The sequence below is a fragment of the Megalobrama amblycephala genome, linkage group LG20 (assembly GCF_018812025.1).
Source record: "Megalobrama amblycephala isolate DHTTF-2021 linkage group LG20, ASM1881202v1, whole genome shotgun sequence".
NCBI lineage: Eukaryota > Metazoa > Chordata > Actinopteri > Cypriniformes > Xenocyprididae > Megalobrama > Megalobrama amblycephala.
The window spans coordinates 31,421,957-31,681,055 of NC_063063.1; the positions used below are offsets into that span (position 1 = coordinate 31,421,957).

The 259,099-nt window shown below is 39.3% G+C and overlaps 6 protein-coding genes across 14 annotated transcripts; all 6 read right to left on the bottom strand.

Annotated features, from left to right (window-relative positions):
• Window positions 1-20,879: 20,879 nt before the first annotated feature.
• On the bottom strand, window positions 20,880-143,346 carry LOC125255218. The gene is given in 63 exon segments (XM_048170263.1): window positions 20,880-21,423; window positions 21,522-21,624; window positions 22,030-22,192; window positions 22,431-22,531; window positions 22,533-22,677; window positions 24,042-24,199; window positions 26,282-26,466; window positions 26,547-26,666; window positions 27,967-28,238; window positions 70,740-71,029; window positions 71,133-71,321; window positions 71,483-71,692; window positions 71,994-72,199; window positions 72,357-72,921; window positions 73,033-73,637; window positions 73,740-74,304; window positions 74,395-74,981; window positions 75,118-75,697; window positions 75,781-75,927; window positions 76,013-76,266; window positions 76,430-76,583; window positions 76,672-76,767; window positions 76,900-77,178; window positions 77,365-77,507; window positions 77,820-77,918; window positions 78,002-78,382; window positions 80,039-80,128; window positions 80,221-80,622; window positions 80,759-81,151; window positions 81,401-81,472; window positions 81,627-82,016; window positions 84,439-84,837; window positions 91,332-91,458; window positions 91,554-91,649; window positions 91,730-91,999; window positions 92,104-92,237; window positions 93,506-93,635; window positions 93,733-93,828; window positions 93,913-94,182; window positions 94,284-94,417; window positions 95,173-95,271; window positions 95,354-95,734; window positions 98,017-98,106; window positions 98,199-98,600; window positions 98,729-99,121; window positions 99,351-99,422; window positions 99,516-99,905; window positions 101,670-102,065; window positions 114,120-114,246; window positions 114,339-114,434; window positions 114,520-114,789; window positions 114,884-115,017; window positions 126,355-126,484; window positions 126,580-126,675; window positions 126,762-127,031; window positions 127,134-127,270; window positions 128,533-128,662; window positions 128,760-128,855; window positions 128,943-129,212; window positions 129,314-129,447; window positions 142,825-142,851; window positions 142,934-142,997; window positions 143,220-143,346. Coding segments are annotated over 62 exon segments (13,893 nt in total). The 5' UTR covers window positions 142,983-142,997; window positions 143,220-143,346; the 3' UTR covers window positions 20,880-21,319.
• LOC125255223 lies at window positions 36,673-54,427 on the bottom strand. The gene is made up of 10 exons (XM_048170274.1): window positions 54,285-54,427; window positions 53,999-54,062; window positions 53,889-53,915; window positions 42,253-42,663; window positions 40,924-41,313; window positions 40,770-40,841; window positions 40,262-40,654; window positions 39,881-40,137; window positions 39,583-39,672; window positions 36,673-36,898 (listed from the first exon to the last, which is right to left on the bottom strand). The coding sequence occupies exons 2-10, from the start codon at window positions 54,045-54,047 to the stop codon at window positions 36,815-36,817; spliced, it is 1,773 nt and encodes a 590-aa protein (XP_048026231.1). The 5' UTR covers window positions 54,048-54,062; window positions 54,285-54,427; the 3' UTR covers window positions 36,673-36,814.
• Window positions 143,347-146,953: 3,607 nt separating the features above from the next.
• On the bottom strand, window positions 146,954-154,764 carry LOC125255177 (pancreatic secretory granule membrane major glycoprotein GP2-like). Its single transcript, XM_048170210.1, has 13 exons — window positions 154,347-154,764; window positions 154,189-154,260; window positions 153,718-154,110; window positions 151,353-151,736; window positions 151,182-151,265; window positions 150,484-150,603; window positions 150,296-150,416; window positions 149,040-149,064; window positions 148,747-148,907; window positions 148,326-148,571; window positions 147,956-148,100; window positions 147,554-147,656; window positions 146,954-147,456 (listed from the first exon to the last, which is right to left on the bottom strand). The coding sequence occupies exons 1-13, from the start codon at window positions 154,747-154,749 to the stop codon at window positions 147,353-147,355; spliced, it is 2,361 nt and encodes a 786-aa protein (XP_048026167.1). The 5' UTR covers window positions 154,750-154,764; the 3' UTR covers window positions 146,954-147,352.
• A 19,191-nt stretch (window positions 154,765-173,955) lies between these two features.
• On the bottom strand, window positions 173,956-176,078 carry LOC125255225 (pancreatic secretory granule membrane major glycoprotein GP2-like). The gene is made up of 6 exons (XM_048170275.1): window positions 175,941-176,078; window positions 175,596-175,735; window positions 174,940-175,185; window positions 174,560-174,722; window positions 174,281-174,383; window positions 173,956-174,175 (listed from the first exon to the last, which is right to left on the bottom strand). Exons 1-6 carry the CDS (start codon window positions 176,061-176,063, stop codon window positions 174,072-174,074), a joined length of 879 nt encoding a protein of 292 aa, XP_048026232.1. The 5' UTR covers window positions 176,064-176,078; the 3' UTR covers window positions 173,956-174,071.
• Window positions 176,079-180,173: 4,095 nt separating this feature from the next.
• Window positions 180,174-207,417, bottom strand: LOC125255221 (uromodulin-like). 6 transcript variants are annotated; one of them, XM_048170269.1, is made up of 18 exons: window positions 205,416-205,431; window positions 201,097-201,160; window positions 200,989-201,015; window positions 200,226-200,355; window positions 199,503-199,916; window positions 198,076-198,465; window positions 197,924-197,995; window positions 190,058-190,450; window positions 189,525-189,908; window positions 189,353-189,442; window positions 185,612-186,004; window positions 185,093-185,218; window positions 184,816-184,991; window positions 184,287-184,426; window positions 183,845-184,090; window positions 183,550-183,712; window positions 183,198-183,300; window positions 182,979-183,097 (listed from the first exon to the last, which is right to left on the bottom strand). In XM_048170269.1, the coding sequence occupies exons 4-18, from the start codon at window positions 200,317-200,319 to the stop codon at window positions 182,994-182,996; spliced, it is 3,288 nt and encodes a 1,095-aa protein (XP_048026226.1). In that variant the 5' UTR covers window positions 200,320-200,355; window positions 200,989-201,015; window positions 201,097-201,160; window positions 205,416-205,431; the 3' UTR covers window positions 182,979-182,993. The 6 variants fall into 6 exon arrangements, with proteins under 6 accessions (XP_048026225.1, XP_048026226.1, XP_048026228.1 ...); XM_048170268.1 differs by lacking the exons at window positions 182,979-183,097; window positions 200,226-200,355; window positions 205,416-205,431 and adding exons at window positions 180,174-180,453; window positions 201,516-201,536; XM_048170271.1 differs by lacking the exons at window positions 200,226-200,355; window positions 205,416-205,431 and adding an exon at window positions 207,301-207,417.
• Window positions 207,418-223,638: 16,221 nt separating this feature from the next.
• On the bottom strand, window positions 223,639-257,233 carry LOC125255706 (uromodulin-like). Of its 4 annotated transcripts, XR_007181968.1 has the most exons (17): window positions 257,050-257,233; window positions 256,754-256,817; window positions 255,593-255,676; window positions 254,421-254,819; window positions 247,897-248,286; window positions 247,738-247,809; window positions 247,028-247,420; window positions 246,489-246,872; window positions 246,316-246,405; window positions 237,294-237,407; window positions 237,010-237,185; window positions 236,476-236,615; window positions 235,350-235,595; window positions 235,049-235,211; window positions 234,685-234,806; window positions 224,024-224,162; window positions 223,639-223,852 (listed from the first exon to the last, which is right to left on the bottom strand). XR_007181968.1 is itself a non-coding variant. In XM_048171131.1 (15 exons), exons 2-15 carry the CDS (start codon window positions 256,800-256,802, stop codon window positions 234,705-234,707), a joined length of 2,802 nt encoding a protein of 933 aa, XP_048027088.1. In that variant the 5' UTR covers window positions 256,803-256,817; window positions 257,050-257,233; the 3' UTR covers window positions 233,578-234,704. The 4 variants fall into 4 exon arrangements, 1 of the variants encoding a protein (XP_048027088.1); XR_007181969.1 differs by lacking the exon at window positions 255,593-255,676 and having other exon boundaries at window positions 257,050-257,232; XR_007181970.1 differs by lacking the exon at window positions 237,294-237,407 and having other exon boundaries at window positions 257,050-257,232.
• Window positions 257,234-259,099: the final 1,866 nt, after the last annotated feature.

Genomic DNA, 259,099 nt, shown 5'->3' on the forward strand with positions numbered 1-259,099 from the left:
CATTGCTGGATGCTTTGTACCCTGCAGATATTCTTGATGCTTCTGAAGTCGATTTTAAGGAGAGACTGACTTCAGAGGGGTGGATAGCCTTTATTGAGCAATATAGTGTTGAAGTTGAGCCAGATTTGACAAGCTTGGATGGTCTAAACCTTACAAATTTGAATCCTGAGCAGCAGACAATAGTTAAAAAGCTGGTGTCTAAATATAGTGTTTTCAAAAGGAGATGGTGATTTAAGCTGTACTTCTTTAATAGAACATCAGATTCCATTAGTTGATAAGGCTCCAGTTAGACAACGTTATAGGAGAATGCCCCCATCCCAGTATGAGGCTGTAAAAGCACATATTAGGCAGCTTTTAGAAGCCCAGATTATAAGGGAGAGCTGCAGTCCATATGCCTCACCCATTGTCTTGGTCCAGAAGAAAGATGGTGCTTTGAGGCTTTGTGTGGATTATAGGCAATTAAATTCTAAGACTCAAAGATGCATACCCCCTTCCTAGAATTGATGAATCCCTGGATGCATTGTCTGGGGCCAAATGGTTTTTCACACTCGACCTAGCAAGTGGGTACAACCAAGTGCCTGTGGCAGAGGCAGATCGTTTTAAAACCACATTCTGTACACCATTTGGATTATTTGAATTTAATCGTATGTCTTTTGGCCTGTGCAGTGGACCAAGTACCTTTCAGAGACTTATGGAGTGCATTTTTGGAGATCAGAGTTTTCAGTCTCTGCTGCTATATTTGGATGATGTAATTGTGTTCTCATCTTCCTTTGAACAGCATGTACAATGACTGGAGTTGGTCCTGTGCAGACTTGATGAGGAGAATTTGAGAGTAAAATTGACCAAGTGTTCTCTTTTTCAACACAAGGTGAAATACTTAGGCCATGTGGTGTCTTCAGATGGAGTATCAATGGATCCAGATAAGATCGCAGTTGTGGCAGAGTGGAGGAGACCTCAAAATCTGCAAGAAGTGAGATCATTCTTATGCTTTGCAAGCTACTATCATCGTTTTGTTGCAAACTTTTCAAAAATAGCACAGCCATTGAATGCCCTGGTTGTTGCCTTGCTGCCTAAAAATCACAGAGGTATGTCAAAGAAATTTTTAGAGGAGCAATGGACAGAAGTATGTGAGCAAGCATTTCAGACAATAAAGAGCAAGTTGGTATCTGCTCCTGTGATAGCTTATGCAGACTTCAAGAAATCTTTTATTCTGGATGTAGACGCCAGCCATCATGGACTGGGTGCAGTACGCAAGAACAAGATGGTAAAATAAGGCCTACAGCATATGCTAGTAGAGGACTGAGAAAAGCTGAACGTAACATGCAGAATTATAGTTCCATGAAATTGGAATTTTTAGCCCTAAAGTAGGCAGTGGTTTATAAATTCAGGGATTATTTGTTGGGAAACAAGTGTCTGGTTTTTACAGACAATAATCCATTGAGCCATTATCAATCTGCAAAACATGGAGCTGTGGAGCAAAGATGGGCATCACAACTGGCAGCATTTGATTTAGAGATTCCATATAAGCCTGGAAAGGCAAATGGAAATGCAGTTTCCAGTTCTGTTGAAACAGGCGATTCAAGAGCTGAGCTGTCCTGACATGCAGGCTACCCAGGAGGCAGTGACTACGCTTCCAGCACGAACAAAAGGGGACATTACACTGTTGCAGGCTGCAGATCTGGTGATTGGCCCTTTTCTGGGTATTTGGAAGCATCAGAGAGGCCCAAATCGTGAGGAGAGAGAGACTGCATCTCCACAATTATTAGAACTTTGTAGGCAATGGAACAAGATGTTGGAAAAAGATGGTGCTCTCTACCGACGAATTATGTCACAGGATGGAGGCAAGGAAATTTATCAGTTAGTGCTTCCAGAGGTGTTAAGAGAGGATGTGTTAACAAGTCTCCATGATGACCATGGGCACCAAGGAATTGAAAGGACAACAGACCTGGTGAGACGGTGATGTTATTGGCCAGGTATGAGTCAAGATGTTGAACGATGGTGTAAAAACTGTGAAAGATGCAGACTGGCCAAGGCCGTCCAGCCAAAGGTACGCAGTTTTATGGGCCATTTACTGGCTTCTAAACCACTTGACATTTTGGCAATAGACTTTACTGTTTTAGAGCCTTCCTCTGATGGAAAAGAGAACGTTTTAATAATGACTGCTGTCTTTTCAAAGTACACTCAAGCCATTCCTACCAGAGATCAGTCTGCCAGTACTGTAGCAGAAGCTTTGGTCAATCACTGGTTTTATATTTTTGGAGTACCCCACCAAATCCATTCAGACCAAGGGAGGTCTTTTGAGAGCGTGTTGATTCAACAACTATGTTACATGTACGGGGTAGTTAAAACAAGAACAACACCATATAGGCCACAAGGGAATGGCCAGTGTGAACGTTTTAATAGGACACTTCATGATTTGCTTCGCACTTTGCCATTTGAAAAGAAATGTAACTGGCCTGTTCACCTTCCACAGATGTTGTTTGCTTATAATGCAATGGTGCATCAATCTACTGGTCATTCCCCTCACATGTTGATGTTTGGACAAGAACCGCAGTTACCAGTTTTTTTCACATTGCAGCTAAACAGACTTAAAATACTCCGTCATTTCTTGTCATAGAGACATAAGTAATATATCAATTGAAACTATAGAATATCTTCTTTTATTTGTGTACACTTAGAGTAAAAACACAATGTTGTGCTTTTTGTAAAATAAAGAAAACTAACATGATGTGTGATCTCTCCTCTCCCTCTGAACGAAGTCCAATCTGATAGTTCTCAGAAAATGAACTGTAACTTATGAATACTAATGACAAATAAATGACACTTACGTCTAAAGAAATGTTGAAATGTCAGGTTTTAAATCGTGCAAGTCAAATCGAAAACAAACATTCTGTTTTTATGTAATCTGTATGAAAAGAGAGCCATGTCAGAAGTCTGTGATTCAGCTCATTATCCGCTAATGCGGCCACGCCCACAGAGCCAGCGCTATTCAGACGCAAATTCAGAGGCAATACATGCATTCATCGTCTCAATCGTGTATTTATTGTCTTGAAAAGTGTTTATTTTGATGTTAAAGCAATGGTTAGCGATCTCTAGAAGACATGCCATTAGTTCCTAGTTCCTTTTCTTCTTTATATTATGAATTTGTGGACTAAAGGTGTAAAGAGCGCCCTCCGGCTGCAAGTATGAATTAAAAACACAGTATCCAGCACTCATAGTGATGACGATAAATATTATTTCTCAGTATAGAAAATTGACATAAATATATAAGAATCCATCAATATTTCTCCAAATGTGCATGCTTTTAAGCTAAAAGCCTATATGAAATGCCATAGAGGTAACATAATTGTTCAGACACTTTGCATCACAGAAATACATTATATTTTAAAGAATATAATAGAATACCATTATTTTAAATTGTAATAATATTTCACAGTATTGCTGTTTATGATGAGCTGAGACATTATTACAGAGGGTTTTTTTCACAGCCTACCTGACTGATAGGCCTCATTAATATGCAAGTCATTTCAGATCATTACTATGTGATTCCTTTGTCTTCTCAGGTGTAAATGGCCCATTATTCATGCAGATTCACGCCCCCATGCATACTGTGTTTCTTGACAAAAAGTGTCTTACAAAAACTAAATCAATATATTGTTTTATATGAAGGAGTAGGCAGCATAATTTTTACATAATTCTGAAGCAAAAACTCTAGTCTACAACCTCCAATACCCAAAAGTCTTGTGAACATAGATTTAATATACTTTTTTTGGCCTTATTTCAGTGACTTAAGTTTTTGTTTTTTCAATAACCACGCATAAACATTATTCCTTAAAAAATACAAACATGTACATACATGTTCCTCACATATTATTGTAGCCTAGTTTGTGCTGAATACAGTGTAATGACACTTTTGTCATTTATATGTTTATGAACAACTGAAAAAAGCACAAATGTCAGGGCATGTCAAAACTTCTCCAAGCCCCAAATCAGCCTCAGACTCCAGAGGGTTAACTACTGATATAATAAAGAATTTGTGTTGTGTTTAAATGGTTTTATACTATCTCCGTCACATATATTTCCGTATGTATCATGGTAGATTGGACTCTTGTCATACACTTTGATTATGTATGTCCGTGTGCATAAACTCAGAAATGTCATAATAAGAGTCCCATGCAACATGACGGGAACCACCGTGCCATATGTTCTTTCGTTTGGGTTATTATCACGTCAGATCACCTAGACGCACAGAATGTGGGAAAACAATTAAAGACACTGGAACAACATCATCAATTTTTTTGAGACATCGCATCCACAAAGGTTAGTCACATTAACTCATACAGCTAGCTATTATACTGTGGTGAAGCTGCATGGCTCTTTTTAATTGCCAGCCTGTTAAAATATGAACACAAAAAAATCTAGACTTTAAACCTAGCACTACGTTTTATCAATCTTTTCGTATTATATGCAGCTTTTCTCTTTCTTAATGTGTGTCCATAAGAGAGAGAGATAGAAAGAGATGTTAATCCATTTATTACTTAAAGCTCATATTTTAATGTATCACAATCAGCATGTGTAGAGTTTTAAATTGACATTCTTAAACATTCCGAAGTTTAATATTTTCTGATAATGACTGTCGTCAATAACAACGAAACTGTATAACAAACTGCTGTATAACAAACCGTGACTCACTGGCGCCATCTTGTCTCCGTTTAGCGACTGTATTGAAAATGACTACTTGTGTTGCCAGGACGACTGTTTTGTACATTGTAATGGATTATAAAGTAACAAACTGGATGTACATTATCCCTTACATCATAGGACCTTAATTTCAAATAAAACAGATTACAGAAAGATCATTATTTTGTCTATATAATACAACTAGGATAAAAAATAGGATTTGATTATGAGAATTTTTTTTTTTTTTTAATGACTCGAGACTCGACTCGGACTCGTGACAAAAGACTCCAGACTTGACTCAGACTCCAGTGATAAAGACTTCAGACTTGACTCGGACTCCAGCTTAAAGACTTCAGACTTGACTCGGACTCCAGATAAAAGACTCGTGAACATCCCTGGTATACAGCCACAGACAGTTCCTGGATTTACCGAGGATTTAGGACTTCCTAGTCAAAATATTGAACCTGATGTAGAAAACCCTAACCATTCAATTGTGGTTTTTCATCCTTTGATAGATTGTCATCTCAATAACCCTGTGGTTCCTGTACATCCTTTATTAGAAGGTCAGCAGAGCCAGTATGACCAGCCTGAATGTACGGGCCAGCGAGAGACTGGACAGCAAGGACAACTGAGGAGAACTTCAAGAGTAACAGCGGGCCGTCATTCTAATCCACATAACCTGCCACGATGAAGCTGTCCGTTAGAAATGAATTTGTAAGAGTGTTGGCATGCGGATTGGTAGCTCCCCCCTAAAATAAGCGATTTATGTCCTTTTGACGGGACTGCGACAAAATTTGGGGGGGAGGAATGTGATAGGGGGACACTAGGACCTGGGGGAGAATTGGTGAGGCATGACCGGAAAGGGTGTTGAGATTAATGATTGCCGCACATATAAATCAGGTAAAAATAACCATTTTAAAGGAAAGATAAACGATCAGAAGGATAGAAAGGGAACGGGATGCTGGGCTCTTTGTTTGTTTAGGAGCAAGCTGATGCTAATTATAGCAGTGGATAATGCAAGCTGCTAAGGCAAGGTAGCACCTTTTCAATTTGCAAGGTTTGGCATGATCCGAGCTAAGTGATCGTTAGATTTAATCATCATTGGCAACGCCAATCAGACGCCCCAAACGCGTTCGGTGTGAATGCAGCATAATGCTTTTTTCCTCAGTTGGTCGGAACAAAAATGGCAGACACTTACTTGTTCAGCTGATATTTTCCAGTGAAAATTCTTATATTGGTCATACTTTCAAGACGTAGAATCTGTGATTCTGAAGTAAAATATCCACACCGGTGCGATGACTGACAGCAAACATTAGATTCATCCACGCTGACGAGCTGTGCCGAGGCACAATGCAAGTACAGATAACTGTTCCGCATATGACTGCAATTGCAGGTTTCAGACAGAGATGGTGACAAAGAGGAAAACTGTGGACTGCAGCTTTAAATAAATGATACATTGCAACAATATAATTCACCTGAGTGACAGAGGGAGGGGGATTCAGATGAGGACCGTGACGTCAGCAGCTCTGATTGGCTGAAGGCAGTAAGCAACAAAATCTGATTGGTCACAGACCAAGTTGAAGAGACATTTGAATTCCGATAAGTCTCAAGTTCAATGAGAAGGAGGTCTCTGCGGAACAAAAAGGGGCGTTTCCCGCTTTTGGGGTGTTGTCATACGGGAATAGGTGTTTTTCAACATCTTTACCTGATTTGCTCAAATCGAGTGGGAAATTTTCGGAAAAATAACAAGAGATATGTCTTGTATATTAATGTAAGTGTATTGTTGTAAACTAACAGTTGTTTAACATTTCTTTTGTGTGAATATGCTTGCTAGCCCGTTGTAAAAAGCTCCAAACAATCTACTTCCACTCACTTCTAGCGATAACTATTATTAGCTAACATTCGCTATTCTATTTGATGAATCTCACTTGATTTGTTTTTACCATCAGGTTGTGGCTATACAGTGTCTGTGGTCAATAAAATGATTTTAAGATTTTAAGTTTAAAGTCTTCAGAGTCATCATTTCAGGTTAATATTTTCTTTATGTTAATGCCTACACGAGGTCAGTAAATATGAACATAAAGCTCATACTTTTGATATTATATATTTAATATACGCTGAGGCTGTCATGTGTTTCTGTGTGGTTGATAGCCTATAAAAAACAATTACACTTAAAATTAAAGTTAATATATAAATCACAAGCACTGTCTAGCCTACGTATTCGGCTCTCTGTGCTTGTCTGTTGATATAGTGCAGTAGTTATGTCCCTTTAATAGCTTTTATGACTAAGGTTTACACTATGCACCTGGAATTTTGCATGCGAGAGATTTAAATAAACTAGGCTGTTGATCGCGTGCCATTGGTCGTTATTCATATTGAAGAGCAAAATACAAGACTTGTAGCACATAAAGGCGAAATATCTAGCCTTAAGAAGCTATTTGACTAATGACTCTTGTAGCTCTCCAGGTGAAAAAATACTGTAATGTATAGTAAATAATAGTGTGTTTGAACCATACTATAGTAAAGTACTTGATTTGTTGTGGTAATTCAGCTAGTTACTGTGGTAATATAACAACTAGTAGCCTAATATAAATATCCAATAGCCTACTTTACTAAGTTTTCTTTAAACTATAGGGTATATTATACTACACGCAGTTTACTGTAGTAAAAACTAAAGTATACTACAGCCTATGCTGTCTAGCATTCATTAACAAAGTGTTGTAAATACTATAATATATACAGTACTTGATAAGGAGTCACAGCCAATAAGCGCGCTTTTTACTGTGACGTCAGTCAGTGATTGCTCGCTGAAGAGATAGGAGCATCAAGTGTTCTGAGGCTGAACATTAATGATAAATTTCCATAAAGTGGACATTTATTTTGTGAGTCACTGAAACAATGTAAGTGTGCTTTGCTATACTTTAATAGGAGACTCTTTATTTATGTTTGTAAAGTGACTGTGTGATTGTATATGTATATTACCGCTAGCTTGTTTATACGGTGGCCCAGTAGTGCACAACACAACAAAATTAAAAAGGCAAACATAAGTTCACAACACAACGAAATCGAGCCACAACACAACGGAAATGCTCCCGACCACTAGGGGGCTCTCAGAGCATATTTATCTTCATATTTATACTTGTGAATCATTTGACGCGATACCACGGCGCATGATGAAGGGAACGTCTGCCATTCCCACCAAATGGTTAAAACGTATAATTTGTATTCATTAAAATTACTTTTAACATTTAAAAACAGACATATTCAAATTCCAAAGCTTGTCAGTCTTACCAACAGGAACTAACAACCTTTGGAATTTGAACATGTCTGTTTTTAAATGTTAAAAGTAATTTTAATGAATACAAATTATACGTTTTAACCACTTGGTGGAATTGGTGGATGTTCCCTTTATCATTGCGTCAAATCATTCACAAGTATAAATATGAAGCTATTGTGAACGTAGTTGATTTTTAATTAATATTTCATGTCGATATACAATGCTTACATACTTAAAAGTAATCATGGTATTGATATCTTTGTAAAACTGTCGACTTTATAGAACAGTGGCAAGGAATAGTAATATTACCGAGCTCTGAGAGCCCCCAAGTGGTCGGGAGCATTTTCCTTGTGTTGTGGCTTTATTTCTTTGTGTTGTGGCTTTATTCCGTTGTGTTGTGGCTTGATTCCGTTGTGTTGTGGCTTGATTCCGTTGTGTTGTGGCTTGATTCCGTCGTGTTGTGGCTTGATTCCGTTGTGTTGTGGCTTGATTCCATTGTGTTGTGGCTTTATTCCGTTGTGTTGTGGCATTATTTTGTTGTGTTGTGGCTTATTTCCATTGTGTTGTGGCTTTATTTCGTTGTGTTGTGAACTTATGTTTGCTTTTTTAATTTCGTTGTGTTGTGCACTACTGGGCCACCGTATGTTTAGTCGCTGAAGTAGGATATCAAATCGCGTGTACAAGTTCTGCTGTATTGCATTCCTAACAAGTTTAATTCTTCATTTTATAGATTTAATTGATGCTTGTATGTAACTAAATTCATAGTATTGTATATTGTATATCGCGTGGATTGTTAATTATGTGTCACTGTTCATATTCACCATTCTACTTAATGACGCAGCAAAATATAATTACTTTTCACCTACTTTCTATTTGTGAGCTTCATCTTCATGCGCCACCTAGCGGCTTTGCCCAGTACTACAATAATGTTTATTTGCAGTACGTGTTAAACATGGGCGTATAGGACACCCCCGCAGCCCTTGTGATGGGCCCCAATTGACTAAAGATGAAAATAAAGCATCCAATGCAAGCAGAAGATCATAGAAAATAGTGGTAAATTACCACAAAAGGGGGAAAAATTCACTGTTGTTTCCATCGCCGTTTGTAAGGTAGCCAAGACAACAGCAAGCCTTGATGCACTGTGTTACTGTTAGCGGACGTGTGCCGAGACAAATAAATATGTTTGGTCTTTGCTGAGACATTATTATTAGGGGCCAAGCACCGAAGGTGCTTAGGCACCTATTGTTATTGTTGGCGTTCCGTACGCTTATTATTAGGGGCCAAGCACCGAAGGTGCTTAGGCACCTATTGTTATTGTTGGCGTTCCGTACGCTTATTAGGGGCCAAGCACCGAAGGTGCGGAGGCACCTATTGTTATTGTTGGCGTTCTTTTTTTTTTTATTATTATTAGGGGCCAAGCACCGAAGGTGCGGAGGCACCTATTGTTATTGTTGGCGTTCTTTTTTTTTTTTTTTTTTTTTATTATTATTATTCTTCTTCTTCTTCTTCTTCCGCTCTTGAAGTCTATGGCAGACCATAGAACCGTTTGCGGGAAAGTTATGAAATTTGGCACACAGTTAGAGGACAGTCTGATCTATGTCCATAGCCAATTTGGAGTCTCTAACTCAATCCCTCTAGCGCCACCAGCTGTCCAAAGTTGCACTTATGTTTATGTTAATAACTTTTGAACCGTAAGGGCTAGAAACAAAATTCTTTTTTCCTCTGATTCCTTGGGTCAAGACGAATCGATCGCACCCTATGACGTCATTTTCCGTCATGAAAATTTTTCCGCCATTTTGAATTTTCTGAAAAACTTACTTTTTCGAACTCCTCCTAGGCCGTTACTCCAATTTTCACGAAAATTGAACCAGATCATCGTCAGACCATGCCGACAAAAAGTTATGGAAAAACACCATTTTCGAAAAACAGGTGAACGAATCGTACGTAGTGCTTGCGAAAATAGACATAAGGCTGTATCTCCGCAATGCTTTATCCTTTTCAGACCAAACTTGGTACCTGTCATCACAAGCATGACCTGAGGCACCATGCAGTGTTTCGGCGCAGCGCCACCTGCTGGTGCGGAGATATGAAAAATGTGTATTTTTGCTTATAACTTCTGATGAGTTTGGCCAATAATCATAAATTTGGTCTCGTTGGATTCGGGGAATCATGCCGAGTCGAATGATATCCAATTTTCCCACTTCGGCCATTTTGGCCGTCGGCCATTTTGAATTTTGTGCTAAAATGCTGTATTTTACGAACGCATTAGCGTATCATTATGAAACTCGGTATGGGTCATCAGCACAATGCCCTGAAGGAGCCTGAGAAGTTTCGGACCGGCGCCACCTTGTGGTCAAAAGTTATAACAAAATTTACGAAAATGCTAATAACTTTTGATTATATCAACCGATTGTAATGAAACTGGTCTCAGTGGATTCCTTGGGTCATGCTGAGAACATAGATATCAAATTTGCCATAGTCAGCTGAACTTCCTGTCCGCCATATTGTTTTTCTTTAAAAACCTACTTTTTCGAACTCCTCCTAGACCGTTGCTCCGATTTTCACCAAAATTGAACCGTATCATCTTCAGACCATGCCGACAAAAAGTTATGGATTTCAAGTCGATAAGTCAAACCGTTTTCGTATGCCGGAGCAAAGAATTTGAGATATGATGCAAAAATTACTCTTGAAGCTGTATCTCTACAATGCTTTGAGATATTCAGACCAAACTTGGTATGTGTCTTCACAAGCATGACCTGAGGCATCATACAGTGTTTCGGCGCAGCGCCACCTACTGGAGTGGAGATATGAAAAATGGCTATTTTTGCTTATAACTTCTGATGGGTTTGACCAATATTCATAAATTTGGTATGGGTCATCAGGACAATGCCCTGAAGGAGCCTGAGAAGTTTCGGACCAGCGCCACCTTGTGGTCAAAAGTTATTACAAAATTGACAAAAATGCAAATAACTTTTTGTTTCTTATTGCTCACTGCTGCTGTTGGTCTGATGCTCCCAGCCATGTTGGCTGGCTTCTTGTGCCGTTTTTGTGCTTGGCCCCGTAATTGCTAATTGCTGCTTGCAGCTATATTTAGGGGCCAAGCACCGAAGGTGCTTAGGCACCTATTGTTATTGTTGGCGTTCCGTACGCTTATTATTATTAGGGGCCAAGCACCGAAGGTGCTTAGGCACCTATTGTTATTGTTGGCGTTCCGTACGCTTATTATTATTCTTCTTCTTCTTCCGCTCTTGAAGTCTATGGCAGCCCATAGAACCGCTTGCGGGAAAGTTGTGAAATTTGGCACACAGTTAGAGGACAGAATGACCTTTGTCCATAGCAAATTTGGAGTCTCTAACTCAATCCCTCTAGCGCCACCAGCTGTCCAAAGTTGCACTTATGTTTATGCTAATAACTTTTGAACCATAAGGGCTAGAAACAAAATTCTTTTGTCCTATGATTCCTTGGGTCAAGACGAATCGATTGCATCATATGACGTCATTTTCCGTCATGAAAATTTTTCCGCCATTTTGAATTTTCTGAAAAACCTACTTTTTCGAACTCCTCCTAGGCCGTTAGTCCGATTTTCATGAAAATTGAACCAGATCATCTTCAGACCATGCTGAAAAAAAGTTATGGAATTCAAGTCGATTGCTCAAACCGTTTTCGAAAAACACACGAACGAATTGTACGTAGCGCTTGCGAAAATAGAAGTAAGGCTGTATCTCTGCAACACTTTATCATATTCAGACCAAACTTGGTACATGTCTTCACAAGCATGACCTTAGGCACCATGCAGTGTTTCGGCTCAGCGCCACCTACTGGTGCGGAGATATGAAAAATGGATATTTTTGCTTATAACTTCTGATGGGTTTGTCCAAAAATCATAAATTTGGTCTTGTTGGATTCGGGGTATCATGCCGAGTCAAATGATATCCAATTTTCCCATATCGGACATTTTGGCCGTCGGCTATTTTGAATTTCGTGCTAAAATGCTGTATTTTACGAACGCATTAGCGTATCGTTACGAAACTCGGTATGGGTCCCCAGCACAATACCCTGAAGGAGCCTGAGAAGTTTCAGCACTGCGCCACCTTGTGGTCAAAAGTTATAACAAAATTTACAGAAATGCTAATAACTTTTGACTATATTGACCGATTGTAATGGAACTTGTCTCAGTAGATTCCTTGGTTCATGCTGAGAACATAGATATCAAATTTGCCATAGTCAACTGAACTTCCTGTCTGCCATATTGTTTTTCTTTAAAAACCTACTTTTTCGAACTCCTCCTAGACCTCTGCTCCGATTTTCACCAAAATTGAACCGTCTCATCTTCAGACCATGCCGACAAAAAGTTATGGATTTCAAGTCGATAAGTCAAACTGTTTTCGTATACCGGAGCAAAGAATTTGAGATATGCTGCAAAAATTACTCTTGAAGCTGTATCTCTACAATGCTTTAACATATTCAGACCAAACTTGGTACGTGTCATCACAAGCATGACCTGAGGCAAGATACAGTGTTTCGGCGCAGCGCCACCTACTGGAGTGGAGATATGAAAAATGGTTATTTTTGCTTATAACTTCTGATGGGTTTGACCAAAATTCACAAATTTGGTATGGGTCATCAGGACAATGCCCTGAAGGAGCCTGAGAAGTTTCGGACCAGCGCCACCTTGTGGTCAAAAGTTATAACAAAATTGACAAAAATGCTAATAACTTTTTTTTCTAATTGCTCACTGCTGCTGTTGGTCTGATGCTCCCAGCCATGTTGGCTGGCTTCTTGTGCTGTTTTTGTGCTTGGCCCCGTAATTGCTGCTTGCAGCTATATTTATTATTATTCTTCTTCCGCTCTTGAAGTCTATGGCAACCCATAGAACCGCTTGCGGGAAAGTTATGAAATTTGGCACACAGTTAGAGGACAGTCTGAGCTATGTCCATAGCAAATTTGGAGTCTCTAACTCAATCCCTCTAGCGCCACCAGCTGTTCAAAGTTGCACTTATGTTTATGTTAATAACTTTTGAACCGTAAGGGCTAGAAACAAAATTCTTTTTTCCTCTGATTCCTTGGGTCAAGACGAATCGATCGCACCCTATGACTTCATTTTCCGTCATGAAAATTTTTCCGCCATTTTGAATTTTCTGAAAAACCTACTTTTTCGAACTCCTCCTAGGCCGTTGCTCCGATTTTTACGAAAATTGAACCAGATCATCTTCAGACCATGCCAACAAAATGTTATGGAATTCAAGTCGATTCCTCAAACCGTTTTCGAAAAACACGCGAACGAATTGTACGTAGTGCTTGGGAAAATAGACATAAAGCTGTATCTCCGCAACGCTTTATCTTATTCAGACAAAAACTTGGTACATGTCATCACAAGCATGACCTGAGGCATCATGCAGTGTTTCGGAGCAGCGCCACCTACTGGTGCGGAAATATGAAAAATTGATATTTTCGCTTATAACTTCCGATGGGTTTGTCCAAAAATCATAACTTTGGTCTCGTTGGATTCGGGGAGTCATGCCGAGTCGAATGATATCCAATTTTCCCATTTCAACCATTTTGGCCGTCGGCCATTTTGAATTTTGTGCTAAAATGCTGTATTTTATGAATGCATTCAAGTATCGTTACGAAACTTGGTATGGGTCATCAGCACAATGCCCTGAAGGAGCCTGACAAGCTTCGGACCAGCGCCACCTTGTGGTCAAAAGTTATTATGAAATTTACAAAAATGTTAATAACGTTTGAATATATTAATCAATTGTAATGAAACTGGTCTCAGTAGATTCCTTGGGTCATGCCGAGAACACGGATATCAAATTTGCTATAGTCAGCTGAACTTCCTGTCCACCATATTGTTTTTCTTTAAAAACATACTTTTTCGAACTCCTCCTAGACCGTTGCTCCGATTTTCACCAAAATTGAACCGTGTCATCTTCAGACCATGCCGACAAAAAGTTATGGATTTCAAGTCGATATGTCAAACGGTTTTTGTATAACAGAGCAAAGAATTTGAGGCATGATGCAAAAACGACACTTGAAGCTGTATCTCTTCAGTGCTTTGACATATTGACACCAAACTTTGCAAGTGTCATTGTCACCTCACTCTGACCATACCACAACAATTTGGACACAGCGCCACCTATTGGTCGAAAGTGATGAACCAGTAAATCCTCATTTTTGATCATTTTTCAGCTCTTTTGCCTAAAATGATCTTAATAGGTCTTTAATTGCTCACTGCTGCAGTTAGCCTGATGCTCCCAGTCGTGTTGGCTTGCTTCTTGTGCCGTTTTTGTGCTTGGCCCCGTAATTGCTGCTTGCAGCTATATTTCTTCTTCTTCTTCTTCTTCTTCCGCTCTTGAAGTCTATGGCAGCCCATAGAACCGCTTGCGGGAAAGTTGTGAAATTTGGCACACAGTTAGAGGACAGAATGACCTTTGTCCATAGCAAATTTGGAGTCTCTAACTCAATCCCTCTAGCGCCACCAGCTGTTCAAAGTTGCACTTATGTTTATGCTAATAACTTTTGAACCATAAGGGCTAGAAACAAAATTATTTTTTTCCTATGATTCCTTGGGTCAAGACGAATCGATTGCATCATATGACGTCATTTTCCGTCATGAAAATTTTTCCGCCATTTTGAATTTTCTGAAAAACCTACTTTTTCGAACTCCTCCTAGGCCGTGAGTCCGATTTTCATGAAAATTGAACCAGATCATCTTCAGACCATGCTGACAAAAAGTTATGGAATTCAAGTCGATTGCTCAAACCGTTTTCGAAAAACAAACGAACGAATTGTACATAGCGCTTGCGAAAATAGAAGTAAGGCTGTATCTCTGCAACACTTTATCATATTCAGACCAAACTTGGTACATGTCTTCACAAGCATTACCTGAGGCAGCATGCAGTGTTTCGGCTCAGCGCCACCTACTGGTGCGGAGATATGAAAAATTGATATTTTTGCTTATAACTTCTGATGGGTTTGTCCAAAAATCATAAATTTGGTCTTGTTGGATTCGGGGTATCATGCCGAGTCAAATGATATCCAATTTTCCCATATCGGACATTTTGGCCGTCGGTTATTTTGAATTTCGTGCTAAAATGCTATATTTTACGAACGCATTAGCGTATCGTTACGAAACTCAGTATGGGTCCCCAGCACAATACCCTGAAGGAGCCTGAGAAGTTTCAGCACTGCGCCACCTTGTGGTCAAAAGTTATAAAAAGATTTACAAAAATGCTAATAACTTTTGACTATATTGACCGATTGTAATGGAACTTGTCTCAGTAGATTCCTTGGGTCATGCTGAGAACATAGATATCAAATTTGCCATAGTCAACTGAACTTCCTGTCCGTCATATTGTTTTTCTTTAAAAACCTACTTTTTCGAACTCCTCCTAGACCTTTGCTCCGATTTTCACCAAAATTGAACCGTGTCATCTTCAGACCATGCTGACAAAAAGTTATGGATTTCAAGTCGATAAGTCAAACCGTTTTCGTATACCGGAGCAAAGAATTTGAGATATGCTGCAAAAATTACTCTTGAAGCTGTATCTCTACAATGCTTTAACATATTCAGACCAAACTTGGTACGTGTCATCACAAGCATGACATGAGGCAAGATACAGTGTTTCGGCGCAGCGCCACCTACTGGAGTGGAGATATGAAAAATGGTTATTTTTGCTTATAACTTCTGATGGGTTTGACCAAAATTAACAAATTTGGTATGGGTCATCAGGACAATGCCCTGAAGGAGCCTGAGAAGTTTCGGACCAGCGCCACCTTGTTGTCAAAAGTTATAATGAAATTTACAAAAATGCTAATAACTTTTGACTATATTGACCGATTGTAATGGAGCTTGTCTCAGTAGATTCCTTGGGTCATGCTGAGAACATAGATATCAAATTTGCCATAGTCAGCTGAACTTCCTGTCCGCCATATTGTTTTTCTTTAAAAACCTACTTTTTCGAACTCCTCCTAGACCGTTGCTCCGATTTTCACCAAAATTGAACCAGACCATCTTCAGACGATGCTGACAAAAAGTTATGGATTTCAAGTCGATAAGTCAAACCGTTTTCGTATAGCGGAGCAAAGAATTTGAGGCATGATGCAAAAACGACTCTTGACGCTGTATCTCTGCAATGCTTTGACATATTGACACCAAACTTTGCAAGTGTCATTGTCACCTCACTCTGAACATACCGCAACAATTTGGACACAGCGCCACCTATTGGTCGAAAGTGATAAACCAGTAAATCCTCATTTTTGATCATTTTTCAGCTCGTTTGTCTAGAATGATCTCAATAGGTCTTTAATTGCTCACTGTTGCAGTTGGTCTGATGCTCCCAGCTGTGTTGGCTGGCTTCTTGTGCCGTTTTTGTGCTTGGCCCCGTAATTGCTGCTTGCAGCTATATTTATTATTGTTATTATTATTAGGGGCCAAGCACCGAAGGTGCTTAGGCACCTATTGTTATTGTTGGCGTTCCGTACGCTTATTAGGGGCCAAGCACCGAAGGTGCTTAGGCACCTATTGTTATTGTTGGCGTTCCGTACGCTTATTCTTCTTCTTCTTCTTCTTCTTCTTCCGCTCTTGAAGTCTATGGCAGCCCATAGAACCGCTTGCGGGAAAGTTGTGAAATTTGGCATACAGTTAGAGGACAGAATGACCTTTGTCCATAGCAAATTTGGAGTCTCTAACTCAATCCCTCTAGCGCCACCAGCTGTTCAAAGTTGCACTTATGTTTATGCTAATAACTTTTGAACCATAAGGGCTAGAAACAAAATTCTTTTTTTCCTATGATTCCTTGGGTCAAGACGAATCGATTGCATCATATGACGTCATTTTCCGTCATGAAAATTTTTCCGCCATTTTGAATTTTCTGAAAAACCTACTTTTTCGAACTCCTCCTAGGCCGTTAGTCCGATTTTCATGAAAATTGAACCAGATCATCTTCAGACCATGGTGACAAAAAGTTATGGAATTCAAGTCGATTGCTCAAACCATTTTCGAAAAACACACGAACGAATTGTACGTAGCGCTTGCGAAAATAGAAGTAAGGCTGTATCTCTGCAACACTTTATCATATTCAGACCAAACTTGGTACATGTCTTCACAAGCATGACCTGAGGCACCATGCAGTGTTTCGGCTCAGCGCCACCTACTGGTGCGGAGATATGAAAAATGGATATTTTTGCTTATAACTTCTGATGGGTTTGTCCAAAAATCATAAATTTGGTCTTGGTGGATTCGGGGTATCATGCCGACTCAAATGATATCCAATTTTCCCATATCGGACATTTTGGCCGTCGGCTATTTTGAATTTCGTGCTAAAATGCTGTATTTTACGAACGCATTAGCGTATCGTTACGAAACTTGGTATGGGTCCCCAGCACAATACCCTGAAGGAGCCTGAGAAGTTTCAGCACTGCGCCACCTTGTGGTCAAAAGTTATAACAAAATTTACAAAAATGCTAATAACTTTTGACTATATTGACCGATTGTAATGGAACTGGTCAGAGTAGATTCCTTGGGTCATGCTGAGAACATAGATATCAAATTTGCCATAGTCAGCTGAACTTCCTGTCCGCCATATTGTTTTTCTTTAAAAACCTACTTTTTCGAACTCCTCCTAGACCGTTGCTCCGATTTTCACCAAAATTGAATCAGACCATCTTCAGATGATGCTGACAATAAGTTATGGATTTCAAGTCGATAAGTCAAACCGTTTTCGTATAGCGGAGCAAAGAATTTGAGGCATGATGCAAAAACGACTCTTGACGCTGTATCTCTGCAATGCTTTGACATATTGACACCAAACTTTGCAAGTGTCATTGTCACCTCACTCTGAACATACTGCAACAATTTGGACACAGCGCCACCTATTGGTCGAAAGTGATAAACCAGTAAATCCTCATTTTTGATCATTTTTCAGCTCGTTTGTCTAGAATGATCTCAATAGGTCTTTAATTGCTCACTGTTGCAGTTGGTCTGATGCTCCCAGCTGTGTTGGCTGGCTTCTTGTGCCGTTTTTGTGCTTGGCCCCGTAATTGCTGCTTGCAGCTATATTTATTATTCTTCCGCTTCTTCTTCCACTCTTGAAGTCTATGGCAGCCCATAGAACCGCTTGCGGGAAAGTTGTGAAATTTGGCACACAGTTAGAGGACAGTCTGACCTTTGTCCATAGCAAATTTGGAGTCTCTAACTCAATCCCTCTAGCGCCACCAGCTGTCCAAAGTTGCACTTATGTTTATGTTAATAACTTTTGAACCGTAAGGGCTAGAAACAAAATTCTTTTTCCCCCTGAGTCCTTGGCTCAAGACGAATCGAATGCACTATATGACGTCATTTTCCGTCATGAGAATTTTTCCGCCATTTTGAATTTTCTGAAAAACGTACTTTTTCGAACTCCTCCTAGGCCGTTACTCCGATTTTCACGAAAATTTAACCAGATCATCTTCAGAGCATGCCAAGAAAAAGTTATGGAATTCAAGTCAATTCCTCAAACCGTTTTCATAAAATAAGCGAACGAATTGTACGTAGCGCTTGCAAAAATAGACATAAGGCTGTATCTCCACAACGCTTTATCGTATTCAGACCAAACTTGGTACATGTTATCACAAGCATGACCTGAGGCATCATGCAGTGTTCCGGCACAGCGCCACCTACTGGTGCAGAGATATGAAAAATTGTCATTTTTGCTTATAACTTCTGATGGGTTTGTCCAAAAATCATAAATTTGGTCTTGTTAGATTCGGAGCATCATGTCGATTCGACTGATATCAAATTTTCCCATATCAGCCATTTTGTCCGTCGGCCATTTTGAATTTTGTGCTAAACTGCTGTATTTTACGAACGCATTAGCGTATCTTTACGAAACTCGGTATGGCTCATTAGCTCAATGCCCTGAAGGAGCCTGAAAAGTTTCGGAACAGCGCCACCTTGTGGTCAAAAGTTATAACAAAATTTTCAAAAATGCTAATAACTTTTTACTTTTTTAACTCATTGTAATGAAACTGGTCTCATTTGATTCGTTGGTTCATGCCAAGAACATAGATATCAAATTTGCCATAGTTGGCTGAACTTCCTGTCCGCCATATTGTTTTTCTTTAAAAACCTACTTTTTCGAACTCCTCCTAGACCATTGCTCCGATTTTCACCAAAATCGAACCGTATCATCTTCAGACCATGCCGACAAAAAGTTATGGATTTCAAGTCGATATGTAAAACCGTTTTTGTATACTGGAGCAATGAATTTGATGCATGATGTAAAACACACTCTTGAAGCTGTATCTCCGCAACGCTTTATCTTATTCAGACAAAAACTTGGTACATGTCATCACAAGCATGACCTGAGGCATCATGCAGTGTTTCGGAGCAGCGCCACCTACTGGTGCGGAAATATGAAAAATTGATATTTTCACTTATAACTTCCGATGGGTTTGTCCAAAAATCATAACTTTGGTCTCATTGGATTCGGGCAGTCATGCCGAGTCGAATGATATCCAATTTTCCCATTTCAACCATTTTGGCCGTCGGCCATTTTGAATTTTGTGCTAAAATGCTGTATTTTATGAACGCATTCAAGTATCGTTACGAAACTTGGTATGGGTCATCAGCACAATGCCCTGAAGGAGCCTGAGAAGTTTCGGACCAGCGCCACCTTGTGGTCAAAAGTTATTATGAAATTTACAAAAATGTTAATAACGTTTGAATATATTAATCAATTGTAATGAAACTGGTCTCAGTAGATTCCTTGGGTCATGCCGAGAACACGGATATCAAATTTGCTATAGTCAGCTGAACTTCCTGTCCACCATATTGTTTTTCTTTAAAAACATACTTTTTCGAACTCCTCCTAGACCGTTGCTCCGATTTTCACCAAAATTGAACCGTGTCATCTTCAGACCATGCCGACAAAAAGTTATGGATTTCAAGTCGATATGTCAAACGGTTTTTGTATAACAGAGCAAAGAATTTGAGGCATGATGCAAAAACGACACTTGAAGCTGTATCTCTTCAGTGCTTTGACATATTGACACCAAACTTTGCAAGTGTCATTGTCACCTCACTCTGACCATACCACAACAATTTGGACAAAGCGCCACCTATTGGTCGAAAGTGATGAACCAGTAAATCCTCATTTTTGATCATTTTTCAGCTCTTTTGCCTAAAATGATCTTAATAGGTCTTTAATTGCTCACTGCTGCAGTTAGCCTGATGCTCCCAGTCGTGTTGGCTTGCTTCTTGTGCCGTTTTTGTGCTTGGCCCCGTAATTGCTGCTTGCAGCTATATTTATTATTATTATTATATATTGCCCAAACGTATTTACCCCATCGCCAGCTCTGCTAATGGTCAGCTACCGGAATGTCTGAAGTTCTTTTCCAAATGTAGCCTAGCCAATAAGTCTAGAGTTATTTCTTTATTCTTTTACTGTAAATACATGAATTTAGTTTAGGCCTACATCATTTGATGCACTGATCGAAATTACTGAAAATTTGCAGCTGAAACAGCAATTTACGCGCTTGTCTAGAGGGGAAACTTATATAGCGCAAACTTGTGTCTAACTTAGAATTTAGACCAGCTAAAATATATTGTTAGACCAAAAACATCTTATCAATCAAATAAGTAACAAAGACATGTAATAAAGTAATAAATAAATTTAATAAAAACAGAAAGACATCTATTGCTTCAGCCTTATTCAAAGGCCCCAGAAACCAGTTCGTTTGTTATTGAAATTTACTTTTTCTTTTCACCTGAGTTCACCTTCCTGAAATCTAGAACAATATAAGAGCATTTTTTTGGCAATCTGATCACTGACTGAACATCACCACATCTTGCGTTTCTAAAAGGAACAGTTCAACCAGTGCAGCAACATTCTTCAAAGAAAATAAAATAAAGTAAAAATAGCAACACTCCTCCCATCCATATTGTTAAAAATATCACATTTATTTATTTATTTCCTCATTTTGGATCTTTTACATCTTTTTCATACATGCCTTATACTAAATACCTGAATAAAATATTACAGCACAATTTTTAAGAAAAGAAAATCATATTAGTTAGATTTCTATGATTATAATATCAGATTTCCACAGAACAGGAATGACCCAGTTATGTTTTTGCATGATTTGAATAAATGTGATGGTCATTGTTATTGTAGCACATCCTTGCAAGTAGTACACAATAAATGTAATATATAAAAATTAAAGTAAATGATTAAATAATTCATTTTTTATGCCACATAAAATATCAGTTATGAAATAAAGAAACGTTTAGAAACCCACAACCACTGTGGCATCAACATTTTGTTCAACATTAATTAAAATGGGATAAACAATATGCATGTAAAATGTCGTGGAAATAAACTAAAAGTGTGTCAGGACACTCATCAGAGCAACAAGAAACACCATCAGAGAACCACACAGACAAGAAGCCTCAGATACCTTCACTTGATCTGGAACCCACTTATCTGTGAACAGGGAATATAATGAAATGAAATGTAAAGATTCATGACAGAAATCATCTGTAACCTTTATTACAAATGAATAAAATAAATGAAATGTTCACCTGTGTTCCCTCCAGACAACATCAGAGGACCCATGGATATGGAAGCACTGTCATGGAAGTCCAGAGACCTGCGCTCTCTCCGCTGGTGTCCAGAGTCACAGTCCTGATAGAGAAAAGAGCAAAATCCAGCGGTGTGAATCCCTGTTTAATATCACTGAACAAACAAGAAACATTAAGGAGTGCACAAAGTCTCCAGAAGAGGGCAGTCAAAACACAAAATACAACCCTTTCTTATATTAGTGTTTGATCAACAAGGGTTTATAAACTGAAGATTTCTAAACCTTTACATGTACCATTTACCCACCACATTTTACTAAAGATACTTTACTATAGATAGATATATGCACAGAAAGACAAACAGACAGACAGACACTGGCTAATATAATTGATGAATTAGACTGAAATTCAACACATGCATTGAAAAGTTATTTCACAACTACAAAATTAAAGATACACTTGAAAATTTAACATCACGATTTTATGAAATATGGAAAGTTTGTAAACTGACCATTGAGCAGCGATTGCTTGACAGAAGGCAAAGGTGAACAGCACAGTGCAGGTAAAGCTTAGTGGAGTTTGCAGTGAAGATGAACATCCTGAAGGAGAAACGGCTGGATGTTGAGACGCCGTTCTGCAGCAGCTCCACTGTGTCGTCATTTGGATTGGGACACCTGAGAATATCAATAATGATTTTTTTTTTTTCATTTGAAAGACATTCGATACAAAAAAGTCTCCTGTAAATCATCGCACGTTTGTATTCCATGTACAAAAAAAATGGAATCTTGTGCTTTAGTTCTGACATACTGAAAGACAAAGCATGTAAGGCAAACAGTACATGATTATTATTTATTTAGTAAAATAATTAATTTGAGTTAAGGCTTAAAAGAATAAAAAAACGGCATGCTTTACTCTGAAACGATGAGATCCCAGCGGAGGCTGTAATCAGGATCATTCACAGGTGTAGCCCAACACGTGTCCATCACCAGGGCAAACTGGCGGCTGTCGACCCCCCTCAACACGAACTTCCACATGCATCTCCTGGTTGAGCTCTGCATCCACTGCACCAGTGAAGGGCCGGGTAAACTCATTATCCTGATATGCAATCATCCGAACCTGATATCTGCCTTCACCAGTGGGAAGAGTCTTGTGCACAATGCTGATGAAATATTCAAGAGCCATTAAAAAAAAGAAGATCTCAAGTTAATGAAGAGCATATATTCTTGGAGTATATTCACATACAGTGGCAAGAAAAAGTATGTGAACCATTCGCAGAATCTGTGAAAATGTGAATAATTTTAATAAAATAAGAGGGATCATACAAAATGCATGTTATTTTCTATTTAGTACTGTCCTGAGTAAGATATTTTACATAAAAGATGTTTGCATTTAGTTCACAAGACAAAACAATAGCTAAATTTATTAAAATAACCCCATTCATAAGTATGTGAACCATTGATTTTCAATACTGTGTGTGGTTACCTGGATGATCTATGACTGTTTTTTTGTTTTGTGATGGTTGTTCATGAGTCTCTTGTTTGTCCTGAGCAGTTAAACTGAGCTCTGTTCTTCAGAAAAATCCTCCAGGTCTTGCAGAAATTTCAGTTTTCAAGCATTTTTGCATATATGAACCCTTTTCAACAGTGACTGAATGATTTTGAGATCCGTCTTTTCACACTGAGGACAATTGAGGGACTCAAACTCAACTATTAAAAAAGGTTCAAACATTCACTGATGCTCCAGAAGGAAACACGATGCATTAAGAGTCAGGGGGTGAACATTTTTGAACAGGATGAAGATGTCACAATTTTTCTTATTTTGTTTAAATATCATCGTTTTTCATTTAGTACTGCCCTTTGGAAGCAACAGAAATACTTGCATGTTTCCCGGAAAAAAAAAAGTACAATTTACCTTGATATTTGAAATCAAAAGTTTTCACCCCCTGACTCTTAATGCATCGTGTTTTCCTTCTGGAGCATCAGTGAATGTTTGAACCTTTTTTGATAGTTGAGTTTGAGTCCCTCAACCGTCCTCATTGTGATAAGATGGATCTCAAAATCATTCAGTCACTGCTGGAAAGGGTTGAAATATTCGAAAAAAGCTTGAAAACCGAAATTTCTGCCATACCTGGAGGATTTTTCTGAAGAACAGAGCTCAGTTTAACTGCTCAGGACAAACAAGAGACTCATGAACAACCATCACAAAAAAACAGTCATAGATCATCAGGCAACCACACACAGTATTGAGAATCAATGGTTCACATACTTATGAATGGGGTTATTTTAATAAATTCATCTATTGTTTTATCTTGTGAACTAAATGCAAACATCTTTTATGTAAAATATCTTACTCAGGACAGTACTAAATAGAAAATAGCATGCATTTTGTATGATCCCTCATATTTTATTAAAATCATTCACATTTTAACAGATTCTGCAAGTGGTTCGCATACTTTTTCTTGATACTGTATATTTACTCATTTTTATACTGTGCATTAGTTTTTCCTGCTTAAAAGATTCCCACCTCTCCAGTGGGTTGATTTCCACATTCATGGAAAGTGTTTGTGTTTGAGGATAAACACAGCTGAAAGAAAGCTTCAGGATTTTCTCTCTGCTGATGAGACCTTCTGACCTTGGTGTCCCCAGAATAAAGTTATCATAGATGAAGTGGGTGCCGTTAGCCTGTGGACAACAAATATAGCATTTTATAATTTAGCCTAAATTAAATTCAAGCAGTGGCGTGCAGTGGTGTTCTGAAATGAGGAGGCACATTTTTTATTTATTTATGAATCAATGTAAATTCATGCATTACTCTTAACGTTGACACATTATCCTTGTTAAATGAACATTACTTTACATTACATCAAAAAAGAAAAAAGAAACCAAATACAATTCTATTTTGTGATTTTACAGTATTGTAATAAATGTTCTATTTATCAAAACCAAGTCAATCTCATCAAGTTACACAGTCTGTCACACACATGAATTGTATTTTTAATTTCACCAAGATGATTGCACTAAAAACCCCCACAGTCATCATGCTTTCAGTCCACTTCAAGTTTGATTTTGACGTGACATAAAGCGGTGATATATAACTGGGTGATCTGTTTACTTACTTTTCAATTAGTCTTCCAATTGATGCCATCATTTGTTCATTCAAACTGACTCGCGGAACGCACACGTCAACAAGAGGCGGGATTTATTGCACAAACCAATCATATCCAATCATAACCAATTACATCCAATCATAGCGCGATGGAGACATTGCCTCCTCTCACGTGACTTTCCCCCATTCATTCTCAATTACCCCCCCCACAAAACCCACCGCACGCCGGGGGGTCTGATGATTTTATATGGTTTTCTATGAGTGAAAAGGGAGGCATGACTCCTGCAGGCCTCCTGCTGTAACTTTACCTGCAGGTGTCGCTGTTGGGCAGTGTTCCTTTAGAAATAAGCGTGACTTGCGCTCTTTTTAATGTCATAATTTGCAATATTTGCGTTGTTTTATATGTAATATGGATTATTTTCCCATCCTATTTTTTTGAGGAGGCACTGCCTCCCTTGCCTACTCGGAGGAAACGCCCCTGAATTCAAGATATTTAAAAAAGGCAGCAGCTATTTGCACTATAGCAGTGTTTTCTTTACACCAAGTAACTATGAGGGAAAAAGAAGAAAAAAGTTGTTAGATGCTATTTATATTTAGTGCAAATAGTGGCAGATACTATTTGCACCTTAGCGTATTGTAGTAATAATATTATAAAATAGTCTGTGATAATCATAAATGTATGCTACTCCATTGGGACATTACTCGTCTCTGTTCCTAAAGCCCACACTACACCTTCTTCTAACTCTACCATATTAAACCTGTTGATCAGTAAAGTAGTCCTTGAAGGTCCAGGAGGGGGCCATGGTTTATGAGCTACACGTGTTGCGGTCAATGTCTCAGCCTGTCTGATCAATGCGAGGACATCACATCCAGTTTCAATCATAGGCCAATTAAATACCTGTTAAACATTTTATTTCTACTAATAAACACCTGTTGGGCATTTTATTTCCACTTTTCGAATATTTTCTTTGTTTTTCTTAAAAATATACACCTCTCTGAGCTGATATGCATTGGGAAAAGGGAGAAGATTGAGCTTGGAAAACGCTGATTTGAAATCTGGTCAGTCACGTCAAAAGCTAACACAAGCCGTTTTTCTCTCCATTCCACTGCTCTTGTTTACAGATGTGTTTCTTTTTGTCTGGCTTAATCAAAGTTAGAGTAAATAACCTCTGCCAATGAGGTGGGCTATTTGCACATAGTTTAAATAGACACTCCTTAAAAAAGGGGAGAAGAAAAGGTTCTTCTTTTCTTTCTTTCTTTCTTTCTTTCTTTCTTTCTTTCTTTCTTTCTTAACTAGTTCAACTTTATATATAACATTAAAAACTACAAAGCACAAAACGTTGCATCAGTAAAGTGAAATAATGGTGAGTTACAAATAAATGGTGGAGAATGTGGGCACAGGTTCCAGTCTCTTTTATGGCATGGTGTTGTGCACCCTTCCCCACTGAATGTCTCTGAGACTTTGAGAAGTCTGTAGGGCAGTCTGTTTGAGCCCTTTATTTTCTTGTTACAGATTCAGTACCCTTACAGACCTCTCTAGTGACTTCTCAAAGAACAACAGAGATTCCCCAAGTGGTCAGATCTAACTGTGTTGGTTCTACAGACACTACAAATATTTAGATGGTGTATTTGAATAGTTAATACATAGTTAAACCTACCACAAGATTTGTACCACAGATGTGTCCATCATTATCAAAATGGAATTCCACTCTGCCATTCCGGACCGTTCCTTTGCAGCTGGGATCATTGAGGTGTAAGACATCAGCTTGAAAACCAGCCTCAAAGAGCTGACAGCGAGACACAGACATGGAGCCAGAGCTGCTTTCACAGGTTTCTAAGGAATCTGAACAAAACAAAAAAGTAAGGCAATTAATGACTGAAAAAAAAAAAATATTTCATAGTTTCTGGTTGATTGATACCAACCAAAAGTGTCAGGTTCTGGTTTGGGTTGATCATCGTCACACAAACAGCCATAAACACCATTTTTCTTCCCACACCATTCATTCTCAGAGCAGCGGAGTTCAGAACAGCGATCTCTTACATCTAAGTAAAAAAACACAGAAAAATGAAATACAACACAAAGACAATGAGTCATGCTAACAGAGCCAGATATAAATGTTCGATATAAATGCCCTCTGATACCCCCTTTCCACCAGCACGAACCGGGTGCTAGTTCAGAGCTAGTGCTGGTGCCAGTTCGGAGTTGGTTCAACTGACGAGCCTTCTAAGAACCGGTTTGCCTTTCCACGGGCTAGAGAGCCAGGACTTACGTCACTGCATACATCTCATATTTCACAGCAAAGCTAGCGCCGCAGTGCCAAACACAAATACACCAGGCTCGTTTGAGATGCATCGGTTTCTCGCATAGCGATCGGCGCATGACATCGAAGCTCCGTGAGAACAATCCAAAAACAATCGGTATGCGCTGCTCCGATGCATCTCGAACAAGCCTCCTATCAACAATCGCGGATGTTTCACTACTGTTGATGCTCATGGCTTTGCGAACCTACATCAGCATCCAAACATGGCTCGACGTAATTTGTATATAGACAGAGATTACAATCGAGCTGCTATTAGCTTGATTAGCTGTTATTTCAAAAATGGCGGTCACAAGTTTCTTTTTGATCAAGGTAACCCCCCCAGCCCCTGACGCAAGCGGTTCTTACTTCTAGCCCAGCAATGTTTTGGTGCTACTTACGAACCACTTTTCCTGGTTCGGAGCTGGTGCTTTGTGTGTCGAAAGACAAAGAACTGATTTGAAACTAGGCTCTGGCTCCGAACCAGCACTCAAACTGCCTTGGTGGAAAAGGGGTATAAGTTCTCCACATGTGAAATCTGTAGCAGAGGTTTCTTTTTACCCGTGATTTGCTGTAAATTCCAATATACTGCTGCCTCATTGTGACAGGCAGTGTTGGACAGTAGCATTGCTAAAAAAAAGGCTTAATGGTAGTGCTGCTATATTTTATTTTAAAATCATGACTATTAAAATCATAGGCTTTATGAGCTAATAATGTCCAATTTATGAATTAATCATGTTTTTAAACAGTCATTCTTTTCTATGGATTGGTCAAATGGGTTATAAAAATGATAAAAATCAGATAATGATATTAATCATTCAGACAGCTCATTCATCCACTGAATCATTTGGAATCAGTTTCTCACTCTAAAAATCACAACAGGAACACAGAGGACAAAAAACAAACTTGTATCCTATGGACCCTATTACCCCTCCCTGCTACTTTATCTAAAGGTCATCTTTCAGGTTAGTTCAGAAACCTACATTTTAGTTACACTGGTAACAAAATCACAAAATATTCTGTGCTGAAATGTGATTTTGACTTACCACACCGCAGACCCGAGCGCCATTCTGAGATCTGTGTCCCCAAGATGGCACAAGCTGTTTCATAGGCTTCAACAGCTGAACATAGCATGCCATTGGCACGTGTGTAGAGACACAGATCATACACACAAGAGTAGTAATAAGGTGCAGGGTCAATATGAAGATGGCAGTTCTGGAAGGGGCCAGTGGTGTTAGTGATAATACTACAGAGATCAGAATACCTCTGCCTGGATGGACACTCATCAGCATTACCGGGCTGGTCTCTGATACCACAGCTGAAGAATACAAGGAAACTTCAGGTCAATTATATGCCAATACTATTTCACCATTTGGATAGTTTTCAGGTGAACAGCAAACATCATTTGCTATATTCATTTGCATATTTTGAACTAAAGCAGTGATTTTCTTTTATTTTGAAGCAAGGATTTTCAGAAGAGGTTTTACAGTGGGCACTGAGTGGTGACTCAACAAAGTAAAAGTAAAAAGTTTAACATTAAACAAATATGAACATTAGAATGAAATCATCAACATTTGGAAGCTACTCTCTCTCATTATTTTGGCTGCTCCCAATTCACAGTTGCCAGAGTGGAGTCATCAGTAATTCAACACAGATTTTACTCCAGATACCTAATCATCTAAATAGTCCTTTAACTGATGCAACCCCGAGAGTGCAGTAGCATGTGCAACCTTACTGGCTGGGACACTCACACTTACTCTATTGGAAATGTAGTGCAACCAATTCACCTAACTTGCATGGCATTGGAAACCCACCCTGACACAAGGAAAACATGTAAACCCCATACAGAAAGGACTCTTGATTCAGCAGGGACATGAACTAGTCAATAATAATCCAATTAATGCATTTATGCAAATACATGACATTTTTGCAGCATTTACTTCTGTCAGCAGCAATTAATTCACTCAATTTACTTTTCTGGATTACTTTCATCCAAAGTGACTTGCATTGCTTTCAATATATATATATATTCATTTGGAATCAAACCCATAGCTTTGCATTTGATGGTGTCATGCCCTGCTGTTTGAGCTACAAGACATCCACAAAACATACAAACCTTATTTCCCTTTCCACCACTCTAACAAAACAAACCCGAGGACACATTTTTGAATTATGACCCATCAAATTAAAATTACTGTCTTAAAGTCTCATGGATCATACCCTGGAATGCTGGTGTCTGATCTCCAGCTGTGGCCAAAGGAAATGTCATCAGAAGCAAGTTCTCCACTGGGCAGCACTTTGTCATCCGCAGGATTACCATTGAAATTTCCACACATTCCACATAGAGATCCATAGAATCTTTTGCTCACCCTGAATAGAAGGCTGTTATGTCCATCAAAATGTACAATGAATTCATTCAGTGCATTTAGAATTACAAATCCTTGCTCCTCATGTAGCTCTACAAGATCATTGATTTGATAAGCTGGTGTGTCAATAGGATTTCCATCAACCTGAAGGAGAATTAGAACATTTCGACATAAGAGAGAAAATGAGAGAAGTGTAAGTCTATTGAAGTGTATATAAAAAGTATGTAATTTAAAACGTAACTTACTTTAACTCTTCTGTTCTGCCCAATAGTGATGTGTGTCTGTTGTCCATGTTGTGACAACCAAACATCCACTGCAGAAACAAATGACACTACCATGTTCCCCCGGTGCCTGTTGGTGGCCACCACACGGAACCCCAGATCACTGTCTGTAACATTTCCGCAGGTCTGGGCAATCTCATACGAACACGTTCCCTGGAAGGTTTAACAAAATACACATAGTCTTCATTTCTTTCATTTCCCTCACAGAAATATACTGACATTGCATACATTCATATATTTTCATATATTTAATATGTTAAATACATTTGCAGTCAAACTTGTTTACATATTCTAAATAACCACCCTTTGAATAAACTTGAATGTTATTTGTCCTCTACTTCTGGGACACAGTTTTCTGCAAAAAAAAAAAAAAAAAAAAGTTTACCAGTTCATACCTGAAAGTGGGCCACAGCTCCATCAAAGGTGATGTAGTGGGGGTCACCCCAGACTGTGCACGTGGACATTGTACTATAGCAATCACGATGTCCATTTCTGACCGCACACTCCATGGGCGCTGAGCAGAAAGATGCAGTGCAGCGTAGATCATTCGGAGCAAAACACTGACAGTGTTGGGAACACGTTGAATCCCAGAACTGTTCACCAATCTACAAAATCAACAATGACAACAAACTTTACATTTCCATAAAACGAGGTCAGCGAGTATTTTTACATTCAAAAAAGCATCCTGGTATCACCATGTAGTTTTTTTAGGAGCACCATGCAAAAGCAATGGAATGTAAATATATGGTATATCAAATACTATGATTATACCATCTTTGTACTATGGCACTATGTGTTTTAAGTGTTTGACATGATGTATGTTGCCATAATATGCTGCCCTATATAATAAGGTTTAACATAAAAACATAATGTTTAATCCTCACATGATAGTAGAATCCATCATACAAGCAGCCACATTGCTCCACTGGTACACAGAGTCCTCCACTCCTCACAAATCCCTCATCACAGAAACAACCTTCTGAGCATGTGTGTTCACAACTAGCATCGATGCTGCTGGCGCATGTATGACCACAGTCTGTGCCACACACCTCATAATGACTGTTTGGGATGTTTGATGAGCAGTCCATGACTGGAAATGCAATTAATAGTTTGTACAATATTAAATCTTTGTGATAAAAGGAGAGCAAAATTCAATAAAGAGAACAAATTCATCTGAAGTTGGTCTATTTACATATATCTCAGCTACATCTCCAGTCACTTACCACAGGATGCAAGTTCTCTCCAGGGGTAGACCATGGCATTGACAGATTGACAAGCACTTACATAGGATTGGATAGAGCGACACAAAACATCATTACGGTTCCCAGAGATGCACACATCAAAGACACAGTTATCAAAGTAGGCCTGTGGAACTACAGAACCATGGCAGAAGCTAAAGGGGCCCTGGTTGTCTCTGATGATCTGACACAAGGCTTGTGAGATCAGAGTTGTGCTCTCATCTTGGCAATGGCCAGGATTGCTGTCCCCACGGTCATTGCATGTGATGTTGTCCTCAACCTTCCATGCTGCCCCAAAAAGGTCTGCTGACGGTGCCAGAGAACCTGACAGAGTGAGAAAGTCATCCTCGGGATGGCCATTAAAGTTGCCACAGATGCCACACATAACTCCACTGTATTCTGCTGGCACAACAATGTTTACCTCCCAGGAACCACCATAACTGACACTGAAACCAAAGTCAGTTGAGACATATATAAACTGTCCTGTTGAGTAGACAGACACCCGACCAGAGTCAAGATAAACAGGGAGGTTTCTGGTCTCTTCATCAACCTAATTGAAGAAAAAGTAGAGCTTGTTTATACAAAATAATCTTATCAATAATTACAACAGTAATTTTTTTCATATCACATTTACAAATTACAGTGAGAGGGACATGCTTACCTTAACAGCAGAATAACTGTTCATGTTCCGTGACATGTGCACAAGATGCCCTGAGACGTTGACAAAAACTTCAACAGTTATTGACACAGGCCATCCATGCCATGCTTCATTTCTTGCTTCCACCTGGAAGTGTGGTAGTCCATGAGTGTCATTACACACTGTGGCCAGCACATATCGGCATGTGCCTTGAAAGTCAAAGTAGGTCCTATCAAAGGATATATAATGAGGATCTCCAGACGCAGAACATCTACCATGTGGACGAGGATGGCAGCCATACTCCCCCTCCACCACACGACAGATTTCCTGTTCACTGCAAGATGATGGTGTGCAACGGACATTTCCAGTGATTCCATCACAGACACACAGGGACTGGCACTCTTCACCACGCCAGAACTGCTCTCCAGGCTGCCGATAACGGCCATCATAGTGACAGCCGCAACCAGTGGGGGGAACACAGCGATCTCCATCCAGCACTAGTCCATCATTGCACTGGCATCCCCCCTGGCATGGCAAAGCGCACTGGAAGGGAAATGAGAGGCTAGGGCAGGACGCCGGACAGGATGTGCCACACAGTTCAAAATGTGTATTTTCTGGACAGTTGGGATCTGGGATAATTAAGAAAAAACCAGATGGAAAATGCAATGAATAATAAGCATTTAGAAGAAGACGTATAGTTTAATTCTGAAAATCTTATCAAGATACTAACCACAGTGGGTGATACTCCTCCACTCTCCAACTACAATGCCATTCTGTTGGCAGTGCAGTGTGTACCCTCGCAGGGCTTCACATAGAGCCTCCCTGGCACCGACCGTGTGCTCCAGCATCTGAATGCAGTCTTCAATTCTTTGCCAAGGGTCTAGTGTTCTGCTGCACTCAGCAAATGGTCCATCATTCAATGCCATGATGCTGCAGCGCTCACGGAACTCACTCCTATTCTGATTAAGTCCTGGATCCCAAATGTCAGCTGGGTCCTCACAGTGGGCTGACAGGGATCCGTCACGCCAGCTGTCCGCAAAAAGCTGAGAGTCATCCAGCAGGACACCATCTGGGCTGTAGAATTCATCATTAATGTTTCCATTCAAGTTTCCACACAGACCTCCAAGTGTACCATTGTAAGTGGTTGGAGCTGTGATTCGAACAATGTGTGGCCAGTCAGCTCTAATCGTCACTCCAAAGTCCGTCTCCAAAACAAAACCCCTCACACTGCTGTGATAGATGCGGATCTGACTGGAACCAACACTGATGGGTAGACTAACCACCTGTCCATCCACCTGAGGAGAATAAAAATGTTAATTGATCTAGCATATGAGTTTGAAATAATATAGTTAAACTGTTGCAAATAAATGAAAAGCTAAGATTCTTTAGCCTACCTGTACATTGCTACCTTCTCCCAACTCAATGGAAACATGAGTTCCTCCTGCCTCAAACTTCAGGAACCTGGAAAAGCCTTGAAGGCCTCTGGGTATTTTCTCCACTGTCAAAACAAAGTATGGTAGTTGGGATGGCCCCATCACTCTGGCAAGGGTCAGTCCACAAGCTCCTGGGTATCTGAAAGTTTGTCCATCAAAGGTGTGGTATGAACCCAGGCTTTCAACCGAACAGGTAGCATAACTGATGGGTCTGCAGCCCCTCACACCATTACGGAGTCCACACACCTCTGCTGGACCACACTGGTGCTGATAGCAGACCATTGACCTGCTACTGCAAACACACTGTCTCCCACAGTCCTCATCCAATACTACTGACTGTCCCTCAGAGTAATAGAAGCCCTCAAATGTGCAGCCACAGTTCACTTCAGGCACACATTGCCCAGCACTGAGGATGTTCCCATCATCACAAATACAGCTCTCCTGACTGGGCAAGGGACAGTTTATTGGGGCAGATGGGTTGCTGCAAGTTGCAGGGCAGCCTGTTCCGTGGGACTCAAAATGACTGTGTTCAGGGCATATGATTTCTGGAAATGGAGGGCAGAAATAAGAATATGCATAAAACTCTGTGATCTTTTAACTTGCACAAATATTTCAGTTGCATTAGGTTAAATGCCAAAGTTACTTCTAATACAGATATAACAAGGCACTTACCACAAAAGCCTGGTTGTCTCCACTGCCCTAGTTGTACACCCTGCTGTTGGCATTGAGCAGAATACACATTGAGAGCCTGGCACAGAATAGGCTGGTACCCTCCTCCTAAGCAAAGATCATAGACACAGTTCTCTATGTAGGTCTGTGGCGAAAACACAGAGTGGCAAGATGCAAAAGGCCCCGAAACATCTCCTAGGATTCCACAGTGGTTTGTGTCACTGTAAAGGCTCATTTCACTGCTGGTACAAACCGCACAAGCAAGGCCTGTGCATCTGACATCATGGCACTCAGGATCTGTGTCCCCCTCTACCTTCCAAGAGTTGGCAAAGTCAACATCCGAGCTCAAGATCTCCCCAGAGATTGAACGGAAGTCATCTTCAGGATGTAGGTTATAGTTCCCACACAGACCACATGTGGCATTCTGGTAGTCATAAGGTACAGAGATGGTGACATAGCTATATGCATCATAGGTCACTAGAAGACCAAAATCTGTGCTGATGGCCACGGAAAAACCTGACTGATACACTTGGATGGAGCCATTTTGGAGGGTAAATGGTGTTGCTAGAAAGGTCCCATTAACCTTGACAATGTTGACAAAAAAAAATTAGGAAGATTGAATAATGGCTGAAATAAAATCAACATTACAGCAATATAGTGATATTTACCTTTGCCTCATAATAGTGATCTTTGACCAGTTCAATTTCTTCATTATAGACAAATACTCTGACCATCCTAGTCCATGACACATGTGTACTAGCCCGATGCTCATTTTTGCCCTCAACACGATAGTACGGTAAACCATTTCCACAAGCCTAAGCAATGATACAAAATCGGAATCAGTAAAGGACTGTACAATGTCTTCTACAATAAATAGAAAGCCATAGCAGCATTACTAACCTCAGACAGAACATATGTGCAGGTTCCTTGAAAGTGAAATATCTGATTGTCAAAGGTGTAGTAATGAGGATCACCGGAGATAGTGCATGTTTGCCGCTGAATGTTCTGACAAGAGTATTGGAAAGCAGCTGGACGACAAGCTTGGGAAAAAGTACAGGTCTCAAAGCTGCACTGGAGACCACTTCTAGTACAGGTGCATCTCTGCTGACAGGTGGCATCACTCCAGAAGGAGTCTCCCAGCTGCACTGGAAAACCTATAACAAAGAGTTTATGGATATAAACACCAAAAATCATTTGTGTAATTACTGGAAGGCTTACTGGATGGCTCACTAACATGGTATAATCACATTTGAATAGATCATTCATAGTCTTTTGCAAACAGTAAATATTGCACGTAATCAGGGAAGCAGCATTACCATTAAATTGACAGCCTTGTGTTCCGTGATCTGTTCTGAAGGCCCATCTGCCTGGCACATTGACATTGCTGCTGTATGATAGGGCTGTGATGTCATTCTGGAGTGATCCAGTAATTGAGAAATGGTGACTTGAGTCGATGGTGTCATAACCAGCCTAATGATAAAGGAAGACATCCAGATGTCAGATTAGTTAGTCATAAACAATTCAATACATCATATCCAATCTGTTATCTTGTGCATACCTGTACAAATCGTCGTGGTGAATCGATTGCACCATAGTTCATTACAACAAATGAGAGATGGCCATTTGAAATCAAAACCACTTGGAAAGATGTTTCCTTAAAAAAGACAAAAACAAAAAACAAACAAAAAAGTCAGTTTTTTTTTTTTTTTTTGTGCAAGTAAAGCAAGGATACATGTGGTATACCAATTTTTATTTTTTAATGGGCACGTGATGGTTTTTATGGTATGACATTGGGTTACAGTACTTCAGGTCCTGAACTGCAGCAGTATCCAACTCTATCCCATGTTGCAACAAAGACCCATGAAGCAGAGAAACTCAGGTCAGGGAAGTATTGGTTTATGTCTTGGGTCGCCTGTGTAAGGACATTGCCAGAGGTGTACTGTTGATATGAGATAACACCCTTCCAACCGTTGTAAATATCTGTCCAGAATGGAGCAATGAGGTCTTTCCCTCCATAAGCTGGGAACTGGTATGGAGTGTAGCTGTACCATGCACTGTCAAAAGTCAAGTGTCCATTATTGTTTACCTGAAATAGAAGAGGACTGCTTATCATGTGCAGAATTAGGATAAAGGATGCAAAATCGCTTGTAACAGTAATTTAAACTGCAGTGAACAGTCATTTTCTCATTTCCTATTTATCCAAGAGTATACTGATTATAGACAGGTTACAGACACTCATAATCCAAGATCCTCTCACATCTGATTGACTTACATAAATTTGGTTGTATGTTTGCCCAAAAAATATAAAGGGCTGCTGGAGGTAAATAACTGAGGAACTTCCATCATCACTGCGTGCATTTACGGTGTCTCCAGTTCCAAATGGATAAAATCGACCCGTAATATTAATGCCATTGTCTGAAAAAAAAAAAAAAAACACACAAAAAGTATTGAACATTTATTAGTAATGTCATAGACATAATTTCAGTTTTATTTACCTTAGTGTCTCCATCATAATATTTGCAATCACTGCATAATGAATTGCACATGATACAGCATTTTGACTTATATCTGCACGGCTGTGATCACCTGTGACCTTGTGCCTATGGCTGAATTATTGACTGATAATATCATAGCCTATATTGCTTTATAAATTATTTTAAATTATTCAAATGCATCACAAAAACATAACATGGATCTGATTTGCTAATGTCAAACAACAATTCTCCAGATTGTAACAATACATTATATTACCAGTCGTAGTGTCCATGGTTGTAGTTTCTGTTGTTGTAGTTTCGGTTGTGGTTGTCTCTGGCATGACAGTAGTAGTGGTTGTGTTTATGTTGCTTGAATCTGAACGAAATGATAAATATAAATATATAAATATATAATATGTAAATATAAATATAAATATAATGATACATAAAAAAACAATTATCTCTTACATAAACAAAGTGCACATGTATTTATATCTACCTGCACAGTATGCCAAATAGCAGCCATTTGGGCTCACAAACTCATAGACATAATAATCTCCTGGACAGGCTTTGACTTTAATGGGATTGGATTGGAAAAGGCAGCAGTTATTCCACCAGTGACCGCAGACATCTCGAGTGACCACTCCATCCTCAACTGTTGGATGTCCTCCGTTCAGCCACAGTGGAGCATGAGTGCCACAACTATACTCATCAACACATGTGTCTGGCATCTGAACGCTCTGACCCTGAATGAAGAGACGATACCAGCCGTTCCAGCTGACGTCATAGTCACACATTAGTTGAGAGGAATGTTGATTGTTGGTGGCTCTCCATGGATCATCCAGGACACTGAAGTTGTAGCAGGGGTCAACAGGGGGTGCTGTTGTCATGGAAAATTACAAATATAAATTTTGCTGAATAAATCAATTAATTTTTTGTATGTATACTTTTATGCAGGGGGTCCAAATATCTCACCAAAATTTTGAGGCAAAGAACGACAATACACTATAAAATAGTTTGAATGTATAAAAAACTAACAAATTACACTATGATTATTTTATTGCACATATATTACAGCGTTAACTACTTGGCACAAGCTGATTGGTCCGTGTTGCATCTGCAGCCAATGAGCTTGTTGCTCAACACATTTAAATGGCTGGTTACATTCAGTAATATCAGTTTGCAGTGCACTTCAAAGTTCCTCTGAATTTCAACAACTATATATAAGTGAACCATTTTTTTTTGTGCTATATCACTGTGCTTTTTTACATCTGCTTTATTGGTTTCTTATGAAGTAGCCACACGCAAGGTTGATTCGTGTGTCATGTTAACAGTCCTGTTTAATGCTCAGAGTGAATTGCTGAGCATGTTGGCAGCTAGCGAATATGCGTATTTCATTTATGCTGCAGCAATAGTTCTTGAAATGAAATAGGCTTTCACTTTTGCATTCACACATAAATGTTTTTATAAATGTTTTCGCATATAAATATAAAATTCTGTGATTAATTGCTCACCCTCATTTCTTCCTGACGAGTTCCAAAGATGTCTTACGGGTGTGTAACGACATGAAGGTGATTAATGATATAATTTTAATTTTTGGGTGAACTAACCCTTTAAGAGTCACGTGGATGCTAATAAAACGCAATGCAATGACATGATTAAAATGCAATCAATGTATTCACCTATTTACATATAAAGCATGCAAGCAGCTGCATTTCGGGCAGGAATATGGAATATATATATATATATATCATCACTATACTGGGGTGTTAGGACCCACACAGACCACAGGGTGAGCACCCCCTGCTGGCCTCACTAACACCTCTTCCAGCAGCAACCTACTTTTCCCAAGAGGTCTCCCATCCAGGTACTAACCAGGCTCAGCCCTGTTTAGTTTCAGTGGGCAACCAGTCTTGGGCTACAGGGTGATATGGCTGCTGGTTTTTGTGTTTTCCTCCCATAGAAAACCATTAAGTAATAAATAAATAAATGCACTAGACAGTGATATTAAAGCACGAAATTCAGTACACACCTTATTAATAAAGAATGTACAGGCAAACAGGTGAGCCCAGAATATGAATGAAAGCATGAGCAAGTGTTTTGCGTTCATATTTCACATCTGTTTTCCTGTACATAATAGGCCTTGTATGTTATTAACAAACTTTATACTGAATTTGGTACTTACATATCTTGGTCCATTTAAGCCACGTTAAGCATTTTCTATTATTTTCTACGCATGAAAAACATTTAACATACAATTGAACTTGTTGCATTTATAATCTGGGCTCTTCTGCTTGATTGTAGTACATAGTATGCTTTTTTGTATTATAAATGGTGTACTGAATTTGGCCTTTTATACTGTCTTAATGCACGCACTTCCGTGTCTGTTATCAGATCTATTGAAGAAGTTGTTTCTTCTGTTCATGTGTGCCAAGACAGAAATCCTGATGATTTTTATCAGTAGCCCCTCACTGCTGAATACTCGAGATCCAGGGGGCGGTGTCGGGTAGGTTAAGGGATATGTAAAGTGGGAAGAGTTGGATCCAGATCCATGGGGCGGAGTCGGGTAGGTTTAGGGATATATGTGAGGAGTTGGAGTGAGGAGTGAGGAGTTGGATCCAGATCCAGGGGGTGGAGATGGGTAGGTTTAGATCCAGGGGGCAAAGTCAGGTAGGTTAAGGGATATGTAAAGTGGGAAGAGTTGGATCCAGATCCATGGGGCGGAGTCGGGTAGGTTTAGGGATATGTAAAGTGGGAGGATTTGGATCTAGATCCAACCCCGCCCTGTCGATCTTGTGTTCTGCAGTGAGGACCATCTCATTTTTACGGCCACGTCCAGGATAAAGAGTATGGTCACCATATGGGCCTATACATACAGTTATGGCGATATTAAGTGACTTTAAACAGTGCATTTAGTCTGTATTTCACATAGACTCGCTCTCTTCAGAAACGTTCACACTCACAGAATATGACAGAGTAAAGTGAGTGCCTTTTCTCTCTGCCATCTCTGATATATGATTTGAATGTTTGAAGGAATTTGCTTATCGTTAGACTAAAAACTATCCCGGAGTTTAGCGGCTTAAAATAATATAATCGCAAACAGATTTGAAATCAGGGTTAGAAATTTCCACCTACCAGTGCTTACACCACTGTAGATGCTCAGTGTGATAAACTCCTGAATTCTACGATCATCTTATCTGCGTGACGTAAATTAGGCCTACATTAACAATGCAATTCACATGCTTCAGTAATTTATTATTTGCATTAAATTATTTTAATGCGTTAAGGATTTTGAATTAATCGCATGTATTATGTTAATGTTAATGTTGTCAGCCCTAATTTTAATATTTCAGTTGGATAATTTGTGCATTTGTGAGCTGTACTGCTTCTTCCTAATGTGATTTTTGCTCATCTTTTTTGCAGAAATTAATTTATCTATGAATTTACTTAATGTGATTAGGAACATTTCAAGAAATCAAAAAAACAAACAACAACAACAACAACAACAAAACATCCAAAAAGATGCTCATGAGAGTTTATAAAGGAAGCAAGACAATACTTTACCAGTGGTTGTGATTGATGGAGTAATGGATTCAGTGGATGGGATTGTCTCTGTTGTTGTAGACAGTGTTGAGATGGACTGGTTTGTGGATTCTAGTATTAGAAACATTTTATATCAACATCAATAACTTTCAAACAAAATCCAGAACTGAAGTGTAATGAATAAATGCTTACCAATACAGTAAGCTCCGCAAAATATTGGCTTGACAAACTCATAAACATAGTAATTTCCTGAACAGGCTTTGACTCTTATAGGGTGGGATGCGTAAGTACAGCAGCCATCCCCTGATGAGACACAGACCTGACGGGTGACCACTCCATCTTCCAGCAGTGGGTGAGATCTGTTGATCCACAGTGGGTAATATGTGCCACACGTGTACTGACTAACACATGAATCTGGCATCTGAGTATTTTCACCATTGTTGAACAGCCTGTACCAGCCATTCCACTCCACATTATAATCACACATGCCCAAGTTATAATGGTCAGTGGCTCTCCAAGGCTCATCCAGACTGGTATAGTTGAAGCAGGGGTCGACACTTGGAGTGGAGAACGGGACTATTAAGAAAAAAGTAGTAAGAACATTATATATTGCAGATTAAAGATATTCAAGATAATAATATAAATAGAAACCAATACAATTTATTATGACTATATCAAATATTAATAAGAATGAATATACCTGCACAATATACAGGAGCTGGGATTGAAAGAGTCGGCCTGGTAAATTTGTAGACATAATAATTTCCAGGACAAGCTTTGACTTGGATTGGGTCGGATCTGTAGCGACTGCACTGATCATTACGGGAGCCGTAAATTTCACGAGTAACAACTCCATCTTCTAGCCGAGGATGAGAATCACCAAGATACAGAGAACTAAAACCTCCACATTGCATATAATAAAAACACCATTCAGGCATCTGAGCACTGAAGCCATTAATGAAGAGTCGATACCAGCCATCCCATTCTACACGAGTGTCATCATGATCAGATATGTATCCATACCAAGACCAGTAATTGAGTGTGCTTCTCCAGTTGTTGTCGAGTATGTTGTAGTTATTGCACGGGTCATAATCTGTTAGTGAGAGATGATGAGATCAAAACAAACAAGTTTGTGTGTGTGTGTGTGTGTGTGTGTGTGTGTGTGTGTGTGTGTGTGTGTTTGTGTATATGTGTTATTTACAACTTACTCAATGTGATGCTGGATCCTGTGAATATATCTGGACTTATAGTGGAAACTGCCTGTGAAATAGTGCTGACATCTAAAAAGAAGCAAATTCATGTCATGACAGAAATCATTTTAAAAGATTTGAAATACTTAAATGAATGAGAAAAGCACAGTACCTGTACAGTATCCTGAACACCACCATGCTTGATTCACAAGTTCATAGACATAGTAATTGCCTGGACATGCTTTCACTCTGATGGGTTTTGACTTGTATTCACAGCAGCCACTCCAATAAGTCCCAGCACAGACCTCCCTGATCACCACTCCATCCTCTATCTGAGGGTGAGGATCACTGAGCCACAGATTATAGTATGTGTTACAGCTGAATGAACTAACACAGGTCTCTGACATCCGGATGTTCATTCCATAGTAGTAAAGCCGGTACCAGCCATTCCAGGAGAAAATATTATCACAAATGTAATCTCCACTTTCATTGTTGGCTCTCCAGGGACGATCCAGAGACTCATAGTTGTAGCAGGGATCACTGCTGATGCTTTGGAAAGCAACTGTCATGGAGTTTACAAAAATATGGTTTTATATATATATATACATGATTTTGAGAAATGGGGAAATGCTCAATGGCTAATGCAAAATGGGAAATGATGTGCCAGGCATGACGTAAGTGTTTTTTGCTTGTTTCAGCCCGTCGCAGTTATCATTTTCACGTCTGCGCCACGTTGTTTAAATAGCAAATGCATTTGCATCCATTTGTGCGTGCTGGTCTGAAACAAGGTTCCCCAAAGCTACTCTGACAAATAGCTATTTTCTGACAAAGACCTTGGGGTCCTATTGTAACAATCTAAGTGCATGGTCTAAAGCACACGGCACAAGTGCACTTAGGGCGGTCCGATACCACTTTTGCTAGTTTAAAGATGGGAAAAATGGTTGACGAGCCCAGCGCATGGTCTAAAAGGGTTGTCCCTATTCTCTTAATGAGTGAAGGGTCTGTTTTGGGTGTAACGTGCAATAAACTAATCAGAGTCTCATCTCCCATTCTACCATATATATATATATATATATATATATATATATATATATATATATATATATATATATATATATATATATTGCTAATTAAACAACAAGGCTTTGGACGTGAAAATGATAACTGCGTTGGGCTGAAACTAGCAAAAAACACATGCGTTGTGAAGGATGTATGATAGGGCACTTGATTGGAAATATAAAAGGACTGGAGTAATATTATGATGTGTTCATATACAGTATACATATTAATTATGGAACAAATGGCCTAATGTGTGATTTGAGTAATTGTGCAACAAAGAGATCTAGGTGAGTATTAACTAGTTAAAACATGCTTATTTTCAAAAAGCAAAAGATGAATGTTAAATTATCTAACAGATTAGAGCATTTACTCTTTGTAGTGACAAAAAAAAAAAAAAAAAAAATCATAACAAAAATCCCAGAGATAAGAGTTAAAATTATACCTGCACAGTACATAGGCCTTGGAGCTGATATGTTGGGTTTGACAAATTCATAGACATAATAATCTCCTGGACAGGCTTTGACCTGGATGGGCGTTGAACTGTAGGCTCCACACTGATTGGAATACCACCACCACCATGAATGAGTTCCCACAACTTCACGGGTCACCACTCCATCCTCAAGTGTAGGATGAGAACCGTTGAGATACAGTGCAGTTTCACCACCACATACAGCATAACTCACACACCACTCAGACATCTGGGCACTTTCTCCATTCAAATACAGCCGATACCAGCCACTCCATTCAACAAGGGTGTCATCATATCCATAGTAGTTATACTGTCGTATGTCTCTCCAATATTCATCAAGAGTTCGATAATCATAGCATGGATCAGAGCTGGAAGTTGTAGGTTCTGAAAGAAAAAAGACAGTTCACTCATTCATGAATAGGTGGCAAAAACAAGAGTACTGGTAAACCTCAAACATCTGTGTCTGTATGAGTGAAGATATTGGGATGGTAAACTAAGAAAGGATTAGATAAACTGACTAAACATACAACAACTGTATCCTTTATACCCCTCTATATTTTAAAAAGAGTTGCCATCTACATCTCACTTGAATGATTTCTAGGAACGTCTCGGTTACAAAGGTAACCCTCGTTCCCTAAAGGAGGGAACGGAGACGTACGTCGGACAGACCGACGAATAGGAATCTCGCTAGAGAGGCCAATCTACTTCGAGTGTAACTAAAACGAGCCAATGCACATTGGCATGCAATCATATGCATCAGCTGCTCGCCTCGCAGCGCGGGTATATAATGAGCAGCAGGTGCGTTGCATCTTCAGGTTTTCGCTGAGGAGCCGAACCGGATAGGCGGCAGCATCAGCGGGGTACAGCGACTGTGGCGACGGGACGTACGTCTCCGTTCCCTCCTTCAGGGAACGAGGGTTACCTTTGTAACCGAGACGTTCCCATTCAGTCGGTCACGTTTGACGTACGTCGGACAGACCGACGAATAGGAATCCCACCAAAGCGCCACAGGAGCTGCCCCCTTCCAGCGCTCTGTTGTAAGCCACCTGAACCCCCTTGCCTGAGGATGGTGGGACAGGGCTAACACAGAGAGAGTTGATCACTGCTGTTCCCCAAAACCCATTCAGTGAGACTATTGGATAACGCTGGGAAAGCGTACCCTTTCGCTGGGAAAGGAACGCTGCGGAAGCCACATCCTTCCCTGAAGGAGTTATGTGGAGAAGTACATATGGACTAACCCTGTAGGGCTGTGCTACATATGGAAGAGCTGGGGTGACTCCAACCCGATGAAGGGTAGGTTCTCCCAGAGGGAAAGACACGGGCTTCGTTTAGGAGCAACCGTGGAACCAACCATATGGGATCCCCGTAGGGTCACACATATGGAACCCAGCCTAAACCCAGTTCTCAAGGATACAACGGAGTATAAGCCTGGCGCCAGACGCTCCGCCACGTCGGTTGCCGAAGGGATATCGGAGGACTCGACAGGGTCTGCCTTGTAGGGACTCTCTGGAGAAAAGAAGTGCATGTAGCGCAGCAAGCCGACACTAAGCCGGGGCCTCTCCGTGCCTCTGACCTGTGGTGAGAACACGGGAGGAGACCGGCTCGACACGAAGGCTATAGTATCTAACGAACGTGTTAGGTGTCGCCCAGCCCGCAGCTCTACAAATGTCTGTCAGCGAGGCGCCACGAGCCAGCGCCCAGGAGGATGCAACACCTCTCGTGGAGTGAGCATGCAACCTGAGCGGGCAGGGCACGCCCTGAGCTTGGTAAGCCAGGGCGATGGCATCCACTATCCAGTGGGCCATCCTCTGCTTGGAGATAGCCTTTCCCTTCTGCTGGCCTCCATAACAGACAAAGAGCTGGTCTGAGGTCCTGAGGCTTTGGGTTCTGTCTATGTACTGTCGCAAAGCGCGAACTGGACAGAGCAAAGCCAGGGCTGGGTCTGCCTCCTCCGAGGGCAGCGATTGTCTTCATAGACAGAATCTTTAAGTCTGCCGATTGCAAAGGCTCAAAGGGAGCAATCTGAAGTGCTCTTAGCACCAGAGCGAGGTCCCAAGAGGGTATGGAGGGGGGACGAGGAAGATTTAACCGTCTCGCCCCCCTAAGGAACCTGACGACCAGGTCATGCTGACCAACAGATTTGCCATCTATGTGGTCGTGGTAAGCGGAGATAGCAGCAGTATGGACTTTGAGGGTGGAGGGGGACAGCCTACGCTCCAACCCTTGCTGCAAGAAGGAAAGCACGACTCCGATCGAGCATCTTCGGGGGTCTTCTCGGCGAGAAGAGCACCACTCGACGAACAGGTTCCACTTCGAGGCGTAAGCACGTCTCGTAGACAGTGCACGTGCCGAAGTGATGGTGTTAAGTACCTCAGGGGGTAAGTCACCTAGAACCTCCGCGTCCCGTCCAGGGACCAGACATGGAGTTTCCAGAGGTCTGGACGCGGGTGCCAAAGAGTGCCCCGTCTCTGAGAAAAAGGTCCTTCCTCAGAGGAATGGGCCAGGGAGGGCTGTCGCAAGGAGTGAAAGTTCTGGGAACCAGGTCTGGTTGGGCCAATAGGGCGCAACTAAGAGGACCTGCTCCTCGTCCTCCCTGACTTTGCACAGGGTCTGTGCAAGTAGGCTCACTGGGGGAAACGTATATTTGCGAAGGCCCAGGGGCCAGCTGAGTGCCAGTGCGTCTGTCCTGAGTGTTCCCTCGGACAGGGGGTAAAACAACTGGCAGTGGGAGGTTTCCGGTGAGGCAAACAGGTCTACCTGAGCCTCTCCGAACTCTCTCCAGATCAGCTGGACCACCTGGGGGTGGAGTGGCCACTCTCCTGGCAGCTCAGCTCGTGATAGCTCGTCGGCCACATGGCTGAGCACACCAGGGACAAGAATGGCACAAAGCGACCTCAGACGCTTCTGACTCCAGAGGAGGAGATGGTGGGCGAGTTGCGACATGCGACGGGAGCGTAGACCACCTTGACAGTTGATGTACGCAACGGTCACAGTGTTGTCCGTACGGACCAGTACATGCTTGCCCCGTAGCGGCCCTTTGAGGCGGCTCAGAGCAAGACGTACTGCTAGCAACTCGAGGCAATTGATGTGCCAATGCAGATGGGGTCCCGTCCAAACCCCTGACACTGCATGCCTGTTGTACGTGGCACCCCAGCCGGTGGCAGAAGCATCTGTAAATACCACAGCATGCCGGGACACTTGTTCTAGGGGCACTCCTGCCCGGAGAAACAAAGGGTCCGACCACGGACTGAAGGCTTGGCGGCACTCCTGAGTGAAGCCAGTGTTGAAGCAGTCTCATATGAAGCAGACCGAGCAGGGTTACTGCCGCCGCGGCCGCCATATGCCCCAGGAGCCTCTGAAAGAATTTCAGTGGGACCGCTGTCCTGCCATTGAACGTATTCAGGCAGTTCAACACCGACTGAGCACGTTCCTCTGTGAGGCGTGCTATCTGTTTGACCGAATCCAGCTCCATACCGAGAAAAGAGATCCTCTGCACAGGGGAGAGTTTGCTCTTTTCCCAGTTGACCTGAAGACCCAAATGGCTGAGGTGTCTGAGCACCAAATCCTTGTGTTTGCACAACTGACCCCGGGACTGTGCTAGAATGAGCCAGTCGTCGAGGTAGTTGAGAATGTGAACATCCTGTTCTCTCATCGGAACAAGGGCTCCCTCTACGACTTTCACTTGACATTTGATATTCAATAGTATTCTTGACATTTATTCAACAGTGCTTCTGATCTGCCTGCATTGACAATATTATTTAAGAGCTGCTGTGCAGCCAGATTATGTACCAGTTATCAATGTAAAGCTGCTTTGACACAATCTGCATTGTAAAAAGCGCTATATAAATAAAGGTGACTTGACTTGACTTGACTTTCGTAAAGACGCGGGGAGACAGAGCCAGCCCGAAGGGTAGGACTCTGTACTGATATGCTCGACCTTCGAACGCAAAGCGCAGGAATGGCCTGTGTCGCGGAAGAAACGAGACATGGAAGTACGCGTCCTTCATCGCTGCAAACCAATCTCGGGGACGGATGCACTCAAAAATGCGCTTCTGCGTAAGCATTTTGAACGGTAGCTTGTACAGGCTCCGATTCTAAACTCGCAGGTCCAAGATCGGTCGTAACCCACCGCTCTTTTTGGGTACAATGAAGTAGGGACTGTAGAACCCTGACCTCATATCGGCTGGAGGGGCCGGCTCTATCGCGTCCTCTGCCAGTAGGACTGCGATCTCCGCACGCAAGACAGGGGCAACGACATCTTTCACTGTAGTGAAGAGGACGTCCCTGAACTTGGGGGGATGCCGGGCGAACTGAATCGCATAGCCGAGCCTGATGGTCCTTTGGCTGCCCGCTGCTCGCTGCTGTCCGCTGGCGACAGAAGAGGGAGATGAGAGTGGTGAGGTTTTTCTCCTCCCACTGCTCTCCAAACCCTCTTCAGACCTGGAAATGGAGGAACTGCTCTTTTAATTTTGGGTACTGCTGCCTCTTGGGTCAGTGGCGGAACAGAAACAAACCCAATAAAAGGATTTACCACCCGGCCCTCCTCCAGGGGTGGAAGAGCAGCCCCACCCATCTCTGGGTCGCCCGTCTCAGGGGTGATTCTCACCAACCACTTAAATAGCTGCAGAGACGGGAGGCGTCATCTCCCCGCAATGGACACAGCAGAGCCTGCTGGGCCGGAGTTTCTTGCAGGGGACGACACCCTTGGCGACGAGCAGACTGAGGGGCGGCCCAAGAGGAACTCAATGGTTTGTCATGGGAAGCTCCCCGATCCGCTACTAACTGAGGAGAACCGCTGGGCTCAGTCCTCGACAGTGTCACCGAAAAGGCCACCTTGTAAGATAGGAGCATTGAGAAAGCATTTAGCTTGACAACCTCTCGCACCTCACAAGGTAAGCCAGGGGGCACTTCTGGACCACTGAGGTGGACATCGTCTGGCTGAGGGCCTGCGCCGTGACTTTGATCACGGTTAGTCAACAAGCGCAGCTCAACCCCAGCACAGAACTACCCTCATGCAAAAAGAGTGCCTTGGCCTCACATGCAGGGTGGGTGTGGTCTGTGTACAGCCACCCCATCCAAGAGGGTAGTGAGAGAGGAAAAACTTATGCAGATTTTGGCACTTTTGGCATTCCATATTTATGGCACCAACATACCCCCATACTGCCAAGTTTTCTATGCACATCTGGAAGACCCAGGAAAGCATGGCTGTAAACTCCGAATCTGAGTCAGCATAAGCACACACCATTACAGTGGGCAGCGTCACCCTCATTTCCAGAGCATAACAGCACTCTCTCCGATGCTGCAATCGACGTCTGTCCCTCAGCTGGAGCTCTGAATGAAATGCTAGGTTCCCCTATGAGAAGGACCAGCAATCCAATCCAGAAACTGCACAGCTTGCAATGCGCTAGAGAGGGAGGGGCCCTAGGGGGTTGGTTCCCCGAAGGAACCCCTCAACCTCATGTCACCCAAGCCATATCAGCAAAGTAGACCTCTTCTGGTGCACCAGAGAGGGCGCTACAATGGAGATTATGCAAGGGAACCGCACATCTAGAGCGCCGAGCGAGCGCTGGGTTGCCGTGACAACCCATGCTGCAGCCCGGCAGCTCGACGGCACACGACACGCAGAGGAGCGAGAGGTTTGCTCTCGCTGATCTCCACGGTCTCCCAGAATGTCGGGCAGACCCGCGGCTGTGCTTTTACACACAAGCGGCAGCTGGCCAACAACAGAGGGGACTCAAGCTTCCCGGAGAAAGAAGAGTCACGGCCGGCGTGTCGACGTGATCATGTTCTCATATGAAAACATGAAACACCCACGAACATCGTTTCAACACGTGCCCAGACATGTGAAACAGTGATCGTGGCCATCAGTGAGGACAGGAACGACCGCATCCAGAAACACAAGTAGGATGTCATCTTTAAAAAGACGCGAATCTACTTGTGTAAGCTCTTTCAGGGACTTTACTCTTTTAAAAGTGCTGAAGCACGCAGGGGAACGGCCGCCGCAACACAGACAGGGATTGTGTGCAGCCTGTCGTGTGCTCTCTCTCTCTTTGAAGGCGCTCACTCTTACCAGCCGTAAAAACGGCTTTTCAGCGCTCAAAAGCGCACCGTACTGGCCGTGAGAACAGCCTTCTGATGCTGTCAAAACAGCTATTTGCTCAAAAACGGCAAACAAAACAAAAACAGAAAAAGAGAGGACTTCGACCCCGCTGCTGTGCTGTTCGCCCGCACTCGGAAAAAAAGAGAAGTTCAACCAAAAAGCTTGACTCGTCTTCTAGCAGACACTCGCTTGCAGAGAACAGGAACAAACACCGTTCGGCTCCGAAGCGAAAAGCTGAAGATGCAACGCACCTGCTGCTCATTATATACCCGCGCTGCGAGGCGAGCAGCTGATGCATATGATTGCATGCCAATGTGCATTGGCTCGTTTTAGTTACACTCGAAGTAGATTGGCCTCTCTAGCGAGATTCCTATTCGTCGGTCTGTCCGACGTACGTCGAACGTGACCGACTGAATGGGAACTGTATTTATATTTGTTTTCACAAAATAGAAATGACAACGTTATTGTCAGGATCCTGCCCTGACAATCTTGTCTGTTTTATCTTTGTTTAATGTTTGTACTGGTCATGTGCTCCTCTTGCCCCGCCCCCTAGTTTAGTCCTTAAAGGATTAGTTCACTTTCAAATTAAAATTTCCTGATAATTTACTCACCCCCATGTCATCCAAGATGTCCATGTCCTGCTCTCTTTATTCGAAAAGAAATTAAGGTTTTTGATGAAAACATTCCAGGATTATTCTCCTTATAGTGGACTTCAATGGCCTCCAAACAGTTAAAGGTCCAAATTACAGTTTCAGTGCAGCTTCAAAGCATTCTACGCGATCCCAGACGAGGAATAAGAGTCTTATCTAGAAAAACCATCGTTCATTTTCTAAATTTTTTTTTTTTAATTATATACGTTTTAACCATAAATGCTCGTCTTGAACTAGCTCTCTTCTTCTTCTCTATTTGAATTGCGGCAGTGTAGACACTGCTAAGTGTATTACTGCCCTCCACAGGTCAAAGTTTGAACTAATTGTTATATACTTGCACTAGCATATTGTATATGACAATTTAGTTCAAACTTTGACCTGAGGAGGGCAGTAATACACTTAGCAGCTGGAATTCTAATAGAGAAGAAGAAGAAGAAGAAGAAGAAGAAGAAGAGAGCTAGTTCAAGATGAGCATTTATGGTTAAAATGTATACATTTTTTTTTTTTTTTAGAAAATGAGTGATGGTTTCTCTAGATAAGACACTTATTTCTCATCTGGGATCGCGTAGAATGCTTTGAAGCTGCACTGAAACTGTAATTTTGACCTTCAACCGTTTGGGCTCCAGTGAAGTCCACTATATGGAGAAAAATCCTGGAATGTTTTCATCAAAATCCTTAATTTCTTTTTGACTGAAGAAAGAAAGACATGAACATCGTGGATGACATGGGGGTGAGTAAATTATCAGGAAATTTTAATGTGAAAGTGAACTAATCCTTTAAGCTTGTTCAAGACGCATCGGCGCTGCGCAGACCGATCGGTGTATGACATCAAAGTACCGCAAGAGCGATTCAAAAGCATAAGAAGTCGTATGCTCTCCAGTCACTCTCGTGGTACTTTGATGTCATACACCGATCTGTGCAGCGCCGAGGCGTCTCGAACAAGCCTCTTGTCTAGTCCTCGCTGCGTTCCACTCCAATTTTAGACAGGCACTAGCAAACTTCCCACTTGTTGAAGTGGAAAGTATCTTTTTAAAGGGAAAACTTCACAGATTATTGTAGAAGTAAAAAAAAAAAAAAAAAAAAAAAGTTGTAAAAGTATAGTTTAAAAAAAGTTATAAATGTTTGCTTATGTATATTTAAAATATATAAAATATATATATTTCATATTTTTATGCACTTTTTGAAGCGCCAAATATAAAGTTGCAAAGGCACTCAATGGAGGGACGGACATCGGACTCAGATTTCATCAAAAAGATCTTCATTTGTGTTCCAGAGATGAATGAAAGTCTTACAGGTTTAGAACAACATGAGGGTGATTAATTAAAGGGGTCATATAATGCCATTTTCATAAGATGTAAAATAAGTCTCTGACATCCCCAGAGTGTGTATGTGAAGTTTTAGCTCAAAATACCCCATCAGATCATTGTGCTTTATCAGCGTCCACTATATTTAGCGGTATTACTCAATGATGCTCAAGAGCAGTGGTTATTAGAAATGCTAAATGTATGTGGTTGATTCAAAAGCTTGTGTGTCTGAGTCACATTAAAAGAATCATCATCTGTTAATACTAAGCGTCATGTTTGTTTATAATCTGGTGGAGTCCAAGCATAAACTGGATTGCTTTGCAGTTTTGTCTATGCAGCAGCAAATGGTTTATTGTTTAACTTCTGTGAGCATGCTGTCAATAGATATTGGCTTGGAAATTAAAACTGCCAGTAGGTGGCAGCAAGGCAACATTAATGAGTGAGTCATTAGCTAGCTGCATCCAAAAACTTTGTTCGTGAGGTGCATTCGTGCACAAATGCTGCCTGCAGAGTCATTGCCTATAGCAGCGAAGCAACCAGTCAGCATCCTAAGTTTTTGAATGCAACCATTGAGATTCAACAGATTCATTCAGAGGGCTGATTCATTCAGAAACTAAGCATTTGACTGATTTGTTCAAAAAGCTGATTCATGCTTATGTGGCGCTGGGATTTGTTGTTTTTGAATCATGCTGAGTTCTTGTTGCCGCTGTTATCAGTGGCGCAACAGTGTTCTCTTGGAGCTACTGTGCAGTCTTCTTCAATCAATCGCTTAATGCTGTTGCGGAGGCTCTATATTCATTCCGGTGAAATCACAAAACAAAATGCACATAAATGTGTCCCTGCTCTTGATATACAATCACTGATGAACATCTTTGGTTTTAATGAGAAAAAAATGATGCGAGGGTGGATTACAGCCCAGAATCTCTGGAACCCTGAACAAAAATTTTAACATTCGTTCATTAGGAGAATATAGGCTAATATTAAATGCATACACGTATTTATTGACTAATGTAAACACTCTTAACACTAACAATATGTTGTATTATAGTAGATAGGATGAAACTATTAAAACATGAGCTCTATGTCAATACATTTTGTGCATTTATTATTGTAATAATATAATTACAATACTACCACCACCACACACATTCCCGTCCCACCCACTTTTTAAAACAAAGTTACGCCACTGTTTTAGAAGTAACCTGTACTGACATATCTTAAAATATTTCAGTGTCATTGTTTTGTCTCAAGATGCACACCAGAAATGTTTTTACTTAAGGCACATTTAAAAAAGCTACTTAAATGTTCTAATTGAACTAAGACCTAATCCTTGCTTAATCTAAGCCCTGTCTGTGAAACTAGGCCTTTGTGCACTGTGTAAGGTATATTAGTTGTGTGTGAGATTATTGCAGGGGAGGACGTGTTGCATTGATTGTTAAAGGATTAGTTCACTTTCAAATAAAATTTTCCTGATAATTTACTCACCCCTATGTCATCCAAGATGTCCATGTACTTCTTTCTGCAGTCGAAAAGAAATGAAGGTTTTTGATGAAAACAGGATTATTCTCCTTTTAGTGGACTTCACTGGCCTCCAAATGGTTGAAGGTCAAAATTAGTTTCAGCTTCAAAGGGCTTTAAACGATACCAGACCAGGAATAAGGGTCTTATCTAGCGAAACGATCAGTCATTTTCTAAAAAAAAAAAGTACAAATGTATATGCTTTATAACCACAAATGATCGCCTTGCAAGTGCTTCCACCATTCCGCGTTCCGTATTCTTAAAAAAGCTTACGCAGTATGTCCTACACCTTCCCTATTCAACTTGAACGGACATGGCACTAATTCCATTTTTTCCATAAGTAGAATAGGGAAGGCGGAGGACATACAGCATAAGCTTTTTTAAGAATACGGAATGTTTTTAAAAATTTGTATTTTTTTTTTTTTAGAAAATGACTGATCATTTCTCTAGATAAGACCCTTATACCTCGTTTGGTATCGTTTAAAGCCCTTTGAAGCTGCACTGAAACTAATTTTGATCTTCAACCATTTGGAGGATATTGAAGTCCACTATAAGGAGAATAATCCTGGAATGTTTTCATCAAAAACCTTAATTTTGTTTCGACTGAAAAAAGAAGGACATGGACATCTTGGATGACATGGGGGTAAGTAAATTATAAGGAATTTATTATTTGAAAGTGGACTAATCCTTTAATGGATTTCTCCACCTTTTTATCCATGTGTTACGTCTGTAAGCTGCAGTACTCTTAAGTACCAGCAGATGGCAGCCTCGTCCCTCATTGTTTCCATACACTCTGTTATTCCCAGACTTCATTTCCCAGTATCCCCTGCTCATTATTAGTTAACTGTTTCAGCTGTGTCTCTGTCTATTTAAATGCCTTTTGCCCTGTATTCTTTATGAAGTTTTATTTTTTTATTATTTTCTGTTGGCATTTTGAGCAGTTCTGGTGTTCTTTTTATTATTCATGAGTTGTGGATTCCTTGTTCCTGTCTGCGCTTCATGGAGTGTATGTATGGACTGATTATACTTATTAAATGTGCTTGACCCTCTGCCTGGTATGGACTAAGACCTTGGATTATAACTATTATTAAACTGCATTTAGATTCTCACTCCTGCTGTATGCCTTCATTCCACCTCCACCAAAACATTACACCCTGAGTGCAGAGCAAGTTGTGTTTTCTTAAGTTTCATTAATGCATTTCTTTTTATAAATCTTTATGGTTTGCAAGATTTTATTGGAAAGAAAAAAAAAAAAAAAAAAAAAAAAAAAAAAAAAAAATATATATATATATATATATATATATATATATATATATGCTGAATTAGCCAGGCACTGCTGCTTCTAAAATCACACTGTTTTGTGCATTTTGCACATACTGACATCCACCATAGTAACACTTGTGTTAAAGAGAAAGACAAGATGAATCAAAGTACATCACAAGTAGCTTTTACACGAGCCGAGCTAAATACTAATATAAAGAAGCTGCACGCAGTGTCATACACACAAACACAAAACACCATCATGATAAGACACAACACTAAATTAATGCAAAAAACAACTATTTAATAACATAGTATGTAAGATAAAACTATAAAAGAAAAGAAAAAAAGAAAAGAAAAAAATAACTATAAAAGAAAAACCATCAAATGTGAACTGCCATGCAGGGAATTCTGGGAATGGCAGTTTACAGTTTTTAACTGTAAATTATAAGAAGATTTGTTCTTTTTTTTTTTTTTTTTTTGAAAATGGTAAATTTAACAGCATTTACTGAAATGTAAAATTAGATTTAATACAGTTTTCCCTGTATATAGTACAGGAAATTACTGTTAACCAATTACGTTTTTACTGTCGCATTTTTACAGTCTTTTACTTCTACATTTTTTACAGTATATGAATTTCAATTTATGCTAAAATGTTATGAGGTTTCATATCAACAGGAAAACTCTTTCACCATATGAATTATTTCCACTACTTTTATTTCTGCATTTTTTAATTGGATAAATTGAAGATTAGTTGAAGTGAAATAATGATTGTACCTGTTGTTTGTCCACTGATTATTTCACCTGTTAAAGACACAATTAAAGCATAATTATTTATTATTGGGAAAATGTTCAGTCATTTTACAGACAGATTATAAAACACTCACCATTAATCAGCAGCAGTAGAGACACACACAGTGAGATCAGAAACCTCATTGTGACGAACGCCACCTGCACACACACATATACAACATACACACGAAATATGTTTCTTACATTTTGTTATATTTTATTCTTTCTTTGTTGCGCACATTTGTAAAACAACTATAAAATTTGCAGATACTTATAAAAGGTCAATTTTCTAAATATATGAGAAACGGGCAAACTTTACAAAATAATTGGGATCCATCAAAATCTGGTGGCCCAATGGGATAAAACAGAAATATTTTTTACCTGAGGTCAGATGCTGCTGCAGAGCAAACTCAGTGAGATTCTCTCTTCAGCAGCTCAATACAGTGATGCTGAACTGCAGCTCTCACAATCTCATCAGCGCCTTTAATAACTGTGGGTGGATCATTACTGGAACTAGAAGTAATTTATCAACAATAGCTTAAACCAGTTTTTCATGTGACATTGAGATATTTGTTATTTGAACTGATTGTTTCCTTGTGTACACCTGCATGCTTTCACTCTCTGCTTGAATAGATGTCAGTAGAGATGGAATGATGACAGGCCAGTTTGATTTATTAAGCACAGTTTTCCAAAAGCAAATGTACAAAAATAGTACCTTAAAACACCCAGTGAGTGACCCAAAGGTCACTGGAAAGATTCATGTCAATTTAATGATGGTATTTAATTATTAGTTTACAGTTTTTTACAGTCGCTATACACATTTCTTAATACTTACGTCACTTTTTCAAAACTCTTCACTATAATTTGATTATTACGATATACTACATGTAACATATGTAACAATAGCCGTGTCTCATTTCGAAGGCTGCATCCTCTGGAGGTCACATTTGAAGGCTGCATCAATCATTGAGGCGGTGTCATTTAAGAAAAATAACCGTTGGATTGCAAAGTAAGAAAGAAAATACAGTATTTTACACCTCACAAGGAATAACGTCTCGGTTACGTATGTAACCCTCGTTCCCTGAAGGAGGGAACGGAGACGTACGTCAGTAGTGACCGATGAATTGGGATATCGCTTAGAGAGCCTTATCAGCTTCGTGTGAACTAAAACAAGCCAATGGAATTGGCGTGCGATATTTGCATAATGCGCACCGCCCCCCGACAGGTGTATATAAATAAGAAGCAGATGCAATCGCACTCTGTTTTTCGCTGAGGAGACAACTGGTGTCCGCACATCAGCGAGGGTACAGAAACTGTGGCGACGGGACGTACGTCTCCATTCCCTCCTTCAGGGAACGAGGGTTACATACGTAACCGAGACGTTCCCTTTCAGTCGGTCACGTTCGACATACGTCAGTAGTGACCGACGAATTGGGATCCCAACTAAAGCGCCACAGTTACGAAACCCCTTCCAGTGCTCACCGAGGAGTTTACTGCTGTTTTACCTAATACCCACTAAGTAAACTAGACTACACTGGGAAAGCGAACCCGGAGGGGACGCTGCGGAGGCCACTACCTACACAAGGGGGAGGAGTTTACGTGGAGAAAACACATATGGACTGGCCCGGGGGGCAGTACGCATATGGAGTCCCTGGGATGGCTCCACCTGGGTAGGGGGAGGCTCATCTGACAGGTGACAGCAGAGCTGGCTCTGCTAAGGGAAAGACACGGACTCGCCGTAGGGAGTTTTAAACCGTGGATAATTACACATATGGGACCGCTCACGTAGAGGAGTCACGACATATGGGCCCCAGCCAACAGACAGCGTCAGCGACGGATGTAGACCTGGCATCAGACACTCCGCAATGTCCGAGCCGAAGGGGGAGGCGGAGGAACTCGACAGGGTTCGCCAGGCGGGGAACACGACTGGAGTCAAAATATGCACGCATCCGGCCCAGGGGGCGGGAATGGCATTGCAAGCCGATACTTAGAGCAGGTTCAACGCGTGGCTAGTGGAAGCGAGTACACGGGAAGATACCGGCTCTACACGAAGGCTATAGAATCTAGCGAACATGTTAGGTGTCGCCCAGCCCGCAGCTCTACAGATATCTGTCAGCGAGGCGCCATGAGCCAGCGCCCAGGAGGAGGCCACCCCTCTGGTGGAGTGGGCTCTCAACCCGAGCGGGCAAGGCACGGCCTGGGATTCGTACGCCAAGGCGATGGCATCCACTATCCAGTGGGCCATCCTCTGCTTGGAGACAGCCTTTCCCTTCTGCTGGCCTCCGTAACAGACGAAGAGCTGATCTGAGGTCCTGAAGCTTCGCGTCCTGTCCACGTACACACGCAGAGCGCAGACGGGACAGAGCAAAGCTAGGACTGGGTCTGCCTCCTCCGAAGGCAGCGCTTGCAGGTTCACTACCTGATCTCTGAAAGGAGTGGTAGGAACCTTGGGCACATATCCAGGCCGGGGTCTCAGGATGACGTGAGAATCACCGGGCCCGAACTCTAGGCACGCTTCGTCGACCGAAAATGCATGCAGGTCCCCTACCCTCTTAAGGGAAGCCAATGCGACCAGAAGGACAGTTTTCAGAGACATTAGTTTCAGGTCGACTGATCGCAAGGGCTCAAAGGGATGACCCCGGAGAGCTGAGAGAACCAGGGTCAGATCCCAAGAGGGTACGGAGGAAGGGCGAGGAGGATTCAGTCTCCTCGCCCCCCTCAGGAACCTGACGATCAGATCGTGTTTTCCCAGGGACTTACCCTCAACTGCGTGGTGATGTGCAGCGATAGCGGCAACATACACCTTCAGGGTGGAGGGAGACAGCCTTCGCTCCAACCCTTCTTGCAGGAAGGAAAGCACGGATCTGACTGAGCATAATCGGGGGTCCTCTCGGCGAGAGGCGCACCATTCAACGAATAGGTTCCACTTCAGCGCATAGAGGCTCCGAGTAGAGGGAGCTCTAGCGGAAGTGATGGTGTCTACGACCGCTTGCGGGAGATCACTCAGAACCTCCGCATCCCGTCCAGGGACCACACGTGGAGGTTCCACAGATCGGGACGCGGGTGCCATAGGGTGCCCTGTCTCTGAGTCAGGAGGTCCTTCCTCAGAGGAATCGGCCAGGGAGGGGCTGTCGCGAGGAGTGTGAGGTCCGAGAACCAGGTCCAAGTGGGCCAGTACGGCGCCACTAACAAGACCTGCTCCCCGTCCTCCCTGACCTTGCACAAGAGTTGTGCGAGAAGGCTCACTGGGGGAAACGCATATTTGCGCAGACCCTGGGGCCAGCTGTGTGCCAAGGCATCCATGCCGAGCGTGCCGCCGGTCAGGGAATAGAACCACTGGCAGTGGGCAGTTTCTGGGGAGGCAAACAGGTCTACCTGGGCCTCGACGAAATGCTGCAAAATCAGCTGAACCGCCTGGGGGTGGAGCCGCCACTCGCCCGCAAGTGGAGGCTGCCGTGACAGCTCGTCGGCTGCACGGTTGAGCACACCTGGGACATGAGTGGCCCGAAGGGACCTCAGATGCTTCTGACTCCACAACAAGAGATGGCGGGCGAGTTGCGACATATGCGTCGGGAGCGTAGACCACCTTGATGGTTGATGTACGCAACGGCCGCAGTGCTGTCCGAGCGGACCAGTACGTGCTTGTCTGACAGCAGCTCCTTGAAGCGGCCCAGTGCAAGACGTACTGCTAGCAACTCCAGGCAATTGATATGCCAGTGCAGCTGAGGCCGCGTCCAAGGACCCGACACTGCATGCCCGTTGTACGTGGCCCCCCATCCCGTGGCAGAGGCGTCTGTGGAGACCACAGCATGCCTGGACACTTGTTCGAGGGGTACTCCGGATGAGGGTGCGACGGCAGCTCGGTGTCACGGGGACACGGAGTGTGCCGCGCTGCCACGCCCATCTCGGGACCCGGCCGCGGAGCCAGTGTTGAAGCGGCCTCATATGGAGCAATCCGAGCGGCGTGACCGCGGCTGCAGATGCCATATGCCCCAGGAGCCTCTGAAAAACTTTCAGTGGGGCCGCTGTCCTGCGCTTGAGCGAGCTCAGGCAGTTCAACACCGACTGGACGCGCGCCTCGGTGAGACGCGCAGTCCGTGCGACCGAGTCTAGCTCGAAACCGAGACAAGAGATCCTCTGCCCGGGGGAGAGTTGCTCTTGTCCCAGTTGACCCGAAGCCCCAACCGGCTGAGGTGAGCTAAAACCATGTCCCTGTGTTCGCACAACTGCTCTCGCGAGCTGGCCAGGATCAACCAGTCGTCGAGATAGTTGAGAATACGAACGCCTTGTTCCTTGAGGGGAACAATGGCTGCCTCCGCAACCTTCGTAAAGACGCGGGGTGACAGGGCCAGCCCGAAGGGTAGGACTTTGTACTGATATGCCTGACCCTCGAACGCAAACCGTAGGAAGGGTCTGTGTCGAGGCAGAATCGAGACATGAAAGTACGCGTCCTTCAGGTCGATCGCTGCAAACCAATCCTGGGGACGGACGCATTCGAAAATGTGCTTCTGCGTGAGCATCTTGAACGGCATCCTGTGAAGATACCGGTTCAAAATGCGCAGATCCAGGATTGGCCGTAGCCCACCGCCCTTCTTTGGTACAATGAAGTAGGGGCTGTAAAACCCTGACTTCATATCGGCTGGAGGGACCGGCTCGATTGCATCCTTCGCCAGTAGGACAGCAATCTCCGAGTGAAGTGGACACCCCTGAAAACTGGGGGACGCCGGGCGAACTGAATCGCATAGCCGAGTCTGATGGTGCGAATGAGCCAGCGGGACGGGCTGGGAAGCGCGATCCACGCCTCCAGACTCCGAAGCAGCGGGACCAAAGGCACCACAGACGCACCGGGGGTGGGGCAGCAAAGCAGAGTACGGGGACCCGACTCGGACGGCATGGAAGCGGCCCGGAGTGTGGTCAGACTCTGCGAGGCAGCAGTGCGTATGGGAGACGGCGCACGGGACGTGGCCTGCACCATCACACTGCCACCTGCTGGCGGAATGAGAGGGGGCTGCGAGCGGCAAGGCTGGGCCTCGCACACTGGCAGGCACGCCCTCTTGTGACCTGGAGATTGAGGAAACTGCTCTTTTTGTGATAAGGTGGGTACTGCTGGACTCCGGAGAGCCAGCGGCGGTAGACAAACAGACAACACAAATTCCCCCCGGCCCTCCTCCGGGGGTGGGAGAGCAGATGGAATACTCTCCCGAAGAGCAGGAACCTTCCCCTCCAGGTCCACTTCCGCGACCGGCACCCTGCTGTTTGGCTGGTGTAGGCTGCTGCTTTGCCGACTTAGCAGGGGCGGAGGACGACGCAGGCGGGCGCCCTCGGCGACGAGCAGGCTGAGGCTGAGCCACGGGCGGCTGGGTGGAGGCAGCAGCGGACCGCCGTGGCATGACATGTTTGATGGCCTCAGCTTGCTTCTGTGCAGCGGAGAACTGTTGGGCAAAGCACTCCACTGCGTTGCCGAAAAGGTCGACCGGAGACACGGGGGAGTCCAGGAACCGATGCTTGACGAGGGACCAGGCCTTGCACGAACACTATACGGTGCTTGCCAAGACCTGGTCACCTCATCATGCACTTCCGGGAAGAAGGGCATTGGGGCGGGACGCTGGGTTTGACCAGCGCGACCCCCCCCCCAAGTACCAATCATCCAGCCGAGATGGGCTGGGACAGGGTGGAGGGTTCCACTCAAGCCCGACACACAAGGCGGCCCGGGAAAGCACAGCCGTCAACTCGGGATCTGACTCGGGAAACGCTACCGTCCCGGAGGGCGGCAGCGCAGCCGGATCTTCCTCCCCCGAAGACTCTGGCTCACCTTCCGATGCAGAGATCGACATCTGCTCCACTGCAGGCGCACCAAAGGTAACGGCTGGACAGTCCGTAGAGGGCCCAGCGGAAACCAACGGCGGCACGATGGGTTGCGGTGCTGATGAGGCGGCAGGGGCCCGCGGAGCGTTTCTTCCTATACACCGCCGAACCGTCACTCCGACCGGGGCCGGAAAAAACGGTCGAACGGGGCATAGGGGAGGGGACCCCCGCTTCCTGAGACTTCAGGAAGGAGAGTCTAGACCTCAGCACCACGATAGTCATATTCCCGCAATGGGAACATGAACCATCCACAAAACTGCTTCAGCGTGCTGAACGCCCAAACACGAGATGCAGCGATTGTGCCCATCAGCAGGGACCAGGGAACGACCGCACCCAGTAACGCACAGACGAAATGACATACTGTCAGGGTTCGTCTGTAAAGCTCTTTTAGAAGGGGAATAGTCAGCTCACTCGTGCTGAAGCACACAGGGAGTGACGCGATGTGCTCAGGTACACCACTCCCTGAACACACCGAGGAACCGGCCCAAATCGCAACACACACACACACACTTTTAGAGTGTTGCTGTTAAAACAGCAGTTGAGAGCTTATAGCTCGGCTCCCCGGAAGCTCGCGACCTCGCTGAAGTGCCTTCACTGCCAACACAAACAGCTCGCTGTTGATCCTCTTCTGAGGCAGTTTTAGTTTCACTTTTTGAAGAAAAAGAGTCTTCTGAAGCAGGACACCAGTGTATGGCTCCGAAGCGAAAGACAGAGTGCGATTGCATCTGCTTCCTATTTATATACACCTGTCGGGGGCGGTGCGCATTATGCAAATATCGCACGCCAATTCCATTGGCTTGTTTTAGTTCACACGAAGCTGATAGGGCTCTCTAAGCGATATCCTAATTCATCGGTCACTACTGACGTACGTCGAACGTGACCGACTGAAAGGGAACCATCAATTTTATTATGGTTACTTCTCTTAAATAAGACATCCTTGATGACGTATGCAGCCTTCAAATGACCTCTGGAAGACGCAGCCTCTGAAATGAGACGCAGCTAATGACACTGTAAAATAAAGTGTTTGCAAAAAATATAATAATATCAAAGCAATAAGATGTAATTGAACACCTACACAAGTGTTAGTCTTTCAATTTCATTACCATCTCTATATAAGGGGAAATGAATGAATAATTTTGTACTGTACTGTTAACATAAACTCCAGTGAATTATAAGCAGTGTGTTTAAGGTCTGTGTTTTATGATTGATAAAGTGTGTTTATTGGATGAATCCTTTGCTAGTGTTCTGGAAGAATGAATTGACTTGAGACATGAATGAAGTGTTTTGGTGCATTTTGAATGTAACAATTAACTGCTGTGGCAATTTAAAATTTGGTTAGGAGAACAGAGTGAAGAGTTCTGGAAAAACTGACCTAAGTATTGAGAAATGTGTTCTAGCGATTGTAAAGAACTGTAAATAATTAATGGTTATATTAAAAGCTTCATCAATAAGTCATCTGGAAGGATGCAGCCAGTGGTCAAATAAGACAGGGTTTGTAAGATGTGCAAACTAGCAAGATCATAACAGGAATGCAGAAATACATATCAAATTTATTTTGAATGCAAATAACACCTGAAACACAAGCCCTAAAGTATAATGTATTTTAAAACAACTGGGAAATGGCATGCTAGTTTGCACATTAGCATTAGGTAAATGGGTGTCTAATATCTAGATATCGACAATGAAGGGAAAAAACAGTGAGAAACAGAAACAAATGCTAATCATGGAATCTAATTTACAAAGACCACATAAAATACAAAAAAAAAAAAAAAATAGGCCAAACAGACAATTGTTGCTACTTCCCTAAAGCGAGAAATTGTCATAATTGTCATATACATATATATTTTATATTTTATATGAATTGACAGAACACCTCTCATAAGATGTGCACGTCCCATGGGTTTATAATTTAATTTGAAGTAAAGAATCAGCTCTGACCTCTGCTCTTGAAAAGTTTAAGGAAGTGAACATTATATTCAGCGGTTTACTGGAGGAGCGACAATTACAGTCTTTGTTTGTGGATTCTGGACAATGAATGATTCTTCTCAAGTTACCAAAGTGCAGGTCTTTGTTTGTTTGTTTGTTTTTTCCAGTAATTGTTGCAAATGCAGTTAATCAAGATTCCCCAGAACTACATAAAGTACATGACTGTCACCACTGCATTAACAGTCTTTTTATTTTATTTTATATCATCACATAATGGCAAATATGATGATTGCAGTTTCTGCACATTTTTTTTTTTTTTTTTTTTTTTTTTTTACAAATGGGCAAAATAATCATGTCAAAACCATTCATACAGAATGCAGAAGATCATGATTATGTGATAAAAAAAAAAAAAGTAAAAGGGTTGAAAATTGTGGTGAGATAATCTAACCATGGATAGAGACAAACAGACACTCCTCTATGAATGAACAGCAGGAAACCTGAACATTATTAGGAGCTGATTGTATTTACTGGCTCTCAGTGAAGCTCAAACCTCATGTATAAAGATGTTATAGATACACACTGAAAAAGATTAATATTCTCTAATTATTCACTAAACAAACTCTGTCTTTTAGCATCTTATCGCATTGAAATGACCCAACTTTGACCCAAATTTTCATCATAAGTTTGCATTTGTGTGTCTAAGGTAAATGGATGTGCAATGAAAAATAAGCTGATGTATATCTGACACATTCAGAAACCTGTTATACTAACTGAATATACCAGCTATACTGCTGCATGACATACCAGGCCAAAGAGTCTTTCACACATGCAGCATGTTCGTTAACACTTAGATCAACTGAAACACAATCAATACCTTTTATAGTTTAAAACTTCATATTAGAGCAGTTCATCTTAATTTATACTTTGTCATACTTCTATCTAATAGCACTTTATTCTGAATCACACAATATGGTCATTGCTACAGACATATTACTGATTGTTTATGATTAAATGTAGAAATCTTCTAAGTATTTGATCTGTTATATTTTGTTGTCAAATCCAAACGTTTAATAATAGAAAAACTTTCACAAAACATTCAACAATATGGTAATAATAATAATAATAATAATAATAATACATTTAAAAAAGTATTAAAAGAATTTTATCTGAATGTTGCATAAATGCAGCAGCGTGTCTTAGTGGTCAACAGATATTAATGTTAAGCTCTCACGCAACAGGGTCAATCGAGGACAGTGTCAGAGAACTGCTTGAATGTGAACTTGCACTCTTTCCTACCACCTCTTCAATTTCAGTTTCTCTTCACCTCCTATAACTGAAAACTAGAACAATACAAGAACATTTTTTTGGCAATCTGACCACTGTCTGAACACCAGCCCATCTTGTGTTCTAAAAAAACAACTCAAACAGTGCTGCAACATTCTTCAATGCCTTTAGAATTGAAAGTAACATAGCAAGACTGTCCTCAGGCTTATTATTATAGCATCATGATGGAAAAGAAGGAAAACGATTGCAAAGATAGCAGTAAAAAGATAATGCTATGATCATTAATATTTCTTATACTGAAATAAAATTATTGCAAAAGGAAAAACAAACTGTGAACCCAACCATCAAATTTATTGATTTATTGATTTGGATAATTTACAAAGTTTTCATATATGCCTTATACTAAACACCTGAATAAAATATTACAACACAATTTTTAAGAAAATAAAATGATATTAGTTAGATTTCTGATTATTATATCAAATCTCCAGAGAACAGGAATGACCCAGTTATATTTTTGTATGATTTGAATGAACATAAATCTGATGGTCATTGATTTGTAGCACATCATCTCAAGTAAGACTAAAGTATAAATGTACTATATAAAAATGATCGTAAATGATTAAAAAATAATTCATTTTTGTAATGCCACATAAAATATATCAGTTATGAAATAAAGAAACATTTAGAAACCCACAACCACTGTGGCATCAGTTCAACATTAATTAAAACTATTCTAAATAATATGCATGTAAAATGTTGTGGAAATAAACTAAAAGTGTGTCAGGACACTCATCAGAGGAACAAGAAACACCATCAGAGAACCACACAGACAAGAAGCCTCAGATACCTTCACTTGGTCTGGAACCCACTTATCTGTGAACAGGGAATATAATGCAATGAAATGTAACGTTGATTAATAACAGAAATCATCAGTAACCTTTATTACAAATGTTTAAAATAAATTAAATGTTCACCTGTGTTCTCTTCAGACCACATCAGAGGACCCATGGATATGGAAGCACTGTCATGGAAGTCCAGAGACCTGCGCTCTCTCCGCTGGTGTCCGAAGTCACAGTCCTGATAGAGAAAAGGGTAAAATCAGCTGTGTGAATCCCTGTTAAATATCACTGAACAAACATGAAACATTGGAGTGCACAAAGTCTCCAGAAGAGGGTAGCAAAAAAAAAAAGTATTTTAACAGCCTTGAACATTAAACATCATACCAGCCATACATATAGGCTATTAGTGTTTGATCAATAAGGGTTTATAAACTGAAGATTTCTAAACCTTTACAATACAATTTTTTTTTTATATATATAGCACATTTAAAAACAACTGGTGTTAATCAAAGTGTTTTACAAGAGCAAAAGTAAACAAACAATAAAATAAAGAAACAAACAAAAGACAATAAAACTGAAAACATATGGACTAAGGTTAAATAGAAGAGAATACTTAAGTCAAAGAAGATTAAATACTAATGAAAATCAAGCAATATTAAAAGCAATTGAGAAAAGATAAGTTTTCAAAATAGATTTGAAGATTGACAAAGTTTGGGCAGATCTGATGTAAGTCGGTAGGCTATTCAATAACTTAGGGCCGATGACCGCAAAAGGACGATCACCCCTATTTTTAAGTCTAGTTCTAGGAACAGATAGTACCATTTACCCACCACATTTTATTATAGATACTCCACATACATACAGAAAGACAAACAGACAGACAGACAGAGACACTGCTAATATAAATGATAAATTAGATTGATATTAAAAACATATATTGAAATACTAAATACAATACTAAAGCTACTCTCTGTTAAAAATTTAATACCACAAATGTATAAATTATGAGAGGCCTTGTAAACTGACCATTGAGCAGCGATTGCTGGACAGAAGGCAAAGGTGAACAGCACAGTGCAGGTAAAGCTTAGTGGAGTTTGCAGTGAAGATGAACATCCTGAAGGAGAAACGGCTGGATGTCGAGACGCCGTTCTGCAGCAGCTCCACTGTGTCGTCATTTGGATTGGGACACCTGAGAATATCAATAATGACAAATTCTTTCATTTGAAACAGTCAATACAAACGTGATCTGCTGTAAATCACACATTTTCATTCCATGTACAAAACATTGAATACTTTGCTTTAGCTCTGACATACTGAAAGACAAAGCATGTAAGGCAATCCGAAAAGTTATATATTATTTGTTCAGTAAAATAATTAATTAATCAGTTACACTGAGTTAAGGCCAAGCTTAAAAGAAAAGGGAAAAAAGCCCTGCTTTACTCTGAAACGATGAGATCCCAGCGGAGGCTGTAATCAGGATCATTCACAGGTGTAGCCCAACACGTGTCCATCACTAGGGCAAACTGGCGGCTGTCGACCCCCTCAACACGAACTTCCACATGCATCTCCTGGTCGAGCTCTGCATCCACTGCACCAGTGAAGGGCCGGGTAAACTCATCATCCTGATATGGAATCATCCGGACACGATATCTGCCTTCACCAGCGGGAAGAGTCTTGTGCACAACACTGATGAAATATTCAAGAGCCATTTAAAAAAAGATCTCAAGTTTTATATTGAATTTTGTATTTGCCTCAACTCATTCTATATTTAGAAAAGAGCATATGTTCTTGGAGTATATTCACATATATTTACTCATTTTTATACTCTGCATTAGTTTTTCCTGCTTAAAAGATTCCCACCTCTCCAGTGAGTTGATTTCCACATTCATGGAAAGTGTTTGTGTTTGAAGATAAACACAGCTGAAAGAAAGCTTCAGGATTTTCTCTCTGCTGATGAGACCTTCTGACCTCGGTGTCCCCAGAATAAAGTTATCATAGATGAAGTGGGTGCCGTTAGCCTGAGGACAACACATATAGCATTTTGTAATTTAGCCTAAATTAAATTCAAGAATTCTATTTAGTGCAAATTGTGGCAGATACTATTTACACCTTAGCGTATTTTAGTACTAATATTATAAAACAGTCTGTGATAATCATAAATGTATGCTACCTCATTGGGACATTACTTGTCTCTGTTCCTAAAGCCCACACTACACCTTCTTCTAACCCTACCATATTAAACCTGTTGATCAGTAAATTAGTCCTTGAAGGTCCAGGAGGGGGTCATGGTTTATGAGCTGCACATGTCGCTGTCAATGTCTCATCACATCCAGTTTCAACCATAGGCCATAGGCCAAATAAATACCTGTTAAACACTTTATTTCTACTATTAACCCTCTGGGGTCTGAGGATTTTTGGGGCCCTGGAGAAGTTTTGACATGCCCTGACATTTGTGCTTTTTTTCAGTTGTTCATCAACATAATAATGACAAAAGTGTCATTACACTGTATTCAGCACAAACTAGGCTACAATAATATGTGAGGAACATGTATGTACATGTTTGTGTTTTTGAAGGAATAACGTTTATGCGTGGTTATTGAAAAAACAAAAAACTTAAGTCACTGAAATAAAGCCAAAAAAATATATTAAATCTGTGTTCGCATAACTTCTGGGTATTGGAGGTTGTAGACTAGAGTTTTTGCTTCAGAATGATGTAAAAATTATGCTGCCTACTCGTTCATGTAAAACAATATAGAGATTTAAATTTTGTAAGACACTTTTTGTCAAGAAACACAGTATGCGGGGAGGCGTGAATCATCATGAATAATGGGTCATTTACACCTGAGAAGACAAAAGAATCGCATAATGAGTTGTAATGACCTGCATAAATAATGAGCTCTTTCAGACAGGTAGGCTGTGAAAAAACCCTCTGTGATCATGTCTCAAGCTCATCATGGTGTTTATCAAACATACAGAAAACAGCAATACTGTGAAATATTATTACAATTTAAAATAATGGTATTCTATTATATACGTTAAAATATATTGTATTTCTGTGATGCAAAGTGTCTGAACAATTTTGTTACCTCTATGGCATTTCATATAGCCTTTTAGTTTAAAAGCATGCACATTTTGAGAAATATTGATGGATTCTCATATGTTTATGTCAATTTTCTATACAGAGGAGTAATATTTATTCAATATTTATTGTCATCACTATGAACGCTGGATACTGTTTTCAATTCATACTTGCAGCCAGAGGGCTCTCTGCACCTTTAGTCCACAAATTAATCTAAAGAAGAACAACCATGTGACTCTCCAGGAACTAACAGAGGCCAGATATTGCTATAACATCTAGATAAACACTTTTCAAGACAATAAATACAAGATTGAGATGATGTATGCTCAGAATTTACGTCTGAATAGCGCTCGTTCCGTGGGCGTGGCCGCATTAGTGGATAATGAGCTGAATCACAGACTTCTGACATGGCTCTTTTTTCAAACAGATTACATAAACAGAGAATTTTTGTTTTCGATTTGATTTAAAACCTGACATTTCAACGTTTCTTTAGACACTAATTTCTTTTTAAGTCTAATTTTTTTGTGATTAGTATTCACTAAGTTACACTTCATTTTCTGAGAACTATCAGATTGGACTTTGTTCAGAGGGAGACGAGAGATCACGCATCATGTTAGTTTTCTTTATTTTGCAAAAAGCACAACATTTTGTTTTTACTCTGAGTGTACACAAATAAAAGAAGATATTTAACAGATTAAAATGGTGTATAACTCTTAATTGTATGTGCAACATTGACAGAGTCTCTTTCACACTGGTAAGAAAAAAACAGAGGTGGTATCGCCGGCGTGACCGCCGACCCGAGGGAGTTAAACACCTGTTGGGCACTTTATTTCTACTTTTTTAATATTTTCTTTGTTTTTCTTAAAAATAAACACCTCTTGGAGCTGATATGCATTGGGAAAAGGGAGAAGATTGAGCTTGGAAAACGCTGATTCGAAATCTGGTCAGTCACGTCAAAAGCTATCATAAGCCGCCTTACTCTCCATTCCACTGCTCTTGTTTACAGATGTGTTTCTTTTTGTCTGGCTTAATCAAAGTTAGTGTAAATAGCCTCTGCCAATGAGGTGGGCTGTTTGCACTTAGCTTAAATAGACATGCCTAAAAAAAGAGGGAAAAAAATGTTCTTTCTTTCTTTCTTTCTTTCTTTCTTTGTCTTTCTTTCTTTTTTTAACTAGTATAACTTTATACATAACATTAAAAACTACAAAGCCCAAAATGTTGCATCAGTAAAGTGAAATAATGGTGAGTTACAAATAAATGGTGGAGAATGCGGGCACAGGTTCCAGTCTCTTTTATGGCATGGTGTTGTGCGCCCTTCCCCACTTAATGTCTCAGAGACTTTGAGAAGTCTGTAGGGAAGTCTGTTTGATCCCTTTATTTTCTTGTTACAGATTCAGTACCCTTACAGACCTTTCTAGTGACTTCTCAAAGTCTTATAGAGATTCCCAAGTGGTCAGATCAAACAAATATTTAGATGGTATATTTGAATAGTTAATATATAGTTAAACCTACCACAAGATTTGTACCACAGATGTGTTCATCATTATCAAAATAGAATTCCACTCTGCCATTCTGGACCGTTCCTTTGCAGCTGGGATCATTGAGGTGTAAGACATCAGCTTGAAAACCAGCCTCAAAGAGCTGACAGCGAGACACAGACATGGAGCCAGAGCTGCTTTCACAGGTTTCTAAGGAATCTGAAAAAAACAAAAAAGTAAGGCAATTAATGACTGAAAAAAAAAAAAAAAAAATCATATTTTCTGGTTGATTGGTACCAACCAAAAGAGTCAGGTTCTGGTCTGGGTTGATCATCGTTACACAAACAGCCATAAACACCATTTTTCTTCCCACACCATTCATCCTCAGAGCAGCTGAGTTCAGAACAGCGATCTCTTACATCTAAATAAATAATAATAATAAAAAAAAAGATAAATGAAATACAACACAAAGACAATGAGTCATGTTAACAGAACCAGAGCTTAACATTTTTGGGCCCCTAAATGATTATTGTTCTGTATTCCCCAAGATATTTTTTTTCTAGTGAATTAAATGAGCCATTTCATTTTTAATAATTTTCCCTTTTAGATCCACAGATAGTACACTTTACATCCACCTGACCATAATAATTAAATTGCTGGTGTGATATCGATATAAATGCCCTCTAAGTTCTCCACATGTGAAATGTGTAGCAGAGGTTTCTTTTTACCCATGATTTGCGGTAAATTCCAATATACTGCTGCCTCATTGTGACAGGCAGTGTTGGACAGTAGCATTGCTAAAAAAAAGCTTAATGGTAGTGCTGCTATATTTTATTTTAAAATCATGACTATTAAAATCATGTGCTTTATGAGCTAATAATGTCCATTTTATGAATTAATCATGTTTTTAAACAGTCATTCTTTTCTATGGATTGGTCAAACGGGTTGTAAAAATGATAAAAATCATATAATGACTGTGAATCATTCAGACAACTCATTCATCCACTGAATCATTTGTAATCAGTTTCTCACTCTAAAAATGATAACAGGAACACAGAGGACAAAAAATAAACTTGTATCCTATGGACTCTATTACCCCTCCCTGCTACTTTATCTAAAGGTCATCTTTCAGGTTAGTTAAGAAACCTACATTTTAGTAACACTGGTAACAAAATCACAAAATATTCTGTGCTGAAATGTGATTTTGACTTACCACACCGCAGACCCGAGCGCCATTCTGAGATCTGTGTCCCCAAGATGGCACAAGCTGTTTCATAGGCTTCAACAGCTGAACATAGCATGCCATTGGCACGTGTGTAGAGACACAGATCATACACACAAGAGTAGTAATAAGGTGCAGGGTCAACATGAAGATGGCAGTTCTGGAAGGGGCCAGTGGTGTTAGTGATAATACTACAGAGATCAGAATACCTCTGCCTGGATGGACACTCATCAGCATTACCGGTCTGGTCTCTGGCACCGCAGCTGAAGAATACAAGGAAACTTGAGGTCAGTTATATGCCTGTACAGTTTCATCATTTGGATAGTTTTCAGGTGAACAGCAAACATCATTTGCTATATTAATTTGCATATTTTTAACTAAAGCAGTTATTTTCCTTTTGTTTTGAAGCAAGGATTTTCAGGAGAGGTTTTACAGTGGGCACTGAGTGGCGACTCAACAAAGTAAAAGTTTAACATTAAACAAATTAAACATTAGCATGAAATCATCAAAATTTGGAAGCCAATCTCTCTCACTATTTTGGCTGCTCCCAATTCAGGGTTGCCAGCGCAGAGTCATCAGTAATTCAACACAGATTTTACTCCAGATACATAATCATCTAAATAGTCCTTTAATTGATGCAACCCTGACAGTGCAGTAGCATGTACAACCTTACTGGCTGGGACACTCACACTTACTCTATTGGAAATATAGTGCAACCAATTCACCTAACTTGAATTGGCATTGGAAACCCACCCTGACACAAGGAAAACATGCAAACCCCATACAGAAAGGACTCTTGGTTCAGCCGAGACATGAATCAGTCAATAATAAACCAATTAATGCATTTATGCAAATACATGAAATTTATGCAGCATTTACTTCTGTCAGCAGCAAATAATTCACTCAGTGTACTTTTCTGGATTACTCTTATCCAAAGTGACTTGCATTGCTTTCAATATATACGTTTTATCATTTGGAATCAAACCCATAGCGTGTTGTGTCATGCCCTGCTGCTGCAAGAAAAAAACATACAAACCTTATTTCCCTTTCCACCACTCTAACAAAACAAACCCGAGGACACATTTTTGAATTATGACCCATCAAATTAAAATTACTGCCTTAAAGTCTCATGGTTCATACCCTGGAATGCTGGTGTCTGATTTCCAGCTGTGGCCAAAGGAAATGTCATCAGAAGCAAGTTCTCCACTGGGCAGGACTTTGTCATCTGCAGGATTGCCATTGAAATTTCCACACATTCCACAGAGAGATCCATAGAATCTTTTGCTCACCCTGACTAGAAGGCTGCTATGTCCATCAAAATGGACATTGAATTCATTGAATGCATTTAGAATTACAAATCCCTGCTCCTCATTTACCTCTACAATATCATTGACTTGATAAGCTTGTGTGTCAATAGGATTTCCATCAACCTGAAGGAGAATTAGAACATTTCGACATAAGAGAGAAAATGAGATAAGTGTATAAATCTATTGAAGTGTATATAAAATGTATGTAATTTAAAACGTAACTTACTTTAACTCTTCTGTTCTGCCCAATAGTGATGTGTGTCTGTTGTCCATGTTGTGACAACCAAACATCCACTGCAGAAACAAATGACACTACCATGTTCCCCCGGTGCCTGTTGGTGGCCACCACACGGAACGCCAGATCACTGTCTGTACCGTTACCGCAGGTCTGGGCAATCTCATACGAACACGTTCCCTGGAAGGTTTAACAAAATACACATAGTCTTCATTTCTTTCACTTCCCTCACAGAAATATACTGACATTGCATACATTCATATATTTTCATATATTTATTATGTTAAATACATTTGCAGTCAAACTTGTTTATCTATTCTAAAAAGTTTACCAGTTCATACCTGAAAGTGGGCCACAGCCCCATCAAAGGTTATGTAGTGGGGGTCACCCCAAACTGTGCATGTGGACATTGTACTATAGCAATCACGATGTCCATTTCTGACCGCACACTCCATGGCCGCTGGGCAGAAAGATGCAGTGCAGCGCAGATCATTCGGAGCAAAACACTGGCAACGCTGGGAACATGTTGATTCCCAGAACTGTTCACCAATCTACAAAATCAACAATGACAACAAATTTTACATTTCCATAAAATAAGATCAGTGAGTATTTTTACATTCAAAAAAGCATCCTGGTATCACCATGTAGTTTTTTTAGGAGCACCATGCAAATGCAATGGAATGTAAATATATGGTACATCAAATACTATGGTTATACCATCTTTGTACTATTGCACACCAAGTGTTTTTAAGTGTTGTATTTGTTTTAAGTGTTTGACATGATGTATGTTGCAATAATATGCTGCCCTATATAATAAGGTTTAACATAAAAACATAATTTTTTAATCCTCACATGATAGTAGAATCCATCATACAAGCAGCCACATTGCTCCACTGGTACACAGAGTCCTCCACTCCTCACAAATCCCTCATCACAGAAACAACCTTCTGAGCATGTGTGTTCACAACTAGCATCGATGCTGCTGGCGCACGTATGACCACAGTCTGTGCCACACACCTCATAATGACTGTTTGGGATGTTTGATGAGCAGTCCATGACTGGAAAAGGAACAAAAAATTATTTATTCAATGCAATTAATAGTTTGTACAATATTAAATCTTTGTGATAAAAGGAGAACAAAATTCAATATAGAGAACAAATTCATCTGAAGTTGGTCTATTTACATATATCTTAGCCACACCTCCAGTCACTTACCACAGGATGCAAGTTCTCTCCAGGGGTAGACCATGGCATTGACAGATTGACAAGCACTCACATAGGATTGGATAGAGCGACACAAAACATCATTACGGTTCCCAGAGATGCACACATCAAACACACAGTTATCAAAGTAGGCCTGTGGAGCTACAGAACCATGGCAGAAGCTAAAGGGACCCTGATTGTCTCTGATGATCTGACACAAGGCTTGTGAGATCAGAGTTGTGCTCTCATCTTGGCAATGGCCAGGATTGCTGTCCCCACGGTCATTGCATGAGATGTTATCCTCAACTTTCCATGCTGCCCCAAAATGGTCTGCTGATGGTGCCAGATCACCTGACAGAGTGAGGAAGTCATCCTCGGGATGGCCATTAAAGTTGCCACAGATGCCACACATAACTCCACTGTATTCTGCTGGCACAACAATGTTTACCTCCCAGGAACCACCATAACTGACACTGAAACCAAAGTCAGTTGAGACATATATAAACTGTCCTGTGGAGTAGACAGACACCCGACCAGAGTCAAGATAGACAGGGAGGTTTCTGGTCTCTTCATCAACCTAATTGAAGAAAAAGTAGAGCATGTTTATACAAAATAATCTTATCAATAATTACAACAGTAATGTTTTTCATATCACATTTACAAATTACAGTGAAAGGGACATGCTTACCTTAACAGCAGAATAACTGTTCATGTCCCGTGACATGTGCACAAGATGCCCTGAGACACTGACAAAAACTTCTACAGTTATTGACACAGGCCATCCATGCCATGCTTCATTTCTTGCTTCCACCTGGAAGTGTGGTAGTCCATGAGTGTCATTACACACTGTGGCCAGCACATATCGGCATGTGCCTTGAAAGTCAAAGTAGGTTCTATCAAAGGAGATATAATGGGGATCTCCAGAAGCAGAACATCTACCATGTGGACGAGGATGGCAGCCATATTCCCCCTCCACCACACGACAGATTTCCTGTTCACTGCAAGATGATGGTGTGCAACGGACATTTCCAGTGATTCCATCACAGACACACAGGAACTGGCACTCTTCACCATGCCAGAATTGCTCTCCAGGCTGCCGATAACGGCCATCATAGTGGCAGCCGCAACCAGTGGGGGGAACACAGCGATCTCCATCCAGCACTAGTCCATCATTGCACTGGCATCCCCCCTGGCATGGCAGAGCGCACTGGAAGGGAAATGAGAGGCTAGGGCAGGACGCAGGACAGGATGTGCCACACAGTTCAAAATGTGTATTTTCTGGACAGTTGGGATCTGGGATCATAAAGACAAAACCAGATGGTATGAATGATCAGCATTTTGAAGAAGACGTATAGTTTTAATTCTGAAAATCTTATCACCTTACAAGATACTAACCACAGTGGGTGATACTCCTCCACTCTCCAACTGCAATGCCATTCTGTTGGCAGTGCAGTGTGTATCCTCGCAGGGCTTCACATAGAGCCTCCCTGGCACCCTCCGTCCGCTCCAGCATTTGAATACAGTATTCAATTCGTTGCCAAGAGTCTAGTGTTCTGCTGCACTCAGCAAATGGTCCATCATTCATTGCCATGATGCTGCAGAGCTCACTGAACTCACTCCTATTCTGATAAACTCCTGGTACCCAAATGTCAGCTGGGTCCTCACACTGGGCTGACAGGGATCCATCACGCCAGCTGTCCGCAAAAAGCTGAGAGTCATCCAGCAGGACACCATCTGGGCTGTGGAAGTCATCATTAATGTTTCCATTCAAGTTCCCACACAGACCTCCAAGTGTACCATTGTAAGTAGTTGGAGCTGTGATTCGGACAATGTGCGGCCAGTCAGCTCTAATGGTCACTCCAAAGTTTGTCTCCAAAACAAAACCCCTCACACTGATGTGATAGATGCGGATCTGACTGGAACCAACACTGATGGGTAGACTAACCACCTGTCCATCCACCTGAGAAGAATAAAAAGTTAATTGATCTAGGATATGAGTTTAAAATAATATAGTTAAATTGCTCAAAATAAATGAAAATCTTTAGCCTACCTGTACATTGCTACCTTCTCCCAATTCAATGGAAACATGAGTTCCTCCTGCCTCAAAATTTAGGAACCTGGAAAACTCTTGAAGGCCTCTGGGTACTTTCTCCACTGTCAAAACAAAGTATGGTAGTTGGGATGGCCCCATCACTCTTGCAAGGGTCAGTCCACAAGCTCCTGGGTATCTGAAAGTTTGTCCATCAAAGGTGTGGTATGAACCCAGGCTTTCAACCGAACAGGTAGCATAACTGATGGGTCTGCAGCCCCTCACACCATTATGGAGTCCACACACCTCTGCTGGACCACACTGGTGCTGATAGCAGACCATTGAGCTGCTACTGCAAACACACTGTCTCCCACAGTCCTCATCCAATACTACTGACTGTCCCTCAGAGTAATAGAAGCCCTCAAATGTGCAGCCACAGTTCACTTCAGGCACACATTGCCCAGCACTGAGGATGTACCCATCATCACAAATACAGCTCTCTTGACTGGGCAAGGGACAGTTTATTGGGGCAGATGGGTTGCTGCAAGTTGCAGGGCAGCCAGTTCCATGGGACTCAAAATGACTGTGACTATCAGGGCATATGATTTCTGGAAATGGAGGGCAGAAATAAGAATATGCATAAAACTCATACCTAAAACTGATATTTTAACGTGCACAAATATTTCAGTTACATTAGGTTAAATGCCAAAGTTACTTCTAATACAGATATAACAAGGCACTTACCACAAAAGCCTGGTTGTCTCCACTGCCCTAGTTGTACACCCTGCTGTTGGCATTGAGCAGAATACACATTGAGAGCCTGGCACAGAATAGGCTGGTACCCTCCTCCTAAGCAAAGATCATAGACACAGTTCTCTATGTAGGTCTGTGGCGAAAACACAGAGTGGCAAGATGCAAAAGGCCCCGAAACATCTCCTAGGATTCCACAGTGGTTTGTGTCACTGTAAAGGCTCATTTCACTGCTGGTACAAACTGCACAGGCAAGACCCGTGCATCTGACATCATGGCAATCAGGATCCGTGTCCCCCTCTACCTTCCAAGAGTTGGCAAAGTCAACATCTGAGCTCAAGATCTCCCCAGAGATTGAACGGAAGTCATCTTCAGGATGTAGGTTATAGTTCCCACACAGACCACATGTGGTATTCTGGTAGTCATAAGGTACAGAGATGGTGACATAGCTATATGCATCATAGGTCACTAGAAGACCAAAATCTGTGCTAATGGCCACGGAAAAACCTGACTGATAGACTTGAATGGAGCCATTTTGGAGGGTGAATGGTGTTGCTAGAAAGGTCCCATTAACCTTGACAATGTTGACAAAAAAATTAGGAAGATTGAATAATGGCTGAAATAAAATCATCATTACAGCAATATAGTGATATTTACCTTTGCCTCATAATAGTGATCTTTGACCAGTTCAATTTCTTCATTATAGACAAATACTCTGACCATCCTAGTCCATGAGACATGTGTACTACCCCGATGCTCATTTTTGCCCTCAACACGATAGTACGGTAAACCATTTCCACAAGCCTAAGCAATGATACAAAATCAGAATCAGTAAAGGACTGTACAATGTCTTCTACAATAAATAGAAAGCCATAGCAGCATTACTAACCTCAGACAGAACATATGTGCAGGTTCCTTGAAAGTGAAATATCTGATTGTCAAAGGTGTAGTAATGAGGATCACCGGAGATAGTGCATGTTTGCCGCTGAATGTTCTGACAAGAGTATTGGAAAGCAGCTGGACGACAAGCTTGGGAAAAAGTACAGGTCTCAAAGCTGCACTGGAGACCACTTCTAGTACAGGTGCATCTCTGCTGACAGGTGGCATCACTCCAGAAGGAGTCTCCCAGCTGCACTGGAAAACCTATAACAAAGAGTTTATGGATATAAACACCAAAAATCATTTGTGTAATTACTGGAAGGCTTCACCTATGGCTCACTAACATGGTATAATCACATTTGAATAGGTCATTCAATGTCTTGCTGTAAATAGCAAATATTGCACGCAGTTAGGAAAGCAGCATTACCATTAAACTGACAGCCCCGTGTTCCGTGATCTGTTCTGAAGGCCCATCTGCCTGGCACATTGACATTGCTGCTGTATGGTAGGGCTGTGATGTCATTCTGGAGCGATCCAGTAATTGAGAAATGGTGACTTGAGTCGATGGTGTCATAACCAGCCTAATGATAAGGAAGACATCCAGATGTCAGATTAGTTAGTCATAAACAATGCAATACTTATTATATCAATCTGTCATTTTGTGCATACCTGTACATATCGTTGCGTTGGAGCGATTGCACCATAGTTCATTACAACAAATGAGAGATGGCCATTTGAAATCAAAACCACTTGGAAAGATGTTTCCTTAAAAAAGACACATACAAAAAAAGTTGTTGTTTTTTCACTTTGCAAGTGAAGCAAGAAAACGTGGTATAATGATTTTAATTTTTTTATGGGAACATGACCGTTTCCATGGTACCAAATTGGACTACTTACTGTTCCTGAATTGTAGTAGTATGCAACTCTATCCCATGTTGCAACAAAGACCCATGAAGCAGAGAAACTCAAGTCAGGGAAGTATTGGTTTATGTCTTGGGTCGCCTGTGTAAGGACACTGCCAGATGTGTACTGTTGATATGAGATAACACCATTCCAACGGTTGTCAATATCTGTCCAGAATGGAGCAATGAGGTCTTTCCCTCCATAAGCTGGGAACTGATATGGAGAGAAGCTGGACCATGCACTGTCAAAAGTCAAGTGTCCATTGTTGTTTACCTGAAATAGAAGAGGGCTGATTATCATGTGCAGAATTCTAATAAAGGATGCAAAATCGCTTGTAACAGTAATTTAAACTGCAGTGAACGGTCATTTTCTCATTTCCTATTTATCCAAGAGTATACTGATTATAGACAGGTTATAGACACTCTTAATCCAATATCCTCTCACATTAGATTGACTTACATAAATTTGGTTGTATGTTTGCCCAAAAAATATAAACGGCTGCTGGATGTAAATAACTGATGAACTTCCATCATCAATGCGTCCATTTACTGTGTCTCCAGTTCCAAATGGATAAAATCTGCTCATAATATTGATGCCATTGTCTGAGCAAAAAAAAAAAAAAAAAAAAAAACAGTATTGAATATTCATTAGTAATCACTTCAATTTCATTTACCTTAGTGTCCCCATAATAATGTTTGCAATCTCTGCATAAAGAAATGCACATGATACAGCTTTATGACCTATATCTGTACCTTTGGCCTTGTGCCTATGGCTGAATCACTTTGATATGACAATCTATATAGCTTTATAAATTATTTTAAATTATTTACATGCATCACAAACCAAAAACATGGATCTGATTTGCTCATGCCAAACAATAATCCTTCAGATTAAAACACAATGCATTATATTACCAGTCGTAGTGTCCATGGTTGTAGTTACTGTTGTTGTAGTTTCAGGTGTGGTTGTCTCTGGTGTGACAGTAGTAGTGGTAGTGTTTATGTGGCTTGAATCTGAAAGTAATGATAAATATTAAATAAAAAAACAAACAAAAAAACAATTATCTCTTATATAAACAAAGGGCACATATATTTACCTGCACAGTATGCCAAACTGCAGGCAGTTGGGCTCACAAACTCATAGACATAATAATCTCCTGGACAGGCTTTGACTTTAATGGGATTGGATTGGAAATGGCAGCAGTTATTGGTCCAGTGACCGCAGACATCTCGAGTGACCACTCCATCCTCAACTGTTGGATGTCCTCCGTTCAGCCACAGTGGGGCATCAGTGCCACAACTATACTCATCAACACATGTGTCTGGCATCTGAACGCTCTGATTCTGAATGAAGAGACGATACCAGCCGTTCCAGCTGACCCCAGTGTCACACATTATTTGAGAGTAATGTTGATTGTTGGTGGCTCTCCATGGATCATCCAGGATATTGTAGTTGTAGCAAGGGTCAACTGGGGGAGCTGTTGTTATGGAAATATTACAAATTTACATTTTGCCGAATGAATAAAATCACAAACAGAAAATGTGTGGTTTAGCTTCAAACGCAAGGAGTGAAATGTTACAATTCACCCCATAGGTTAGTTTTAACAGACTCTGGGGTGAGATGTAACATTATGAAATAAGGATTATAACATAAAGATCAGTTTGAAAGCTTTTTATTTAACAACACACACAAAAAAAAAAAGGGGGGGGGGGCAAATGCTCATTGTACATCCCTCAATTTCTCTTTCTCTTAAAAAACTTAAGCCAGGGGTGTCCAATACTGCTCCTGGTGTGCCACTCTCCTGCAGACTTCAGCAACAACCCCAATTAAACACACTTGAACCAGCTAATCAAGGTCTACTAGGCATACTAGAAACTTCCAGTCAGGTGTGTTGAGATAAGTTGGAGCTAAACTTTGCAGGACAGTGGTCCTCCAGGCCCGAGTTTGGACACCTCTGACCTAGGCATACTGTAATTAAAAAAAAAGGGGGAAAACAAAGAAAAGAAGAAGCATAAATACAACTAAAAATTTACTTGTGGTAGGCTGTAACATGCATCATTGATGTTACAACTAACCCAGAGTCTTGTAGCCATGAACTAGCTCACCTTACAGCTAACAGCTAAAACACTGGCACTAACATCTTGCAAGAAAAATATCTACACAGACACACAATGAACATTGTCATTGCCATAACAAAAATAAATTAAGTGAAAAAAGTTACTTTCTGACATCCAAATTACTTTTTTCCTCTAAAATCTGCTATGTCTTTCACAGGGCTCTACCTTCTCGCATGTGGGATAAGGACAAAACCAAGCATGTGTGAAGTGAATCATGTGATTTGTAACTTGTTCCTGATTGGAGAAATTGTAAGTGTTACAACCATCCCCTGTTAATGTGATTTCACCAAGTATGACATTTTTCTGGATCAACATATTTGTTGATGAAGGAACAACATTCCAATCAACCAATCAGATTTCAGGGACAAGTTTACAATTTATGTCAAGTTTAGGCTTGCAACCAGGGTTAGGTGCTTCTACATCAGTGTTATTCACATATCTTTCCTCTCTGATTTTAGGAATGAGTTATGGGTATTAGTTATTAGGTTTAGGGGTAGGAATAGGGTTAAGACTAAATTTTCGGACAGGAATGTTGTTCCAGGATCAAGAAAATATGTTGATCCAGGAACATGTCATACAAAATCACAGTAACCACCATCCCCGGTTTCCCCCCAGCACCTATTATAAAATTATATGAATGTAAAAGGCTATAAAATGACACTCTGATTCTATTATTATTATTATTATTATTATTATCATTTATATCTGTGTGCACATGCAGTAATTTAATCTCTGATGGTTTGGGCATGTTGGGTTTAGTTTTCACAGTTAACAAAGTCTCAGTACTTCACTTTGTCTAAAATGCATTCTATGTTCACATTTTATTATACGAAGTTTGAATTGCCTAATCATTTGTGAGCTGTGAGCTGTATTGCTTCCTAATGTGATTGTTTTTGTTCATATTTTCAGAAGAAATTAATTAGCTATGACTGTACTTATTGTGATTAACAGTAACACGAACTGTAAAAAAATAAACAGTAAAATTTAAAGGGATCATGTTTATTAAAATACTTTACCAGTGGTTGTGATTGGTGGAGTAATGGATTCTATGGATGGGATTATCTCTGTTGTTGTAGACGCTGATGAGATGGACTGACTTGAGGCTTCTGGTATTAGGAACATTTTATATCAACAGTAATCATTTTCAAACAAAATCCTGAAAAGTAAATGACTGAAGATCATATGAGTAAACGCTCACCTGCACAGTAAGCTCCGCAAACCATTGGCTTGACAAACTCATAAACATAGTAATTTCCTGGACAGGCTTTAATTTGAACAGGGTGGGATGTTAAAGCACAGCAGCCATACCATGATGAGCCACAGATCTGACGGGTGACCACTCCATCTTCCAGCTGTGGGTGAGGGCCGTTGAGCCACAGTGGGTAATAAGTGCCACACATGCCTTGATTAACACATGATTCTGGCATCTGAGCATTTTGACTATTGTAGAACAGCCTGTACCAGCCATTCCACTCCACATTATAATCACACATGCCATAGTAGTAATAGTTATTATAGTAATAGTTGTCAGTGGCTCTCCAAGGCTCGTCCAAACTAGTATAGTTGTAGCAGGGGTCCACACTTGGGGGGGAGAAAGGTACTATTATGGAAAAAAAATAGAAAGAGAGCATTGTATATTGCAGACTGAATAAATTCAAATTGATAATATGAATATTTTTAATTAATAAAATTCATCACAAGCATGTCAAATATAAAGATGAATGAATGCCTTATACCTGTACAATATACAGCAGCTGGGATTGAAAGAGTTGGCCTGGTAAATTTGTAGACATAATAATTTCCAGGACAAGCTTTAACTTGGATTGGGTCGGATCTGTAGTGACTGCACTGATCATAGCGAGTGCCATAAATTTCAAGAGAAACAACTCCATCTTCTAGCCGCGGATGAGAGCCACCAAGATATAGAGAACTATAACCTCCACATGACATGAAATAAAAACACCATTCAGGCATCTGAGCACTTGATCCATTAATGAAGAGTCGATACCAGCCATCCCATTCTACACGAGTGTCATCATGATCAGATATGTATCCATACATAGACCAGTAATTGAGTGTGCTTCTCCAGTGGTTGTCGAGTATGTTGTAGTTATTGCACGGGTCATAATCTGTTAGTGAGAAATGATGAGACCAAAACAAACAAGTTATATTTCAATGAGGAACTTCATGAGTGCAAATCTGAACCAGTCAAACACTGTAATAATCATGAGATTCCTAAACCATTCATACAAAATGCGAAATAGTGAAAATGTTTATATGTAAAAATTGCCATTTAAACTGTAAAGCAAATATTTAATTGGAAAAAAATAGATCATATTCAATAACACTCATGTATTTATATATTATTTACAGCTTACTCAGTGTGATGCTGGATCCAGTGAATATATCTGGACTTATAGTGGAAACTGCCTGTGAAATAGTGCTGACATCTAAAAAGAAGGAAATTCGAAAAAAGAAGGAAATGTAATGACAGAAATCATTTTAAAAAAGAAAAAGAAGGAAATGTAATGGCAGAAATCATTAAAAAAAAAAGAAAAAAAAAAAAGCTTTAAAATACTAAAATAAATGAGAAAAGCACAGTACCTGTGCAGTATCCTGAACACCACCATCCTTGATTCACAAGTTCATAGACATAGTAATTGCCTGGACATGCTTTCACTCTGATGGGGTTTAATTTGTAATTACAGCAGCTTCCCCAATAAGTCCCTGCACAGACCTCCCTGGTCACCACTCCATCCTCTATCTGAGGGTGAGGATCACTGAGCCACAGACTATAGTATGTGTTACACGTGTATGAACTAACACACGTCTCTGGCATCTGGATGTCCATTCCATAGTAGAAAAGCCGGTACCAGCCATTCCAAGCGAACAAGTAATCACAAATGTAATCTCCACTTTCATTGTTGGCTCTCCAGGGACGATCCAGAGACTCATAGTTGTAGCAGGGATCACTGCTGATGCTTTGGAAAGTAACTGTCATGAAGTTTGCAAAAGTACTGTTAAAATATTTTCTATCCTAAAGAGAATAAGAGTTTAATACCATAAAACCTATTATGATGGTTAATAATATTCTAACCAGTCTTGTTCTGTCAAGCTCAAAATTGGGCAAGTCTACTGTAGCTGACAGCAGCCTGCAGAATGGGGCAGAGCAACACCTAGAGTGATGCTACATATGCCAAAGCTGTGCAAATAAGTTTTATTCTGAGAAAAAAAACTTGACTGCAGATAGGCTCAAGGTGACTGTGGAATAATATTACGATATTTTCATATACAGTATGCATTAGGGGTGTAATGGTACACCAAAGTCACGGTTCGGTACGTACCTCGATTTTGGGGTCAAGGTTTGGTAAAATTTCAGTACAATAGGAAAATGGTCACACTTTACTTTATGGTCCAATTCTCATTATGAACTATGACTATTGTCTCAATGTAACCCTGTGTTATTTTATACAAGGTTATGTAAATTTAATTTAAATTAATTTATTTCATTTTTGGAAAAATGGGTAAATGCAGAATTGTGTGCTTGTTTTATTGTTAAACGAAAGTATACATGTTCAAACATATCCAGGTCTGTAAGATGTTCAGTTTAACGTTGTTGGCTGGAAAAAACAGCTTGATTCCGCCTCACGTCAGTTATGGCAACTGTAATTGGTCAGTGCTCATGTCAAACAAGGAGGGTAGGAGAGAGAGAGGGGAGTTGGAAAAAGAAGTGCGTAGTTGATGTTGTTGGCATGATAACAGAGAGCGTGCTCTCTTATTTGTGTAAAAAAAAAAAATCTGAACTGTATTAATTGAGTGTTAAGCAGCACAGTATTCTGTTGTGAAGTCAAAACGACAACACACTGAAGTCAAGTCGACATAATTCGGAAGAACTGTCGGTTTAAAGGTGCCCTAGAATTGAAAATTGAATTTACCTCGGCATAGTTAAATAATTAGAGTTCAGTACATGGAAATGACATACAGTGATTCTCAAACACCATTGTTTCCTCCTTCTTATGTAAATTTGATTTGTGCAAAAGACCTCTGAAGAACAGGCGAATCTCAATATAACACTGACTGTGACGCAACAGTCAGGATCATTAATATGTACGGCCCCAATATTTGCATATGCCGGCCCAAGTTTAAGGGATTAGACAAGCCAGTATTAATTAATTCATAAACACAACTTCATTCTTTATAAATCTCTCCAACAGTGTGTAATGTTAGCTTGAGCACTATCAAACTCATTCAGAATCAAATGTAAACATCCAAATAAATACTATACTTAAATGATCTGATAGGTTGCGTGACGAACACTTTGTAAAGATCCATTTTGAGGGTTATATTAGCTGTGTGAACTTGGTTTGTGCAATGTATTATATAGTCGCAAGTTGGGGGCAGGGAGTGCAAGCATTTAAAGGGTACGCGCGCTGTAATTGGTGCATTTATAATTAAGCCCCAAAATAGGCAGTCAAACAAACAGCTTTGTGTGCGCGTACACTAGCATACATGTAAAAAAAACAAAGTATACCCAGGGCTTATGTTTTCAATGCTCAAGTCATTCGTGTATGCACTGTTCTTCTTCTGCTATTTCTCCTGTTGTAGCGGTTAGCAAACAGCATTGTATTTTTGCTGCGCCCCTTTCTGGATCGGAGTGTGAATAGCCTGTGACTGTCGGTCTGTATTTGTCATTTAATTGCATGAACCGAACCGTGACGTCCGTACCGTAAGGTTCAGGACGAATACATGTACCATTATACTCCTAGTATGCATATTACTTATTGAACAAATCGCCTAAAATGTGATTTGAGGAATTGTGTAACAAAGAGATCTAGGTGAGTGCTATTGATCTGTGTGGGGAGCCAACATAACTTGTACATAATGGATAATGAACTGCACATCACTGATTCTTACTTTAATTTAAAACATGCTTAGTTTCATAAAAGAAAAGATGGACGTTAAATTATCTAATAGATAGAGCATTGACATAAAAAAATCATAACAAAAAAATTGGTCCCACTTTATATTAAGTGGCCTTAACTACTATGTACTTACATAAAAAAAAAATAAGTACAATGTACTTATTGGGTTCATATTGAATTGCAAAACACTTTTGCTGCTTTTGAGGTGGGATACGGGTAAGGTTAGGGAAAGCTTTGGTGGTATGGGTAGGTTTAAGGGTAGGGGTAAGGTGTAAGGGATGGGTCAACAGTGTAATTATAAATGTAATTACAGAAATTAATTACAGATATAATTACATGCAGGTGTTTTTAAAATATAAGTACAATGTAAAAACATGTATGTACACAATAAGTGCATTGTATCAAATGATTAATTAAAATGTAAGTACATAGTAGTTAAGGCCACTTAATATAAAGTGGGACCAAAAAATTAAAGATAAGAGTTAGTATTGTACCTGCACAGTACATAGGCCCTGGAGCTGATGTGATGGGTTTGACAAATTCATAGACATAATAATCTCCTGGACAGGCTTTGACTCGGATGGATGTGGAACTGTAGGCTCCACACTGATTGGAATACCACCACCACCCCCATAAATTAGCTCCCAGGACTTCACGGGTCACCACTCCATCCTCAAGTGTTGGATGAGAACCGCTGAGATACAGTCCAGTTTGACCACCACATACCATATAACTCACACACCACTCAGACATCTGGGCACTTTCTCCATTCAAATACAGACGATACCAGCCAGTCCATTCAACACGGGTGTCATCATATCCATAGTATTGGTTTTGCCGTATATCTCTCCAATATTCATCAATGGTGTTATAATGATAGCATGGATCAGGTTCTGAGAGAATAAAAAAAAAAAAAAAAGAAAAGTGAAGTGAAGTGGCAAAAACAAGAGTACAGGTAAACATCTAACATCTGCATCTGTATGAAAGAGAAGATACTGGGATGGTAAAATAAGGATGGATTAGATAAATTGACTAAACCTACAACAAGTGTATCCTTTATACCCCACTCTTACTGATTTAAAAAGAACTGACCCTAGATCTCAATTGAGTGTTTTCTTGGAAAGTAAAATTAAAAGTAGAATTATTTTCCTATTGAAACAAAACATAAAAGATGGTAGCAGATAAAACATTCATCCTTAGATAATTAAAGAGGGTGATGCCATACTATATATGAACCTTTCAAAAATAAACTTAAAATAAACAAATTAATAAATAACTTTTTTATGTCTACTATCAACTCTTTCTTTTTCGTTCTCTCTCAGTCTCTCTCTCTCTCTCTCTCTCTCTCTCTCTCATGCACATGCGTGGTTTGCTGAGTGAGTGGAGTCCTTTCTCCATTTCAAAGTGTTGTTTCTCTCTCTCTCACTTCGCATTTAAGGTTTTTCACTGTGTATGGTCACAAAGCACTGGGAATATTGTGGGGTTTTTTTTTTTTTGTTGTTGTTTGTTTGTTTGTTTGTTTTGTTTTTTTGGATGCCATGGCGAATATGGGAATGGTGAGTTATGAGCAACACGCATGGCACTCAACTACAGCTGAGTGCTCAGTTGAAGAATGTGTGTTAGCGGCAGGAGAGGTGGTTAGTCACAGTGGTTTCCGTTCGGCGTCCAGAATGAACGGGGCTGTGGTGTTAGGGTTAGGGTTTCTTGGACAAAGTTGAAAAAGTGAACACTATAGTTGAAATAGGATAGTCCTCGATGATAGTTTGATTATGGTCTTCTTACTTGTTAATCCAGCAAAGGTTTTGCTTTCTAACGTCCCCCCATTTATTAGTGATGAAGCATTGCAATGTGAATTATCTCGAAATGGACTCAATATCCCCCTAGGTTGCAAATCCCTGTTGTTGAAGCATGTTGTGTCTTTCCACAGACAAATACATAAGATTTTGAGGAGTGATATTGATTAACTGAATATTGCTTGAAAGTGGGTCTCAATGTCATGACCATGATGGTCAGAGTGTGGAAAAGGAAAGTGCAGTTGTAGTTGTAGTTGTACTCTACTACCAAGAAGTAGTAGAGTAGTGAGAAACGAATTCAAAAAAATGATGAGACAATGGATATTGAGTTTGATGAGATGGAGAGTGAGATACTGAGATAAAGGATGAAGCTATATAAATGCCATCAGTGAAATGGAAGTCGAATCTTTGTGAGATGGCAACTACATCAAAAGAAAAAGGCACAAGATGAGACTGTTACTAAAAGTTCTGGGGATGTTTTGAATGCCAGTGATTTGTCTGGCTCAGAAAGTAAGCAAGAATTCTCTGAAGCGCAAGTTGAGGAAAATGTGAGACAAAACTATAGTGGTTACGATTTGAAAAGAAATTTCTTGCAGCATACAAAAAGAATGAGGAATGTTGAGGTTATAGACTATTTTCCTGATCTTTCCTTATTCGTTGACTCAGAAAAAATTCTAATGAAACAGAAAGGTGAAAGATGTCTGTCAAATCCTGAGGTGTATCGTCTAAAAAGATTGTACAAAAAGTGCGTCATCAAGCAATGCATAATGATGTCACAAGAAAAATGGAGTAATATGGACCTGGCTTTTTGTGCTGTTTTTATCCTTCATAATGAGTCATTTTAAAATCTCTTCCCAGAATGTACATGGGACGAGGGATGCAAGCAAGAGAGTAGATTTATGAGTTAAAATTATTTCTATGCCATTTGAAATATGAACATTTAAATGGTGGCTGTCAACTTGATGGATTTACTCAAACATGCATTATAAAGGCTATTGAAGAACATTAAAAATTATAATTAATATGGTGCATATATTTAGCTAAATGCTCCTCTCTAGAGTTCATATTTTTAGCTGACTGATATGGTCACTGAATGTTTGTTCTGAGGTAAATGTGACGTTACATTTTATTAACGTCTTCCACGGTTGAAACTCTGATTGAGAGATTACACAAGACATGATACGGATTTCATTAAGTTGTACTGTATCTTGAAACATACCTTCAGATGTTCATTCATGTTTATTTTGCGCTGTAACTGGTATTAAAGCGGAGGAGAGGAGCAGTTTACGTGTGCTTCACATTGCCGCTTCTCTTGAACTGAGCTGCGCTACAGCCATCTGTCACGCCACATTAAAGAGTGCCAAAAAGGTATTTATGTTTATTTATTTTGTAGTAAAATGGGCCGAATTTGAAATATGAGACTTTGTTTCATATCAAAAGCAACAAAGCTTATTGCGATTTACATATCCTCAAGCTTTTTTAAGTGGGTATGCGGAAATCCTTGACCTTTCCTAGTGGGTATACAGAGTATACCTGCGTATCACGTAGACTACACCACTGCTTTTCCTTAAAGGATTAGTCCACTTTTAAATAAACTTTTCCTGATAATTTACTCACCCCCATGTCATCCAAGATGTCCATGTCTTTCTTTCTTCAGTCGAAAAGAAATTAAAATTTTTGATGAAAACATTCCAGGATTTTTTTTCCATATAGTAGACTTCAATGGGCACCAAACAGTTGAAGGTCAAAATTAGTTTTACTGCAGCTTCAAATTGTTCTACACGATCCTAGATGAGAAATAAGGGTCTTATCTAGTGAAACCATCACTCATTTTCTGAAAAAATTTGAAACTTATATAAGTTTTAACCATAAATGCTCATCTTGAACTAGCTCTCTTCTTCTTCTTTATTAAAATTCCGGCAGTGTAGACACTGCTAAGTGTATTACTGCCCTCCACAGGTCAAAGTTTGAACTAATTGTTATATACTATTGAACTAGCATATTGCATATAAAAATTAGTTCAAACTTTGACCTGTGGAGGGCAGTAATACACTTAGCAGTGTCTACACAGCATTTATGGTTAAAACTTATATAATTTTCAATTTTTTTTCAGAAAATGAGCAATGGTTTCATTAAATAAGACCCTTATTTCATATCTGGGATCGTGTAGAACAATTTTGACCTTCAACTGTTTGGTGCCCATTGAAGTCTACTATAAGGAGAATAATCCTGGAATGTTTTCATCAAAAACTTTAATTTCTTTTCAACTGAAGAAAGAAAGAAATGGACATCTTGGATGACATGGGGGTGAGTAAATTGTCAGGAAAAGTGTATTTAAAAATGGACTAATCCTTTAACCTACAGTACTGTTTTTTTTTTTTTTTTCACAAAAAAAAAAAAAAAAAAAAAAAAATGGTTTATGCCAGTTATTTATATCTTTTGCTATAGAAATATCAGTTTATATTACCAAACATTCCTTTTGCCATTAATTGTAATAATCCAGTGAGATTTTTGTATTTACAAGGAGTCTGACAACAGCCAGTATAATCTGATCTCACCATCATCGAGTCCATCGAGTCTGGGATTACATGAAGAAGCAGAAAGAAGTGGGACAGACTTAATCCAGAAGAACCTTAGCAACATCTACAAGACACTCAAAGAAACCAACTTGTAAAGCTACCTGAAAAACTATGTGCAAGCCATTTACCTGGACAAAAGCTGTTTTAAATGCAAAGGATAGTCACACCAAATATTGATTTGATTTAGTTAATAGAAGTTAATTGATAAATGAAATGTATTTATGATATTAGTTTTGAAATCATTCTCACTTTACAGCAGAGTCAGAGACAGAAATATATCAGGGAAAATTAAGAGAATGAAAAGGAAAATGGAAGTGAAGGAGCAGTTCAAGAACCTTTAATTATTTTGCATGGCCAGAGCTTAAGGATTTAAAGATCCACTGAAATGCCTTGAAATGTGTAGCATAAATGTGTTGACATAATTTCCAATGAAACAGGAAGACAGGGCGGGACACATCGAACAGCTCTTCGCCTTTTTAAAATTTCTAATAGTGTTTAGTTTATCACAGCTTGGCCAGAGCTGTAAATCTTGTTAAAACTGCAGTTTCCTCCTATAACCATTACTCCTCCTAATCTCCTCCTTCAGTGTCTATTTATAGTGCAGGGGGCGGGATGCTTCAGATTCTAGACAGCATTTGATTGGACAGAAAATTTGATGAGAAGCTGAAGTGCAGGGTGATGTCACCAAAATCATTGATCCATATTGGCAGAAATGAGAGACTGTACATTTAAATAACAGTAAGGCTAACATATTCATACTACCATAGCATTTTATGGGGGGCTGCATGTGTCAGCGTAATACACTGTGAGTGTTATTTATATTTATAGCTCAAATTTTAAACATTTTTTAAACAAAGTCATACAGGTTGGAAGTGCATTTCATATAAATGTAATGCAGTGAATATGATTAATAAGCATTATGTGACAGAATGCAATGTGTCCATTTACACGTGTTGGAATAGTCAGTTAAGAGCTAATAATTAACCACTGGATTAATCACCCAAATAGCTGATTAATCCCTCTAATCATAGTTAGATTAGATAAGATAAAAGATCAAAATAATCATTAGTTGCAACCCTAATTAATCGAGAAATATTTTTTCCTTAAGAAAAACTGACATGTGCCTAAAATATTTCTAAATGAATCATTACCACATTGAACTGAATTGAGATCGGAGTCAAATCAAGAGCAGGGCTGTGCGATATGGACAATAAATAAATAAATAAATAAATAAATAAACCTACCATGATTTCTTTTATCAATATTATGGTTTCGGTTTTAAAGGGTTAGTTCACCCAAAAATGAAAATTCTGTCATTTATTACTCACCCTCATGTCGTTCAACACCCGTAAGACCTTTGTTAATCTTCAGAACACAAATTAAGATATTTTAGTTCAAATCCGTGGCTCAGTGAGGCCTCCATAGGGAGCAATGACATTTCCTCTCTCAAGATCCATAAAGGTACTAATAAGACACATCTAAATCAGTTCATGTGAGTACAGTGGTTCAATATTAATATTATAAAGCGGCGAGAATATTTTTGGTGTGCCGAATAAATGAAATAACGACTTATATAGTTGTAACACAGTTCGTATGTACGGAAAGAAGGAGGCGGGAACCGGCGAACATTCAACAAAACTTTAATTCCAAAATAAACAAAGAACAAAACGAAAGTAATGCCGGCAGACCCTCGCGGACGTCTGCCGGCCACACAAACATAATAAAACATAAAATAATATCCAGACCTGGTCCTCTCTCGTCCTTCACTGTCGTCGCTCCTCCTTTCATGCTCCCGGAGCTCCTCCGTGAGAGACTCAAGGCCGGTGCGCCTCCCAGGTGATGCTCGTTATCACTTGCGTCACTGGCCTCGCGTCGTTCCCTCACGGCTCTCGCCCACTCGGCTTGTCACAATAGTGATGACCGATTTCAAAACAATGCTTCAGGAAGCATCGGAGCATAATGAATCAGCGTGTCGAATTTGCTGTTCGGAGCGCCAAAGTCACGTGATTTCAGCAGTTTGGCGGTTTGACACATGATCCGAATCATGATTCCACACAAAAGATTCATAACGCAGTGTTTTAAAATCGGCCATCACTATATAAGTCGTTTTTTTTTTTTTTTGCCGCACCAAAAATATTCTCGCCGCTTTATAATATTAATATTGAAACACTGTACTCACATGAACTGATTTAGATGTGTTTTTAGTACCTTTATGGATCTTGAGAGAGGAAATGTCATTGCTCCCTATATGCAGGCCTCACTGAGTCATCGGATTTCAACTAAAATATCTTAATTTGTGTTCTGAAGATTAACAAAGGTCTTACGGGTGTGGAACGGCATGAGGGTGAGTAATAAATGACAGAATTTTCATTTTTGGGTGAACTAACCCTTTAATTACGATTTTAACACACACAGACATGCTTTACATTATCATACATGCATTCAGTGTAAATTTGAAACATATTTCCAAAGGAAACCAATTAGAGCTTTATCAAAAAGCTGTAACATTCTAGAACAGAACAGTCTCTAGAACAGACTTTGTTGGACAAGAGGTTCATAAATGCTTCTCATGTTTGGAAAGATTGTATGTTTGAAGTGTGTTGCTTTTTCAGATGGAGCATAATTTACTACTGATCAAAGAGCATCTATTCACCAACACACTGTGTACATATTTATATAATTAAAAACCAGGAAAAAAAAAATCACAGCCATTACAGTGTAATAATCACACTAAGCCAAAACACGATTTCGACTCAGATCGCACTGCCCTAATCAAGAGCTTGTAAATTAGAATTGAATCATGAAATCTGAGTCAATACCCAGCAGGAATCATTTGCTACTTGCTATTGCTAGTCAGGGGCAGTGGCTGTTAGACGAAGGAACATTCTCATTCTAGAGAGCAATGAGGTAACTCTCTACTGACACACACATAATAATACAGAATTATCATAATATAACATCATAATATAAACAAACTGATAATAGTGAGAAACATCATCTTGACAAAACACCTACCATTCACAAGGAAGGCCCAACGACCCTGGACGTTTATGTTGCTTGTGCTTTTGAGGTTTTGGTAGTTGCCATTAACTGAATCAGGAATTACAAAGGAGTCTGTGGAGCCTATTGTGTCATATCCAGCCTATTAAAACCATTGAAATAAAATGTTATGTATAAAGTATACAGAGCTGGTATAGAGTATAGAATATTAATTCAATCCTGTGATGTTTGTTTTACCTGAACTTGTTCATATAGCACAGCACAGTCGCCATAATTGATCAGAAAGAAGGAAAAACTGCCACCAAAAATTAAAACCACTTGAAACTTGATCGCCTGAAAGAAAAGAAAACACAACATCATGTTTCATAGTCTACACTGCAGTCTAAAAATTAAATGAATTAATAAAATCTTACTGGGTTTGTGCGATCACCAAATTCCCAAGTGACAACAAAGACTGAAGAAGCATTGAATGTCATCTGAGGGAAATACTGGTTTATATCCCTAGTGGCGCGAGTGAGCACATTTCCATTTGTGTACTGCTGATATGAGAACACGCCACTGTAATAGTCGTCAACATCACTCCAGAGAGGAGCAATGAAATCTTCAGCTCCACTGGTGGGATTGTAGTTAGGACCCGATGCTGGTTGAGGTTGGTTGAATGTAAGGAGTCCATTAAAATGAACCTGTAATATAAAAAATCAGTTCAAATCAACCACCAGGAAATATGAACTGGCTTATCACAACATTTGCATTCATATTTAGACTGGCAATGGAACTGAATTCTCACGTATAACTGGTTGTATGTGCGGCCAAAGAACGTATATGGAGTGGATAGGCCAACAGATACGTAGCTTTCATCACCATAATTATTAAGAGAATATTCTGTGTCTCCTGCCGCTGAGCCGAATGGATAGAATATCCCTGGAATTGCCAAAAGAAAGAACACAAAAAACACAAATGAAGACATGAGCAGTTTTTACAAGTCAGAATTCTGTTTTTATGTTGAAACTGGAAGTTGGGGTGAGACAAATCAAAGAAAAAATGGTAACACTTTATTTCAGGTTCTTTTAACTAGTTGCTTATTGGCATGCATATTACTGGAATATTGGCTCTGCTTGAAGCGACTGTCATGGCGGCCAAGGAAATACACAATAATTTTTGCAAATACTACACTTGTACCACAAACTGTAGTTTTCAGAGTTTTTTAGGTGAGAATGTAGTTGTTTAGACATGAAATATGTGACTAATCATAATGCCTATTTTACAATTTGTTTAGATGTTTTTCCAGAGATGCAAGCTCAAGGCCGTCAGCGGCCTCCAACGAGAACAACTTCATCTCGGCCAGTGCTTCGTAGATTTGCTGCTGTGTCTTATAGTGGTTAAACGTGAGACATAATTCATTTTGAGTACATGAACGGGCAATCGTTGGTCTAATAATTTATTACTTGTTTCAGAGCAAATTGAATTGTGCTATGTTAAATTTAATAATTTAATATTTAAAATTATTTAATACATCCTCTATAGCATAGCATATTGGCTACAACTTGGTGGAAAATATCAGACGAAGACTCTTCTCCGCTCTTTAAATACATAAAACATAAGTCTTTGTAAGACATACTGGGCCTCATTTAACAACCTAATGCAGAAACGAGCGCAGATCCGAGCGCAGAAATCATCTACAACAGGGTTCACGTGTAATTCATCAAACATTCATATGCTGTCAATCCTATCATACGAATGATCGTACACTGATAAATGTGACGGCTGAAAACAATCGTCATTTAAATATCACGCCGTAAAAATTCATGGTTTGGAAGCCTCGCCCCTAGAGTTTATGGCATGGAGAAACATAACCCGGCCAAGAAGAGGAAGTAATCTCGTTAAGGAGAAATTCATTTTACACCAAGAACACCCATTAACCTCGTAATCACAAACAATGTACATTATATTTAATACCAGTAAAAAAATGAAACATTCATAGCCCTATTGTAGTTGCCTCAACGGTATTCAGAATAATCGATCAAAAGGTCATTTTAGAGATGTTGAGCTTGTGAAAGCAGAGGCAACATTCTCATTCTAGAGAGCAATGAGGTAACTCTCAACTGACACACACATAATAATACAGAATTATAACATCATAATATAAACAAACTGATAACAGTAAGAAACATTCTTGTCAAAACTCCTACCTTCGTTCACAAGGAAGGCCCAACGACCCTGGACGTTTACGTTGCTTGTGCTCTTGAGGTTTTGGTAGTTGCCATTAACTGAATCAGGAATTACAAAGGAGTCTGTGGAGCCTATTGTGTCATATCCAGCCTATTAAAACCATTGAAAGCAAATGTTATGTATACAGTACATACAGAGCTGGTATAGAGTATAGAATATTAATTCAACCCTGTGATGTTTGTTTTACCTGAACTTGTTCATATAGCACAGCACAGTCGCCATAATTGATCAGAAAGAAGGAAAAACCTCCACCAGAAATTAAAACCACTTGAAACTTGATTGCCTGAAAGAAAAGAAAACACAATATCATGATTCATAGACTACACTGCAGTCTAAAAAGTAAATGAATAAATAAATAAAAACGTACTGGGCTTGTGCGATCACCAAATTCCCAAGTGACAACAAAGACTGAAGAAGCATTGAATGTCATCTGAGGGAAATACTGGTTTATATCCTGAGTGGCACGAGTGAGCACATTTCCACTTGTGTACTGCTGATATGAGAACACGCCACTGTAATAGTCGTCAACATCACTCCAGAGAGGAGCAATGAAATCTTCAGCTCCACTGGTGGGATTGTAGTTAGGACCTGATGCTGGTTGAGGTTGGTTGAATGTAAGGAGTCCATTAGAATGAACCTGTAATACGAGAAATCAGTTCAAATCCACCAGGAAATATGAACTGGCTTATAACAACATTTGCATTCATATTTAGACTGGCAATGGAACTGAATTCTCACGTATAACTGGTTGTATGTGCGGCCAAAGAACGTATATGGAGTGGAAAGGCCAACAGATACGTAGCTTTCATCACCATAATTATTGAGAGAATATTCAGTGTCTCCTGCCGCTGAGCCGAATGGATAGAATATCCCTGGAGTTGCCAAAAGAAAGAACACAAAAAACACAAATGAAGATGTGAGCAGTTTTTACAAGTCAGAATTCTTTTATTATGATGAAACGGGAGATTCGGGTGAGACAAATCAAAGAACTCATCAAACAAACAAACAAACAAACAAATAAATAGCTTTTGAACAATGCATTAATCCATGATTTGTTTTATGTCCCCACTAATGTCAAAATCAAACCTCTGCCCTTGGTGAAGCACATTGAAGTTGAGAAGTTGTAGTACTGTATTAATTACAATGTTTAAAATAATTCCTATATGATTTTGCAAGCAAGGTTATGTCAAGAGATAACCTCTGCCCCTCTTATTACGATCATTACATAGCCTACCTGTCTGATGAAGCCATATGTTACATTTTGAAACATTCAACTTACTTAAAATAGTCTAGAAACTAAATAAAAAAAATAAATAAAAAAATAGCCGTTGAAGAATGCTGAACACATTTACGAGTTGATTCAGTTTATATAGAGGAATGTGTTTTATAGTGCAGGGGTTCCCAACCTTAGGGGGGCGCCAGAGTTCGCAATAGGGCACTTGAACTTACATGCTTTGAAAAGTAGTATATGTGGCCTTGTGCCTACAGCTGAATCACTTTAATATAACTGATAATATAGCCTATATAGCTTTATAAATTATTTAAATGCATCACAAAAACATAACATGGATCTGATTTGCTCATACCAAATAATAATCCTCCAGATTGTAACAATACATCATATTACCAGTCGTAGTATCCATGGTTGAAGTCTCTATTGTTGTAGTTTCGGTTGTGGTTGTCTCTGGTGTGACAGTAATAGTGGTTGTGTTTATGTGGCTTGAATCTGAAATAAATTATAAATATCACAATAATAAAAACAAAAAACAATTATCTCTAACATAAAGTGCACATGTAAATATATTTACCTGCACAGTATGCCAAATTGCAGTAAGTTGGGCTCACAAACTCATAGACATAATAATCTCCTGGACAGGCTTTGACTTTAATGGGATTGGACTGGAAAAGGCAGCAGTTATTGCTCCAGTGACCGCAGACATCTCGAGTGACCACTCCATCCTCAACTGTTGGATGTCCTCCGTTCAGCCACAGTGGGGCATGAGTGCCACAGCTATACTCATCAACACATGTGTCTGGCATCTGAACGCTCTGATTCTGAATGAAGAGACGATACCAGCCGTTCCAGCTGACTGCAGTGTCACACATTATCTGAGAGGAATGTTGATTGTTGGTGGCTCTCCATGGATCATCCAGGACACTGTAGTTGTAGCAGGGGTCAACAGGGGGAGCTGTTGTTATGAAAATATTAAAGGATTAGTTTCAAATGAAAATTAGCCCAAGCTTTACTCACCCTCAAGCCATCCTAGGTGTATATGACTTTCTTGTTTCTTGCATTTGTGTAAAAAAAAAAAAAAATCCATATTTAACAAATTATGAAGTAAAACATCTAGCTTCCACCAGACTGCCTTCTGTATTCTTCAAAGGCTTATACTGTACATCCTACGCCTTCCCTATTCAACTTGCACGTCAGTTCCGTAATGCTAATGCCAATCAACATCTTACATCAAGTCTCCACCCATTACAGTAGCCACCATTTTGAAAAGTACAGTATTCCATTTTTTTGCTACTCCTCCTTCAAATTTTCTCAAAATTTGACCAAACTTTGGTCATATGATCTTTGAACCAAGCCACACAGAAATGAGTCGACAGTTTTTTTAATTCATCTTTGTTCAAAATTTATGATGTCGCAATCGAAACCAAAATTGGTACGCTTCATCGGAACCATGATCTGTCAACATCAGATGAAACACGTGTCCACCATTTTTAATTTTGTCATAAATTGCAATAACCTTTAAATAATTTGACATATCTTCACAAAAATTGGTACATATCATCATTAGCATATCCTGAAGGTACCTGAGAAGGCTGAACTCAGCACCACTTAGTATTCCATATATATAATGAATTTTGCAAAAAATGCTTATAACTTTTGAAAGCATTATCCCAAAATTTGCTTTATATCATTTTATTCCCTGGCTAATGCTAATTCTGACAATGTGTCATTTATCATTTTTCTTAAATGTACATGTTGGTACATGTCCACCATATTGATGTAAACGAAAAACAGTTTTTTCGCTACTTCTCCTTCAAATTTTGTCCAAAATCGGCTCAGATGATCTTTGGACCGAGCCGCACAGAAATTACTTTTTGATTTTTTGATATTTGACACCGTTCCCAAGATATTTGTCTCTGAATGTGACTCCTCTGTTTGGTGTCAAAGTTAGCATTCTAATTGGTTGTTTTGTAAAAATAATCTTCTGTTCCAGATATTGAGTGTTTCCTACAATGATCTAAACTAAAATTAATAAATATAACATGTGCTGCATTTTTATAAAAACATCTTAATTGTGAGATCATTCTCACATGAACTACTGAAGTTTGGCAGGTGTGTGTCAGTGTCTGCCCAGTGATGCAGTGAGTTGAGTGTCATTCACCAGATCCATAGACTGTGGGTTTGAATCCCATGTAGGACAACTTTTAAATTGTTTGTAATGTGTCATTTCAATTCCTTTATTATCCCAATAAGTATTGTACTAGTCTTTCTTCTTCTGAATAGAATTAAATCTATTTTTGCTCATTCTGTGTCCATTTTCATATTAGCTTCTTTTTTTCTCTTCCTGCTCCACATTGCGCTACAACCCAGACTTTTTTCTTATTATTTCTTATTTTGTTCATTTTGAGTTAATTCCCACCTCTACTTCTGAACCACCTTTTTTCATGTACATTCAATTCCTGCTGTTTTTGCTCTTCTTGCTCTGCACTGCGCTACAACCCAAACATTTTTCTCATTATTTCTTAATTAATTTTTCTCATTATTATTCCTTATATTCAATGGCCTTTGGTGCTTGGCCCCGAATTGCTGCTTGCAGCTATATTTATTATTATTATCATTATGGTAACACTTTTCCATAAGGTTCATTATTTAAACATTAATGTAGCAATACCATGAGCAATATATTTGTAACTGTATTTACTAATCTTCATTAATGTTAGTTTATGAAAATACAGTTGTTCATTGTTTGTTCATGTTAGTTCGAATGTTGAAATTAACATTAACAAAGATTAATAAATGCTGTAGAAGTGCAGTTCATTATTAGTTCATGCTAACTAATGTAGTTAACTAATGTTAACTAATGAATCTTATTGTAAAGTGTTATCCATTATTATTTATATCTGTGTGCACATGCAATAATTTCATCTCTGATGGTTGGGGCATGTAAACAGGTGTTATAAACTGAGTTTCAGAAACACATGTGGTTTAGTTTTCAAAATAAACAAAGTTTCAGTACTTCACTCTGTCAAAAAATGCGTTCCATGATTATATTTTATTATATAAAGTTTGAATTGCATAATTATTTGTGAGCTGTATTGGTTCCTAATGTGGTTGTTTTTGGTAATATTTTCTGCAGAAATTAATTTACCTATGAATTTTCTTAAAGAGATTAAAAAGGAACATTTCAAGAGATCATGTTTAATGAGAGTTTATAAAGGAAGCAAGTAAATTCTTTACCAGTGGTTGTGATTGGTGGAGTAATGGATTCTATGGATGGGATTGTCTCTGTTGTTGTAGACGCTGATGAGATGAACTGACTTGAGGCTTCTGGTGTTAGGAACATTTTAAATCAACATCAATAACTTTTAAACAAAATCCAGAAAAGTAAATGGCTGAAGATCATATGAGTAAATGCTCACCTGCACAGTAAGCTCCGCAAACCATTGGCTTGACAAACTCATAAACATAGTAATTTCCTGGACAGGCTTTGATTTGAATAGGGTGGGATGTGTAAGTACAGCAGCCATACCATGATGAGACACAGATCTGACGGGTGACCACTCCATCTTCCAGCTGTGGGTGAGGGCCGTTGAGCCACAGTGGTTCATAAGTGCCACAAGTGTACGGATCTACACATGATTCTGACATCTGAGCATTTTCACCATTGTAGAACAGCCTGTACCAGCCATTCCACTCCACATTATAATCACACATGCCGTAGTAGTAATAGTTATTATAGTAAGAGTTGTTAGTAGATCTCCAAGGCTCATCTAGACTGGTATAGTTGTAGCAGGGGTCAACACTTGGAGTGGAGAAAGGCACTAATAGAAAAAGCATAACAAAATAGAAAGAGCATTATATATTGCAGATTAAATTTATTAAAATGAATAATATGAATATAAATCAATACAATTAATGACAAACATGATAAAAATATGAATGAATGTACCTGCGCAATATACAGGAGCTGGGATTAAAAGTGTTGGCCTGGTAAATTTGTAGACATAATAATTTCCAGGACAAGCTTTAACTTGGATTGGGTCGGATCTGTAGCGACTGCACTGATCATAGCGAGAGCCGTAAACTTCAAGAGTAACAACTCCATCTTCTAGCCGAGGATGAGATTCACCAAGATACAGAGAACTAAAACCTCCACATGACATGTAATAAAAACACCATTCAGGCATCTGAGCACTTGATCCATTCATGAAGAGTCGATACCAGCCGTCCCATTCTACACGAGTGTCATCATGATCAGATATGTATCCATACCAAGACCAGTAATTGAGTGTGCTTCTCCAGTGGTTGTCGAGTATGTTGTAGTTATTGCACGGGTCATAATCTGTTAGTGAGAAATGATGAGACCAAAACAAACAAGTTATATTTCAATGAGGAACTTCATGAGTGCAAATATGAACCAGTCAAACACTGTAAAAGATTCTTAAACCATTCATACAAAAAGCAACTGTGTAATAGTGAAAACGTTTATGCATAAAAATTGCCATTTAAACTATAAAAAAATAGATCATATTTAATAACACTCATATATTTATGTGTTATTTACAGCTTACTCAATGTGATGCTGGATCCAGTGAATATATCTGGACTTAAAGTGGAAACTGTCTGAGAAATGGTGCTGACATCTAAAAAAGAAGGAAATTCATGTTATGACAGAAATCTTTTTTTTTTTTTTTTTAAGATTTGAAATATTGAAATAAATGAGAAAAGCACAGTACCTGTGCAGTATCCTGAACACCACCATGCTTGATTCACAAGTTCATAGACATAGTAATTGCCTGGACATGCTTTCACTCTGATGGGTTTTGTTTTGTAATCACAGCAGCCTCCCCAATAAATCCCTCCACAGACCTCCCTGATCACCACTCCATCCTCTATCTGAGGGTGAGGATCACTGAGCCACAGATTATAGTATGTGTTACAGCTGAATGAACTAACACAGGTCTCTGACATCCGGATGTTCATTCCATAGTAGAAAAGCCGGTACCAGCCATTCCAGGAGAGCCATTCATCACAAATGTAATCTCCACTTTCATTGTTGCCTCTCCAGGGACGATCCAGAGACTCATAGTTGTAGCAGGGATCACTGCTGATGCTTTGGAAAGTAACTGTCATGAAGTTTGCAAAAGTACTATTAAAATATATCCTTTCCTAAAGAGCATAAGAGTTTTATACCCTAAAACCTATTATGATGGTTAATTATATTCTAACCAGTCGTGTTCTGTCAGGCTGCAGAATGGGGCAGAGCAACACCTGGGGTGATGCTACATATGCCAAAAGCTGTGCAAATAAGTTTTATTCTGAGAAAAAAGACTTGACTGCAGATAGACTCAAGAGGACTATGGAGTAATATTATGATGTTTTCATATACAGTATGCATTAGGGGTGTAACGGTACACAGTTACAAGTCACGGTTCGGTATGTACCTCGATTTTGGGGTCATGGTTTGGTAAGATTTCATTACAATAGGAAAAATGGTCACACTTTAGTTTAGGGTCCAATTCTCACTATCAACTTATGATTTTTGTCTCAATTATTATTATTATTCCATTATTTAACCAGGGGAAGTCATATTGAGACTATACGCTCTTTTTCAATAAACCCCTAATTACTGCTTATTAATAGTTAGTAAGGCAGTTGTAAATTTAGTTAATCGGTAGGATTATGGGATGTAGAATATGGTCATTTAGAATAAGGCATTAATATCTGCTTTATAAGTGCTAATAAACAGCCAATGCTAATAAGCAACTAGTTTATAGTAAGATTTGGACCCTAAACTAAAATGTTACTGGACAAATGAACAAATCCACAATGCTTAGGTTGATTTTCATTTATTTTGAACACACAGTAGTGCAAATCAGTAGTGCAAAGTTTGTTCCACCTAGCAGCATTTAGTCCCCTAGTTGGTTCAGTACAGCACAGCCTCCAATAGTGTATTAAGCACTAAGCAGTAAACAGAATAGTTCACTTTTTATGTGTACACAAGGGTCAGCGTACAGTGCGCGGGATGCGAATTTCATCATCAGAAGTGTTTGCACATATAGTGTACACACTGCCAGATTTTTGTAACTTTGTACTCGCAGATCACATGTGCATTTAATTGTTTTTGCAGAAATTAGTTTATCCACAAGGTGGCAACCATGCGCTGGAGGCGTAGATTCACAGGGTAGTCAAAGAAAAACTGCATAAACAGAACAGACAAGAACGCATGCAAGCTACAGCAATAATTGAGGCCTACATAGACGAGAGATTGTGTGAAGAGGTTAGAAAGTAGCCTCATTTGTACAACTCTAGCATGAAAGAATACTAAGAAGTTTACATAGGCTATAACTCGTGGAGAGAGATTGCTCAAAACTGCACATGCGTTGAACGCCGTATGTGTACGAGTCGAATGAAGTGTGCTTTGCAAGGCTGTGCATTCAACTGTGTGCGTACACTAGCGTACATTTAAAAAAACTAAGTATAGCCAGGGCTTATGTTTTCAATGCTCAAGTAATTTTTGTATGCACTGTTCTTCTTCTGCTCTTTCTCCTGTTGTGGCGGTTGGCAAACAGTGTTGTATTACTGCGTAAGCCCCCTTCTGGATCGGAGTGTGAATCGCCTGTGACTGTCGGTCTGTATTTGTCATTTAATTACATAAACCGAACCGTGACGTTCGTACCATACAGTTCAGGATGAATACATGTACCATTCCATCCCTAGTATTTATATTACATATTGAACAAATCGCCTTAAATGTGATTTGAGGAATTGTGTAACAAAGAGATCTAGGTGAGTGCTATTGATCTGTATGGGGACTCAACATAACCTACTGTACAGAATGGATAATGAACTGCACACCAAAATATTAAAGATAAGAGTTAGTATTGTACCTGCACAGTACATAGGCCCTGGAGCTGATGTGATGGGTTTGACAAATTCATAGACGTAATAATCTCCTGGACAGGCTTGGACTCGGATGGATGTGGAACTGTAGGCTCCACACTGATTGGAATACCACCACCACCATGAATGAGTTCCCAGGACTTCTCGGGTCACCACTCCATCCTCAAGTGTTGGATGAGAACCGTTGAGATACAGTCCAGTTTGACCACCACATCCCATATAACTCACACACCACTCAGACATCTGGGCACTTTCTCCATTCAAATACAGACGATACCAGCCACTCCATTCAACACGGGTGTCATCATATCCATAGTATTGGTTTTGCCGTATATCTCTCCAATATTCATCAATGGTGTTATAATGATAGCATGGATCAGGTTCTGAGAGAATAAAAAAAAAGTGAAGTGGCAAAAATAAGAGTACAGATAAACATCTAGCATCTGTGTCTGTATGAAAGAGAAGATATTGGGATGGTAAAATGATTGATTAGATAAATTGACTAAACCTACAACAAGTGCATCCTTTATACCCATGTCGGTAACGCTTTAGATTACAGCCCGGAAAGTACTGCGTAATTACAACAAATTTACAGCGTAACTTTCAATAATTATAGTGTAACTATACACTAAGTATGTGTAAGTATAGGGGACCAATATGTAAAGTATTGGGAATAAAGGGGTAACAACCAGGAAAATAACAAATTATTTATACTGTAAATATTTTATAACTAAGGGGTACGTATGACATATAACTAAGGGGTAAGTATGACATTACGGGCCGTAAATTAAAGTGGAGCTTGTTACCCTCTTATTTCATGTAGTTACAGGGTAAGTATGACATTACGGGCCATAAATTAAAGTGGTGCTTGTTACACTCTTGTTTCATGTAGTTACAGGGTAAATATGACATTACGGGCCGTAAATTAAAGCAGAGCTGTTACACTCTTGTTTCATGTAGTTACAGGGTAAGTATGACATTACGGGCCATAAATTAAAGTGGTGCTTGTTACACTCTTGTTTCATGTAGTTACAGGGTAAGTGTGACATTACTAGCCATAAATTAAAGCGGTGCTTGTTACACTCTTGTTTCATGTAGTTACAGGGTAAATATGACATTACGGGCCATAAATTAAAGTGGTGCTTGTTACACTCTTGTTTCATGTAGTTACAGGGTAAGTGTGACATTACTAGCCATAAATTAAAGCGGTGCTTGTTACACTCTTGTTTCATGTAGTTACAGGGTAAATATGACATTACGGGCCGTAAATTAAAGCGGAGCTGTTACACTCTTGTTTCATGTAGTTACAGGGTAAATATGACATTACGGGCCATAAATTAAAGTGGAGCTTGTTACACTCTTGTTTCATGTAGTTACAGGGTAAATATGACATTACGGGCCGTAAATTAAAGCGGAGCTTGTTACACTCTTGTGTCATGCAGTTACAGGATAAGTAATAAAAAAAATAAATAAAAAAAACGCAAACAGTCATATCACTTGGAAAACTTTATTTGAAAAACAACTTAAGTTACAACACTTTAGCTTGGCTTCCTCCTCCTCTTGTTCCTCTTTTTCTTTCTTTCCACTGATGAATCTTAAGAGGGAATCCCATTTGCTATTCTGTATTAAAAGAAATACAGTACACCCGGAAATGTGCTCACCATTTACTCGTCTTTTACCCTCATCCCAGCTAACCAAAATACGTGACTGTTACGTAACTGCAACGTAATTTGGTGACCAAACTTTCGTCGTGGCGACGTAACTAGTTACGTTGTGGCAACCGGAAAAGTGAAATTCCCGGATACGTTGCCACAACGTAACTTTGTGACGTTGCCAGTTAGTAACTGCAACGTCGTGGCAACGTTGTGTATCAATAGTTGTGTGCTGGTAATCAGTTGGTAATTTTTATATTTATTTGTTTTTCTATGGGCGGACATGCAGTAGTTTAACCTAATTTATGTCCTCATTTGCCCAAACTAATTTAAAGGCTATTCCAACAGCTGTGAATGATGAATGCAGACCTCAAAATGAATTAAATTCATTTATTGTGAAAAACACACAGAACATGATCAAAACTCAAAATAAAAATAATAAAATACACTAAAACTATAAATAAAAACATATAGCCTACAGCGAAACATAAAATAAAAGCATTCAAGACGTTTTGCACTCAGTATTATTAAAAACATATGCTATGCTAGCGTAACATTTTGCTAACATATATTTCAGACGATCAAGGAAAGATACCATATAATCACAGAGGTAAAAATATTAACAAAAGTACTTAGTAGACTGTGGGTAATGTTACTTAACCAATCTGACGCAGTTGTTGAACTTTATTGCTATAAAACTGACGAGAAACACGGAGAAAGGTTGACGCTGTCCTCTCCAGCAGCTTGAATGTTTTCCCGGTTGCCATGGCAACTCTAACGGCCACCAGCACTAACGTAAACATAACAATAAAAAAAGGTTTTGTGTCTTTCCAAAGTTAACTTTATACATTTTTATAAAAGCCATTTATTCGTTGTCACCTCGGAAAAATAAATTCTTCTCTCAGAAAAATTAACTTCACTCACTTGTCAACATACTATGGGCGCGCGCGCACTCCATTTGTGGAGGCGCGCTGTATGTCACATCACTGTATAAAAAGCAGTCATCCATATTCTGACTTAAGGGACATTTCAGTCTTGTGTCTGACGTTTAATTACACATTTTAAATGGCAAATTCTCTTAATAATAACATATAAAGAAGGTGTGATGGTGGTAATGAAATCACCAGCACATGACGTTGCTGTTACGTTGCCAGTAAGTCATGGAATGACCATTATATTACCAATAGAGTACGTATCTGCAACGTCCTTGGTTTTCTTATAACGTTAGGAGATCGTACTGACGACGTTGTGATATGGTAATTTGATGGTAATAATATTACGGGTATACAACGTTGTAGTTACGTTACTGGTAAATCATGGAATGACCATTATATTACGAATAGAGTACGTATCTGGAACGTCCTTGGTAATCTTATAACGTTAGGAGAACGTACTGACGACGTTGTGATATGGTAATTTGATGGTAATAATATTACGGGCATACAACGTTGTAGTTACGTTACTAGTAAGTCATGGAATGACCATTATATTACGAATAGAGTACGTATCTGGAACGTCCTTGGTAATCTTATAACGTTAGGAGATCGTACTGACGACGTTGTGAGATGGTAATCTGAAGGTAATGAAATTACTGGCATGCGACGTCGCAGTTACGTTGTCAGTTAGTAAGTCATTAAATTACCAAAAAGTACGAATACATTACGTAACTGTTACGTCGTGTGTTAGCTGGGATGCCATCTGAGATGTATACGACTTTCCTTCTTAAGATAAACACAAAAAGGTTTTTAGGAAAAAATAAATCATCTGGGAACACTTTATAATGCAAGCTCACGTGTTCCTAAAAATTGAAGCATCAAACAGCACAAACAGCAATAACTACAGTAATCCATATGACCATAATGGATGAATCAATGTCTTCTGAAGTGAAACGATAAGTATTTGTAAGAAAAATATAAAATATTTGAATATTTTTAAAACTTTCGACCAACTGTCTTCGGCGCGTGCATGTGAGGGTTGAGAGTTCATGCTTGACGTAACTTGAAGCGTGACGTAAGCGTGCCGAGAAACTCACGCAGATGTTGGATGCCGTACGTTTTTTTTTTTTTTTTTTAATTTTTTTTTTATTAATGCTCACAACAAAATACACAGAATAACAGATAATGAGAATGAGAAACAAACAAGACAGAATAACAGAGATGGCAGTTCTCGCACGAGTTTCACATGAATCTCCCGCGAGAACGTCATGAAAGCTTCACGTTGCTCATTACCATAGATATATACACTAGATGTCGCCTTGGGGTTCTAAGCATGCGTCAAAACCGCCACCATCTTGGAACAGGGGTCTTGTCATAGGTAGTAGCTAGGTAACGCTGCTATCTCCACCTGTACTTTGAATTCATGGACAATGGCGGACTTTTGTGCAGCGTATGGATGTATGGATGTCAAACGAAAGAAATCTAAAAACCAGACAGCAAGGGATTACATTTTACAAGTGAGAATGTGTTTTATGATATTGAATGTTACGAAATTATATTTCTGGTTACGTTGGTTTGTTTCAGTCCTTGGTTAACGACCACAGCTAATCCAGAAATCCGCAGTAGGGGTAAAATCTTTGCGTTGCAGGGGCAGCTGCCACTGAGACCATCACTTGACCCGTCACCGCTAGTGGCAGCTGCCACTCAACCTGTCACCGCTATATGCACCTGCCCCGCGACCTGTCACCGCTGCCACTCGATCTGTCACAGATATACGCGCCAGTCACTCGACCTGCCACGGCTATACCCGCCTGCGTGGTAGGTGTTAAGTATCGGTAGAAATATTTTTCAGATTCATAAAAAATAAATAAAATGAAACTGTTTACTGCAAACTTCACCTGATTCTTGTTATACATGTTCCCAATTAAGTACCACTGTGGTGACTATCATGTTGTTTTACTGTTTTATTCTTTAATAATTATATGTCAAAGTCAGAGACTTGCTATACAGACATATTTTAAAAATTCATAAAAATATGAAATCAAATTGTTTTCTACAAACTCCACCTGATTCTTGTTCTAGATCTTTCTAGAGGAATTGCTTGTGCCTGCATTACTTCCGGTGGCGCTGCTCTGCGGCGACACGGACACAGACACGTGTACTGCTGTTTTGTTTGTTAGTTAGTTAGTTTTAAATTCTTTTTAAGGAAATAGGACTGAATGGCGGCGTGCGTCTTGGGACTTTTTCTGTTGGCGATGGTGCTTATGTGTGAACTTTCTTCCACTTGTATAACTAGTGGCAATCGGGTGCTGGTTTATTCGAGGGAGGCGCTTCTGTCTCTACGCTATTGTGGATATGGATATGCATCAGACCAGCCCCGATCGTTTACTAAAAATTTACCTGAGGACATAATAGCTTCACGTCATCAGCGATTGCAAAAAAGAGGCCGGAGAGGAGGTGCACGACAGCGGCTGCGAAGAAGAGGTAATCGACCCCCATTGCCATCTATGATCCTGAGCAACGCTAGGTCGCTGAAAAATAAGATGGATGAACTTCGAGTCTTAACAAAGGGATGCTTTGAGTACCGTGAGTCCTGTATTATGCTTTTCACTGAGACTTGGTTACACCCAGAGATCCCTGACGGTCTTGTTGAAATAGACGGGTTTTCACACATTCGCTCTGATAGGAGTGCGCTGTCGGGAAAAAGCAAAGGGGGTGGGCTCTGCCTGTACATAAACGACAAGTGGTGCAGACAGCACTCAGTTCGGGAGAAAATTTGTAACTCTGATGTCGAGCTGTTATGTGTAAGTCTCAGGCCATTTTATCTACCACGCGAGTTTGGCAACATCCTTATCTGCTCTGTCTATGTACCCCCCAACGGTAATGCCTCACGAGCTGCGACACAAGTGGCAGACTGTGTTCAAGAACAATTACAGCGCACCCCAAATGCTCCTGTTTTTATTATTGGAGATTTTAACCATTGTTGTTTGAATACTGCACTTCCAGGTTTTGAACAGTACATTAAATGTGATACCAGGAAGAAGAGGACTTTGGACAAATGTTATGGAAATTTAAAGCATGCATATACAGCCGTAGCTAAACCGCCCTTGTCCAACTCCGACCATAATACAGTTCATCTGATCCCTACATATAAGACAGCTCTAAAGAGCTGCAAACCTTTGGTTAAGACTATTAATGTATGGTCAGAGGACAGTATAGAAACATTGAAAGGTTGTTTTTTAAGTACGGATTGGGACATTTTCTCTAAGGAGTCAAGCTTGGATGACGCCACAGAAACTACTACGGAATATATAAAATTCTGTGTTGATTCTGTGATCCCAAAACGGAAAATAAAAATCTACCCCAACAACAAACCTTATATCACAAAGGAGGTGAAGGACTGTATCAACAGAAAAAAGCAGGCATTTAAGACCAAAGATTATTTACAACTTAAAACTGTTCAAAAAGAGTTGAACCAGAAACTTAAAGAAGCAAAGGAACACCACAGGGAGTCCATGGAAGGAAAGCTGCAAACTATGAACTCTAAAAAATTTTGGGACTCAATGAAAACGGCTGCCAATATGAAACCTACTAAGAAATCTTTGCATGTTGTAGATGAACTGGAAAAAGCAAATGAGTTAAATTATTTTTATAAGAGGTTTGACAATCATGATTTTTCGGCAGAATGTAATATAGTGCTTGATAGCATTGTTATTGATGAGGCTGATAGGTTGGAGATTGACTTTAAATCTGTCAACAAGGTCCTCAGGCTGATTAATGTTAATAAGGCTACAGGCCCGGATGGCATCTCTGCCTTTCTATTAAGATCATGTGCAGATGAATTGACACCTGCCTGGAGCCCCATTTTTCAGAGGTCCCTGCACTCTCATACTGTACCAACACAATGGAAAAAGGCAATCATTACACCTGTTCCCAAGAAATCTGGTCCACAGGAGAACAACGATTTTAGACCTATTGCCTTAACTTCTGTGGTGATGAAGTGTATGGAAAAGCTCATTATGAACAAATTACAGCCTGATGTAGTCCTACAGCTGGATCCCTACCAGTTTGCTTATAAACACCAGAGAGCCACTGATGATGCAATCAACAGTATAGTGCATTTAGTGAGTAAACATCTCGAGAATCCTAAGGCTTATGCCAGACTGCTGTTTGTAGATTTTACATTGGCCTTTAATACTCTGCAGCCTCATGTTCTTCTGAAAACATTGCAGCGGATGAATGTCAACCCCTTTATTATTAGATGGTTCCACTCATTTTTAACAAATCGCAGCCAACAAGTCAGGGTGAACAGGACATTGTCTGAACCTGTGACCATTAGCACTGGTGCTCCTCAGGGGTGCGTCAGTTCCCCTGTACTGTTCACACTGTATACTAATGAATGTACATGTAGTACCGCTAACAATTACATGATTAAGTTTTCTGACGATACAGCTATTTTGGGTCTCATGTTGGATACATCAGACCTAATTGCATATAAACAGGAGGTCCAGAATTTTGTCCAGTGGTGCGATAAGCATTCTCTCACCATTAACACTAAGAAAACAGTGGAGATGGTATTTGATCCTAAATCCATTGGAGACCACTTACCAGTGGCCATTAATGACCAGCATATAGTTCAGGTTGACTCCTATAGATATCTGGGCATATATATTGATAACAAATTGACATGGAGTGCTCAGGTAGAAAACATCTGTTGTAGGGTTCAACAACGACTATATTTTTTACGTAGATTAAGGGCCTTTGGCGTTAATCAGAAAGTGTTGCTTCTTTTCTATCATGCTGTAATTGAGAGCCTTTTGCGGTATGGCATCTCAGCCTGGTTTGGTAACCTTAGTGTACAGCTGAAAGCCCAGATCACATGGCTAACACAGACAGCCATGAAAATTATGGGAGTTAGACAGCATCCTACACTTCAGGCTGTCTATAATGAAATTATTATTAGACAAGCCCAAAAAATAATCTCAGATCCAAGTCATGTCCTCCACCCTGAGTATCAGCTTCTTCCCTCGGGAAGACGTTTTAGAGTCCCTCAGTGCAGGCTTAACCGTTTTAAGAACTCCTTTGTCCCCTTGTCTATTAAAGCTTTAAATGACAAGTCAGTGAGAGGTCTGCCCCTATAGTGCCCCTTTGTCAAGATGTTCATGTATATTTTATGAATTTTATTGATTAGAGGTGTGTCGTAAGATGAGCAGTGTGCAATTGGTTGGTCAATGATAGTTGTGAGTTAATCACAGATTTTGTGTGTATATGTATGTATTGTAATGTTTGTATGTATGTATTAAGTTATTTATTTAAGCAGTCACTGGTTTGGCATGTGTCCAAGACAAATTTCCTTCGGGATAATAAAGTTTTATCTAATCTAATCTAATCTAATCTCCCCAAGTACCACCGTGGTGATTTTCATGTTGTTTTTCTGTTTTATTCTTTAATAATTATATGTAAGTAGCGATAGTTCATTCGAAGTTTACTCAAGTGGAAGAATGTGACTAATAAACTTAGGCCTACTAGCACTATGCATTATATTTTTAAAAAGTAGATTATCTTAATATCAAAACCTTACATTTTCTATGGACTCAATGATAAATACATGTCTGACTGTTGGAACGAACCAAAAAAAAAAAAAAACCCTAGAAAATCGCATTCATGACGATTTATGGTGATTTTATTTCCGTTAGACCTTTGCCTACATTGACTCTGATGCATCAAAGAGGAAGGGCTCCCCTGTTCCAAGATGGCGGCTCTATTGACGCATTCGTTCCAATGAACTGCCGTAGCCAAGGCAACATCTAGTGTATATATCTACGGCTCATTACAATATGCTTCGTCAAACGCAAAGTCGACTCTCATGCAGGCGCTGGTGACAGTTGGTTGGAAGCGAAAAGATGAATAGCCTAAACCATGAATTTCTGGGTGTACTGTATTTTCTTATAATACATAATAGCAATGGGATTCCTTCTTAAGATTCATCAGCTGAGAAACAAGAGCAGGAGGAAACCAAGTGAGAAACAACAACAACCAAAATACAGACAAAACTTGTTCTGTCAGGACTTAAGAGTTTAAAAATGAAAAGTTGATTTAAAAAAATGAATAATAAGTGTTGTAGACCTGTTTTTAATAAAGTTGTTTTTCAAATAAAGGTTTCAGAGTCAGTGATATCAGATTGTTTGCATTTTATTAATTACTTACCCTGTAACTACATGAAATAAGAGGGTAACAAGCTCCTCTTTAATTTACGGCCCGTAATGTCATACTTACCCTGTAACTACATGAAACAAAAGCATATTTCCCCATGTATTAAAAAAGATTGCAATAGTTCTTTCTGCTTGCCTTGAAACAACTTAATCAGTGTACTTTCTCGCTAAATTGCTCCCAAACGTAAGATTGTTGTCCATCATAACATTATAAGTACCCCTTAGTTATAAAATATTGACAGTATAAATAATTTGTTATTTTCCTGGTTGTTACCCCTTTATTCCCAATACTTTGCATATTGTTACCCTATACTTACACATACTTACTGTATAGTTACACTATAATTATTGAAAGTTACGCTGTAAATTCTTTGTAATTATGCAGTACTTTCCGGGCTGTAATCTAAAGCGTTACCCCCATGTCTTACTGATTTAAAAAGAACTGAACCTAGATCTCACTTGAGTGATTTCTAGGAGCTGTATTTATACTTGTTTTACCAAATAGAAATGACAATGTTATACTTTGTTTTGTAACTTTGACAATAAATGTGAGATTCAAATATTTAAGTAAAATTATTTTCCCATTGAAACAAAACATAAAAAATGGACATTCATAAACATTCATCAGTGAATGGAGTCCTTTCTCCATTTCAAAGGTGTGTTTACCTAAGTGTTGTTTCTCTGACTGTTTTTCACTGTGTATGGTCACAAAGCACTGGGAATATTGTGGTTTGTATTTTTTATTTATTATTATTTTTTTTATTTTTTTTTTGGATGCCATGGCGAATATGGGAATGGTGAGTTATGAACAACTCGCATGACAGCATGGAATAAAGGTGCCGGTTACAGTTGAGTGCTCAGTTGAAGAATGTGTGTTAGCGGCAGGAGAGGTGGTTAGTCACAGTGGTTTTTGTTCGGCGTCCAGAATGAACAGGGCTGTGGTGTTAGGGTTAGGGTTTCTTGGACAAAGTTGAACAAGTTAACACTATAGTTGGAAATAGAATAGTTTTTGATGATAGTTTGATTAAGGTCACACACACACACACACACACACACACACACACACACACACACACACACACACACACACACACACACACACAAAAATGGTTTATGGCAGTTATTTATATCTTTTGCTGTAGTGTGTCAGTAGAAAATATCAGTTTATATTACCAAACATTCATTTTGCCATTAATTGTAATAATCCAGTGAGATTTTTGTATGTACAAGGAGTCTGACAACAGCCGGTATAATCTGATCTCACCATCATCGAGTCCATTGAGTCCGGGATTACATGAAAAAGCAGAAAGAACTGGGATAGACTAAATTCAGAAGAACCTTAGCAACGTCTACAAGACGCTCAAAGAAACCAACCTGCAAAGCTACCTGAAAAACTATGTGCAAGTCGAGGGAGAGGTATGTGGAGGAGTTTTCTGAGCTTGCTTGCTTGCTTGGTGAACTGGCCAGATGCCCCATTGAATGCTTGTTTTTTGGCGGGGCTGGACGAGGACACGATTCGCTTTAGTGAACCTGCATGTTTTTTTCCAAGTCGAGACAATTAATCTGATTCTCTTTCTGAATGGTGCTGATTTTGAAGTTGAAGAGGTTAAAAAAGAATCGTGTTTTCCTCGTCCAGTCCCCGCAGAAATACAAGCGGCCTGACCAGTTTGCCAACCACCAGTTTCCCAGCTTCCCACGAGCCTGCTCCAGCCTTCCACAAGCCCACTCCAGCCGCCGCCTAGCACACTCCAGCTTCCCACGACCCCGCTCCAGCCTTCCACAAGCCCGCTCCAGCCGCCGCCGAGCACACTCCAGCTTCCCACGAGCCCGCTCCAGCTTCCCATGAATCCACTCCAACAGCCCACGAATCTGCTCCAGCAGCCCATGAGCCCACTCCTTTCCACGAGCCCTTCTAGCCGTGGATGGGGAACATGTGGGCGTAACACATGTGGTTGGGGCTTGGAACCCGCCATGGCCGCCCATGGCCCCTGACCTGCCATGACGGCCCGAACTCCTAGACCTGCCCTAGGTCTGTCCTAGGTCTCCAGGGTGCCCACCCCCCCTCCCCCATTGTTCCATCTGAGGCACGAGGACGCGCCTACTGGGGAGGGGGAGGTAATGTTACAATCACACCTGTCCCGGACTCCGTTTCCCAGAATCCTCCCTGTTCCTCACCTGAACTCACTTCCTCATCAGCCTTCCTGCTTCTCCCTGGATTCCATGCACCTGTCTATTGTCATCAGCACTCCCTTTTAGTTGGACTCACTCCTAGCACTCCCTGTCCATTCTATTGTTATGTCAAATGTGTGTATGGTTCTCTGCCTTCCTTTTGATAATAAAACCCAGTGCGTGAACGCCTCTTTACCGCAACCTACACAACTGTGACAATCCTTCAGTGTCTATTTATAGTGTAGGGGGCGGGATGCTTCAGATTCTAGACAGCATTTGATTGGACAGAAAATCTGATGAGAAGCTGAAGTGCAGGGTGATGTCACCAAAATCATTGATCCATACTGGCGGAAGTGAGAAACATTTCTAATGCTTATTTCTTCTAAATGCAAGTTTTGTAATTGTTTTGGAGCACACTAGCTTATAAACAACAGTAAGGCTAACATATTCATACTACCATAGCATTTTATGGGTGGCTGCATGTGTCAGCGTAATACACTGTGAGTGTTATTTATATTTATAGCTCAAATTTTAAACACGTTATCATGCAAAGTGCTAAAAATTAAAATAAAAGACAGAGTAACAGAAGAATTAAAAGCAGGCCAACAAAATTTACAACTTTCCACGGAAAAGGGAAAGTCATAAAGGTTGGAAGAGCATTTCATATAAATGTTCAAGTAATGCAGTAAATATGATGACTAAGCATTATGTAACAGAAAATGCCTCACAATGAAAAATACACATTTTATGGTGTGTATAAAACCACTTGTTAGTCTAAAAGCAATGTGTCCATTTACATGTGTTGGAACAGTCAGTTAAGAGCTAATGATTAACCGCTGGATTAATCACCCAAATATTTTGATGATTATCAAAATAATCAATAGTTGCAGCCCTAATTAATCGAGAAATATTTTTTCCTTAAGATAAACTGACATGTGCCTGAAATATTTCTAAATGAATCAATACCACATTGAACTGAATTGAGATCAGAGTCAAATCAAGAATAGGGCTGTGCAATATGAAAAAAAAAAAAAAAAAAAAAAACCTACAACGATTTATTTTATCAATATTGTGATTTTGGTTTTAATCACGATATTAACACACACAGGCATGCTTTACATTATCATAAATGCATTCAGTGTAAATTTGAAACATAATTCCAAAGGAAACCAATTAGAGCTTTATCAAAAAGCTGTAACATGTCTCTAGAACAGATTTTGTTGGACAAGAGGTTCATAAACACTTCTCATGTTTGGAAAGATTGTGTTGCTTTTTCTAATGCAGTTCATTCAGATGGAGCATCATTTACTACTGATTACAGAGCAGCTATTCACTAACACACTGTGTAGAGATTTATATAATTAAAAAATATGGGGTAACTCTCAACTGACACACACATAATAACACATGACATCATAATATAAACAAACTAATAATAGTAAGAAACATAATCTTGACGAAACACCTACCATTCACAAGGAAGGCCCAACGACCCTGGACATTTACGTTGCTTGTGTTGTTGAGGTTTTGGTAGTTGCCATTAACTGAATCAGGAATTACAAAGGAGTTTGTGGAGCCTATTGTGTCATATCCAGCCTATTAAAACCATTGAAAGCAAATGTTATGTATACAGTACATACAGAGCTGGTATAAAGAATATTAATTTAATCCTTTGATGTTTGTTTTACCTGAACTTGTTCATATAGCACAGCACAGTCGCCATAATTGATCAGAAAGAAGGAAAAACCTCCACCAGAAATTAAAACCACTTGAAACTTGATCGCCTGAAAACAAAAGAAAACATAACATCATGATTCATAGACTACACTGCAGTCTAAAAAGTAAATGAATAAATAAATAAAAACTTACTGGGCTTGTGCGATCACCAAATTCCCAAGTGACAACAAAGACTGAAGCAGCATTGAATCTTATCTGAGGAAAGTACTGGTTTATATCCTGAGTGGCGCGAGTGAGCACATTTCCATTTGTGTACTGCTGATATGAGAACACACCACTGTAATAGTCGTCAACATCACTCCAGAGAGGAGCAATGAAATCTTCAGCTCCACTGGTGGGATTGTAGTTAGGACCTGATGCTGGTTGAGGTTGGTTGAATGTAAGGAGTCCATTAGAATGAACCTGTAATATAAGAAATCAGTTCAAATCCTCCAGGAAATATGAACTGGCTTATCACAACATTTGCATTCATATTTAGATGGAACTGAATTCTCACATATAACTGGTTGTACGTGCGGCCAAAGAACGTATATGGAGTGGATAGGCCAACAGATACATAGCTTTCATCACCATAATTATTGAGAGAATATTCTGTGTCTCCTGCTGCTGAGCTGAATTGATAGAATATCCCTGGTGTTGCCAAAAGAAAGAACACAAAAACACAAATGAAGATGTGAACAGTTTTTACAAGTCAGAATTAGTGATGGGAAGTTCGGTTCTTTTCTGCAAACCAGTTCTTTCAGACAGTTTATTTCAATAAACCAGTTGATAAAGACGGTTCAATGATTTTTTCACGCTCCGACGTAATGATGTCATTCACGAAAGCTAGTAATCATAACATCAGTCAACTAAAACATTATAATCTGATACGTTTCTTACTGTCACAGTCACCGTCTTGTCCCGTTTGTATGGTTGTCATGTGCTTCTTTGTTCTCAGTTCCTGCCACTCATCATTCACCATGGAGACTGATCACCCTCACAGCTATTTGTCATTTACATTGTGTTAAGTTCCTTCCTGTCTTCAGTTAGTTGTCCGGTATTGTTTATGTCAAGGTGTGTGTTGCTACCCGTTCTTCTGTGTGTTCATGAAATAAACAACATTTTGGATTACCTTCTTCTTCCTCGTCTATTTGCCTGCGGCTACCCATGACACTTACAATTTGGTTTTGCATCTAAAGCATCCAAACATATACAGGCAGTGGTGTGCAAAAGAGAAGTTTTACAATTATAAAGTGAATAAATTAGTCTTCATCAGCACAGAAACCGTGGTCCACTTACTATGCATAATCCATTACAATTTATTTGTAATTAAATAAACTCATGTTTCGTAAGTGAAAACAATCATGGCCGCCACATTGAAGGGTCATTCCAAACTGAAGTGCTCAAAACTGGTCACTTCAAAGGGCCCTTAGGAATGAAGGATTTCAAAAGGTACAACCAAAGCCACTGGAAGGCAAGCTTGCAACCTTTAGCCAAAAAAGCGTAATGGCTAATGTTAACTGGTGGTACGCCATGGTGCTAAGCAGGAAGGAGTTTTGAACGGTGACACGATAGGCTGAGCGGTGCCGCACGTGATTAAGTTAGTCGTTACACTTTGTCCAATGGTAAGAGATAAAGACCCTCTCATCTCCCTATAGAGTACCTCAGAGATGACTTTTTTTGTAGCCCAACCCGGAAGTTAACGGTGCACATAAAGATAATCTTTACAAGTTAACACAACATTTATACATTTTGAAGCCTAAATAAAGTCGTCAGATATAAAAAGCTAACTTTATTTAAAAAACATGCTGGCTGATTATGATCTGTGCTGTGTATGAATACTTATCCACTTTTTCATGATAAATGCTGTCCAAATGTCCTGTTTGTCATGATGACGTCTAAAATCGATTCAGTAATTTGTGGATTGTGGTTTCGATCGATTCAGTCTGATTTGGTGTACTGGTTCAACTGGTTGACTAAAATGAACCGGTTCAAAAGAATGATTAATTCGTGAACCGGACATCACTAGTCAGAATTAGTCTCAGGTTACGTATGTAAGCATGGTTCCCTGAGAACAGGGAACGAGACACTGAATCTCACTAATCCTATTGGCCGGCGACAGCCTATGACGTAAGACACTTTTTGTCAAGAAACACAGTATGCATGGAGGCATGAATCTTCATGAATAATGCTGTGATTCACACCTGAGAAGACAAAAGATTTGCATAATGACCTTTAATGACCTGCATATCAATGAGCTCTTTCAGTCAGGTAGGCTGTGAAAAAACCCTCTGTGATCATGTCTCAAGTTCATCATGGTGTATATCAAACATACAGAAAAAACAGCAATACTGTGAAATATTATTACTATTTAAAATAATGGTATTCTATTATATACTTTACAATATAATGTATTTCTGTGATGCAAAGTGTCTGAACAATTATGTTACCTCTATGGCATTTCATATAGCCTTTCAGCTTAAAAGCATGCACATTTGGAGAAATATTGATGGATTCTCATATGTTTATGTCAATTTTCTATACAGTGTAAGTAAGAGTAATGAGTAATATTTATTTAATATTTATTGTCATCACTATGAACGTTGGATACTGTGTTTTCAATTCATACTTGCAGCCGGAGGGTGCTCTGTGCACCTTTAGTCCACAAATTAATCTAAAGAAGAACAGGCCATGTGACATTCCAGAACTAACATAGGCTTCCAGAGGTCACTAACCATGGCTTTAACATACAGATAAACACTTTCAAGACAATAAATACATGATGTATACATGTATTGCCTCAGAATTTGCGTCTGAATAGCGCTCGCTCCGTGGGCGTGGCCGCATTAGCGGATAATGAGCTGAATCACGGACTTCTGACATGGCTCTCTTTTCATACAGATTACATAAACACAGAATTTTTGTTTTTGATTTGACTTACATGATTTAAAACCTGACATTTCAACATTTCTTTAGACATAAGTCTATTTTTTTGTGATTAGTATTCACTAAGTTACAGTTCATTTTCTGAGAACTATCAGATTGGACTTTGTTCAGAGGGAGATGACAGATCACACATCATGTTAGTTTTCTTTATTTGGCAAAAAGCACAACATTTTGTTTTTACTCTGAGTGTACACAAATAAAAGAAGATATTTCACAGATTAAAATGGTGTATAACTTGTATGTATTAATTGTATGTGCAACACTGACAGAGTATTTTGAGTCTCTTTCACACTGATAAGAAAAAAAACGAGGTGATATCGCCGGCGATACCTCCGACTTCAGAGTGTTAAAGACGCGACACGGAAGTATAAAAGGAGCGCCTAGAGAAGCAGTCAGTACCTTATCGTCTGAAGGGACTGTTCAGCAGGCAGCCCTGATGCATGGCAGGTAACGCAGCGTCTTGTTCCCTGTTCTCAGGGAACCATGGTTACATACGTAACCTGAGACGTTCCCTTTTGAAAGGGAACTCTACACTGCATTTGAATGCATATGGGGAACAATATACCCACGCCACCATGCTTGAGGGGAGTGCATGCCAAAAAATAGTTAGACAAATGTCAGAACTAGCAGCTTCAACTGAAATGCCAGAACCACTCCCCCTACAGGTCATACATAGGCTGTCAGTGACAGCATTCCCTATGGCCAACAGCCCAAGCTGTAAGCTTCAAATAGGCCTTCCACAGAAGGCCTACCAAGGGGGCCCAAAGGAACCCTAGCCAGTCACTTGTCAGGGGAAACAGAGTCAACCCTGAATGCCACCAGGGAGGACAACCTGGTCTCACTAAATCAACCTAGTCTTGGCCAACAATCTGTCTGAACACAGAGTCTCAAATCACATTCTTCAGAGAAGATATCCAGTAGGAGTGACTGCAAAGAGGCAGTAACCAACTCAGACCAGAGCGAAGAGACGGGCATCCTGGAGAGCAGGACTCAGCTTAGTGCTTTTTGCCCTTACCAATGAGGGGAGTAACACTCTGCTCAATCCTAGGATCTACTCAGCGCTTGATTATTTGGACTGAGGAGGCTGTGCACTCTAAAGGAACCCAACAAGGGGAGTACATTTACCAGACTTTGGGCTGATCCTCAATAGGGAGGCCTCAGAGAGCCCTTCAACCACTGACCAGCTCAGGGAGCTAAGCACTATACAGGACAACCCTCAAATGAGGGGAGTACAGAGCTCAACCTAACAGATAAACTGTACTGTAGGCACACAATCATGGAGGCCCAAAAAGGGGCCTGCAACATGACAAAGCTATGTGTGAAGATCTGACAAGCAGTGTACTCAGTAAAAATGTTTTACTCTTTAAAGCAAGAGGAGTACAACATATGCCATGACGCCCTGCAGGAGGCCCAAAAGAGGGCCTACGACTTCCAGATATACATGTGGTGTCAGCTCATGGCAGTGTTCTAAGCTCTAAGGGAGCCAAATATGATAACCAAACTTCTCCGGTGAGGTTAACTACTTTAACTCAACCTGACCCACCATACCACCTGGCAATGTACTCAGTAAAAACACCTTATACTCTTTAAGCAAGAGGAGTACAAACCTACGCCATAATGTTCTGGCAGTGTCAATATTAAACCATCACAAACCTGCACCATCATGTTCCTAGTGGAGGCCCAAATGGGGCCTGCGACTTCAGAAAAGCATGTGGCATTAGCTAGTGGCATTTGTCTAAGCTCTAAGGGAGCCTAATCTGAGAACCAAACTATCAAGTGAGGTTACCTATCTTAACACTCTGAGGTCTGAGGGTATCGCCGGCGATACCACCATGGTTTTTTTCTTATCAGTGTGAAAGAGACTCAAAATACTCCGTCAATGTTGCACATACAATTAAGAGTTATACACCATTTTAATCTGTGAAATATCTTTTTTCATTTGTGTACACTCAGAGTAAAAACAAAATGTTGTGCTTTTTGTAAAATAAAGAAAACTAACATGATGCGTGATCTCTCGTCTCCCTCTGAACAAACTCCAATCTGATAGTTCTTAGAAAATGAACTGTAACTTAGTGAATACTAATGACAAAAAAATTACACTTATGTCTAAAAAAACGTTAAGATGTCAGGTTTTAAAACATATAAGTCAAATCGAAAACAAACCTTCTGTGTTTATGTAATCTGTATGAAAAGAGAGCCATGTCAGAAGTCCGTGATTCAGCTCATTATCCGCTAATGCGGCCACGCCCACGGAGGGAGCGCTATTCAGACGCAAATTCAGTCAATACATGCATACATCATCTCAATCGTGTATTTATTGTCTTGAAAAGTGTTTTGAATAGCCATATTTAGCGATCTCTTGCCTCTTTTAGTTCCTTGATTGTCACATGATTTGCCTCTTCTTTTACTGAGGCATTTGTGGACAAAAGGGGCAGAGCGCCCTCCGGCTGAAGTATGAATTAAAAACACAGCATCCAGCGCTCATAATGATGACGATAAATATAGAATAATAAATATTACTCCTCTGTATAGAAAATTGATATAAACATATGAGAATCCATCAATATTTCTCCAAATGTGTATGCTTTTAAGCATATTAAGAAATTATGGTCAATATAAGATTTTAAGAGTCAAAATGTGAAGCTTGAGTCTTATATCTTTTTAATGATGTATAGTTTGTCAACTGCACATCAACATTTAGGCTCTATAATATAACAAATATAGTAGCCTATATGAAATGCCCTAGAGGTAGGAATGTTCAGACGCGTTGCATCACAGAAATACATTATATTTTAAAGTATATTAAAATAGAAAACCATTATTTGGTTAGAGACATGAGACTTCTTTTAAAAACATTATAATGGCAATGTGTTCAATCTTTTGACTGGTAGTGTAATTTAACATAGGCCTATACACAATTTTCTTCATATCATGTGCAATAATACGTGCATGCATGAGATCACAAAAATCATGGGTTTTTTTTTGTCCTGAGTGGACTTTAATCCTGTTATTAGCATGATCACAGAGGGTTTTTTCACAGCCTACCTGACTGAAAGGCCTCATTAATATGCAAGTCATTTCAGGTCATTATTATTCAATTCTTTTGTCTTCTCAGGTGAGAATCACCCATTATACATGAGGATTCACGCCTCCATGCATACTGTGTTTCTTGACCAAAAGTGTCTTAGAAAATTTAAATCTCTCTATTGTTTTATATGAAGGAGTAGGCAGCATAATTTTTACATAATTCTGAAGCAAAAACTCTAGTCTACAACCTCCAATACCCAGAAGTCTTATGAACACAGATTTAATATACTTTTTTTGGCCTTATTTCAGTGACTTAAGTTTTTTGTTTTTTCAATAACCACGCATAAACATTATTCTTTCAAAAATACAAACATGTACGTACATGTTCCTCACATATTATTGTAGCCTAGTTTGTGCTGAATACAGCGTAATGACACTTTTGTCATTTATATGTTTATGAACAACTGAAAAAAGCACAAATGTCAGGGCATGTCAAAACTTCTCCAAGCCCCAAATCAGCCTCAGACTCCAGAGGGTTAACTTAATCTGAGCTTAAATCTACACATTCCAACAGGCAATGTCCTCAGTAAAACACTCTTAACCCTTGTAGTAAGGGGAGTACAAAGAATATGTGCTGCCATGCTCTGAATGAGGCCAGAACTAGCCTACTACTTCAAATAAAAATGTGCATAAACCTGTGGCAGTGCTAGTTCTAAGTGAGAAAAAACTCTGACCAAACATCTACTAACAAAACTTGTGGCACAACAAGCTATTGTGCTCAGAAGGAGGCTTCGATCAAAGCCTTCAACTCCAGGCAACGCAAACAACTCTTGTGGCAGTGTTCAAACTCTAAGAGAGCTACCAAAGAACCAAACTGAATAGTGAGGTTCCCTAAACAAACTCAACCTGAGCTATGCATTCCAGCAGGCCATGTACTCAGTAAAAACACCTTTTACCCTTAAAGCAAGGGGAGTACAAATTAGTCACCATGCTCTGAAGGAGGCCAAACCAAGCCTACTACTTCAGAAACAGGTACTAACCTGTGGCAGCAATAGAGTTACAGCTTACACTGTGTAGGGCAAAACTAGAACTTAAAGCATAAACAATGAAAATTCTAGAAAAAGTGGGGCCTACGCAACATCAGCATTCCCTTATCCACATATTGAGAAGGGGCCTACCACCTGAGACAAGGGCAATAGCCTGCTACCTTAGCTGCTATCTATCTTGCACCTACACAAAAGGAGTAATGCTTACAGATCCACCACAGGCTCAGTACCCTCCTACTTCCACTCACTCTTACGAGTCTACACTCCTACCAGAAACCTGCGCTCATTAAAGGAGCGAAGGCTTGTGGTACCATCACAGAGAGGCACAAAATCAATTTCCAGAACATTCTCATTCACTGTCCCTTGCTGGTGGAATGATCTTCCTGCCTTCATCCGGAATGCGGAATCCCTGCCAATATTCAAAAGACAGCTGAAAACCCATCTCTTTCGTGAGCACTTAACCTCATCTTAAAAAAAACAAACAAAAAAAAAAATTCTTATACCTATCCTTTCACTTCCTCTCTATTGTAGCTTAGGATAATCTGAGCACTGCCTATAACTTGTATTATGAGCACTTCTTGTCTATTTGCCTCGTCATGACGACTCGCTTGTTGTATTCCTCACTTGTAAGTCGCTTTGGATAAAAGCGTCTGCCAAATGAATAAATGTAAAATGTAATGGGCCTTGGCCTGAAAACTCTGATAAGAGGAGGCCAGAACTAGGATAACTATACAACCTGACAAGGGAAGTAATAAAAAGTGAAATGCTTTAGTATATCACCTGAACCCTAGTTCTAGCCTAGGCCAGCTATAGCTGTGGCCCTATAGGACCACACATAAGCATAGATCTGCCTGGGGCTTAAACTCAGCCTCTAAACTCTCACTAGAGAGGAGGCTACTCTGAAAATAACTCTCTAAAACAAGAGCTCAGAGGAGCAAAGCTCAACACAAGCCAAACAATGTCAGGCAGCCCAGAAGGCCGATGCTAAACATAGATCTCTAATCTCTAAACAAACTCTAGCTATAACCAGAGGAGTGTACTGTACCTGTAAAGGTGGCCATTTTGTTTGCCAACACCAAAATAAATTGTTCAAGCCAACCTAATGGAACTTCAGAGCCCTAAATTCTCTTTTACATGCTCAGGAAAAAAACTATACAGGAAACTTAAGGTCAAATATTTTATAACATAAAAAAATATAGATCAAGCTCACCTTCCTGTGGCTCGAAGACTGAAGACTCCACATGATGGAAAGGATGGAATCTAAGGTTCTTTTAAGCCTACAAAACCCTTTTCACTATAAAGCCAGAAGGCGAGCCATCAGAAAAATATTTATCATGGTCCCAACCCTCAGCCTGACTGTAAGAAGTGCCTGAGCGTGTTTCGAAAATTTTCCATTATTCAGGAGGCGGAAGAAGAAGAGAGGAAAGGGTAGATGAATTACCCTCACGGAGAGGAAACAATCACTGATGCTGCTGGCGTCTGCTATTGATTACCTCCCTCAGATCCTGCTTCTTCTTCCTGGAGTCCCACCTTCTCTGGGCTGAAATGTTCAGAGGGTGAAACTGGTGCATCGAGAAGAAAGCCCCTTTCTTTCTCCCCGATGTCAGCCAGGTTAAGCCACAGATGCCACCATTGCTGCCCCCAATCTACTAATCGAAGCAGTGGTTTGCTTAGTGGCCCAGAGAGCCAGATCCGTGGTGCAGTGCAGCTCTTCTACCTTCTCAGGGGACAGCCCCTGATCCAGATCCTTCAGCAAAGCAGCCTGGTAGGCCTGTAACACCACCATAGTGTGTAAGGCCACACCAGCCTGACCATCTGCCGCGTATGCCCTGCCATTCAAGCGAGAAGTCACCTTAAGGGGCTTGGAAGGCAGGACCGTAGCTTTCCGTGTCTGAGCATGCCCTGTGATGCAAACGTCTCGTCAATAGAGGGCATCGATACATACCCATGCTGGCTCAATCCCTCAACATCACATCACCATTGAGGCTGGTTACCCCTTTGGAATACAAGCTGAGTATGGGTTAATCCATGCCTTCTCGATCTCAACATGAAGATCAGGAAGGAATGGAAGGCTTACGGGGGCTGCTGTGTTATGGCCAGAAAGGAACCACTCATCAAGCCATCCGCATGTGGCCCCTTTCTTAACATGCTCCCAAGGCTCAGCTGCAGCCTGCCAGAAGTGCGCTCTATAACTTCAAGCAGCTCCGAATACGCAGGGCAGGGAAGCTTTGAAGTATCAGCAGGCTCACCTGCTTCCTCTTCAATAGCCATCTCCTGCTCTCTTGGGCTTGAAGCCAGAAGAGCACTCGCTGCCGGATCTGATGATGTCCACGAAAGGACATCATCATCATCCAGCAGCTCACCCTCGTCAGCCACTGAGGTTTGAGAGAGATTCACACCTCTCTCAAACTCCTCAGCGAGCTCCACCTGAGAACCCCATGATTTCAGCCGCCACTCTGTCTCAGCACGAGCGGGACCAGAACCACCAGGCACAGATGCTGGCTCCTCTCCCCTTGAGAAGAGGGCCAAACGAGAGTGGAGCATCCTAATAGGCAGACGCCCTCAAGCACTGTCCGTGCGTGTTCCTCCCCCAGACAGAAAACACACAGATTGCGTGTATTACCAGGTGTCAGAAACCTGGGACATGGGTCCACACACTTCCTGAAACGTTTGTCAGACATAGTAATTTCTCTTACCAGATTTAGACACCGGTTCACATGATGACGTTCCCCATATGTTTTCAAACGCAGTGTAGAGTTCCCTTTCAAAAGGGAACTGTAATTATGTTAAAACTGGAAGTTGGGGTGAGACAAACCAAAGAACTCATCACTTAAAAAAACATAAACAAATAAATAAAAAGCCAATACCTTTTGAACAATGCATTAATCCATTATTTGTAGGGCCAGGATGAATATTGATTTGCCAATTTTAATCAGTATTAAAATGGTTTAAATATGCCATAATAAAGTAAAGCTAAATTTAAATTGTAATGTTGTGGGTTTACATAATCAAAATTATGTCATGAGTTATGAGTGGGTTGGTTAGCATATCTATATGGCTTTAGATGACATGAAATTGTGTTCAAAAGTGCTTTTATGTCCCCACTAATGTCAAAATCAAACCTCCGCCCTTGGTGAAGCACGCTGAAGTTGAGAAGTTGTAGTACTGTATTAATTACAATGTTTCAAATAAATCCTATAGGATTTTGCAGGCAAGTTTACATCAGAGGTGATGAGCTTGTGGAAGCAGAGGTAACCTCTGCCCCTCTTATTACAATCATTACATAGCCTACCTGTCTGCTTAAAATAGTCTAGAAACTCAGAAAAATAGTTGTTGAAGAAAGTTGAACACATTTAAAAGTTAACAACTTAGGATTGATTCAGTTTATATATGTTTTCTAGTCGCTCCCGACCTTAGGGGGGTGCCAGAGTTCATAATATGGCACAGAGATTATTTGCTTTGAGGTCAAGTATGAATGCAAAATACCATTTTCATGGGTAGTTTCTAGAAATGGTCTCACAGCTTGCCAATGAACCAATACAACTTTTATAACGAAAAATGTGAGCCTGCTCACACAGTGAGAGGTGTGGTGAATATGATATGGGCAGCGTCTCAGTCTCCACAGGGCTTGAGTAAAATAATAAACGCTGTTACAAGGTCTGTATACTACACACTACTTTATTAAAGAAAAACTCCCGGCCAATCGGTATTAACAGTAGCAGCTGTTCAGTCTGCAGATATGTGCTGCTCTTCTTCCTCTTTTCTGAACTGTAACCTCACATGAGAGAGTGTTCTCTTCACTAGAGCTCCAGATGAAGAGTTGCCAGAAATCATGAAATAAGCAATCTGGTCTAATAAATAAAGTGACCCCAGTTATTGTATTTTGGGAGGACGATCGTATTCTCAAAACAAGCCCCTTAAAAAGCAACATAAGAAGACATGGCAAGCCGCAGTTGGAGCCTACCATCCAATACTCACAATGAGCTTTTTGCTTTGTTAACCTTGATAAAAAAACAAAGTAACAGCTTTTAAATTCTGGGAATTTTATCACAAAATTAAACCTCCGCCCTTGGTGAAGCATGTTGAAGTTGAGAAGTTGCAGTACTGTATTAATTACAATGTTTCAAATAAATCCTGGCTTGTCATGTGTTTCCTTGTGCCATGTGCTCTCATGTCTATTGCCCTGACCCCACCCATCTTGTTTCCTGATTATTGGTTCATTTGCCCCACCTGTCCTCCCTTATAACCTGCCTTGTTTGCTCCCTATTTATTCTCCTTATTTTTGCAGTCCTGTGCTAGATTGTCGTTGTATATTCCCTCATGTGTGGTTTCGTCAAGTCAAGTCAAGTCAAGTCAAGTCAAGTCTAGTCTTGTTTTCCCCATTGGGGTAGTTTTTGTTGTGTTTTGTTTTATTTTTATTATTAAATAAAAGCCCATTAATCCTGCATATTGAGTAGTCACTCCTTTCATCACCACCAAAACCTGACAAAAGTAATATGTCCATTTATATGTGTTGGAATAGTCAGTTAAGAGCAAATGATTAACCATTGAATTAATTGGCCAAATATTCGACTAAACATTCCAATAATCATTAGATTAGATGATTATCGAAATAATCGTCAGTTGTGGCCCTATTTATTCAAGATTTTTTTTTTTTCCTTAAGAAAAACTGACATGTACCTAAAATATTTCCAAATGACTCAATATCAAATCTAATTGAATTGAGTTTGGAGTCAAATCAAGAGCTTGTAAACTGGAATCGAATCATGAAATCTGTGTCAAAACAGCAGGAATGATTTGCTACTTGCTATTGCTAGTCAGGGGCAGGTGCTGTTAGAGGGAGGAACATTCTCATTCTAGAGAGCAATGAGGTAACTGTCAACTGACACACACATAATAACACATAATTATAACATCATAATATAAACAAACTGATAATAGTGAGAAACATTCCTGACAAAACTCCTACCGTCGTACACAAGGAAGGCCCAACGACCCTGGACATTTACATTGCTTGTGTTGTTGAGGTTTTGGTAGTTGCCATTAACTGAATCAGGAATTACAAAGGAGTCTGTGGAGCCTATTGTGTCATATCCAGCCTATTAAAACCATTTAAATCAAATGTTATTTATAAAGTATACAGAGCTGGTATAGAGTATAGAATATTAATTCAATCCTGTGATGTTTGTTTTACCTGAACTTGTTCATATAGCACAGCACAGTCGCCATAATTGATCAGAAAGAAAGAAAAACCTCCACCAGAAATTAAAACCACTTGAAACTTGATTGCCTGAAAAGAAAAGAAAACACAACATCATGATTCATAGTCTACAAAGAATAAAAATTAAATAAATAAATAATTAAATACAAACTTACTGGGCTTGTGCGATCACCAAATTCCCAAGTGACAACAAAGACTGAAGAGGCATTGAATCTCATCTGAGGGAAATACTGGTTTATATCCCGAGTGGCACGAGTGAGCACATTTCCACTTGTGTACTCGTGATATGAGAACACGCCACTGTAATAGTCATCAACATCACTCCAGAGAGGAGCAATGAAATCTTCAGCTCCACTGGTGGGATTGTAGTTAGGACCTGATGCTGGTTGAGGTTGGTTGAATGTAAGGAGTCCATTAGAATGAACCTGTAATATAAGAAATCAGTTCAAATCCACCCGGAAAGTATGAACTGGTTTATCACAACATTTGCATTCATAATTAGATTGGCAATGAAACTGAATTCTTACATATAACTGGTTGTATGTGCGGCCAAAGAACGTATATGGAGTGGAAAGGCCAACAGATACGTAGCTTTCATCATCATAATAAAGATCAAGAGAATGTTCTGTGTCTCCTGCTGCTGAGCCGAATGGATAGAATATCCCTGGAGTTGCCAAAAGAAAGAACACAAAAAAAAAACACAAATGAAGATATGAGCATTTTACAAGTCAGAATTCTGATGAAACAGGAGGTTTGGGTGAGACAAATCAAAGAACTCATCAAATAAACACCTGTATGATAATCAACAAACTATAAAAAACAGTGATTGACCAATCAGAACTCAATATTGTAACGCACTCCACACGGTCACGCATGATGCCAGAGTTTTTCAGAATTTACGAGTTAACAATTTTGGATTTATTCACTTTATATAGAGATCTGTGTATTCTAGTGCAGTGGTTCCCAGCATTAGGCGGCACCAGAGTTATGCAATAGGGCATGGAGCTAGCCTGGGTGCCAGCCTGAACCCCGCCCACAACATTTTTTGGACGGGAAGTTCGGTCTGGACTCGATCCATTGTGGAGTAATTATGCTCGGCTCCCAGAAGGCCGAGCCAATCAAATTGCCAGGGCGGGCTTTAATCGATGATGGACAGGCTATCTGCGGTTACGTAACCACCCACGTCATCAAAGAGCGCTTGGGTTGAATTGGTTTTCACCAACGATGACTGCAGCTGGAGAAGTAAGATGTTTAGATTCCGCTATCACGTCTGTAATAAAAGAAATCGACAGCGCATTAATTTTAAAAGACGAACAAAGAACCGCAATCAAGGCATTTGTCGATGGGAAAGATGTGTTTGCCGTCCTTCCAACGGAATTAGGCAAAAGTTTAAGTACAAGTTCAACATACGTCACTTACTGCGTTGCTCTGATTGGTTGTAGGTCTATCCAATTGAGTGCAGAGGTTTTTTTTTTTTTACTGGTTCGGTTAAGACACGCCCCATAATTCAAGTGCAATGGAGCAGTATGAGACTCACATTCTGCCTAGAATATGAGTATGACGAAGTCAGGCTAGCATGGAGCGAGAAGTATTTGAGAATTGAGAAATATTTTTTTCTTAAGAAAAACTTACATGTACCTGAAATATTTTCAAATGAATCAATATCAAATCGAACTGAACTGAGATCAGAGTTAAATCAAGAGCTTGTAAATTGGAATCGAATCATGAAATCTGTGTCAATACCCAGTCGGAATTTGCTACTTGCTACTGCTAGTCAGGAGCAGGTGCTGTTAGAGGAAGGAGCATTCTCATTCTAGAGAGCAATAAGGTAACTCTCAACTGACACACACATAATAATACAGAATTATAACATCATAATATAAACAAACTGATAATAGTAAGAAACATTCCTGACAAAACTCCTACCGTCATACACAAGGAAGGCCCATCGACCCTGGACATTTACGTTGCTTGTGCTCTTGAGGTTTTGGTAGTTGCCATTAATTGAATCAGGAATTACAAATGAGTCTGTGGAGCCTATTGTGTCATATCCAGCCTATTAAAACCATTGTAAACAAATGTTATGTATACAGTACATACAGAGCTGGTATAGAATATAGAATATTAATTCAATCCTGTGATGTTTGTTTTACCTGAACTTGTTCATATAGCACAGCACAGTCGCCATAATTGATCAGAAAGAAGGAAAAACCTCCACCAGAAATTAAAACCACTTGAAACTTGATCGCCTGAAAAAAAGAAAACACAACATCATGATTAATAGTCTACACTGCAGTCTAAAAAGTAAATAAATAAATAAATAAATAAAAACTTACTGGGCTTGTGCGATCACCAAATTCCCAAGTGACAACAAAGACTGAAGAAGCATTGAATGTCAACTGAGGGAAATACTGGTTTATATCCTGAGTGGCACGAGTGAGCACATTTCCACTTGTGTACTGCTGATATGAGAACACGCCACTGTAATAGTCATCAACATCACTCCAGAGAGGAGCAATGAAATCTTCAGCTCCACTGGTGGGATTGTAGTTAGGACCTGATGCTGGTTGAGGTTGGTTGAATGTAAGGAGTCCATTAAAATGAACCTGTAATATAAGAAATCAGTTCAAATCCACCAGGAAATATGAACTGGCTTATCACAACATTTGCATTCATATTTAGATTGGCAATGGAACTGAATTCTCACGTATAACTGGTTGTATGTGTGGCCAAAGAACATATATGGAGTGGATAAGCCAACAGATACGTAGCTTTCATCACCATAATTATTGAGAGAATATTCGGTGTCTCCTGCTGCTGAGCCGAATGGATAGAATATCCCTGGAGTTGCCAAAAGAAAGAACACAAAAAACACAAATGAAGATGTGAGCAGTTTCACAAGTTAAGTTGGGGTAATACTAATCCAGAGGTAAACAGTAAGGAAGTACATTTACTTGAGTACTGTACTTAATTGGGGTGTGACGAGATCTCGTGCCATGAGATCTCGCGAGATTAAAATGTGACGAGATTTCTCATCAAGGCGAAACGTTGTCTCATATATTGCCATGACGTGAGTTTGAGGTTGAAATTAGGATAGAATATGTCACCGCTAAGTGTACATAATAAGAAAGTATGACATTTTCTGAAAGTATTAAAGATTTGTTTCATTTTAAATGTTTGCCTAAAATGAACCATATCACAGCCTTAAAAAAAATCACTGTCCAAATTTCAGAAGCATATTGAGGTATGTAAACTTTTAATTTCTGATGAAAGCTTAAAATGTTTTTTGTCTGTGCTTTTAGAGCTAAGTTTTCTGTAAGTATAGTTGGTCAAATTATTTTTTTAGGATTTACCTGCCACATTGCCATGGCCTTGTGGATACACTGCTAACACATAGGTAAGGTTCAACAATGACATTAGTTAGCATGCAAAAACGTAGTTGGGTTAATAAGATTATGAAGTCCTTTCAGAAATATGTTTCAGCAAAATCTTTTCAAATAAATAAAATGTTAAAAAAAAAGTGTAGCATGCAGTTTCCAAGTTGCTCGTGATGTTTTGTCTTACTACCTGAAACTGGGTCAGTGTTACAAGCCAAATTGTCTGGTCCCTACACTGTTAAGAAAAAAACTGAGTGAGACGGACTATGTAATTTGCAGTCCTGATCGTAAGCGGCAAACTCAAGTCTGTCACATCAATATGATGAAGATCTATTTTGTTAGGGATGGAGGTAAAGCTAATGACTGATGTAAAGTTTTACCAGTCATATCTGTTGTTCTTCTCACATTTTACAGTCCTGAAGACAATGGGTTGACTGGGTATGTTTTGTTTGTGTGTGTCATTTGACCGGATCACTTCCGGGGCGAACGCTGGCGCTACTTGCTGCCGCTGCTCCTGGAAAACTTTACTTTTAATAGTTGTTTTATTGCTGTTTTAAGCTGTTTATAGCCATCATCTAGTTGTGATCTACCTGCTATGCTGACTACAGCGCCTTTGGCGCGGGAAGCAACTATGAAGACCATCGGGCTGCTTGTATGGATTAACTACGTCTGGGTCATCCTCTCCGCAATTTACCACCCTGCGGTGTCGATCCTTCAATACTCTGCGGCGGAACTTCTTCAGCTCCGCTCCCGTCTTTTTGAACTCCCGTCAGCTTTACATCTGCACCCAGATATTGTGTATCAACCACGTCGAAAATACACTCATCGTGGGTCTCGACGGAGCTACACCATCGATGACTCGTGTTCAATACGGTCATTCTGGTCGTCGAATCCACGTCCAACAAGGAGGTTAACACGGACTGTTGATCACGGTGTACTAACCAACCTGGCCAGATCGGTTGGCAACGATACTGGTAAAAACAATCTCTCTTTTGGATTACTCAACGTACGATCACTCTCCAATAAAGGACCTCTTGTGCATGATTTGCTGTCTGACCGTAAGTTTGATTTCCTCTGTTTAACTGAGACTTGGCAGAAACAGGATGATTTTCTCCATCTTAACCAGTCTGTTCCTCAGGGTTATGCTTTTGTTTGTAAATCCCGCGCTACTGGACGGGGAGGGGGTTTAGCAAAACTTCATAAAGAGAAATGGAAAATATCAGAGCTAACTGTGCCAACATACTCTTCATTTGAATCTATTGCCCTAAAAATCAACGGGTCTATTCCTACCATTCTCATGACTATTTACCGCCCCCCTAAGAACAATTCCATCTTTTTAACTGAACTTTCTGAGTTTCTGACTTATCTATGTCCCATGTCTCCAAATGTTATCATGTTGGGTGATTTTAACATTCATATAGATAATGTCAATAACACAAGTACAAGTGAATTTTTATCTTGTCTGGATAGTTTTGGTATGCAGCAATTCACTAACTTGCCCACTCATTCTAAAGGGCACATCCTCGATCTCATCTGCTGTTCTGGCATAATTCCTTATAATTGTACTGTTTCTGACTTGTCCATATCAGACCATCTGCTTGTGTCCTTTTGCACCCAACTGACAGTCTTTAAGGTAAATCTGTGTCGTTCTATCAAATTTCGGAACATTAAGAACATTGATGTGTCTTCTTTTCCTGATGAACTTGCCATCTTCTCCAGCAAAGCTATTTTTTCTGATGCTGATGTACTGGCTTCTTACTATAACAATGGACTAACTGAGATTTTGGATGTGTATGCACCTGTGAAAACCCGGACTGTTTCTTTTAATCATTCTGCTCCATGGTTTACTCCAGAACTTCGTCAACTTAAAACTAAAGGTCGTAGGTTAGAGCGTCTACATGCCAAATCGGGTCTCACTGTACATAAACAAATGCTTTCTGAATATGTCCAACTTTACAAGGATGCACTGTCTAAAGCTAAATCCGACTATTACTCTAATCTAATTGGAGCCAGAGAAAGGAACTCAAGATCACTTTTTTCTGTGGTAAAAAATATTCTACGACCACCGGATAATTTGCCTTCAGATATGTATTCTACCACACTATGCGACAATTTTATGACTTTCTTCGAGTCTAAGATTAAAAATATCCACCAACAATTACTTGCTAGTAATACAGGTCATAATTTCTGTTGCTCAGTCCTTCAAGTGTCTTCACATGCTGTTCTCTCTACTTTTTTATTACCAACTGAGGTGGAGATACTGGGTCTCATCCGGGAATCCAAGTCTACTACCTGTTGGCTTGACCCTTTACCAACTCACTTAGTCAAAGCCTGCATACCATCATTATCTACATTAATTACTAAAATTATTCACTGTTCACTTGCTTCTGGCTCTGTACCCTCCTCTTTCAAATCTGCTATTATTACCCCAATCCTTAAGAAACCAGGGGCTGATCCATCTAACCTAGATAATTACCGTCCAATTTCTAACTTGCCATTCATCTCTAAAATCCTGGAAAAATGTGTTGCAACACAGGTCCATGACCATCTTTCCAATAATAAACTGTTTGAGCTTTTTCAATCCGGCTTCCGTCCTCACCACAGTACAGAGACAGCTCTTGTGAAAATCACTAATGACTTGTTGTTGGCAGCTGACTCTGGTTTATTAACCATACTTGTCCTTCTCGACCTGAGTGCAGCCTTTGATACCATCTCGCACAAGATACTCCTTGACAGGTTAGTTTCTATTGGGATCACTGGCACACCCCTGTCCTGGTTTATATCGTACCTCTCTGGTCGCACTCAGTTTGTCCAATTAAAGCATTTCAGATCGAGATCATCTACAGTCACTACTGGTGTTCCTCAGGGTCGTTTTGGGCCCACTCTTATTCATTATCTATCTACTCCCACTTGGTCAATTTTCAGAAATATGGTATTCACTTTCATGCTACGCTGATGACACCCAGCTTCTGTCTTCCAAACCCTTGACTCTCTTCCACCGCCTGCCCGTTGTTTACTGAAATTAAAGACTGGCTCTCACTAACTTTCTTAAGCGTCCTATTGAGGGACAAAATCCACTTTGACTAAATCTGCAGTATTTCTGCTCAGCATCCCATTTATCCCTCCTACAGGTTAAGGTTTGGGTGTTATTCTTCCTTCAAAATATTAATCTTCTCTATAAACTTCAGTTGGTTCAGAACTCTGCGGCTCGTGTTCTTACTAGAACCCCTTCTACCATGCACATCTCACCAACTCTCCAGCGACTTCACTGGTTACCAGTGAAATATCGAATTGACTTTAAAATCCTGCTTCTCACATTCAAGGCATTGCACAGTCTCGCTCCCCCATATCTTACTGATCTTCTTCATATTTACACCCCTTCGCGCACTTTACGATCCTCACTCACACTTTCTCTTGTCTTACCACGTATACGCTTAACTACCATGGGAGCTAGAACTTTTAGCCATGCGGCCCCTCGCCTATGGAACTCTCTCCCTCTCGATATCCATAATATTGACAGTCTGCATACTTTTAAATCCCGTCTTAAGACCTACCTTTTTACACAGGCTTTTTTATGATTTACTACTTATTTTACTGTCTCTATGATGCATGTGTGTTTTAAGTTGTGTTGTTATATAATGTATATTGTTATTGCTTGTTTACCTGTAAGGTGACCTTGGGTGTTTTGAAAGGCGCCGTTAAATAAAATGCATTATTATTATTATTATGATGCGAAGCTTCCATTTGGACCTTTGCGGAACTCTGCCCATACTGTCTGATTTAGATTCTTACCTGTCTTATCTTCCTGAACACCAACATAGTTTAGTGGGCAAATTGATCAGAGAATAACCTACTTTATTTTCTGATGTTCCAAGCCAGACTAATGTTCTTGTTCATGACATGTAGGTAAGAGTCTGCTCATTAAACAGTTTCCATATAGAGTTTATCCTTCTGAGCATGAAGTTATGAAAGCTGAATGTCCACTTGGGCTTCACCAAAGTTTTCCCACAGGAGTTTCACCACCTCGGGATGAAGACTCCATTCCCCGGGCCTCTGCGCCTGCCTCAACAGGATGTCTGCTCCCACATTGAGGTACCCAGAGATGTACACTGCCCTGATGGAGAGCAGTTTCCCTTGGGACCACAGGAGGATCTGATGAGCCAGTTTCTATAACGGGCGCGATCTCAGACCCCCCTGGTGATTTATATATGAGGCCACCGATGTGTTGTCTGATCGAACTAGCACATGATGGTCCCTGAGGTCCGGAAGAAAGTGTTTCAGACCTAGAAACACCTCCAACATCTCCAGGCAGTTTATGTGCCAAGAGAGATGATGGTCCTGCCATAGACCTCGAGCCGAGCGACCACTCATGGTTGCCCCCCAGCCCGTGAGGGATGCATCTGTCGTTAGCATAACGCGACGACCGAGAGCTCCCAACACAGGTCCCTGGGACAGAAACCAAGGTTGCTTCCATATAACTAGGGCACGAAGGCATCGCCGCGTGTCCCTGATCATAAGAAAAGAATCCTTATCTTTAATCTCAGTGAGTTAATCACCAGGGCTGCCATAGAGCAGCCGATGGATTTGGCCGTCTCCTTGGTGGCATGGAGGGCTAAGTCAGCTGACTGATGTAACTCCTGAATCATATCTGCACCTACTTCCTCACTCTCACCCAAATCTTTTAGCAGTTCAGCTTGGTATGTGCCAAGAGTATGCTTGCAAAATTGACATCGTATGCAAGCATGCCGCTACCTGACCTGCAGCCAAGTACGCCCACCAGCGCTGGTGTAGTTTTCAGGGGCTTGGTGGGCAATGTCGGGGCTTTAAGGGACGATGCCGCCTGGGGAGAGAGATGGCTCGCAAGCGTCTCCTCCACTTTTGGCATTGCCCCATAATCGTGTCTCCTCATACACATTATGTTACTGTAGGTAGAGATTTGTGGAGTATAGACACGGAAGGATACCGGTCTCTTCCACGACCTCGGTGTGGAAGTCGGGAAAAAACGGTAAGTCCCGACGTGGAGGTTGAACAGACCTAGATGGCAGGAAGCGCTCATCTAGCTTACTCTTACCGTGCATTCACACCGCCGCCAGCGGGAGGGTCAAAGTAAACGTCAAGTTGTGGCAACCAAATGGAATCCTCTCAAGTGAGCACCTCTACATTCCGATTGGTTGCCGCCGAACCGCGTCATAACTCATTACCATAAAGTTGACCTGACTTCAACTCTCCTCGATGCTCTCACCATCCAAGACGCGCTGTGCCTCTCTCGCTGGATCTTGCCGCCGGCTCACATTGAAAGTGAATGACTTCCTGTCACTTTTGACGCTCTCGCCGGTGGCGGTGTGAACACATGGTTAACCTGTTGTTCTTGCTTTTCGGTCATGTTCAACTTGGCCACAGAACGAGTTAGAACCTGCTACTCACTCGTGGGAGAATGAAGTGGCGAGTCTTCGACTTCTCCTGTTGTCACACTAACAACGTCCAATTCCTTAGAACTGGACGCCATCAGAGTGACTGTATCATCCGGAGCGGAAGAAACCGCAACGCGTGCTTCCTGACTCCGAATTGATACATTAGATGCAGCAGGTGAGGGTCTAGATAGGGCTGGGCCCATCTCTAACCCCTCTGCTACATCCATCTGCGAACCCCAGGACATGAGGCACTGCCCTGCCTCGGCAGAAGCGGGATCCGAGCCCTGAGGAACGCAAACCGAGCCACTCTCCTCGAAGAGGGCTCAGCGGGAGCACAGCGTTCTCAGTGGTAGCTGCTCACAATGCACACAGGCAGTTCCCCCGAGAGCTGCCTGGGCATGCTGCACTCCCAAACAAACAACACACATTTCATGTGTATCCCCACCCGTAATGAAACGAGGGCAGGTATGAACACACTTCCTGAACGGTTGTTCGCTCGCCATAGTAATGATAATATATATCAAGGACAGACAACAATAAATAAGACAGACAAGATCACATGTAGCGCTTGCTGAAGACACAGAAGCTGAATGAGTGTATTTTCGGGTAGGCTTTATAGTTCCTGGTAAGTGACATCACCCGCCTATGACGTTCCGTCTCCCTATTGGACAGATTTCATACGCGCTTCACAACGCAATCACGCAGAGGCGTTCCCATAGCGATTGACGCAGCACGAGATCCCTTGAAAGGGAAATGGTATTGTACTACAAATCAAAGAGCTGTCTATACCATTGGAGCTTTGCTGGGATCTAATGGAAAACGTTTGGTACTGCGCTCAAACAAAATATTATTTAAAATGCTTCATTTTTTTTCTTTTTCTTTTTTTCCCCCCATTTGTATCAATGAACCTCAAATTTGGAACACAACTTGTTTAGATTTACGGCTTTGATTTTCTAGCAGTTTTTGAGTTCAAAATGTTTTATGATGATTACTTTTTTAACCCTTTTCACTTCAATAATAATCTGCCAAGGATCTTCTTTCAAATGAGACCAAACTATTACGTAGAAACTATTACATAAAAACACACTCTTGCATATACAGACATGTGAATATAATTACCTGCACAGGAGGTGAGATAAAACATATAAAACAAAGTCACAATTGTGAGGAAAAAAGAAAAAAATAGCTTATTTTCTTATTTTAACCCTTTCATGCATAGTGGTCACTACAGTGGACAGCTATTCAATAGTTGTTTTTTTCCTATATAAATGAGTCTGAATGTCACAGTTGCACATCAGTCACTACAGTGGACGCTAATGTGTCATGCAATACACTGCCACCCACTGGTCAACTTTTGCAAGTGCAAAAAAAAAAAAAATCTCTAAAACAAGATGGCTGACAGAAGAGCGGATGTGCCTTGCAGGGGAGGAATGTCTGTTCATTCCTTCTATTCTATTGTTTGCTCTTTAACACAATGTTAAAGAGCAAACAAAAACATGTTTTATAGTGTTTACAATATTTATTTTTAATAATTGTTTTCTCAAACACATATTTCATCCGTTGTTCAAATGCGTGTTGTCCACCCTAGTGGACATGTCACCAACCCCTTGAAGAATGCATGTTTGAAAAAAATGAAGGTGATTTTTTTTTTTTTTTTCATGCCAAAAGAGTAATAAAAACACTTTGGGAAAAAATCCTGAAGTAGCCTATCATAATTCATGCATGAAAGGGTTAATTCTGTACACATTTGGATGGAAAATGTCATGAGTGTGTTGTGAGGACTTTGGTTCGTTAAAATGACTGAATGAAAAACAAGCGTGTGAGATTTGTACAGTTCATAAATGTCTCAAATTCGCGTGGTCTGGTGTTTTTGTCTTATGTAAAAAATACAGTAAAAATGTAAACATATTAACACAACCACTGGTATGTCCCTGTTATATCCCAGTACTTAATCTTGTAAATGTTGTGTGCATGCCTGTTTGCATGTCTACTTTGGCTGTGTTTGTAATAGCATGCTAACTTACTGCTTACTGCCTAGTACTCACTACATAGTGCCTGCTTTTTTTTTAAGAATAGTGTGAAATAGTATATGATATGCAGCAAATAATGTTTCAGAGTAGTTTGCTACAGTGTTGTCACATGAGAAACATTGAACATCAAAGGTGCAATATGTAAGATTTTTGCAGTAAAATATCCAAAAACCACTAGGCCAGTGTTATATATTTTGTTCACTTGAGTACCTAAAAATATCCCAAATGTTTCCAGCCATTTGTAAATCATGAGAAAATTGCAATTTTAACCAAGGCTCCAGGACGTGTGAGTCACCTGTCAATTGTGTCATACCCACATTACCCTCGGTTTCCGGTTTTATTTTGTAGAAACCATGGAAACACCAAAGATGCTTTAATATATTACATCTTTTAATAGACAAGGGAACAACTGTTTTGATATATTTATAGACAGAAAACTAATTGTTGTTATAAAGCTCAACACGTTTAGTCTTATTGTTTAAATCTAATTTTCTTGATTTTTTGCGAGTACCATGCTTTACCATGCCTCAGAGAAAAACACTATTTTGTGAAGTAGCTAACATAGCATAATCAGATGCAGCTTTATTTTTAGTAACAGTAATACAGAATTTTCTCCATCATACAATACGTTTTAAACTGCATGCCATTTATCAACACAAGCCATCCAGCATTTAATATATTCTAAAATTGATCTATCTTACTGCAGTGTGCAACAGTGTCTCACAGCAGCCGCCGAGCGAACGCACAGAGTAACGTTATAACATAATTTTCAACACTCTCAAATGTATCTAATAGGATAAACAGAACTGTGTTACCTCATACTCATGACCGGAAAAGCAGAAGCGGCGCCGGCGTCTGTGACATAATAAAAGTCCTGCTGCTTGTGAGGCGTGTGTTGTGCAATCGCTCCAGCTCCTCGTTCAGCTCCCACAACACTCGTTCCTGCTTTGCTTCATACTACAGTAACATTAATAATCGCATCCATGAACTTGATTTCTGCCCGAGTCCATTCCCTATTCTATTCCACTGGCTGTGAGGTGAAGACCACATGTCCCAAGATTCCGTGCTCAAACCTGGCATCATCAAGCAACGCCTTTGTTTTGAATAGGCTTCTAGCAACCTCTAGCGGACAGAAATCTTACATACTGCACCTTTAATTCAGCACAGCTATCCAGGTTGTTACATTACAAATAAATGTGCTGACCATTCTTTTTTATGTGCAAACCTGAGGGAAAATATCCTATGAACTTTTGACTGTCCTCACCAACAGTCTTGATATAACCCATAAAATTTCTGTTTGTTGGAGTAAAGTCAAGTTGATTCAGTTTAATTAAATCATGTTTTTAAATTAAAGATCAAACGTGCTGCGTAACCAATGAGGTTCATTCTCGTGTGTTATGCAGCATGTTTGAGATTCCAGAAGAGGTTTGTTCTTGTGCGTCATGCAGGTTCGGCTGAGCTTCTGTTTATGTTTGCTGATCAGTGTTTACATGTAAAAGCCTAAATTAAATATGTGCATTCTAAAAGCCGATCGAGTCGATTCAGAAAATTTGGACTAAACCGCTTGATTCATAAGGATTCGTTTTCCGATCTCTTTATGCACTTTTTGAAGTAACAAATATAAAGTTGCAAAGGCACTCAATGGAGGGACGGACATCACTCAGACTTCATCAAAAAGATCTTCATTCATGTTCCAGAGATGAACAAAAGTCTTACAGGTTTAGAACAACATGAGGGTGATTAATTAAAGGGGTCATATAATGCCATTTTCATAAGATGTAAAATAAGTCTCTGATATCACCAGACTGTGTATGTGAAGTTTTAGCTCAAAATACCCCATCAGATCATTGTGCTTTATCAGCGTCCACTATATTTAGCGGTATTACTCAATGATGCTTTCATTTTCAAGAGCAATGGTTATTAGCAATGCTAAATGTATGTGGTTGATTCAAAAGCTTGTGTGTCTGAGTCACATTAAAAGAATCATCATACAGTTAATACTAAGTGTCATGTTTGTTTATAATCTGGTGGAGTTTAAGCATAAGCTGGATTGTTTTGCAGTTTTGTCTATGCAGCAGCAAATGGTTTATTGTTGTATTTCTGTGAGCATGCTGTCAATAGATATTGGCTTGGAAATTAAAACTGCCAGTAGGTGGCAGCAAGGCAACGTTAATGAGTGAGTCATTAGCTAGCTGCATCCAAAAACTTTGTTCGTGAGGTGCATTCGTGCACAAATGCTGCCTGCAGAGTCATTGCCTATAGCAGCGAAGCAACAAGTCAGCATCCTAAGTTTTTGAATGCAACCATTGAGATTCAACAGATTCATTCAAAGGGCTGATTCATTCAGAAACGAAGCATTTGACTGATTTGTTCAAAAAGCTGATTCATGCTTATGTGGCGCTGGGATTTGTTGTTTTTGAATCATGCTGAGTTCTTGTTGCCGCTGTTATCAGTGGCGCAACAGTGTTCTCTTGGAGGTACTGCGCAGTCTTCTTCAATCTATCGCTTAATGCTGTTGCGGAGAATCTATATTTATTCCGGTGAAATCACAAAACAAAATGCACATAAATGTGTCTCTGCTCTTGATATACAATCACTGATGAACATCTTTGGTTTTAATGAGAAAAAAAATGATACGAGGGTGGATTACAGCCCAGAATCTCTGGAACCCTGAACAAAAATTTTAACATTCGTCCATTAGGAGAATATAGGCTAATATAAAATGCATACACGTATTTATTGACAAATGTAAACACTCTTAACACTAACAATATGTTGTATTATAGTAGATAGGATGAAACTATTAAAACATGAGCTCTATATCAATAAATTCTGTGCATTTATTATTGTAATAATATAATTACAATACTACCACCACCACACACATTCCCGTCCCACCCACTTTTTAAAACAAAGTTACGCCACTGTTTTAGAAGTAACCTGTACTGACATATCTTAAAATATTTCAGTGTCATTGTTTTGTCTCAAGATGCACACCAGAAATGTTTTTACTTAAGGCACATTTAAAAAAGCTACTTAAATGTTCTAATTGAACTAAGACCTAATCCTTGCTTAATCTAAGCCCTGTCTGTGAAACTAGTCCTTTGTGCACTGTGTAAGGTATATTAGTTGTGTGTGAGATTATTGCAGGGGAGGACGTGTTGCATTGATTGTTAAAGGATTAGTTCACTTTCAAATACAATTTTCCTGATAATTTACTCACCCCTATGTCATCCAAGATGTCCATGTACTTCTTTCTGCAGTCGAAAAGAAATGAAGGTTTTTGATGAAAACAGGATTATTCTCCTTTTAGTGGACTTCAATGGCCTCCAAATGGTTGAAGGTCAAAATTAGTTTCAGCTTCAAAGGGCTTTAAACGATACCAGACGAGGAATAAGGGTCTTATCTAGCGAAACGATCAGTCATTTTCTAAAAAAAAAATACAAATGTATATGCCTTATAACCACAAATGATCGCCTTGCAAGTGCTTCCACCATTCCGCGTTCCGTATTCTTAAAAAAGCTTACGCTGTATGTCCTACACCTTCCCTATTCAACTTGAACGGACATGGCACTAATTCCATTTTTTCCGTAAGTAGAATAGGGAAGGCGGAGGACATACAGCGTAAGCTTTTTTAAGAATACGGAACGCGGAATGGTGGAAGCACTTGCAAGGCAATCATTTGTTTATATAAAGCATATACATTTGTATTTTTTTTTTAGAAAATGACCGATCGTTTCTCTAGGTAAGACCCTTATACCTCGTTTGGTATCGTTTAAAGCCCTTTGAAGCTGCACTGAAACTAATTTTGACCTTCAACCATTTGGAGGATATTGAAGTCCACTATAAGGAGAATAATCCTGGAATGTTTTCATCAAAAACCTTAATTTTGTTTCGACTGAAAAAAGAAGGACATGGACATCTTGGATGACATGGGGGTAAGTAAATTATAAGGAATTTATTATTTGAAAGTGGACTAATCCTTTAATGGATTTCTCCACCTTTTTATCCATGTGTTACGTCTGTAAGCTGCAGTACTCTTAAGTACCAGTAGATGGCAGCCTCGTCCCTCATTGTTTCCATACACTCTGTTATTCCCAGACTTCATTTCCCAGTATCCCCTGCTCATTATTAGTTAACTGTTTCAGCTGTGTCTTGTTTCTCATTTATTACCCTGTCTATTTAAATGCCTTTTGCCCTGTATTCTTTATGAAGTTTTATTTTTTTATTATTTTCTGTTGGCATTTTGAGCAGTTCTGGTGTTCTTTTTATTATTCATGAGTTGTGGATTCCTTGTTCCTGTCTGCGCTTCATGGAGTGTATGTATGGATAGATTAAATGTGCTTGACCCTCTGCCTGGTATGGACTAAGACCTTGGATTATAACTATTATTAACTGCATTTAGATTCTCACTCCTGCTGTATGCCTTCATTCCACCTCCACCAAAACATTACACCCTGAGTGCAGAGCAAGTTGTGTTTTCTTAAGTTTCATTAATGCATTTCTTTTTATAAATCTTTATGGTTTGCAAGATTTTGTTGGGGGAAAAAATAAAAAAAATAAAAATAAATAAATATATATAAATATATATATATATATATATATATATATATATATATATATATATATATATATATATATATATATATATATATATATATATATATATATATATATATATATGCTGAATTAGCCAGGCACTGCTGCTTCTAAAATCACACTGTTTTGTGCATTTTGCACATACTGACATCCACCATAGTAACACTGAAAGACAAGATGAATCAAAGTACATCACAAGTAGCTTTTACACGAGCCGAGCTAAATACTAATATAAAGAAGCTGCACGCAGTGTCATACACACAAACACAAAACACCATCATGATAAGACACAACACTAAATTAATGCAAAAAACAACTATTTAATAACATAGTATGTAAGATAAAACTATAAAAGAAAAGAAAAAAAGAAAAGAAAAAAAATAACTATAAAAGAAAAACCATCAAATGTGAACTGCCATGCAGGGAATTCTGGGAATGGCAGTTTACAGTTTTTAACTGTAAATTATAAGAAGATTTGTTCTTTTGTTCTTTTTTTTTTTTTTTTTGAAAATGGTAAATTTAACAGCATTGGCTGAAATGTAAAATTAGATTTAATACAGTTTTCCCTGTATATAGTACAGGAAATTACTGTTAACCAATTACATTTTTACTGTCGCATTTTTACAGTCTTTTACTTCTACATTTTTTACAGTATATGAATTTCAATTTGTGCTAAAATGTTATGAGGTTTCATATCAACAGGAAAACTCTTTCACCATATGAATTATTTCCACTACTTTTATTTCTGCATTTTTTAATTGGATAAATTGAAGATTAGTTGAAGTGAAAGAATGAATGTACCTGTTGTTTGTCCACTGATTATTTCACCTGTTAAAGACACAATTAAGCATAATTATTTATTATTGGGAAAATATTTAGTCATTTTACAGACAGATTATAAAACACTCACCATTAATCAGCAGCAGTAGAGACACACACAGTGAGATCAGAAACCTCATTGTGACGAACGCCACCTGCACACACACATATACAACATACACACGAAATATGTTTCTTACATTTTGTTATATTTTATTCTTTCTTTGTTGCGCACATTTGTAAAACAACTATAAAATTTGCAGATACTTATAAAAGGTCAATTTTCTAAATATATGAGAAACGGGCAAACTTTACAAAATAATTGGGATCCATCAAAATCTGGTGGCCCAATGGGATAAAACAGAAATATTTTTTACCTGAGGTCAGATGCTGCTGCAGAGCAAACTCAGTGAGATTCTCTCTTCAGCAGCTCAATACAGTGATGCTGAACTGCAGCTCTCACAATCTCATCAGCGCCTTTAATAACTGTGGGTGGATCATTACTGGAACTAGAAGTAATTTATCAACAATAGCTTAAACCAGTTTTTCATGTGACATTGAGATATTTGTTATTTGAACGGATAGTTTCCTTTTGTACACCTGCATGCTTTCACTCTCTGCTTGAATAGATGTCAGTAGAGATGGAATGATGACAGGCCAGTTTGATTTGTTAAGCACAGTTTTCCAAAAGCAAATGTACAAAAAATAGTATCTTAAAACACCCAGTGAGTGACCCAAAGGTCACTGGAAAGATTCATGTCAATTTAATGATGGTAAATAAATATTAGTTTACAGTTTTTTACAGTCGCTATATACGTTTCTTAATACTTACATCACTTTTTCAAAACTCTTCACTATAATTTGATTATTACGATATACTACATGTAACATATGTAACAATAGCCATGTCTCATTTCGAAGGCTGCATCCTCTAGAGGTCACATTTGAAGGCTGCATCCGTCATTTAAGAAAAATAACCGTTGGATTGCAAAGTAAGAAAGAAAATACAGTATTTTACACCTCACATGGAATAACCATCAATTTTATTATGGTTACTTCTCTTAAATAAGACATCCTTGATGACGTACGCAGCCTTCAAATGACCTCTGGAAGACGCAGCCTCTGAAATGAGACGCAGCTAATGACACTGTAAAATAAAGTGTTTGCAAAAAATCTAATAATATCAAAGCAATAAGATGTAATTGAACACCTACACAAGTGTTAGTCTTTCAATTTCATTACCATCTCTATATAAGGGGATGAATGAATAATTTTGTACTGTACTGTAAACATAAACTCCAGTGAATTATAAGCAGTGTGTTTTAGGTCTGTGTTTTATGATTGATAAAGTGTGTTTATTGGATGAATCCTTTGCTAGTGTTCTGGAAGAATGAATTGACTTGAGACATGAATGAAGTGTTTTGGTGCATTTTGAATGTAAAAATTAACTGCTGTGGCAATTTAAAATTTGGTTAGGAGAACAGAGTGAAGAGTTCTGGAAAAACTGACCTAAGTATTGAGAAATGTGTTCTAGCGATTGTAAAGAACTGTAAATAATTAATGGTTATATTAAAAGCTTCATCAATAAGTTATCTGGAAGGATGCAGCCAGTGGTCAAATAAGACAGGGTTTGTAAGATGTGCAAACTAGCAAGATCATAACAGGAATGCAGAAATACATATCAAATTTATTTTGAATGCAAATAACACCTATAACACAAGCCCTAAAGTATAATGTCTTTTAAAACAACTGGGAAATGGCATGCTAGTTTGCACATTAGCATTAGGTAAATGGGTGTCTAATATCTGGATATCGACAATGAAGGGAAAAAACAGTGAGAAACAGAAACAAATGCTAATCATGGAATCTAATTTATGAAGACCACATAAAATACATAAAATTAGGCCAAACAGACAAATGCTGTTAAAGCGGGAACATGTCATAATTGTCACATACATATATTTTATATTTTCTTTGAATTGACACAACACCGCTCATAAGATGTGCACGTCCCATGGGTCAATCATTTCATCTGAAGTAAAAAATCAGCTCTGACCTCTGTTCTTGAAAAGTTTAAGGAAGTGAACACTATATTCAACGGTTTACCGGAGGAGCAACATTTACTCTTCAGGAATGTTCCACATTCCTCACTTGCACATTGCACAAGTTCATCATAAACAAAGAAAAAGAAAAAGAAAAAAAAAAAAAAGATTTACGGAGGTAAATAGGAAAACAATGATTTAATGATGCAGAGTTCAATTCTGCTGTAAAGCAGCTCTATAAAAGAAAATAGAGTCATTGTTCGGTGACACTTCCACCAGTGTTAGGATACATTTTCCAAAGCACATAATCACCTGAGGCCCTATTTATATTACCTGAGATTCTGATTAGTGTGTCAGTTTTGCTACATAATGTTTATGCATGGATAAATTTGTGTTAATTGAGTATACATTGTGACAGCTTGAGGTAATTATAATACTTAATTATATGTTACTTTCTTGTGTCTTCCTAATGAGAACATTAAAAATTAGCTAATTTTTTGTGTAAAGTTTTGCAGGAAACATAGAGAAAATTGTATGTGTGTGAAAACAGGTGAAATGTGTTTACAGTTTTGAGAAATGTATTGTCTTAAGAACTGAAAGAATGGTTTGGGAAATTGAGCCAAGTGAATCAGTTACAGTGAGTTAGCAATCGAGAAAAAACTGTAATATTTCTTCCTACTCCCTTGTCAAAACAGGAAGAGGTTAATGCATAATATGGCAAATATGATGATTGCAGTTTCTGCACATTTTTTTTTTTTTTACAAATGGGCAAAATAATCATGTTAATTCCAGTAATACAGAATGCAGAAGATCATGATTATGTGATAAAAAAAAAAAAAAATAAAAGGGTTGAAAATTGTGGTGAGATAATCTAACCATCAATAGAGACAAACAGACACTCCTCTATGAATGTACAGCAGGAAACCTGAACATTATTAGGAGCTGATTGTATCTATGAAACTCAAACCTCATGTATATAAAAGTGTTATAGAGACACACTGAAGAGGATGAATATGTTTCACTAAACAAATACTGTCTTTTAGCATCTTATTGCATTGAAATGGAAACAACCTTGACCTAAATGTTCATCATAAGTTTGCATTTGTGTGTCTAAGGTAAATGGATGTGCAATAAAAAATAAGCTGATGTATGTCTGACACATTTAGAAACCTGTTATACTAACTGAATATACCAGCTATATGACATACCAGGCCAAAGGGTCTTTCACACATGCAGCATTTTAACACTTAGATCAACTGAAACACAATCAATACCTTTTAGGTTAAAACTTCATATTAGAGCAGTTCATTTTAATTCATACTTCTATCTAATAGCTCTTATATTTATCTTACCACGTTTGACAGGAATCTGTAATCTGAATCACACGATATGGTCATTGCTACAGACATATTGCTGATTGTTTATGATCAAATGTAGAAATCTTCTAAGTATATGATCTGTTATATTTTGTTGTCAAATCCAAATGTTTTAATAATAGAAACACTTTCACAAAACATTCAACAATATGGTAATAATGATATTAATAATAATAATACATTTCAAAAATATTAAAAGAGTTTTATCTGAATGTTGCATAAATGCAGCAGTGTGTCTTAGTGGTCAACAGATATTAATGTTAAGCTCTCACGCAACAGGGTCAATCGAGGACAGTGTCAGAGAACTGCTTGAATGTGAACTTGCACTCTTTCCTACCACCTCTTCAATTTCAGTTTCTCTTCACCTCCTATAACTGAAAACTAGAACAATACAAGAACATTTTTTTGGCAATCTGACCACTGTCTGAACATCACCCCATCTTGTGTTCTAAAAAAACAACTCAACCAGTGCTGCAACATTCCTCAATGCCTTTAGAATTGAATGTAACATAGCACGACTCTCTCAGGCTTATTATTATAGCATCATGATGGAAAAGAAGGAAAACGATTGCAAAGATAGCAGTAAAAAGATAACGCTATGATCATTAATCTTTCTCATGCTGAAATAAAATGATTGCAACAGAAAAAAAGAACTATGAGTCCAACCATCAAATTTATTTATTTATTTCTCCTCATTTTGGGTCATGCCTTATACCAAATACCTGAATAAAATATTACAACACAATTTTTAAGAAAATAAAATCATATTAGTTCATTTTCTATTATTATAACATCAGATTTCCACAGAACAGAAATGGCCCAATTATGTTTTTATATGATTTGAATAAACACAAATCTGATGGTCACTGTTTTATAGCACATCCTCTCAAGTAATTCAGAATTAATGTACTACATAAAAATTAATGTAAATGATTAAATAATTCTTTTTTTATGCCACATAATTAATCATAAACAAATAATATCAGTTATAAAATAAAGAAATGTTTAGAAACCCACAACCACTGTGGCATCAGTTAAGCATTAATTAAAATGATTCTAAACAATATGCATGTAAAATGTCGTGGTACTAAACTAAAAGTGTGTCAGGACACTCATCAGAGGAACAAGAAACACCAACAGAGAACCACACAGACAAGAAGCCTCAGATACCTTCACTTGGTCTGGAACCAACTTATCTGTGAACAGGGAATATAATGAAATGCAGTGAAATGTAATGTATTTACATTTATAAACCTTTATTTACAAAATGATTCAAATAAATGAAATGTTCACCTGTGTTCCCTTCAGACAACATCAGAGGACCCATGGATATGGAAGCACTGTCATGGAAGTCCAGAGACCTGCGCTCTCTCCGCTGGTGTCCAGAGTCACAGTCCTGATAGAGAAAAGAGCAAAATTAGCTGTGTGAATCCCTGTTAAATATCACTGAACAAACAAGAAACATTAAGGAGTGCACAAAGTCTCCAGAGGAGGGCAGCAAAAACAAAAGGTATTTGCAGCCTTGAATTAAATCTTTACGTCATACCAGCCTTATATTTGTGTTTGATCAACAAGGGTTAATAAACCGCAGGTTCAGGAACTTTTGCATTTACTCATCACAACTACAGTACTAAAGCTACTCTTAAAAATGTAACATCACCATTTTATGAATTATATTAAGTTTTGTAAACTCACCATTGAGCAGCGATTGCTTGACAGAAGGCAAAGGTGAACAGCACAGTGCAGGTAAAGCTTAGTGGAGTTTGCAGTGAAGATGAACATCCTGAAGGAGACGCCGTTCTGCAGCAGCTCCACTGTGTTGTCATTTGGATTGGGACACCTGAGAATATCAATAATGACAATATCGTTCTGCTGGATTTCATGAAAAAAAAAAAAAAAAAAAATGGAACCATGTGCTTTAGTACTGAAATCCTGAAAGATCTCAGGCAATCCTAAAATTGTTGTGGATTATTATTTATTTAATCTATCAAAAGATCAAAAGTTTATAAAAAATTTTTTACAGTTAAAAAATAGCTTTAAGGAATAGAGAAAAGCACTGCTTTACTCTGAATCGATGAGATCCCAGCGGAGGCTGTAATCAGGATCATTCACAGGTGTAGCCCAACACGTGTCCATCACCAGGGCAAACTGGCGGCTGTCGACCCCCTCAACACGAACTTCCACATGCATCTCCTGGTCGAGCTCTGCATCCACTGCACCAGTGAAGGGCCGGGTAAACTCATCATCCTGATATGGAATCATCCGGACTCGATATCTGCCTTCACCAGCGGGAAGAGTCTTGTGGACAATGCTGTCACAATGGTCAAAATCCATTAAAAAAACCTAAAGTTCTATGTGCATTTTTGTATTTGCCTCAATCTATATTTAGAAATACAGGCATTTTAAGAGCACATTATATACACATTATATATACTTGGATTTGCATACATTTACTAATTTTTATATTGTGCGTTAGTTTTTCTCACCTCTCCAGTGGGTTGATTTCCACATTCATGGAAAGTGTTTGTGTTTGAGGATAAACACAGCTGAAAGAAAGCTTCAGGATTTTCTGTCTGCTGATGATGAGACCTTCTGACCTCGGTGTCCCCAGAATAAAGTTATCATAAATGAAGTGGGTGCCGTTAGCCTGCGCACAACACATATAGAGTTTTGCTGAATTGAAAAGAAAAAAAAAACCTTTCTTATATATTAAAGCAACAACATTAAAAACTACAAAAGCCAATACGTTGTATCAGACAAGTGAAATAATTATCATTACATAATAAGGTAACACTTTATAATAACTGCACACTATGAAGCATTAGTTAAGCATTAGTTAATAGTTATTTCACCACTTATAAAGCATTAATAGACATTAGTAAGTAGTTTATAAATACAGCTATAATTGCTTTATTCTTGATTCATAAGCATATCTGTAATGTGTTTAATAATTGTATTTTCATACTTTATTAATAATCAATTTATCATTTCTAAATTAAGTATTACATTATTTACAAACCAGTTATTTAGGAGTTGTCAGTAGTTCATTTAGTAAGTGTAAGTAAATGATTAATAAACTATTTAAACATTCATTTATACATCTTATTATTTAGACACATAATAATAGTTACTTAGTGTGTTAGTAAATGTTTTATTAAAACATATTCCTACTGCAATTCATGATTTATTCAGGTAGTTATAAAACATTTAGAAGTAGTCAGTTAACTATTTTTGTGAGCTCATCTAAAGTGAGGACTATTTATGCTTTGTAAAGCTTTTATAAATGAGATTTAAAGGTTCAGTGATCTTCTGCACTGCTGTTCTCTAATGTTTTAAAGTTAGTACCGAGGTAGTTTTGACACTAGGAATATGTTAATAAAGCATTTATTAACACACTGAGTAACTAATACTATATGTCTAAATAATAAGATGCATAAATGTACATTTAAATATGTTATTAATCATTTACTTACACTTCCTAAATGATCTTATGAACCACTGACAACTCCAAAATTACTGGTTTGTGAATAATGTAATACATAATTTAGAAATGATAAATTGATCATTAATAAAGTATGAAAATACAATTATTAAACTCATTATAGATATGCTTATAAATCAAGAACCAGGAATTTATAGCTGTATTTATAAATGGCTTACTAATGTCTATTAATGTTTTATTAATGATGAATTAACTATTTACTAATGCTTAACGAATGCTTCATAGCGTGAGTTATTCTAAAGTGTTACCCATAATAATGGTGGAGAATGAAGGCACAAGTTCCAGTCTCTTTTTGTGGCATGGTGTTGTGTTTCCTTCCCCACTGAATCTCTTTGTGATATTGAGAAGTCTAAAGGGAGGTCTGTTTAGGCCCTTTTGTTGTTACAGATTCAGGACTCTTGCAGACCTCTTTAGAGACTTCTCAAAGTCTCAGAGAGATTCTCCAGTTGGTCAGATCAAAATGCATTGGTTATATTAAGCACTGAAAATGCTTGGATGGGGTATTTGAATAGATTATACATAGTTCATCCTACCACAAGATTTGTACCACAGATGTGTTCATCATTATCAAAATGGAATTCCACTCTGCCATTCCGGACCGTTCCTTTGCAGCTGGGATCATTGAGAACCTGCTTTCACAGGTTTCTGAGGAATCTGAGAGAGAAAATGTTTATTAAACAAACGAAAAACATTTCACATTTTGTTGTGTAATGATACCAACCAAAAGAGTCAGGTTGTAGTCTAGGTTGCTCTGCATTACATAAACAGCCATAAAAACCATTTCTTTCCCCACATCTTTCATCCTCAGAGCAGCTGAGCTCAGAACAGTGATCTCTCACATCTAAGACGAGAAGCACAGATAGATGAAATACATGTATGCCTGAACAGTCCACTCAATTAACATGCTACCTATAATCAATATAAACTCTATTTGTTTGTGTGTGTGATCATCCAGGACGAGCTGTGCCGACGCACAACGCACGTACAGATAACTGTTCCGCATATGACTGCAATCGCATGTTTCAAACAGAGATGCCGACAAAGAGGAAAAACTGCGGACAGCAGCTTTAATCTCCGTGTTACATTTGTGTTTTAAGTTATTCAAAGCTGAAAGACAGCTTGATTCTCTTTATATTTAGTTTTGACAAAAGGGATTAAAAAGCCCTTTTGCAATTAATTGCAAAAGACGATTACTTGCAACTTCAAGAAAAATACATTCAAAATACACTTTGCCTCTTAAAGTATTTGCTATAATTTACTTAAAGTGGACAGCATATTATTAAGGGTTCTACCATTTAAATATATGCACTTTTCTTCTTTTTTCTTGTGTAATAGTGGGATAAACAAAAAGGCCTAATGAAAATACATGTGTAAAATTATGCACATGAGAGTTCATAAAGGAGTAAAGACAATATTTACCGGTGGTAGTGATGGGCATAGTTATGGTTTCTATAGCTGGGATTGTCTCTGTTGTTGCAGACGTTGCATTAAGGCCTGTGACATCTGGTATTAAAATAATTTATCAATATCAATAATTTTCAAATAAAATCCAGAAAGATTAATGACAGAAGTGCATGAGTAAATACTCACCTACACAGTAAGATGAACAAAATGGTGGCTTGACAAACTCATAAACATAGTAATTTCCTGGACAGTCTTTGACTCTTATAGGGTGGGATGTGTAAGTACAGCAGCCATTCCATGAGGACACACAGATCTGACGGGTGACCTCTCCATCTTCCAGCTGTGGGTGAGGGCCGTTGAGCCACAGTGGTTGATCAGTACCACACATATACTGATTAACACATGATTCTGGCATCTGAGCATTTTGACCATTGTAGAACAGCCTGTACCAGCCATTCCACTCCACATTATAATCACACATGCCCAAGTTATAATGGTCAGTGGCTCTCCAAGGCTCATCCAGACTGGTATAGTTGTAGCAGGGATCGACACTTGGAGTGCTGAAAGATACTATTATGGGAAAATAGAAGGATAGCATTGTGTAATGAATATCAAAAGCCTGTGGTGAGGGAACAACCATCCAGACCATGTGCTCATGATGAAGATTACAAAAAGAAACAGAATCAACAGACAAAACATGAAGCATGAGTATTCCAGATCCCAATACTGAATCGAAACCAAACCAGACAGAAGTTTCAGGATTCAGACAACAACCCTAAACACAAACACACATAGACGAGAGAGGACATGGCCCAAGAACTTCTTAAAGCCACACGCTCACAAAGACAAGACAATACACTACATGAGTGTCACCAAACTAAGAACAAGAACAAACAAAGTGACAGGACCCTGACATGTATAGATAGTGGTCATACAGGTGCTAGTCATATAATTAGAATATCGTGAAAAAATTCATTTTTTTTATTGTAAATTATTTTAAAAAATGAAACTTTCATATATTCTAGATTCCCTACATGTAAAGTAAAACATTTCAAACGTTTTTTTTTTTTTTTTTTTTTTTTTTTTTTTTTTTTGTTGATTAGAGCGTACAGCTAATGAAAGTCCAAATTCCAGTATCTCAAAATATTAGAATATTTACATTTGAGTTTCATTAAATGACCATCCCTACAGTATAAATTCCGGGTATCTCTTGTTCTTTGAAACCACACTAATGGGGAAGACTGCTGACTTGGCAATGGTCCAGGAGACAATCATTGACACCCTCCACAAAGAGAGTAAGTCACAGATGGTCATTACTGAATGTGGTGGCTGTTTACAGAGTGATGTATCAAAGCATATTAAATGCAAAGTTGACTGGAAGGAAGAAATTGGGTAGGCAAAGTGGCACAAGCAACAGGGATGACCGCAAGCTTGAGAATACTGTCAAGTAAAGCCGATTCAAACACTTGGGAGAGCTTCACAATGAGTCAAATGAAGCCGGAGTCAGCGCATCAAGAGTCACCACACTCGGACATCTTCAGGAAAAGGACTACCAAGCCACTTCTGAAACAGAAACAACGTCAGAAGCATCTTACCTGGGCTAAGGAGAAAAAGAACTGGAAAGTGAACAGTGGTCAGAAGTCTTCTTTTCAGATAAAAGTAAATTTTGCATTTCATGTTGAAATCATGGTCCCAGAGTCTGAAGGAAGACTGGAGAGGCACAGAATCTGAGCTGCTTGAAGTCTAGTGGGAAGTTTCTGATGTCAGTAATGATTTGGGGGGGCCGTGACATCTGCTGGTGTTGGTCCATTGTGTTTTATCAAGTGCAAAGTCAATGCAGCCATCTTCCAGGAGATTTTGGAGCACTTTATGTTTCCATCTGCTGACAAGCTTTATGGAGATGCTGATTTCCTTTTCCAGCAGGACTTTTAGCACCTGCCCACAGTGCAAAAACCACTTCCAAGTGGTATTATATTATGTGTTTTATTGGCCAGCCAACATGCCTGACCCCTGAATCTATGGGATATTTTCAAGAGAAAGATGAGAAACAGTCGATCCAACAATATACAGATGATCTGAAGGCTCAATAGTGCCTCAGCAGTGCCACAGGCTGATCACTTCCATGCCACACTTCACTAATGCTGTAATTTGTGCTAGGAGCAAGTCATTTGCTGTAATATGTGCTGCCAACCAAGTATTGAGTGCACAAATGAACATACTTTAAAGAACTTGAACTTTTCTGTTTTGAAAATCCATTTTTTGATTGATCTTAGGAAATATTCTAATATTTTGAGATACTGGATTTTGGACTTTCATGAGCTGTACGCTCTAATCATCAAAATTAAAAAAAAAAAATAATTAAAAAAAACTTTTGAAATGTTTTACTTTACATGTAGGGAATCTAGAATATATGAAAGTTTCATTTTTAAAAATAATTTAGAAAAAAAAAATGAACTTTTTCACGATATTCTAATTGACCAGCACCTGTATAAAAATTTACTATACAAATTGTGATAATCATGCCAAATGCAAAGTTGAATGTTAGATGTACCTGCACAATATCTAGGAGCTGGGATCAAAACCATAGGTCTAGTAAATTTGTAGACATAATAATTTCCAGGACAAGCTTTGACTTGGATTGGGTCGGATCTGTAGTGACTGCACTGATCACGATAAGAGCCATAAATTTCACGAGTAACAACTCCATCTTCTAGCCGAGGATGAGAGCCACCAAGCCACAGAGCACTAAAACCTCCACATGACATGTAATAAAAACACCATTCAGGCATCTGAGCACTCAAGTCATTCATGAAGAGTCGATACCAGCCATCCCATTCTTCAAGAGTGTCATCAAGTACAGATCCAAATCCAAATACAAACCAGGAGTGGTGTGTGTTTCTTGAGTAGTCGTTGAGTATGTTGTAGTTATTGCACGGGTCATCATCTGTGTTAGTGAGCGATAAGATACTCAGTTTTTAATAACCCTCATATATTCATCCATATATTGTTATTAACAACTTACTCAGTGTAATGCTGGATCCAGTGAATATATCTGGACCTACAGTGGAAACCAGCTGTGAAATAGTGCTGACATCTAAAAAGAAGAAAATTCAAGACATGACTGAAATTATTTTAAAAGTTTTGAAAGACTTAGTTACAAAGTAAGAAAAAGCACTGTACCTGTGCAGTATCCTGAACACCCAAATAGTGGATTCACAAGTTCATACACATAGTAATTGCCTGGACAAGCTTTCACTCTTACAGGTTTCGACTTGTAATTCCAGCAGCCTCTTAAATAAGCCTCCCCACAGGCCTCCCCACAGACCTCCCTGGTCACCACTCCATCCTGAGGATGAGGACCATTAAGCGACAGACTGACTCCTGTGTTACAGTATGATGAACTAACACATGTCTCTGGCATCCGGATGTCCATTCCATAGTAGAAAAGCCGGTACCAGCCATTCCAAACTAAAGTTTCATCACAAATGAAATCTCCACTTTCATTGTTGGCTATCCAGGGACGATCCAGAGGCCGATAATTGTAGCAGGGATCACTGCTGATGCTTTGGAAAGCAACTGTCATGAAGTTTACAGAAGCACTGTTAAAATACTGTATTTGCATGGAAGACTATTTATAGCAGTGGTTTTCAATTCTGGTCCAGTCCCACTTCACTAAATAAATACAATATAAATCACCATACGTTCATTTAATATATATATATATACAGTACAATCCAAAAGTTTGGAACCACTAAGATTTTTAATGTTTTTAAAAGAAGTTTCATCTGCTCACCAAGGCTACATTTATTTAATTAAAAATACAGTAAAAAACAGTAATATTGTGAAATATTATTACAATTTAAAATAACTGTTCCCTTTCGTGGGAACTATCAACGCTGCGCGAAACGCATTGGGAGCCTTCTGCGTGATATCGTCATTGAAGCACTCCTGTATCCAACCAATCGTGTAACGAGACGTCAGAGACGGGTGACGTCACGGACCAGGAAACTATAAAGCATGCCCGGATGCAGAGAACACTAGCTTCTGCTATCTTCAGCAAGCGCTCCATGTTATCCCGTGTGTCTTATTTAGTGTTTGTCTGTCTCTCCATTATTTTGGTTTCACTCTTCGTCTGAGGACAAGAGTTTCAGCAACACTTGTGTATATATTTGTGATCGCTGTTTGTGCGTCCTATTTAGTGTTTGTTTGGCTTCTCTTTGTCTGAGGACAAGAGTCTCACAACACTACATACATATACACAATAAGACACGATATATATATATATATATATATATATATATATATATAAAAATGGCGGAAGGCAAGCGGTTCAGGAAGTGTGCTTCTCCCTGCACTCGCTACATTCCTGACGGGGACACACACGATATGTGTGTCGTTTGCCTGGGGGTTGAGCATGCGCAGGCAGCTCTCGAGGAAACTGCTGCGTGCACTGTGAAAAGCTCACCCTTAGAGTGTTGAGATCTCGCCGGACACTCTTTGATAATAAAGGGGGTGCCTCGGTCGGTGTTCCCCGCGGATCGGGTCCCGCTGCTGCCGAGGCAGAGCGGAGACTCCATTCGTGGGGTTCACAGATGGATCTGGCGGTGGGGGTTGAGACGGGCCCCGCCCTATCTCTCCCTTTAGCCGCCAGACCCAGTGTCTCTCCTGCCGTGGCAGAAGCACGCCCAGCGGTTTCTTCCCCGCGGGGAGAGACATCGGCGCTTCATCTATCTTCATCTGAGGATGTTGATGTGATGAGCGTCGAAGCAGGGGAAGAGGAACCGCCATCCTCTTCCCCCGCACATGAGGAGCTCTTGGAGGTAGTGACCAGAGCTGTAGCCAAATTGAATATCAGCTGGCCAGAAGCAGAGCGGGGAGATGTAAAACCAAAAAGCAAGCTTGATGAACGCTTTCTCCCCGCGCGGTCACTACCCCAACGTCGGTGCTTACCATTCTTTCCAGATCTACACACTGAGGTGTCTAGATCTTGGAACAGACCAGTTCAACATCGAGTTTTCAGCCCCCAGACTTCGGTCTATAGTAACATCGTGGGGCTGAAACAGTATGGTTATGCGGCGATGCCCCGGGTTGAAGAGACGCTCACGGGCTATCTCTTGCCTGCTTCGGCATCGTCCTTAAAAGCACCGACGCTGCCCACCAAGCCCCTTAAAACTACATCTAAGCTGGTGGGCAAGGCTTATGCGGCGGCAGGTCAGGCAGCAGAGTGTGTCCATACCATGGCGCTGCTGCAGGCTTACCAAACCGACCTGCTGGGGGAAATTGATACCAGCGGGGAGGCCACATTCGAGTGCATCCAGGAACTGCACAAGGCGACAGACCTGGCTCTCCGTGCCACCAAGGAGACGGCTAAAGAGGTGGGCCGTTCTATGGCAGCCCTGGTGGCCACGGAGAGGCACTTGTGGCTGAACCTCTCTGACATAAGGGACAGAGACAAAGCTGCCCTTATGGATGCGCCGCTGTCTCCTGTGGGCCTCTTCGGCGACGCAGTTACAACTGTTGTCGAGAGGTTCCAGGAGACCAAGAAACAATCTGCGGCGTTTCAGAGGTTCCTCCCCCGCCGGTCTAAAGTCCCCGCCGAGAATGTTGAACGGGAGCAGTCTCGGTCTGCAACGAGCTCCTCAGCGAACCACAGAGCGCAACAGAAAATAAGTGTGGCCGCCCGTGCTCCCCCACGTAGATTCTGGGGACAGGGGCAAGCCGCACAACAGAAGCCTTCCCAGGGCAAGACGGACCTGCGGGCCGTCATTGTAGCGCGGAAGGCTTCTAAGAAGCGGTCCTGATATCTGTGGGTCAGGACCCAGGAGGGCGGCCCCCGTCTGGAGGAAGCTTGGCGTTAATACATCTGACACCCGCTTCCCTCCAGCGCCCTCCGGGGACCACGCCATATCCATCATCCAGTGTGCGTCAGGTCCCCACGACCTTCCGAGGAAGGACGGTTGTCACTTGATTCGACTGACTTCTGCCGGCGTGCCGTTTCAGAGCGCCGAGCCAAGTGCTCAAAAAACACCAGAGACCAGTCTCGAGAGACTGGTTCCCTTAGTAGATTTTCTAGAAGAATGGAAAACTCTACCGAATATATCAAATTGGGTGCTGCTCATGATAGAAAAGGGTTACAGAATACAGTTCGGGTCTCGCCCGCCCAGATTCAACGGGGTCCTTCCCACAGTGGTGACCCTCGAGCAGTCTCTGGTTATGGAACAGGAAGTTATGACACTTTTGCAAAAAGGAGCTATAGAAAGGGTTCCTCCTCCCAGCAAGCTGTCAGGTTTTTACAGCCACTACTTCATAGTTCCAAAGAAGGATGGAGGACTTCGTCCTATCATAGATTTACGTGTGCTAAATCGGTCTGTACAAAAACTGAAATTCAAGATGCTTACACTCAAACACATCATTCCCCAAATCAGGTCCGAGGACTGGTTTGTGACGATAGACTTGAAAGATGCATACTTTCATGTGTCCATCCATCCTTCTCACTGGAAGTTCCTCAGGTTTGCTTTCGGGGGCGAAGCTTACCAGTACAAGGTTCTTCCGTTTGGCCTATCATTATCACCCCGCACATTCACCAAGTGCGTGGATGCAGCCCTGGCTCCCTTGAGACTCCAGGGCATCCGCATACTGAATTATATCGACGATTGGTTGATTCTAGCTCACTCAGAGCAACAGGCAGTTCAACATCGAGATGTTGTTCTGTCTCACATGAAAAGGCTTGGGCTGAGGTTCAATGCCAAGAAGAGTGTGCTGATTCCGGCTCAGACCACCAATTATCTAGGTGTTATGTGGGATTCCACAATAATGCGGGCACGTCTGACTCCTGCCCGTGTGAGCTCTGTTCTATCAGCCGTAAAAGGGGTGAGGTTAGGCCAGGAACTCACTGTGAAACAGTTTCAGAAACTGTTGGGTCTAATGGCAGCTGCATCCAACGTAATTCCTTTCGGCCTCCTGCACATGAGACCCCTACAGTGGTGGCTCAGGACCAGGGGGTTTTCCCCGAGGGGAAATCCTTTCCGTACGATCAAAGTCACACGGCGATGCCTTCGTGCTCTAACCGTGTGGAGAGACCCCTGGTTCCTGTCCCAGGGACCTGTGTTGGGGGCCTCTGGTCGTCGCGCAATGCTTATGACAGACGCTTCCCTCACAGGCTGGGGAGCGATCATGAGTGGTCGCTCAGCCCAAGGTCTTTGGGAGGACCGTTGTTTCTAGCACTAAAACACTTTCTCCCAGACCTGAGAGACCACCATGTGCTGGTCCGCACAGACAACATGTCAGTGGTCTCCTATATAAACCATCAGGGGGGTCTACGGTCTGGCCAACTAAATTACTTGGCCCGTCGTATCCTCCTGTGGTCTCAGGGGAAGCTGCTCTCACTGAAGGCAGCTTATATCCCGGGAGTCAGAATGTGGGGGCAGACGCCCTGTCGAGGCAGGGGTCGAGGCCCGGGGAGTGGAGACTCCATCCGGAAGTGGTGGATCTCATTTGGAAGAACTTTGGTCAGGCACAAGTAGACCTGTTTGCTTCGGGAGAGTCAACCCAGTGTCCTCTCTGGTACTCCCTCACGCATCCAGCACCTCTGGGTCTGGATGCCATGGTACAGACGTGGCCGAGGCTACGTCTGTATGCATTTCCCCCGTTCGCTCTGCTCCCATGAGTCCTGGAGAAAGTACGCCAGGAAAGGGTGAGCCTAATACTGGTGGCCCCGTACTGGCCGACCCGAATATGGTTCTCGGACTTGGTGTCCATGATAGACAGCTCTCCAATGGAGCTTCCCCTAAGGCCGGATCTTCTATCTCAGGCGGGCGGCGCGATAATACATCCCCGCCCGGAACTATGGAAACTGTGGGCCTGGCCTCTGAGGGGGCCAGGTTCATAGAGGCTGGTCTCTCAACTGAGGTTGTTGAGACCATACTTAGCTCCAGGGCTCCCTCCACGAGGAAGCTTTACTCCTATAAATGGAATCTATTCTCTACTTGGTGTAGACAACATGAAACGGACCCTGTCCATGCTCCTATTAGCTCTGTGCTATGCTTTCTCCAAGAAAAATTCTCGGAAGGCCTATCATATTCAACCTTAAAGGTTTATGTTGCGGCTATATCAGCCTATCATGTTGGGGGGGATTCCTCGGTGGGTCGAGACCCCCTCGTGTCACGCTTCCTCCGTGGTACACTGAAGTTGAGGCCTCCAGTGCGCACAAGGACCCCGGCTTGGGACTTATCAGTGGTTCTACAAGGGTTAGCCGAGGCTCCCTTTGAACCACTGGAGGAGGTGTCTATAAAGTTTCTGACTTTAAAGACTGTATTTTTGCTTGCTATTACTTCTCTAAGAAGAATTGGAGATCTTCAGGCCCTTTCAGTGGCCCCCTCGTATCTGGAGTTCGCTCCTGGAATGGTGAGAGCATTTCTTCATGCTAGACCTGGCTATGTGCCGAAGGTCCCCACCAATGTCCCGGGTCCTATTGTGCTTCAAGCCTTCCATCCTCCTCCATTTATATCCTCGGATCAGGAAAAACTGAATCTGCTCTGCCCAGTAAGGGCTTTGGATGCATACGTCCACAGAGCTGCCCTGTGGCGTAAAACAGAGCAACTGTTTGTCTGTTATGATTCCCCTAATAAAGGCGGACCGGCGTCCAAGCAGAGGATGAGTAAGTGGGTGGTCGAGGCCATCTCACTTGCATACAAAGCGGCCGGACAGTCTTCTCCATTTAACGTCCGTGCTCATTCCACAAGGGGTATGGCAGCATCAAGAGCTTTGATGTCTGGCGTCCCTATGAGTGACGTCTGTGATGCAGCTGGATGGTCAAGCCAGCATACATTTATCAGATATTTTAACCTTGATGTGGGCTCCACTCCTGGGTCCTCCGTACTTTCGAGCTAACATGAACAAGCATTTGAAGTACGGCACAGTTGGGATTGCGTTCCCAATGCGTTTCACGCTGCGTCGATAGTTCCCACGAAAGGGAACGTCTCGGGTTACGGATGTAACCCTGGTTCCCTGAGTAAGGGAACGAGACGCTGCGTCTCTTGCCGTACCCCTGCATGCTTGCGAGTGCTTGCTTCAGATTTTCCACAGAAGCTAGTGTTCTCTGCATCCTGGCATGCTTTATAGTTTCCTGGTCCGTGACGTCACCCGTCTCTGACGTCTCGTTACACGATTGGTTGGATACAGGAGTGCTTCAATGACGATATCACGCAGAAGGTTCCCAATGCGTTTCATGCAGCGTCTCGTTCCCTTACTCAGGGAACCAGGGTTACATCCGTAACCCGAGACGTTTTCTATTTGAATATATTTCACAAAGTAATTTATTCCTGTGATGGCAAAGCTGAATTTTCAGCATCATTACTCCAGTCTTCAGTGTCACATGATCCTTCAGAAATCATTCTAATATGCTGATCTGCTGCTCAAGAAACATTTAATGTGTACAATTGTACAAAATATTTGTGTACAATATTTTTTTTCAGGATTATTTGATGAATAGAAAGTTCAAAAGAACAGTGTTTATCTGAAATCTAATCGTTTGTAACATTATAAATGTCTTTACTGCCACTTTTGATTGATTTAATGCATCCTTGCTGAATAAAAGTATTCATTTCTTTAATTTATTTTCAAAAAAATAAAAATAAAAATTCTTACTGACCCCAAACTTTTGAACGGTAGTGTATAATGCTACAGAAGCTTTGTATTTCAGATAAATGCTGTTCTTTTGAACTTTCTATTCATCAAGGAATCCTGAAAAAAAAAGTACACAACTGTTTTCAACATTGAAAATAATCATAAATGTTTATTGAGCAGCAAATCAGCATATTAGAATGATTTCTGAAGGATCATGTGACACTGAAGGCTGGAGTAACGATGCTGAAAATTCAGCTTTGCATCACAGGAATAAATTACTTTGTCAAATATATTTAAATAGTACACAGTTATTTTAAATTGTAATAATATTTCACAATATTACTGTTTTTTACTGTATTTTTAATTAAATAAATGTAGCCTTGGTGAGCAGACGAAACTTCTTTTAAAAACATTAAAAATCTTAGTGGTTCCAAACTTTTGGACTGTACTGTATATATGTTAAATTAATATTTAATGGTTAGAGTGGTTAGACAGTCAGACTGGTAACCCGAATGTTTTTCTCCAAAACATGTTGGCCACAATTATTGGCACCCCTAAATTTTTTTATGAGTGAAATATCTCTGAATATCTCTATATTCCCATTCATATTTACATTTTTTAGCACACCAGGGTGATCAAGAACATGAAATTGTCCAGCCATGACTTCCTGTTCCACAGGAGTATAAACACAGAGGCCAAATTCCCTTAATCATTCATCACAATGAGTAAAACTAAAGAATATAGTTCTGATGTGCAGCAAAAGATTGTTGAGGTTCACAAAATAGAAAGTGGCTGTAAGAAAATAGCTAAAGCATTGAAAATCCCCATTTCCACTATCAGGGAAATAATCAAGAAGTTCCAATTAACTAAAGATGTTACAAATCTGCCTGGAAGAGGATGTGTGTCTAAATCGTCCTAATGTGAAGTGAGGAGGAGAGTTTGAGTGGCCAAAGACTCTCCAAGGATCACAGCTGGATAATTGCAGAAATTATTTGAGTCTTGAGTCTCAGAAAGCCTAAAAAAAATTACCAAACAGCACCTACATCCCCACAAGTTGTTTGGGAGGGTTTCAAGAAAAATCCTCTGCTCTCATCCAGAAACAATCTCCAGCATATTCAGTTGTCAGGAACTTCAAATGGGACAGGCTTCTATGGTCAGATGAAACTAAAAAAGAGCTTTTTGGCAGCAAACCCACCAGATGGGTTTGGTGCACACATGGATAAAGAGCTCCCCATGCCCACGGTTAAATATACTGCTGGATCTTTAATGTTGTGAGCTTATTTTTCTGCTGGAGGTCCTGGACATCTTGTTCAGATATGGTATCATGGATTCTATAATGGGCCATGGTTGGATCTTCCATCAGGACAATTAACCAAAACAAACTGAGCACAAAATGAAGTTTCTGCCATGGCCACCCCAGTTCCCTGACCTGAACCCTAAAGAAAATGAGTGGAGTGAACTGAAGAGAAGAAGCACCAACATGGAGCTGGGAATCTGAAGGATCTGGAGAGATTCTGCATGAAGGAATGATCTATGATCTCTTGTCAGGTGTTCTCCAAACTCATCAGGCATTATAGGTGAAGACTCAGAACTGTTATCTTGGCAAAAGGAGGTCACAAAAAGCACTTTCAATTCTTTTCCTTTGATGAAAGATTAGATTTTTGCTAATTTTATGAATTAAAGATTGAAAGGATAAACAATGCAGATTTATTTTTACAGTCATCTTTGATCATATTTATCAAGAGTGCCAATAATTCTGCCCACAGCTGTATATTATATATATATATATATATATATATATATATATATATATATATATATATATATATACACGTGTGTGTGTGTGTGTGTGTGTGTGTCGAAAGCACATCTATATAAATGTTAAGTTATTATTAATTTCATTAATATAAATTGTCAATTAAAAGTGCTAAATAGTGTGAAAAATGTCAGTTCATAAATTTGATAAATGTTCATTTTATCTGATAATCCAGGACCAGGATTGAGATCCACTGATTTTGCATAACACATCCTAAAACCACAGTGATGGTTAAGCTCATGATTTTGAGCAGTTATGTTCTACCCAATGGTGTGCAGTCAGGCCTAAACCGAGGCCAATATATACCTGGCAGCAGCCTGCAGAACAGGACAGAGCAACATCTGGGGTGGGGCTACATATAACACTTTCATTGACGTGGTTGGTACAGAAGTACATGAACTGATAAATAAATTGTGTTGGCATGCATGTCATTTAAGTACATTGACTGAAAAAAGCAGGGAATGGATGGTCTAATGTTGCAAGATTTTAGGAATTTAGTGCTATGGGTAGAAAGAAAATGTTAAAATTGCACCTGCACAGTATGTAGGCCTGGGGATTGATGCGTTGGGTTTGACAAGCTCATAGACATAATAATTTCCTGGACAGGCTTTGACTCGAATGGATATGGAACTGTAGCTCTCACTGTGTGAAGTCAACCACCACCACCATATATAAATTCCTACGACTTCACGGGTCACCAATCCATCCTCAAGTGTTGGATGAGAACCGTTGAGATACAGTGAAGTTTCACCACCACATCCCATATGGCTCACACGCCACTCAGACATCTGGGCACTTTCTCCATTCAAATACATCGATACCAGCCACTCCATTCAACAAGAGTGTCATCATATCCATAGTTTTGATATGCAATTTTATGTATGTCTCTCCAATAGTCATCAATAGTGTGGTAATCATAGCATGGATCAGAGCTGGAAGCTGTAAGATCTGAAAGAACTGTCAAACAAACAACAGACAGTCCTATGATGATACAGAATGAATCAGCTGTTTTAAAGGGAACCCCTGGTGTTGTATGGCTTAATATAACGTAAATTATGTCTCTTACTGAAATATGTAGTAAAAACCCATGAAAGATTTACGTTATTTAAAATATTCATGACATATTTGGACCGATTTGGACAATGGGCAGCGTCATTTTGTTTAGCTGCACAGTGCTTTCTATATCGATGACGTCAAATTGCACTCACTGAGCTACTTACACTGTCCTATTCCTATTTGTCTTATTAATAATAAGTTTGACTTAACAAGAGCATTAGGGTAAGTTTGGTAGAGCACTTCAATTAAGCATCATTAATAAATCATAGCACATTTGAACGTTTGCCTATACAGTAACCAGTGCCCCACAAATATTTAAATTAGCAGTCAACATTTATGAAATTGAGAGTTTCTTAATCCACATTTAATAAAAAGACTGCAAAACAATAGAACTGCAATTTGTTTCTTTAGGAGTATGCTGTGAATAACAGTGAATAAGAAGAAAAACATACAAAAACATTCAACATACTTTTCCTACTTCTATATTTGTAATGGAAAACAAAGGATGGAAAAAGTAAGAAGTGAAGATTAATGTGAAAAAACTAAATTATTTTACCTGTTGTTTGTCCATTGATTATTTCACCTGTTAAATACAACATAAGCATAAGGACCCTAGTGAAAAAAAAGTATACTAAGTATACTTGCAGCAAGACTAATTATTAGTATATTTCAAGTGTGTTAATGATTAGTTCATTTAAAGTGTGTTATTTTGAAACAACTAATTTTGTACTAAGTATATTTAAGTTGAAATTAAGTAGTATTAAAATACAACTTTAAGTATATTTAGTATACTTATGTGTACTAAATTGGAACAACTTCAAGTATACTTAGTACACTTTAAGTATATGTCTGTGCAGGGACTAATTACATGCTTGATTAGTGATATTAAAGTGTACTTAATTTGTGTTATAAGTATATATTTTTTGTTACAATATAAGTTGCATTATAAATATACTTTATTTCTGTTATAAGTATACTTTTATTTGTGTTATAAGTATACTTTATTTCTGTTATGAGTACACATTGTGTTATAAGTACACTTTATTTGTGATTTAAGTACATTACAAAATAATTATGAGTGTTTTCACCTTTGGCTTATTCCAAATACTAAAAATTACACACTTTGCAGTCAATAACAATACACTTTGTTATTACTTATACTTTGTATAATATAGTCAACATTTGAAGCGGATCAAAACCTTTAATCAAAGTTGTCCTAACTTTTTTGATCCACTTCAAATGTTGACTAATGTACTTTGAATTACATAATCTCACACAATACAGTTGTGCTACTATTTAAATACAGTTTAACACATTTTCCCAAAGTTGAATGCATTTGTTTTCAAGGCCATTCAATTAAATAAAATATAAGAACATCACTAATGAAGAGACATATTTCATTGACAAATCCAATAGTTTTTATTTAAACTTAATATAGATTCAGCATAATTTACCATGTTTTTCATTAAAGAAAAAACAAATATTGACCCTCTAACACAAATACAAATTACACATTATATTCCATGTTCTGATGAGCTTCTCATTGTGTCTGATGGCACAATGATGACCGCAGAGACTCGTGAAGAACAGCATCTGTTGACAGAATATACCAAAGATATAAGACAGCATGTTCAACTCTTTATTCACGTTTACAATAATCTGTCTAAATCCTACATTGAACCAATACTATTTTTGAACAGTAAATGAGGATTAGCAGCAGGGAACTGTATCAGAATGGCATGTCGATATTTTCGGTAACGTTACATAATCAAGCATAAAACACTTTATGAATTAATATCGTACAGAATACGGGCCGATTTGACCAATCATATGAATGTTTTGGTGCTGCATACAAACATGTGCCATAAACCACCACACAAAAACTCAAAAAGGAGATATCAAGCCGAAATATCGCTCTCCGTTTGTTAAAGAAAATAAAATAAAGTTTGTTAACTGGTAGACTACAACTCACCTCCCAATAGCAGCACTTTTCTCCGGTTCTTTCAGGATCGCGTAGGCCATTAGATTAGCCGGTTGTCGTCGCCATCACGGTCAGGCTGCGATGTCACTTGATTGAACTGGTCAGAATCCCCGAGATTGAGCGATGTATTGCGCTTTCAGTGTTTTAAATATACATTGCGACATTATACTTCAAATGCATTCAACTTTGGGAAAATGTGTTAAACTGTATTTAAATAGTAGCACAACTGTATTGTGTGAGATTATGTAATTCAAAGTACATTAGTCAACATTTGAAGTGGATCAAAAAAGTTAGGACAACTTTGATTAAAGGTTTTGATCCGCTTCAAATGTTGACTATATTATACAAAGTATAAGTAATAACAAAGTGTATTGTTATTGACTGCAAAGTGTGTAATTTTTAGTATTTGGAATAAGCCAAAGGTGAAAACACTCATAATTATTTTGTAATGTACTTAAATCACAAATAAAGTGTACTTATAACACAATGTGTACTCATAACAGAAATAAAGTATACTTATAACACAAATAAAAGTATACTTATAACAGAAATAAAGTATATTTATAATGCAACTTATATTGTAACAAAAAATATATACTTATAACACAAATTAAGTACACTTTAATATCACTAATCAAGCATGTAATTAGTCCCTGCACAGACATATACTTAAAGTGTACTAAGTATACTTGAAGTTGTTCCAATTTAGTACACATAAGTATACTAAATATACTTAAAGTTGTATTTTAATACTACTTAATTTCAACTTAAATATACTTAGTACAAAATTAGTTGTTTCAAAATAACACACTTTAAATGAACTAATCATTAACACACTTGAAATATACTAATAATTAGTCTTGCTGCAAGTATACTTAGTATACTTTTTTTTCACTAGGGTATACTTCACCTGAGTGACTGAACGAGGGGATTCAGACGACGACCGTGACGTCAGCAGCTCTGATTGGCTGAAGGCAGTGAGCAACAAAATCTGATTGGTCACAGATCAAGTTGAAGAGACATTTGAATTCCGACAAGTTTAACCACTCGACATATTTTTTCGCATTACTTGTGCTGCTGGTGTGTTGTTTAATATAGATTTGTGTGTACGATTGTAAAATGATTCTGCCAGTGTAAACTTAATAAACATTTACACATATTTGGAAATTGTATAGGCTACACTGCATATACTAAATGGGCTTGTAATGCATTCATACTGAAATAAATAAGCACAAGTAATATAATGAATTCCAAGGATGAAGAAGTAAACTTAAAAAATATACTCAAATTTAACTTTAGATACACTACAACTTCAGGATATTAAATAATGTATTTTTTAAATATACTTCCAGTGCATTGTTACAATGATCATTTTCAGCACACTGTTAAAATATACCTCAAATATATTTTTATAAAGTGCAAATAAATACACTTTTAAAAAATAAACTGAACTTACACTTCAAGTATATTTTTCTAAAATATATTTTTTAGAAAATATACTAAAGTACAATTATTTTAAAGTGTGTTAAAAGTTGCATTGTGAAAATATGATACTAATATACTTTTTATATATTTAATGATAGTACATTTTTTGTTAGTATATTTGCAGTGTACTATAGAAAAAGGGAATATATTTAAAATACAATAAAGTATACTTTTTTTTCACTAGGGGAGTTAATATTGGGAAACAATTAAGCCACTTTACATTATAAAACACTCACCATTAATCAGCAGTAGCGACACACACAGTGACATCAGAAACCTCATTGTGGAGAACAGCACCTGCACATAAATACACAACATACAGTTGAAATATGTATCTTATATTGATTATGTTAACTTGTATTGCTAATTGAGCAAATTTGCAAAATTGACTTAAATGATAACACAGATGACATTCAAAGATATACAGTGGGTACGTAAAGTATTCAGACCCCCTTAAATTTTTCACTCTTTGTTATATTGCAGCCATTTGCTAAAATAATTTAAGTTCATTTTTTTCCTCATTAATGTACACACAGCAACCCATATTGACAGAAAAAACACAGAATTGTTGACATTTTTGCAGATTTATTAAAAAAGAAAAACTGAAACTTACAAACTTACATGGTCCTAAGTATTCAGACCCTTTGCTGTGACACTCATATCTTTAACTCAGGTGCTGTCCATTTATTCTGATCATCCTTGAGATGGTTCTACACCTTCATTTGAGTCCAGCTGTGTTTGATTATACTGATTGGACTTGATTAGGAAAGCCACACACCTGTCTATATAAGACCTTACAGCTCACAGTGCATGTCAGAGCAAATGAGAATCATGAGGTCAAAGGAACTGCCTGAAGAGCTCAGAGACAGAATTGTGGCAAGGCATTAATTACACAAGGTTCCTAAGAGCACAGTGGCCTCCATAATCCTTAAATGGAAGACGTTTGGGACGACCAGAACCCTTCCTAGAGCTGGCCGTCCGGCCAAACTGAGCTATCGGGGGAGAAGAGCCTTGGTGAGAGAGGTAAAGAGGAACCCAAAGATCACTGTGGCTGAGCTCCAGAGATGCAGTCGGGAGATGGGAGAAAGTTGTAGAAAGTCAACCATCACTGCAGCCCTCCACCAGTTGGGGCTTTATGGCAGAGTGGCCCGACGGACGCCTCTCCTCAATGCAAGACACATGAAAGCCTGCATGGAGTTTGCTAAAAAACACCTGAAGGAATCCAAGATGGTGAGAAATAAGATTCTCTGGTCTGATGAGACCAAGACTTTTTGGCCTTAATTCTAAGCGGTATGTGTGGAGAAAACCAGGCACTGCTCATCACCTGTCCAATACAGTCCCAACAGTGAAGCATGGTGGTGGCAGCATCATGCTGTGGGGGTGTTTTTCAGCTGCAGGGACAGGACGACTGGTTGCAATCGAGGCAAAGATGGATGCGGCCAAGTACAGGGATATCCTGGACGAAAACCTTCTCCAGAGTGCTCAGGACCTCAGACTGGGCCGAAGGTTTACCTTCCAACAAGACAATGACCCTAAGCACACAGCTAAAATAATGAAGGAGTGGCTTCACAACAACTACGTGACTGTTCTTGAATGGCCCAGCCAGAGCCCTGACTTAAACCCAATTGAGCATCTCTGGAGAGACCTAACAATGGCTGTCCACCAACATTTACCATCCAACCTGACAGAACTGGAGAGGATCTGCAAGGAGGAATGGCAGAGGATCCCCAAATCCAGGTGTGAAAAACTTGTTGCATCTTTCCCAAAAAGACTCATGGCTGTATTAGATCAAAAGGGTGCTTCTACTAAATACTGAGCAAAGGGTCTGAATATTTAGGACCATGTAATATTTCAGTTTTTCTTTTTTAATAAATCTGCAAAAATGTCAACAATTCTGTGTTTTTCTGTCAAAAAAATATATATACCCACTGTATATATATATATATATATATATATATATATATATATATATATTAAGATTATTATTATATATAAAACATTTTACACAATTTAAATCCAACAAAAGCCAATAATCTAAAGACTGATTAGAACCCAATGTGATAAAATGAAGAGAAATATTTTTTACCTGAGGTCAGATGCTGCTGCAGAGCAAACTCATTGAGATTCTCTCTTCAGCAGCTCAATACAGTGATGCTGAACTGCAGCTCTCAGAATCTTATCAGCGCCTTTAATAACTGTGGGTGGATCATTACTGGAACTAGAAGTAATTTATTAGCAATAGCTTAAGGCAGTTTTTCTTTGTAGATGTGACATGAATATATGTTATTTTTACTGTTGTACTGCATTGTTATTTGTACTGTTTCCTTGTGTACACCTGTTGTTCTTGTGTACATAAAAACACATTCTTTTACTCTGCGCTTAAATGGGAATGTAGAATGACTGCAAGTCAGTTTGATTTAGAGCACTTTTTTTTTTTTTTTGAGGCAGCTTTCAAAAAATAGTGTTTTTATTGCAACTACAACTGAAGTAAACTCAGTGGCGGATGGTGCTAAAAATTTTTGGAGGGGCAGAAACAAACCGAATTAAAAATGCAGGACTGAACGTAATTGTTAAATATCCATTTAAGAAGTGATATAATAATGTATCATTACTGCTTACCTAAACAGAAAATTCAGCATTTAAAGCATGCCATAGTGTAGGGCTGGGCGATATGGCCAACAAAATATATCTGTATTTTTGGGCTGAATGGTGATGTATAATCTATTAAAACATGTTATTTCACATCCTGCCCAATATTGTCCTACAAACAATGTTCATATTGAAGGCTATGAAAACAAACATAGTGAATGTAACCTATGTACAAAAAAGGGGTCAAATCACATTAGGCCTACATTCTACCATTGCAACATTACAATCTAAAAACAAAATAATGTTTTTTTAAAGCACAACTTAAATTCACTAAACTAAAAATGAAAATGAATATAAACAAAAGCACAGACTAATAATTATTAGACTATTTTGATTACCCTACAACAGTCACTTTACAGTTACTGCTATCATAAAAATACACTTAGTTGTAGGTTGTAGGTTTGAAATTCTACATATGGCACATTTATGTTCACCAACAACAAATATTTTAGCAAAATGTATATTTTAATCAGAATTATTGCGCTCCTATTCAATTAAGCTCCGTCTGTTTGGCACACATGCAGTTAAACTTCACAGACCACATTGCTAGAATTGCCCGGTCCTGCAGATTTGCCTTATACAACAGTAGGAGAATCAGGACCTTCTTATCGGAGCATGCTACACAACTCCTTGATAATATTTAATAAATAATTCATGCACTATTGATATATATATGTGTGTAAGTGTGCAGCTCTGACAAATCACAGCTAAAGTTTTATTCTATGGAATCTGCTTCAACCTTCCTCAGCAAGCTTAGCACCTTAAAAAAATAAGCTGTGAGAACACAGTGTTTCCTTATTTGTTTAGTCAAACTTGATAGTCAAGTTTTTTGTCTTTTTGTTAGATTCCAGAACAACAGGGGCAAATGAACAATTGGTTCTTACTAAAAACCATCAGATAAGATTGATCCTCTTTTTACTGCTATCTTTGCAATCATTTTACTTATTTTTCATAGTGATTCTATGATAATATGCATCAGATGAGCTTTTTTACTTTCAATTCTAAATGCTTTGAAGAATGTTGCAGCACTGGTTGTTCTTTCAGTACAGGGACTAGTAAGATTAACCTTGTCCAAATACTGTATCTTTCACACTGAACGCACCCAGACTGAAATCTGATCTACATAAGAACAACTTTGGTTATTTGAGCTGAACCTTGTTGCATCTTTCCTTATAAGAAAGAACAACCAGTGCTGCAACATTCTTCAAAACCTTTGGAAATGAAATTACTCCTACTATTTATACTGAAAGTAACTGATTACAAAAGGAAGACTGTGAAGCCACCTTGCTTACACTTCAAATGTAATTATTAATTCTTACTGCATTTTCATGTACTCATCATACACTGCACTTCAAAAGTTACTGGTCAGTAAGATTTATTTTTGAAAACTTTGTACTTTGTACAAGGATATATTAATTTGATCAAAAGTGACCATACAGACATTTATAATGTTACAAAAGATTTCTATTTTAAATAAAGGTAACACTTTATTTTACACTGTAGTTACACGTTACTACATGTACTCACTATAGTAATAACAGTAAATTATGCATAATTACAAGTAACTACCCCTAAACCAAACCCTAACTGTAACTCTAAAAAAAATACATGTAGTTAATTAATAGAACTCAGTACTTATTTGAGCAATTACTCCTTATGTACTCCTTAACACTCTGAGGTCTGAAAACGCGCCGGCGCGTTTTGCAGTTTTTTTTTCACATTGCAGCAAAACAGACTTAAAATACTCCGTCATTTTTTGTCATAGAGACATAAGTAATATATCAATTGAAACTATAGAATATCTTCTTTTATTTGTATACACTCAGAGTAAAAACACAATGTTGTGCTTTTTGTAAAATAAAGAAAACTAACATGATGCGTGATTTCTCCTCTCCCTCTGAACGAAGTCCAATCTGATAGTTCTCAGAAAATGAACTGTAACTTAGTGAATACTAATCACAGAAAAATTAAACTTATGTCTAAAAAAACGTTAAGATGTCAGGTTTTAAATCATGTAAGTCAAATCTAAAAAACACCTTCTGTGTTTATGTAATCTGTATGAAAAGAGAGCCATGTCAGAAGTCCGTGATTTACTCCTTGAGTAATGGCTCCTTATTTGTAACTACAACACTGTAAAATAAAGTGTAACCTAAATAAATGCTATTCTTTTAAACTTTCTATTCATAAAAACTTTCTATTCATTGTTTCCACAAAAATATACAAAAAAATAAATAAATAAATAAAAAAAAATAAGCAACAACCATTTTCAACTGCGGTAATAATCAGAAATGTTTCTTGAACAGCAAATCAGCATATTAAAATGATTTCTGAAGGATCATGTGACACTGAAGACTGGAGTAATGATGCTGAAAATTCAGCTTTGATCACAGAAATAAATTACATTTTAAATATATATATATTTTCCAATAGAGAACAGTCCTTTAAAATTGTAATATTTCACAATATTACTGTTTTCAATAATACATAGTTCTGTCATGAAACTCTATGGCACAGGCTGATGGGTCTTCATGCAAGCAGATGATAATTACAGTGTTGACTACCTGGCACAAGCTGATTGGTCCATGTCACATCTGCAGCCAATGAACTTGTTGCTTACACATTTAAATAGCTGGTTACATTCACTATAGCAGTTTGCAGCATGCTTCAGTGTTCCTCTAAAACCCTCCACCTTCCCCAGCTCCACCTGTATAGATCTGCTATGGGGTTATTGATATGCTATTTGTACAGCAGCACTATGTCTTACTCGCAGCAGCGTGTCGGCGTATGCATCGACGGTATCACGTTCCTGTACTTGCTCTGCAGCAGCAGCAATAATCAGCAGCAGCAGCAGCAGCAGCGTAGCAGATCTACTCCGCCAAGACCAAATACATTCACATTGTCATATCCTTTACCATGTTAACAATCTTCCGAGAGTTGTCATGATAGAAATGTACGTTTGATCGAATAAATGTAGCTCTGGTGAACTTTCTTTTTTTTTCATAAAGATTATAAACCTTACCGACCACAAACCATGTCTTAATATATTGATAAAATTTTTAAAAGATGGTACAGCACAAAATAGTTTAGTTTATACTTTTATTCTCTAATTGAAATGTATATAGCTAAGTATGTTTTCTTGGGAATACTGTTTTAATTGGAAATATCACCCTAAAACATCCTGTTTGATAAAATCAAACTAATTAGTTTGATAATATCAATAATTCAAAAGATGGTTAAAGGTGCCCTAGAATCAAAAATTGAATTTACCTTGGCATAGTTGAATACAGTACATGGAAAAGACATACATTGAGTTTCAAACTCCATTGCTTCCTCCTTCTTATGTAAATCTCATTTGTTTCCGGAAAACAGGTGGATCCCAACATAACACCGACTGTTACGTAACAGTCGGGATCATTAATATGTATGACCTCAATATTTGCATATGCCAGCTCATGTTCAAGGCATTACACAAGCCAGTATTAACGTCTGGATCTGTGCACAGCTGAATCATCAGACTAGGTAAGCAAGAACAATAGTGAAAAATGGCAGAAGGAGCAATAATAACTGACATGATCCATGATTACATGATATTTTTAGTGATATTTGGAGGGGGGGCAGCGAGCGCGAGATTTAAAGGGGCCGCGCACTGAATCGGTGCATAGTTAATGATGCCCCAAAATAGGCAGTTAAAAAAATAAATTTAAAAAAATGTATGGGGTATTTTGAGCTGAAACTTCACAGACACATTCAGAGGACACCTTAGTCTTATATTACATCTTTTGAAAAGACGTTCTACGGCACCTTTAAAACATCACTTATTGTCTTCGTGTTAGATAACAGTAACTGTCATTTAATGAGCAAATAACTAACGTCATCTCATCTCTTCTTCCCTTCAGTTCATGGACCAGATCATCATTCTTTTTCTGAAAGTTTGTTACAGAAATGCTTCCTTTAACTGCTAAACAAGCATATTCACATTTTAAAATAAATACAACTGACAGGAACAAGAGAACAAGAAACTTTTTAGTGTTTTTGCATTATTTGAATAAACATGAATCTTGTTGTATCTGTTATAGCAAATCCTCTTGAGTAAAATAAGATGAGTATATAATAAGAGTTAATTTACATTATTATTTATTTTTTATTTTTTTTAAGATTATAGGATTGATATAAACAGACAAAGGCATGAGGAAACTATTTGAAACCTAAAATCAGTATATCATCAGGGCCACATTCATTAAAATGTCATCAAACAATATGCATGTAAAATATGCACTTTTTTTCTGGTACAAAACTAAAAGCGTGTCAGGACACTCATCAGAGGAACAAGAAACACCATCAGTGAACCACACAGACAAGAAGCCTCAGATACCTTCACTTGGTCTGGGACCCACTTATCTGTGAAAATAATGTAATTATAATGAAATACAGTGAAATGTATTAATGACAGAGATCATCATAAGCCTTTATTTACAAAATGATTAAAATAAATGAAATATTCACCTGTGTTCCCTCCAGACAACATCAGAGGACCCATGGATATGGAAGCACTGTCACGGAAGTCCAGAGACCTGCCCTCTCTCCGCTGGTGTCCAGAGTCACAGTCCTGATAGAGAAAAGGTTAAAATCAGCTGTGTGAATCATTGTTAAATATTACTGAATAAACTAGATACATAAAAGAGTGCACAAAATCTCCAGAAGAGGGCAGCCAAAACATGTATTTTAGCAGCCCTGAGCATTAAGGGTGGAATTTCCCTTCTGATATTTAGATTAGTGTCTCACCATTGAGTAGCGATTGCTTGACAGAAGGCAAAGGTGAACAGCACAGTGCAGGTAAAGCTTAGTGGAGTTTGCAGTGAAGATGAACATCCTGAAGGAGAAACGGCTGGATGTCGAGACGCCGTTCTGCAGCAGCTCTACTGTGTCGTCATTTGGATTGGGACACCTGAAAATATCAATAATGACAAATTCTCTCATTTGAAACAGTCAATACAAAGTGATTTTTTGTTCAACATGGTATTTTGTGCTTTAATTCTGAAATACTGAAAGACAAATCACATAAGGCAATCCTAAAAGTTATATGATTATTATTTGTTCAGTAAATAATGTTACACTGAGTTTAGGCTAAGCTTAAAAGAAAAAGGAAAAAAGCCCTGCTTTTCTCTGAAACGATGAGATCCCAGCGGAGGCTGTAATCAGGATCATTCACAGGTGTAGCCCAACACGTGTCCATCACCAGGGCAAACTGGCGGCTGTCGACCCCCTCAACACGAACTTCCACATGCATCTCCTGGTCGAGCTCTGCATCCACTGCACCAGTGAAGGGCCGGGTAAACTCATCATCCTGATATGGAATCATCCGGACACGATATCTGCCTTCACCAGCAGGGAGGATCTTTTGCACAACGCTTTTGAAATAATGGATCGATGCATGTTAAAAATACTTTGCTTATGGGTAAAATTCTGTTTTAGGAATAAAATGTATATTGGTTTAGATAATATTACCATATATATTTTAAATACATTTATTTTTCTGCTTAAAGGATTAGTTCACCCAAAAAGTTAACAATTCTTTCAACTTTAGCTCCTTACACAAAGCTATCACTTAAATGGTGAAGATTTGGTATATACATTATGAGTCATATAGACATTTTTTGTACATTTTCAAGCTTGAAATTCTCCATGAGCATTAACTACGTTGAAAGGTGAGACCAGTAAAATTCTGTGTTCCTTGGAACAAATAAAGACATTAGGGTTTGAACAAACTTTGTTTTTGGTGAACTACTCCTTTAATAAAATAGTGCTGCTTGACTTGCACCTCTCCAGTGGGTTGATTTCCACATTCATGGAAAGTGTTTGTGTTTGAGGATAAACACAGCTGAAAGAAAGCTTCAGGATTTTCTCTGACCTTGGTGTCCCCAGAATAAAGTTATCATAGATGAAGTGGGAGCTGTTAGCCTGATAAAAAAGTTTAGTCGTTTAGCTTAAATTGAATAAAATAAAAGTATTTTTGAAGAACATCTTTTGATGAAAACATTATGGGTTTCAGTATCAGACAAGTTAAAAAAAAAAAAAAAAACTAGATTGAAAATGTTTTTATACCTTTGGTTAGTTACAGTTTGAGATTTGAGTGTATTTGAGTAGATTGCATAGTTCATCCTACCACAAGATTTGTACCACAGATGTGTTCATCATTATCAAAATGGAATTCCACTCTGCCATTCCGGACCGTTCCTTTGCAGCTGGGATCATTGAGGTTGTTGTAATGAGCCACACCCTGCTTCATTAGGAAATGCAACTTTTCTATGCTACTTGTACCTCTTCTGCTTATAAAGAATAATAATGACAACACAGCTGAGGTTTAAGAAGAAAAAACATTTATTGAAATAAGTGATTTATAAAGAACAATAATGACAACACAACTTTGATTTGAAAATAAACAGAAGTTAGCTGTTTATGAAGTACAGCTGTTATGAGAGATATATAGCTAACTTGTTTATGGGTACAGAACAGTGAACAATGAAACAAAATGTTTGATAGCTGTTTATATAAACAAAATGTTTGATAGCTGTTTATATAAACAAAATGTTTGATAGCTGTTCATATAAACAAAATGTTTGATAGCTGTTCATGTAAACAAAAAGGTTGATAACTGTTCATGTAAACAAAAAGATGTGATCACATCAAAAGAATGTAGAAAGAAAAAGAGCCCAATAGCATATATATTAACCACTGAAGAATGAAAGACAACCGGTATTATAACGTCTTTATTAAAGCATGTATTAACCATTAAAGAATGAAAGACAACCAGTATTGTAACGTCTTTATTAAAGCATGTATTAACTACTAAAGAATAACAGACAACTGGTATTGTAATGCCTTTATTGCATGTATTAATCACTTATGAAAGAATACAAAACAACTGGTAATGCATTTGTTAGTAACATGTTATTAGGTTAGAAAGGAAATAACATGTATTAGAAAGAAAGGCAATCTTACCGTTGAAGGATGTCTTGATCAGAAGAGCAGGACGCAGCAGAGGAGAAGAGTCCGAGAACAAAGAGACGAGGCCTCTATATATAGACATATGAGGGGAATTCCCAAGAAGATGACATCAAGTGGTCAGATAGTCTATAAAAGGCTGGACCATGAAGAGAAGAAGGGGTGAGGCTTCATACCTGAGGCTGCACCTCCGACACCAGAACCAGCTGATGATGCCTCCATCGCTGATATTGCCTTGACTGAAGAACTTTTCAGTACTTATACTTTATTTGATTACTTATAGAATGTTAGTAAAATATATGTAATGTTAGTAGTATTAATGTAATAAATAAATGAACTTATAACTTTATAACTAAACTCGGCCTCATGTGGCATTAATTTAAGACGCTGAGCCTGAACAGACCACGGAGAAGTCTTCTGTCTGATTGTAAATATTTTAAAATGCTTATAATTTAGGTCAGATTTGACTTTCTTACCTAACCTGAGAATAATAAAAATAAGGTTAAGGTGCTTAGAGACGCATCACAAAACATGGTGTAAGACATCAGCTGGAAAACCAGCCTCAAAGAGCTGACACAGACATGGAGCCAGAGATTTAATTGATTAAAATTAGGACTTCACAACTTCACCAAACTAATAATAATAATAATCATCATCATCTTCGTTTTCTTCTCTGCAGTTAATCTCTGCTCTTGCTTGTTTCCTAATCAAGCTTTTTAATAAACCTGGCATTGTACACTATGAATATTGCTGGCTCTGTAACAAACTACTTATGTTACTTTATTTTAAGTTACTTTGGAAAAGAGCATTCTCCTTTTCTGTTCTCTCAGACACAAATAATCATCTACAACACTGCTTAGTAACCCACAGTCATAATCAACAATTAAATGTCAGCGTTACATACTACCTCACAAAGAGAAAATAAACTTCCACCTTCATCATAACCAAATGTTGTGGATACAAACTGTTACATTCAGGCCACTTGATTGATTATTGCTTTTAGTCTCAAGTTTGCAGCCTATGCACCTACATTTAATGTAATTGCTAACAATTCTTTTGCAATATGTTTAAATGTTTTATTAAAACACTCAGTAGCTCCTTATTTTCAAAGATAATAGGATGCAAATGAATGAGAAACATGTATTTATTGTTTGTGTTTACTGATCACAGGTTTTTGTCAATGCTTGCTAAGTTAAAAACATAAGTTATTGATTTTCTGTTGTCTGTTGTGCATTAAAGTCTAGTTAGTAGTTCCCTCCCATTACAACAGATATATAATTAATACTTTTGTGGGATCCATGACCTTCTTGTTTAACAACTTGTTATACTGGTTGAATATAATACTATAGGCGCTATGACAAACCAGGTCAAAATATCTCTTGCATAAGTAGTTTAACCTTTCAGAGACCAATTCTAAACACTTTTAAAGCAATTCTTTCACCTAGTATTTTCACTAAATATAGCTTAAATCTACATACAAGATCTCACACTCTTAAATTTGTAATGATTGTAATGAAATTTTGAAATTTACAAAGTATAAGTATCCCAGCATACCACCATCACAAAACATGATCACTGTCGACTGGCCTGCCATAGCCGACTGTTGATGAATGCAGCAGTCAGAAGAGTCGACTGCTCTGATATAAACATACTGAAGAGTCAACCTCTTTCCTACTGGACTTTTTTAAAAATATAAAATTTAGAAAGTCATGCATTTCCAAGTACATTACAGGAGCGCTAAGATGTATGAGTATTTGAGGAGTGTCAGAGGGCTGCTCAGATATGAACTTTGTCCTACTCTGTCCTACCCAACTCTTCCATTTCAGTGCACATTCGTCTTCTTTAATTAAAATCTACAACCTGATCAATACAAAAAAAAAAATTGGTTTGAGGAATGACTGAACTTGTGCAGCAACATTCTTCAAAACATTTAGAACTGAAAATAGAAACACACTTCTCATGCAAATTTCAGTGTTAATGTGGGGCTCATAATAACATTCCCTGCGATGTTAATGTTAATTGTTACAGAAAGAGTAATATGTATTGGTTTTATTTTGTATAGTTCATTTTGATTACGTTTACGTTACGTTACGTTTTCTAAATTTAAGATGGGGTTAATGCATAAAATGTTGCTTAATGTTGCTTAAATCCTGCTTAATGTGAGTAATGCCAAGCATGCATGTTGTTTTAGTGATCTTACAGGAGAGGGCGTCCACGGAGAAGAGGTGCAGGCATGAGGCACAAGCGAGAGAAAGTAGTTTTGCTATGGTTGAAAAAAACACGCAGAGATTTTGTGTACTGCGAATAAATGTAAGCAGTGAACAACATTAAATGAACCCATCAAACTAAGCACGCCTGTAACTTCATTTATTTCGGCATGCAACATTAACAATATAGAAAAGTGAGCAAAATGATTGCAAAGGTAGCAGTAAAAAAAAAAAAAAAACTATCAGTCCTCTTTCTCTTAACTGACTTTAAGTAACTGACTACAAAACACAGAATATGAAGTCACCTTGCTTACATGTTATACACTACCATTCAATGTTTTTTTTTAAAGAAATTACTACTTTTTTTTTAGCAGGGATGCATTAAACTGTTCTAAAGTGACAGTAAAGATACTGTATATAATGATACAGAAGGTTTCTGGGCAACAGTTGTTCTTTTTTTAACGTTCTATTCATCAACGAATCCTGAAAACATGTATAATGGTTTCCACAAAAATATGAAGCAGCACAGCTGTTTTAAACATTGATAAATAATCAGAAATGTTTCTTGAGCAGCAAATCAGCATATTAGAATGATTTCTGAAGGATCATGTTATATATATAATGATATATCCACATAGAAAAAAGTTATTTTAAATTAAAACAATATTTCACAATATTACTTTACTGTATATTACTTGAAAAATGAAAAATGCACAGTTTGACTATTTATTTATTTATTAAATTCTCGAATCCTCTTATCAAATTATCTAAACATTTTCTTGGGAATATTGATAAATTGAATATCAATTTTCCTGTGTCTGAAAAAACGATTAGTGTTAATCTAAAACATTACATCCTATTTGATTAAATTATACAGTTTGATAATATGAAGTCAAAACATGGTTAAATATCAAAATTAACTTCAGTTTCATGTCTTCATATAAGAAAACGGTCAATCCCTCAATGAGATGACTAACTTTAGCTCAGTTTCATCCTGTACATGCACCAGATCATCATCTTTTCTGAAAGTCTGTTATAGAAATACTTGAACTGAAATTGAAAGAATCCAGAGAACAGAAATTACCCTTTTAATGCTTTTGCATGATTTAAATAGACATGATTGTCTTTGTTATTGTAGCACATAATTTTAAGTAAAATAAGATGAATGTGTTATATAACAGTTCATGTAAGTAATTAAATAATAATTTTATTTTGTTGTTTTTAGGTAAATTGACAAAGGCTTCATTAAATAAGGAAACATTTCGAAATCAAAAACCACAGTGGCATCAGTGCCACATTGATTAAAATGCCATTAGATAATATGCATGTAAATAAAATGTTACACATTGTCTGTGGAAACCAACTAAAAGAGGGTCGGGACACTCATCAGAGGAACAAGAAACACCATCAGAGAACCACACAGACAAGAAGCCTCAGATACCTTCACTTGGTCTGGGACCCACTTATCTGTGAACAGAGAATATAATAAAATGCAGTGAAATGTAATGTATTCATGACAGAAATCATCAAAAACCTTTATTTACAAATGATTAAAATAAATGAAATATTCACATGTGTTCCCTTCAGACAACATCAGAGGACCCATGGATATGGAAGCACTGTCATGGAAGTCCAGAGCTCTCTGCTGGTGTGCGGAGTTAAATCTCTGATAGATGTTGAATGAACTCAAAAAGAATAGTTAGTTAAACTTTTGGCACATTTTGAGTAAGTTAGTTATACTGTTTGGGTTTAATGTGCTAATTTTTGACCAGTATAAGAAGGTTAACATTAGGCAGATGAATGAGTATCTACATAATATTTGGGTACTGACAATGAAGAGGATACAGTTACAGAAATAGTGACAAATAATATTCATGGAACCTGATTTACAAAGACTGCATGGAACACGTAAAATTAGGCTATACAGGCAAATGTTTGTGTGTAACATTTAATGACTACCTCATATGAAACAATTTGTCATACATGTTTGATACAGTATAGATACAACTGTTTAAATGTACATGTCTCATGGGTTAATCATTTAATGCAGAATCAAGTCTGTCTCTTGGAGAATTTAAGGAAATGAACACTATATTCACTGGTCTACAAGAAGAGCAACAGTTTTCGGAGTGTTCTATATTCATTAGTTATAAATCATATATTAATATTAGTTAATGTATAGAACAAGAACAAATATGAATAATTTAACAATAGTATATTCTTTAAAAGTGCCCTAGAATGCTTTTTCACAAAATGTAATATAAGTCTAAGGTGTCCACTGAATGTGTCTGTGAAGTTTCAGCTCAAAATACCCTATAGAGTTTTTTTTAATTTTTGTAACTGCCTATTTTGGGGCATCATTAAATTTGCGCCGATTCAGGGTGTGTGGCCCTTTAAATCCTCGTGCTACCCACCCCCGAGCTCGCGACTCTAATACTTTGCATAAACAAAGTTCACAGTTAATATAACCCTTAAAATGGATCTTTACAAAATGTTCGTCATGCATGCTGCATGCATGCTTCGGATCATGTAAGTACAGTATTTATTTGGATGTTTACATTTGATTCTGAATGAGTTTGATGGTGCTCTGTGGCTAAAGCTAACATTACACACTGTTGGAGAGATTTATAAAGAATGAAGTTGTATTTATGAATTATACAGACTGCAAGTGTTTAAAAATGAAAATAGCGATGGCTCTCTTGTCTCCGTGAATACAGTAAGAAACGATGGTAACTTTAACCACATTTAACAGTACATTAGCAACATGCTAACGAAACATTTAGAAAGACAATTTACAAATATCACTAAAAATATCATGATATCATGGATCATGTCAGTTATTATTGCTCCATCTGCCATTTTTCGCTGTTGTTCTTGCTTGCTTACCTAGTCTGATGATTCAGCTGTGCACAGATCCAGACGTTAATATTGGCTGCCCTTGTCTAATGCCTTGAACATGAGCTGGCATATGCAAATATTGGGGGCGTACATATTAATGATCCCGACTGTTATATAACAGTCAGTGTTATGTTGAGATTCGCCTGTTCTTCGGAGGTCTTTTAAACAAATGAGATTTATATAAGAAGGAGGAAACAATGGAGTTTGAGACTCACTGTATGTCATTTCCATGTACTGAACTCTTGTTATTCAACTATGCCAAGGTAAATTCAATTTTCAATTCTATGGCACCTTTAACAACCATTAACCTAGTTTAAAGTGCAAGTTTTGATTTACACACAGACTTCAATATTCATATATTACTGACATGTATGTGAGAGTGTGCTTCATCAACAAACGACAGTAGCAATTGTATCAAATTCTTAGAATTGCAAACAGAAAAACACTTCTTATGCATAATATAGTACAAACATAATCTTTCTTTCTGTCTTTTATAGAAATACTGGTAACACTTTAGTAACATTATAAATGTGTCAACTAACATGAACTAACCATGAGCAATATATTTGTTACTGTATTTGTTAATCTTTGTTAACCTTAGTTAATAAAAATACAGAAGTTCATTGTTTGTTCATGTTAGTTCACAACTAACTAATGTTAACAAATACAACCCTTAATTTTAATAATGTATTAAATATTGAAATTAACATTAACAAAATGTCAACTGACATTTTGACATCACCTGATGTAGTTAACTAATGTTAACTAATGAACCTTACTGTAAAGTGTTACCAAAATACTTCCTTAAGCTGCAAAATCAGCATATTCATTTTTTAAAAAAGTTATAGAACTAATGCTTTTTCATGATTTCAATAAACATGAATCTGATTGTCTTTGTTATTATAGCGCAACTTCTTAAGTAAAATATGATGTAGAATCTAACAATTCATGTAAATGATTAAACAATTAATTTTGTATCATTGTAAACCAAGGCTACATGAAATAATAATAATAATAATAATAATAAAAAATTAGACACCGTGTGCCACATTCATTAAAATGACATTAGACAATATGCATGTAAATTCTGCCCGTTTTGTTGTACTAAACTAAAAGTGTGTCAGGACACTCATCAGAGGAACAAGAAACACCATCAGAGAACCACACAGACAAGAAGCCTCAGATACCTTCACTTGATCTGGGACACACTTATCTGTGAACAGAGAATATAATGAAATGCAGTGAAATGTATTCATGACAGAAATCATCAGACACCTTTATTTACAAATGATTAAAATAAATGGAATGTTCACCTGTGTTCCCTTCAGACAACATCAGAGGACCCATGGATATGGAAGCACTGTCATGGAAGTCCAGAGACCTGCGCTCTCTCCGCTGGTGTCCAGAGTCACAGTCCTGGTAGAGAAAAGAGCAAAATCAGCTGTGTGAATCCCTGTTAAATATCACTGAACAAACAAGAAACAAAGGAAAGTCTCCAGCAGAGGGCAGCAAAAACAGTATTTTAGCAGCCTCACATACTGACACTGAAGCATTTGATCAAAGTTCTAAAATGTAACCGTCATTTTTATATATTTAAAGTGATCAGTTTTATTTATTATCAATTACTCAAAAAACATGATCATTATGAGAGGTTTGTAATCTCACCATTGAGCAGCGATTGCTTGACAGAAGGCAAAGGTGAACAGCACAGTGCAGGTAAAGCTTAGTGGATTTTGCAGTGTAGATATACATCCCAAAAGAGAAACGGCTGGATGTCGAGACGCCGTTCTGCAGCAGCTTCAGTGTGTTGGCATTTGGATTGGGACACCTGACAATATCAATAATGACAATCAACAAATCAAATTATTTTCTTTGTTTCCATTGCACAATCCTAAGCTTTTGTGTTGAAACACTGAGAGATAAAGTATCTCTGGCAATCCTAAAAAAAACTCTGCTTTACTCTGAAACGATGAGATCCCAGCGGAGGCTGTAATCAGGATCATTCACAGGTGTAGCCCAACACGTGTCCATCACCAGGGCAAACTGGCGGCTGTCGACCCCCTCAACACGAACTTCCACATGCATCTCCTGGTCGAGCTCTGCATCCACTGCACCAGTGAAGGGCCGGGTAAACTCATCATCCTGATATGGAATCATCCGGACACGATATCTGCCTTCACCAGCGGGAAGAGTCTTGTGCACAATGCTGATGAAATGTCCAAAATCCATAAAAAAAAAAAAAAATGATAAAAAAAGATATCAACAAGCTCTATATTCAATTTTGTATTTGCCTCAACTCAATCCATATTTAGAAAAGAGCACAGCATATATATTCTTGGAGGATATTCACATACATTTACTCATTTGTATACTGTGTATTAGTTTTTCCTAAAGACTCTCACCTCTCCAGTGGATTGAGTTCCATATTCATGGAAAGTGTTTGTGGTTGAGGATAAACACAGCTGAAAGAAAGCTTCAGGATTTTCTCTGACCTCGGTGTCCCCAGAATAAAGTTATCATATATGAAGTGGGTGCCGTTAGCCTGTGGACAGCAAATATAACATTTTGTAAAGTTAGCCTAAATTGACTTTAAAGCAACATTAGAAACTACAAATACCAAAAAGTTGCAACAGTCAAGTGAAATAATGGTGGGTTACATGTTAATGGTGGAGAATGCAGGCAAAAGTTCCAGTCTTTTTTGTGGCATAGTGTTGTGTTTCCTTCCCTGCTGAATCTCTCTGAAACTTTGAGAAGTCTTTAGTGAGGTCTGTTTGGGTCCTTCCTTTGGTTGTTACAGACTGATTCTTTAGTGCCCTTACAGACCTCCATACAGACTTCTCAAAGTTTCAGAGAGATTCCCCAGGTGGTTCTATCATACACTACAAATATTTAGATGATGCATTTGAATAGCTTATGCATGGTTAAACCTACCACAAGATTTGTACCACAGATGTGTTCATCATTATCAAAATGGAATTCCACTCTGCCATTCCGGACCGTTCCTTTGCAGCTGGGATCATTGAGGTGTAAGACATCAGCTGGAAAACCAGCCTCAAAGAGCTGACAGCGAGACACAGACATGGAGCCAGAGCTGCTTTCACAGGTTTCTGAGAGAAAAAAAAAAGATAATTAATGACTGAAAAACAAAACAAAACAAACCAAAAAAAAAAAAAAAACTACAGTATAATAGTTGTGGAACTATACCAACCAAAAGAGTCAGAATGTGGTTGTGGTCTGTGATTGTCCTTTTTACATAAACAGCCATAAACACCATTTTTCATCCCACATCTTTCATCCTCAGAGCACCTGAGCTCAGAACAAGGATCTCTCACATCTAAGAGGAAAAAAACAGATAGATGAAATACAACACAGATACACTGAAAATGATGAAATGATGAAATACAACACAGATACACTGAGTCATGTTAATGTAGCATCTGAGTTAATGATTAAAAGTAGGACTTCACCAAAAAAATCATATTTTTCTTTTCTGTACTTCACCTCTGCTCTAGCTTGTTCTAACCTGATATTGTACACTGAATATTGTTGGCTGTTACACTGTTACTGTACATTATCAAAGCCATTGATAAATATTCTGACTTCATGACTGATTATTGCTCTTGGTCTCAAGATAAACTTTTTTTTTTTATTATTGTTCTATTGTTTTTCTTGCATCTGAAAAAAAGTAATACTAAATAATAATAATAGGGCATGTGAATATATTTACCTGCACAGTATGCATAATAGCAGCCATTTGGGCGTACAAACTCATAGACATAATAATTTCCTGGACAGGCTTTGACTTTAATGGGATTGGATTGGAAATAGCAGCAGTTATTGCTCCAGTGACCGCAGACATCTCGAGTGACCACTCCATCCTCGACTGTTGGATGTCCTCCGTTCAGCCACAGTGGAGCATCAGTGCCACAACTATGCTGATCAACACATGTGTCTGGCATCTGAACGCTCTGACCCTGAATGAAGAGACGATACCAGCCGTTCCAGCTGACCCCAGTGTCACACATTTTTTCAGAGGAATGTTGATTGTTGGTGGCTCTCCATGGATCATCCAGGACATAGTAGTTGTAGCAGGGGTCAACAGGGGGAGCTGTTATGGTATCTTTAGAAAAATACATTGATGAATGATGTCACATACTTACTTGTACAGTTGTAGTAGTTGTGATATGAAATTGAAATCTCTTTGCTTAAGCTCCTTGTTACTTTTGTTTAAAAATGCCCCTATTATGCTTTTTCGAACATTCATGCAGTGTATAATATAGCTGTTTGTGAATGCAAAAGGCCTGCAAAGTTTTAAAGATCAAAGTGCACAACAAATAAAGTTGTCTCCTAAAAGAAAGAATTAATTCTGAACTGCCAAAACAAGTTGTCAGCAATTCCAGTCACACTTCCTGTTACGTACTTACATAGCAATCAAGATATATACAGTATATTATATATATATATATATATATATATATATATATATTGTCATAAATATATTGTATTGTAAATCATGATTCGGATCGAGTGTCAAACCGCCAAACTGCTGAAATCACGTGACTTTGGCGCTCCGAACCGCTGATTCGACACGCTGATTCATAACACTCCGAAGCTTCATGAAGCAGTGTTTTGAAATCGGCCATCACTATATAAGTTGTTATTTGATTTTTTTGATGCACCAAAAATATTCTCGTTGCTTTATAATATTAATGACTGTGTTTACATGTATACTCACCAAGACTGGCATTTTGGCAATATTTTGTGTGTATTTGTCTGTTTAAGTGCAATAAGCAAGGAAAAAACTTTTAGAAATATTAGACACTCAATTTATTACTGAGAGGCGGCTTTATGTGCACGCACTTTGGGTGTGAAAATCTGTGGGAATGAGTAAAATTATGCGCAATGCACACAATTCCATGCTGAAATTCAAGCCCTGTAACAACAACAATATTCATCTGGAGCAAATTAAACGAGCGAGTGAGGGGAGGAGGGTTTGTATGTCAACTCACTGTCGGAGAGATGAGAGAGCGAGAAAACGCAGCTGGTATCGTGTATCTATTCTGCAGAAAATCAGTATTGTAAGCTTTTCAGATATTTTAGTATCGATATGTATAGAAAAATCATTATTTTTGACGACACTACATTGCACTACAACTGAAAAATGTAGGCCCTATATATCAATTCTAATATTCAGCCAGCCAAAGTGGCAACCAGGAGTTGTTGTGTTAATGTCAAGCCCTGATAACGAAGTAACACATTTGCATAATGCCAGGCTGTGGTCTTCTTTGGCTACCTGTGAATGTTTACTTTGCCCTGCCTTCAAACACTGTAGTTGTAGCTGAGGCCTGAAAGAGTTTGATTCACGTTGTCGACATGTCGATAAGATGCTGTTTCAGCGCTGCAAATCCACTTTGATGCACTTCAAAAGGATGAGGACCCACACTGGAACTTAGACAGAAAAAACAACACCATTGTTTCTCTTAGAATTTCTGTGCATCAAGTGCTGAGGAAGATCCGGAGCTGAAAATCATATATGGTAATGGGATTTTCATTTCTGACACACTACAAGCGGTAGACCAATCACAGCAGACTGGACCATCTAACCAATCAGAGCAGATTTGCAGAAAGAAGGGGTTTAGAGAGAGAGAGAAAAAAAAAAGTTTTCAGATTTTTTGAGAAATGAGGTGATGTGCAATGTACAACCCCTTTTCCAGAAAAGTTGGGATATTTTGTAACATGCAATAAAATCCACAATCTGTGATTTTTTAATTCTCTTGAACGTTTTTTTAACTGACCAAATTACAAAGAAAAGTTTTCCAATGTTTTCAGTGACCAACATAATTGTATTTTGTAAATATAAACAAATTTTGATTTTTGATGGCTGCAACACACTACAAAATGTTGGGATAGAGGCAAAATAAAAGTGAAAAGATTCTAGAATATCCAAGTTAAACTTTTGATACAGTCCACAATTAGCAGGTGAGCTGGTAATAGGTGAGGGTACTGTGATTGGGTGTAAAAGGAGCTTCTCTGTCTTTGCAAGCAAAGATGGGTCATGGCTCACCACTTTGTCCAAATTTCATGAGAGAATTGTCAAACAATTCAAATACAATGCAAGATTGCAAAGAGTGTATGTCTTTCACCGTCTACAATATATTATAAACCATATTTATACCATATATATATCTTATATATTGTGAAAAGTCTCAGTCTGTGTAGGGCAGGTCAGGAGACCTCCATTGAATGTGTATAACCTTTGAGCCCTCAAATAGCATGGCATGAGAAACCATCATGCTACTGTGTTAAATATTGCCACGTGTGCTCAGGAGCACTTCGGAAAACCGTTTTCACTTAACACATTCTGATGCTGCATCAAGAAATGCAACTCGAATCTCTGTTATGCAAGGAGAAATCTATACATCTGTTCAATGCAGAGATGCTGCCAAGTTCTCTGGACCCAAGCTCATCTCAGATGGTCTTAATGTGTGCTGTGGAAATGTGTGCTGTGGCCAGATGAGTCCATGTTTCAGTTTGTTTTTGGAAAAAATCTCGGTCCCAAAGATGAAAAGAACCATACAGAATTTCATCAACGACAGGTGCAAAAGAATACATCTGTCATGGTATGGGGGTGCATCAGTGCACGGCATGGGTGACTTGCATATGTGTGAAGGTACCATTGATGTGAAGGTGTGCATTTGGATTGTACAGAGACATAAACTGCCATCAAAATGACATCTTTCTTGGTAAGTACGACAATGCCAGGCCTCATTCTGCACATACTAACAGAGTGGTTTCATAGACACTCTACAGCATAGAAGGGATGTGCCTGACTGCCTGACTGCCTGTCTGCAATCCAGATCTGTCTCTTATTGACCAGATGTCTAATATCAGGTGAGATTGGGTAAGAGAGAATTTCCATTTGCATTAGTATCCTCAATTCCCAAAGATTAAAAAGTGTAATTAAAAGGAAAGGTGATGTGACACAGTGGTAAACATGCCTCTGTTCCAAGATTTTTGGAGTGTGTTGCAGCCATCAAAATCAAAATTTGTTTCTATTTACAAAATACAATTAAGTTGGTCAGTGAAAACTTTGGAAATATTAGAAACTTTGTACATTTTTCAGTTAAATAAAGGTTCAAGAGAATTAACAAATCACAGATTCTTGATTTTATTGCATTTTACAAAATGTCCCAAATTTTCTGGAAAAAGGGTTGTATATTATGAGAAAAATAAAGTGTTTTTTGACCTTGGATGCATGTAAATCTATTGTAGGAGACTCCAAAACTAAATTAGGAACCTTTAAAATAGCATAATAGGGGCACTTTAAGTAAATTGTGTGCTTTTTTAAAGCCAAATCAGCAACAAAAGCACAGTTTTACCCTTTATGTATATACATGCTACTAGAAAGTAAAGTTTGCTGTGACTTTTTCTACACCCTTGTGTAATGGGAGTCAAAATGATACTTTACCAGTGGTTATGACTGGTGGAGTAATGGATTCTATGGATGGGATTGTCTCTGTTGTTGTAGATGCTGATGGGATGGACTGGTTTGTGGATTCTAGTATTAGGAACATTTTATATCATCATCAAAAATTTTCAAAATAAATTACTGAAATGCATATGAGTAAATGCTCTCTTACCTACACAGTAAGCTCCGCAAAATATTGGCTTGACAAACTCATAAACATGGTAATTTCCTGGACAGGCTTTGATTCTTATAGGGTGGGAAGCGTAAGTACAGCAGCCATTCCATGAGGAGAGACAGACCTGACGGGTGACCACTCCATCTTCCAGCTGTGGGTGAGATCCGTTGAGCCACAGTGGGTCACTAGTGCCACACATGTACTGATTAACACATGATTCTGGCATCTGAGCATTTTGACCATTGTAGAACAGCCTGTACCAGCCATTCCACTCCACATTAGAATCACACATGCCCAAGTTATAATGGTCAGTGGCTCTCCAAGGCTCATCCAGACTGGTATAGTTGTAGCAGGGGTTGACACTCGGGGTGGAGACAGGTACTGTTGATGAAAAAATAGAAAGAGAGCATTATATAGTGAAGATTAAGTGCATCCAAGACTTTAAACTTTAAAAGGTCTGCACAGCTAATCATGCATAAATCTACAGTACAATTCATAAGCATGTCAAATAAAAAGATGAATGAATGTACCTGCACAATATACAGGAGCTGGGATTGAAAGAGTTGGCCTGGTAAACTTGTAGACATAATAATTTCCAGGACAAGCTTTGACTTGGATTGGATCGGATCTGTAGTGACTGCACTGATCATTATGGGAGCCGTAAATTTCACGAGTAACAACTCCATCTTCTAGCTGAGGATGAGAGTCACCAAGCCACAGAGCACTAAAACCTCCACATGACATGTAAGACACACACCATTCAGGCATCTGAGCATTTGATCCATTCATGAAGAGTCGATACCAGCCATCCCATTCTACAAGAGTGTCATCGTGCTTATTTACATATCCATTTGTATACCAGTAAATGATTATGCCTCTCCAGTAGTTGTCAAGTTCATTATAGTTATTGCACGGATCATAATCTGTATTAGTGAGAGAAGAAAACAAGGAAATTTGTGAGGCCTAAATTGATCTATAGTAATAATCATAAGGTGTTACAGTATGTACATGACATGACTGTGTAGTATAATATGAGATACTACAACTTCATGCATAAAAGTTGCCATTTTAACTGTAATGCAGAATCATTACAAAAAACAGCAAATTACGGATGTTTTTAATATTCTAATTCATATATATTAAGTCAAGACACCTTTATTTATAGTGCTTTATACAATACCAATTGTTTCAAAGCAGCTTTACAGTGATAATAGGACAGCAAATCAATGACACAAAGTTCATGTTGACTGTATAGCAGCTCTAAAAGAAAATAATGTCATTGTACATCTGAAGTAAGTTCAGTGTTGATTCAGTTCCGTTGTAAAGATCATCAATTATTAAATTAGTTAATTTAATCTATAAAGCAGTTGTGTTGAAAACAGCATTGTCATCATCCAGCTCAGTTCTCATACAACAATGTCAGTACAGTCAAATCAATAATATTGTTAAATATTATATATTATATTATATTATATATTAGGGGTGTAACGGTATGGTCGTCACGGTTCCGTGCATGCAATCAGACGACGAATACAGTCAGTCATTAGTGATCCACACTCCAATCCAGAAGGTGGAACATGAGGTAATGCAACACTGTTTGCTACCAGTAAAAAATACAGAATAAGAACCACATACTATCTACGTGTAATCCCTCAATCATGGTTTCAACTGCAGAAAGACATCAATAAAACAGTCTTATGAAGCATTACATTTACATCAGGCATGTCATTTAGTGGCCACAGCTTGTTAGCTCACTAAATTAATTTTAGAGGGGAGCATTTCACTAAATATATGCACTATATTAGCTTATATGTTCATTTTATTTACTATATCTGTTAGTAATGTCTTAATTATTTAATATATGTTTAAATAAATTTTTGTTGCGTCCATTAGCTGACATTTATGGGGAAAACTCACATCTGTGCAACTGCACAGACAAATGGCATTTCCCCTCGCCAAAACAGTTGGGGTTGACCGCCTATGTAAGTCATGAAGAAATGCCATATCTTCAGAATCTTTTTTCTTTCAGCGCAAAGATCATCTCTCGCTGATCCAGAGAAGACTGAAGCCTCTACCCACTTTTCCCGCCATTGAAACGTGCCTTGCAGCAAAACAACAACACTTCAGCAAGCAAGCTGATTCAGCGATCTCCCCTGTGGCCATCCGGTGACTGCTACGAGCAAAGTTCAGAGCATATTTCAAAAGTTGTTTGAACTGTTTGTTTCAAATGGGGCACATGCAGATCTAACCTGCCCGCTTCAGACGAGCACACTGAGTGCATCTACTGCCTGGGCCATGCCGCCGCTCAGCACTTGCCTCCAGAGCATTTGCCGCTAACGGCCAGGTCATCTCTGCACTGCAAACAATGGTGGTGCTTCAAGTTTACCAGGCCAAACTTCTTGATGACACGAACGAGTCTCGACCTGACCCGGTGATGTTCAAGGAGCTGTGCAGCGCAATAGACTTGGCCCTGCGTACTACTAGAGCCACCACCCAAGCCATCAGCCATGCTACGGTCAGTCTTGTGGTGCTGGAGCGGAACTTGTGGCTTAATCTCACAGAGCTTAAGGATGCTGACAGGATGGCTCTTCTTGAATCCCCCATCTCCCCGTCAGGCCTGTTTGGCTCTGCAGTGGAAGGCTTTACGGAGAGCTACATCGCAGCCCAGAAATCATCTCATCACTTTCTCATTAAAAGAGCATTCCTCCTCCTCTCATTGCTGTAACAGGCAACATAGACCCCGCTAAATGCAAGATTGTGTCAGTTCTCATGTTTCTGCTGGAGATGCTGCGTGATGGCCATAGTGGCAAATCTTTTTATTCTTGTGACATTTTACATTTGTATTGCCAAATAAGTAGCTGTGTACAATTAAAACAGTGTAAAATAAAAACAGTACAAGCAACAAAGTAAGAACATACATTTTCGTCTCTCTCGCTGACGCATTGGTTTCTTTGTCTCCCTCGCTGATGAGCGATTTACACCTTTTGTCCTGCACCCCCACCGTGAAGCTAATAAACTCCCCCAACCACCATATCTGAGCATCTGAGGCTGACTAAAAACTCTATTCTAGACATTAGCCTAATATTTTGAAGTGTAGGCTATAGATAAAGAAGAAAATAGCCTTAATCATTTACATGTCATAGTATTTTTGTCATATAAGTTTGTTAATTGTTAAACATTTCCCACCAGTTTCACAGACAAGGCTTAAGCTAGTCTTAGACTACAATGCATGTTTGAGCTGTTCTAACTGAAAGTAACTTGTACTGACATACCTTAAAATATGTCAGTGCCATTGTTTTGTCTCAAGATGCACACCAGTAATGTTTTTTTTTTCTAGTGAACATTTATAAAACCTACTTAAATATCCTAATTGAACTCAGGCTTAATCCTGGTTTAGGCTAAGCCCTGTCTGTGAAACCAGGCCTTCATTATTCACCGTTTGAACAATTCAAACAGAATCTGATGGATTGATTGATCAGATTCCCTCCGTTTTACTATGGCAGCATTTCACAAGCACAACAAAATGGTACATAGCACAGACCCACTCATGTTCTTTGCCACCAGGCTGCAGACACTTCACACATTCGCCATGAACATTTTCAACCCAATAATTACCCTACATTTTATAGGGATCCATGGGATCCTTCTAGTCATGGTTAAAGTCCCTGTAAAGCCATATTAAAGTATGTGACATTGTGATATTTGTCACAGTTCCAGTCATTCCCAGACTCCATTTCCCATAATCCCCCCTGCCAATCACCTGCACTCACTCCACCAATCAGCAATCACCCACACCCAGTTGCAGCACATTACCTGGACTATTTAAGCCATTCTCATTCTCACACTCATTGCGAGGTCTTGTACTACTACGGTTTGCATTTCTGAGCATTTGTCTGCCTGTTACTGATCTTGTCTGTTTCCCGTGTACGATTCTCTGCTGCCTGCCCTTTGGATAATTTGCTCTGTCTTGGACTTGTGATTGATATCTGCCTGCCCTGATCTACTGCCTGTTCCACGACCACAATTCTGCCTTGTCCCTGCTGTATCTGTTTGCCACTGTGTGACCCTTGCCTGTTTGACCATGAACATTGCTTAATAAAGCCTGCACATGGATCCCACATCGTGTCCCATCTCGTTACAGAAGACCTCGCCAACACAAGGATGCAGCAGCTTTTCTGGAGAACACTGGCCCGGTAGGAATATTGCACAATTGTTATTATGGCTCACACAGGGCACACAATCATTGGAGGAGTATATTAAAAAATATTTGGACATTGCTTATTGTTCAGATCTGCTGGACTGTGTACTGATAGACTTTTTCTGTGAGGGCGTCAATCAGCCACTTAAATCACAACTGATTCGTAAGGGACCCCGTTCATCCCTAAGTCACTTCTTGGAGTTTGCATTATTGACTGTTGGCCCTTTATTTACTGTGGGTGTCACGGAGGAATGTAACACATCATCTACTCCCTAGTGAAAAAAAAAGTATATTAAGTATACTTGCAGCAAGACTAATTATTAGTATATTTCAAGTGTGTTAATGATTAGTTCATTTAAAGTGTGCTATTTTGAAACAACTAATTTTGTACTAAGTATATTTAAGTTGAAATTAAGTAGTATTAAAATACAACTTTAAGTATATTTAGTATACTTATGTGTGCTAAATTGGAACAACTTCAAGTATACTTAGTACACTTTAAGTGTATGTCTTTAGGGACTAATTACATGCTTGATTAGTGATATTAAAGTGTACTTAATTTGTGTTATAAGTATTCTTTATTTGTGTTAAAAGTATATTTTTTTTGTTATAATATATGTTGTATTATAAGTATACTTTATTTCTGTTATAAGTATACTTTTGTGTTATAAGTATACTTTTATTTGTGTTATAAGTATACTTTATTTCTGTTATGAGTACACTTTGTGTTATAAGTACACTTTATTTGTGATTTAAGTACATTACAAAATAATTACGAGTGTCTTCAGAAAACACAAGCAATATACACTGAATATATTATTTTACAGGTAATAGTATATACTGTATGCTCAGTACCTTTGGCTTATTCCAAATATTAAACATTACACACTTTGCAGTCAATAACAATACACTTTGTTATTACTTATACTTTGTATAATATAGTCAACATTTGAAGCGGATCAAAACCTTTAATCAAAGTTGTCCTAACTTTTTTGATCCGCTTCAAATGTTGACTACTGTACTTTGAATTACATAATCTCACACAATACAGTTGTGCTACTATTTAAATACAGTTTAACACATTTTCCCAAAGTTGAATGCATTTGTTTTCATTAAAATAAAGATGCTGCGATAAAGATATTAAAATAAATAAAATGTAACAACATCACTAATGAAGAGACATATTTCATTGACAAATCCAATAGTTTTTATTTAAACTTAGATTCAGCAAAACTTAGCATGTTTTTCATTAAAGAAAAGAAAAAAATTGGCCCATGGTGACCCTCTATACACAAATACAAATTACACATTATATTCCATTTTCTGATGAGCTTCTCATTGTGTCTGATGGCACAATGATGACCGCAGAGACTCGTGAAGAACAGCATCTGTTGACAGAATATACCAAAGATATAAGACAGCATGTTCAACTCTTTATTCACGTTTACAATAGTCTGTCTAAATCCTACATTGAACCAGTAAATGAGGATTAACAGCAGGGAACTGTATCAGAATGGCATGTCGATATTGTTTTCGGTACATAGTCAAGCATAAAACACTTTATGAATTAATATCGTACAGAATACGGGCCGATTTGACCAATCATATGAATGTTTTGATGCTGCATACAAACGTGCCATAAACCACCACACAAAAACTCAAAAAGGAGATACAAAGCCGAAATATCGCTCTCTGTTTGTTAAAGAAAATAAAATAAAGTTTGTTAACTGGTAGACTACAACTCACCTCCCAATAGCAGCACTTTTCTCCGGTTCTTTCAGGATCGCGTAGGCCATTAGATTAGCCGGTTGTCGTCGCCATCACGGTCAGGCTGCGATGTCACTTGATTGAACTGGTCAGAATCCCCAAGACTGAGCGATGTATTGCGCTTTCAGTGTTTTAATAAATAAATTATACATTGCGACATTATACTTCACCTGAGTGACTGAGCGAGGGGATTCAGACGACGACGTTGACGTCAGCAGCTCTGATTGGCTGAAGGCAGTGAGCAACAAAATCTGATTGGTCACAGACCAAGTTGAAGAGACATTTGAATTCCGATACGTTTAACCACTCAACATATTTTTTCGCATTACTTGTGCTGCTGGTGTGTTGTTTAATATAGATTCGTATGTTCGATTGTAAAATAATTCTGCCAGTGTAAACTTAATAAACATTTACACATATTTGGAAATTGTATAGACTACACTGCATATATTAAATGGGCTTGTAATGCATTCATACTGAATTAAATAAGCACAAGTAATATAATGAATTCCAAGGATGAAGAAGTAAACTTAAAAAATATACTCAAATTTAATATTAGATACACTACAACTTCAGGATATTAAATAATGTATTTTTTAAATATACTTTCAGTGCATTGCTACAAATTTTCAGCACACAGTTAAAATATACCTCAAATATATTTTTATAAAGTGCAAATAAACTGAACTTACACTTCAAGTATATTTTTCTAAAATATATTTTTTAGAAAATATTCTAAAGTACAATTATTTTAAAGTGTGTTAAAAGTTGTATTGTCAAAATATGATACTATTATACTTTTTATATATTTAACGATAGTACTTTTTTTTTTTGTTAGTATATTTGCAGTGTACTATAGAAAAAGGGAATATATTTAAAATACAATAAAGTATACTTTTTTTCATTAGGGCTCATTTAATGGCTGCCGCGCTAGAAGACACACAAAATGGCGGCCACGACAACAACACCAAGTCAAGTCACAGTTGATCTCCCTGAGCCAAGTCAAGTCACAGTTGATCTCCCTGAGTCAAGTGAAGTCACAGTTGATCTCCCTGAGCCAAGTCAAGCCACAGTTGATCTCCCTGAGCCAAGTCAAGCCACAGTTGATCTTCCAGAGTCACGTAACGTCTCTGCTGATCGCCCAGAGTCACGTCACGTCTCCACTGATCACCCAGAGTCACGTCTCTGCTGATCGCCCAGTGTCACGTCACGTCTCGGGACCCGTCCAAGAGCGGAGGGGATTGTTGTCCAGTGTGGACGATCCACCGCTGACTTCAGCATGAGCAGCTGGAATTCCGAAGCCTCCGCCGGCCGCCATGCACTCAAGTCTGCCGGTGTCTACGGACAGGATGGCCGCTCTGCCAGTGTCTACGGACAGGATGGCCGCATCACCAGTGTCTACGGACAAGATAGTCACCCTGCCAGTGTCTACAGACAAGATGGCCGCTTCGCCAGTGTCTATGGACAAGATGGTGGCTCCAGTGCCAGAGTCATCTCCAGACTCCGCACCAGAGCCTGAGACAGTTCCAGACTCCACACCAGAGTCCGAGTCAACTCCAGACTTCGTTCCAGTCGTCAAGCCAGCTCCAGACTTTGTTCCAATTCTACGCGAGCCAGCTCCAGTTCTCCACAAGCTCCAGTTGTCCACGAGCCAGCTCCAGTTGCCCAGTCATGTGCCTGCACCAGCCTTCCAAGAGCCTGCTTCAGCCTTCCACGAGCCCGCTCCAGCCCACCAAAAAGTTCCTGCCCACAAATCCTGTACCACCACCATGGATTCCCCCCCCAAATTTTTTTTTTTGGGGGGGGGGGGGGGGGGGGGGGCATATACCCGTGGGTGGGGCTCCGGCATTACCATGGCCTTCCAAGACTCCTGACCCACCATGGCCACCCACGGCCTCTGACCCACCATGGCTGCCTGAAGTTCCTGACCCGCCTTGGCATCCCAAGGCTGCCCGACGCTTCTGAACCGCCTTGGCGTCCCAAGGCACCTGAACCACCTTGGCGTCCCAAGGCACCTGACCCGCCATGGCTGCCCGAGGCTCCCGACCCGCCATGGTGCCCAGAGTCCTTGGACCTGCCCTGGAGACCCTCCTTACCTGTCTGTACATCCACCATCATGGATACCACGTCGTGTCCCGTTTCGTTACAATATTAGAGTTTGGACATCCCTGGTTTACAGCATTAGCTGAGATAGATTTTTTTTTTTATCTTCCACCAAGAAAATATTAACTATAATTTAATTTATTTAAAGAGAGACACAGTTCAATAAACCACTATTTAATAACAAAATAGAAAAAATAAACAATTTTATGTTTAGTTTTCTTCCCCTGCTGTACTGAACCCATACCGAACCATGACTTCAATACCGAGGTATGTACCAAACTGTAATGTTTGTGTACCGTTACACCTCTATATACTGTATGCAACTTACTCAAGGTGATGCTGGATCCAGTGATTATATCTGGACTCAGAGTGAAAACTGCCTGTGAAATGGTGCTGACATCTAAAAAGAAAATTCAAAACATGATTGAAATCATTTTATAAGGTTTTAAAGTCTTAATAAGCGGGGGAAAAGCACAGTACCTGTACAGTATCCAACACATCCAAATGGTGGACTCACTAGTTCATAGACATAGTAATTGCCAGGACAAGCTTTCACTCTGATGGGGTTTGAGTTGTATTCACAGCAGTCTCCCAAATGATAACTACCACAGACCTCCCTGATCACCACTCCATCCTCTATCTGAGGGTGAGGATCAGTGAGCCACAGATTGATGTATGTGTTACAGGTGAATGAACTAACACAGGTCTCTGACATCCGGATGTCCATTCCGTAGTAGAAAAGCCGGTACCAGCCATTCCAGGAGAAAGATTCATCACAAATGTTATTTCCACTTTCATTGTTGGCTCTCCAGGGACGATCCAGAGACTCATAGTTGTAGCAGGGATCACTGTTGATGCTTTGGAAAGCAGCTGTCATGGATGGACAAAAGAGATCTTTGTAAAATACTGTTAAAAAGCTGTATTTATATGAAAGACAATTTATTTTTAGCCCTGACTACCTGACACACATGTCCTGACTCCTGCTGTCATACGTCGACTCAAATTAAGAGATACGGCTCTTATTACAATGCTGTCATTCTTAAAGTACCGGTACGAATACATTTTCAAATTTCGTTTCAACACTAAAAGCCAAAAGAATGACTGATGGACTGCAAATCACTGATGCTAACCAGCTAAAACAAGCTTAATTTCATTAAACAATCCATTATTATACATGTAAAACTGATCTAATAAATACTACAATTATTCTTGATACCAACATTTAAATAAATCATGTTATCATCACAAAAACCGCAGAACAAAAGTGTTAAGACCAGGGGCACGTTCAAGTTCAAACCAGTGCGCAACGTTTTGCTACGTTTTCCGGGTTGAACAACATGTTTCCTGGAAACGGTGTGCAACAGGTTTGAGATACGTTTTCTCTTGTTTGGTGGGCGTGTCAGAAATGTCAGCCCAATCAGCGGCAAGCTATATATAAACCACGCGGTATTAAAGAGACAGCTCGCACAGTGGGTATTAATGTAACAAAAATACTATACTTATATATTTTGCTATTGTATTGTGAAGTGACACTTTAATAAACTTTTCTATACTCCTCTGATTATATAATGAACGCAGCCCAGTTCACACCAAGTACGCTAATTATAGTTTAAATAATAATTCTAATTTTATGCGAATAGCAGAGTCCACACCACAACTATGACGACACAGAGAGGAAGGGTTTTGTTTGAGTCACTTTCAGAATGATTTTTTTTTCTAGCTGATGGATGATAAAAACATTGACAACCAATTAGAATCCATCCAACTTTAAAGAGCTCAAGCATTTAAAGCAGCAGACGACATAACTGATTCACTTATAATAAACAGAGTGATATTGTGCATTGGTGTGCAATATAGTTTTCTTTATAGCTGTCATTCTTTGTGTAAAGAGGCCTTTAAAATTTCACCTGCACAGTACATAGGCTGGGGGGCTGATATGATGGGTTTGACAAATTCATAGACATAATAATCTCCTGGACAGGCTTTGACTTGGATGGACGTGGATCTGTAGCTGCCGCACTCAACAGAATACCTCCCCCACCACCATGAATACATTCCCACGACTTCTCGGGTCACCTCTCCATCCTCAATTGTTGGATGAGAACCGTTGAGATACAGTCCAGTTTGACCACCACATCCCATATAACTCATACACCACTCAGACATCTGGGCACTTTCTCCATTCAAATACAGCCGATACCAGCCACTCCATTCAACAAGGGTGTCATCATATCCAGAGGATTGGCTTTGCCGTATGTCTCTCCAGGATTCATCAAGAGTTTTATAATCAAAGCATGGATCAAAGATGGAAGTTGTAGGTTCTGAGAGAATAAAGATAAAGACAAAGAAATGTCATGATACATAAGCATTCATTGCACTGCAAAAAGTGATTTTCTTCCTCAGTATGTTTTCTTATTCTCGCTGGGTTGTACATTATATCTGCATTAAGCTTGTTATAGTAGCACTTGTTTGTATTTGTACAGCAAGTATTATTCAAAGTGGCTTTGATAGCCTAAATCTCAAAAGTAAATGCTTTTTGATAAAGTGGAAATAAGGAATTCTTTCAAACAGTTATTGTGTGTTTGCTGGAGGAAAAAAAAAGTAATTTGCTTAAAAATGTGATTAATTACCATCACATCTACTATCATTTCTCTCCAGTTGATTTTCAGGTTCGGCTGTTCCTGCTCTCTTTCTGGTGCTACTTTCTGTTCTGCTGTCAATCATAGATCATCACACCTGTTACTCCGCCCATTTAACTCGCTTTTATGATCAGCAATAAAGACATTTTAGGAAAGAAGAAAGAAGAAATATGGGACAAAACATGATTTTTTCATAATAAGTCATGACACTAAAAATAGAGCTGAAATATGGGACTCTCTCTAGAAAAACAGGATATCTGGTCACCCTACCATTAAAAGACCACTAAATATTTTGCCTATGATCCCCTATTATAAGTAAGGGTGAAATAGAAATAGCATCTTTAATTTACAAGATACAACTGCATGATGCAACCACATTTGTGTGTACTCTGTACAGATCTGGTAAGGGATGTTTTTGCTCAGATGCCCGAAATGTCTGCCCAATAGAGAAAGCTTGATTTGCTCAGCAAGAACAAAATAATAGAGGGAACATTGGCCATGTAATGTCTGACATCACTCACAGAAAGTGGTTGGCACATATAGAACTTTAAGCGGATTGAATCACTCATAGATACATTTAAACATTTAGGCTACAGAATGACACCAAGAAATGTATAAGTTCTAGAGTGCTAAAGTATGACAGGCTCTTTCACTATATGAATTATTTGTACTTAATTTATTATATTTCTACAGTTTTAATGGATAGTAAAGCATGAAAAGAGGAAGAATTGATTAAATAAAAGAATGATTGTACCTGTTGTTTGTCCAATGGTTATTTCACCTATTAAATACACAATATAAGCATACTTTATTATTGGGAAAATATTAAGTCATTTTACATGACAGATTATAAAACACTCACCATTAATCAGCAGCAGTAGAGACACACACAGTGAGATCAGAAACCTCATTGTGACGAACAGCACCTGCACACACATGAAATATGTTTTGTTAATTTTATTGTTTATTGTGCATATTTGTAAAAACAACTTAAAGTCCGTGTAAAGCGATATAAAAAACACCAAGTAAATGAATAAAGTTATCAAAATCCTGAAAAAAAAGCAGTATTCTCTGCTCTCAAATGCTTGGGGGCGTGTCCACTGTCGGTGCTGAAACCACGCCCATTCGAGAGAAAGATGCCGTCTCTCTCAACTTACTTGTCTAATGAGTCAAACATACTGATGCATATAAACAAATGAATCACATTAGAGGGTTGCAAAATTTAGTAGAGTTACTGTGGACTACCTACTAATTATAACAAAAGCACAGAAGGCAACTTACTCTCATTGGTGGGCACGTGGTGTAGTCCTAAAAAAATAAGTGGTGTACTATTACCCAGACCCTCAAAATAACGCAGTTGAGTACACTTACAAACCCGATTCCAAAAAAGTTGGGACACTGTACAAATTGTGAATAAAAAAAGAATGCAATAATTTACAAATCTCATAAACTTATATTTTATTCACAATAGAATATAGATAACATATGAAATGTTGAAAGTGAGACATTTTGAAATGTCATGCCAAATATTTGCTCATTTTGGATTTCATGAGAGCTACACATTCCAAAAAAGTTGGGACATGTAGCAATAAGAGGCCAGAAAAGCTAAATGTACATATAAGGAACAGCGGGAGGACCAATTTGCAACTTATTAGGTCAATTGGCAACATGATTGGGTATAAAAAGAGCCTCTCAGAGTGGCAGTGTCTCTCAGAAGTCAAGATGGGCAGAGGATCACCAATTCCCCCAATGCTGCGGCGAAAAATAGTGGAGCAATATCAGAAAGGAGTTTCTCAGAGAAAAATTGCAAAGAGTTTGAAGTTATCATCATCTACAGTGCATAATATCATCCAAAGATTCAGAGAATCTGGAACAATCTCTGTGGGTAAGGGTCAAGGCCAGAAAACCATACTGGATGCCCGTGATCTTCGGGCCCTTAGACGGCACTGCATCACATACAGGAATGCTACTGTAATGGAAATCACAACATGGGCTCAGGAATACTTACAGAAAACATTGTCGGTGAACACAATCCACCGTGCCATTCGCCGTTGCCGCCTAAAACTCTGTAGGTCAAAAAAGAAGCCATATCTAAACATGATCCAGAAAAGCAGCCGGCGTTTTCTCTGGGCCAAGGCTCATTTAAAATGGACTGTGGCAAAGTGGAAAACTGTTCTGTGGTCAGACGAATCAAAATTTGAAGTTCTTTTTTGGAAAACTGGGACGCCATGTCATCCGGACTAAAGAGGACAAGGACAACCGAAGTTGTTATCAGCGCTCAGTTCAGAAGCCTGCATCTCTGATGGTATGGGGTTGAATGAGTGCGTGTGGCATGGGCAGCTTACACATCTGGAAAGGCACCATCAATGCTGAAAGGTATATCCAAGTTATAGAACAACATATGCACCCATCCAGACGTCGTCTCTTTCAGGGAAGACCTTGCATTTTCCAACATGACAATGCCAGACCACATACTGCATCAATTACAACATCATGGCTGCGTAGAAGAAGGATCCGGGTACTGAAATGGCCAGCCTGCAGTCCAGATCTTTCACCCACAGAAAACATTTGGCGCATCATAAAGAGGAAGATGCGACAAAGAAGACCTAAGACAGTTGAGCCACTAGAAGCCTGTATTAGACAAAAATGGGACAACATTCCTATTCCTAAACTTGAGCAACTTGTCTTCTCAGTCCCCAGACGTTTGCATTTGAAACTTCCACATCATTGCATTCTGTTTTTATTCACAATTTGTACAGTGTCCCAACTTTTTTGGAATCGGGTTTGTACAATTCACTATAGTATGGTTCAAAAGCACTATAGTATTTACTATAAATTACTATAGTATTTTTTCATGTGGGATTATCACTTCCCATGCAATTTACTCTATGGGACCTATTCAGTCTACTAAATATAATGTAATAACGTGTGTCTCTCTTTTACCGTTTTTAATAGCAACTATAATCAGGGAAAACCAGTCAAAAAAATTATATTGCTTAATAACTACAGCTTTAACAAAAATATGTGCATGCAAGCTTAACAGAAATTTACTTACACTTATATTGTTTTATATATATATATATATATATATATATATATATATATATATGTGTTTTTGAATGGGATTTTGGCACAAAATGGCAAAATGTTTTTGAAAGAAGTCTCTTCTACTCATCAAGCCTGCATTTATTTGATCAAAAATACAGGAAAAAAAAAAAACAGTAATATTGTAAAATATTATTACTATTTAAAATAATGGTTTTCTATTATAATATACTTTAAAATCTAATTTATGTCTGTGATGCAAAGCTGAATTTTCAGCATCATTAATTCCAGTCTTCAGTGTCACATCATCCTTCAGAAATCATTCTAATATGCTAATATATAACAAATGTTGTGCTGCTTAATATTTTTTATATTTTTCAGGATTTTTTTGATGAATAAAAAGTTAAAAAAGAGCAGCATTTATTTAAATTAAATCGTTTGTAACAATATACACTACTGTTCAAAAGTTTGGGGCCAGTATTTGTTTCTTTCTTTCTTTTTTGGAAAGAAATTAATACTTTTATTCAGAACAGATGTGTTAAATTGATAAAAGGTGATAGTAAAGATTTATATTGTTAGAAAATATCTCTATTTTGAATAAATGCTGTTCTTTTTTACTATTTATTCATCAATGAATCCTGAAAAAAAGTATCAGTTTCCAAAAAATATTAAGCAACACAACTGTTTCCAGCTTTGATAATAACTGAGTATCAAATCAGCATATTAGAATGATTTCTGAAGGATCATGTGACACAAAAGACTGGCTGTTGAAAATTCAGCTTTGCATTACAGAAAATATATATTATATATATATATATATATATATATATATATATATATATATATATATATATATATATATCATAAAAAATAAATTTCAAATCTTTCTACGAATGCGTTGGCTGTTATTTTCCTGCTCAAGAACATTACGGCTGCGCTGCTACGCAAATGGATTTTTAAACGCCAATCGCATTTTTTATTAGGTATTATAGCCTATATAATACTAGGATTTTGCTTAAAATCGCCCCCAGCACTCCCCTGATAAAATCCCGCGGCTATTACATTTATTCAGTGTTCCTGAGTTTAGTGGATTTCGAGTAGGCTATTAAGCATTTAAAGTTTTAAAATTAGCAAACAGTCTTCTGAAATGGATCTCTCTCTCTCTCTCTCTCTCTCTCTCTCTATCTATCTCACTCTATCTGTCTTATCTATCTGTCTACCTGTATTTTAAATACGCTTTGCATTAGGTTGTGTTTTAAGGATTAACGGGAAATTTCGTAATATTACTGGATAATGTCGTGGCAGAAAATTACCAGTACATTTTCCGTTTTTAATTTTTACAGTGTATATCGCATATGTCGTGTGCAATGCAAAGGGCATTTGTTCATGTATAAGTTTGTTTGTGCTAGAATAGAAACATGCGAAGAGAGTGTCTTATGTCAACAGTTAATTTACCGCAGTACTGAAAAATTAAAAATTACTGACAAGGCAACGTTTTTTATTTGCTTTTTTAAGCAAATTTAAAATTATTTAAATTTAGAAAACGTCTTCATCGAAAGTAATATTTGGGGGGTGCAGCATGCGTTTTGACAAAAAAAAAAATTCTATTTAAGTGTCATACAATGTAATGTTACTGTATCAGCTTGTGAGCGAGGCACTTTGGTTTGTACATGAATGCACTCTGTCTCAATTTGATCTAATCGCGATAAAATGCTTTGCAGTTAAGCTTGCTGTTTTTTTGTTTGTTTTTTTTGACGCAGTTCGAGTCCCATAACAAGTATGACTTTATTTGCGTTTTTGTTAAACAAACTTTTACCAATATTACAAGTAATGAAATCCCTTATTTTTATCCCTTATCTACAATGATACCAGCATCATGAAGTGCAAATATTCAATTGTAATGGATCTATTGCACAAGCTTTCAGAATTTATTCATCTGTGGCTGATCGTTCACATCTGGCGTTTAGTCACAACCTAATAGGGTAGCAGATTAGAAACAATTCTCAGAATTGACTTTACACAAACTTTAAATGATAATGTTCACAGAGATTAACATCAGTTTAAATCCATCAAAAGCCAGTGGCATTAAGAGTGATTTGATCAAATGAAGAGGAAAATTTAGATAAATTACTTTACCTGAAGTCAGAGCAAACTCACAGATTCACCCTCTGGTAGCCCAGTACAGTTATGCTGAAGTGCAGCTTTTTTAATTTGACTTGGACTGGTTGGAACATTACAGGAACTAGAACCTGTTTGTCATTTTTTCACGTGACATAAGATGTTTGTGTTTGAAGTGGTTGATAGTTTGCATATGTTTTAAATGTGGAATGACATTAATTATATGTTTGAAGACCATGGGCGGAGCTTGGCATGAAAACTATGTGGCAACACCGAACCATGCAAAAATTTACTTAAAAGCAAATGTTGTGGAGACACATTTGTGTCCATGATCAACCAAAAAAACAAAGTTGTCTGCACACTGAAAGACATGCAATTAGACCAAATCAATGGTCTATCACAAAAATTACTTTAATTAGACATCCACAAAGTGAAAAAATGTGCAAAAAAGTGACGTGTCTTAAAAACAGACCAAAGAGCAAACGTTTCAGCTCATGCTTTCTTCAGTGCTCATGGAACAAACAGCAAACACCACTCTACTATAGACACAATTACTAATTGTTACCAGCTGAGCTCAATCAGGTGGTAGATGATTTCACACACACACAAAAAAAATCCCCCCCAAAAAACATAAAAAAAACCCATCTCTTAAATCAAATAAATGTTAATAATTGGGAGAAAAAAAATCCATCTCTTCATTCAATCCACTGAGGGTTAATGATTTCAGCTGGAATATCCAAAAAGCCTCTCTTTGTAATAGTTTTTTTTTTTTTTTTTTTTTTTTTTTTTTTGGTTACCCCCTCTCCTATGTGGCAGAACACTCTCAAATGCCCAGGAACTTTAGATCTGAAAGAGAATGCTTAGCAGACTCAAAATGGCAAAAAACTGGAGAAGTGTAATCTGGTCTCTTAATGGCACTCATATGTTCTATAATTCTGGTGCACAATGCGCGTTTTGTTTTTCCAATGTACAATAGGGGACATGGACAAATAATTATGTATATCACATGTGTAGTTTTACATGTAATCATTTGTTTAATTTTATAGTTTTTGCCACAAATTGGATGTGTAAAGGATTTACATTTTATATAATAAAGACAAGCAGTACAATCTTTACATCAGGCCCGGATTGGCTAATCGGGAGCGCCTGGAGAATTCCCGGTGGGCCGGTCTGTTTATTTGGCCGCGAGGGCAGGTGTTGTCATGGCAATGGGTTGAAATATGGATGCTCTAAAAACTGTCGGCGCGACCAAAAGTACTAAGCTGAGTAGCCTAACTTTTTCCTTAAAACCAGTCAGTGAAGGATTTAGGCATGGACGACATGGGCAACGGCCCAGTGCGGCATCTTGCTGGGGGCGGCAGGGGGCACCCGCGCAAGAAAAACAAACAAACAAACAAACGAATGCGCGATCGGGTTTTTACTGCTCATTTGCGCATAACGTCAATGATATCATGTCAGTGAGTAAATTACAACCTGGTCGGGAGGGACTCGGAGTGTGTAGGCGTTCTCTACTTTACTCTTCTAAGAAACGGCTAAAAATAGTCTCTTACGTGCTGAGAGTGCTCATCCTACATCTTTGAAACGTGGTCTACCGTATAGTCAGTTCATGAGACTCTATCGCATCTGCTCCAATAAGGATGATTTTGAAGTTAAGGCACAATGATTTTAGAATGATTTTAGATCACGGGGATATCCAACGAAATAGTTAGATACTGCATTAGATAAAGTTCATTCTTTGCCAGATAAGACCAATTTGATCCCTTCAAAGAATACATTTTCTTGTGTTTTTAATTCTACTTTTAGTCCTTTGAGTTCAGAAATTAAGAAGGTAATCAATTTTCATTACAAAGGGATCTGTAGTTCTGGTGGGAACAAAACTCAACCCCTTGTTCAAAAGACTTACTTCATGGGGTTGGAGTTCCTGGCAGTGAGATTAAAGATCAAGTTGTCCTTTGGCGAGCATCCCTTCTCGGAGTGACTCGGAGTCCTTTGGCGAGCACCCCTTCTCGGAGTGACTGGGAAGCTCCTCTTCCCAGCCCATCTGCCCTGACGGGTCTTCTTCGTTGCAGATGGTAATGACGTGCAGTTTTTCGATGATCATCTGTGTCGCTCGAATGATCTGTTGTCTTTTGCAGCGTCTCACACATGAAATGGCATTCTAAAAACGCACCGCTCAAGTTAAAATAAGTTCAGTTTTTTTATGAAAACGCAGCTCTAGACCTTGCACTTTTTTTCATTCCACTGACCTACTTCTCGCACTTTTCACAGCAAAGCACGTTCTGTGTGAACTAACCCTTAAAGTTATTAATAGTCTTAAAGGGTTAGTTCAACCAAAAATGAAAATTCTGTCATTTATTACTCACCCTCATGCCATTCCACACCTATAAGACCTTCATTAATCTTCGGAACACAAATTAAGATATTTTTGTTGAAATCCGATGACTAGTGAAGCCTGCATAGCCATTAATGGCATTTCCTCTCTCAAGATCCATTAATGTACTAAAACATATTTAAATCAGTTCATGTGAGTACAGTGGTTCAATATTAAAATTATAAAGCAATGAGAATATTTTCGGTGCGCCAAAAAAACAAAATAATGACTTATTAGTGGTTCGGAGCGCCAAAGTCACGTGAGCAGTTTGGCGGTTTGACGCGCGATCCGAATCATGATTCGACACAAAAGATTCATAACGCTCCGAAGCTCCCTGAAGCAGTGTTTTGAAATCGGCCATCACTACCCTAGTGAAAATATAGTATACTTAAGCACAATTTATTCATATGTAGGCTACTTTAGTATAACTAAATGTATTTGTGGCATGCTATAAATTGGTATATTTAAAGACTGCTAAATTGGAACTACTAATTTTGTACTAAATGCATTTTAGTTGTCCAAAAGCAGTGTTGAAGTTCAACTAAAGTTGTATTAAATTTACTTGTTTGTGCTAAAGTGGAACTATTCCAAGTATACTTTAGTACCCTTTAAATATAGCCTCTTATATTTAAGTTTTAAAATGCAGAATTCACTCAGCATAAACTTCAAATATATTTTGGTGATGTTACAATTGCAGTTCAATTACACTGTAAGAGTGCTGAACATACATTAATATTATACTAATAACAAAATTTTAAAGATATATTAATATTATACTCACCCCCAGTATAAAAGTAACTTATCAATGAGAAAACGGGAACAGATGTATATGTATATTGAATGTAGGAACCAGTACAGGCTGGATTAGAACTTGCTGCGCTGTTGCACAAGAGCACTCGCTTTACCTCTTCAACTTTAAGCTGTTGAAGAAATAAAACCAGCAGATGCAACATTTAAATATCAAGAATGTTTTGCTACCATTTTACTTGTCATGATCTGTTATTAACTCTACATGAAGCAATTGCATAAACCGGCATAACATTCTTGTGCACGCAGTAAATCACAGACAGTTTAGTTCGTTGGTGAAAGAATGTGACTGACGTGCACTGCAGAAATGCTTGTGTTTCAGTGCCTGCGGATGGAATAAAACCTGTAATATTCCTCTGCCGATTGTCTTTGCGCGCTTCAACTCTCAATGCACCACAACTACTCCTGACAAAAACACAATGAAATGAACAGGCGGTCTCGCATTACACTGCGTATTTAAATGCGACGCATAATTTAAAATGATTTACTTTTCATGCAGTTAACATTTCTGAATTTATTTTACCTTTTAACTTTTTGTGGACTGGTCAGCATCAGTTTAATAATTCGTTTAATAATTCATAATATTTGGACTGCCCAAAGGGCTGCAGTCCATATTTCAATGTGCAACGTGCCATTAAAGCAGCATTAATGGGTAAAGTGTATAACATTGGAATGCATTAGAAATACATTAAAGTAATACAACTTCTGATCAAGTATATATGAATATCTTCTACCATTTCAAACTGACAATATGTTGTTTTCTTTATTTGTCATAATTTAAAAATATTTACTTCTGTAACTACTTTCTATATATTTGCTTTGCAACCATGCAACATTGTGAAAAGTGCTATAGAAATAAATTTGAATTGAATTAAACAATAGCCTACCAAAGTGTGGGCGAAATATTGAAAAGGTAAAGGTCATAATTATAAAACTGACTTCATAATTATTTTTTTGCAACTCAAAACACATTTCCTGTAAACTTTTATATAGACCAATACTATTTTCATACTCAACACGCAGAACTCAAATACAGTTAATTGAATTATACATTTAATCATAACAGGTCAACATAGGATTCAACAAAAATAAATTACTGAAGTAGTACTTCAGGACTTAAATATTTAATAAATAATTTTATTTGCAAATTGCTCATTGTTACATCTGAGCTGTAGGCAAAAGTTTGAAAATTCTGCCATTACAGCACCTGTTAGCTGAAACAAACTAGATTTTTCAGTTCATATACCTCACGTTTTCTTTGGTTTGCACAAAAAGAAAGTCTCATCTAAAAAAAACATCATCATCTAAAAATAATTTCATCATTCTCAAATTTGAAATACATGGTGAGACTTGTGCCTTTAGCTACAATGAGTTTCTAGACTCTAAGGGTTTGTGCCAAAACCTGCAACACAGATTCCCAATAGTGTGCACTCTAGCAAGTTTGGTTGTTTAGCAAATGTACAGCAAAACCGATTGTTGGTGTGTGTGATAGCATTGGCTTCATGGCATAGATCATTCATTGCAGTCAACTTCTGGTTCAACCAATTGTAGGACGTTGGGGCAGGCCAGTGGGGATCAAGGTTTAGCGTCAGAGGTTACAGTGTTTATAAGACATGTCAGAAAGAATGTATTTATGAGATAAAATGCACATGAACATCAACACAACTCATAATTATGACTTTTGGTAACTCTGGATTTCCTTAAGAGTTTCCGAGTTAAAGGTGCTAAAGAGGTTCTTTTTGTCGACTGAGTTTTTGAAATGAGCGCATGGGTAAGAACAACCCCCCTCCTTCACAGCTCATTTAGAGGGAACGCCTCCCAAAACTCGTGCACGAGTATCGGAATACGAGTGTTTACCACCGGCATTCGCTGTGTTATTAAGCCGGGCACACATTTAACGACTAGCTAAAACATTCTGACTATGCTCAACATACAGCAATTGTTTCCTGCTCCTGAAGCAGATTTATATACTTTCACATGGAATTTGAACACCGACTGTAATCGCAGACTAAACGCAACTGGCTCTGACTGGACGCGTTTGAGCGCGATCAGCCATAAGTATCAATTTACATTCATAATCGGCCTTACAATCGTTAAGTGTGTGCGCGACGTAAAGCTGTGGATTCATTATGTCGGACTCACCGCAGGTAACTCATAATCTGCAGTTGTTACTCCTGTCTCCTGACAAAAACATTGCATGCAGCGCCTGTGGAGTGTGGAAAGTTACTGGAGCGCGCAGCCGCGCGTCTCTCACATGGATCGTCATGGCAGTGATTGACAAGCCAGAGGGCCAATCATTTACGCGATGATCGCGTAAACGATTGGCTGATGTTTTTAAGGCCCTACCTCGTGCACAGATTATGTATATTAATATTATTACTTTCAGTGCACCTAATAAATAGTACGGAAGCCCTGAACCGCATGGTGAAAAAAAAAAAAAAAAAACTTGGTAGGGAGGAAAAAAAAAATCGAAAAGTTATCTCGTTATTTCAACATAATAAGTCGTTATAACGACATAATATCTCGTTATTTCAACATAATAAGTCGTTATAACGACATAATATCTCGTTATTTCAAGATATTAAGTCGTTATAACGACATAATATCTCGTTATTTCAACATAATAAGTCGTTATAACGACATAATATCTCGTTATTTCAACATAATAAGTCGTTATAACGACATAATATCTCATTATTTCAACATACTAAGTCGTTATAACGACATAATATGTCGTTATTTCAAGATATTAAGTCGTTATAACGACATAATATCTCGTTATAACGACATAATATCTCGTTATTTCAACATAATAAGTCGTTATAACGACATAATAACTCTTTATTATCTATCAAGTATGATAAAGGACATATCCATATTAACGTCCCCAGTGGCGCAATGTTAAAATATTGGACCGCCAGTCTAGCTTTTACTGCGATCGCCGCGGTTTCGAATCCGCCTTTTGCCGAGTTCGTTCTTCTCTAGTTTCACTTCACATATCAAAAAAGGCATTTATTTTCAATAGAAATTAAAGCAATGTTATAAAAGTGCAAATAACCTGCCTAACGAGTGTTTAATAAAATTCAAAGTATTTATTGGGCAGGATTAGCAGCATGTTCGATATTACCCACTAGAGGGCAGAATAAGACAGGGAATCAATTAAACAGCGCAATAGTTATGTTGAACTACTGTTACAATTTGGTGCTCCAAAATCCCAGAGGTTTATCATGGGAATTTGCGTTCATCCCAGGCTAACCTTTATTGAGGTTAAATTTATTAGACCATAAATTTATTAGACATCCTATTTATACTAAATGACAATAGCAGCATTTTCACTATATGCTATTTATACTAGGTGAAAATAGCGATATATTCTATTGACACCATGTAAAAGTAGCTTATCAGTTCTTTGCAAGAAGTGTAAATAGTATTTAGATGCTGTAGGCTGGTATTGGCAGATACTATTTATACCTCAGTATTTTTGTACAGGATGCAATAATATCATATAGAGTGATTATATTTATTAAAATTATTAAATGGATGCTGCATTATTGGGAGAAAAAAAACCCTCCACTTTCCACCAACCCTACTCAATGAACACTTTTAATATTATTAAACACTTGTTCACATTTTATTTCCACTTTTTGAACATTATTTTCATTTTATTGAAAATGTATATGATGAGAAAATAGGAGTGAGCTCTATTATTGGGTGAGCTCTGCAAAATGCTGATTCGACCCTGCAGCGATCGCTGTAAAAGCCAAAATCTGAAACCCTACATGCTATTGTTACGCCACTGAATACATCGAATTACAACTGTCCCTTTTTAAACTTCAGTGGCCCAACCAGACATTGGAGCTATACTGTAAAGAGTGTTTGTCAACAAGGGACGCTATTTGCACTTACTGTAAATAGACACTCCGTGTCCTATTATTTCAATATATTAGCACCTATTTTGATTTTTATATCTTTAGAAAATATTACAAAGCAGTTTGTTTGCAAACCCAGAATAATAATAAAAAAAACCCGCTTAAAAACGTTTTTGGCCCCTGGACTAGTGCATCTCTATGTTTTATTATAGTTCAAATCAGATTGGACACCGGGCTGTAAGTTTGACACCCCTGACATTTGCACTGTAAATTGTTTTATTTACTATGGTCTAATAAATTTAACCTCAATGAAGGTTAGCCTGGGATGAACGCAAATTCCCATGATAAACCTCTGGGATTTTGGAGCACCAAATTGTAACAGTAGTTCAACATAACTATTGCGTTCTTTAATTGATTCCCTGTCTTATTCTGCCCTCTAGTGGGTAATATCGAACATGCTGCTAACCCTGCCCAATAAATACTTTTAATGTTATTAAACACTCGTTAGGCAGGTTATTTGCACTTTTATAACATTGTTTTAATTTTTATTGAAAATGAATGCCTTTTTGATATGTGAAGTGAAACTAGAGAAGAACGAACTCGGCAAAAGGCGGATTCGAAACCGCGGCGATCGCAGTAAAAGCTAGACTGGCGGTTCAATACTTTTGCGTTGCGCCACTGGGGACGTTGATAGGCAAACCTCCTTTATCATACTTGATAGATAATGAAGAGTTATTATGTTGAAATAACGACTTATTATGTCGTTATAACGACTTATTATGTTGAAATAACGAGATATTATGTCGTTATATCAAGATATTAAGTCGTTATTTCAACATAATAAGTCGTTATAACGACATAATATCTCGTTATTTCAAGATATTAAGTCGTTATAACGACATAATATCTCGTTATTTCAACATAATAAGTCGTTATTTCAACATAATAAGTCGTTATTTCAACATAATAAGTCGTTATAACGACATAATATCTCGTTATTTCAACATAATAAGTCGTTATAACTACATAATATCTCGTTATTTCAACATAATAAGTCGTTATAACGACATAATATCTCGTTATTTCAACATAATAAGTCGTTATAACGACATAATATATCGTTATTTCAAGATATTAAGTCGTTATAACGACATAATATCTCGTTATTTCAAGATATTAAGTCGTTATAACGACATAATATCTCGTTATTTCAACATAATATCTCGTTATAACGACATAATATCTCGTTATTTCAACATAATAAGTCGTTATAACGACATAATAAGTCGTTATAACGACATAATATCTCGTTATTTCAACATAATAAGTCGTTATTTCAACATAATAAGTCGTTATAACGACATAATATCTCGTTATTTCAACATAATAAGTCGTTATAACTACATAATATCTCGTTATTTCAACATAATAAGTCGTTATAACGACATAATATCTCGTTATTTCAACATAATAAGTCGTTATAACGACATAATATATCGTTATTTCAAGATATTAAGTCGTTATAACGACATAATATCTCGTTATTTCAAGATATTAAGTCGTTATAACGACATAATATCTCGTTATTTCAACATAATATCTCGTTATAACGACATAATATCTCGTTATTTCAACATAATAAGTCGTTATAACGACATAATAAGTCGTTATTTCAACATAATAACTCTTCATTATCTATCAACTATGATAAAGGAGGCTTGCCTATCAACGTCCCCAGTGGCGCAACGCTAAAGTATTGAACCGCCAGTCTAGCTTTTACTGCGATCGCCGCGGTTTCGAATCCGCCTTTTGCCGAGTTCGTTCTTCTCTAGTTTCACATCACATATCAAAAAGACATTCATTTTCAATAAAAATTAAAACAATGTTATAAAAGTGCAAATAACCTGCCTAACGAGTGTTTAATAACATTAAAAGTATTTATTGGGCAGGGTTAGCAGCATGTTCGATATTACCCACTAGAGGGCAGAATAAGACAGGGAATCAATTAAAGAACGCAATAGTTATGTTGAACTACTGTTACAATTTGGTGCTCCAAAATCCCAGAGGTTTATCATGGGAATTTGCGTTCATCCCAGGCTAACCTTCATTGAGGTTAAATTTATTAGACCATAGTAAATAAAACAATTTACAGTGCAAATGTCAGGGGTGTCAAACTTACAGCCCGGTGTCCAATCTGATTTGAACTATAATAAACATAGAGATGCACTAGTCCAGGGGCCAAAAACGTTTTTAAGCGGGGTTTTTTTAATTATTATTCTGGGTTTGCAAACAAACTGCTTTGTAATATTTTCTAAAGATATAAAAATCAAAATAGGTGCTAATATATTGAAATAATAGGACACGGAGTGTCTATTTACAGTAAGTGCAAATAGCGTCCCTTGTTGACAAACACTCTTTACAGTATAGCTCCAATGTCTGGTTGGGCCACTGAAGTTTAAAAAGGGACAGTTGTAATTCGATGTATTCAGTGGCGTAACAATAGCATGTAGGGTTTCAGATTTTGGCTTTTACAGCGATCGCTGCAGGGTCGAATCAGCATTTTGCAGAGCTCACCCAATAATAGAGCTCACTCCTATTTTCTCATCATATACATTTTCAATAAAATGAAAATAATGTTCAAAAAGTGGAAATAAAATGTGAACAAGTGTTTAATAATATTAAAAGTGTTCATTGAGTAGGGTTGGTGGAAAGTGGAGGGTTTTTTTTCTCCCAATAATGCAGCATCCATTTAATAATTTTAATAAATATAATCACTCTATATGATATTATTGCATCCTGTACAAAAATACTGAGGTATAAATAGTATCTGCCAATACCAGCCTACAGCATCTAAATACTATTTACACTTCTTGCAAAGAACTGATAAGCTACTTTTACATGGTGTCAATAGAATATATCGCTATTTTCACCTAGTATAAATAGCATATAGTGAAAATGCTGCTATTGTCATTTAGTATAAATAGGATGTCTAATAAATTTATGGTCTAATAAATTTAACCTCAATAAAGGTTAGCCTGGGATGAACGCAAATTCCCATGATAAACCTCTGGGATTTTGGAGCACCAAATTGTAACAGTAGTTCAACATAACTATTGCGCTGTTTAATTGATTCCCTGTCTTATTCTGCCCTCTAGTGGGTAATATCGAACATGCTGCTAATCCTGCCCAATAAATACTTTGAATTTTATTAAACACTCGTTAGGCAGGTTATTTGCACTTTTATAACATTGCTTTAATTTCTATTGAAAATAAATGCCTTTTTTGATATGTGAAGTGAAACTAGAGAAGAACAAACTCGGCAAAAGGCGGATTCGAAACCGCGGCGATCGCAGTAAAAGCTAGACTGGCGGTCCAATATTTTAACATTGCGCCACTGGGGACGTTATGACGGGAACGTCCTTTATCATACTTGATAGATAATAAAGAGTTATTATGTTGAAATAACGACTTATTATGTCGTTATAACGACTTATTATGTTGAAATAACGAGATATTATGTTGAAATAACGAGATATTATGTCGTTATAACGAGATATTATGTCGTTATAACGAGATATTATGTCGTTATAACGACTTAATATCTTGAAATAACGAGATATTATGTCGTTATAACGACTTATTATGTTGAAATAACGAGATATTATGTCGTTATAACGACTTATTATGTTGAAATAACGAGATATTATGTCGTTATAACGACTTAATATCTTGAAATAACGAGATATTATGTCGTTATAACGACTTATTATGTTGAAATAACGAGATATTATGTCGTTATAACGACTTAATATCTTGAAATAACGAGATATTATGTCGTTATAACGACTTATTATGTTGAAATAACGAGATATTATGTCGTTATAACGACTTAATATCTTGAAATAACGCGATATTATGTCGTTATAACGACTTATTATGTTGAAATAACGAGATAACTTTTCGATTTTTTTTTTTCCTCCCTACCAAGTTTTTTTTTTTTTTTTCACCATGCGGTTCAGGGCTTCCGTAAAATAGTCTTTTATCAGTTAGTAAAGACAGTTTCAAGTAATACTGCAAAAATGTATAAAACAAAACATCCTCTTTAGCACCTTTAAGTACGTGACGGTGAGAAAACATGTCAGAGTCATTGGATGCAGAGTCTGCCCTAGTGGAAAAAAAAAACCTACTAAAATGTATTTAAAATAGGCCTACATTTATACTAAACTTTAGTATACTTTATTATACTTTTAATACTAAAAGTACAATTGCAGGGTATTTATTAAGTACATAAATGATAATGACAATAATAATAATAATAATGTATGTTCTTCTAAATATATACTGAGAATATCCTATATTTTCATATTAATGTTAATTAATATGTTAGTGCTGCTTGTGTGGAGTTAAGGGTAGGCATGATAAGCTTTAGCTTCAGCCTACACCTTTTGGTCAATTAGAGTGTAAACATCTTGTTTTTTATTTTCTTTTTTTCCTTTTTTGAATCATCTTGTAATTATTTTAATTTGTAAGGTTATGTATGTGTACATGCATGTGCACAATTGCACATTTTATGTTTTATGTTTTCCTGAGCAAAATGATGCAAAGGGAATTTTGCTTGTTGACCAAAAAACAATAAATAAATAAATAAAATAAAATAAAATAAATGCATTTGTAGTATACTTAGCATAAAATAAATGTATTTCAAATACATTTTAGTATATTTATTTTTCACTGGGGTATATAAGTCGTTATTTTGTTTTTTTGGCGCACCAAAAATATTCTCAATGCTTTATAATATTAATATTGAACCACTGTACTCACATGAACTGATTTAAATATGTTTTTAGTGCCTTAATGGATTTTGAGAGAGGAAATGTCATTGTTGGCTATGCAGGCCTCACGGAGCTATTGGATTTCAACAAAAATATCTTAATTTGTGTTCTGAAGATCTTATGAAGGTCTTATGTGTGGAACGACATTAGGGTGAGTAATAAATGACAGAATTTTCATTTTTGGGTGAACTAACCCTTTAAAAATATTTGATAACTTGTAAGACTAGTCCTAGCAGTTTATGCAACCAGCCCTAGATTTTTTTGCTTTTCCTGAACTGAATCCATGACAGGTTACATTTATGGTTACATTAAACGCTTTAGGATCCATCCTAAGATCAGTGGGAGGAATGTACACTACCGGTCAAAAGTTTTTGAACTGTAAGATTTTGTAATGTTTTTAAAAGAAAAGAAGTCTCTTCTGCTCACCAAGGCTTCATTTATTTGATCCAAAATACAGCAAAAACAGTAATATTGTGAAATATTTTTACAATTTAAAATAACTGTTTTCTATTTGAATATATTTTAAAATGCATTTTATTTCTGTGTTGGCAAAGTTGAATTTTCAGCATCATTACTCCAGTCTTCAGTGTCACATGATCCTTCAGAAATAACTCTAATATGATGATTTGCTGCTCAAGAAACATTTATGATTATTATCAATGTTGAAAACAGTTGTGTACATTTTTTTTAAGGATTGTTTGATGATTTCTTTCCCAAAAAAGAAAAAATCTTTCTGACACCAAACTTTTGAACAGTAGTGATAATGTTACAAAAGCTTTAGTATATTGAGAACAAATGTGGTCTTTACAGAGCAATGAAGAGAGGGGTGGGTTTTTGAAAAAAAAAAAACCTTTAAAGAACAATTCAACCAGTGCTGCATTCTTCAAAGACTAATCCTTTGACTGTTATTACAGCAGAGAGGATACCTCCTAAACCTTCAGGACTTGTACATCTCCAGAATGAGGAAGGAAGCAGGTAAGTCTCGTCATCACAGACCTCTCTCACCCTGACCAAAACCTGTTTGCACTTCCACCTTCAGGCAGATTACTGTGCACTATAACATCTTGGCATAGAGTTTCTTTTCCCAGGCTCAACCTTAAATAGCTAGCATTTATGACCTGTTTAGAATTCATAATTCAGTACTCTTATAGTCCAGTTTCACAGGCAAGGCTTATAAGCAAGTCCTAGACTAAAATGCATGTTTGAGTCATTTTAACTGAAAGCAAATTGCACTGACATATCTTAAAATAAGACAGTGCCATTGTTTTGTCTCAAGATGCACACCGGTAATGTTTTTTTTTCTCTGGTGTACCTTTATAAAATCTACTTAAATATCTTAATTGAACTGAGGCTTAATCCTGGCTTAGGCTAAGCCCTGTCTGTGAAACCGGGCCATAGTGCTTATGCCACCAGCTGGGCAATTAATTTAATTTAATAAATGTTTGTAAATGTAAATAGTCTTTAATAAACTTCACAGATGATTCCAGGAACAGGTAAAGGAAGAAAACACAACCTACACAGTGTGTAACTTAAACGAGACCGTACGACTGAACATTGAAAACGCAAGTCACAAGAACCTAAATAGTTAGGTAAATGAGGCAATTAATGACACACAGCTAAAGGAAAGAACTAACCATATTTGCAACCATGGAAACCAAGGAGAAGTGGGAAAACTGAAAAAAGGAACAGGTCCACTTTATATTAAGTGGCCTTAACTACTATGTACTTACATTTAAATTAGTCATTTCATACAATGCACTTATTGTGTACATACATGTTTTTACATTGTACTTTTATTTTGAAAACACTTGCATGTAATTAAATCTGTAATTAATTTCTGTAATTACATTTATAATTACACTGTTGACCCATCCCTTACACCTTATCCCTTAAACCTACCCATACCACCAAAGCTTTCCCTAACCTTTCCCATATCCACCTCAATAGCAGCAAAAGTGTTTGCAATTCAATATGAACCCAATAAGTACATTGTACTTATTTTTTGATTTAAGTACATGGTAGATAAGGCCAATTATTATAAAGTGGGACCAAGGAACACATGAGCTAATGAATACAAACAAAAAAGTCCCAAAATAATGACACTAACAGAACATACACATGACATAAACATGTTTTCTTAGGAATATTGTTTTAATTGTAAATCAATTTGAACGTGAATGCTAAACCTAACCAGATTGTGTCACTCTAAAACATTACATCTTGTTTAATCAAATTACTTTGATAATAACAATTCAAGAGAAATATATAATTAACTTCAAGCTGATGTCTTCATGTAAGCGAACTGTCAATCCCTCACCGAGATATGACTGGTTTACTTCTTATTTTGTACCTTGTTCATGGACCAAATAATCTTTCTGACTGAAGGAGAACAGCACAGTGCAGGTAAAGTTCAGTGGAGTTTGCCGTGTAGATATACATCCCAAAAGAGAAACGGCTGGATGTCGAGACGCCGTTCTGCAGCAGCTCCACCGTCTTGTGATTTGGACTGGGACACCTGAGAATGTCAATAATGACGTTTTTTATGCGTGTGCATAAAAAATGGCATCATCTGCGTAAATTTGGCAGCGGACACCCGGACAGATCAAAGGCAAGTCATTTATAAAGAGACCAAACAGCAATGGTCCCAATATAGAACCCTGAGGTATGCCCATACGGATGTTTAGAAATGAGGATTTGTCTTTGGCCACTTTAACACACTGTTCCCTCCCCTGAAGAAATGAGGCAAACCAACCCACTGCCTCAGGGGAGATGTTAAACAATGACATTTTGGATAAAAGTAGGTGGTGACTGACCGTTTCAAAGGCTTTTTTAAGATCGAGAAATACTGCTCCTACCACCTCACCCCTGTCCATGGACTTTTTTAAGTTTTCAATGAAGCAGCAGTTTGCTATTTCGGTTGAGTGCCCTGATCTAAAACCAAAGTGCTGTGGGTGGAGGAGCTGGTTGACCTCCAAGTGGTCAGTCAGCTGTATTGCTACGACTTTCTCCATCACTTTAGATAGTGCAGGTAAAATTGATATTGGCCAGTAGTTGCACCTAGAATCTTGACTTCCTGATCTAAATATTGGCACAATCACTGCTTTTTTCCAGCTTGAGGGAAATGTACAATTTCTTATGGACAAATTGACAAGGTGTGTTAGAGGTTTAGCAAGTACTCTACTGTATTGTTTGAGAAAACAACAATTCATATTAAATATATCATTTGATTTGGAATTAGAAAATGTTTGAATAATCTGTATGACTTCTGTCTCATTAACCTCTTCTATACAAAAGGAATCAGCAGAAGGCATTAGACATGGTTCATTCCCACCTACAATTTCTTCAAAATCTCTTGTTAATTCTTCTACTGATTGTATAAAATAAGTATTCAATCCGTTAGCCATAGTTGCACTCGTATTAGTCCTCTTGCCATTTACGATGAGTTCTCGAATTCCTTTAGTCTTAGTTGTTTTATTAATTAATTAACATTTAAATATGCATTTAAATGTTTCCAAATGGAATTACCGTTGCCCTTTGCATTACCTATAAGATTAGTATAATATGAAGCTTGTGCTTTTCTCAATTCTTGTACCAGTTTATTTCTTAAACCTTTGAAGGCTAAATGATCACTGTTAAGTTTTGAATGTAAAGATTGCTTCAAGGCCAAATCTCGCTTCTTCATAAGTTTTCTTATTTCATTATTTATCCAGAGAAGAGTACCACCTTTTTGTTTGCACTTTTTTTGTTTTGTAAACTTGTCCACTAATTTTTAAACTTGTCCACACTCTAGCTCTCTTTGATGGTTTCATAAGAGTTGATCAGAAAAGTAGTAATGTTTGAATCGTAAGCAATTTGTTCTTTTGAGTCAAGGAAACCAGTTTACAAAACCATTCAGAATGATTCATTTACAAGTCTGACTGCTCTGCTACTCAATCTCCTTACACAAAGCTAAGGCATAATTCAGAAGACTTTTAAGACAACTTTTTATTATCTTCTCTTTTTTTTTTTTTTTTTTTTTTTTTTTACAATCTTTTTTTTATTTTAAAGGATTAACATTTGGATTTAACATTGACAACTCCATCTTCTAGCTGAGGATGAGAGTCACCAAGATACAGAGAACTAAAACCTCCACATGACATGAAAGACATACACCAGTCAGGCATCTGAGCACTTGATCCATTAATGAAGAGTTGATACCAGCCATCCCATTCTACAAGAGTGTCATCATGTCTATTTACAAATCCCTTTGTATAAATGGGTTTGCCTCTCCAATAGTCAAGTATATTGTAGTTATTGCAAGAGTCGTAATCTGTGTTAGTGAGAGATCAAAATTTGATCTTAGTCAAATATAGTAATAATCATAAGGTACTTTAGACATTTGTACTGTACATGACATGACTGAAATATGATATGGGATGCTACAAGTTCACGCATAAAAGGTGTCATATTGCTATCTAAAACCTTACACAAACATCAAAAGCTTACAATGATTTCAGTCATTACTAGAGAGTTATCATGTTTCTCACTTTAGAATAATGACCAAATAATTAGTAATTCCTTCTGAAGGATTTTGTAATACTTGAGTCATTATTAGTGGGTTGCTATGATCTTAACTTTAGAATTAATTATACATTATTCATGTTAATAATGCACCTGTATATAGTAGTTATTTGTAGTCCTCAGATACTCCCTTTCCACCAGCACGAACCGGGTGCTAGTTCAGAGCTAGTGCCAGTTCGGAGTTGATTCAACTGACGAGCCTTCTAAGAACCGGTTTGCCTTTCTACGGGCTAGAGAGCAGCACAGAGCCAGGTCTTACGTCACTGTATACGTCTCATATTTCACAGCAAAGCTAGCGCCACAGCGCCAAACACAAACACACCAGGCTCGTTTGATATGCATCGGCTTCTCGCATAGCGATCGGCGCATCTTTGCACTGCTATTTGGATCGATTCTAACGGCCAGGACGACGACAGTACAAGAGTACTGTACAAGCCGACGGTAAGTTACCAGGGCTGTCTCTCTGCCACATACAAAGGCCAGAGTAAAAACATTTTAATATTCCGTTTTTTTGCCTCTTTTTGTACTTTGTAGATGCCACCCAAGAAGAAGAAAGGGGACATAAGAAGCTTTTTCATAAGAGTCAGAGTGTAAGTAGGCAAAATAACTAGCTAGCCACACAAATAAACTAGCAGTAGTGACTGACCAGGCTTTCAAATGCAGATTCTACTGTGGAAAATAGTATTAACTGGTGATGTGTTACCCAGGATGATAGAATGCTACGTTAGCAAGTAACTGAATGTCAATTAGCCTGTACCTTAACTTAGAATCTTGCAGTCAACATAAACGGTGGATCTGAGACATTTTTCGTTTCCTACATTCTGTTTATGTAATGTATTTGTGAGTGTAGCCTACAGGTTTTTATTTTTATTTTTTGAGAGTGCATTTTTGAGATTATACAGTTATACTAGCTCTTTAGGGACAGTATACAGGACGGTATATCGGGGTCAGGAATCCTGACTCCGGATACAATATAATGAGATGAAGTAGATTCACTTCTGTATTGTGATATTCTGTATTGCCAACAGTCTGAAATAAAAAAGGAAATCACCATTAAATCACTGGTATCTTACAACAAAAGAATTCTGGGGAGGTGTCCCCACCAAAGCTGAGACCAAACCTACACTGTTAAAAAATTACTGTAAAATTTACAGTAAAATAATGGCAGCAGGGTTGCCAGCCAGTTACTGTCATTTTTACAGTAGTGTTTCTGTAATTTAATTTACAGAATTTTACTGTAATCGAGAATACAGTAAAATTCTGTCAATTAAATTACAGAAACACTACTGTAAAAATTACAGTAACTGGCTGGCAACCCTGCTGCCAGTATTTTACTGTAAAATTTACAGCAATTTATATATTTTGTATACTGCATTTTTACAAAAAAATATATTGTATACTGCATTTAACATACTTCTTTAAATAGCAAATACACACATTCAAGTAGTTTAGTCAAGTAGAATATGTAAAATGCAGTATACAATATATTTTCCCTATTGCTCACTTAATGAATGGGAGCTGAATTTTAAATTTAAACTATTAACTGCATAAGCTTTAAACAAATTTTAACTGCATAAAGTGTTGTATAATGCATAACTTAATTCACCCCCCCCCCCCAAAAAAAAAATTATGCTTCTTAATTTTGAAAAATAGGTCAAAATGTAATATATATATATATATATATATATATATATATATATATATATCTTTCAAATTTACATAAAAAATGCCATAAAATTTTTTTAATTTTTTATTTAGAAAATCATTTTGGACAAAATTTTGTCATGAAAATGTTTTTAAATTACTTATTGGCCATCATGGCCCTTCACACAAAGAAATACAATTAAAACTATAACTTGACCAACGGGGTCATATAAAAACATTTCTTAAAACCCAGATCACTTTCATCTCTTCATGAACAGACCAACATGGCCGAACAACAAGTCCAACAAACTTGCGATCAAAAAAGAACAATTCTGCTCCAGATGATGTTCCATCCCAGGATTCAAAGAGAGGCTAGAAATATTGAAAGGAACAAAGAGGACAATACATTAGATATATTACAAAACATAATACTTTCAGAGACTGATAGAGGGATGACAGATACAGTCAGATACAGATATAGAATAATAAAAGTATATAATAAAAGGAAAAATAGATCTTGGTGTGTGTGTGTGTATTTCTTACATTTCAGAAATTCCACTGAAAATCCATCACTTTGCACAGAAGAGTGGCAACATGTAGGTTGAACGCAACCCTTTTCTTCTGAACTGTCTGGCCTGTTGTTCTAGATGGCACTTTTCCTTTCGTCTTTGTAGGTATTTATCTGGAGAGAGGAACAAAGTGCCTAAAGGGTCAGGAATTCAGATTGGTTTTAGCTTTTGAGGCATGTAATCATGTTTTTGAAATTATACCATGTGGAAGAGCAGTATTAGCCTACAACTCCAGTCCTGAATACTTACCTCCCAGAAAGTTTTAGATGTCCCACTAATCAAAACACCTTATTTAACTAATTTGTTTGCCAGCATCAAATAGAGAGACATCTAAAACATTCACCCTAAAAAATAAATGTCTAATCTAGTTGAGAAACAACTAGTTAGTTGTAGTTGTGTTAAAGGCCTCAATAGATATAAAATGTATATCTAAAAGGCAAGTACAGGATGATCAGTTTGTTCATATCTGTAAATTGCACATTTCATTTCAAGTTAAAAAAGATTTGGTTTTGGTAATGGTAATAAATTAACTATACAAGGCAAACTTATATCAAACAGAGATGTTAAAGTGTTTGCATTACCTTAAGTTAGCAAATGTCCACAAATACATCACATTGGTTACGTTAACAGCATGAAGCAGCACCATTTTGCGTGACACATCCTCCGTGAGCGGCCTGATCGTGTCGCGAGGCTTTTTTGTTTCGGCCCGTGTTAACAGATGACTGTCTGCCTGTACAAATGTGATTTACGCCATAAAATAATCACTAAGTGTGCTGATGAACACAAAGTTCTCGTGAATTCCAGCGCCGGGGAATGTGTGAGATCCTACCGCGACCGTCTTGTATCTGTATTGTAAAAAGCGCTATATAAATGAAGATGACTTGACTTGACTTGACTGTGTCGTCATTTGAATTTGGACACCTGAGAATATCAATCATGACAAATTCTTTCATTCAGTGCAAAAGTGATCTCCAGTAAATCCTCACACATTTAATTTTATATTACGTTTTAGTTACATAGTTGTATTTGTTACATACTGAAAGACAAAGTATCTCAGGCAATCCTAAATGTTACGATTACTTATTCAGTAAAAATGTTAAATTGAATTAAGGTTAAGCTTAAAAGAATAATAATAAAAAAAAAAAACTAATGATGAGATCCCAGTGGAGATTGTAATTAGGATCATTCACACTAAACCCTCTGTGACTATGGAAATTCAATATGCAAAATGGCAATGCAATTTTTAAAATGGCAATGAAATATGTAAAATGGTATTGAATTTCTGTATTTAAATGTACATTTTCCATACCATATGTGCAACTTTGAGCAAAATTATCATTCAAATTCAATAATATCATTTACATTTGCTATTTCCTACACTAGTTTTAACATATAATTTAAACATATATTTTAACACATTATGAGTTGCAAAATTAATTTAAATGAAAACCTATTACAGAATGTTTAAGCAAAAATTGTATCAAAATGATCATTTAAATGTTATTTTTCTTAATTGCATTTACACTCACAGTTTAGACACTTGCGATCGCATTTTCATTTAATGTCCCGCAGTGAATATAGCAAAACTAAATGTGGAAATTAAGATGTATTTCGAGCCAATCACATCCCCGCCCCACCCTGTCAATCATTGCGTCAAGGCGGGGCCAGGTGTTGGAAACATGGCGGCAGCAGAGCTATAAAGATTGAGGCATTTACAGGCAGATAAAGCAGAGCAAGAACGCCCTGTGTTACTTCACTGTAACCCTGTTCCCTGAAAAGGCGGGAATGAGAAGCTGCGCTTGATCAGCGCTATGGGAACGTCTTGAGTCGTGACCAGCTGTGAATATATGTGTAAAACAACGTCAATGAAATTGACCTATATTTATAGCCTTGCGTGACGTCATTGGAATACTTCATAAGCGAGGCTATAATTTGATGTGCCACAGGTGCATCAGCAGATATTTTGAAGCGCAGCTTCTCGTTCCCGCCTTTTCAGGGAACAGGGTTACAGTGAAGTAACCCGGGGCGTTCCCTTTCAAAGGCTACGCTCCAAGCTGCACTTGATCAGCGCTATGGGAATGAGAATACCCACGCCGCCACACTGTGTGTCCAGACTCCCAGGCTGTGAAGTGTGTCACAAAGTGCAGAGAGTCTCAGACACTAGCTTGCGATGTTGACTCAAGGACGCAAGAACCCAGAGTAACATTAACATCCAAACTATAAAACCTTATGAATGTGTGCGGAGAGGACCAGCCTGCCACATCACAAACATTTTGTAAGGGGCGCCCTCCACCAAAGCTCTAGAAGAGGCAGCCCCCCTGGTGGAAAGTTTGACCACGCGCCTCATAGGCAAGGGCAATAGCATCTCTCACCCAATGTGACATGGTCTGTTTCGTGGCAGCCGCACCCCTGTTATGGCCGCCATGACAAACGAATAGTTGCTCTGACTTACGCCACTGGCTAGTGCGGTGGATGTAAGTCTGAAGAGCAAGGACTGGACACAGTCTGTGAAGTCTCTCCTGCTCCGGCGTAGTGAACGGCGGAGGGCAGAAGGCTTCAAGAGTGACCAGATGCAAGTTCGAGAAAGGAACCTTAGGCAGATAGTCAGGATGAGGATGCAAAATAGCTTTCACCATTCCTGGGGCAAAGTCTAAGCAGGATGGAACAGTGGACAGAGCCTGCAAATCCCCAGTTCTTTTCAGAGAAGTTATAGCCATAAGAAAAAAACATTTTCAGAGTTAACTTGTCAGAAACTGACTCTAACAGTGCAAAGGGGGTCTAAACCAGGCCCTCTAGGACTATTGCTACAGTAGGTCCCATGAAGCGAAACTGGTTCTAGAAGGAGGCTTAAGCCGTCTAACTCCTCAAACGAAGCAAGAGAGCAGGATATGCTTGCCCAAAGGCACCCCGTCAACCAGAGCATGGCAAGCTGAAAGAGTGGCCACACAAACCCTGAGAGTGGCTGGGCATGTGCCCGTTGATAATTATCCCTGCAGAAAATCCAGAACTGTAGCAATCTGGCAGTTAACTGGATCTACATTGTTTGCAATACACCATCTTCCAAAGACACCCCATTTGTTGGCATAACTTTATCTAGAGGAGAAAGTCCTAGCATTTAATGGTCTCAATAACCTCAGGTGAAAGCCCTGTGTCCCTCAGTTGGTTCCCCTCAGGGGCCAAAAATGAAGGTTTCCACATCTCCATCAAGGGATGAAATATTGTCCCCTGCACCTGAGACAAAAGGTCTCTCCTCTTCGGTATCTCCAACGGCGAGCCATCGAGGACAGATATTATCCAAGAACCATATTCCATTCAGCCAACATGGCGCTATCAGAAAGAGGCAAGTCCCTTGTTGGCGAAATTTGGCTAGAACTCCTGGGAGCACAGAAACCGGAGGAAACGCATACAGGTGCATTCCAGGCCACATATGCACATCACATCCAGACCCAGGGGAAGCTGGGTGACTCTGAAAGAAACAGAGTGGACATTGCGCTGCCCACTGGGGGGCAAAAGATTTGTTTGACTACCTCAGGTGGAGTTCTACTCCCCCGTCGGTATGCTCTGTCTGGACAGATATCTGGAGATATAAATCGCCTTGAGGGACAGGAACTTGTCCTGAGCCCAGAGCAGAATGCGCTGCACTAGCCTGCTAGACGTTGCAATGCAGGCCACGATTCATATTAGAGGCTACTGGAGTAATGTCCACCCGCACTAGGACATGGTAACCCCTTAACTGGTGGAGGAAGTACTTCGGGGCCAGAAATACAGCCATCAATTCGAGGCAATTGATGTGCCAATCGAGAAGATGAACTCATCATATCCCTTTGGACTGGACGGCCACCTAAGGCCGCTCCCCAGCCTGTACGGGAAGCGTCTGTTGTTGGCATCTTGCAACATCAACGCATATAGAGTGGAACCCAAGGTGAAGAATCGAGGTCTGAGCCACATAGAAAGGGAACGAAGCCGCAGCGCGTAACCCTTACCATAAACATGGATTTTAGAAAGGGCACAAAGCACTCAGCGCGTGCCCTTGCCCTTATTTGCCGTGGGGAATTGCTTAGACAAAACCTCTCGGCTCTGAGCCACAACTGAAACGTCTCATATGCAAGAGGCCCATAGGAATCACAGAGGACGCTGATGCCATGAAACTTAACATTTCTTGTTACTGTAGAACAGTGCAATCTTGGCCTAGCCTGACATTGTTCAGGGTGGTTAGAATGGACTCGACCCGAGCGGGAGACAATTGTGCCCATACGACCCCTAAATATGTCGTTCTCTGGGAAGGACAGAGAACACTTTCTTCTCGTTTAGTCTCAACCCTAGAGAAACTAGATGGGCTAGTATGACATCTGTGTTGTAACGCCATCTCGTGACTGTGCTAGTATTAGCCAGTCATCTATGTAATTCAAAATACGAATGCCCTGGAGTCACAATGGAGCCAGTGCTGCACCCATGCATTTTGTGTATGTGTGGCGGGGTAATAAGGCTAGGCCGAATGGAAGAACCTGATATTGGTAAGCTTTGCCCCTGAAAACGAACCTCAGGAACCTCCTGTGTTGTAGTAATATTTCTACGTGAAAATATGCGTCCTTTAGATCGATCGTGATGAACCAATCATGATGATGGATTGTGACTCGATCATCTTTATGGTTAACATCTTGAACTTGAGCGCTTTGACTGAATGGTTTAGGCCTTGACGATCTAAGATTGGACGCAGCCCCTCGTCCTTAGGGAACTAAGAAGTATCTGCTGTAATAACCTGACTCTCTCTCTAAGAGGGGGAAACATGCTCTATGGCCCCTTTCTTCAGAAGAGATTGCAGCTCATATGACAGTAAAGTCGCTTGGTGGGGAGTGCTGTCTCTTTAAGTGACTATGAGCTCCAGAGAAGAGATAGCTCGCAAGTGTCTCTTCAAACTGGAGCATCATTGTATAAATCACACGCCCTTGCACCCACGATAGTCGAATAAGTTGACATTGAAGGCACAAAGGCACACGAAAAATAAGGTTTTCCCCATGAACAAGTTAACGTCATGGAGGACCTATATATTTTACTTATATATACATATTATATATCATATAATTATATATATAATTATATATACACGCATATATATATATATATATATATATATATATATATATGTATGTATAAGGCCATTTCACTTATTAAATTCCTCAGAATCAATGCAGCCAATTACCAGACAAGTAAACACAGTCTGAATGAAAGGCTGTGCTTTAATCTTTCATAGATCAGTCTGATATGCCTGTAACACAGCCATTGTGTATGTACAGCCCGACTTGCTGTGAAATGCCTCTGATGATGCACCTCCAGGGGAGAGATAGCATGTAAGCATCTCTCCGATCTGAGGCAGCATCGTAAACGCGTGCCTTTGCACCTGCGCTAGTCGAGCGGGTCGACGTCACGGGTACAAAACACATTTATATTAGAAATGTTTGGGGTCTGCTTGTGTTTCACTGCATGAATGACTGCCCAGGGCAGTTCCCTTTCACTTTATCATCATGGGAAGAACACTCAAAGATGGACAAACTCATATTCCGTTCCATCCTCAGCCAGATCGCCACGCGAGCCCCACGATCACATTGTAGGTGCTACCCCTTTGAAATAAGCAAAGCGAACACAAAGCATTTCAACTGTGAACATTCACAATGCTCGCACTTGCCCTGTTACAACTCAAGGGCAGCATGCTCTTCCCCAAACAAACAAAACAATACTGGTGTGTGTCCGATTCGGAGATGGAATGCGGAGACACACACCGTTTGCTTTGTTCAGCCATGACTTTCTCTCAAATATATAATATATGTGTGTTCACAAGGGGAGAGAAAGTTCTGCGCTCTGCCTGTCAAATCTAACTCCTAACAAAGTGATGAAGGAAGGAGAGAGTTTGAGCAGAGCTGCTTCACACACACACACACACTTCACAGTATGGTATCTGAAGACAAAAGACCTGCCGATGCACCTGTGGCACATCTAATTATAGCCTCGCTTATGACGCATTCCAATGACGTCACGCAAGGCTATAAATATAGGTCAATTTCATTGACGTGGTTTTACACATATTCACAGCTGGTCACGACTAAAGATGTTCCCATAGCGCTGATCAAGCGCAGCTTGGAGTGTAGCCTTTGAAAGGGAACAAAGAAATGTAAATGTTCCTGAAGAAACAATAGAATGGCTGTGTTACGGCTGGTGGTGTAGAGATGAGGCAGATAACGGATTTCCACAAACATATAAGACTTTAATATAAACAAAGGCAGAGTACACCAAACTAGCGTCTGACAACAACGAGAACGGACAAGGAGTGAATGGGAACACAGGGTATAAATACAGATGACTAACAAAGGGAGCTAAACAAGGTGATGGGATGATTAACAAGACACAGGTGGATCAAATGAACTAATCAAAAGAACGGGGAAACTAGGTCACAGGGGAAGACAAACATGGGGCTCTGTAACAGTTCGCCCCCTCCCGAATAGGCGCGTCCTCGCGCCGTAACAGTCCAGAGGAGGGAGGGAAGGAGGGAGGGAAGGAGGGAGGGAGGGAGGGGGGGTTCTGGAGGAGGGCAGAGTACAAACAAAACAAAAGAAAAGAGTCCATAGAAAACAACAAAGACAGTCCAAGGGGGAGTGGAGGGTGGGAGGAGCCAGGGGGAAGCCAGGAGTAGGAGGAGCCAGATGTTACCCCAGAAGCCAGCCAGGACGAGGCCCCAGGGTAGAGTCGCAGGTGGGAGGAGCCATGGTGGAGTCGGCTTGGGGGCAGACGACACCCTGGGGACGACCAACAGAGATGCAGCTGGAGACCCAGGTGTAACTGAAGAGCCGACGAGCCCACGCGCAGCTGATGGTCCTGGAGACCGAGGAGGAGCCATGGCGACGAGCGTCCGAGGAGGAGGCGGACATCCAGAGGGCAGAGGCTGAGCCGGTGGGACCGAGGATGTAGGCGGAGCTGGAGGGAAGGAGGAGCCAGACAGAACCGTAGGTGCAGGCAGGTGGACGACTGACCAAGGCGGAGCCGGAAAGACGAGGGAGCCTGGAGAAGCCGTATGGCCGATGGTGTCCGGTGGAGCCGAGGGAGGGAGGAGCCAGGGTGACGCCGAAGTGTCGACGGGCCGAGGTGGAGGCTGGAAGTGGAGGCAGGGGATCCTCTTGAGTGGATGGAGCGGAGGAGCTGAAGATGCTCGACAACCCCACCTGGCATGTGGGAGATGTCGAGCAGCTGAAGGGCAGAGGTGATGGTGGGGCTGAGGAACTGGCTGTGAGACTGGGTGACGGAGGAGGCGGGAAAGGGAGGCTGGGTGGGCTGACAGGGAACTCAGGAGACGGAGAACTGGAGAACACTGGAGATTTCTCCTGAGCCTCCAGAGGACCATCATTAAAAACAGGAGAATCAGGGGAATGGGAAGTCACCTCTCCGAAAAAAAAAATCAATTAAATCAGCTGTAAAAATGTCTTTCTTACCGGCTCGCGCACCTGGTCAGACCCTTGCTGTGAGGTTGGCTCCGGGACGATGGTACTGTCCGATCCTTTCCTCGGTCCTGGCTCATCCATCGCGGTGGGCTGGCCTCCTCGGTCTGCGGTGGGCTCGTGAAATATCTCCGTTGTGACGTTCGTCGATGGTGACTGACTGGCTTCTGGCAGTGGAGTGGGGCTGGCGGCGAAGTCATCCTCCGCGGGGCAGATGGTAAACGGAGAGTTGTTGTTTACCAGCACCCACTTCTGAGGACTGCTCCCTGGGAGGCGTGCCCGGGACCGCTCGCTAAGGCTGGAGATGTAGAACACGCAGAGCGAGCGGTCTGGATAGTGTGTGAGGCACGCCAACTCCAAAAAATCCAGGGTGTGTGATTCCAGGGAGCGGTCCCTCTGCTCCAGGCACAAAAGGGCAACAGCAGGGTCCATGGTGTTGGAGAAAGGGGAAAAACAAACAAAAAGAAAATCGCCGCAAAAACTGCATTGGTCCGTTCTTCTGTTACGGCTGGTGGTGTAGAGATGAGGCAGATAACGGATTTCCACAAACATATAAGACTTTAATATAAACAAAGGCAGAGTACACCAAACTAGCATCTGACAACAACGAGAACGGACAAGGAGTGAATGGGAACACAGGGTATAAATACAGATGACTAACAAAGGGAGCTAAACAAGGTGATGGGATGATTAACAAGACACAGGTGGATCAAATGAACTAATCAACAGAACGGGGAAACTAGGTCACAGAGGAAGACAAACATGAGGCTCTGTAACAGGCTGTTGATATTTTTTAATTTTTCTTTCTTACAGTGTTTAATTATAGAATTGTGTTGTTGATGTGTGACGTGATTTCTAAGCAGTGAATGTATGTTACAATGTCAAAGAAAAATTTCCTCTCTGTGAAAACAGACTGGACAATAAAGTTCAATCAATCAATCAATTATGCGCATCCGTCAGTGATATAAACAGTATGTTTTTAAAACCAAAGATATTTATGGTTAGAATGCCTCTCGGATTGCATTTTCAATTCCACATATAATTTTACTACATTCATTGCAGGACATTTCATGAAAATGCAATTGTAAGTGTCTAAACTGTGAGTGTAAATGCAATTAAGAAAAATAATATTTAAATGGTCATTTTGCTACAATTTTAGCTTGAACATGTTAAACATATAGGCTTATAATCATTTCTGTAATACATTTTCATTTTAATTTTGAATTTTAAACATATAAAGCATTAAATAAAACAGGAAATAGCAAATGTGAATTTAAATTATCATTTTGCTCCAAACGTTGCACATATGGGTATGGAAAATGTAAACTTGAATACAGAAATGCATTGCCATTTTGCATATTACATTTCAAATTGAATATTGCTAACCAAATGCTTCCATAGGGTAGTGCATAAAGTGTGCCAGTTCTACGTGTGTGTGTGTGTTCCTCAAAGGATCCATCTGTTCTACTGTCACAGGGTGCAGCTAAGAAGAGTTGAGGCAAGGATCTAGATGGCTGCGGTATTTTTAAAATGAAAACTAAACACTCTGGAACTTGGAAGCACAGGAGAAATGCAGGAGCAGAGCAAACCAATCCATTGACAAGAATGGACAAATAACATCTGAAACTAAGGACTATATATACTGTAAAGGAAAAAACAGCAGCTGTGGTTGCCAGAACTTTACCATAAAAAATACTGTATAATTTAAAGGTTCATACCTGTTTATTTTACAGACTGTAAAAAAAAAAAAAAAAAAAAAAACAGCAGCTGTGGTTAAATTTACCATAAAAATATGGTAGCAACATTGTAGGTTTTACAGATTTAAACTTGCAGTAAAAATGTATTTAATTAACTGATATAATGTTAATTTACAAACCTATTGAAGTACTAATTTACCTTTGTAAACACTGACAACCACCAAACACAGTGGTGATGAGAGTCACATGACAAATCAAAGCTCATCACAAGCAGCTTTCCAAAAGCTGAGGAGGACAATACTAATATATAGAAGGTGCACACAGTGTCATTCACACAAACACTAAACACCATCATGGTAACACAACATGAAATTTAACAAATGCAATAAATATTAATTTAGCAAATTGTAACATAAAACCTTAATGTACATAACTGATTAGAAAAAACTAAGAGTTATTTCAGCGAAATTACATCAAATGTGAAGTGTCACACAGGGAATGTGGGAATGTCAATTTTTATGTTTTTTCACTGTAAATTATATGACTTGTTATTTTTCACTTCCAAAAACTGTAAATTTAACGGTATTTTACTGTAAAATTACATTACGGTTATTCACTGTATAAGTACGTAAACTTTCTGTAAACCAATTAACTGTTTTTCACCGTAGCATTTTTACAGTCTTTTATCGTTATGATACTAACCACTCAGGACACTTTCAGAAACCCAGGCAACCAAGGAAACAGGAACTAAACACAGGAAACGAGAAAACAGGAACAACAGAATGAAATGACTATCAATAGAAGAGACATATTTGTTCATATTGTCCAGCCCTATGTCCTCCTCAGATGCTCAAATTTAGTTTCTCTTCACCATCTTGCATTAAAAAACTAAAATCTAAGCAATACAAGAATAATGTTGGTTATTTGAGCAATGGCTGGGCCTCACTCTATCTTATCTTTTTTTAACTCCAGTCACTATCCTGCTTTCCTGCCGTGAGTTTTGTGGTTTGGACGTGACACAAATGCTCCGCTCTCACTCTGCTGCCAGTTAATTTGACAGATGAACTTGTGCCTCAACTTTTGTCGTTACACATATAATAAGACTTTACAGTTTTATGTCGCCATCTTTGATAGTACTTTGGTCACTGTCATATGGTCATAGATTTGCATGTTCATTCAAATAGTATTTGAGACGCTATTGTAAGCTGCTGTGTGCACAGGAAATTTCAAGAATACACACTGAAAGTGTGAACATAGCCATGTGAGTGGCCATTCATAAAACTGGTAAACAAAAAACAGAATTCTTCTGAAATTGGATTTATCAATGATTCAGTAAAAACAAGGCAGAAAATTTGAATTTGTCATTTGAATTTTTTCGTACATGAGCACAAACTGAAATGTCTATGTATTGAGTAATGGCCTGGTGACATTTTTATTCAGGGTAGGGAGCCTACTGTAATGCTCTATGACCACATCACATCCCTTCAGACCACATCAGAGGACCCATGGATATGGAAGCACTGTCATGGAAGTCCAGAGACCTGCCCTCTCTCCGCTGGTGTCCAGAGTCACAGTCCTGATAGAGAAAAGAGCAAAATCAGCTGTGTGAATCCCTGTTAAATATCACTGAACAAACATGAAACAAAGGAAAGTCTCCAGCAGAGTACAGCAAAAACAGTATTTTAGCAGCTTACAAACAACACTGAAGTTGAAGTTTTAAAAAATGTAACCGTCATTTTTATATATTTAAAGTGATCAATTACATTTATTATCAATTACTCAAAAAACATTATCATTTTGAGAGGTTTGTAATCTCACCGTTAAGCAGCGATTGCTTGACAGAGGGCAAAGGTGAACAGCACAGTGCAGGTAAAGCTTAGTGGAGTTTGCAGTGAAGATATACATCCCAAAAGAGAAACGGCTGGATGTCGAGACGCCGTTCTGCAGCAGCTTCAGTGTGTCATCATTTGGATTGGGACACCTGACAATATCAATAATGATGATGAACTAATCAAATTATTTTCTTTGTTTCCATTGTACAAAAATGAAATCCTAAGCTTTTGTCCTGAAACACTGAGAGATAAGTTCCTCAGGCAATCCTAAAAAAGCACTGCTTTACTCTGAAACGATGAGATCCCAGCGGAGGCGGTAATCAGGATCATTCACAGGTGTAGCCCAACACGTGTCCATCACCAGGGCAAACTGGCGGCTGTCGACCCCCTCAACACGAACTTCCACATGCATCTCCTGGTCGAGCTCTGCATCCACTGCACCAGTGAAGGGCCGGGTAAACTCATCATCCTGATATGGAATCATCCGGACACGATATCTGCCTTCACCAGCGGGAAGAGTCTTGTGCACAATGCTGATGAAAAAGGGAAAATTTTGAAAAATTCTGTTTTAAGAGAATACAGAATACCATATACACTGTATTGCCAAAAGTATTGGGACACCCCTCCAAATCGTTGAATTCAAGTGTTACAATCACTTCCATGGCCACAGATGTATAAAATCAAGCATCTAGGCATACAGACTGCTTCTACAAACATTTGTGAAAGAATGGGTCGCTCTCAGGAGCTCAGTGAATTCAAGCTTGGCATAGGTTGCCACCTGTCCATTCGTGAAATTTCCTCACTACTAAATATTCCACCGTCAACTGTTAGCATTATCATAACAAAGTGGAAGCAATTGGGAACAACAGCAGCTCATCTATCACAGAGCGGAGTCAGCGCATGCTTGAGCTCACAGTGTACAGAAATCCCCAACTTTCTGCAGAGTCAATAGCTACAGACCTCCAAATTTCATGTGGCTTTCATATTAGCTCAAGCACAGTGCATAGAGAGCTTCATGGAATGGGTTTCCATGGGCGAGCAGCTGCATCCAAGCCTTACATCACCAAGTGCAATGCAAAGCGTCGGATGCAGTGGTATAAAGCGCGCCGCCACTGGACTCTAGAGCAGTGGAGACGTGTTCTCTGGAGTGACAAATCATGCTTCTCTGTCTGGCAATCTGATGGACGAGTCTGGGTTTGGCGGTTGCCAGGAGAATGGTACTTGCCTGACTGCATTGTGCCAAGTGTAAAATTTGGTGGAGGGAGATTATGGTGTGGGGTTGTTTTTCAGGGGTTGGGCTTGAACCCTTAGTTCCAGTGAAAGGAACTCTTAATGCTTCAGCATACCAAGACATTTTGGACAATTTCATGCTCCAAACTTTGCCTGAAGTCAGAATTTGTATTTGACTCTCACCTCTCCAGTGGGTTGATTTCCACATTCATGGAAAGCATTTGTGTTTGAGGATAAACACAGCTGAAAGAAAGCTTCAGGATTTTCTCTGACCTCGGTGTCCCCAGAATAAAGTTATCATAGATGAAGTGGATGCCGTTAGCCTGTGGACAACACATATAACATTTTGTAATTTAGCCTAAATTGAATTCATGGTATTAAAATATATATATAAATGTCATAGTTTAAGTGAAATAACAGAGGGTGACAATAATGGTGAAGAATGCGGGCAAAAGTTCAAGTCTCTTTTGTGGCATAGTGTTGTGTTTCCTTCCCTGCTGAATCTCTCTGAGACTTTGAGAAGTCTTTAGTGAGGTCTGTTTGGGTCCTTCCTTTGGTTGTTACAGACTGATTCTTCAGTGCCCTTACAGACCTCCATACAGACTTCTCAAAGTCTCCCCAAGTGGTCAAATTGGTCAAATCAATTTCTGCTGGTTCTACCAGGTTCTACAAATCTGTGGATGATGTATCTGAATAGATATACATAGTTAAACCTACCATAAGATTTGTACCACAGATGTGTTCATCATTATCATAATGGAATTCCACTCTGCCATTCCGGACCGTTCCTTTGCAGCTGGGATCATTGAGGTGTAAGACATCAGCTGGAAAACCAGCCTCAAAGAGCTGACAGCGAGACACAGACATGGAGCCAGAGCTGCTTTCACAGGTTTCTGAGAGAGAGAGAGAGAGAGAGAGAGAGAGAGAGAAAAGATAATTAATGACTGAAAAACAAAATGAACCAAAAAAAAAAAAAAGTACAATTGTGGAATTATACCAACCAAAAGAGTCAGAATGTGGTTGTGGTATTTTACATAAACAGCCGTAAACACCGTTTTTCATCCCACATCTTTCATTCTCAGAGCAGTGGAGCTCAGAACAAGGATCTCTCATAGCTAAGAGAAGCACAGATAGATGAAATATTCTGTCTTGTTTACAAATCTAATTAACTTGATATTGTACACTGAATATTGTTGGCTGTTACACTGTTACTGTACATTATCAAAGCCATAGATAAATATTCTTAGACTTCATGACTGATTATTGCTCTTGGTCTCTCAAGATAACATTTTTTTTTTTTCTAGTGTTCTAATTTTTTTCTTGCATCTGGAAAAAAAAGTAATATAACAAAAAAAAAAAAAAAAAACATTTTTTACACACATACACAAAGGGCATATGTGATTATATTTACCTGCACAGTATGCCATTTTGCAACCAGTTGGGCTCACAAACTCATAGACATAATAATTTCCTGGACAGGCTTTGACTTTAATGGGATTGGATTGGAAAAGGCAGCAGTTATTGCTCCAGTGACCGCAGACATCTCGAGTGACCACTCCATCCTCGACTGTTGGATGTCCTCCGTTCAGCCACAGTGGAACATGAGTGCCACAACTATACTGATCAACACATGTGTCTGGCATCTGAACGCTCTGACCCTGAATGAAGAGACGATACCAGCCGTTCCAGCTGACCCCAGTGTCACACATTAACTGAGAGGAATGTTGATTGTTGGTGGCTCTCCATGGATCATCCAGGACATAGTAGTTGTAGCAGGGGTCAACAGGGGGAGCTGTTGTTATGGTAATCTTTAGAAAAATACATTGATGAATGATGTTACATACTTATTTGTACAGTTGTAGTAGTTGTCATATGAAATTGTAATCTCTAGAGCTCTCTTTACTTAAGCTCCCTGTTATTTTTGTTTTAAAATGCCCCTATTATACTTTTTCAAATATTATCTTTCATGCAGTGTATAATATAGCTTTATGTGAATGTAAAAGGTCTGCAAAGTTTTAAAGATCAAAGTGTACAACAAATAAAGTTGTCTCCTAAAAGAAAGAATCAATTCTGAACTGTCAAAACAAGTTGTCAGCAATTCCAGTCACACTTCCTGTTACATACCTACAAAACAATGTAACAAATTTGCATAATGCCAACCTGTGGTCTTCACTGGCAGCCTGTGAATGTCTACTTTACCCTGACCTTAAAGTCCCTGTAAAATCAATTCTGAGAATTCTTTCTAAACACTTTATAAATGTTACAAATGTATTGCTGAAACACATTACAAAGACTGTGTAATGCTTAATTGTGAAGTTAAACAGTTTTTCACCAAGTCTCTGCTCAGGATTTTTTGGGCGGAGCTAAAACGGGGGTCTGATGACACACTTGGACGCTCGAGCATAGCCCCTCCCCTAACACTATATAACTGTCGATGACGCACCGAGCGAGGCGCCGCCTCTTACTCTACAGCGGTTCACTCGCTCAATCTCGAGTGTCATTACAGTTATACAGCCCTTTGCACATTTAGCTACTAATGCCTACGTCACGCAAATGCATATTACATGGTTGTTATAATCAGTGTTGGGGAAGCTACTCTGAAACTGTAGTTTGACAAGCTACAAGCTACTCATGAATTAAAGTAGTTAAACTACAGTCAAGCTACCCTTTTGAAAAAGTAGTTAGCTACACTACAAGTTACTATCAAAAAGTAGCTAGCTACATTGAAACTACTTTTTTTTTAAATGACATAGCATATTACAAATAACTGGATAACTGTTAATGAAGAATGTTTAAGTAAGATGTTTGGGGTTTAAACAAAGCAATGCACTACAATTATGATTTCAAAGCATAGTGTTTTATTTTGTAAACTATATAAAAAAATACAATACTCAAATGTATATAGGCTACTCAAATGTCAATACTCCTATATCTCACACTGACTCTCTTTGCACGCTTTATATATATTAAAATTCTGAATGTATTATAAATTTTGTTTTTCATGCGAGAGGAACGACGACCAATTGCACTCTGCAGTTTCAGAAGTGATTAATAGCCTACACAGAAATGCAGGATTCACGCTCAAAATTGGTACCATAACCATAACACGGGACAAAAATGTGCAATAATAAAAATACGCATAAATGCAGACTGGAAAAATATTAGAATTTTGTATCAATATTTTTGAAATTCTATTCCAATTATTTGTAAAATTAAATAACATCTTAAATGTCTCTACGCGAATCATGCGCATCTCGCGTAAACATTCTTATACCCGAGCATCCGATTTTATTAGATCAGCGCACTAAGCTATGTTGTTGTTTTCTATTCAGTTGACGGATGCTTTGCCAATGCAATGACTCAAAACACTGCGTTAGTGATCTTATGTTCATTATAAAACTGGCGGGACAGATTATACTATGGCGGGTCACCACTGTAATAAAATAGTTTGCATACATTTGATATAGACTGCAATAAAGCAGAATAATCCATTTAAAAAGGCTATTATTCACCTGTATGTGCTTGAAGTCTCCGTCACAGACAGCGTTTTAATCATGTTTATAACCTTTACTAATCGATTCGTGCAGTGTGAACCCACTCCTGTCCTTTACATAATCATCAGGCGATCTCTTCTCGATGAACTGCTGACGAACTTATAAAGCCGCAAGATGCGTTATATAACAATAGATGGCAGTAATGCACGATTTTAGTTCGTGATCTGAAGACGCTGTGCTGCTTCATGAATGAGCTCGTCAGAACGCAACACAAAACGGAATGTAGCTTGTAACTTTTGGTCGCGCTACAACGCTACTTGCTGGAAAATGTAGTTAACTACTGGAAAAGCTACTCTGTTTTAAAAGTAGCTGAACTACATACAAGCTACTGAAAAATGTAGTTAAACTAGTAGCGCCGCTACATGTAGTTAACTACTCCCCAACACTGGTTACAATATACAATATTCCCGGCCTTCATCCTCCCGTCTCGCGGCGCCGAAATTTGTCGACTCGACAACAGTCGGCAGTACGTGCCCACCAATGAGTGTAAGTTGGCGAGTTTGCTTATGTTATAATTAGTAGGTAGTCCACAGTAACTCTACTAAAATTTGCAACCCTCTAAATGATTATTTTTATATGCATCAGTATTTGACTCATTAGACTCAAGTCAGTTGAGACGGCAACTCTTGCGAGTGGGCGTGGTTTCAGCGCCGACAGCGGACATACCCCCAGGGTTTGAGAGCAGAGAGCGCTGCCTATTTTTTCGAGATTTTTCGAGAACTTATTTCATTTACTTGCAGATTTTTTTAATCATTCAAATTTGGCTGAGTGGTTAATAACACATTTTTCTGCGGTGTGACAAACTCAGAACACATACTTTAAAATGACTTTACAGGGACTTTAAACACTGTAGCTGAGACTGGAAGAGTTTGGTTTGTGTTGTTCATGTCCCATTTTCAGCGCTGCACATCCACTTTGATTCATTTCAAAAAGGACTCACACTGGAATTGATATGGAATAACGTAACCTCGGTTCCCTGAGATATGGAACGAGTACTGCGTATGGGGAAAGGTTTTTCCCCGTTACCGAAGCCGCAGCCTCGTGGCACGGCATGTAACGCAGTACTCGTTCCGTATCTCAGGGAAACGAGGTTACGTTAGTAACCGAGTACGTTCCCTTTCGATACTTCACTCGTACTGCGTATGGGGAATGAATTCAACCGCGCCGTGCCACGGCAGGGAACGACTGGACTTGTCTTGGACACTGCGAGGGAACCAGAGGATAAGTGAGAAGGCCGGAGCCGTCGAACCCTCATTACACTGCCAAAAGGGGAGTTAACTCCCAGAGTGGCATGAAGCGGAGCTCGATAGAGGCCGCTGGATCATACCAAGAGGACCAGAGCTTGTAAGGTCGGGATGTCCAAATGATAAAATCTGACAAAAGTGGACGGCGAGGACCAGCCGGCCGCCTCACAGATGTCTTTAATCGAAACTCCACTAGACCAGGCCCAAGAGGAAGCCATTCCTCTAGTGGAGTGGACTCTAACTCCTATGGGGCAGTTGAGGCCCATAGAGGAGTAACAAAGAGTAATAGCGTCGACTATCCAACGCGCAAGACGTTGCTTTGAGACCGAAGACCCTTTGGTGCGGCCACCAAAGCAGATAAAGAGCTGATCGGATTGCCGGAAAGGCTGTGATCGCTCAACGTAGGTCCTTAATGCCCTGAGGGGGCAGAACAATTCCAGCTCTCGCTCGTCCGACGAGGGAGGAAGCGCTGAGAGGGAAATGACCTGTGCTCTGAATGGAGTCGAGAGCACCTTAGGGACGTAGCCATGCCTAGGTTTCAAAACGACCTTGGAGTCGTTGGGCCCGAACTCAAGGCATGCAGGGCTCACGGAGAGGGCCTGCAAGTCACCAACATGCTTAACCGATGCTAGTGCAAGTAGCAGAGCGGTTTTGAGCGTCAGGGGCCTGAGGTCAGCTGAACACAGTGGCTCAAAGGGAGGCCCTTTGAGAGCTCTGAGGACCAAAGAGAGGTCCCAGGTGGGAACGGTGAGAGGACGAGGTGGATTCAATCGCCTAGAACCTCTAAAGAAATGCACCACAAGGTTGTTTCGTCCCACTGACTGGCCAGCGATAGGAGCGTGAAACGCTGCAATGGCTGCATCGTAAACTTTGAGCGTTGAAGGGGTGCGACCCAGTTCTAAATGCTCCTGGAGGAAAGACAGTATCGGAGATACATCACACTCCACTGGGTCTATGTTGCGTGCAGAACACCAGCCAACAAAGACCGACCATTTCTGGGCGTAGAGGCGTCTCATGGACGGAGCTCTCGCCTGAGAGATGGTATTCAGCTTGTCCCCGGGGAGGTTAGCAGGCTCCCATTGAGGGACCAGAGGTGCAGAGCCTAGAGTTCTGGCTGGGGATGCCAAATCGTCCTGTTCGCCTGAGAGAGGAGGTCCCGTCTCAGGGGGATCGGCCACGGAGCTTTCGTGGAAAGCCTGAACAGCTCTGAGGACCAAACTTGGCTCCTCTAGAGCAGGGCCACCAGGAGGACTCTGTGCTTGTCTTCCCTGATTCGTCTGATGATCTGCGAGATCAGAGCAATCTGGGGAAAAGCGTAAAGGAGGGTGCTGGGCCAGACGTGAGCCAGTGCATCGTCCTCCTTCGAGAAATAAATTGGGCAGTGAGAGTTGTCTTCTGAGGCGAAGAGGTCTACCTCTGCCTTCCCGAAGAACTCCCAGATCGTGAGAACCATCTGGGGGTAGAGCATCCACTCGTCTGAGGGGACATTGCTCCGAGATAGCATATCTGCTCCCAAGTTCTTTCTCCCGGGTATGTGAGTCACTCTGAGTGACTGAAACCTCGGTAATGCCCATTCCAGAAGACGCTTCGCCAGAGTGCATAAGCAGCTGGACGAAAGACCGCCCTGGTGATTTATGTATGACACCACTGTCATGCTGTCCAACTGGACGTAAGACGTGGCGTCCCGTCAGGTGTGCCTAAAATGCGTGAAGGGCTCGAATCACTGCCAACATCGAGGCAGTTGATGTGCAGATGGCTTTCTTCGTGAGACCACGAGCCGAAGGCCGGTCTGCCCTTGCAAAGAGCACCCCAACCTGTGTTGGATGCATCTGTTGAGAGCACCATCCTTCTGGACACCGCCTGTAGGGGTACACCTTGACTGAACCATACAGGGTTCATCCAGGGTTTCAGAGCTGTCAAACAGGCCTGATTGACCCCGAGACACAGGCAGCCACGCCGTCAGGCGTGAGGAGGGACCCGGAACTTCAACCAGTATTGCAGAGGCCGCATCCGAAGAAGGCCGAGCTGCAGAGCCGGGAAGGTGGAAGCCATCAGCCGAGATAATTGAGAAACCGGATTCCCAACTGTGGGGAAAGCGCCGCGTTCATGCGTTTGGTAAAAGTGCGAGGAGCTAGGGACAGCCCGAATGGAAGGACTGTATATTGGTAAACCACACCCTCGAATGTGAATCTCAAGAATCGCCTGTGATGGGTGGCTATCTGGATGTGAAAGTATTCATCTTTCAGGTCCAGCAAGCAGAATCAGTCCCCGGGGCAAACCTGTGCGAGGATCTGCTTCAGCGTTAACATCTTGAACTTCCGTCTCATGAGGGAAAGGTTCAGGAGTCTGAGGTCTAAGATGAGTCTGAGACCGCCTTCACTCTAGGCAATGAGGAAGTAATGGCTGTAATCGCTCTCTGAGGGGGAGACTATTTCTATAGGCCCCTTCTCTAACAGAGACATCACTTCGGCTTGGAGGACGTGAGTGTCGTCCGTGTTTACTGAAGTGGGAAGCACCCCGCCAAAACGCAGGGGTCTGCGAGCAAACTGGAGCGAGTAGCCTTGAGATATTATCCCTTGAACCCACTTGATACTCCGGGGATGGCCGTGTGACAAGGGGTTGAATGGCGCCGGGTGGCGGGCCGCTGGGAGGGGGCCCGCACACCGGCTAGTTTTTAGAAATGCTCACGCATCCTCATGAACGTGGCTTGCGGGGTGAAATCGGCAAATGACATACTGAGAAACTCAGCAAACAGATATATGCTTTTTGAAAAAATATACATCATGAGTCCCACCTGAGTCAGAGGAGAGCATCAAGATATATTCAGCCGAGCGGTGTCAGAAGTGAGACTGCTCTTCCTCAATGAACATGGCTTGCAGGGCAGAGCCAGCAAGTCACATGAACAGAGGTCCAGCATAATGAGCATGTTAGTTCCACCAAGCATGAGTGAGCATTGAGCTCGCTTTCAGTGAGCGCATACATCCTCATGAACGTGGCTTGCAGGGGCAGGGCCGGCAAACGACACGCAGAGAGACTGGAATAAATATGCTACATTGACTGATATACTGAATATATATATAACATAGGTCTCACCTGAGAGTGTTGTTATATTTCTCAAAGAACGCGGTTTGCCGGGCAGAACCGGCAAGCAACGCGCCGAGAAATTCAGCAAACTCGGCAGCAATACACTGTATCAACTGAAATATATATATAACATATGTCTCACCCGAGACAGGGGGAGAGCGACATGTTATATTTCTCAATGAATGCTGCTTGCGGGGCGGAACTGGCAAGCAACGCATAGAGAAACTCAGCGCAAACAACAGAATCAGCTCCATTAATAGAGTATAAAAACATGTTTCTCGCCCGAGTCGGGGGAGAACGTCACGTCATATTTCTCAATCGACGCGGCTTGCGGGGCGGAACTGGCGAGCGACGCGCATTGAGATAAGGAAAAATACACTCACACAAATAGAAAATGTATCATGAGTCTCGCCTAAGTCAGGGGAGAGCATCATGTCAAATTCAGCTGAGAGATTCAGATAACTTCTGCAAAAATCTGCTATATAAACTGAATGTATATAACATGGGTGTCACCCAAGAGAGGGGAGAGTGATGTTATATTTCTCAATAAACGCGACTCGCGGGCAGAACCGGCGAGCAACGCGTAAAGACTCAGTGCAAACAGCAGAAATATGCTCCATTAAATTAAGCATATAACATGTTTCTCACCCAAGCTAGGGAAGAAAGGCATGTCATATTTCTGAACTAACACGGCTCGCGGGTGAGGGACCGGCGAGCGACGCGCATTGAGATAAGGAGAAATACACTCACTCAGATAGAAAATGTATCATGAGTCTCGTCATCATGTCAAATTCAGCTAAGAGTGAGCTCGCTCTCATGCTCCCAAGTGAGAGCACGTATCCTCAACGAACGCGGTTTGCGGGGGAGGACCTGGCAAATGACGCGTTCGGAGAGACGGCGTTTGAAGCAAATGGCAGCGAGAAAGTAGAAAAATAAGCTCTGTTCTCACCTGACAGAAGACGGCAGGGGATGAGCTGAATGCTCTCAGATGCTGAAGGCGGCACGAGGGCGGAGCGGTGAACAGCTGCAAGAGAGCGAAGATCCATGGAGCGAGGGGCTTTGCATGTGCCACAGCTGTGGTGCGGCATTGAGGCAACGCCGCCGCTGTGAAAACGGCGATTGTAGCTCTTTTAGAGCGGCGAGAGCCACTGGGAAAGCTCTTTTAGGAAGCGGTGTTAAGCCGCGGGAAATGCTCTTTAAACGGCGCCGGATGGCGGCAGGAGACGCGCTGAGAGGTGGCCGGAAGTGGGAAGCGGACGGCTCGAGAGCGCCGCCCGAGGCAGCAGTGTGCGAGGGCGCCGGCGCTGTCTTCGTTCAGCGGTCTCAGCTCAGTCCGCAGCGGGATCCTCTTCGACAGTGGTGAGAACTTCTCCCAGGCGAGCTTCTTCCAGGCGGCAAAGGCTTCAGCCGGAAATCAGCGAAGAGCGATATGAAGTCGTCGCTGAAGGAGAGAGAACTGAAATCCTATGGCGAAGCGCCTGCTTATATAGCTACCCCGCCCATTTCGGCGGGAATATTCGCAGGCTTTGTCGCCATAGGCCGCGCAGCTATGCCGCGCTGTCATTGGTTCAACAACTTGTCTATGAATGAACCAATGACGAAGCAGTTACACTGCGCTATTGAAAAAGGCTTCAGTAACGGGGAACGTCATTGTTTCTTTTCGTATTACTGACATCAAGTGCTGAGGAAGATCCAGAGCTGAAAATCAGATATGGTAAATGGCATTTCGTTTCTGACGCACTACAAGTGGTAGACCAATCACAACAGACTGGACTGTCTAACCACTCACAGCAGAGCAGGCTTGCGGAAAGGAGGAGATTAGAGAGACTGAATCATTAAATAAACCATTTTCAGACTCTTTGAGAAACCAGGTGATGTGAAATATAAATTATGAGAAAATTAAAGTGTTTTTTTTTTCCTTGGATGCATGAAAACCTATTGTAAGAGACACCACAACTAAATTAAAAACCTTTAAAATAACACAAAAGGGGCACTTTAAGTAAATGTGGTGCTTTCTTTGAGCCAAATCAGCAGCGGAAGTACTATTTTACCTTTTATCTGTGTACATACCTGCTATTAAGTAAGGTTTGCTATGATTTTTTTTACACCCTTGTGTAATGGGAGTCAAGACAATACTTTACCAGTGGTTATGATTGGTGGAGTAATGGATTGTATGGATGGGATTGTCTCTGTTGTTGTAGACGCTGATGGGATGGACTGACTTGAGGCTTCTGGTATTAGGAAAAGTTTATATCAACATCAAAAAAATTTCAAAATAAATTACTGAAAAGCATATGAGTAAATGCTTTCTTACCTACACAGTAAGCTCCGCAAAATATTGGTTTGACAAACTCATAAACATAGTAATTTCCTGGACAGGCTTTGACTCTTATAGCGTGGGAAGCATAAGTACAGCAGCCATTCCATGAGGAGACACAGACCTGACGAGTGACCACTCCATCTTTCAGCTGTGGGTGAGATCCGTTGAGCCACAGTGGGTCACTAGTGCCACATGTGTACTGATTAACACATGATTCTGGCATCTGAGCATTTTGACCATTGTAGAACAGCCTGTACCAGCCATTCCACTCCACATTAGAATCACACATGCCCAAGTTATAATGGTCAGTGGCTCTCCAAGGCTCATCCAGACTGGTATAGTTGTAGCAGGGGTCGACACTTGGGATGGAGACAGGTACTGTTGATGAAAAAATAGAAAGAGAGCATTATATAGTGAAGATTAAGTGCATCCAAGTAGAAGGAAAACTTTAAAAGGTCTGCACAGCTAATCATGTGAAAATCTACAGTACAATTCATGATAATCATGTCAAATATAAAGATGAATGTATGTACCTGCACAATATACAGGAGCTGGGATTGATAGAGTTGGCCTGGTAAACTTGTAGACATAATAATTTCCAGGACAAGCTTTAACTTGGATTGGATCAGATCTGTAGCGACTGCACTGATCATTACGGGAGCCGTAAATTTCACGAGTAACAACTCCATCTTCTAGTCGAGGATGAGAGTCACCAATCCACAGAGAACTATAACCTCCACATGACATGTAAGACACACACCATTCAGGCATCTGAGCACTTGATCCATTAATGAAGAGTCGATACCAGCCATCCCATTCTACAAGAGTGTCATCATGTCTATTTACATATCCATTCGTATACCAGTAAATGATTATGCTTCTCCAGTAGTTGTCGAGTATGCTGTAGTTTTTGCACGGGTCATAATCTGTGTTAGTGACAGATCAAAACAAGGAACTTTGTGAGGCCTAAATTGATCTATAGTAATAATCATAGAGAATTTTAGCCATTTGTACTGTACATGACATGACTCTGTAGTATGATATGAGATACATACAATGTACCATTTTAATCTGTAATGCAGAATCATTACCAAAAAAAACAGCAAATTATGGATATTTTTAATATTTTAATTCATATATAGTGATATACTCAGTCAGTTCTCATCCAATACAGTGAGTGCAGTCAAATCAATAATATTTTTGAATATTATATATTAAATTATATATACTGTATACAACTTACTCAAGGTGATACTGGATCCAGTGATTATATCTGGACTCACAGTGGAAACCGGTTGTGAAATGGTGCTGATATCTAAAAAGAAGAAAGTTCAAAACATAACCGAAATCATTTTTAAAAGGTTTTAAAGTCTTTGTTAATAAGGAGGAAAAGGCACAGTACCTGTACAATATCCAACACATCCAAATGGTGGACTCACAAGTTCATAGACATAGTAATTGCCAGGACAAGCTTTGACTCTGATGGGGTTTGAATTGTATTCACAGCAGTCTCCCAAATGATAACTACCACAGACCTCCCTGATCACCACCCCATCCTCTATTTGAGGGTGAGGATCAGTGAGCCACAGATTGATGTATGTGTTACAGGTGAATGAACTAACACAGGTCTCTGACATCCGGATGTCCATTCTGTAGTAGAAAAGCCGATACCAGCCATTCCAGGAGAAAGATTCATCACAAATGTTATTTCCACTTTCATTGTTGGCTCTCCAGGGACGATCCAGAGACTCATAGTTGTAACAGGGATCACTGCTGATGCTTTGGAAAGCAACTGTCATGGACGAAAGAGATCTTTGTAAAATACTGTTAAAAAGTTTTTTTATATGTATTTATATGAAAGACAATATAGTTTTAGCCCTGACTACAGAGACACTGATGGGTCATTTCATTATTTTGAGTAATCATATCCTAACCAGTGATTTGCAGTAAAGCCCAAAATAAAGAGAGAAACATAGAAAAGAAAAATGTGCCATGAATGGATCTGTATATGCAGAGCCCTGCAAGGAATGGGTAACACAATTTACTAAAAGTGAAAAAAAACAAAAACCTGAGCCTTATTTCCCTCTTGTCAGCTCTGAAGCATCATGTCTCATAAAACATTCAAAAATGTAAATGTTTGGGAGAAAGAGAAGAGCAGACATATGGATAGATCTGAAAAAGAACACAAAAGATAGCTCTATTCGGTACGGTTTTCTGTGCACACACACCCGAAGCGCAGCCGCGCACACAGAAAGTCGCCTCTTAGACAGCTTCCAAGTACTGATTTGAGCTCTCTTTCACATATTTTCATGGCTGAACGGACAAATACACACAACATTATGTCAAAATGTCCATTCTGGAGACATTCGGTTATGTCTTAAGAAAACGTAAACAGTTATATCGGATGTGCATCAGTGTATTGAAGATCCTGGCATTCGGTCTTAAAGTGACAGCAGCATAATAAACTTGCTGCCATCTGTACCCTTAATATTAATCAAACAACAAAAGACAGAGAAAATCACTCACTGCTCTTAAAGGGGCTGTTTACACGACACCATTTTCAACTAAAAACAGAAAACTTTTAATGCTTTTTGGCCATTCGTTCATATTACAATAGCGTTTTGGTGGCCTGAAAACGCAAACTTTTGGAAACAGATTTCAAAGAGCAAGTTTTTGAAAACGGTCTCCATGTAAACAACAAATCTGTGAAAACAATTACGTCATGCACATGAGTATTAAATGTTCAGCCTATAGTGTTTCATCACCATCTAATGGCTTGGCAGGAGAATACAGTATTTTTAGTCATTTTCACGGATTCGTATGAATAGTGATCATTTTGACAATGATGTAGTCTGTACGCGGAAAACTCAAAGCAAAAACTTCTCCGTTTTAGGCATATCATTGTCGTGTAAATGTACCCTAATTATTAATTATATTTAATTTATACAAATAAATATGTATGTTTGAAAAAAAAAAATGTTGTTGGCAAATTATTAAAAAGAATGCATATATCATTCATTGAAAAGAAGACCATGTGTATGACTAAAACTAAATCAGAATTTACTGTCAAAATCAACAGTTAGAATAACAGAGTTAGGAAAGTGTTAGAGATGGGTAGGTGGGAGAGAACAACATAGTAGCCAACAGAATGGCTGATGGAATGCAAACCACTGATTATAACTCAAGCTTAATTTCATTACACAATCCACAATAACAGATGTAAAATGATCTAAAAAGTATGACAATTATTCTTGATACCAACATTCAACAAGCTCATGATATCATCACAAAAACCCCAGAGTAAAAGAATTAAGACCTGTTCACACCAAGGACAATAACGTACTTGGTTACTAACGTAAACTCGGTTCCCTGAGATACGTAACGAGTACTGCGTATGGGGAAAGGTCTCCTTTATCCCTGTTACTGAAGCCTTTTTCAATAACGCAGTGTAACTGCATCATCATTGGTTCACTCATAGACAAGTTGTTGAACCAATGAATGGCGCGGCATAGCTGCGCGGCCTATGGCGACAAAGCACGTGAATATTCCCGCCGAAATGGGCAGGGTTTAGGGCTATATAAGCAGCCGTTTCGCCATAGGATTTCAGGTCATCCGACTGAAGCGGCGACACTGAAGCCGCAGCCTCGTGGCACGGCAAGTATCGCAGTACTCGTTCCGTATCGCAGTTACGTTAGTAACCGAGTACGTTCCCTTTCGATACTTCACTCGTACTGCGTATGGGGAACGAATTCAACCGCGCCGTGCCACGGCAGGGAACGACTGGACTTGTCTTGGGCACCGATAGGGAACCAGTGGACAAGTGAGAAGGCCGAAGCCGTCGAACCCATGTTACACTTGCTCTCGCGTGAGAAATGGTATTTAGCACGTCCCCTGGGAGGTTAGCAGGCTCCCATCGAGGGACCAGAGGTGCAGAGCCCAAAGTTCTGGCTGAGGATGCCAGATCTTCCCGTTCGCCTGAGAGAGGAGGTCCCCTCTCAGGGGAATTGGCCACGGGGCTTTCGTGGAAAGCCTGAACAGCTCCGAGGACCAAACTTGGCTCCTCCAGAGCGGGGCCACCAGGAGGACTCTGTGTTTGTCTTCCCTGATTCGCCTGATGACTTGAGGGATCAGAGCGATCGGGGGAAAAGCGTACAGGAGAGCGCTGGGCCAGACGTGGGCCAGCACATCTACCTCCTTCGAAAAATAAATTTGGCAGTGAGAGTTGTCTTTTGAGGCGAAGAGGTCTATCTTTGCCTTTCTGAAGAACTCCCAGATTCTGAGAACCGCCTGGGGGTGGAGCATCCACTCGTCTGAGGGGACATTGCTCCGAGATAGCATGTCTGCTCCCAAATTCATCCTCCCGGGTATATGAGTCGCCTTGAGCGACTGAAACCTCGGTAATGCCCATTCCAACAGATGTTTCGCCAGAGCGCATAAGCGGCTGGACGAAAGACCGCCCTGGTGATTTATGTATGACACCACTGTCATGCTGTCCGACTGGACTAAGACGTGGCGTCCTGTCAGATGTGCTTGAAACGCCTGAAGGGCTCAGATCACTGCCAGCATCTCGAGGCAGTTGATGTGCAGATGGCTCTCCTCGTGAGACCACAAGCTGAAGGGCGGCCTGCCCTCGCAAAGAGTGCCCCAACCCGCGTTGGACGCGTCTGTCGAGAGCACCGTCCTTCTGGACACCGCCTGTAGGGGTACTCCTTGACTGAACCACGTAGGGTTCGTCCAGGGTTTCAGAGCTGTCAAACAGGCTCGATTGACCCCTGAGGCGCAGGCGGCCGCGCCGCCAGGCATGAGGAGGGACCCTAAACTTCAACCAGTATTGCAGAGGCCGCATCCGAAGAGGGCCGAGCTTCAGAACCGAGAAGGCGGAAGCCATCAGCCCTAACATCCTCTGGAAAAACTTCAGATGGAGACAGGCTTTGTTCCTGACCAAAGCCGCGAGCTGCTGAATAACCAGAGTGTGCACTGGTGAGACTACAGCCATCATATGGGCTGAGTCGAGAACTGCACCCAGGAACGTTATACGCTGGATGGGGAGCAGTGAACTCTTGACGAAATTGACCCAGAGACCCAGGCACTCCATGTGGCTGAGCAACATGGATCTGTGATGTTCTAGCTCGGCTCGAGATTGGGCTAGAATGAGCCAGTCGTCGAGATGGTTGAGAACTCGGTTGAGAATTCCCATCTGTCTCAGAGAGGAAAGAGGAAAAGAGGAAAGAGTTCATGCACTTGGTAAAAGTGCGAGGAGCTAGGGACAGCCCGAATGGAAGGACCGTGTATTGGTAAGCCACACCCTCGAATGCGAATCTCAAGAATCACCTGTGATGGGGCGCTATCTGGATGTGAAAGTATGCATCTTTGACACTCCGGGGATGGCCTGCTAGGCCTTGGCCCGTGAAGCAAGGGGTTGAATGGCGCCAGGCGGCGGGCCGCTGAGAGGGGGCCCGCACACCGGCGAGTGTGGGAGAGGAAAATTGCTCTTTCTTTGAGAATGTAAAATATTTATTGTGTTCGCCATAACAACAGCGTTTTGCGTGGGCGCAACAGCAGTGGACCCTGGAAGCAGAACACAACAACTGGTTCCTGTGCCCGGAACTGAACGGGGCAAAGGGGAAAGTGGACGAAAAAGCTTTTGGGGTGGTCCGGCTTCGGCGGGACTTAACCCCTTTCTCTTTTCTCCCTTGTGATCAGGAAGACTTGGGAGGCCTCGGGTCCAGCTCTATCTTAGGCCGGGGAGCCTGCCGTTGCCTCGGGAAGGAGGAGCGCCTGGCGGGTCAGACTCGGCGGCGCTGTTCCTTTGGAGCTGAAGCTGCCTGGGTGGTAGAGGGAGCAGGCTTGCTCTGCTGAACCGGCACAGTCCTGGGGCAGCTGGAAGCAGAGGTAGAGCTGGAGCGCTTAGGCAGGAAGTGTCGCATGGCCTGGGACGACTTCTGAGCCGTGGTGAAACGCTCTGTAAAGCCCTCTACGGCTGGCCCAAAGAGACCGGACAGGGAGACAGGGGCATCCAGGAAGACTGTCTTGTCTGCATCCTTGATTTCAGCCAAGTTGAGCCAAAGATGGCGCTCGAGCACGACCAGGCTTGCCATTGACCATCCGATGGCCTGGGCTGTGGCTTTCGTGGCGCGCAGGGCCAAATCCGTGGCGCTGCGAAGGTCAAGAAAGGCATGTGCATCGATTCCAGACTGTCCAGGGAGCGGAGGAGCTTGGCTTGGAACACCTGGAGTATAGCCATGGTGTGCAGTGAAGAGGCAGCTTGGCCCGCAGAGGTGTAGGCTCTGCCAGCTAAGGCAGAGGTGGTCCTGCAGGGCTTGGATGTAAGGGCCCTCTTGGTTTCCCACGGCCACGGGGGGACAGAGGTGAGCTGCCACTGCTTCGTCCAGGGGCGGTAAGCTGTCGTAGCCCTTCTCCATGGAGCCATCAACTGAAGTGAGAGCTGACTGTTAAGAAGTACGTAAGCGAGCCGAGTAGGGTGCGCGCCACGACATGGTCAGCTCATCATGGACTTCAGGGAAAAACGGTGCAGAGCGTTGGTGAGGGGCCTGGTGACGTCCCAGCAGGAACCACTCGTCCAGTCTGCTGTGTGTTGGTTCTTCAGGCGGGGCCCATTGGAAGTCAAGCTCCTCGACAGCCTTGGAGAGGCCGCGAGAGACATAGAGTCATCATCGAGCAGCTCGTCCTCAGAACCGCCGAAGGAGACGAGGCCGCTTGCATCAGCCGAGGGACGCAGCTCAGGGCGGGAGAACAAGACGGGGGACTGCTCTCTCGGGGGAGAGAGTGAGGCACGTGGGGGCTGGGCCGGCGTGAGCTCATCCAACTCTGGACGCTGGGCCGTTCTGCCCCGCTGTCTCTTCCTAGCCGGCTCGCGGGAGGAAGAAGACGGGAGGCCGCGAGCGGTGGGATCGCCCCCACTGAAGAAGGCGATCCACGAGCGCAGAGAGGCAAGACTCATGTTCTCGCAGTGAGAACATGAGGTCACTCACCGTGCCCGTTGTCTTCATGCAGAGGGGCTCTGCATGTGCCACAAGTGTGGCGCGGCATTTGTAACAACGCCGCCGCCGTGAAAACGGCGTTTGAGGGGCTCTTTTAGAGCAGCGAGGGCCGCAGGAAGCTCTTTTAGAGCGACAATTTAGTGGCAATAAACCGCGGGAAAATGCTCAGTTAGATGCGCCGGATGGCGGCAGGAGACGCGCTGGTAGGCGGCCAGAAGTGGGAAGTGGGCGGCTCAAGACGGCGCTCGAGGCAGCCGTCGATGACGGCGCCAGCGCTTCTGGGTCCGCCGAGCTTAGCAGTCCGCTGCGGGAGTTTCTTCGATGGCGGTGAGAGCGTCTTCCAATCAAGCTTCTTCCAAGGCGGCGAAGGCTTCAGCCGGAGATCAGCGAAGAGCGATGTGAAGTCATCGCTGAAGGAGAGAGAACTGAAATCCTATGGCGAAACGCCTGCTTATATAGCCCTAAACCCCACCCATTTTGGAGGGAATATTCGCTCGCTTTGTCGCCATAGCCGTCATTGGTTCAACAACTTGTCTATGAGTGAACCAATGATGATGCAGTTACACTGCGTTATTGAAAAAAGGCTTCAGTAACGGGGATAAAGGAGACCTTTCCCCATACGCAGTACGAGTGAAGTATCGAAAGGGAACTATAAAGTTTTAATAATCATTCTAATTCTATGAGAATAGCAGAGTCCACACCACAACTATGACGACACAGAGAGGAACAATTTTGTTTGAGTCACTTTCAGAATGATTTTTTTCCAGCTGATGAATGATAAAAACATTGACAACCAATCAGAATCCATGCTGCTTGAATAAGCTTCAGAATTTAAAGCAGCAGACAACATTGGAGTGCATACTAATATAGTTTTCATTATAGTCTAGTTATCGTTCTTTGTGTGAACAAGCCTTTAAAATTTCACCTGCACAGTACATAGGCCCTGGAGCTGATATGTTGGGCTTGACAAATTCATAGACGTAATAATCTCCTGGACAGGCTTTAACTTTCACTATGGATGTAGATCTGTAGCTGCCGCAATCACTGTTCCAATATGTTCCCAGGACTTCACGGGTCACCACTCCATCCTCAATTGTTGGATGAGAACCGTTGAGAAACAGGCTAGTTTCACCACCACATCTCACATAACTCACACACCACTCAGACATCTGGGCACTTTCTCCATTCAAATACAGCCGATACCAGCTACTCCGTTCAACAAGAGTGTCATCATATCCAGAGGATTGGCTTTGCCGTATGTCTCTCCAGGATTCATCAAGAGTGTTATAATCATAGCATGGATCAGAGCTGGAAGTTGCAGGTCCTAAAAGAACAAAGACAAACCAATAACAGACTGTGATGATACATATGCATTCACTGCACTGCAAAAAGTGATTTTCTTTCTCAGTATTTTTCTTATTCTGGCTGGGTTTTACAGTATATCTGCATTAGAATTGTTATAGTAGCATTTATTTGTATTTGTACTCTAAAACAAACTAAAGTGGCTTTGAATAAATCTTAAAAGTAAATGCTTATTAATAAAGTGAAAATAAGGGAATCTTTTATTAGTTATTGTGTCTTTGCTTAAAAATGTGATTATAGCTGTCACATCTATCTTCTCTCTTTGGATGGTTTTTGAGTTTTTCCTGTTCTTTCTCTGACCAGCAGATGAAGTCTGGTGTTACTGTTCTGCTGTCAGTCATGGATCATTTCTCCTGTTCATCATTCTCAAAAGTACTGTAAGCCTAGGTCGTAGAGTTGGTTGTTGTCTTTTTCTTTTCTGCCTGACATTTGAGTCTGTTTTAAAGGGATGGTTCACACTAAAATGGAAAATTAAGTCATCATTTACTAGCTCTTGTGTTGTTCTAATATTGTATGTGTTTTATGGACCACAAAAGGAGAATGTTCATGTCCCGCTCCTGCTCGTCCATATACTGGCAGTGAATAGTGACCAGCATCAAGCTTTTTAAAAAAGATGAAAAAGTATCAACGGTCCAATGCATCACGTGCCATATATTCCAAGTGTTCTGGGGGTATGCAATAGCGTTTACTGAAAAACAAACCAGAATTTAATGTATTATTTGACAAGTTCTTGACCTTGGCCACTGGGCTTCTCTGCACGGCTGCACGACATGCGCATTTGCGAGACTTGATTAGCGCCGCAGTTTACTCCGCGTCGCCCTGAAAAAGCACACAAGTTAGGCTATGAGAAATCAAAATTGACAAAAAAAATGTGAATTATTCCTTTAAACATCTTTGGTTCTCTTCTAAAACTGTGCGCCTCTTTTAAAACATTTTTTATAAATAGCCTCTATTTCTATACTTTGAGATATAAGCAATTACAACATGAGCATACTGTATAAAGTCACATTTGTGAAAAATAAATATGGAATAAAAAAAAAGAAGTTGCAATTATGAGATGCAACTATGAAAAATAAGGTTGCGTTTGTGAAAAATAAGAATGACCAAGCTTTTATTTACTTATTACTCAAGAAAAGGCAGAAGTGGATTTCCAAACATTGAATGCAATTGTCCAGGTAATTATTTTGCTATAATAACTGACTGACATGTGTTTCCTTCATATTGCCGCTGCTGATCTGATGAACTTCTGACAGTAGCAGTGAAAGTCTGTTTTAGTAATCGCCATGTGAGCTGGATCACTCACTGTAGGGATACATTATTGTTTGGCAATAGCAAATTAGTCCTGACAGGTGATCCGCCAACAGCAAATTTGATTTCACGGGTGGAAAATGATTTACATTGTTGTTTGAACAGAACTTTAGAGAATTTAATCACATTTACATTATCACATTAAAGCACATTTAAACATTCAAGGCTACCTACAGAAAGAAACCCAAAAATGTATATAAGTTCTAAACCGCAAATGTTAAAAAGAGGTGCTCTACCAACAGAAGAGGAGGTGCAATCAAAAAATCTAAATGCATATGAACTGAAAAAAGGTGCAAAACTCACTCTTACAGCATTCTAACTTTATATATGAAATTAGAATAAAGTTAGCGCTCTAAGGGTGAGTGTTGCACCTTTTTTCTAGACAGTAAGTAGGCTCTTTCACTATATGAATTATTCATACTACATTTCTTTAATTTCTACATTTTTAAAGCAAAGGATGAAAAGAGGAAGAATTAAAGATTAGATGAAGTGAAAGAATGGTTGTATGTGTTGTTTGTCCAATAATTATTTTTAGATAATTTAGATAATTTAGTCATTTTACATGTCAGATTCACCGTAAACACTCACCATTAATCAGCAGCAGTAGAGACACACACAGTGAGATCAGAAACCTCATTGTGACGAACGGCACCTGCACACACATATACAACATACACACACTTATTAAATATATATATATATATATATATATATATATATATATATATATATATATATATATTTTTTTTTTATTGTGCATATTTGTAAAAACAACTCAAATGATAATGTACACAGAGATTTATATCAATTTAGATCCATCAAAAGCCAGTGGCATTAAGAGTGATTTGATAAAATAAAGAGAAAATGCAGAGAGGTATCGTTACCTGAAGTCAGAGCAAACAGCTCAATACACTGATGCTGAACAGCAGCTCTCACAATCTTGCCTTTAATAATTGTGTGGATCATTACTGGAACTAGAACCGGTTTTTCATGTTTCATTTGACAAGATATTTGTGTATAAAATGATACAGAACATTCAGTAAGGCACTGTCTTTTTCTGTGGTCGAACAGATTATGGGTGGATCCAGTTATAGCGTGTGAGGAGTTGACATGAGGACAATGCAAAGCAACATCAAAGCAAACACGCATAGTTTGTGTAGATTTTGGCCTGACATGGGGAGAACGAGCCACCGTGTCACAGAAAGGTGGCGCTATGGGGTTATCCCCTCCTTCCTCGAATCTACTGAAGCCTTATGAAATCTTGTGGGTGAGAATCCGCCTGCCAATGGTGTTCAAGCTCGCAAAATAAAGGCAGGCACCGCTGGACACCATTACCTCAGAATCTTTGGAAACAACCTGTGGCAACAGTGTTAAAGTAGCCCAATTCTGCAGACAGAACATGCGAAAAAGGAAATGTCCAGGTTGGAAAACAGAGGCAAGCATTCTCAAGACACAAACAGCCCACCGGCCAGTCTGCGGGAGGATCTGTTTCAGCATGAGAAGTCATCCTGGGGAGTGTCAATAGTGCACTCTCTGGAGTACCTCTGTACATTCCGACAGGGACAGAAACCCTTATGCTTTTATTTGGAACTTTATGTTATCAGGAAGAATTTCCAAACCTTCTTCCACAAAATATTTTCCACCAATCTGTTCCATTTTGTAACAACAAGAGTAGAAGAAACACAATCATTAAGAAAAAGAAAACAAATATCTCTATTTTTTTTTTTTTATGTAGATTTAAAACATATTCTGCCTACATATACGTTTCAGCCAGGTTTGGGAGAGGTATTTCAGAAAACTAGCTCTTAACATAAGGACACCTAAGAATTGGCTGCAGGACGACGTTAGCATGGCTTCTGATGTCACACTTGGTTTTGTGTTTTGTGACAGCACAATAATTTGGTTATTTGAGCAAATGTTAAATTGCACCCCGTCTTAATCTTCATTAACACTTTAATTCAACAGTCCACTTTAGACGTTCAAACTATAAGTAACTTTGCAACTACAGGTCAACTAACTCTCATTAGAGTATTAGTAGACTATCTGCTTAATATCCGCTAACACTTTATGTTGACAGCAGGGCCGGAGTGGGACTCATTTTCAGCCCTGGAGTTTCATGCCTTAAACCGGCCCACTTTAATTCAAGACTGACTATGTTAAAATAATGTAATTAAAACCTCAGTATATAAGTCTGTAATAGTGCACTGTTCTCTACAGCCTTGTAATTAATTGTATTTTTCAAAAATGTCTATAAAAATTATAGTACAATAAAATGCTAAAATTTGATATAGAGTCATTTTTATTGTTATGATTTTATAATGTGAACCCCTGATTAATTCTCCAGCCACCTAGTGGCTGTAGTTAAAAAATTCATGTTATTTTATTTTATTTTTTTAAGTGGAAGCAATCATTCACTAAACCCAGGCACATTTTTCATGGCTATCACTATGAATGAAATTAAGAAATGTAGATCTTTTTTTAAAGTGGATTTAACATAAAATTTTGCCATTTTATATGAATGTATATACTTAAATTATTACAAATTGAGGCAAATAAATAACAACAAAAAAAAAAATACCATAAATACTCCAAAACTGCACAACTTTACAGTAAAATATTAAAGTGAGCTATATTACGTTTGTTTATAAGAAGTTACATTATGTTACAAAATCACATTTTATCACGTTATGTTAGCTAGTTTTACAAAAAAATGAATATTGTTGCCCAATGTGTAATAGCATAGCAAGCAACATAACATAAGTGATAGGCCCTATTTATTATTTGCCTACTATTATTACGATATGTGTAATAGCTGCTTGCATGCCTTTATCTTTTGCAAGTTTCCTCTCTTCCTTTGTATTTATTTATGTTACCTAAATCGGCCTCCGGTGGCTTAGACCTTTTGTCTTACCATAATTTAGTGTTGATTTAGAA

Excerpts from the sequence above, each read along its gene's own strand:
- LOC125255223 (XM_048170274.1), bottom strand. The coding sequence starts at position 54,047 with ATGAGGTTTCTGATCTCACTGTGTGTGTCTCTACTGCTGCTGATTAAT. Across the intron at positions 40,842-40,923 it reads GTGTTCAGGATACTGTACAG|ATGTCAGCACTATTTCACAG; the intron begins GTACTGTGCTTT and ends GCTTCTTTTTAG. Across the intron at positions 40,655-40,769 it reads AGGATCCAGCATCACATTGA|ATTATGACCCGTGCAATAAC; the intron begins GTAAGTTGTAAA and ends TCTCACTAACAG.
- LOC125255177 (XM_048170210.1), bottom strand. The coding sequence starts at position 154,749 with ATGACAGTTGCTTTCCAAAGCATCAGCAGTGATCCCTGCTACAATTAT. Across the intron at positions 148,908-149,039 it reads ATAAAGTGTTACCTTATTAT|GCTAACGGCACCCACTTCAT; the intron begins GTAATGATAATT and ends TGTTGTGCGCAG. Across the intron at positions 147,457-147,553 it reads GTTGTCTGAAGGGAACACAG|ATAAGTTGGTTCCAGACCAA; the intron begins GTGAACATTTCA and ends CCCTGTTCACAG.
- LOC125255221 (XM_048170268.1), bottom strand. Across the intron at positions 201,016-201,096 it reads TCTACTGCTGCTGATTAATG|GTGAAATAACCATTGGACAA; the intron begins GTGAGTGTTTTA and ends TGTATTTAATAG. Across the intron at positions 186,005-189,352 it reads TCCACCAGTCATAACCACTG|ATACCATAACAGCTCCCCCT; the intron begins GTAAAGTATCAT and ends ATTTTTCTAAAG.
- LOC125255225 (XM_048170275.1), bottom strand. The coding sequence starts at position 176,063 with ATGAAGCAGGGTGTGGCTCATTACAACAACCTCAATGATCCCAGCTGC. Across the intron at positions 174,723-174,939 it reads TGGGATCTCATCGTTTCAGA|GTGTCCCAATCCAAATGACG; the intron begins GAAAAGCAGGGC and ends TGATATTTTCAG. Across the intron at positions 174,384-174,559 it reads CAAGCAATCGCTACTCAATG|GACTGTGACTCTGGACACCA; the intron begins GTGAGACACTAA and ends TTTCTCTATCAG.
- LOC125255706 (XM_048171131.1), bottom strand. The coding sequence starts at position 256,802 with ATGAGGTTTCTGATCTCACTGTGTGTGTCTCTACTGCTGCTGATTAAT. Across the intron at positions 255,677-256,753 it reads TCTACTGCTGCTGATTAATG|GGCGACGCGGAGTAAACTGC; the intron begins GTGAGTGTTTAC and ends GTGCTTTTTCAG. Across the intron at positions 248,287-254,420 it reads AGGGCCTATGTACTGTGCAG|TTGCTTTCCAAAGCATCAGC; the intron begins GTGAAATTTTAA and ends CGTCCATGACAG.